Source organism: Zootoca vivipara, chromosome 12, assembly GCF_965207765.1.
Source record: "Zootoca vivipara chromosome 12, rZooViv2.hap1.1, whole genome shotgun sequence".
Classification (NCBI taxonomy): domain Eukaryota; kingdom Metazoa; phylum Chordata; class Lepidosauria; order Squamata; family Lacertidae; genus Zootoca; species Zootoca vivipara.
The window spans coordinates 38,624,751-38,879,770 of record NC_142595.1 but is presented as its reverse complement, the minus strand read 5'-3'; the positions used below and the strand labels follow the sequence as shown (position 1 = coordinate 38,879,770).

The 255,020-nt window shown below is 46.7% G+C and overlaps 18 protein-coding genes, 1 long non-coding RNA gene and 1 pseudogene across 60 annotated transcripts; 10 read left to right on the top strand and 10 right to left on the bottom strand.

The window, feature by feature from the left end:
• Positions 1 to 8,353: 8,353 nt before the first annotated feature.
• Positions 8,354 to 11,630, bottom strand: TMEM265 (transmembrane protein 265). The gene is made up of 2 exons (XM_035135280.3): positions 10,882 to 11,630; positions 8,354 to 9,596 (listed from the first exon to the last, which is right to left on the bottom strand). The coding sequence occupies exons 1-2, from the start codon at positions 11,086 to 11,088 to the stop codon at positions 9,435 to 9,437; spliced, it is 369 nt and encodes a 122-aa protein (XP_034991171.1). The 5' UTR covers positions 11,089 to 11,630; the 3' UTR covers positions 8,354 to 9,434.
• A 3,622-nt stretch (positions 11,631 to 15,252) lies between these two features.
• On the bottom strand, positions 15,253 to 47,623 carry SRCAP (Snf2 related CREBBP activator protein). 5 transcript variants are annotated; one of them, XM_088655376.1, is made up of 34 exons: positions 47,323 to 47,623; positions 41,781 to 41,854; positions 40,479 to 40,711; positions 39,938 to 40,180; positions 39,588 to 39,773; positions 39,134 to 39,274; positions 37,332 to 37,548; positions 36,796 to 37,079; positions 36,407 to 36,494; positions 36,213 to 36,302; positions 35,450 to 35,605; positions 34,234 to 34,487; positions 33,982 to 34,159; positions 33,527 to 33,663; positions 32,035 to 32,204; positions 31,742 to 31,934; positions 31,522 to 31,658; positions 31,089 to 31,275; positions 30,760 to 30,929; positions 29,841 to 30,190; positions 28,833 to 29,363; positions 28,583 to 28,750; positions 27,685 to 27,915; positions 26,970 to 27,296; positions 26,510 to 26,751; positions 26,033 to 26,397; positions 24,884 to 25,086; positions 24,553 to 24,722; positions 23,642 to 23,838; positions 22,239 to 22,353; positions 21,804 to 21,932; positions 21,527 to 21,709; positions 21,012 to 21,095; positions 15,253 to 20,614 (listed from the first exon to the last, which is right to left on the bottom strand). In XM_088655376.1, the coding sequence occupies exons 3-34, from the start codon at positions 40,521 to 40,523 to the stop codon at positions 16,499 to 16,501; spliced, it is 10,287 nt and encodes a 3,428-aa protein (XP_088511502.1). In that variant the 5' UTR covers positions 40,524 to 40,711; positions 41,781 to 41,854; positions 47,323 to 47,623; the 3' UTR covers positions 15,253 to 16,498. The 5 variants fall into 5 exon arrangements, with proteins under 5 accessions (XP_088511502.1, XP_088511500.1, XP_088511503.1 ...); XM_088655374.1 differs by having other exon boundaries at positions 40,467 to 40,711; positions 47,323 to 47,436; XM_088655377.1 differs by having other exon boundaries at positions 47,230 to 47,328.
• LOC132593046 (uncharacterized) lies at positions 42,429 to 46,580 on the bottom strand. Its single transcript, XM_060281689.2, has one exon. The coding sequence runs from the start codon at positions 46,438 to 46,440 to the stop codon at positions 42,610 to 42,612; it is 3,831 nt and encodes a 1,276-aa protein (XP_060137672.1). The 5' UTR covers positions 46,441 to 46,580; the 3' UTR covers positions 42,429 to 42,609.
• Positions 47,624 to 52,863: 5,240 nt separating the features above from the next.
• Positions 52,864 to 71,949, bottom strand: FBRS (fibrosin). Of its 13 annotated transcripts, none has more exons than XM_088655379.1 (18): positions 69,663 to 71,949; positions 65,743 to 65,916; positions 64,122 to 64,157; positions 63,500 to 63,529; positions 62,594 to 62,642; positions 61,535 to 61,943; positions 60,397 to 60,635; positions 59,586 to 59,785; positions 59,345 to 59,389; positions 59,073 to 59,168; positions 58,366 to 58,434; positions 58,254 to 58,283; positions 57,827 to 58,063; positions 57,527 to 57,659; positions 56,437 to 56,523; positions 56,260 to 56,343; positions 54,911 to 55,130; positions 52,864 to 54,411 (listed from the first exon to the last, which is right to left on the bottom strand). In XM_088655379.1, exons 1-18 carry the CDS (start codon positions 70,062 to 70,064, stop codon positions 53,667 to 53,669), a joined length of 3,285 nt encoding a protein of 1,094 aa, XP_088511505.1. In that variant the 5' UTR covers positions 70,065 to 71,949; the 3' UTR covers positions 52,864 to 53,666. The 13 variants fall into 13 exon arrangements, with proteins under 13 accessions (XP_088511505.1, XP_088511512.1, XP_034991128.2 ...); XM_088655386.1 differs by having other exon boundaries at positions 57,992 to 58,063; XM_035135237.3 differs by having other exon boundaries at positions 61,535 to 61,940.
• On the top strand, positions 71,277 to 73,660 carry LOC148683993 (uncharacterized). The gene is made up of 2 exons (XR_015946587.1): positions 71,277 to 71,732; positions 72,234 to 73,660. It is a non-coding gene; the product is annotated as an uncharacterized LOC148683993 (long non-coding RNA).
• Positions 73,661 to 76,775: 3,115 nt separating this feature from the next.
• On the bottom strand, positions 76,776 to 90,796 carry PRR14 (proline rich 14). Of its 12 annotated transcripts, none has more exons than XM_035135246.3 (12): positions 90,612 to 90,796; positions 86,160 to 86,353; positions 85,790 to 86,057; positions 84,826 to 84,956; positions 84,463 to 84,724; positions 84,287 to 84,336; positions 83,917 to 84,005; positions 82,514 to 83,246; positions 81,664 to 81,772; positions 81,408 to 81,514; positions 80,699 to 80,770; positions 76,776 to 78,732 (listed from the first exon to the last, which is right to left on the bottom strand). In XM_035135246.3, exons 2-12 carry the CDS (start codon positions 86,255 to 86,257, stop codon positions 78,477 to 78,479), a joined length of 2,175 nt encoding a protein of 724 aa, XP_034991137.3. In that variant the 5' UTR covers positions 86,258 to 86,353; positions 90,612 to 90,796; the 3' UTR covers positions 76,776 to 78,476. The 12 variants fall into 12 exon arrangements, with proteins under 12 accessions (XP_034991137.3, XP_034991140.3, XP_034991138.3 ...); XM_035135249.3 differs by having other exon boundaries at positions 86,160 to 86,350; XM_035135247.3 differs by having other exon boundaries at positions 90,742 to 90,796.
• Positions 90,797 to 93,129: 2,333 nt separating this feature from the next.
• On the top strand, positions 93,130 to 95,864 carry ZNF768 (zinc finger protein 768). 3 transcript variants are annotated; one of them, XM_035135272.3, is made up of 2 exons: positions 93,130 to 93,596; positions 94,387 to 95,864. In XM_035135272.3, exons 1-2 carry the CDS (start codon positions 93,296 to 93,298, stop codon positions 95,319 to 95,321), a joined length of 1,236 nt encoding a protein of 411 aa, XP_034991163.3. In that variant the 5' UTR covers positions 93,130 to 93,295; the 3' UTR covers positions 95,322 to 95,864. The 3 variants fall into 3 exon arrangements, with proteins under 3 accessions (XP_034991163.3, XP_088511537.1, XP_060137692.2); XM_088655411.1 differs by having other exon boundaries at positions 93,369 to 93,596; positions 94,426 to 95,864; XM_060281709.2 differs by having other exon boundaries at positions 93,369 to 93,596; positions 94,384 to 95,864.
• A 2,412-nt stretch (positions 95,865 to 98,276) lies between these two features.
• Positions 98,277 to 106,438, top strand: ZNF771 (zinc finger protein 771). Of its 6 annotated transcripts, none has more exons than XM_060281707.2 (8): positions 98,277 to 98,483; positions 98,647 to 98,837; positions 99,364 to 99,480; positions 99,736 to 99,858; positions 100,705 to 100,836; positions 103,002 to 103,124; positions 103,418 to 103,516; positions 105,135 to 106,438. In XM_060281707.2, the coding sequence occupies exons 3-8, from the start codon at positions 99,388 to 99,390 to the stop codon at positions 106,152 to 106,154; spliced, it is 1,590 nt and encodes a 529-aa protein (XP_060137690.1). In that variant the 5' UTR covers positions 98,277 to 98,483; positions 98,647 to 98,837; positions 99,364 to 99,387; the 3' UTR covers positions 106,155 to 106,438. The 6 variants fall into 6 exon arrangements, with proteins under 6 accessions (XP_060137690.1, XP_088511529.1, XP_088511532.1 ...); XM_088655403.1 differs by having other exon boundaries at positions 98,277 to 98,491; XM_088655406.1 differs by lacking the exon at positions 99,364 to 99,480.
• Positions 106,439 to 108,291: 1,853 nt separating this feature from the next.
• Positions 108,292 to 108,793, bottom strand: LOC118094682 (anaphase-promoting complex subunit CDC26 pseudogene; annotated as a pseudogene).
• A 2,136-nt stretch (positions 108,794 to 110,929) lies between these two features.
• On the top strand, positions 110,930 to 116,646 carry LOC132593047 (uncharacterized). Of its 5 annotated transcripts, none has more exons than XM_060281704.2 (4): positions 110,955 to 111,069; positions 111,613 to 111,722; positions 112,121 to 112,330; positions 114,012 to 116,646. In XM_060281704.2, the coding sequence occupies exon 4, from the start codon at positions 114,023 to 114,025 to the stop codon at positions 115,673 to 115,675; it is 1,653 nt and encodes a 550-aa protein (XP_060137687.2). In that variant the 5' UTR covers positions 110,955 to 111,069; positions 111,613 to 111,722; positions 112,121 to 112,330; positions 114,012 to 114,022; the 3' UTR covers positions 115,676 to 116,646. The 5 variants fall into 5 exon arrangements, with proteins under 5 accessions (XP_060137686.2, XP_060137687.2, XP_088511525.1 ...); XM_088655399.1 differs by having other exon boundaries at positions 110,965 to 111,069; positions 112,121 to 112,314; XM_088655400.1 differs by having other exon boundaries at positions 110,989 to 111,069; positions 112,121 to 112,195.
• A 1,084-nt stretch (positions 116,647 to 117,730) lies between these two features.
• LOC118094679 (BLOC-1-related complex subunit 6-like) lies at positions 117,731 to 120,319 on the top strand. Its single transcript, XM_088655415.1, has one exon. The coding sequence runs from the start codon at positions 119,448 to 119,450 to the stop codon at positions 120,150 to 120,152; it is 705 nt and encodes a 234-aa protein (XP_088511541.1). The 5' UTR covers positions 117,731 to 119,447; the 3' UTR covers positions 120,153 to 120,319.
• A 964-nt stretch (positions 120,320 to 121,283) lies between these two features.
• On the top strand, positions 121,284 to 131,879 carry ZNF629 (zinc finger protein 629). Its single transcript, XM_060281701.2, has 3 exons — positions 121,284 to 121,302; positions 127,328 to 127,429; positions 129,019 to 131,879. Exons 2-3 carry the CDS (start codon positions 127,363 to 127,365, stop codon positions 131,049 to 131,051), a joined length of 2,100 nt encoding a protein of 699 aa, XP_060137684.2. The 5' UTR covers positions 121,284 to 121,302; positions 127,328 to 127,362; the 3' UTR covers positions 131,052 to 131,879.
• Positions 131,880 to 134,452: 2,573 nt separating this feature from the next.
• On the bottom strand, positions 134,453 to 181,752 carry ITGAL (integrin subunit alpha L). Of its 2 annotated transcripts, none has more exons than XM_035134516.3 (30): positions 181,532 to 181,752; positions 165,416 to 165,533; positions 163,283 to 163,377; positions 162,644 to 162,708; positions 161,840 to 161,954; positions 160,474 to 160,604; positions 160,030 to 160,175; positions 158,690 to 158,834; positions 158,088 to 158,238; positions 156,729 to 156,796; positions 156,143 to 156,275; positions 154,725 to 154,873; positions 152,847 to 152,984; positions 152,534 to 152,737; positions 151,784 to 151,914; positions 150,972 to 151,132; positions 149,328 to 149,479; positions 148,993 to 149,121; positions 147,004 to 147,077; positions 145,921 to 146,056; positions 144,911 to 145,015; positions 144,012 to 144,091; positions 143,600 to 143,683; positions 142,590 to 142,665; positions 141,472 to 141,582; positions 141,167 to 141,235; positions 140,631 to 140,735; positions 139,027 to 139,122; positions 137,880 to 137,987; positions 134,453 to 135,912 (listed from the first exon to the last, which is right to left on the bottom strand). In XM_035134516.3, the coding sequence occupies exons 1-30, from the start codon at positions 181,581 to 181,583 to the stop codon at positions 135,721 to 135,723; spliced, it is 3,519 nt and encodes a 1,172-aa protein (XP_034990407.3). In that variant the 5' UTR covers positions 181,584 to 181,752; the 3' UTR covers positions 134,453 to 135,720. The 2 variants fall into 2 exon arrangements, with proteins under 2 accessions (XP_034990407.3, XP_034990406.3); XM_035134515.3 differs by lacking the exon at positions 181,532 to 181,752 and adding an exon at positions 179,451 to 179,717.
• A 990-nt stretch (positions 181,753 to 182,742) lies between these two features.
• Positions 182,743 to 189,824, top strand: SEPTIN1 (septin 1). Its single transcript, XM_035134558.3, has 11 exons — positions 182,743 to 182,917; positions 183,055 to 183,145; positions 184,959 to 185,045; positions 185,154 to 185,277; positions 186,287 to 186,421; positions 186,863 to 186,980; positions 187,442 to 187,543; positions 187,644 to 187,743; positions 187,836 to 188,001; positions 189,015 to 189,099; positions 189,287 to 189,824. Exons 1-11 carry the CDS (start codon positions 182,915 to 182,917, stop codon positions 189,365 to 189,367), a joined length of 1,092 nt encoding a protein of 363 aa, XP_034990449.2. The 5' UTR covers positions 182,743 to 182,914; the 3' UTR covers positions 189,368 to 189,824.
• Positions 189,791 to 195,139, bottom strand: DCTPP1 (dCTP pyrophosphatase 1). Its single transcript, XM_088655371.1, has 5 exons — positions 195,000 to 195,139; positions 193,782 to 194,081; positions 192,979 to 193,106; positions 192,534 to 192,644; positions 189,791 to 191,219 (listed from the first exon to the last, which is right to left on the bottom strand). Exons 1-5 carry the CDS (start codon positions 195,132 to 195,134, stop codon positions 190,826 to 190,828), a joined length of 1,068 nt encoding a protein of 355 aa, XP_088511497.1. The 5' UTR covers positions 195,135 to 195,139; the 3' UTR covers positions 189,791 to 190,825.
• A 2,156-nt stretch (positions 195,140 to 197,295) lies between these two features.
• Positions 197,296 to 204,384, top strand: QPRT (quinolinate phosphoribosyltransferase). 2 transcript variants are annotated; one of them, XM_035134570.3, is made up of 4 exons: positions 197,296 to 197,368; positions 199,462 to 200,018; positions 201,173 to 201,304; positions 202,224 to 204,384. In XM_035134570.3, the coding sequence occupies exons 2-4, from the start codon at positions 199,467 to 199,469 to the stop codon at positions 202,443 to 202,445; spliced, it is 906 nt and encodes a 301-aa protein (XP_034990461.2). In that variant the 5' UTR covers positions 197,296 to 197,368; positions 199,462 to 199,466; the 3' UTR covers positions 202,446 to 204,384. The 2 variants fall into 2 exon arrangements, with proteins under 2 accessions (XP_034990461.2, XP_088511499.1); XM_088655373.1 differs by lacking the exon at positions 197,296 to 197,368 and adding an exon at positions 198,296 to 198,712.
• Positions 204,385 to 204,556: 172 nt separating this feature from the next.
• On the bottom strand, positions 204,557 to 213,694 carry MYL11 (myosin light chain 11). Its single transcript, XM_035134580.3, has 7 exons — positions 213,601 to 213,694; positions 211,149 to 211,244; positions 207,041 to 207,116; positions 206,811 to 206,915; positions 206,652 to 206,730; positions 205,689 to 205,737; positions 204,557 to 204,935 (listed from the first exon to the last, which is right to left on the bottom strand). Exons 1-7 carry the CDS (start codon positions 213,601 to 213,603, stop codon positions 204,831 to 204,833), a joined length of 513 nt encoding a protein of 170 aa, XP_034990471.1. The 5' UTR covers positions 213,604 to 213,694; the 3' UTR covers positions 204,557 to 204,830.
• Positions 213,695 to 217,103: 3,409 nt separating this feature from the next.
• On the top strand, positions 217,104 to 237,165 carry TBC1D10B (TBC1 domain family member 10B). Its single transcript, XM_035134526.3, has 9 exons — positions 217,104 to 220,347; positions 225,814 to 225,913; positions 226,022 to 226,129; positions 226,301 to 226,407; positions 227,152 to 227,266; positions 228,627 to 228,692; positions 230,936 to 231,125; positions 231,657 to 231,811; positions 233,755 to 237,165. The coding sequence occupies exons 1-9, from the start codon at positions 219,476 to 219,478 to the stop codon at positions 234,457 to 234,459; spliced, it is 2,418 nt and encodes an 805-aa protein (XP_034990417.3). The 5' UTR covers positions 217,104 to 219,475; the 3' UTR covers positions 234,460 to 237,165.
• A 2,617-nt stretch (positions 237,166 to 239,782) lies between these two features.
• LOC118095233 (sesquipedalian-1) lies at positions 239,783 to 243,628 on the bottom strand. Its single transcript, XM_035136302.3, has 2 exons — positions 243,477 to 243,628; positions 239,783 to 240,594 (listed from the first exon to the last, which is right to left on the bottom strand). Exon 2 carries the CDS (start codon positions 240,579 to 240,581, stop codon positions 239,961 to 239,963), a length of 621 nt encoding a protein of 206 aa, XP_034992193.1. The 5' UTR covers positions 240,582 to 240,594; positions 243,477 to 243,628; the 3' UTR covers positions 239,783 to 239,960.
• CD2BP2 (CD2 cytoplasmic tail binding protein 2) lies at positions 243,611 to 254,221 on the top strand. 2 transcript variants are annotated; one of them, XM_088655370.1, is made up of 7 exons: positions 243,611 to 243,735; positions 247,450 to 247,531; positions 248,307 to 248,439; positions 250,001 to 250,158; positions 251,361 to 251,859; positions 252,268 to 252,389; positions 253,887 to 254,221. In XM_088655370.1, the coding sequence occupies exons 2-7, from the start codon at positions 247,457 to 247,459 to the stop codon at positions 253,995 to 253,997; spliced, it is 1,098 nt and encodes a 365-aa protein (XP_088511496.1). In that variant the 5' UTR covers positions 243,611 to 243,735; positions 247,450 to 247,456; the 3' UTR covers positions 253,998 to 254,221. The 2 variants fall into 2 exon arrangements, with proteins under 2 accessions (XP_088511496.1, XP_034992191.1); XM_035136300.3 differs by lacking the exon at positions 243,611 to 243,735 and adding an exon at positions 246,134 to 246,224.
• Positions 254,222 to 255,020: the final 799 nt, after the last annotated feature.

The window sequence follows — 255,020 nt, the reverse complement described above, 5'->3', positions numbered from 1 at the left end:
ACATGGCCTCTACTCCACCCCAAATTTTGCCATGACAGCGCTGTGATCTCTAACGTGCAGTAAGAATCGCTCACTCTCTTCGTAAGGTGGGAGGGAGGGGGTTATTGGTTGGTTGTTTTTTCTTGTGTTTATCATGTATTTTTAGGTCGTGAACCAACCTGAGATTTGCAGATGAAGAGCGGTATACAAATGTCATATAAACAAATAAATAAATAACACGTGCCTACCACTCAGGTACAGTTACATCCGTTGTCAGACCAGCATCTATCAGTAGTGGCTATACAAGTGCTGTTATTAATGTTTTTTTCATTAAGCCTCTCCCTTGGAACCTACCTGTAACAAGTATTCAGAGATTAAAATAGTTGTGAATGTTAACACCTTTCATCTCAGCTAAGGATCCTAAGCCTGACTGACCCCCCCAACCATTCTCGCCTCCAATTAAAACATGGCTGAAGCCCCTTCTCTGCATATTGTATGTTACATTAATTTAACTTTTTAATTGTCTGCCCTGCTCCGTAACAAGAAAACAACAAATAATATTGGAGTGGCACCTTAACAACTTGGATTTCTCATACATCTGCTGGTTTGCACAGCGTCACAAGGTGCTGCCGTTGTTTCCTCAGTTTGAAGCAGGGTGGGTTCATAAACTGACAAAGGCAATTTCACTCCCTTTTAAGTTAATATTTAAAGGAATGTTTACTCTCACAATGGGCTTGCCTGCACTTGGAGAATAGCTGCATCTTATACATGCTCAGCAGGTGGGACGTGGATGGTGCTGTGGTCTAAACCACAGAACCTAGCTTGCCGATTGGAAGGTCAGCAGTTCGAATCCCCACGACAGGGTGAGCTCCCGTTGTTTGGTCCCAGCTCCTGCCCACCTAGCAGTTTGAAAGCACATCAAAGTGCAAGTAGATAAATAGGTACTCTCTGCTCTGGTTCGCTAGAAGCGGCTTAGTCATGTTGGCCACATTACCCGGAAGCTGTCTACGGACAAACGCCGGCTCCCTCAGCCTATAGAGCGAGATAAGCACGCAACCCCAGAGTCGTCCGCAACTGGATCAGGGGTACCTTTACCTTTTATATATGCTCAGCATCATCATGTTTCTGAGCAGGCCATTACTGGTGAGCAGATGTGAGTAAGAGGCACTGACATGATGGGGCAGACCCACACGTTTAGAGAACATGTGGATCTGTCCCACAACATCAATGCATTTTTAAATCAGATGACTTCCCGCAAAGAACCATGGAAGCCATAGCTCGTTAAGGGTGCTAGGAATTTGTAGCCACCTCCAACCACCAAGGCCAGGCAGAGGCAGCAGCTGGAAGAAAATAAGTGGTGGTGCAGTGGCAGGATCTCCTGCCCTCTGAGGAGCTTACTAGAAGTGGGTCACTTCAGGTCACCTCACTGTTGCACTGGCTATGGGACTACAACTTCTATCATCCCTGACCAATGGCCATCCCAACTGGGGCTGATGAGAGTTGGAGTTCTACCACACCTGGCAGGGGGCACAACTATTCCTGCCACTAGACCCCAAGTCCAATGTTTTATTTGTTTCTTCCAGCCCTACTCCTGTAATGGCCACCCAAGAGACAAGTGGAACAAAACAAAACAAAAAACACCACCCCCATAAAAATCACAGTAGTGCAACTGTTTATTTGTATTTTTGCATATAAAATTAATGAGCAGAATAAACATGCTTATTGAAAATAAATAAATAAATAAAAGATTGAAGCAAGAAACACAGCACAGTGCAGAAAGTATGTTCCTGTGTTTCCAATATCCTTCAGTTCCAAGGGAGTGGATCCTAGCACTTACGTGCAGGAGCAAAACCTGAAGCAGGACAGAGCACATACTTTGTCCCAAGCAGAACTCAGGCATATCCCAGCTACGCTAGAGCTTAAAGAAGAGGCACTTCCCAGCTCAGAGCAAAGCCCCCTCTAGTCCAGTGTTATAAGAATTTTGAGGTCATATCTATATATATATAATAATTGTTCATAAAACATGTACATGAATGTACAGGCACATGTCTGAAGCAGCACAGGAAGACAGGCCTTTCTGACACCATTTTGACTCTCTCTCTGACCAGGTGTTCCTCTGCAAGGAAGAAGTGGGGTGGGGGGAACCTTCTCATTGTCTCAGGAATTAAAGTGATAATCCCTGGCATCCTGATACCTGACTGCCAGACAAAAGGGTGTGATTAACTTGGCTGGGAAACAGGGAAATGTAAATATCTCTCAATTTTGTTGATTAGGTTTTGGGGGGCAGGGGGCAGGGTCCAGACTGCTCAGATTACTGCCACCAGACCTCCCCTTTCATGATGTACCTATGATGAATCTAGGGAGGGGGGTCTTGGGCTACACCCCTTCTGTGACATATGGATGATGCTTCTGGGGGGTGGGCTGAAACCAATTTCAAATTTCTTTTTAAGGGCAAGACATCTTTGTTTGGGGTTCCTTCCTTGTTCTCCTGTGTGAGAGGAAGGACCCTGTTGCAACAGTTAAAATAAAAGTGCCTTGCTTCGTACGTCCTGGTTTGGTCTCTGTTATTTGGTGGGCAGGAGACGCTTAAATTCGTCTGCTTGCCTGGATCCTTGAGCTCTCCCTGGGTCAAGATCCATTTCTCTGGGTTCATAGGAACCAGCTTAAATTTTACAACAATTTGGCGACCACTTCGGGGACCCAGTTTTGCCTTGAGCTCCGGGTTCACTGAGGAAGGGGAGCCCAGCGCGCCCTTGCCTCTTTTGCAGGGGGGTAAACCAACCTCAGGACCCGAGGCACTTGGTAGTAATTGAGAGTCCAAGCGGGACCCCCAGGACGAAGCAACGTTTAAAGGGACAAGGCTGTTTTTTTTTCAGGAACCAGTTGGAAGCTGGAGACAACGGGATTCGACTGAAAGGATCGGTCGTGAGTATTAAAAGGGGACACCTTGGGTGAGCTAAGAACCACAGCAACTAAAAATCTATTTCTCCACTTGGACTATCCTTTTCTACTCTCCTCTTTGGACCTTAGTTGCAGCAAGGCTGCCAGGCACAGTTACAAGGTAGAACTGAGGTCCAGGGCAACAGTCTTTACGTTAAACGCAGAGCTCAGAAAGACTGTCCCAGCTCCCTTCTGCCAAACTGAGCAGAAGTCTGAGCAAACTGTCGCTTTTCTACCAATCTGGGAATCTGGCTATCCCAGCTCTGTTTCCTATTCCTCTGCTCTTAATCTTCGGGTGAAGACGCCCCCCTGCCATGGCGACCTTTGTTAGGTATGACCCATGACCAGAGATTGCAAGTGCGCCCGTTCCTTTCCTACTACTCTGTATCTCTGTATTCCTCAGTTCCGACCTGACATTGCGTAGGCAAGCGTTCAGTAGGATATGAGTCTAGTGTGTAAGAGGCAGGGAAGTTGCTGTGGAACCCTCAGGCAATTGATGACCAGTGGGAGGGTTCCAATAGGGTTTTAGCTGCACCAGGCCGCCTAGTAGTTAGTGCACGCGAACGGCAGGCAGGAACACCACTAGGACGTGGGGGTGAGTCATAGACTCGGGAAGTTAAGAGTGTCCAGGAACAGGGTCGGGGACCCGAACTGCAGTATAAAAAGGCTTAAGTAAAATGGGTGCAACCCACTCTAAGGAATTCCTTTCCCAGACTCCCAACCGAGGCAAAGCACAACTGAGGCTTGGCTCCGGTAAGGACTTTGAGGATGAAAGTCCACTCCAATTCGTTCTCTTAAATTGGCACGAAATCCCCGGGGCGGACAAGCTTGAAGGGAACCAATTGCAAAAACTTTGTAAGAAAAAAACATTGGGTCCGATTTACTATGGACCACCCAGATGAGGGGAAATGGCTACCAGGAGGTTCCTTTAACATACAGTGAATCTCCGCTTTAAAATTAACCCTGGTGAACTCTGAATGAGAAAAGTTTTGTGAGGAATCCTACAAAGTATGTTATGGTATAAAATTATATATGTTTGCATGTTACATGTTGTCTGTGTTGTCTGTGAAGTGTATGTGCGTCTGATCCTTGTGTCTGCTATAGTTCATTGTTCCCCTTAAAGTAAATGAGAGATATAATCCAGGTTTAGGAAATTAGGGGTTTGTGTAAAATTTGGCCATGACACCCACAGACTGCCTTTTTTAAAGCATGCATAGTTTAAAATAATATAATAATAAGGCAAGCTTGCTTAAATAATCTTATGTAAGGGCTTGATCAACCCAAAAACAATGGCAAATATTTAAAAGAGTGGAGGTAGTGTGTAAAGGTTTGTTTTAAAGAGGCTGTAGAAGGCCATTTTTTCCTCTCCAAAAGTAAAAAGAGGGGGCAGGATGAAGGAAAATAAGAGTAGTAAGTTTGAAAATGCTTGCTCAATGCTTTGAAAATATTTTGAAACTTGAAAATGTTCACTTCATGAGGTGTGCAAATGTTTGTTATTGAGAGAGGCTCTAAAAGGGAGTCTTCCTCCAAGTGACTAGAGGAATATTGACTAAAGGAAAATTGAACAGCTATTCCTATAAAGGTGAATTGTTTGTCAAAAGTAGAGCTTCCTTAGCCAGGAATTGTCTATCTGAGTCTAGTTTTAACTTCAATTGTGTTGGGCTCCTGATATCACCTCTTAAGGAAAAAAACTCATCTGCTAAAGGGTTCTATATAAAGTTGGTATTTTCATTCAAATCTTGTGAATCCTGTATCTTAGAGGGTTAGACTAAATGACCTCAGGGTCCCTTCTAACCCCCATTTTAGAGCTATGTGAAAGGCAATGTGTCTGATGTGGTGATGGGTTGAAATTCAGCCCAGCTCTGCTTTCTGGCAAGGAAAGATTATTGGTTTTCAGAGTTGGAACAAGAGTGTAATTGTTGTTTTTGTGGAGTGATTATATAAGTTTTTATCACTTTCTCTATTAAGGGGGTAAAGTTTAAGCACATATGAAAGTCTTGAACATTTCCCAATCTTTCTCTAGAGAGTAAAAGTGGGGTGTATGTGCATACCTACCCCTTTCTGTACAGAAAGGGGGAGCGGGAAGGGAAAAGGGAGATTGTAACCTTGAAAATGTTTGTTTGTGAACTCATAATATTTAAGGTCTGTGTCACAAGGGAGCCATGTGCTCTGTATGTAATGTTTCACCATGTGACTATGGAATATGGTGTTCCTTCTAGGGAAATGTTATTAAAAGTAGAGGATCCATAGCCAGCAAATGTCTATCTGAGTCACTTTAACCTTGATTCAAATGGACAGAATGGTTTTAGTAAGGAAGTAAATTCCCTCTTAAACTGTTTATCCAATCTTAAGGTTTGCTAAAGGCTTCTATATAACGTTGGTACTTTTAATCTTCCCCTTCCTTATTTTTCCCTTAGTACACACATGTGCTTCCGTGATAGGGCATAGCCTGTGTTTCCTTCCCAGTCAGGCGTCTGTACTCAAATGTATGTGTATCCTAAGGGCAGTGATAGTGTTGAGATCCCCATATTTCAGAAGGGGTGGACTAGATTACTCAAGATCCCTTCCAACCCTTTCCAAACTTGCAAAAAGGAGGGAGAGAAAATGTGTTTGTAAGCACTGAAAAGTGAGTTTCTGTGTAAAATCTAACCCTATTTTAAAATCTACTCTTTCCCCTTCCCTTCCTTTATTCAGATGGTAATTTTGTCAAGAGGTGCAGCACTTTAAAAAATGGTACAATAGACTGCCGAATCATGAACTCTGTACATGCACAGAGGCTATGTCAGCTTGAAGAGGAAAATAGAGGAGAAAAATGAGGTTTTAACTAAGGGGCGAAAAGGTTATAATCTGCTCATGAAATATTATTCAAATTTCTTAATGTAAAGCTTTGAACCACTGAGGGAAAACAACCTCATGTGTGTTACTGGTCCATCAAGGTTAAGTGGTTGCCAAGTTCCAAAAATCTTAACATGCCAGATTCTTTCCACAGGTATAAATAGCAGAGTACTACTATAAGTCTGTCTCTTGAGTAGTTTATAAATTAATTAAGAGGTTCAAGGTTATGCTTTGCACATGAAACTTAAATTTAAATTTCCTTATGTAAAAATAAATAGATAAAGAACCATTGAGAACCATCAACTGTTTAGAAGCTGCCAATTCCAGTTCAACATGCAAAACTCTGTACATTTTAGGAACATTTCCTGACTGATTTTCACATGAAATAATTTTCCCTTTCCAGCAGAATACTGAGATTCAGGGTGTGGAGAAATTCTTTCAGAACCTTAATGCAAAATTATCTCCCAATGGGGGGGGGGGGACGCCACCTAAACAAGCCCCTCCACACTTGGAAATTCATAGAAAATTGCTGTCTACCAGTTGACAGACTATGCAAACAAAAGGCTCCATTTCTTTCCTAGCAGGTACTCAGGATGGATACTTATCTCCCATTTGCATTTCACCCCGAAGCATTACCCTATGTTAATATAACCCTCCCTTTTCTAATGTAGCAATGATTGAGTGTTTTGCCAATTCTTTTCTTCCACAGCAAAAAAAAAAAAAAAAAAAAGTGAGGAGTGAGGAGATACAAACAGTAATTTCATTTCTCTTTGGCGCTTCTCTTTAGCTTATAAATAATCTGCTTCCATTTATTATATCAGTTTTTCCATTATGTCTATGAAATTATTCTAACAATAACCAGGTAAAAATTGTTGTGTGAGTGGTAATCTAAATTTTATTTTGTTTTATTTTTGTATCTTTTTTTTTTTTGGTATTTCTACTTTTTCTTTCTGTACATACAAATGTAGCATCTAAGTCATTCTTTCCTGTAAATAATAATAATAATAATCCCTTTCAAACAAGATACATGAACCTCAAAGAGAATTCAGAACCACATAAGGAAAATGTTAATAACTTATCGATTGTGTCCTAATTAACAAAATTTTTGTCCTTTGTTTCCTCCACAGCCAAACTAGGTGAAGTAAATTAAACTGACTGAGTAGACAATAACAGCAGTAATTAAATAACTATGATCTTATATTATTTGCAGCTCCCCAAGAAGAAATTTCTAGAATATTCTCCCCTTTCTTGACTATTTATCACTATTATTTTTTAACTAATTATATCTTCAGGCCCCAACCCCCTGCAGGCCTATTTTCAAAAGGATGTTTTACAGGAAACCAAATTGACATTTTATCTCTTTGATCACAACCTAAGAAGGAGGACCTAGAAAGCTATAACGTTTCAGCAAGGTTTAGAAGTGCTGGCATAGAAGTACTGTTAACTTCCTCCCAGTGACTCGAAGGCAGACAAGAAAACCCCCTTGTTGGAGATACATGCAAAAGCAGCAAGAATTATCTCAAGTTCACCTGATTGCCTCAAGATATACAAGTGGCGTATAATTAATAATTTGAAGGTTTTGTGCATTATGTGTTATATAGGAACACTGAAATGTGTCAAATGACTTTGGGACAAAGGGGGAAAGTGAATTGCAAGGACATTCTCTCTCCTTGACCTCAAGACTCTGTGCCCTAGGATTTAAAAGCAGCCGGAATTGTCTCAAGATCATGATGGCCTCAAGACATACAACTGATATATAATTATTAGGTCTTATGTTGCGTGATATTCGACAGAAACATTGAACTATGTCTGACAGTATGTTATTTCCACAAGGAGGGGGAGGTGAACCAATTTTGTGTTTAATTGTTGGGTTTTTTTTTTTTTAAAAAAATGTATAGTGTCCCAATGTTTTTTTTTGTATTATTGCCATGCATTGTATGCCTTTTAAAGGATCAGGATATTGCATAGTTCAGTATTTAGATTAGATCAACTTATGACCACATTTTCTTGTCCCACCTGGCACTCTGCAGTGTGCCAACCTTCTCTACACATTTTTTAAATTTGTTTTTACTCATTTTACCAAGAATAAGCTCCAAGATCCATGAAACACCAGATAAATGAAGGTATTTATGTCTTGATTTAACAGGAATGATCCCTTTTAGAGTTAAATTTGACTAATTTGGACATGTTTTATGGGGCTGTATAAATTTTAATTTGGCTTCAGTTCTAATTGGGCAAGTGTATCCAAGGTGCAAGTAGCTTTCTTCCTTTAAGAGCAACTGGGCAACTCCCTACAGTGCAAGGCCAGAGCCTATAATAAAGGCCCATAGAAAGCCCAAGGCAAAGGCATCTCTCTCATGACATGTCCAAACCTGTGGCAGCTATGGTGAGTGCCAGGCGACATGGTCAATATGAAAGCCCTAAGGGGATTCACCAGGGATTGTTGCTGTTGTGCCACGTTGGAGGTGTGCAACCAGAGGAGAGCTAGCTTTTGACACCTGAGAACACACAAAAGGGTAAACAAGCAAACTGCACTTTCCAGTCAATATTGGTGGACCATCCTGTTAAGTGTAATACATAGACCATTTTTGAGAAATGCTTCTCCCAAAGTACTAAAACAACACATCTGGTTATTCTTTTGTGGGGCAACAATTTTTAAGAAAAATTATAGCCCCAAATGGGGAATTGTTATAAGAATTTTGAGGTCATATCTATATATATATAATAATTGTTCATAAAACATGTACATGAATGTACAGGCACATGTCTGAAGCAGCACAGGAAGACAGGCCTTTCTGACACCATTTTGACTCTCTCTCTGACCAGGTGTTCCTCTGCAAGGAAGAAGTGGGGTGGGGGGAACCTTCTCATTGTCTCAGGAATTAAAGTGATAATCCCTGGCATCCTGATACCTGACTGCCAGACAAAAGGGTGTGATTAACTTGGCTGGGAAACAGGGAAATGTAAATATCTCTCAATTTTGTTGATTAGGTTTTGGGGGGCAGGGGGCAGGGTCCAGACTGCTCAGATTACTGCCACCAGACCTCCCCTTTCATGATGTACCTATGATGAATCTAGGGAGGGGGGTCTTGGGCTACACCCCTTCTGTGACATATGGATGATGCTTCTGGGGGGTGGGCTGAAACCAATTTCAAATTTCTTTTTAAGGGCAAGACATCTTTGTTTGGGGTTCCTTCCTTGTTCTCCTGTGTGAGAGGAAGGACCCTGTTGCAACAGTTAAAATAAAAGTGCCTTGCTTCGTACGTCCTGGTTTGGTCTCTGTTATTTGGTGGGCAGGAGACGCTTAAATTCGTCTGCTTGCCTGGATCCTTGAGCTCTCCCTGGGTCAAGATCCATTTCTCTGGGTTCATAGGAACCAGCTTAAATTTTACAACACCAGCATCCTGTATTCCACTGTAGCGAACCAGATATATGTCCATAGAAGCAGTCCATAAAAGCAAGCCATGGAGATCCAATGTCTGCAGCAGAAGCTGTTCTGTTTCTACAGTCTCCTAGGACCTCCACAAAGAAGGCTTTGACAAGAGTACACCAGACCAGGGTGCATGTAACAAAGACCCACATAATACCCACTTCTGCTCATTCCAGCTGGGCAAGTATGTGGGAACCAGAGGAGAAGATGGTCCTGGAAGTCCCAAGTCACATGTTCTTCAGGGTCATCATCATTCGGCTTGAGTTAAGAGGTAGGAAATGAGGTACACTGACACGGGCACCAGAATGATGAGGGACACCCAGACACTGATACTTAAGACAGACAATCTCCGGGACCTCCGAGCCCAGTCAGCCGCTGATACCTGGGAACCAGCCTTTTGCTTCTCACTAGCCTGGATGGGACAAAACCAAGAGAGAGAAGCTCATTATTGATGTCACTTATTTTTATTTTATTTTTAAAAAAAACAACTTACATTTTAGGTCTCCTCCTCTGGACTTACATCAGGTCTAAATTTCTTTGCAACCTCTGATCTTAGTAGCCTTGACCCAGATTAAAGCTATCTAAGCTTGTTGTATAATCTTAGAAGGGGCGTATGGACATGAAGGGGCATGGCTACGACTCTCATGAAGGGACCTGGCACTTCTGGATCTGCTGACTTCAAGGGGCCAACTTTCCAGGAATATCTGGCCTCTGTCACATAATGCCTGTCTTGCTGGGGACTCTAGGGCTCCTTTCACAGTTCAGGTGGGGTGGCTCGGCTGTCAGAGGGAAGGCATGGCCCAGAACACCTCCAACATCCCTTTCTGGCTGCACATTGCAGGGGAAGAAGATCAGTAGTGGTGGCAAGTCCTCTCAGGGAATCTCGTCCACCACCTCTGGCCTTGTTGAGGAATCCCAAGGGTTCTCTGGAGCAGACTCTCATTGCCAGATGGAACGCAACGATTGCCGTGCCTTGGTTTCAGATTGTACATCTCCACCGAGCATTCGCTGCAGTTTCACCACGTGACAATAATGTGTGGGAGCTTTCAAGGCAGTAAATATTGGCCTGGGTGGGGCAGTGAGGTGGCTCCTGCCCACGACTGCAATGCTGTGCTCAGGAAACATCTCACACACGCACCCCATTTAATATGTGGATCTATCATTTTGTTTCATTGATATGACAACCCTGGGTATACTACATCACTGGTTCTCAGTCACTTTTTACATCGCCTAACATAACTTTGGCATGCCTTTAATTTTTGAGCTGCCCATTTGTCCGGCTGCCCATTCTGTTTTGGTTTAAAGAGCACACTTGCAAGGACACAGGAGGCACAGCTACAGTTATTTATCTGGAAAGGAAGGCAAGAGAATGGCAGAAGCTGTTCAGATCCCAGCGGATTTTCGTCTGATCAGTAAATACATTTGGAAAGGCACAAGGTTTTCTCTAACCAAAGTGTACTCACAGTGGACCTAGTGGACTTAATGGATCCAAGTTTGCCACTCATTGTTCACTCATTTAAATGGCTCTACTCTGTGTATGATCAATATTGAACCCACTTCCCCTCCCTAAGCCTCCATTAATTCTTTCCCTAGAAAGAAAACTGATCCAAATACTGCACTGCACTTTCATTCATTTGGGGAAGGGCACCCCTTGTCCCACCCACCTGCATCCCTTGTCAAAGCAGCAGGTAACTCACCTTGACTGCATAGATCAGTGCTAGGACTCCGATGCAAGAGCAGCCACAGATGATGCTAAATATGGCCAGGCTGCGCAGTCTGTGTTTATGAAAAGAAGGGGGCTTGGCAGGCATGTCCTTCTCCTGGGTGTCTGCTGGGATCATCACGATGGTCTCTGCAGCATCTTGCCGAAGGGTCCCATTTTTGAGCTCCTGCTCTCCTTCCATAGCAACTGGCACACATAAAATTGCTGGTGTGCTGACAAGCCTGCTCTTTTCTCTCTGCTATTTCAATTATGAACCACGAGCAGTGATGATCTGAATCCACATTTGTGCTTCTAAATTCCAAGCCAGGAGCTTGAAATAGCTAGTGGAGAGTTCGATTTTAGAGGGCCAGGTTCAAACCCCACCTCTTCTGTGAATTCTCTGTACAGCACCGAGAAAGTGACTTTCGCTCTTGGCCTCAGGTTTCCTTTGTGTAAAATACCTGGGCGTATTATCGCCCTACCTCACCAGACTGCTGCAAAAGGAAACGTGGAATTCAAAGGAACGTCTTTCACAAGCTGAAAGTGTTCTAGAAATGATAAAGTACCAACGCCTGATAATTCACCTGAAGCCAAAAGGGTGTGATCCTCTTCATGCCTAAATAAGTCTAGTTCCTCAGTCATTAGTACAGCTCCTCTGAAGGAAGAAATATTGAGAATAGTCCAACATCTGCAGGCTGGGAGCTCACCTCTCAGAAACACTTTTATACACACCTGGCAGCTTCCGGTTTGTTTGGTTATTCATTTTTTTGGGCTGGGTCCCAGAATCTTTATTGGGTGAGGTCACTGTTGTTGGACCTGACTCAGGTACATACCGTAGGTTGCACATTCCTCCTGAGATCATACACTCCTTTCCTCTTTGTCTACAGGCTAGTGCTTCAGCTTAACTGGGTTGCGGTTCAGGGAAACTTAAGCGCAGGAATTTCACTTAATGCAGGAAATCTGAGAAATCAAAACTTGGGGGGTGGTCTCCTCAGCTGCTGAAGGGAGATCAGGCTGAAATGGTAAGGTAGGCAAAATTACCTGTTGGGAGGTGCCCAGAGTGGCTGGGGAAACCCAGCCAGATGGGCAGGGTATAAATAAAAAATATTATTATATTTTTATTATTATTATCATGATCCACAGCCTCTGGGAAAGGGAGGGAGGTGGTGGCACGAGTTAGCACTGTGGGTTCCTTCACCCCTTAACTTTTACACCTATCACTAGATTTTTATGACTTTTAAGTGCTTCCAAAAAAGAAAAGAGGGGGCAATACAATATTGCACCCACATATTTTTTTGTCTAGCCGCATTGACTTCAATTTTAGAGCTTTATAGTGTGGGGCACACTTACTGTAGCCTTCACAGTTGTTGTTTTGTTCCGTTCCCCCCAACTTTTATCCTAACAGAGATAGCAAATTCCCTCAGTAGCGAAAGGGACTCGAATTTTTCAACTCTCCTTTGCCAGTCCTTCAGATGCCTCAGGTCTGAGGCCTAGCACATCATGCTCCGAGGCTCAAGTGAGCTCAGCCTCCAGTTCTGCTCTCATGTAAATATGAAGAACCAAACTGCAGAACTCTAGAATGGTTGCACCTGCTGGTTTACACATGTAGATTTTTGCAATAACACAGGATTCTCCTTTCACCATAACTGATAATTTTGCATTAACTTCCAAGTACAGGTTTAACTCTTGGATTCTGCAAAATTTCACATTTTGATCCCCTGAAAGCACATTTTAGAAGACAAAAGGGGCATAAGAAAGGCTGACCCATCCAGTCCTCTCACTATCCCCTGCCAAAAGAACAAATGTTTCCTTTAAAAGTTGTTGTATTGTAATTACAATTAAGCAACTGTAGCACAGAGGAACTACAGTGGAACCTCGGTTTTCTAACTTAATCCGTTCCAGAAGACCGTTCAGCTTCCGAAAAGTTTGAAAACCAAGGATCAATGGGCTGGCTGCAGTCAAGGGGAAAAAATGAAAAATGCGGCTCAGCTGTTCGGCTTCCAAAAATCGTTTGAAAACCAGAGCAGTTACTTTCTGGTTTCGGCGTTCGGGAGCCGAAACGTTCCAAAATGGAGGCATTTGGGAACCGAAGTTTGACTGTACAGTTATCTGTTTAAATTAAGGACTTATTTCCTAGCATTACCTGTACCCATTTGGCCACTGCCCAGGTGGTTCTCATTTCTACAGCCACTCATATACAGTATTAGCCCCAAAGTGGGTTGTATGTTTCAGAGGAATGCAGCTGCTTGTTTTTTTTCACAAAACACTATGTTGTATAGAAAATCTACAGATCAGAAGGCTGTTGTGAGAGGAATATGCCAAAAATGAATCAAAAGGCCTAAAAAGTGTAAACGGGAAGTCCTAATTAACTGACTCATTGTTTACTCTTGGTTACTGTAGGCTTCGGAAGGTGTCATTCCTGACTGGCTACAAGAATGTGACCAAACTGGTCCCCCCCCCCCCCGGTTGTTCGTGGCATTACCTAGCAGTGGGAACTTTTGTGCAATTGTCCCATGCCTCAGCTGAGGCGTGTCCTTGTTTAGACTTGCCTGGGCCCATATTTGGTTCCTTGTTAATCTATTCTTGATCATGGTGCTTTCCAGATTATCAGATAAAAAACCTAGATATTGCAATAGCAAGGAACTAGCCCTTCTCCACCAACATGTGGAGGTAGTACAGGCCTCCATATTAATCCCCGCCCCCTGAAAGGTATAAAACCAAGAAGAAGCAACTTCTCTCCCCTAGTCAAGAGACATTAAGAGTCAGAGGACACACTCCAGCCAGTCAAAAAGACTTAGGGGGTGCAAAGCAGAGTCAATGAGGGGTACAGTCCAAGGACTGTCCCACAGGCTTGGTAAGTGGCTTGGAGGACTCCATTTGGTCCCTATGCCTAAGTTTCCTCGCCCCTATCAACACTGTTGATCAATTCCTTTTGGTACGAATGTTCTTGCACCAAAGAGGATGCCTCACCCAGAGTACAAAATAATTTAGGATGGATGCCCTGTTCAAGGGGGTGTGCCCTGTGAGGGACGCGGGTGGTGCTGTGGTCTAAACCACTGAGCCTCTTGGGCTTGTCGAGCAGAAGGTTGGCAGTTTGAATCTGCCCAACAGGGTGAGCTCCCGTTGCTCTGTCCCAGCTTCTGCCAACCTAGCATTTTGAAAGCACACCAGTGCAAGTAAATAAGTACCCATGCAGCAGGAAGGAAAACAGCATTTCCGTGCACTCTGGTTTACGTCACGGTGTTCCATTGTGCCAGAGGTTTAGTCATGCTGGCCACCTGACCCGGAAAGCTGCATGTGGACAAACACCAGCTCCCTTGGCTTGAAGTGAGATGTGCACACCCCAGTCGTCCTTGACTGGACCTAACCGTCCAGGGGTCCTTTAACTTTACCATACCTGCCCCTGTGAGTCATTGAACTACTGCATATATGGATTTTAGAAAATGGTGTGCCCCACCTTGTCATCACTTGACAGTGGAGGAAGACTGAAGAGTGCTCTCACAGAGGAGCAGAAAGAGGCCATCTAGAGGAACTGTGCTGCTTTTAGCAGCCAACCTGCTCAGTGTGATTTTTCCCACCCTGGAAAAAAAGAGTCCTGAGCCTCAGTGTATAAAAGCAGGGATGTAGCCCTCCTAATGCTGTTACTATTAATTATATTTGCTGTATGTGTTGCTTGCCCCTGGCTCCTGTCAGCCTCTGCAAGCATGGCCAAGAGTCACACCTGACAGAGGCCATAATCTCAGAAAGACCACAGGTCCCCCATCCCTGAGGTAAAAGATAATCCCGTCCTCTCAAAAGCCAGTCATGGCACACAAGCTGGTTTTATACTAAATGAGAAGTTATCTTTTTGAATATAAGAGTGTGGGCAGAGGGAGGGGCTGTGAGAGCCTGAGGCTTGCTCATGCAACACCATGCAATGGTCTAATATTGTGCATGAACCAATCATTGGATCTTCTAAGGAAGAGCTTTCCAAACTTTTCATGTTGGTGACACACACTTTTTAGACATGCATTATTTCGCGACACATTAATTCAGTTTTATTAGCAAACCGGAGGTTAAACTAACCCCTTTCCAGCCCCAGAAGCATTCAGACGACACATCCGCACACTGCAGCCGACACACTAATGTGTTGCGACACAGAGTTTGGAAAGCTCTGTTCTATGGCACTGGTGGGGCACCAGAAGTTCCTGGACTCCAGCTCCTATCAGCCCTAGTCAGGGTGCTCAAGAGTCAGGTATGATGGAAACTGTAGGCCGAGATTGGGAGGTCCACAGGTACCCCATCCCTGCTCCAAGAAGACTGAAAGAATCAGAAAAGGAAGCATGAAGTGTCTTCTTTATATATAAAAAAAGACTCTACAGACCCATTTGGTGTGCTGTTGGTTTTTCTTTTTTTAACACTTTATTCATAGCATTATTCTGAAGAAAGATTACATCGGTCTTCTGTACAAGTTCTGAACATGCTTCAGTAGGAAAGACAGCTCCATGGGAACACCTCCCCCTCCACCCCAACTGCACCCCCTTCCCCCAAACCAGAGAACTACTGCCACCCCTCAATCCCACTGCGGTGGGGGAGGGGAGGGAACGTTGTGCTCCCCTATACAAAATAACCTTTGCATAGATTATGTTCAAAAGAACCTATTTTACAATGAGAGCTGTACACAGAGAGGCGGGGAAGGGAAGAGGGATTTGATCCAACTCAGAAGCCCAGAGAGTCCTCGGAGCAGTGAGGCTGCAATATACATCATTAAAAATAAGACCATCTCTCCTGGTGGCAATGCAAAACATGAGGGCACAACCTTCCCCTTTTCAAGGAGTCAACTCTGCCACCTCCTTGTGCCTCAAGAGGGCCCTAAGCTGTGAACGGAATAAACAGGGCGACAATCAAAAGGGAAAGCCAGAGAAGGGGACCCAGCATTTGGTCACTGTCATTTAAAAACCAACCCAGAGCCATTAAAAAAGTAAGAGCTAATTGTGTTATAAATCAGGAGGGCATCCCCTGCGGGTTTCTTAAGGGGAAGGGGCAGAGGGCAAGGATGCAGAGCCCCAAAATTTGATTTTTATTTTAAAAAGGATGCAAGCGCCTAACGGAAGGCTGAACGGAGGCATCCCAAAGTGGTACTGAACTTTGCGGGGGCCATTCAGTAGCAGCGGGAGCCCTGAAGCGTCAACTCAGGGGGCCACACCTCTATGGAGCTGCCCTCCCTCACTCCATGATCAGCAAGTAGCAGAATTAATTGGGAACAGTGTTGGCTCCGTCACTTCCCCTGCGAGGGAGCAGCTGAGCTACACATCCAGAGCTAGCCAACTTCTGCAGGAGTGTCCCTCGCCCTGCTCTGAGACAAAGCATCCGGGAGGGAGCAGCCACACCTGCTGCCCTCCTCCTCCTACTCTTTCAAGTAGTACTCTTAACAGTCAAGTCTGGAATGCAGGGAGCTGTGTGGGGACAGGTGAGCCCCATCGGCTGCCCTCCATGATAACAGGAGGATCGAGAGCAATGGGTGGGTCGGGGCAGGGGGCTAAAACTGCTTACAGTATGTGCGAGGAAGAGCTGGCCATTGACCCCCCCCCCACACAGAGAGAGAAGTGACGGCAGAACTTCTCGCGCTGCGGTCACGTCTTGGGCTTGCGGCCTCTGTTACTTAGTGAAGAGGTAACCGGGGCGGCTGGAGAAGGAGTGCAGGAGGGAGATAGCACCCCAGAGCCTCCCCCCGCTGAGGTGGGCACGGAAGCAGGGCCCGTTTTCCTGGTGGGGATGGGGGAGGAAGCCGGCCGGGTGCCTTCACTGGGCTTGGCTGCGCTACGGAGAATCCGGTCAGCTGGGCTCCCAGTGCACCAACCCCGCCCCCGCCCCCTGCCCCGCCCACCACCCGACTCATAGCACTGGCGCTTGGGCTGTTGGGAGCACTTGTTGCTGCTTGACTCCGAGGAGGACCCGGACTCCCCACCCTCTTGCTCCGAGGTGGCCTGGGGAGGGGGTGACTGGCCGCTGTTGCTCACCCGGCTGCCCTTCAGGAAGCAGCGGCGTTTCCGTCGCTGAGTCTCACGCTCCAGTGGTGGGAGGAGGCTGCCGGGCCGGAGGCGGGTGGAGCGGGCGGGGGTGTCCCCAGGAGGCTGCTCCCAAGTGCTGCTCTCTGCAGACGAAGCGCCCTCAGGGAGCGCCTGCTTTGGGGAGGGCTGCGCTAAGCCCTCGCCACAAGACTCTGGCTTTTCCTCGCGTTTGAGCAGAGCCAGCCTGGTGAGTGGCCGGGAGTCCTCGCCCTCTGAGGAGCTCTGACTGATGCCTGGCAACGACGGGCCCAGTTCATCCTTTCTCCTCCTCCGTCGCCGCTTGCGGACAGGGGGAGCCGGGGTCTCCTTCTTCTCGGTGGAGATCTCGTGGTCAGATGGTGAGGTGGGAGTTGGCGCGGCCTCCACACGAGGGGAAGGTGGGTTCTTTGGGGGCCGACCCCTCTTCCGCTTGGGCGGAGACTCGGAAGTTGTGGAACCGAGGGCAGCTTGTGGCGGTGTTTGTGGCGGTCGGGGCAGAGAAGGCAGTGCTTGAATCTCTGGGGAGGCTTCTGCTGAAGAGACAGCTCTAGGGGGAGTAGGAAGGGGCTCACACGCTTCTGTGGAGAATTTGGAAACAGGCTTGGGGGGAGCGGCCAACAGTTCTCGTGCCTTAGGAGCTGGTTTAGAAATTGAGGTGGGTTTGGGATGCACAGGCATTCGGTTCCGCGCCTTGGGGGACACTTTTGAGATAGACGTTGTTTTGGGATTGGGATGCAAGTCCAGCGATTCATGAATCTTAGGTATTGCTTCTGCCACAGGGGTGGGCTTAGGGGACTTGTCCCGCTGCTCCTGCACCTTAGGGAGTAGCTCTGTGACCAGAGGCTTTGCAGAGGAGGCTGGCAGAACTTCAGAATGAGAAGGCTTTGGAGACACAATGGGGGCCTCCCGTATCTTGGGGGGGCGGCCACGGCGTCGCTTTTCGACAGGAGAGTTGTTCTCACTACTCTCCGTTTTACCCTTGGGAGACTTGGTCTTGGGTGAAGTCGTTTGGGGCACCTTCTTGTCTAGCACCTTACTTTTGAACTGGGTCTTGGGCACCTTCTTCTCGGAGGTCTTGCTTTGGGGCTGGGTCTTGGGCACCTTCTTCTCGGAGGTCTTGCTTTGGGGCTGGGTCTCGGGCACCTTCTTCTCGGAGGTCTTGCTTTGGGGCTGGGTCTCGGGCACCTTCTTCTCGGAGGTCTTGCTTTGGGGCTGGGTCTCAGGCACCTTCTTCTCGGAGGTCTTGCTTTGGGGCTGGGTCTCGGGCACCTTCTTCTCAGAGGTCTTGCTTTGGGGCTGGGTCTCGGGCACCTTCTTCTCGGAGGTCTTGCTTTGGGGCTGGGTCTCAGGCACCTTCTTCTCAGAGGTCTTGCTCTGGGGCTGGGTCTCGGGCACCTTCTTCTCTGGGATCCGACTCTGGGGGGTGGTCTCCTGGCCAAGCTCCGGGAGGGGCTGCAGCAGCCCTGGACTCTGCTGCTCAGAGGACTTGTTCTTGGGGGGACGCCCTCGCTTGCGTTTCAAAGGCTCAGCAGAAGGGCTAGTGTGTGCCTCTCCTCTTAGGCCGCCATCTCTCTCCTTAGCTGCTGCCCGGCTCTCCAGCTCAATTCTCCGACGGGCAGGCAAGTCTCGCAGCAGTGGCAGCTCTTTGCCAGAAGGGGAGGAGGGCTCTGGCTCCAACACGCTCTGATCTGAGCTGTTGCTGGGACTCACCACGGTGCTGTTGGCAGTATCCAACTTGCGCACACGATTACGGCGACGCCGAATCAGTTTTTTCTCCTCCACCACTGTGACCAGCCGCCCTGGCAGCTTGCGCAAAACTTTTGCAGCAGGGCCATCTTGGTCCTGACAGCTCTGCCGGATCTGCACGTCCGCACTGGTTCGACGGCGAGGGGTTTTAATCAACGACAGACTCTCATCTGCAGATGGCGCTTCTGAGCAGACAGCACTATCTGATGGACTTGCCTGTGAGGAGACAGCTGGCAGGCAGGTGGCCTGAATTTCAGCCTCTTTGTTTTGGTGCTCCTCCCCATGAAGCTTCTTCCCAACAACCCCTTGATCCTGCTTGTGTGACTCCTTGGGGCTCTTGCTTTCACTGCTTGAGACCTCTGGTGTTGGCAATACAGTCTCTCCAGGTGCGATCTTAGACTCTGGCTCATCTAGGATGCTTGAAGTGGGACATGGCAAGTCTTCTGCTCTGGGAGCCTGCTCCAAACCATTTGGCTCCTTGACACAAGGCAGAGCTTCCAGTTGAACAAGGGAGCTAGCAGCTGGCATGGTGTGGTCCACGGAAGGAACCACAGGCACCTCAATCTTGGGGGTCTCACTCTCCAACCTGGATGATGCACTAACTACGGACTCCATGGGGGTGGCCTCTGAGCTTCTAGAGGTGAGTGTCTTAGATGCTGTTCCATCAGGACCATCAGAGGGTGCTGCCCCTTCAACAACCTCAGGCCTGCGTGCCTCAAATACAGAGTTCAGTGACTCTTGTACCGCAGTACTGCAAGAAGTGCTCATGTCTGCTTCTTCCTCTGACCTTGGCAGGCTCTCCTTTTGCTCCCTCAATGGTAAGTCTACCTCACAAACAGCCTCGGGTTGTTTCTCATTAGGTAGCTCCACAGTGGCAAGGAGACTCACTGTGCTTGGTGCCTTCTCTTTAGTTGCTGGAACCTCAAGGACAACCTTCTGAGTGCCAGGTGGTGACTGTGTACTCAACAACTTCTCCTCAGCCACTAGCACATCTTGTGCCTGGAACACTGGTACTTCCACATTTGGGACATTCATGGGAACATGGGGTTCAGGGGCTGATGGATTGAGCTGGGCACTTGCTTTCTCTTCCTGCTCTTTTAAAACTGTTTTTAAGCTGGCCACCTCTCCATCAAGTGCCTGAGAAGGAAGCTGGAGGAGTTGTGCCTCATTTATTGGTACTTCTAACCTAGGAGGGTTGGATGGGAGTTTATCTAACTCACAGGGTTTCTCATGCTTCTGCAAGTCTGGCCTCACCTCCTTATCCAAGCCAGTTTCTATTCTCTGGGGGCCACTTTGTGGCAACTTATCACCAGCAGGCTGGGTTTCTGTCCTCGGAGAGGTGCCTTTTAGCATCCTGTCACCTGCAGCCCCTGAATCTGCCTTCTGTGGAGTAACTGGTAGCAACGTCTCCGCAGCAGACAAGGTCTCTGTCCTGTGGGGATTATTTCTCAAAACCCTGTCACCAGAAGCAGAAACCTCAGTCCTGTGGGGAGTTGTTTTCGGCACCTTCTCTCCAGTCACTGGGGCCTTAGTCCAGGGCTCCTCTCGGCGGGCCAAAGTTCTGCGGGAGTGCAGGGCAGCCTGGACAGGCTTCTCCTCCCGCACCAACTCCCTCCGCACAGCAGCCCCTCGCGTGTGTTGAGCTACTTGGGGCAGGCTATTGTCTTCCTCATCCGTCACCGTGTGGGAATGCCGGAGATTGGGTAGTCTTGTCTGGGGGGATTCCCCATCTCCACTCTCCCCATCCCGCAGCAGGAGGCGGGTGCTACGCAGCCTTTCACTCATGCGGGTGCCTGTCCTCTCTGAGGCTGTGCGGCTTGAACCCTTGGACTTCTTACTCTTCTTGCTGGTGCCTTCCTCAACAAGATAGCTCTCATCCTCATCCTCTGGCAGCTTGAAGACTACCTCATCCTTTGCCTGGTCAATATCTTTGCGGGCAGCTTCTACTTGTTCCTAAGGACAACAGAGAAGGGAGCTTAATAAACAGCTAAAGGGGAACTACTACTGATTTAACAAGTGATGCCAACCAGGCTTGGTCCATTCAGTGGCACTAGAGAGAGTAAGACTCCAAGAGGCCTGAGCCATCTTCTTCCCTTATAAGACTGAGTACACAACACCATAACTTCTAATAACAATCCACAGAAGCTCCTCCTACAAGTTTCTGAGCCTTGGTGTCATGACCATGAAAGATTGCTGTGCATTTGTCTCTAAAAAGTTGCCATCCAACTGAGGACCTGACCAACTTCAAATTGGCAGATGCAACCAATCGGTCACAGAGCATCCCTCCAGCTGTGCTTGCCCAACAAGATACTATGCAGGGGGTGCTTCAAGTCAGGGGTAGGGAATTTACCTCTGCCTGCTTCAGCTCCTCCCGACTGATGTCCTCTAGAGATGCCTCCAGGAAGTTCATGGCGTAACGTTCAATAGGGGTGAGCTGCAAAGGGAAAAGGAAGTTCAGAGGGGTATCTGAGGGAAACTGCAGGCCAAGTCAGTCAGAATAGGGGGAAACGTGGAGAGCCAGGTTATCAGGGTGGCTGCAGCGGAGGGGTGGGAGGGAGATGGAATAGGAACTGAAGCTTCTAAAATGATTTTGGAAAAGGAGGGCCTATAGTTCAATGGTAGAGTATGTGTTCTTCATGACTCAAATTCCATTATCTCCAGTTTAAAAAAATAAAAAATCTCTGCTTGAGATCTTGGAGAATTGCTGCCAATCAGAGTAGACAGCACTAGTAGACAGTCTGATTAAGGAAGCCTCAAACATGCACACACCATGAAGGAACAGAACCACTATTCCATCCCTATCTAATTTAGGCTAAAAGCAGATAAGCACTGGCACTTTCTAAGGGGCACCAAGAGACTGTGTACCTGTTCCACCAGTGAGGCAATCTCCTGCTCAGCCTTAGACATCTCCTCCTCTTCTTCCCTGCTAGGCCTATCTTCTGTGTCCAAAGGAATGTTCTCATTGAACTCTGCCAGCTCAGCCACTTGCTCTGCTTTGGCCTGGGTAGCTGCCCGGATGTCTTCAGGGTCTTCTGCCTTGCACAGTGCCTGTGAGTCAGAGATAGCCACACAGATATAAATTAGGACTCTCTTTGTTGGAGGGCCACCACTTTTATCTTCAATATGAAAGCTGAAAGCTTACCTGCTCCAGAATCTGTGTCTGCTTGGTGGCCATGGGGTCCTCTTCATCCTCCTGTGCTATAGCTGAGGCCTCCCCTTCTTTCTTGGCTGGCTCATCTAGGGGCATGTCAAACAGCTCACGTATTGTTTGCTGAGGAGCACAGAAAGAAACACATTACAAACAGACCTTACAGAAGTGAGCTCCTCATTCTCTGCATACACGTCAGAAACCAGTTGCAACAAACTAATTTGTCTGTAAAATGCCATGAGCTTCTTGTTTTGCCGTTCTTGCAGCAGACCAACACGGCTACTCCCAAGGATGTCTCGGGATAATACAAGTGTTAAGGAACTCTTCATGAGGCTCAGCATCAAAACAGTGGCACTGCAAAGCCAACTGTCTGAAAGGCTATACAAAGCAGATTTCTGCAGGCAGGTCTTGACAGATCTGTGTGGTCACCTGTTTGAAATAGGCTGTTGTGAAGTTGCCACCCTCAATAGCCATATCTCCAAGCATCCTCTTCTGATTGGCCTTCTTCAGGATATTTTCCTCCACTGTCCTTTCACTGATCAACCTGTACAGAGCACCAGAGAGTCAACATTCAAGTTACTGCTAGTGTGTACAGCTTCTACAGGTGAAACTCGGAAAACTAGAATATCATTGAAAAGTGCATTTATTTCAGTAATGCAACTTAAAAGGTGAAACCAATATATGAGACAGATGCATGACATGCAAAGCAAGATATGTCAAGCCTTTATTTGTTGTAATTGTAATTATTTGTCATTAGGGGGGGTCAATTATAAATGGAATGTAATTAATGAAATGTTATAGCAATGTTTATTTTTATTTTTGTATTATTTTAACTATTTGTCTTATTACTGTGGAATTTCCAAAAGAAAGCATTTGTAAAAATCAAAAAACAAACAAACAATAAGTTGCATTACTAAAATAAATGCACGATGATATTATAATTTCCCAAGTTGATATGTTACTATGCCACCCTATTACAAGTCTCTTTCAGGAAGTCTGTCCTGCAGTCTCTGCAATGGCTAAATAAACAACAATTGTACCCTGCCCATCCGACCGGGTTGCCCTAGCCACTCTGGGCAGCTTCCAACAAATATAAAAGCATAATAAAACAAATATCCAGAAATTCCCTATACAGGGCTGCCTTCAGGTGTCTTCTAAAAGTAGTATGGAAGTCTATCACTTCCTAAAACACACGTTTCATATGCAAAAAGGTCCAAGGTTTGGTCCCTGCTGTCTCAGGGTAAGGCTGGGAAATATCTCTGGGAAACCCTGAAGAACCACAGCTAGTCAATGAAGATAATATTGACTGACTGGGCACAATAATAATATTATAATAATTTTATTATTTATACCCCACACATCTGGCTGGGTTTCCCTAGCCACTCTGGGCTGCTTACAACGTATCTAAAAACATAATAAAAACATCAGTCCTCAAAAACTTCCCTAAACAGGGCTCCCTTCATGATGAGGCTTGAATCCCAATTGGAAGGGATCCAAACGGCCCACATCCTCCAGGCATGCTTTGAGTTGTTAGCAACCACCCGCTCAATCACCTTGCCCAAGAATGGAAGATTTGAGACTGGGCAATGGTTGGCCATATTGGCTGGGTCCAAAGATGAACTGCCTCTTTCAGTGGGGTCTGGGAAAGCTCCCTCACAGAGGGAAGCATTTACCACCCCGCAGAGCCCATAGCCCAGCTCTTCCCACTCGTTTTTATAAGCCAGGATGGGCAAGGATCAAGGAGACAGGTGGTCGGTTTCACAAGTCCAAGCAGCCTGCCCAAATCCTCGGAGGCAGCTTTCTATGCCAGCGGCACAAGGAGCCCAGCTAACCTGTAGATGTGAACATCACGTGTCTGCCCGATACGGTGGCAGCGATCTTGGGCCTGGGCATCCATGGTGGGGTTCCAGTCACTGTCATAGAACACCACAGTGTCAGCACCTGTCAGGTTCACTCCCACACCACCACTGCGCGTTGACAAGATGAAACAGAAGATGCGCTTGTCTGCATTGAAGCGCTCCATCAGTGCCTGCCAGGATTAGAGAAAAATCTGGAGCCAAAGAGGGAAAAAATCCAAAACCCAAACTCCTGGTTTTATTTTTGAGCTTTGGAAAGTGTAAATAGCCAGAACTGTAAGGAAGCCAGACCAGTATACAATAATTCCCTTAATTCTGCAATCATAAAAGCCAGCTTCTATCTCTCGAATTACTCAAAAAGACTCTACATAAAGAATATGGAGATTCCTTGATGTGCATGACTTTCTTTTCTCATGCCACCCTGTCCCTGCTCTCTCTGTAATCCATATTTGCCCAAGCACTTCCTCCTGCCATCCCATTGCTCCTTGCCAATAATGACATAATTCTGGGGCATAATGTAGACAGTAGTACCCAAATCTGGCAATTTCAGGTTTGAACCTTTGCAATCTTTGTACAATCCCCCGCCACAGCAATTTCTTTTATCCACCTTTTGATATACCATAATAATCATTAAGGCAGCTTACAGACTAAAATAATAAAAAACAAAAAGACACACACAAAACACACTGAGCATCCCCTTTGTTCTCTATCAGATGGCAAAAGGCCATGAATGAGCTTCCTTTCATTTGCCCCAAATGCAGACTAGCATTCTCCTGGAGTTTAATGTTTTGATTTTTTTGGATTTGACAGACCCATTTCTCAAAGCAGCCAGGACCTCAGGAGTTCTCTGAGCACTTTGTAAGTGGCCACAGGCTGTTACTGCCTACCTGCCGCTGCTCCACACGGGTGCTACCATCCAGCCGCAGGTAGATATGTCCATGATAATTGAGAAACTGCTCCAGCACGTCCAACATGCGAGTCATCTGAGTGAAGATGAGGACCCGGTGGGCACCAGTCTTGAGCTGCCGCAGCAGAACATCCAGAGTCTGCAGTTTCCCTGGAAGGGGGGAAAGGGCCAGAAAGAAAAACTGAGCAAAGGGCAAAGAGTGCCCAGCAGGATAACTGGACACAGTTCACCCTACCAGCTTTAATGCAGAGCACTCCACATTGCCCTGGCTCCCAACTAGCAGCATGCAGGCCCTACCCAGCTACACGTACCACAGTCATATTGGATGAGGCGGAGGTCTGGGAACTGAGTCCGCATGTTGCAGATGATACGGTGCAGGCCGCTTGCACGGGGCGAGAGCTCCTGTCTCAGGGTCTCTTTGAAGACAGCCTGCTGGAGCAGGAGTGATGGGGGCGGGTGAGAGGTATGCATGGTGATAGCAGGAGCCTCCACAGGAGGCATAACAAAGATGAACCTGCAGAGAGAGAAAGGATGGCTGAGGACAACAAGGGGGATACCATGGCACCTCTGGAGAGCAGGGAGCAGGACTCTTGGGTTCTCTCGTAGCCTTCAAGCTGCAGCTCCCAAGAACTTTTTTTAAAAAAGTTTTATATGCTTTATTGAAATTAAGATTTAATAACAAAACATTCTTATATATGGTATATCCAAGTACAATGGTACCTCTACTTACGAATTTTTCTACTTACGAACGGAGCTCCGTCCGCCATCTTGGATGCGATTTAGATAGGGTTGCTTTGACTTACGAATTTTTTCTCCCAATGCATTCCTATGGGATTCGGCTTACAATTTTTTTTGACTTACAAATGTACGTTCGGAACGCATTAAATTCGTAAGTAGAGGTATCACTGTATGCCCAGTATACAAATAAAAATCTGTTCAATCTTATACAGTCCATTTCACCATAGCTTCTTACTAAGATACATAAGACTTCCTGTCACCACACAGTGTAGTTACCATTTCTGCTATCAGTTGCACTTAGAATTATTACTTTGTTCTTTTTATGTTATCTCATAGTTTCTTATACCTTTTCGTACCCATTCTCGTTAGTTGTTGTTATTTTACACGGAAATCATTCCAATGCTGCCATAGATGCCACCCCACTATTGTATTTTTCTAAATGTTTCTTGAACGTGTCCTGTTTTTGAATAAAGCTCTGCTTTGTATTGCCTCTCAGCCTGTTTGTCATTTGTGCCATTTCGGCGTATTCTAGTAATTTATTCTGCCAATCTAGTTTTGTTGGAACCCTCTCCCCATTCCAGTTCATTGCAATCAACATTCTTGCAGCAGTGGTTGCGTACAGAAAAATCTCTTTTACATTTTTTTACATCTTCATACCCCCCCTCTCTCTGTTTTGCTGCCACCCCCCATAAAAGGTTTACCTCCCCACAAAAAGATGCTACCTCTCTATAATGTCTGTCAGTTCCTCAATTCGCTGCTGCGGCTTCAAGATAGCCTGGGCCAAGGTGTCTGCCCGCTGCCAGTGAGTCTCGAGGCGATGGGGGTCCCTTTGCACTTGTGCTGCATAACAGTGTGCATAGCTAGCCCCTCTGCAGCCCTTGGGCTCTACTTCCTGGGCTGGTGCTGCTGCTGGCTCCTCTTCCTCCTCTTCCTCCCTCCAGAGAGGGGGAGCAGGGGGGAAAAGAGTGCAAAAGTGTAGCACCTCAGTGCCGTAAATTGGCACAAGGTTGCAGTGTTGCTCGTTGAGGCGGAAGAGCCGGTCGAGGCGCTCTTCCTTCTGCTTCTTCCGCTTCTCTTCAAGTGATTCCTGCAGGCCAGAGAGAACGGAGCCAGTCAGAGAGAACAGAGGCCAGGGCAATAACAGCCTCTAGGCCACCCCACTCCTCGATCCCCCCCCAAGGCCTCCGGCAGAAACTCACCAGATAGAAGGGTGAGCGAGGTGGGGGAGGCGGCTGCCGCCTTGGCCGTGGGGCCAGGACAGAAGGGGGCGGGGGCGGTGTTGGGGTGGTGGAACGCAGTGTTAACATCTCTGGCTCCTCCTTGGGCACTGCGCTCGAGGCCATCTGGGAAGTCATAGCTGGGGAGGTGTTGGCGGCAACAGTGACGGTGGCCGCTGGAGTGACCGCAAACGAAGTCGCTATCGGGGGTGTGGCAGCTGCAACTGAAAAAAGGGGGGGACAGAAGGGGAATCAGAAGGGCTGCTGGGGAAAAGAGAAGAAACTAAACTCTACTAGAAGATGGTGCTTTGGCATTTCACATTATCATTTCCACCATTTCCAGAGCTGATGCTGACTCCCAAGATGGTGAGGAACTCTTCCCAACCCCACAGTTGTCTAAGATGCACGAATCGCTACACAAGGTGCTGGGAAACATGCTTACCCAGCTGTTGCTCCAGGCTGGGGCTTGGCGCCTGTACCATTCGCAGCATGGGTCTCACAAGGCCCTGCAGGGGAGCTGGTGTGGGCACCCTAACTGGCACCAGTGGCTGAGCGGGCAACCTGACAGGCGGCACAGGAGTCATGGGGAGCGGGGCTCGTTGGGCCATGAGGGCCGCTGGGAGACCAGGCAGTGTGGCAGCAGTTGTTGCTGTAGCAGGGCGCAGAGATGGCTGCTGCGGGCCAGGGGAAGGGGTCAACAGGCCATCTCGAGGAGCCTGACGCACAACAATCTTCACCACACCGGAGCTGTTCACTGCTGATGAGGGCACTGTGGGGGCAACAGCAAAGAGAGAGGCTACACTGCGGCTCTCAAACAGAGCTGTGCCATTTCTAATTATTCCTACCAGACATTTATTTTATGCCGGTGCTGAAGGAGAAGCCTCAATATAGGACAAGGACATGGCAATTCAGAGAATGCTTGGGTGATGGAGGGTTGGACCAATGTAGGGAGCAGGGCAGAAGGAAAGGGAAGTGGAAGGCGGCCAGGGTGGAGCAACAGATGCCATACGAGGGAGGATGAGAACAATATGCTGTTGGGGACACAGAAGGAAGGTTTACTGACCCAAAGGCAAAGTCACCCAGGCCCTCAACCCACAAAACCACATTGCCTTCCAAGAGCGGGAGGGCAACCCCCAGGAATCCAGATACTGACTGACCTTGGGTGGCAGCAATGGGGACGCTGATAGTTGCTGTGGAAGCCACAGCTGCTGCAGCTGTGCTGGTAACTGGGACAGGCAGGATGGTGGGAGGCTGGTGGCCTGGCACAGCCTGCACCCCAACTGGGGCCTGCCCAGCCTGCTGAGCCATGGCCTGGATCAAAGCAACCTGTGCTGGCTGGCTGATGATGTGGTGCTGCCCCCCGGCCGACACCAGGTGAACTACATTCCCTAGATGGGACAGGAGGGAGAGACCATTAACTACTCAGCTACCTGCCTTGCCTGCAGATGGTGGTCAAACTTCCCAGTGCATGTGTAAGCCCTCCTGCAGAGATCCCACCATAGAAACAGTGGACCTCTATGTCAGGAAAGGCTCTGGAGTTTCCTGTATCCCTCGGGTCACCGGATGCCCCACAAAGAGGCATCAGGAGCTTAGAGGGACTGCTCTGATAAAAAATATTTCTTCCACTGTACCCATTTCCTACCAATTCTGGTATTACTACTTCTCTGCATATTCATATTGCAAGGTTTTTATTTTGCATCCAGATCTATGAGGAAAATTTTTCAGCGCCGTTTCAAAGGAGGACTCAGGCAATGGGAGTGGAACAGATTATCTGCTGCAGAAGCAAGCCGCGTCAGAGGGCAAGTGGAAAGCTCTCCCATGGAGACCCCGGCACATGGAAAACAAGCCAGTCAAGAGAGCAGAACCCTCCCCCAAAGACAATCATTATGGAAGGCTCAATGAAGTGATACTGGAGCCCGCCCGCCCTACCAACTATCTCCAGTAGCACAGTAGTCTAGCAACCGACACACTGTGCAGAGCTGCCCATCAGGCTCTGACAGGACACAGAGGAGAAAAGTGAGGTTGGGATGGTGGGGAGCTGGGGGGTTTACCTACTTGGCAGCTGTCGGGCTGGCTGAGGCATAGTGACCTGCCGGACCTGTGTACCCGTCAAGGTAAGCTTGTTGCCTTGGATTTGGAAGGTGAGGGGTTTGCTCCCTGGAGCACTCTGCAGCGGCCGGTTGGCCAGTGAGGCAAGCTGCCCGATGCTTACCACTTCGCCCGCTGCAGTGAAAGAAGATACAGGTTAGGCTTGGGAGATGATCATACCGTGCTGCCTCCTTCCCAGCGGTCTCTCCATACTTACAGGGCAACCGTGCCTGCATATCCGGGGACAGCAGAAGCCTTTGCTGAAGGCCTCCAGCAGTTGCGAAGTTGTAGCCTGGCAAGGCGGACACAGCAGAATGGATGTTCATGGGCTTCATCACGCCTCCTATGGTGCCTGTGCCCATGGTGCTGGTTGACTGCTGGGCTGTAGCAGCTGGACTCAAAGTGTTGGTGGGTGGCAGCTGCTGTCCAATGGGGGAAACACCCAAGGTGCTGATGGGCGGTGGCGGCTGCCCCACAGAGGACACACCCAAGGTGCTGATGGGCAAAGGTGGCTGCCCCATGGGAGGGACACCCAAGGTGCTGATGGGCTGGGTGTTGATTGGCTGCTGCTGCCCCAAGGACGTGGTGGCTAAGGTGTTCATGGGCTGCTGCTGCCCCACAGGGGCTGGCAGTGCACCAGGTTTCAGTGAGAAAGATGCTGTGGTGATGGGAGGAATAGGAGATGGCTGGAGGAGGGGTCGGGGAGCATTTGGGACCAGCTGAGCTGCAGTGATCGCCACAGGTAGGACTGTGGAGAAAGAGGAAAAGATTACAGATTTGTAGTGTCTCCTGCTCTAGCCCTGGTCTCATTTAAAAAGAAAAAGAAAAGAAAAGAAGACATTGCTTTGTTCCCAGTGACGTAAAAGAAAACTTTTCTCACCCTATCTCTGCCTTTACTAATCCTTCCAAGCAATACCCTCTTCTCTCGCATTCAGATACAGGATTGAAATTGTTCCAACACACAAAATGGGCACATTCCCCCCTGCAATTCACGTGCTACTAGCTTTAAAAAAAACCTTTTGTTTTTAGAGTGAGTGAGATTTGACACCCCAATACAGAATACTTGTATGCCAGAGAGGTAGATACATTTCAGGCAGTAAAACGTCTTAGTACATCACTGTAGAGAAGAACTTGAGATGCCAGGGCTCAATTGAGAAAGTGAATTAGCTCCCAGCCCCCTTTCCCCCCTCCCCGTTACCACTGCTTTGGGATCTCTGAATCTTACCCTGCGGAGTAGAGGCCTGGCCTTGCAGCAGAGCAGCAGCTGTGTTGTTCTGGCTCAGTGTAGGCACTAGAGTCTGGGTCTGTGGTCTGATGGAAGGAGGCACTGGTATTGACATGGTCACTGGTGAGGAGGGCAAAGGGATGGGCATGGGGAGAGAGACCGCAACAGGGAGTGTGGGGGGCTGCACTGGTCCTGACAAGACTGGGCCCGGGTGTTGGATGGGGGCCAGAGCAGGCGTCAGTGTCTCTGGAAGGACAGGGGCGATGGGCTTTTGCAGAGGAGTTGTGGGACGAGGGCTGTTCACCAGCACCACAGTTCGGTTCTCCGGCTTGGGCACTGGCTGAAGCATCCTGTGGGTAGAGAGTCCGATTTAGAACTAACACACTGGAAATCCTCTTCTCACAAAATCTGTGTTCTCTACAACGGAACCCCTATTAGGCGAATCTCAAGCACAACTACTTTACTTTCTCTGCCTTAGCTAAGGGAATATTCCGAGTCAGGATCCTGGGAAGTCACTAAGGTGAGGGCTTTGCAATTAGTCCGTATTCTGCCGTGCAGCTGAGAAGAGGCAAAACCTGATGTCAGCCTCTTCTCCATGCTAGAAGGCTTCCTGCATTCTCCAGCATCGACAAATCCAAGGCCAGGATAAAACGCTTAATGGTGCTTTTCTAATACTAGCAGCAACGTTATGGGGTGTGCAGACTTTGGACAGCAAAAAACAAAGGCAGTTTTAATGTTTGATGTTTTGCTGTAGTTTTATAATTTATTGGAAGCAGCCCAGAGTGACTGGAGCAACCCAGCCAGATGGGTGGCATATAAATAAATATCATCATCATCATCATCATCATCATCATCATCATCATCATCAAACCACTTCTGGAAGCTGCCCACTATTGAGAATGAGAAGAATCACAGGTACCTGTTAACTTTCATCTTGACAGGCTTGGGTCTGGGAGGAGGGTCTGGGGACTCAGCAATCTCCTCAATCAGTTTCCTTGTCACCTTCCACTTGGGCAGGAATGTGTCTGTCTCATAACGGGACACACGGCCCTCCAAGTTGATCAGATCGAAAATGCCCAAGTCTGCATGCTGTAAAAAGCAAGGCCCATATGCAGGAAATAAGCACCATCCCAATAGGGTCTGGTTACACATACACATACCCCTTCTTGCCCCAAAGACAAATGATCTCTCGCCCAACCTGGAGCATCTCCCTCTTCTACTAAAGCAGCAAAGAGAGAACAAACTTGCCTTGAAAGGGTCGTTATCAAGGGCATGGAGGATGAGGGAAGCTGTGTTGAAGCAGATGCCTTCTGTGATAAATGGCGAGTGGATTGGCCGTGGGTCAAAGAGGTTGGGGTGGTTGCAGACCTTGCGGAGCTGCATCAGGATGTTGATGACGCTCATGAAGTGTCCCGTTGCCAATGTCTCCTTGGTGCTAAAAGAGAAACCAGGCACAGGGTGAGCCAGATTCAGAGGTGCCAAGCATCAGAATAACAGCTGCTGATGTTAAAGAGGAATGGCATAATAAAGGATGGCTTGTCCAGCATTGAGTAACCAAAGCCAAAGAATAAAACACTGGGCTCATCCTCCAGAGCTGCTGCCCCCCAGCCCTCTGAGAGCCAAGCAATCCCTAGTGCAGCACCCCCTCCCTCCCTGCCCTCAACTAGCTTTCTGTACTTACGTAGCCTGGGCCATGAAATCATCGTAGAGATAACGCTGGCGCTTGGAAAGCCGACACTTGATGACATGTTCGTATTTCTTTGGCATTTGCTTCTCTACATCCACTTTCACTCTCCGCAGCAAGAAGGGCCGCAGCACCTGGGGAGGTGGAGAGAATCAATTCCCATTTGCCTTCCAACCACGCCAGCTGCTCTCTGTACCCTCACCCCCACCCTGCTCACCTTGTGTAGCCTCTTCACCAGGTTCTCATTGTACTCCTGACTGCCCTCAATCATGCCCGTCAGTGGGTTGGAAAACCACTCCTTAAACTCGCGGTGGGACTGGAAGACATGGGGCATCAGGAAGTGCATGAGGGACCACAACTCCATCAGGCTGTTCTGGAGAGGAGTTCCGGTCAGCAGAAGCCGTCTCTGACTGGAACAGGAATAGGACAGGACAGTGAGAACCTCTGAGAGGGAGGCTTTCCCCCACCCTGCGCCCCGATCTCAAGCCCACCACCACACACAACCCTCACCTGTTGAAGTTTAGCAGAGACTGCCAACGCTGAGACTTGAAGTTCTTAATGTTCTGAGCCTCATCCAAGATCAGATACTTCCAATTCTTGCGTCGAAAGGCCTGGTGGTCCTGCAGTACCAGCTTGTATGAGGTGATGCAGATATGAAAGGCATTGGGCTTGGTCCAACCCTGAGTACAAACAGGGAAGGCTTACAATTGTGACCAATAACGCAAGAGGCACCAAGCTCAATAGCTGTAGACCTGCGGCAGGGAACTTCCAGCCCTGAGTTTCTTATTTTGATATTTATTTAACAAAATTTATATACCACTTGATTGCAAAAAAAAACTTCTAAGCATTTCACAAAGATAAAAAACACATTAAAAATATTGATAGAAAGCAGTTAGAAACAGATTTTTAAAAACATTCAAAAGAGATAAAACACATGAAACATTCTACATGTCTGAATTGGCTTGGATAAACAAAAATGATTTAAGCAAAGAGTCTATAGAGGGTCCTGCACTACTTATTTAAGAACAATACTGATCTAAGAACCCCTTATTTCAGCCTTAAATACATTCCAGACTATTATCAAGTAATTTGGAGACTAAAACTAACTAAAACTCTTTAATATCTCTACTTAAGGTTTCCCTACCTTATGTTTCCTGAAGTACCAAAGAATTCAGCCACCAACATGTCTTATTCAGAGAACCATAGAAAAGTACAATTGGAAGGGACCACAAGGGTCATCTAGTCCAACCCCTTGCAGTGCAGGAATCTTTTGTCCAACAGGGGGCTTGAATCCATGACCCTAAGGTTAGGAGTCTCCTGTTCTACCAACTGAGCTATAGAGGTGGGCTTCATATTCCTTGTGTGCCAGCACAAAAATACTATAGCATGATTTGCCCATGTTTCACCAACTGGTTTCCCCCCAAAATGAATAGACACACATAAATATGGTTACATACAAACACAAATCAATTCCGGAGTACAACTTGTGCGTCGTTTAACAACATGAGGTAATCTCTATCCCCTGGACTCATATGACACATACTATTTCAATACTTTCTTTCTGTGCTTTTGGGAAATTATGCTAGCTATATGTCTTCTATTGCAAGCTACATATGGATCAGAGACTGCATTACAATTACCTACAAGCATCATCTCAGTTTCCTTAAAACAGATCTCTCATTAGCACAGTGTGACCACCAAACCTAATTTAGCACCATACATGCTACCCAAAATAATGGTAATAGTCTAGTTTCTCACTTTGTAGACTAACCACCCTTTTCGATTTACTTAGAACCAGATGGTGGGGGAGGGAAATCTTTTAAATATTTTATCAAAGGACCCATAGAAGTCAGAATGTTTCCTGGAGGAAAATGATACCCAACATTACATTTTTTTCAACCACAAAGACACCTTTTATGCTTAACTGGAGATTTAAAACCATTTACATTGTGAGACACAAAACCCATCTTAGGTCCCAGCTGCAAAGCTAGAGTTCCCTCACCTGCCGTTTTAGCTTACGCTCCTTCTGTGCCCCGTAGTAGGTGAGGATCTTGAAACTGGGGCACCAGCGCTTGATCTCCATCTCCCAGTTCAGTATCACGCTGGTGGGAACGATAATCAGGTGGGGGCCCCAGCTGCCTACAAGAGCACACAAGCACAGCAGAGAAGCTTCAATGACTCTGGAGACCAAGGCTGCCTCTGTGCCTCACTCCTCAGCCACATGCCCTCCCCTGAGCAAATCCAGCTCTCTCCCCTCCAGAGCTTGCTCTCCATAGCCCATTTGTCCCCAGAATGGAGCTGTTAAAGCCAGGTTGCCAAAGGGAACAGTGACCACTAAAAGCACTGAGAGCATGAATTTTGTTACTCCACATCTTAGAAGGTTTAAGATGCCATCTACTGCTTCTAGCAAGAAGCCCATTCTCACCCTCCATTCTCTTCTCAAAGTCCCTGACCCACCCTTTTCGCAGGCCAGATGCGCCAGCAGCGAGATCGTCTGGATTGTTTTGCCAAGCCCCATCTCATCCGCCAGAATACCATTGAGTTTCTTCTCATACATGGTGACCAACCAGTCCAGACCAATGTGTTGGTATTCTCGCAGTGTCCCACGCAACAGATAGGGAATAGGCGTCTTAACCTACATGGGAGAAGGGCAATATAATTTGCCTGCTTTATTCCACTGCAACCCCCTGCAGATTCCCTCTGACTCACCTGCGTAGTATCCAAGGTATAACCTTTGGGTTGCAGGCTCTCCGCTGCAGCTGCTATGTCTGTGATCTCCTTCTTGGGCCCTGGGGCTGGAGTCGAGTCATTGTCTCCCTCACCACCACGATCCTCATCCTGCTTCAGGAGATACTCAACACCAAAGTCCTCCTCCTGGCTCACAGAAGCTTCTTCCTCCGCACCTTCCATGGCATCCTGCTCTTCACTTTCATCCTGCTCACTCCCCACCTCTTCTGTGGAATCTGAAAGAATTAGCAATGTCAGGACAAAAAGCAGCTGGGCAACTTATTGCTATCATCTTCAAATCAGTGCCTTACAAACTACATTGCTCTATACAAGAAATCATTTGTTATGTGCCACAAATTCCATCAAGACAAATGCAGCATGTTAAGTTGTTTTGGGACAAACATTTCTTCAAAAACAAAATCTGATCCCAAGACTGAGGCAAATACTTGAGGAAACCTGCTAAGAATACCTTCAGCTACAAAGAGGAGATAATATTACCTCGGTTTTCGAACAGCTTAGTTCACGAACTTAGAACCTGAATGCTACAAAACCACAAGTAAGTGTTTCGGTTTTCAAACTTTTTTCTGGAAGCCGAACATGCTCCATTTTGAGTCCCCCTATGTTTCCTGTTGCGCTGCTAATTTGCATCCCCCCATTGTAATTCAAGCCTTCCCTTTCCGATTGCAGTGTTCTGAGGTGATATTTGGAGCTTATATTTGGTGCTTTTGTTTTTGCTATTTATTTTGCGTTTTTTGTTTTGAGGTTTTTTCAGTTAATTTGTTTCTGTGACTGTGTGGATCCCAGTTCAGCTACTGACTGTGTGACTGCGGAAATGGATAAAAGCCCCCCATCCAAACAATGACTATCATCAGTGCAGGTAAGAAAAAAAATATTTTAATTTTTATCATCTACAATACTGTCTTATTTATTTTATAGTACAATACATTGTTTACTGCTTTCATATGGATCAATGGTCTCGTAAGATAGTAAAATTCATGTTAAATTGCTGTTTTAGAGGTTGTTTTTAAAAGTCTGGAACGGATTAATCCATTTTGCGTTACTTTCTATGGGAAAGCGCACCTTGGTTTTGGAACAGACTTCTGGAACGGATTAAGTTTGAGAACCAAGGTACCACTGTAATTACATACAAGATTCAATTACTTTCCAAAGTTACAAGACCCATTCCCTTTCTTTATACCTGACTGGCTACTGCTGTCTTCTTCCTCTGACTCTTCCTCATACTCAGAAGTGCTGGGCTCCGAGGCCTCGGATGAAGTGTCTGACTCCTCCATTTCAAAGTCTGAGGTATAGGCGCCAGCGTATTTCTGCAGCAACTCATCCATGGGCAGCTCACCTGCCACAGGGAAAGAAAGCACAAGATTATGCCCAAACACTAAGATAGATAGTTCTCTTCTCGGATCTCTGATCACATCCTGTTGGTGTTGAAGTGGCCCTCTGGTTCTGTAACCCAGTTACAAATTAGAACAGGGGGCTCCATCTTGGAAACCCCAGCCTAGGTTTTGGGTTCAATGACTTATCCTTTCCGAGCTCACCAAACCTTGCCCATCAGTTCAAATCAGCCCCTTTTAGACTTACGTTGACAATACTGCTTTATCTTCCCATGGTTGTGGAAAGAAATGGAAATAGGCGTAGTGCAACCAATATAGGCCCAACTCAGTTCACCAACAAGTAAGGTTGGTCTACTAAGTCAGATTACAGGTTCCAGGGCAACTGGAAACACTTGGGGGTAGGGAGTACTCCAAGAAATACAATACTGAGTTGGGGCAGGTGCTTACCCTGGCCCTACGTCCCTTTAAGAGCAGAAATTCTGGGAACGATGGTTCACAGACCTAGCAGACATTCGGAAACACAATTTAGTAATAAAGCGAATAGTGTTCAGGGCCCAGAGAATGAAAATCCTGACCCCCATTTGCCACCCCAGCCACCATCTGTCTCCGAACCTTCCTTGGCCAGCTCATTCAGCTCCTGGCTATGATCCACATCTCCTTCCAGCTTTTCTTCTGCATCTATTGTTTCCTCTTCATCTTCAGCTACAAGAGGAAGGATGCCCTGTGTTAAAAGAATTCCAGCACTGGTCCCTGCCTCAAGTTTCCAACGTGCTCAGTCAACCGCAGACCCAAAATAACAGGCTCACCTTCCTCCTCATTGGCAGTGAACTCCTCATCCTCTTCATCGGGCTTCCAGGGTTTTTTATTCCTCTGAGTAACGGGCTTTGGCTTCTCCTGCCAAATATGAGAAAGGGCTTTCAAACCTTTAGCAGTGCGTGTGCATGTCACAGAAAGCAGGACAGAAATTTGGCAACAAGTATCCTCAACTAGCTTAATCTTTCCTGCTTTCTACAGCTAGGCCCTTGTCTGTCCAGGCCCAGCCTGATCCCTTGCCTGACTCTGTGTCCCTTTCCTACCTGCTAGTGATGCCCATCAAAGTGTGACTGCATGATGGTCAGAATTCTGTAGCTGCATGTTCTAAGTAAAGTTCCCTACACATCTGAACTCAAGACTTGCCCATAAACCAGCAGCACACCTTTAACTTCTTGGAAGTCTGTTTTTCCTCCTGCTCCTCTTCCTCTTCACTGTCACCCTCCTCCTCTTCATTTTCAGAACTAGAGGCACAAGGGGGCACACTGAAGGAGTTCTCCAAAATTTGGGGTGGCAGTGACTGCAGCAGCTCTTCCAGGGGCAGTTCACTCTCCTGCTTTAGCAACTCAATCTCCCGTTGCTGAGTCTCTGAATCATTCCCTTCCTGCTGCTCTTCTACTTCGATAGTCTCCTCATCATCCGACTCCTCATGGGGTTGAAAATCCCCATCTGCCAGAGAAGGAAGAGGGGAGTGGTCAGACACAACTCCTTGGGGCTTACACAGTCTCTCCTCAAAAGAAGCACACATTACAATTCTACCATGTTTGGTTGGGCAGGAGTAGGGAAGGGCACGGAAGTTCCCCCCCTGCAATTACATTCACAGGATGTAAGCCATATAGGGGTACCCGTGTTGAGCTAGCCCTGGATGGGCTGGGGCTGGGCAGTTTCAGAGAAAAGGGTTGAGACTTTTAAGTTTCTGACCTTCAACCTCAGTGAGGTGACTGGGGGGTGGTGGGCTAGAGGCAGTAGAGCCCGCATGGGAGCCACCGGTCTTGCTGGGTACTGGAAAGGTCTCATTGAGGCTCTGGGTCAGTAGGTCCGAGTATTTCTCTGTCTGGCCCACTATGAAGTCTAGCTGCAGGTCCAAGGCTTTTTTCCGTTTCTCCTCCAGACGTGATTGCTGCTTGAATTGCACAACCTGAGGAAAAAGAATTTTAGAGGGAAGTCTCCAAGTTTATTCCCACAGAACCTGCTGTGCTAGAACTTGCTCTTGAGTTAAAGGCAACGTGGGCAAAGAGCTACTATCTCCTCTTAAGTCTTCACTAGCCCTGTGCACACAGTGCCACTCTTTTCTCTGCAACTTTAACCTTGCAATTTTTCAAAGCTACTAAAAAGCACTTTGTTATTCAGGTAAAAGCAAGAAACCCCAATTTAGTTATTTGGAACAGTAACTCCAATTACAAGTAATAAAAGCAACTGATGCTTTGAGACAGAGCAGAACAATTCATTTCACTGCTGTAGGAGAATAAACAAGAGTATAATTTGCCTCAGCTTTTTAATATGAATACAGAAGTGAAGAACGAATGAGAGTGGACATATATAATTTATATAATAGAGAAAACCTCCAACTAACTGCATGATTTATGTGTTTGAAATTCTATGTTTGTTATACTTTATGTATTTTGTCTAAATGAAATCATTCATATGTGTGTGCAGGGCCGTCTTAAGGTCCTCGGGCGCCCTGGTACAGGGATCCCTTGACCGCGCGCCCCCCCACTCTTAAAAAAAAGAAAAGAAGGAAAACTCTTACCTGGTGTGCCGGGTGGCAGGAGTTTCACGGTGGCCCCCGCACCTCACAGCGGGGCTGCGCTGTGCCGGAGGCCGCTGGATAAGCAACCCGGGAAAAAGAGGTGCTGCTGAGGCACGACAGGAGCTGCTCGCGGCCGGGCCGCCTCCGAGTGTCGCGGGCCATTTCCGTGGCCCGCCTGCCGAGCTCCGCGCGCCGGCCAGAGACGCAGCTGGGTGAGTGCAGGATGCGGCCGTCAGGGTTTCTTCCCGCCAACAGGGCGCTGCGTTTCATTGGTAGAGGTGCTGCCATGTGGCGTTGCCTCTACCAATGAAACGCAGCGCCGGGGTGAGGGATGACCATGGCGCTGCAGAGCGGAACAGGGTCCTAGTGCCCCTGTTCCGCTCGCTTACCTCCCTGCTCTCCCGGCATGGCTGGTGGAGGAAAAAGGGAAGCCGCCGCAAAGCTCCCGCACTTGCTGGGGCGCCCCTCAGCGGCCCCCTGATCGCCCAGGCGCCATGGTGCATTGCGCCACTGGAGTCAATGGGCGAGCCGGGCCTGTTTGTGTGTGTGTGTGTGTGTGTGTGTGTACACACACACACACACACACACACACACACACACACACACTGTATGTATACCTATATCAGGCATCCCCAAACTTCAGCCCTCCAGATGTTTTGGACTACAATTCCCATCATCCCTGACCACTGGTCCTGTTAGCTAGGGATCATGGGAGTTGTAGGCCAAAATATCTGGAGGGCCGCAGTTTGGGGATGCCTGACCTATGAATGAGAGAAATTCCACCAACAAACTGTGAAGGCAAGAAATTCACTCAACCCTTCTATGGATGAATCCACAGTATTTTTGATTAGGCAGAGTAGAGGCAACCAGCTCCAGACACTTGGCTCAAGGTGTGGCTCTTGTATTCAGAGTATAGCTATGCCAGCAAGGCCTGCATGCTGCTTTCATGATGCCAGACAGGTGCCTCATGTACCTTCTCTACGTTGCTCCAGAATTGCTTGACCTCTTTGGCGATGGATGAGGCAATACGGCGCAACTTGGCCTGCTCCTCCCGTTTGGCTCGTTCTTCTTTTTGCTTCTGCTCTTCGTGGTGTCTGATCACCATGCGCACCACCTGCAAGCAACAATGGAAAGAAGGACCATGTTAATAATCACAAGTCTTCACAGATTTCCACGGCTCTAAACAGTTCTTCCTAAATCTGGGTCATAGGGAAGAGCTAGTTCCACTTCACTAAAGTGGATGGAAACCCTCTAGGGACACACATATTATACTGCTTTTCTGCAACAGCACAAGCTACAAGCCTAGGGTGTTACAAAATTGCATGATTATGAAATGCCCTTAAACCCAGAGATTAGAATGCATGTGTGAAAACTGAAAGAGATGGGTTAAATGTTTGGAGAGTGGCAGCTGTTTCCATCAAACTCACCTTCCTCGCAACACCCCTCTTCCATCGGCGCTCTTGGGCAAAGTCAGCAGAGAGCCACTGCATCTCCTCGCAAAGATAATCCCAATGCACTTTGGGCCGGACTGGCTCAGGCACCTTTGACAGCCGTTTCATGGACCAGAACCCTTCCTTCTTCATTTCTGCAATGCGGTTTTCAATCTCTGCCTCCTGAAATACATCCCCCAAGTCAGTTAGCCCAAAACACACTATCCCTGTGAACTGCAGCTTGGAAGGACCAACTGCACAGAATGTTCATGTAGATTGTGTAATGTTTATGCCCAACTCAAGAGGGCAGAAGGGGCCAAATGATCCCTGGACCCTGTGTAGCTTACATGCTTGGCCTGCTCAGCAATCTCTGCGTGTGTCTTGTCCCACATGCTTGCAGGGTCCGGGGAGGTGTACATCCCGGGCGGCACAAGGGCTCTGTTCTGTGTCTTGGGAACATCAAAGCCTGGGTGACTGTCCAGCGAGGAGTCGTGGGTGAGATGTGGTGGCGAGATGCTGCCAGTTGAGGCAGGTGAGCCCGAGGAGGCTGGTGACACTGGGTTACTGCCTGTCATTCTGTCCGATGCAGTCTGAAATGAACAAGAGGAGACAAATGAGGGTAGAAAATTATTATAGTGGCCTTAATGCTAGAAAGGAACCTAACGGGTCTGGGGAGCTTGTCTAGGTAGAGCATCAGAAGAGCGTCCCTTGTTCTGACTCTCACAGATGCTCTTTATGGTATAATGCTCATCCACATACTTCATTAAGGCAGTCAAAATTCATTCTGAAGACCCCTGATGAACTGCAGTGCTTTGAAAAACTGTAATCCAGTAAGCGGCCTCAAAACACAGGGCCTTGCACTGGGATTCCCCTCACCTCCAACTCTACCTGTGGGTGCAGCGCATGTTGCTGTTGGGGAGGACTGCTCTGCATTTTAGTTCTCTCTTGCTCTTTGCCTCTCGTCCCAACAGCTTCGTTTGCGGTTGTAGTGCTGGCTTCCTGCTCCAGTGCATGCTCGGAACCGGCCTCATTCTGCTCAGCCAGCCACTGGGACGAGCCGTCCAGCTCCTGGGTTCCTTGGCAGCCCAGCCTGCGCTCGGGACTGCCTGTCTCAGAATTATCTAGAGATTCATGAGGAAAAATCAGTCACATTGTGATCAGAGCCAGACTGAAAAGAACTGAAAGACACCCACTCAAGAACAAGCTAAAGGAAGATTTTCAGAGGAAGTGAAATTAAACGTCAAAATGACATTAGTATGCCCTCTGCCTACAATTTTACTTTCCTTTAACACAAAGTAAAGCACTAAAAATTAAAGAAGGAAAGGAATGCACCTTAAAAGCAGCTATTAACTAAAGAGCATAAATGTAAACCAAACAGTTCCCAGCTGATCAAATCTCATTTCTCACTATGTTTTTTCAAAAAAGAAGCTGTGAGTATAAATATGATTTGATTAATGATTACAGTGCAGGGAGGGGGGTTCTTTTTCCTTTTTTTTGCTGTTGCCAAAATCAGGGGAGGCCCAGAAAAATTTGCTTGGGAGCCGGATCAGGCCCCCAAACTAGGGGCTAGCCTCTCCTAATTTACAATCTACAAAAGATCTGGTGGCAAAAACCAGTAGAAAATTAATATATCCAACACAGTAGCTATCAAAAACACAACAGCATTAGGAAATCTCCATTGCTAAGTTTGTACACACAAGCATACATTTTCTGTTACAGAATAAATGTTTGGGTAATGTGACTCCAAAATGGAAAACAAAAAAAAAGTTTTCTCTCAAAGTTTGCATTTGATACTTTAATATTTTAGACACAAAAGATGTAAACCCTGCCTACAAGTAGAGGATTCACCTATCTTCCTCCACTGGATACATATTCTACTGTTTAGTACTAAATGCCTAGACTTTCCAAAAATTTCTAGGGGAGCTATGAACAGATATTGTAAAATTTATTTCATTCCTTTGAGCTGCAGTAGCTCAACAAGCAAATTAAGTTTAGTTGTAGCCAAGCCAGATTCTAGTACATAATAAATTATGGCCCATCAATATAGATGTTGGTGACAGAAAAAGCATTTTGAAAAGAAAATAAATCCAACACTGAGCTCAGAAAAACAGCCAAAGATTTAGATTTGCTTGATGTTCCTGCTTAAAACCCTGTTGCCAATTCCCCAAAGGTATTCAATTTCACTTGTACCTGCGTGAGCTGCGAACTCCTCTTGCTTGTCAGGCTGAACTTCCAGGGTTTCGCTTTCCTGGGGAATACTACACCTGAAAAAAGATGGAACTATTAGTCCAGAGAACACTTGTGTGTGTGTGTGTGTGTGTGTGTGTGTGTGGTAGATGCACAGAAGCCTATTCCTTTAGGTAAGGATCATTCAAACTTCCTCTCGGGACCCTGAACGACTCTGCCATAGGGTAAATCAAACCCTGTCTCTCTTTTATTGTTACGCAGACAGCATGGGAACAGCCTGTCCACGGGTTGTGGTGGAGAGTTTTACTGTATGCACCAGCTACCAAATTCAAGCCTATGAAAAGAGGCAGGAACCTGTTTGGGGTGCGGTTTGGTGAGCCACTAGGAGAATTATCTCACTTTCCCACCCACTTGATGGATTCTGAGTTGTCTAGCAGTGTCCTTTTCACTCACTCCCATGCCTAGGTATCCAGAGCCCAAAATATTCTCAGTATCTGGGGTGACCTGGCTGGATGAGTGGAGTATAACTAATAAATTATTATTTTGCCTTTTATTTTGCTTCCTATGTACCCACCTTTGCTTCAGAAGCGTGAATATTCTGCATGTCACCCTGATATCATTATCCCAGACTTTACTTCCCTTCTTGGCTTCATTCTTTTGAGAGATATCTACAACCCATGCATCCTGCTAGCTGAGATTTTGCAACTCAACTCTATTGCTAAGTGTCCTATTAACTCTCTGCTTCTATAGCTCAATTTTGTCCCTAGCTCATAAATAACCCACTATCTCCCAAATCTTTTGTTCCTTCCCTCTCACTCCACACTTAACCCAGTTACCTTGTAATTCTACCTCCCTGGCCTGACCCTGCTGACTCCATATCCTGCTTCAGCCTATCAGCCAGCCCCTGCCCTTCTACTTCCAATCCTGACACAGCCTCACCCTCCACATGTTGTGCCAGCCTCAGCGCCCTCTGTTCAACCTGCCCCAGAATGGAACTAGTCTTAACAGAACTCAATGGAATACCATTGGAAATTTCAGCCACCTTCACCCCCTTCACATGCAAACCAGCTGGGCCTTCACCCCACATTGCCCGCCTCATGGCATTATACCTTTTAATTGCAATTCCCATTACCCCATCCCGCCAATCTTTCAACTCTTGCTTTCCTGTTAATACGCCTGGACTTCGTCTCCCTGCCATAGAGTCAGGACTGCTTGCTTTTGAGCCACAAACTGTTACAGAGAGTCGAGAGACTGTCTGCTTAGATCCCAATACGTCCTTCACCCAGTGTACATTGCCTGATTGGCTTGTAAGCCCAAACACCCTTCTTCCCATCCCAGACACTGGTGGCTCAGGACTTGGTCCTCCTGACTTTACTGCTCCCTGACCTGTCACCATCATGTTTATTCGTTCTTTTATTCCAGCCCGCAATGGCCCTAAAGCAAGTCCATGCCCAGACCCAAGGCCTGCAGTCCAACCAGAACCTGGTCGTATTGTCGCATAATCTTGTGTTAGTGGCCTACCAAGCCATGGCAAGTACATTCCTTCTGGATGTTGCCTTGCTCTGTCATCAACATCCTTGGCCAGTGTCTCCAACTCCTTAACTTTCTCTTCCTGCCTCGGTAGTTCTGCTGGGGTCTGATCAGGTTCCTTCCCTGCCTCCTCCATCATAGGAACATGCTGAAAGCCCTCTATCCTGTTATCTGCCTCAGAGAAACATGACATCCCTTCCCGTCCAATTCTGTACCCCATCATAACCACTGGCTCACCCACTTTAACCCTAATTGCACGAGACCTCAATTCAGCTGATCGTGTCTCCCTCTGATCTAATTCACCCTTTCCCAGTTGCGTAGAAGCCTCCTTAACCATTCCCTTTTGCTGAGCCATCGCTGTTAAACTGGTCACAATCAACCCTGGAGCCCTGTGCTCCAGCACTCCACGACGGAATCCACATGAGCGTGTTGCCCCTTGATGTGGTACCAGTATTGGCCCTTGCCGTAATCCTGCCAACCCTGAAATTATTTTCCCCTTCAACTTGCGACGTTCCTCTTGACTTCCTATGGCAGTACGCTGTGAAAAATGTGATGATAGCACTGAGGAACCTGATTTTTTCAATTCAGCCACCTTCAGGCTTGATTCCACTCGACCTCGGGCCAGGTTCGTATCAGATGCCAACCAGGTTACTCTGGTATCTTCTTCAATTGGTCTTGCCCTTTGACTCAATATCACCTCCCTGGAAGGCACGCCTGCCATCTCCTGAGTTGGTCCTCCCAACTGTTCTTCTAATTCTGGGCTCCAAATTAATGTCTTCTCCTGAGAGGATACCTTTCTTCCCAGAGTACCTTGATGCTGCTCAGCCAATACAATCTCTCCTACACTTGTAACCTCCACTACTGGTCCTTGAAATGGTTCCACCAGCACCTTAGTATCACTCTGATCCCCAACTAATGCCTCTTTTTTTTCTCGAGATTCCTCCCTAGTAACCATCTCAGTTGAACCCAACTGCCTGGCTTCTTCCTGATCAAGTCCTACATGCTCTTTTGTCTCCCTTTGTTCTGGTTCTGCTAGATCTCCAACTTTCTCCTGACTAGTTCCTAGTTTCACCTCTTCCTCAGCCCCCATCTCCTGACTTTGCACAAGTACTTCCTCCAGACCTCCAGTTTCTTCTTGTGTTCCAGCTATTCTCTCTGGTGCTCCCACCGCCTCCTCCCTTCCTTCTTCCTGACCCATTGCAGTCATCTCTTCTGTTTCCCTCTGAGCTGCTCCTATCACTTGCTCAGCCACATCAATAGCCACTTTTATCATATCCTCCTTGACAGTCACCTCCTCAGTCTCTTCCTGACTTGTCACTACCAAACCCTCCCCCTCAATAAATGCCGCATCTCCCTTTGAAATTGACACCTCTGCCTCCCTCTTATCTTCCCCTAGCACTTTTTCAGCTTCCCCTTCCTCCACTGTGGCTACCATATCGCCAATCTCACCCTGACTTATCCCAGCCAAATCCTCAACTTGCTTTTGATCTTCTACTGATTCCACATCTTTCTCTGTAGTCACCTCCTCTACCTGCCTTTCATCTATTCCTGGTGACCCCTGATCTAGTGTTGATGGCATACTCTCTTTTTCAGTCTCACCCTCAACTTCTTCCTGACTTGCCACCACCAAATGCTCAGCCTTCTCCTCAGATGCGCCTGCCTCTCCCTCAGCAATCACCAACTCTGACTCCCTCAGATCTTCCTGTAGGGCTTCAGCTTTAACTTGATCCATTGATGGTGCCACCTCCTCTGCCTCTCCCCTGCTTGACTTCACCGAGTCTTCAACCTCCCCCCAACCCTCTGCTGATACCACATCCCCTTCCACAATCATGCTTTCAGCCTCTCTCTGATCTACCCCAGATACCCTATCTTCCCTTTCAATTTCCTCACCAAGCCCCTCCTCACCTGGTCCAACTGTCATCTCCGCCTCCCTCTTATCCAAAACTGGTTCCTCCTCTCCACTCAACACCTCAATTTCCCCCTGACCTAGTCCTACCAACTCCTCCTGGCCCCTTGCTAATATTGCATCTTCCTCTGCAGTCACTTCCTCTAGCTCTCTCTCATTTACACCTGACACCTTCTCAGTTTCTTTATAGTCCATTGCAGGTACCACATCCTCTTCCTTTCCGGTGACCTCTAGGATCTCCCCTTGACCCAGCCCTGACAATTCATCCATCTTCCCCTTATCCTCTGTTGATTCACCAACTTCTTTGTCACTCTCTCCCAGCTCCACAGACTCTGGCATCTTTTCAGCCTCCTCCACTGCCTCATCGTCTCTAACAGTTGCCTCAGCTTCCCCCTCTTGCAGTCCCATCAACTTTTGCTGTTCATCTCCCTTTTCAACCCTCTCTCCAGAATCTACACGGTCCTCTTCTACCAAATCCTCTTCTTTCCCATGGTCCGGCCCTGCCAACTCTTCAGTCCCATGTCCCCCCATTTCTAGAACCATTTCACCCTCTCCCACCAGTGCTTCTTCCTCATGAATAAATTCCTCTGTCTCCTGCTGATCCATTCCTTTTCCAGTCTTCCCCTCAGCTTCCCCCTCGTCTGGGCTCCCGGAAACACTGATTTCCTCCTGATTTGGTTCACTTGACTCTTCAGCTTCTTCTTTCTCTCTATTACTCTGGTGTTGAATTGCCTCAAGAACCACTGTCTCCAATTCTTCTGCTTTTCCCAGATCTGGTTCAATAATCTCCTCAGCCTCTTCCCCAGACATATCTAATGCCACATCTCCTTTCAGTGCATCCTCAGCCACCCCCCTATCCAGTTCTGCTAAGGGTTCAAATGTATCCTGGTCTGGTTCCATCAATTCTCCAGTAGCTGGTGCCTCATGTTCTTTTTCAACCTCCTCCTCTGTCTCCCCCTGACTTGCCTCCAGCAAGTCCTCAACCTTCCCCTCACTCGCCTCTGAGTCTTTAGCCTCCCCCTCACTTGCCTCTGAGTCTTTAGCCTCCCCCTCACTTGCCTCTGAGTCTTTAGCCTCCCCCTGTCCCACACCTGTCTCTGGAAGCAATCCAGATATCTTTCTCTCTGCCTCATTGGGAAGTCCTTCCACTGTGGTTTCTTCATTCACTACAGCCTCCTCTCCCTTCCTATCATCCTGAGCTTCAGCCTGCCCCTCCTCAGACTCCATGACTACATTAACCTTTCACTTATTTCTGGTCTGGTTTCTTGCAAAACTTTGATGGTGCTAAGTAACTGCAACCCACTCCCAACTTTTCAAGTATTATCCCTAGCCACTCAAACCCTAGAGCAGTGCAACCGCTCAAGTCCCAGATGATACCCGAATACCCTTTGAACTTGCCACACTTTAGCAGAACCCTTGCGCCCCGCTAAAAATCAATCCTTGTACCCGCAATCCTGCATTTATTCATTCATTGCACCCTAACCGCAAGCGATTCCCCCTCTGACCCCTAGTTTCTTTCTTTTTCAGCACAAGTTCGATGCCCTTTAATTTTCCCCACCCTTTAACACCCTTTCCCTCCCACCTTTTCCCTTTGACCCCTTGACCCCGCCCCGGTTTCCCCCAAACGCCTCCCTCCCTAGCCCTCCCTCCTTAGTCCCCCGAGAATCCCCGCTCGCCCCTCCCCCACCCACTGAGGAGTAGGCGGCCGTTGGTTGGTCGGTTTCGCGGCGCGCGCAAGGAAACGAGGTGACGGGGGGGGGAGGGCGATAGGTGAAGTAATAATAGGCCAGCACTGAGAGCGGCCGTTGGCTGGGTAAGCGCGTGCGGCTCCCACATTGGCTCCTTTCTCTTTATTTCCCGCCCCGCCACTCTCCATTAGTGCGCCCTCTATAGGCAGGGGAGGGAAATGGCCGATGGCCGATGGAAGAGAGGAAGGGACGGGGGAGGTAAAAGGCCGCGCGAGCGCGCGACCACCGGCAACCAGGCACACGCGCGCGCTCTTATCTGTTTCCTCACTTTTCCCTCCCGACTCGAAGCAGAGACTTGCACCCCTCCAGGAAGGTGGGTGTGAGCGAGTGGAGTAGAGCCCCGGCCGGTCCGCCATCTTACCTGGGTGGGAGGGGGGAGGAGTGAGGAGGGAGGGGAGGCGCCTCCTGCCCCGCCTCCTCCTGCCGCCGCCTCAGCCCCAGCGCCGCCGCCTCGGCCGGAGAGAATCCGCCGCCATCCGTGGCCCCCAGGCCTCTCCCGCGCGACTTCTCCCTTTGCGCGGCCTTCGCCGGTGCTCCTCGGCACGTCGCCCACCCCTCCCACCCGGATGCTGATCCCTAACCAGGCCCCGCCGAGCCAGACCCGACCCGCCGCGGCAAAATGGCGGCCGCCACCACCAAGCGCCAGGGCCAGCCCCTCCCTCCTCCCACCGCTCCCTCCACCCGCCGGCCTCGGCGTACAAGTCTCGCGAGAGCTTGGATAACGCGAAGGAGGGTGTGCGTGCGTGGAGAAAGAGAAAAGAAACTCAAACCCAAAGTGTCTCACAGACGCGTCACGCAGGAGGACGGCGTCCCGGCGAGAGGCCGCGGGCCAGAAGAACTGCGGAAAATGGAGGTCTTCTCCCTCACAATCAGATAGATTGGGATGCGGGACTGCGAGCCCGCGGGACGAGGGAAAGGCCATCGCGAGTGAAGTGCATGCTGGGATATGGAGTCCTGGGGTATGCTGGGGGTTGGAGTCTCCCGTTCTCTTTCGGACGGTGGGAGGGAGGACTCGATTTGTCTTTCCTGAAAAATTCTTCCAATTGTTCGCTGGGCGGGCTGGCGCGACCATTCGAATGTGCTCAAAACAAGGTGCACACCGCGCTTATGAATGAGAAGAGGCTGCTTTGGCTCGTGAAAACATGCACTTCCCCTAGGACTGGCAGATACTTCAGATGCGACTTTGAAAGTCAGGAAACTTTCAATGAATATTGTTTACATGGGCACCGTTGCGCGAAACGAGGTTTACAAGACGTTGTTGACAACATTTCGATCTCATTTCAAAACCATAAAAGCTGTGAATTCAACAAACTTCTAGTGCACTGATAAATCTGCATTCGGAACTCCAGAGCTTCAATGAGTTTTGAGTTTGAAATCATGATTTCTCCAAAGGGAACCAATTCCAAATTTTGAGGTTACATGCAAAAGTGGGCCTGGCTAACTTGGCAAAGGAAGAGGGAAAAACTCATTGGCATTTAAAGCAAACATGAGACTTATTTCAAAACCAGTATTTTCATTTTAGATGTAGCATAGACCTTTTCATGTTCATGTGGTCGAGGCTATAATCCTACACACACAGCTGGCAGTAAACCCTATTGAACTTAATGGAGGTTACTTTTGAATAAACCTTTTAGGTTCATGCTAAAGCCTTGAGCTACCTGCTTATAAACTCATTTTTACCTGCTCTTATGTTTTTTATTACTGTCTTTATTGCTTTGATAGCTATAAGTCACAGTTGATTTCTAAATAAAATAAGGGGGTGGCATTTACAAATATTTGCTCTTCTTCACTTCCATTCTGGATAGATGGTTCAGGATTGGGCCTGTCCAACAAATTTAAAAGAATGGGGACAGAGAGACAGCATGCTGCAATGTCTACTTGACTTAATACGTGAGAGGCCTATATTCAAGTCCTACCTCTTGCCATGGACTAATTGGCTGCAGTGGGAAAAACAAATACCTAGGATACCCTCTCACTTATTCTGAGGATAAACCAAGTTAATGCTGCAGTCCTAAACACACAAGGATTTTTAGCAAAATTGTAGCTATATTGAGTACTAGCATCTTTGATCAAGCCAATTTGTTATTGTGAATATATAACTTTTAATTTATTTAAACTACTATGCTGTGTAGCAGGGATAGCTAACCTGCAGCCCACAGGATGTATCCAGCCCCCTCCCCAAGATTCCTCTGTATTTGTCATTTTTAAACTGCTTCCATAGGTCCCACTGTCATAAGTGATGACGAGTGTGTGTGTGTCCGTCCGTCCATCCGTCGTCCCCAATATATTAAAAAGGATGTATGAACCCATGGAAGTTTTGGACTTCTGGATTGGAGTGCAGCTTGATAGGTTTGTGTGTGTGTGTGCTGGTAAAAAACAACCAGTTATCTATAAACTGATAACCATACGATGTTGCCTTACATTTAAGTCAGACTATAGGTCTAGCATGACCTAAAGCATTAGTTCTCCATCACTGCTGTACGTAGCTCCACTTGTTGCAGACACAAATGCAAGCTTTGCTGATTGTGTTCTGGAACTAGATTCTTCTGTTCTTAAAACAATTCATTAAAATGCCTTCATCTGTGACGTTTCTTTCAGATAACTTTTATTTTCATCATAAAAGGAAAAAAGCCACACATTCCATGAATGACATCCGGTTCTGAAGGAACAAATGGAAACATGCCAGTATGTAGAAGAACTCCTGAGGATGTATTATGAGGACAACACCTCAGAAAGTTTTCACCAAGGGTTTATAAAATCGTTTTCACTATACAATAAATTGTTATAGGATGGTATCCAATTTTAGTCACACACAGAACAAGGCCAGTTAAATCAATAGATCTAACTTGGGACTAGGTTGAAATCTGTGTTGGGGCTTTAGAAATCTCAGTGGATATTCAACCCGGAAATAATTTTTATTATTTTTTCGTATCAACACCATGGAGTTTAAAGAGGATGTGCCGTTTAAGATGCAATACTATACCCACTTACTTGGGAGTAAGTCCCATTGAATTAGGATTGTAGCATTAGCAGCTTCGGGATGTTCACATGGCAATTAAAAAAAAACAGCATTCCTAATACGGTATGTGATAACTACTTTCCAATGACAGCTATCATTTGGAAACCTCTTGCTTTAACTTTTTTTTTACAAGTATTACTTTTGAGACCAGAAATTATGTTATTGGGAATATTTTGGCAACATATTATAAAAGCATCAATATTTACTAAATTATCTATGTGTTACAGTGTATATTCTGATTACAAAATATGGGAAAAGTCAGTTTGCCTCCTCTGAAGGACTGGCTCCCGTTTGGCAAAGGTCAGTTAACAGTAAAAATCACTTGCTATAAACTACCACAGGGATTCTGTTTTTTGGACAATTGGGAACCATTATTGATCTACCAGGTTTTGTTTTGTTTTTTAAAAAAATACAAAACAGCTCATCAAGAATATTGGACATTAGAGATCCATCTCAGTCTTTTGGATAATTTGGTACCACCTCAAAGACATCATGTATCTTTGTGTGTTAAAAATATAAAAATAAAACCATTTTAAAAAGCTGGGAGACACAATCCCAAATTAGATTGAAAACTGCAGGATTCCCGATTTCCTAAGCGCTTTTGCCACCCAATTCAATTTGTGAATATGTAGAGAGTGGCGTATAAAAGGCAAGAGTAAGGACTACTACACTTTTCCAATACTTCATGTTTCAAACAAGAGCTTCAGTCCAAACTGAACCAGGCATGTAGGTGGCGTGTTTTTATGTATAAAAAATAAAAGTAGCCTAGGATATAGCATTTGGCTAGTTGCACTCATTTCTGCAAAATGATCCCTGCATCACCTAGAACAGGGGTCAGCAATTTTTTTCAGCAGGGGGCTGGTCCACTGTCCCTCAGACCTTGTGGGGGGCATACTATATTTTTTGGGGGGGCAGAACGAATTCCTATGCCCAACAAATAACCCAGACATGCATTTTAAATAAAAGGACACATTCTACTCATGTAAAAACACGCTGATTCCCGGACCATCCGCAGGCCAAATTTAGAAGGCGATTGGGCCGGATCCGGCCCCCGGGCCTTAGTTTGCCTACCCATGACCTGGAACATGATAAAATCTCTAAATTTGTGGCTTGGCGGAGGAAAGAAAAGTTCATTCTTATTAAAGTGGTTTTAAAAGGGATTTTGGATTTCAGTCATTGTTGCTCCAGATTCTTTGCTGCCTCCTGGTTGGAAAGAGACAGTACCAAACACTGAGACTACTAGAAAGCAGAAAAGTACAAAGCAAACTTCACAGACAAGAAACTTTCCATTTTACCTACCTCTTCCATCCTATTCTTATCACAGAGATTTAAAAATTGCTGCAATGGAGAACTTTTGTGAAAATACAAGGAGTATAAACCAATTATGTATGTGTCACTTAATCATGGCCATTCAATATTTAGTGAGATTTCCCCCTTTTCCCCAAGGGATCGCAATGAACAATACAGTATGTGGCTTTTGAAGTGAGAATGGAGAAAAATAAGGGTCCAACCTGGTAGTAGTCCCAGCCTGGCTCATTTCTGGCTGTAATGCCACATCTTTTATCACTTTCCCCCAGATTCTACCAAAGCCCAAACAGTCTATGGTGTTAAAGAGTTGGAAGGGATGTGAAGCAAAACTCCAGAATCGGAGATCTCAGGCTGGTGATAGCCAGGGGATCTCCCCAATGACAATTCCACACTGCCAACCCTGTTTCATAATATACCAGGATAGTACAGGATTTGGAGATGTCTGCCCCTTTTATGTACTTTCTCAACATTAGGAAGTGTTTGTGGCAGAGGTGTCAAAGACTGACAACTACTGGTTTGAAAGTGAATTATAGACTGGTTCCCTTGCCATAACCAACCAGGCTACAAGCAGCATCAACGGCCTACTTCCTCCTCCACTCTCATTTGGCATGATATATCATACTAGGGCAACTCATAGTAATGAAAATCCAGCCTTTAGGGTAGAGAGAGAAATCCTTAGGGCTTTCAGTGCTGCTCAGAGCATCAAATCTAGCTCAGTGTTCAATAGTGGCTAGCAAAGATACCACACTTGGGTGGGAAAACCTCTGGCTATGACTGGTAGGGGTTACCTGTAGACCTGCACAAATTTACCTTAGTGTCTTGGCATGGCTTATAGCAATGAAAGTGAGAGGCACCAAAACATACTTTGTCCCAACTTCAAAGGAGTTATGAAGTCTGTCCTGCAGATATCTTAGACCATTTCATTTTGCCCAACTCCCTGGCAGGTGTTAGCTTTTTAATGGGCATTTCTTAAGTTGCCCTCTGGTGTGTGGGATCATCCTTTGGAGAAAGGGCTTTGTCTGCTGGGATCTAAGTCTAGCACTTGTGCAGGAAGGATTAAAGGTGGGGGCAGGGAAATGGAAAACCCACTTTCAATTTCAGGCAGCCACTTGCACTGGTTTATCACTCTGTCCCTAAAACAAAAGGGTGAGGGAAGAGAGAGACTAAAATGAGGCTTTCATTTCTCTTCCAAAGCAAAAACACTGTTGATGCTGCCTTCATGCCAAAGGGTTTCACCACCTGTAAAACTAGTGTCCTACTTCCATACCATCACAATTGCTCTGGAGATGGGATGCTTTTGGGGGAATCTTGATCAAGCAGTGTACAGTTTGGCTCCAAGTCTTGTTCCCTTTCTTTTATCTTTTAAAGGGCTACAAAAATTATACTCTTCCAGGGTGCCAGCCTCCCTTTCCCAGAACTCCACTTTTAATCTACCGTAATAGTGTCCTGCTTCCAACAGATGGGGCTAAACACCCAGGATTCAAGTGAGAAAGATTGTAGAGGTCTTGCGCTTTCCCCTCCTCTTCCTCCTGCCCTCCTCCCCGCCATCCATCCAAAGACACACACACCGAGGAATCCAGAAGCACCAGTTTGGGTTTTAATTAACCAACCTGGGGAAGAAAAGGGGCACAGGACAAGTGCATTGCACCCTCATCACTGCACCTTTCCGATCAATTACAGAAGGAGGAAAGGGACCAGGAGGTGGAGAGGGTGCAGATACAGGTATAGAAAAGAGCAGTACAGTAAAAACAAGGGGAGCTGTGGGGGGAGGATAGGAGAAGAGGGAGAAGTCACTTTTAAAATCACAATCTCAAACCTTTTATAAATGTACAAAAAAACCTTTTCCCCCACCTGCTTGGGGCAGAATATATAAATATTTACACTGCCTGGCAGGGGGAGGTGCCCCAAGATACAGCCCTCCCCCTTCCCCTGAAAGCAGCTTTCCCATCAGTCCATTGAGGGAGAACACGCCCCAGAGCCATTTCAGCCCAGCAGGAATACTGGAAGCAGACACAAACCTGTTAGGAAGAGGGATCTGGGAAGAAACCGGGACCCCAAACTGAGGGCACACCAGCCCCTCGACTCCTGCCCTCCCTCCGCCACAAACACCCCTAAAACAGAGACATCACACCCCGTATCTCTTAAGCCCCAACCTGTGCTTGGAAGAGGTTCATAGCTGAAGGAGGCTAAAGTCCTTCTGGGAGGGGTGGCTGGGTGCTCCTCAGGTTAAGGCAGCAGGAGGCTGCACTCTTATCCCTGCCTGACAGGAAGGGAGTGGGGGGCTCGGTTTCTCTGCCCAGGGCTCACACTGACCCCACCAGTCCACTGGAGACGAGGGAAGCTGCTTGATACAGGTGCACACATGTCCCAGAGCACCATTATCTGGAGTCCCGGTCCTTGTAGGCTGCCAGTTCCCGGATGTCAGGAGCACGGCGGGGAGAGCAGGGCCGAGCATTCGAAGCAGGGATGAGAGGCGGGGGGGCGCTCAGCAGTCCTACAGCGGCAGCTGCGGCGGCGGCAGCCGCAGCAGGGGTGGCTTTTGCCAGCAGCCCATTTGGGTGGCGGGGATAGGCCATGAGGCTGGGGTGGGGTGGGGGCGCCAGGCCATATAATCGGGCCCGTTCGTAGTCCTCGGCGGCAGTGGCGGCAGGCGACGAGGTCTCCAGGTAGCGGGGCAGGCGCTGTAGCGGGTGCAGCTCCAGCCCCCGGTGATAGGGCTCGCGCCAAGCTTCAAGCGCAGCATAGGAGGCAGCTGAGGGTGGGGCAGCAACTAAGTATGGGGAGACGCTTCCACCAGTTCCGGCCTGGGGTCTCTCAAACACAGCCAGCGTCCCCAGGGGGTGGGAAACATGCAGGGTGCTGTGGAAGGGAGGCCCTGTGCGTAGCGCCCCCTCGAAGCCCGTCAACTCAGGCTCCTCCTTGACCTTCACTTCCTTCTTCAGAGGCAGCTCTGGGTAAGGGGAGCGGGAGGCGTGGCCTGAACCTGCCGGGCTTCCGTAGCGATGCTCACGCTCTGCCGGGATGTGTGACCGGCCTGGGAGCTCCTCGTGAGTCAATGCTAGGTTCTTTGGGGTGGGAGTAGCTGGAGAGGCACGCAGTGGATGGCGCGAGAAGAGGGCATCTCTGAAACACACACAGAGGCAAAAGAAAGTTTGTGTTGGGGGCAGGAAAAAGTCACTCTCCACACCCTGGTATTGTCAGCCAGCCCTATGGAGACCCTTTATCTGTCATACTGGGCTGACCCAACTGCCGCTTACTCCACCAAAAGTCCCAAGAACCAGCAATTGTCCTCCCTCTCCTGAATACAGTGGAACCTCAGTTTTCGAGCATCTCAGAAGCAGAACGATTCAGAACCCAAACGCTGAAAACCTGGAAGTAATTGCTTCCTGTTTTTTAATGCGCCTCAGAAGTCGAATGGCTTCCACTGCATGTTTTTCCATTTTTTCAATGGGTTTTGCAGACTGCGCTATGATCCTCGGTTTTCGAACATTTCAGAAGTCGAACAGTCTTCCAGAATGGATTACGTTCAAAAACAGAGGTTCCATTGTATCTAACTCCATTCACTCTTCATCCAGGAATCGCCTTGACCCCCTTGCCATCACCTCTGTGTCCCGCCTCTTACCTGTCCTTTTCATCCTTGATCACTGGCCCTTCTGGCTTCTCACTCTCCTTCTCATGCTGGGTTCCACCACGCTCAGCCCCATCTCCAGCCCCACCTTTAGGCCAGGCTGGGGCAGTGGGAAAGGAAGGGGGTGTGCGGTGCAAGCGGTTCCATGCCTCATGGGGGCTAGGGAAGGCTGGAGCTCCGGGACTGTCCTTCTGCCCAAAGACAGCACTCGAGTCTGGGAGGGGAAAGCAGAAAGATTGGAACTGGCACATTAGAAAACCCTTTGCAGCAGGGTCCTCAAAAGCCCCAAGCAGCTGGGCTCACCCAGGTAAGACGTGTGGGGGCAACTAGGTCCCCAAGCTAGAATAAGAAAATAAAAAGAGCCTGCTGGATCAAGCCAATGGCAAACCTAGTCCAGCATCCTGTTCTCACACTGGCCAACCAGACGCCTGTGAGAAACCAGCAAACAGGAAGTGAGCACAAGAGCACTCAGCCTTCCTGTGGCTTCTAGCAACTGGTATTTAGAAGCATTACTGCCTCCGAGCATGGAGGTAGAGCTTAGCCATCATGTCTAAAGCACTGATGAACACTGCACCATGGCGAAAAGGGCATAAATTAGAGCTCGTGCATGCAATCATTTAGAAATAACCCCCTCCCAAATGCTGCTAGTGAATTGAGGGGGAGGAAATGGGAGGAAATGTATCACACATTTGAATGATCACTCACAACAAAAACTTTCTGCATGAAGGAAGCCAGCATACCAAGGACACAGGTTCTAACTTGGGCTTCTCCTAATATGTGAGTTTCCTAAGGGCAGAATTTGTCTCTCTATTCCACTCCTGCCTCAACCCAGTTATTGCCGCATTGGCTTTTTTGAAAGTTTAGATCAGTCCTAACAGCCTCAAGTTTGCAAGGAAGAGGCGTAAAGCCTTAGCCTTGAAATGACAGCCAGGTGGTAGGAGCACCACAAAGGGAGGCAAAGGGAGGAACTTCAAAAGCTTTGGCTCAATGGAAAAAGTCCACTTAGCCTCTGAGAGGGGACACAGAAATTGGCAGAAGGAAGAGGGTGGGATCCATAGCTCCTGGGTTTTCCTTCCAGCTCTGAGTGGGAAACAAGGGAATGTGGGTGAAACAAGGGGAGAGCAAAAAAACCCCCACAAAACTTAGAACCCAGGATTTTCTGTCTCCAGCTCTTCATAATGGGGCTGCAAGGGCTGGGACGAGTAGAGGGTGGAGTAAGAGGAAAAGAAGGAGTCCTGTGTTCAAATCCCCATCAGCCTAGAGGTCTTGGGTAAACCCAAGAAACACCATTCTGGTCCCATTAATTACAGATTTTATGCCCCAAACTCCCAAACAATACTCACTGAAAGATGGGTTGCCCAGGCCCCCAAAAGCCCCATTGGAGAGCGCCCCGAGGGAGGCAAAACTGGGGGGCCTGCCAAAGGGATCTGGAAAAGAGGCGAGCAGAGGAGTGAACAATCGTACGGAAGATGCTGGGTCCTGCCCCACCGGCCCTGGCATTCTGGTGCGCCAGCTCTTACCAATGTGGGGGCTGGGGCTGAGGAAGGAGCCATGAGGGGTGCCGGCAGGACCAAATGATGTGCCACTGCCTGGGTGGTGGATGGCACCTGCAGGACAGAAACATGGAGAAAAGTTAATGGTCAAGATGGTGGGATTGACAGAAGAGGGTGCACCTCACGGTTACTGACATGATTTAACGTATTTAAAGTCTGCCTTTTCCCCAAGTTGGGATCAAGGAAGCTTCGAACATTAAAAAATATCATTACAACATACTAAGTAGTAAAAACAAACTAATTAAAAACAATAGTGAAAATCCATTAAACCGATTTCAAACCAGCAGTTAAAATGCAGTTTGCCCTGACAGCAGCAAAGTGACCAGCATTGTCTGCACCTTAGCCTGTCTGAATAGGAACATCTTCGCCTGCTGGCAGAAGGATACAAAGAAGGAGCTAAGCTAAACTCTCTTGGGGGGGGGAATTCCACAATATAGGAGCAACCAAAGAAAAGGCTCTCCCTCACGTCACCATCAACTGTGCTTCTCATGTTGATGGGACTGAGAAGATGCTCCCCTGAGGATCTCAGCATCTGGACTGGTCAATACAAGGAGATACGATCTTTCAGGTAGAGGATGCTGGGCTCCCAAAAACATAAGCAGGAGTAAGAGTCCCTTGTCACTATCAAATAATCTAACAGGCATCCCCAAACTTCGGCTTTCCAGATGTTTTGGGCTACAATTCCCATCTTCCCCGACCACTGGTCCTGTTAGCTAGGGATCATGGGAATTGTAGGCCATGTAAGCAGCATATAATCTTTTTAGTGTCTTTTTTAGCTGCCTTGACACAGCCATATAAATGGCAGGGCACACCTGTTCACATTTCACAGGCAGGGCTACCTGGAAAAAAACCCACCGTTGAAATCCTGCACACTGGGTGCCTCAAAAAGCTCACTATCATTAATGGCATAGTTCTAGGGGAGCCTCCAAATACCATAGAAGGGAAAGAGTGTCCACAGAGTTTGCAGGAGGCCCAGAAATCTGGCAGGCTGAGTCATAGAGTGCCCTCAGCCTTTTTAGAGTCAAGAAAACTGCAGGATAGGGAGTAAGGCACCAACCTGAGGCTGTGAAGAGAGTGGCTGGGCGTGCCAGTTCCTGGCTGTGAGGCAAGCTGCCAAAGGCTCCTGTACCAGGCAAACCGGTGAGAAGGTCGTTCCGGAAGTCTAATTTCTGGGGGTCACCCTGCACCAGCTGAGAGGAAATAAAGGAGACAGAGCCCCCCTTGAGCAACCAGGCCTGGCACGCTATTCATAGCAGCCTCCGCAGCCCACTCTCTGGCAGGGACACCTCCTGCTCCTGCCCAGCCCCAGGCTCTGGTCTTGGAGTTCCCGTTTACCCGCCTCCTAACCCAGACTCACAGACCCCGCCTTGGATCCAGGGTCCAACACAGACATCAGAAGAGCAGAATGGGAGAAGCTTCTCCCGTTGCTTGCAGCGACCCTCTGGCGGCTACCAGCAGGAGCTGCGCCACACCCCATCACTGTACGCAGGCGGAGGGGGGAGGCGGCGCAGGCCCACCCTACCTTCATCTTCTCCTGGTGCCGCAGGATCATATATGCTACACGAACGTGCATGGCGCACCACTTCCCGGGCTTCTACAAGAGAGGGGGGAACCATCAGCTCTGTGCATTAAGTCCCTGCTGGGCCAGGCACAAGCTGCCCTACACCCTGACTTGAGTCCCTCTCCCCACCGCCGCCCCCTGCGGGGTCAGCCATCACTAGTCCTTGCCACCCGAGCAGCCACCCCACTGCACCGTGTCCAGGAGGGGTCCCAGGGTTACTCACTCTTAGCGTTGGCCTGAAGGGATCGGTGAGCTGAAAGGAGACAGAAAAGCCAAGTGGGGGGTTAGTTATCCTTTCCACACTGCCCCGCCCCCTATACAGATGGCACACTCACCTGAGTGCCTTTCTGGGACAAGGTAGGTGGGACAGCCCCCAGCCGGGATGGCAGATCAGGGTTAGTACTCTGGGGAAGAAACAATGGGTCAAGAGGAGACAGGCTGCTGAGGATAACCCTCCTCTCTCCACATTCAGATCCCTCTGCCAAGCACACAGAGAATCGTGCAATCCTCTTGGCAGAGGTCAGAAATCCATTCTTGCACTCCGCCTTCTCTGTTTTCCGCATAGAATCCTGGCTCCCCAACCCAGCTATTGAGGAGCTCTGGCTCCCAGCCTCCCTGTCCACCTCAGGACGAGGGGAGAATGCCACTCCATGCAGGCCATGCAGGACATCTCTCTCTCTCTCTCTCTCTCTCTCTCTCACACACACACACACACACACACACACACACATGCTCTCCGGATCACGAGGGATGCTCCCCTCGGCCCCACTTCTTTCCCAGAGCCAGCAGATGAACCCAAGAGTCCAAGCACCTGCTCTTCATGCTCAAAAGCTTTGGGGCTCCACTTCTCCCCAGTAACCCTGGCTCCCCGCATCCACATACTCTGCTCCCCCCAACTCTTCACATAGATTCCCCAGGAGTCTAAAAATCCACCAGGAGGTTGGGGAGGGGGAACCCAGGAGCCCTGAATTCTAGAACTTCCCCCCTTCCAAGATAAAAAGAACAGAAAAGCCCATTTGTCTACTATGTCTGGAGGCTTCACCTTAGGTTGGAACGCCCCCTGCAGGGAGCCAAAAGTCACAGCGGGAGGCAGGACCGGGGAGATCCCCGACACGGTTGGGGGGAAGGCGGCATAAAACTGGAAGAAGAAGAGAAAGCAATGGAAGTGCCACCCAGAGAAAACCAAGGCGGGAAGGTAAAGAGGGGAGGGATCTGCTCCTTCTTCAGGACACATAACTCTCAGAGCTTCCTTGGATCCCCCTGCCAACAGGTCAACCCCCTGGGCGCTCCCTACTCCAAGAAGGCTGCACTTACATTGTGCCGCAGGAGCCCATCCATCTTGCCAGGGTATTTCTCATACTGCAAGAGAGAGGAAGAGAGAGGCACAAGCGAGAAGTGAGAAAAGCTCTGAGGGGAGAATCCCATCCTGCACATGATCTCAGCTCTCACCAACAAGCTCAGTCCTACACTAGGGAGGGGATGCAGCAACCCGGGGCCATGGTTCCCAATGCCCACCCTCCCTTTCTCCCAGCAATCCCACCTGGACTATACTCACCATGGCTGGACTGGCTGTGGGCACCATGCCTGGTGGGAAAGGGGTGAAGTGCTGGTGGGTGTGCTGGTGGGTGTGCTGGTGCTGGTGGTTGTGTTGGTGGAACTGGAAAGCCAGCGGGCGGATAGCGGCAGCCCCCATGTCGGCGCCGCCTTGGGCCGTGAGGAAGCGCGAACTCAGGTCTTGGCGGATTAGCTCTTGTTCTGGGGAGGTAGAAGAACAAGTCACCCGACAGCAAGTTGCTTGGGGTGCGGAGCCAGCAAGGAAAGGAAGGGAGCACGGAAAAGGTTTGACACTCACCCACCCCAAATCACCTCACCCATACAACTCACTAGAGCCACAGAGCCCTGCCCTACAGAAACCCCCAGTTTTTCTGGAAGTGATTCTCTAGGCTAGACTCCAGATTTTTCCCCTTCTTGCCAAGGCTTTCTGCCAATAAGCATTACACCTTCGAAGCCAGCACTGCTACACTCAAGTGAAACCCTTCATGTATCTGCCCTGGCAGTTATTTTCCTCCTCCCTCGCCCCAACTTCCATCCTTTCCTTTCTGCTTCATGTTGCCCTTGTATAGCCACACATCTCTTTCTCCCCAGCCCCAACCGCCGCCACCACGAGGGCTAAAAAAAATTTTTTTACACGGAGTTCTCTGGTTTCTAAAGTTATCATAAAGCATGAAAAATATGACAGTATCCTTCTATTTTCTTAGCCTATGCCCCACTTTCTCACCCCCTCTCATTTCTACATAGCCCCTGACCATCTTCCCCAAGACCGCAGATCACACTCAGGCACACCCCTCCCGCCAAGTCCCTCTTACCAGATATGGCAGCGGCTGCAGCTGGGTGCCCGGCAACTTGAAGCAGCGGGGGTGGCGGTGGGAGGCCAGGCGAGGGGGTGAACATGCCTGGGTGGTGGTGGGAAGGGGGCCGAAGGGTGGGCGGAAAGGCGTGGGGAGGCAGGGCCAGCGAGGGGGTGGAGGGCCGGTGAGGGAGCTGAGAGGAAGAGGGGGAGCACGGCGGGAGAATGGGCTTGGGGTGAGCTGCGCCGCGGCTGCACCTGAAAAAGGGAGAGAAAAATGAATTTGGAGTGTGGAAGTCAGGAGGAGACAGAGTAATGACTGAGGCCAGAAGAGCACAGAAGCACTGAAGAGAGCACTGAATCAAATCTCAACTCAGCAATGGATTCAATTGGGGGGTGTAGGGGGGCATGAATACAACAACAGGCCTCACTGGGCTGTTGTGAAGACAAGCCAGAGATAGAGGGTCTTCTATTCGAAGTAATCCTACATAAAGGATTACTCATTATGGGTGTTTAGGCTGCCAAGTTAAGCTGCAACACATCTGCACTTTAATATTGCCAAATTGATTAATCTTCCAAGTGAGTGCAGTAATGTCAGTTGCAAAGAAAGAATAAAACCTTTTCTGTAATAAAAAAGGAGGATAAATGGGATGAGCAACACTCAAAGAGGAAAAAAAATGAGTAAGAGGAGAGAAAATAGGGGGGGGGGAGGCAAGTGCAGCCAACATGCACTGAGTAGTCACAAAATGGGGCCCAGGAAGTCCCAGTTCAAATCTTGCCTCTGCCAGAGGTGGCCTTCGGCAAGCATCTCTCTCCCCCCCCCATCAGCTCCAGTCAACCCAGTTGCAATATGCAATATGAGGATGCCAATACTGACCTACTTTACAGAGATGTAAATAGTGATTTGAAAATAAAAAACCTTTATGAGTGCTCCATGAAGTGTTATTATTATTAAGACACAAAGGATAGAACGCAAACTGCTTGAAGGGGACAAGGAGGAGGACGATGAGTGACGGGTCAAAGGCAGGGGGAAGCAAAGGGAGAGGGGACAAAAAACGGAGAGGAAGACAAGTAAGAGGGACATGAGAAAGCTTGAAATAGAGGGAAGAGGGAAAGCGAGAACGAGAAACAGAGAGAGAAAGTGCACTGGGACTCACCCTCCGGTGCTGAGATCCAGCCCTACAGTGTATGGCGCTTGCGTCTGACTGGCAAAGGGCGGTACCTTCATGTGCAGCTGGCTCTGGGTGAGGTTGTGGGGGACGGCTCCCCCCTGAGGCATCGGAGGCAGCTGGCCTTTGGGTTGGGGTGTCCCGCGAACAGCATTAGGCGTCTGAGCCCTTGTCCTGGTGGGAGGTGGGGCAGGAGGACTGGGGGGCAAGGCTTGAGCTGGTGCAGGGGCTGCGGCTGCCTGAGAAGGGGGCTCCTTGGGCAGGAAAGGCACTAGCAGGGGGTCCCGGTCTGCCTCATAATTACGCTCCTGGCTCCGCTCCAGGCCAGAGACTTTAGGGATCACAGAGAGTTTGGCTTCACAGCTCCCGTTTAATGCACCAATGGGTCCCGAGGCTGCTAGGGGCAGAAACAAAAAGAAAAAACAGAGGTTAAGAGTACCAGGTGAGTAGGCTTTGAACTATCAGTTCAATCCTTGCTGAGCCATAGACTCCCTGGCTTGGCAAATCAGCCACATGTCCTGTTGAGCAGGAGAGGGGCTGTGTCACAATCTACTTCAAAGAATCCTTTTGGGGGCAGAGGAAGGAACTATTCTTAAGCAACTGGACCCTAAAAACTCTATGAAAACAGCAAACACAAAGGGAGCAGAAAACACACCTGGAGAAGAGGCCCACCTGGTCACAGTACTTCAAGCACTTAGCATGAATAGATATTAGGTGTTGCTATTACTCAAAAAGCTTACATTAGCTTTCAAAAAGAGAAACAATCTAGTGCAGCTTATCTGCTCCCAGCATATCTGCTCCCAGCACACCACAGGAAATGTGATGAGGCAGAGGAAAGAAAACTCAGTGCAAGTGACTCCTACCAGAATATCATGCTGTCTATTAAGAGTCTTTCTGGCACCTTGGTGTTTGGACAAGAGAGCAGTCTCAGTGATGCTAACAGGAATATGGTTGTGAATATACATTAAAGGAAGCTAGACTATTTGTCCATCTAGGCCAGTATTTTCTACTCTGACCAGCAGCCCCACCCTGTGCACTCAAACCCACCTTTGCTGGTTGAGACAGTGAATGACTGTTCGAGGTCATCAACGGAGGCCTACAGAGACAAGAAAAACAAGCCACTCATTATTTAGCAAGAGTAGACAATTCGCCACAATGGAAGTAGCTTGTCATGCAAATAAAGACAGATTTGCTACTTCTAGCCACTAGTTCTATGGTTGGTGCAGAACATGGCTGCTTTCCTTCCAAAAGGAACAGGCCTCTGGGAAATTATTATGCTAGTGTTGACAAATGCTGGCCTCCTACACCCTTCCAGATATAATTCAAGGTGCTCATTTTGACCTGCTGTCCTTGTATACCAAGATAGGTCACTGTATTCTGCAAAAGTATCCCCCTTGAAGTTCCTAAAATCTCAGAAGCTTGCTCCATGGTAACTTTCAGAGAGATATGGCAGCTGCTCACTATTTGTACTTTCTGGAAAGCAATTTATGACATTTGTTTTGACAAGCTTTTCCAGCCAGGTGAAAAGGTATTTTCCATATTGGTTTTAAACGTACCTTTTGTTGTTTTGTGTATAGGTTTCAAAGCTATTTTTAGTTGTTTTTATGTAAATTGTCTTGAGACTCATGTGGAAGACAAATCATTAATAAAATAAGATAAATAAAGGCCCTATGTCTGCATATTTTCCACAGCACCTTGACACAGTACCACTGTGCAAAGATCCATGTGGTTCAAGTATTCACAATACCAACATTTGCGTGGGTTGAAAAATATGGAGAATTGGATCCCATGTGGCTCAGCATGCAGAGAAACAGGACCTTGGCATTTTTCAAATTGCTGGATCCATTTTGCAATATCTGCCCTGCCCCAAAACTCCCATACAAGTGTCAAGTGATGTGGTAGTCACAAGTGAAGCCTGGCAAATTACAGGACCAGGGTAGGGTCAATGCCTACCTGCTCCTCTGGGTCACTTTCTGTATCACACTGCAAAAGGAGAATGAAAGAAAGAAGTCCGTCAGTACAGCAAATTGGAAATGCTCCTCAGTGGCACGCATACACACCCTACCACAATGCTGGTCAGCAGCAGGCTCTGCAGAAGACTTATGGTAGGATTTTATGGCACATGGAAATACTGATATTCTGATACCCCAAAACCATGGACCACCCAAGGCCTCAGAAGGGAACAGAATCAAATGCAAATAAATCATGCAGGCGGGCATCATTGCAAAGAAGCACAGCTGAATCTACAGAGATCAAGGAAGAAGCCTTGGTGCCTTCTCACTCTCCAAGGGACCAGCATCTCCCATGGTTTAGCACCGAGTGGAGAGGATTAGTTACAGATCTCCTGGAGGCCATTTACAACACACACACACACACACACACACACACACACACACACACACACACCCTTGCTGCAGTTCACAGGTGAGAAAGGATGCCAAGGAAATAATGTTTGGGAAGCTAAAACAGTGCCCTGTGAAGCTGTGTGCAGCCAGGGCTCGCCACTAAGGAAAACTACAGCCCAAACCAAGAAAACAGGGGTGTGGGAGAGAATGCTTATACATTGCCCACTTACTATATATCCAGTTTCCAGGTAGGATTGGAGAGAAGGCTGGAAAAAGAAAATAAAGGTAGGCCGGGGGTGGGGGCGGAGAGAGGAAAATAAAGAAAGAAAGATTAGACTCAGAAGGATAGGAGGCTGTTAATCCCAAAGATTTAAAAAAAAAAACACCCAAGGATAAAAAAATTAAGAGAAAGCTTCCTTGTTTTGTCAGGAGAGTAATAAGATTTTAAGAGCAATACTGAAAATAAAAGAAAAATGTGTCCTCTTTAGAAACACATGCTGAGTATTCCACAAAGATGAGGAGATTTTGGCTGGCATGTTACACACAGACACAAATTGGCTGCATTCAGATGATCATCTCAACTTTAAAAAGCTGAGATATGAACGAGTCTCTTTCCTCCTTGTGCAGTCACTTCACTCCTCCCTTTGTGCAAATGAACAAGACAGGAAGATCAGTTAACTATAATACCCCATGAATCCTGGTTTCATAGCCTAGATTTTTCAGAAGCCATTGACCAGCATTTCCTAGTTCAGATGCAACGTGAAACCATAGTTAGTCAATACTTCCTGGCTTGTTTTCCAGCTTGAGCAAAGGAAGAAGCCAGGTACCTGAATGCAGGTACACAGGACTCATACATATCTCAGTTTATATGATTGTCCAAACATGCCCACTGCTCCATTATTTGCTCTAAATTTATTGGGCATTTTGAGGATGCAAAGAGCAATTTTGCTGGGCTGGGATTTGTCTCCCTCCTCAAATCAAATTATTAGTAATATTTCCAACCCTGTTGAGGCAGCGTCACTGCTGATGTCACCAAAACTCATCTGCCATTTGGAGATTCAACAACAAAACAGAAAGCCCTCCAATAAATAAACCACAAGCCCTCCTGTGGAGGGAGTCCCACTTTCTGAGGGCAACTTTGCTCCCGCTCTGTTGCTGTCTGCTAGGAGGAGTGCTGAGATTCAACCTGTCTCAGGGCAATACACTAGTACAGTACTTGGAATCCTTTATTTTTAATCCTTTTCTCCAGGAAAAATATGGTAATTTAACAGCAAAGGAAAGTTATCCTGCACAAGCTCAAAGAAACTCTGTTTTACAGATTCAGTGGCTTGGTCCAGGCAGGACGCTATGTTCTGGTTCACATTAAGCTCTCTGTTTCCCTTATGTCCTGAATTTGCAATTAGCCTTAGTATTCAAGATCTGAAGAATGTTTTCATGTAATCTCATTGAATTCTAGCAGCTTTTCATTTTGCCTCTTGCTCAACCCATATTTTTAACGTAATGCCATACTCAGAAAGAGAAGAAAATTCACCAGACATACAACCAAGTTATTCAGCGCTATATAGTTGCTGCTACGGGCCTGCCTTTTTGCACAACAAAACCTAGTGAATTTCAAGCATGTGTATAAAAAAAGAAGTTATTTGATAACAGAATCCTGTTGGTAACATGTCCTAGACCAGCCACAACCAATACTAATTGATGTCCATTCTCCCCCAACCCAACAAGACACCCAATTAGCTGCCCAAGAGATATAAACTTAAGCCTGCAAAATGGGGGGAGCATATAAAAGCAGGCTTGAGAGCAGGCAATACAATAAAAAGCAGTTTCCAACCCCTTAGCTACGAGTCTCACCTCTTTGTGCCGCTTCTTGGTACGTTTCCTCACTGCTCTCTCCCGGCTGCGACCCTTCTCCGAGCTCCCATCCTCATCTTCAGGATCAGAGTTGTTCCCCTCTCCCCGTTTTCTCTTTCCAGAATGCTTCATCCGAAGCTCCAGCCGCTCTGGGGTCTTCAAGGTAGCATCCTTCTGTGGGAAGGTGGCAAGGCAGGTGTGCATTAAAACTGTATTGAGCACAGAAAAGCTCAGGACTCCCCAAACTAACCCTAGATGGATGATGGGATGTATTTCAGCTCCCTAGAGGCAGCTATAATAAAATAATAATAAAAATAATAAAAATAAAAAATGGGAAGGTGGGAATAATTATGTGTGTTAATTACCTGATCATCTGTACCAGGCTGGCTGTACTCAGAAATAACATACACTCCTTCTTACATTAGTGTGTGGATATGGTAGAAATTTACATTTCTACGCATACACAAACACAAACAAACCATGGAAATTTAAGAGATCAAAGTGTATATCCAGAATGGGAGAGTTGGTGTGGTGTATACTGGACTTTGATCAAGAAGATCTGAACTCCCATTTCTGCTCAGCTTTGGGTCAAGTCACTGCCTCTCACCCTTGTAACTGTATGAGAAGGGTTAATGGGGAGCTATGTACACCACCCTGAATTCTTTGAAAGAACAATGGGATAAAAATGTGACAAATTATAACCATATGCTAAGCATTATGAGAATAGAGCCAGACTGAGAGCCAGCATGGTATAGTGGCAGAGTGTTGAACCAGCACCAGAGAGTCTCAGTTTAAATTTCTGCTCAGCTATAAAGCCTCACTGTTTGACCTTGGGCCCATCTCTCTTATTTAAATTTTAAATATTTAATTTAAAATATTTCCAGTTCACATTTAATCAAAGATCAACCAAAACAGCAGCCAATACAGAGATATAATATTTCAACACCTGCTCCAAGCACTGCTACCCTGAAAACGACTGAATAAATAAATGTGTCTGCAGCTGGTGATGAAACCCAAAAAGAGATAGTGCCACCCATCAATGAGAAGGAAGGGCATTCCACCAATGGAGAGTCACTGCAGAGAAGGTCTTCTCCCATCTTGCTTCATAAGAACACTGCCTTTAAAGACAACCCAGAAACTTCAAACACAGTGGGCAGATTACTGGCTGGAGGTCCATTTAGATCTCGCACAATCCCTGTCTGAAAGCAGCTGCATTGGTTGCCAGTTCATTTTCAGAACCAATTCATGGTGCTCACATTAGTATTTTAAATCCTTAACTTAAACCCCAAATATTAGAAAGACTGCCTCCTTCTCAACAGAATCTCTCAGGAGAGGGACCATCTTGGTAGTTCTACTACCCTCAGAAACTGATGGTGATGGTCCAGGAGAGAGCAACTTTTGAACTCTGGAATTTCTTCCCTACAAAGGTGCATCTGGCAACTTCATTATATAGTTTTTGTCATAAGCTGAAGATGCACCTCTTTACCCTGACCTTTAATACAGTTTGAAATGTTGTATTTTAAATTGCTGTGACCCATCCCGGGACTTCAGGGTGAAGGTCAGGGGGATATATCAAAATAATAACTGACTATGCCTGGCAACACACAACAACAAGGGTGTCCCTGAGGATCTTAGCCTGACCAGATGTGCAGGGTAAGACTATCTAATCTAATCTATCTATTTATTTAAACAATTTCTACACTGCCTAACTACAATAGTCTCTAAGGGGGCTACAAAGATACACTGCAAAACATAAAAATCAGATAAAACTATAAAATGAAACATCATTTAAAATAGTGTAGGGGTAGAACCAAGTATACCATGAGTTCCTTGGAGAAATGGAGAGATAAAAATGGAATTTAGTCAATCTTATTGTAATTTAGTCAATTACAAAAATGTAATTTAGTCAATCCAAACAAATGAAGCTTGCCATACCACACACCACTTTAACCAGCAGCAATTGATAAAACTTTCTGAAAAGCTCAGCAAGCACACACTTGCCTCGCCTGGTCAGTTGCATCTGAAATGCTGCATCTGCACAGCACATGCAAGTCTGTCTTGCAGAGCACATGCAAGACAAGTCTATCTTGTCACCAGGCCACTATAGGAAATGAAAGTCACCTTCAGTGCATTTGGGGGAGCTGATAACTTAGGGAAGATCGGCTTAGCTCAACAGAGATACCAACAAACAGGAAAGGCCTCAGAGGAAGATAAGAAGTTTGGGACTAAATCCGGAGAAAACCGCCAGTCTCGGGGTGGCAGAGTATCAGACCAAGGCATGCTCTTCCACCCCTGTGATTTCCTGTGGCTGTGGAGTGAATAGTTCTTAGCAATGCATTGGATTCCTTTGTAGTTTGGCAAAGGCACATGTGTTCACGCCCAGCTCCTCACCCAGTCCTGTCAAGCTGGAAAGGCAGGTGAAGCCAGTCCAGAACAGGCCTACAAGCTCAGCCTGGAGCATTCCTGTGTTTAGCAGAGCCTCCTTTGCTGCTTCAGCAAGTGAAGCAGCTATGTTTTGCATGTCACCTGAGAGCTACACATCAGCACCTACGGAAGTCACATAATCCCACAGCCACCAAGGTATGCAGAGTTTATTAGACCACATCCCAGTCCTAGAAATATTCATGAAAAAGGGACCATAACTTTAACACACTAAGAAACTCATAGCAAAACCACACTGATTAGAGCTTACTATAGCCACCTTTGCTTTATGTCTCATGCTATACCTTTGCATATGTAAGGTGCACCTTATACTGAGGCAGACAATGGGTTCATTTAGCCAGTACTACTAGCGATTTAACTCAAGTTTTAATATACGAAGAAGAAGAAGAAGTTTGGATTTGATATCCCGCTTTATCACTACCCGAAGGAGTCTCAAAGTGGCTAACATTCTCCTTTCCCTTCCTCCCCCACAACAAACACTCTGAGTGGGGCTGAGAGACTTCAGAGAAGTGTGACTAGCCCAAGGTCACCCAGCAGCTACATGTGGAGGAGCAACCCGAACCCGGTTCCCCAGATTACGAGTCTACCGCTCTTTACCACTACACCACACTGGCTTACCAGCTCTGAACTATGGTTGCTCCCTTGAGTCAATAACCATTTTATCTTATTTCAAGTGCTGAAGACTCCTCTGACAGCAGCTCCTCTCCCCCTCTTACCGGGTACCTCCTCCTCCAGTCTCTCACAAAGGGTTATTTCTTCTCAAAACAATTTACCAGAAAACAGACCTGCTCCCCCCCTTTTTCTCCCACATGCCAATCTGTTTAATTTGAGGGATCCATGTGGTTCCCTATTTGAGATGATTGACAGGACAGGAGACCATCTTACCATGGTCTTGCTCCCTTTTATATCACCACTGGCTTCTGCTTCTAGAACGAACTGAAGTTCAAACAACCAATCTGCCTTTGTCCTGTGCTAGATAGCTTGAACACTACCAATCATAGCTTTAAGATCTTCTGCTCTTATAAGGGACTTCTAGGGATCTCCCATCCAAGAGACGAATCAGGGACCCACATGTGTTTAATTTCAGCAATTATCTGATAGCAACTCAGACTGTCCACTACGGTAGATCTATCACTGTCTCTTGACTTGGGAATCCCATGCTGACAGGGGGGGGGGGGGGAACGACAACAACAACCTGCTGCACTTAAAATATACTAGTATTTACATATGTTTTTACTCCCATTCCCCAGTACATCTCATCCTAGCTGACTTCATCCTGTGGAGTCTCAGGTGACTGGAAGTTGCCTTTTCTGAATTATGGGGACAAGAGAATACAAGGTTCTCCCCCTTTCTTCTTCCTTTCTGTATCACAGCTCTAAGGGGCCTGCAGATCTAAAATCGCTCCCAGCTAACCTCAGAACACAGACTGTACAAAGGCCCGTGAGACCCCACAGATAGAGATTGGGACACCTCCTCACCTCAAGTGCCTCAAGGCTGACAAAGCTGGCAATGGCAAAGCCATCAATGAGATCCTCCTCCTCCTCTTCCTCCTCCTCCTCATCGCGGCTGCAGGACGATCCAGAGGGTCTCTTCCGCCGCCGGAGGGGCCGGCGCCTTCGACGCTGCTGCTGGTGCTTCTGCAGGGAGTGGCCTTTTCCAGGTGCCACAGGAACAGGTGGGGAGGGGCCTTCACTGTCCGATCCTGAAGATGAAGACGACAAGAGCCCACGACGAGATCCATCCCCAGGACGGCTTCCCCGGCGGCGAGTGCAGCGGCTCTCACGGTCCCGCCGTGAACAACGCCGCTGCCTCCGTGTTCGGCTACTGCTGCCTCCTCCCCCACTCCAGCATGGGGCAGGAGCTGCCGCTGTTCCTTCCATGGTTCCCCCCTTGAGGTACAGAGAATGTGTCGTGTTGTGTCCTGTGGATACTGCAGACACGCAAGGAGGTGGGGGGGGGCACTCTTCACCCTTCCCCAGCCAGTTGCATTGCAGCTGCTCTCAACTGAGCCCTTGTTCTTCCGCAGATGCCACTTGGAAAAGCAAGAACAAGGCTCCCCTCTTCTTTTCCCTAAAAAAGGGGGGTTTGTATTTTGTCGCCAAAACAAAAAAATCCTGGGCTTTTACACCTTACAGTTGTCAGCAACCTTTCCTTGATTTACATTTAGAGAGCCTACTCAACACAAGAGGATCCTCTTTGCTCTGGGAAAGTCAAAGCAACTCTCCTTTCATTCAAGTTTAATTCCCTCTCAAGTGACAGGGATGGCAGCTTCTGTTTTTTTCTGTTTGTTTTTGGTCTTTGTCTTAAAGGCAAGACCATTAAATTAAAAGGAATTAAATACTTTCAACATAGAACTCTAAAAAGTGGAAGGTGACCCACTAACGTTTTCCTCCTTTACACAAAATCAGCCCCTGCCGGCGCACAGAGATCTCTCTCTAACATGGAGCCTCCTGTTTGGGTGGGGAAGGAAATCTGTCAAAACACCCTCGCCTTGGACAAGGGTTTTACATCCCTCCAACTGCGACACAGTGTGCCTTTAAATATATATATATATTTGTTTGTTTGTTTGTTAAATCCAATTTTAAAACAAACCCCAGCGCATGGCAACTTTCTTGCAGGTTGAAGGAAGCCTTTGCTTTAAGTGCCTATCTGTGTGGTTTTTTTCGAAGATGAACCACGAAACTGTCACTTTCGACTTTCCCTCAGGGGAATTCGGGGTTCGCCCCCGACGGAACTGCCAGCCCCCTTTAAACTGCGGAGGTGGCTCCTGCCAACAATGGCAAGCGGCTTCCGCCCAGAGGGCAACTCACTTCCTCCGCTCGGCCGAGGGCTCCCCGCTCGGGAAGCGGCTCCGCGGGGCCATCTCTTCTTCCTCTTCTGCTTTCCCGGGAAGCAACACTTTCTTCCTCCTCCTCGCGAACCACCGTCCGTGAAGAAGAGGCCTCCCGGATTCCTCCCACAGGGTGTGACCTTGCCTTTAAGGGTCTCAATTTCCCCTTTAAGAGTGTTCGATTTTGAGTCCGCCACACATTTCCTGCCAAAGCATGGCCTCCCCTTTAAGAATGTGGATTTAAAGTTCTCCCTTGTCAGACATCGACTCTCTCAGCAACCGGAATTAAAAGCCCTCCAAACATTTCTTTTTCCTCCTTGTCAGCTTGCACGGCCCTTTAAGGACCCAGCGTTCAAGGTCCTCCGGAGAAACCCAAATTTCACCTTTAAGGGCCACCCCTCCCTCTTAGCCACAATGAGGGCCCGAGAAGAACTCCCCTTTAAGAGGGCCGAGCTCCCTTTAAATCCATTGACAGGAGCTGACGGTTGGGGGGTTGTTGTCCTCCGGCTGAAAGTGCCCCCTCTTCTCGCGGGCCCCCCCAAGCTGTACCTTTAAGAGCGCCGGCCGTTGAGGGTGCTTTTCAACTCACCCCACCTTTTCGCCTTCGTCCAGGCTCGCGGCAAGCGGCCCCGCGAGCCCCTGACGCTGATTGGCTGCGAGGCTGGTACCCTCCGCTATCGTCGCGGCCCCCCCACAGCTGATTGGCCGAAGCGGTGAGGTGAGTAAGGATGGGGGAGGGGTGGCTGGCTGGGTGGCTGGCAGGGTCCGGCCGCAGGGAGGGAGGCCGGCAGGCGGGCTCACGTTGCGCTCCCGTCCCCCTCGCGCCTGGGTGGGGGGCCCCTTCGGCTCGCCGTCCTTTGCCCCCTCCCTGCTCCGTCTCCGCCGCTGCCCCCGACTCTCCCTCTCCCTCTAGCAGCCTCTGCCGGATCCCCTTCGTCTCTGCGCACGGCACGCAACTCCTCCCACAGCGTCATATCCCTCCGCTCCTCGCGCTGATGGAACCATTAAAAAATTCCTCCGCTGGAAAAAGAAAAGGAAATAGTCCCTTCGGTTAGCCTTCATTCCCGCCATCCACCCACCCGCCTTGGAGACTGTTCGAGGTGGAGGGTGTTCCCTTAAACAACACCCCCGCCTTTAGAGTCACTTCCGTCCTCCGCAGGGTGACGTCATGGTTCCACGAAGCCAAACGTGATGCAATGATGTCATACTTTCTTCGCAGCAACCTCGCAAGGTGATGTTATAACGTCAGCGCGTGATGTCATAGGGCTCAGCACCACTCGCCTCTGCTGTAGCAGCCCGCTGAGGACGAAGGATAACTTGATGACGTCACAACACTACCATGTGATCACGCAATGGAACTCTTACGTCCCAAGCTCCCGTATAAAGTAGTGTAGTACTTTTGAACCCTTCATTCAGTAGAGGACTGCCTGCCTTGGCTGGCAAAACTGCTCTGGGATTTTTTTGCAGGGGCATTTCTCAGCCATGGAATCTTGAGACCTGGACTTCTTCCACTTGCAATAGCCCAGCACTAAATCTCAACAGCATTTGTTTGAGAAAAAAATTCATCCACTTGTAATGAAAGTAGCTGAAACTATGATGAATCAGATATGATCAATCCTTCTGCATTGTTGTTAACTTTGCCATAAGTTTATATTGCACGGTGGCTGTAGAGAATTAGAAATAAGGGGGGGGGGGCATTATCAGCAACCTGATTTAGAGTTTAATGAAAAACGAGCTTGCTCAGAAGACCTCCAGTACAGTGAGGGGGAAGGAGATCAAGTCCAATTAGAAAAATGGGTAGGTATGCAGAGGAAAGTTAGTTTAAGAAGAAATAGAGCAGCAACTTTTGAATTTTTTAATTACTTTTACATAGTGCAAATTCTTTTCCTGTCATTCAGGGTAGATCCAAACTAACAGCTTCAATTACAAGAAAGGGGATTTCAATTAAACATTATAAAGAACTTATTGATGGTATGAGCTGTTTTGACCCCAGTGGATGGAGCAGTTCAGCAGATTTTGTATATCAGCTGACTAAATGTGTTTTGAGGTCCCTTCTATTATTCTAGATGCATCAGTGGCGTAGCAAGGGGGGCGATGGGGGCAGGCCACCCCGGGTGCCACCCTGGAGGGGGGTGACACTTGGCGCCCCCCACTGGGGAACATTTTTTATTTTTATTTTCTGTTTCATGAGATTTTTCAACTGTTCTTATATGTTCTTTCAATGCTGATTTCATATCTGAAGTCACTTTTGTTCTGTAAGCTCTAGGGTTTTTTTGCAATTCATGTTTTTCACTTTTTACCAGAGCCAGAGCCGTGTTTGGGGGGGGGGGTGACAAAAAAAATCGCACTGGGTACCACCTGGGCTTGCTACGCCTCTGACATGCATACCTGTGTTTAGATAACCTAAGTCTTTGTGTTCCTTTTGCTTTATACCTTGAAGACAAAGTCGCTTAACTCTGGAAGGACTTCGTTGTTGCAGTCTGTTGAGGTGCCCAATGCCATGCATGTCTAAACTGATGTTGTGGAATCAATTTCAGCTGATGTGGCCTGATGATGTGGGCAGGGGGCTTGCAGCAATGTGTCTAACTACTGTATGTGCTCTCTTGCTCCTTGCCCTCATTTGCTAATAAAAACTAGCAGAAAATATGTGAGTGGGCAGGTTCAGAATGTAGTTAATGCATCTCTGTGTAAGAGGGTGGTCTCCACTGTTCTCAACAAGGCAGGGGCACCCTGGACCCTCTGACGCAGAGTAACTACCAACCAGTTGGGTATTATTAGTATGGTGCCTAGAGAAGGTTGTAGCATAACAAGTGCAGGCATTCCTCTCCCCATCACTAGAACTTGTGGATATCCAAAGAAACTGAATAGTACAACTTTCTTCTCAGACCCAGCAGTCACTGAAGCCCTTATTTGTCTGTCTCCTGCACAAGAGGTCCAGAGGGTGGCAAACAGTGGTTTCCCGTTTGTGGAATCAGGGTCGTCTTAAGCTTCTCTGGCGCCGTGGTGCAAGGATCCCTCCGGCACCCCTACCCCAACCCCAACCCCCGCTGGCTCTGGGGCTTTTGCGGGGACCCAGCCCGGCCGGGGCCACCCCGTAACAGGCCATGGGGCACACGCCTCTGTTCCAGGTAAAGCTGGGGTGGCGGGGCACATGCTCGCGCACACATTGTGTGTGTGTTGTTGTTATTGCAGGTCACTCTCCAACGTGCAGTGGAAGGAGCGCGAGGTAGAGGAGCAAGCACGTGGGGACGTCAGGGTTTTGAATCACGTGAAGGGATTGTGGCAGTGTGTGTGAGAGAGGGGGGGAGGGAGGGAGAACTGAGGGAGAGGGAGCAATGCAGGTGGGGGATACATGTGGAATAGCTAACTCCCTGGAAGGGAGACGTGTGGCGGCGTTGGCGTGAGAGGAAACCCCCCATGGCCGGCCATGGGGAGCCAAAGTGAGGAAGTCGGCAGAGTAGGCAATGGCTGTCAGGCACTCCGAGCACGCCCCACAGAAAAAAAAAGGGAAGCTGCGCTGGCTGGCTGGCAGACGGGCTGACGAAGAGGGGCGGCTCTCAACGAGCTGCCCGGCTCCTCCGGGACCGCCTCCCCTTAGCCAACTGCCATAGCCCTGCCTGGGAGGGAGGGAGCGGGAGAAGCACCTCTCGGGACCTTCGGGCCACTACGCGTGAGGCGTAAGGGATTCCCACAGCCAAGGGAGAGGAGGTGGAGGAGGAGGAGCCATAGGGTTCAGTGGATCGTTGCGCCCCACCAATGCTGGGGCACCCCTGAGAGGCTGGCGCCCTGGCGCAATGAGCCACTAGCCCCTATGGGAAGGACGCCTGTGTGGAATGCTCTCCCCAGGGAGGCTTGCTTGGCATCTTCATTACTTATCTTCAGGCAACAGGAAAAACTTTCCTCTACAACCAGGCCTTTGGCCTTTTAACTATTTGTGGCCTTTTAGAAGTGGATGGGATGTTTTTAATGTACAGTATTCCCTTTTCCTCTTGGTTTTAAAGTATGTATGGGGTCTTCTGTCTGTCTGGTAAGTTGCTTTGAGTTGCCCTGGGCAAGATAAAGCAATCAACAAAGTCACCAAAATAATGATGACAGACAAAAGGAAAGTCACTCAGCACATAGTTATGGAATTTGCTCTCATAAGAGGAATTCAGTCTCCCATTATGAGACTGAATCAGCCTTTGTGGCCCCGATGGAGGACTTCTACCAAGAGCAAGGCACAGGGAGTATAACCATTCTCCTTCTCAAGCTCTTGGTGGCTTTTTATGGCATTCTCCTGGACCAGCTCTTGTGAGCTGGGTATTGGAGGCACCGCACTGCAGTGATTCTGATCCTATCTGCAGGTTTAGGTCCAGAGAGTAGCAGTTGAAAAGATACTCATTGGTGCCACGGTGGTTTTACATTATGGTGCACCACAAGGCACCACTTTATCACCAATGTCTTTTTACCATACGTATAAAGTTGCTAGGAATTTTGGGACAGGATGTCATCAGTATGCCAACATTCCGCTCTGCTTCTTTTATACCTCCGATTCAGGTTAGGCTGTCCACACCCTGGACCAGTGGACTGAATGAATCCCAGTAAGACCAAGGACTGTGGTTGAGTGGTTCCCATGTCAAATTATCTGTTCCAGATGGGTCACACTCCCTTGGGTGGTTTGCATCTTGAAGGTGCTCCTGGATCCGTGTGGTCTCAATGGCCAGGAGCTCCATCTATAAACCTTTGTCTGAGAGGACAATTCCTGGATTGGGATAGCTTGGCCACTGTGTGTCATATATTTGTAAGCTCAACATTATACAATACAGTGATGCATCCTAGGCGAGGCTTTTTATTGGGTTTGGTCCAGCAGCTGGGACTACTAAGGGTGCCACATTCTGCTTACCTTGCTGCTTCTACAAGAGGGCATTTAATGTGTCTGCACCTAGGTTCTGTAACTCCCTTTTACCATGAAGCGAACACAAGTATTTTGTTTCAGATGCCTGCTTAAGCCTCTTCTGCTTGCTTTTCCAATGCGTTCTTCAGCCAATAATTTATTGTGTATCACCATCCAGATGTTGGCATAAGTATTGTGTGCTTTTTTATAGGTATGTTCACATCCCAGGTCCTTTGTTTACTGTGCAATATTTAAACCTGTAAATTAATAAAAGCAGGCGGGACTGAGAGGAAGACAAGTCTGAGATACACACTAGAGCAGGCATGTCAAACATGCGGCCCTCCAGATGTTTTGGACTACAATTCCCATCTTCCCCAACCACTGGTCCTGCTAGCTAGGGATCATGGGAGTTGTAGGCCAAAACATCTGGAGGGCCGCATGTTTGACATGCCTGCACTAGAGCAAGGTTAGCGAAAAATGCAACCATCCCCACCCAGCAATGCACCTGAAGTGGATTATGAGGCTAATGTTGTGCACTACACATTATCTCCAGCTCCTACCCAGACTGGTGATTGGGAAAGGAAAGCACCTTAATGGTGGAACCAGGTAGGCACCCAAGAGTGGTGCCATCCTCTTCAGGATGGTGGCATCTCAAAACAACCAGTCTCAGCCCACAACATGCAGGCTTGGCAAAGGTTGGGCAGTGTTTACCCCACCCATCTCCACCTCTTCCTGTCATTATGCAGCTGAGGTTGTGAAGAGTGGACCTCAGCTGTTCGTACTTTAGCAACGTAGCAAGGTAATAAAAAAATACTGAACAGAAGCAAAAGTACAGAATGAACGTAGCCAAACCTAAGCCTTGAAGAGTTTGTTTCATCCACAACCGTATGGAGGGAAGGTGTACCATGTTTATTTAACCAGTTTTATATAGCATCAAAATCTCTAAGCAGTTTACATAACTATAGACAGGGGGACCTTTCTCCTGATGCACGTGTGGAGCAGCAGAACTTTTGTCAGGGCTTCAGAGTCTTGCAAACTTTGACCAGAGCCTACTGTACTGGGATAAAAGCTGCTCAATAAATCCTAAGCAGTTAACTTACAAGAAAAGGCATTTTCCAGTAGACAAACTGACCAAAGAAAGGCCTGTGAGAGTGAATAGGATGGAAATGTCTCCACTCCCACGCAAAACCTGTTAATTTGATAAAATGAGATATTACTGTTACAATACTAACAATAAGGAATCAATCAGACACACTTGTCTTTTCCTGTAACGAATGACGGAGTTAATTTAACCAATGTCAACTCTAGACTATGGTAGTTTTGAAGGTGAACGTATCACCTCAAAACAGATTTTAAACTGGGCACAGCTACTGAATTTGCACCAGAGGCTACACAAATCCACATATTTGTTATTTGTTGTAGTCTCTCATACATGTACAATTGTAGTACAACCGGGTGCAGTTCACTCGACTTCTTTCTTGCCATTTGGTCCCGCATCACAGCAATTTTGCTTTTTGCCACAGCCAATGCATCTACCACCATTCCTGATAGGAGGCAACATTGGCTGGGGAAATTAATTTAGTGTGGCAATGATATATGATCCATCGCTTGCTATGGATTTTCATTTTCTGGTTGCTATGCCCTTGTTCCAAGGCAAAATTATCCATTGAGGTCTCCCTTAAAGCTGCATTCAGAGTCCCACCAAGGCCAGTTAAGGAGCAACCGGCAATATGTGGTTTTATTCTCCCCCCCCAAGAGACAAAGTTTATTAGAAATATAGATTAATAAAAAAATGAAAACCAAAAACACATCATTCCTAACAGAACAGTTGATCCAAGCTAGGAACACCCAGAGGCCTTGATCCAGAGACGCAAAGGCATTCTCTCAGGATTCCCAGCCACCCATCCACTGTCTGTGCTTAAACAGGTGGACACGTCCCCATTGCCTAGCCTACTGCTACATTGTCTCTTCTGCCACATCATCTGCTGTGCCATAACAAAAACCTGCTCCTGCTGATTCTTTCACACAGTCCCTTTTTTCTTTCTCCTTCCCGTCCAACAGGAACATCGGTTCTGCATTCCTATTTGGTTTGATGGCAATGGCCGCTCCAGAAAAGGCAACTAGGCCCTCACTTGGCTAGGCCCATCCCTTGCTCACCTAAGTCTCTCGCAGATGGCACAATGGCGCTGGGCACTGGGCACAGGAGGAAGAGGGCAGAGGACGGGCAACTCTGGGGCACCACAAACATTCTTCCCCTTCCGCTTGCGAGCCAAAGAGCCAAGCAAAAGGGGATTCGCGTGGTACCAGAGCAGGCAGCATGCTGGCTGGGCCAGGTGGCACAGATAGGCACCCAGGCACTTTTCAAAGCAGCAAAGCCTGTGGCTTAGAGAGTGATCAAGGGAGGAGGAGGCAACAGGCACAGAAGGCTGGTTTGATGGGAAAGTGGAGAATAAACAGTACCACAGGAGAAACTTGGAGTGGTATTGGTGACTTCGGTAGAGTTTTTTTAAAAACAACAACAACACCAGCAACCTCTTTTGCTTGGGCTCCTCGGGGTGCTGCCTTTTCCTTTAGCCTCTTGCTCAGATCTCAGCATTCTTCTCCCTCAAACAGGGCATCCAGTTCAGCCAGCCGCTGCTGCAGCTTCTCCTCCAGCTCTGGACTCTGAGGCTTCTTTACCCTCCGCCCTCCTGCTGCCCTGCGACGCCTTCGGGAGTGGGCTTTGCGCTGCTTGCGAGGGAGGCCTCCCTCCTGGAATTCCATGGCCCGCTTCAGCTTGCGCTGGCTGGTGAAAATGAGCGCTCCATTGCGTTCCAGAGGCACCTCAAAGATGGTCTCAAATGACCTGCAGGGGTAGAAAGGAAGAGGTGGGACACCAGGAAAAAAGGAGACGACCTCTCAGACTCCACTAAGCCTAGCAGTATAAAAAGCATAAACAAATGCAAACTAACTACAAAACTGCTGACATTTTATAGCTGGAACGAACAATGCAACAGTTAAGGTCACCACGCTCTGCCATGATGCAGTCTGGTTTTTAAGGCATGGGTCAAAATCGGGATGTTTTGGCAACATGTGGCACACACAAGCACAAAAGAGGTTTGGAGGGTGGCAAGAATGAGAAGTCACAGAACATGTCCTGGAACCTTCATAGAAAACTCAAGACTCCAGCCCAGGGTCCCCTTCGCATTCAGAGCTTTCGGCATTCACTGCTCATGTCAAGTATTTGCTTCATCCATCTTGAGAACTCGAAACTTCTAAATTAAAAGCAGCACTTCTCAGGAAAGTAGATAAAATTCTGAGGGCTACAAGTATTAACAGGAGCAGAAATACGGTGCAGCAATGACCATGAAGTACAGCACGGGGAATGAGAGATTTATCAGTTCCAAGGGCCATAGACAAAGCATATCATAAGCCAGAGGACCACAGTTCATCCACATATTTGCATATTGCTTTCAGGATATGGGGCTGATGTTAAAACTGTATGTGGTTGGCATTTCACTTGTATTCTATTTACTGCTGGTCCAGTCAGGCTACAAAAGAACCACCAGGAGTTTGCAGTGAGATCCAGAGTGCTCTTTTGCTTGTTCCAATAGCACCAGTTTCTCTTGAAACTGCATTTCCCGTTTCAGCTGTGGTTTCGAGGCAAACCACTTAGTGCTACAGGACCAGCAGGGCCATTTCATTTCATTTCTTAAATTTGTACACCACCCTTCATCTCAGGGTGGTCCATAACATAAAAGTGCTGAAAAGTGGACCTTGGCAGCTAGATGGGCAGCTAGATGACGTGGTGATGGACAGGTAGGTTGTCCCACCTGCCTGTTAAATATGGCCCATCAGTTGCCATCAAGTTAGGATCTGACCCACTAGGTGAAAAAGGTTCTCTGCCCCTGGTTTAGGTGCAGCGACGGTCACCAAATGGGAGATCTTTAAAAGGGGATTATGAAGTTCATGGGTGATAAGGCTTATCAATGACTAGTAGTATCTCTAGGGACAGAGATAATACTGTATGCCTCTGACTACCAGCTGCCCAAGAATAGTGTTTACTTTTGGGATTGCCTTTCTCCATATCTGCCCACTCAACCACTTCAACGAGAGGAACTCGCATTGTTTACAGGTGTAACAGGATACTCATTTGGCAGTTGTATGAAATCCATCCTATAGTGCAGCAGCACCTACACATTGGAACTCCCTGCCTATTGATATCATGCAGGTGCCTTGGCTGCACTTTTTATGGCCCCTGCTTAAAGCATTTTTGTTTAGGCAAGCCTGTCTAGACCTGCAGAAGCTACGCATGTTTTCATTTGCCTTTGTTGATTTCAATCAGTTTTGAACGTTTTAAAAACACCTGTTTTTAAGTGTCTCTTATTGATAATGGGTTATTTCATTCTTTTGCAAGATGCCCTGAAATTTCATTAGAATCAATTGGTATACAAATTTTGTTACATAAAATGAATAAAAACAAACATGAGCAGAAGTGTGCTACAGAGCCCGCCAACTGCTTGCTGGCTTCCCCGAAGGCAGCAGGTTGGACTAGGTGGACCTTCAAAGGCTCAGAAAATAGGGAGAGCTTGTACCACTCTATGCCCCTGTGACCACCACTGCCCCATTACTACCCTCCCCATCCCGTTTTATGCATGTTCACAAATATATTCAGACTGAAGGAGGTAGTGCTTATCACTTGCAGATGCTGAAGACAGAATCTGCTGTTGCTGGCTTGAAATGACCGAGGGGAGAGAGAGAAGTGTGTGTGCATGTAAAAGTAATGAATGCTGGTGTCTTAGGAAAGGACAGATGCCAGCAGACTTCCTCACCTCTTCTCTGTGGGTGTGCGGTAGTTCTTGTTGGTGTAGATCTCCTCCAGGCTGAACTCTTTCTTGTTCAACCTGACACAGGAAAGAAGAGAATAGAGTTCATCACCCAGAAATGGCCTTGGCCTACGATAAAATATGTGTGTGTGCGTGTAGATATAGATATATAGGAATACTCACTTAGCCCTGCTGGGCACCAGATTGCTTTCCCTGCTACCCCGCTTTGCTCCCATGCTCTGCCCAGAAACCACCAGCTGACCTCTTAAAGCTTGCAATTCAATCTGAATCAGGCCCAATGGTTTAGCCCACTGGGTTTTTATTGCTTTCCTGAGGTCCCAAGAGTACCAGAGTCAGCACACACCCCACCAATCAAGTGGTCCCTGTCAGAGAGGCTCTGCATTTGTTCCAATTGAAAGGCAGATGATCAACTAACAAATCCTTAACATTGGTGGACAGCCCTAATTCTTTACTGGCAGGTTCAACTCAGCTAGTACTTTTAATTTTAAAATGCCCAAAACCATTCCCCCCCCCTTAGGGCGTGCCCCTTCTCTTAAAGCACTCATCTGCCCCCAGACTATATAAGACCACATCCACCTCCTTTCCAAGCACTGTGGAATCTGAATCCAGAGTTCCTAAACCACTGTCAGTCTAATTCACAAGCTACTCATCTACTTTTGCAGAAAGGCCCCCTCCATTTCACTCTAGCCCTCACCTGACGGGCCGGGGAAGCCCCATGGGAGTGAGATTTGCTTGCTGCTTGGACGGTGTCTTGCGGATCCTTATGGAGGACACCTTCCCTACGGTGTTGTCTTGGGATCCCTGCAGGTTTTAGGGAGGTTAAGAAGGATTTTGAAAGGCCACAATGGCAAAGCAAAACGGCCCTCAAACCAAGAGCAGGTACCACAGACCCCCATTCTTCACGGTGCAGCACCTCCTAATTGAGAAGCTTGAGTCAAACAGCAACTGACCTTCATCTCAACTTCTGAAAGCATCATCTGCTCCGACGTGAGCAACTCTGAGTCGACCACGTCCAAGCCAACCCCAGGCGCCCTCCGTCCATGATCGGGCGAGGGGTCCCTGCAGAGCACAGAGGAGAAACCAAGTATCGTGTATAAGTGTTAGACGTCGATGTTTCCCAGCTGACAGTTCTCCCTCTTGGGTGGAGGGGACTTTAAAAGAGGAAGGCAAGCCAGCAAAGCAATGCCACACAGCACTGAGGGTGCAAAGCATCATGGAAGTTCTGAAGCCCTGCGGGGAAAACGGAGCCTTTCTGCCTGTGCGCAGAACCAAAGGGGGAAGAGGCTCAGCCCATTTGCCTCAAGAACTAGTCAATGAAATGCCTTATTAAGAATCAGACCTCTGGTGCTTCTGGTCTGAAATCATCTCCACTGCCTGGTTTTCAGGAAAGGGGCTTTTCCAAAACTGCCACTCAAGAAGCTGTTGCTGGAGGTGCAGGGGATAGAACAATAGATCTCTGAGGATGTGCTTCCACTAGGACACAACTCCTCCACATACACAGTAGATATTTCCTCTTCAGAGTAGACCCCCTTGAAGTAAATGAAATTAACTTGGATCCATTAACTTCAATATGTCCACTCCAAGGAGGATACAGCCTCTGAGGTTTTTTTAAACAACCACCCTAGAATGGCACAAACAACCCCACAGTGCTTGCTTCTTTCTCCCTCTTGGTTTTGAATGGGAAAGGAGCAAACACTTACCTAACATGTCATTTGTGCCCTTTTATGGTGTTCAAAGGGAACAGCTCTGTTAGACTCTTCAGGGATAACAAACAGCTTGCGGGGAGGAGAATATTTTTACCTGGAATGGACAGTGTCTGGTTCACGGTGGCAGGAAGGCACATGGGAGGCGTAGGGGGAGCCATCGCAGTGGGGAACGTGCACGGAGGGACCCAGCAAGAAGTGTGCAGGGGGTGTGCTGAAAGGATACACCTCCTTGCGCAGGCAGGGCGGGGTGGGGCGGCCCAGCTCCCGGGACACTTCCAGGCTGCAGACGGTGTGGCGACGCTGTCGCAGCTGCGCAGAGAGCGAAAGGGCCACAGGGGAGGCTTGCCACAAGCGGGCATCAGGGAAGTCAGGGCAAGAATAGCTGCGTCCGAGGCGGGGCTGAGAGGCTGGGTGCCCTTTGTTCAGGCGCCACTGGCGGATAGGGGGCCGCCCGCTCACCACCGCGTCACCCATCTCCTCTTCCTCCTCCTCTTCTTCCTCCTCCTCGTGCTGGCAGCTCCTCTTCCGGGGGCGTGGTTCCGAAATGGCGATTTTCACCTCAATGTTGACTCTTTGGCGGGGTGTCCTCGGCTCGGCTGCCTCCTGCTCCTCATTCCCTGGGGGGCAGGGGGGGAGGGACGAGGGCCCTTCAGTGGACAGCACGGCTGGCTTGGACGGGGTCAGGAAGATGTCAGCAAAGGCCTCCAGCTTGGAGCGCACACTCTGGAAGACAGGGGCCAGACCCCAGTGCCGGAAACGGGAGGCAGCCGATGGACGCAATAGAGCAGAGGCTGAAGGCAGCCAGGACGGAGCTTCAGTGGACACATCTGGCAGGAAGGGAAAGGAACAACATTGTCACAAGAGGACCAAAGGCAGCCTTCCCCAAACTGTGGTCATCCAGGCTTATGGGACTACAATTTCCATCATCCTTGCCCATTAGCCACACTTGCTGGAGCTGGTGGGAGAGGTCATTCAGCAACATCTGAAGGGCCAAAGGTTTCCAATCTCTGACCTAGAGTCAAGAGTTGTCATCCCCCAACACACCGAAACTCACACACTTTGTGAAGGATACAGACATCTTCCTCTTCTGTGTTTACCTGGGAATCTTCCTCCAGCTGCTTAGCTATTGCCTTTCTTAAATTATTAACTGGTCTCAAGATTTCTGAAGATTTCTGATATTCAGCCCAGCTTGACTCTTGGCACTCCCATCTGGATGCCTCAGTCTGTGCCCCCTTCATCCAGCCCCACAAACACCTTGCCATGGGTAGGAGATGACTGCTCATTTGGCTTGGATTCAGTCCAACGTGTGAAATTTTCCTGCATTACCAAAGGGGTTTTCAGGCTCCATGGGACCAGGGATGTTCCAGTGAAGTTACACACACACACACACACACACACACACACACACACAAAATACTTGCACACCCCTGAGATGCCACTTTGCACTAAAGGACAGACTTAACAGGACACAACACCTGAATCAAGAGTTTTCCCTACCTGTTTGATTACACTGTTCTTGTGGGTCTCGAGGGGTTTGGGTGTCCCCATTTGGAGATGGTTGGTGAGGCAGCATCAGCTGATCACTCCTAATTAACCACAGAAACACAATGGGGCAGTGATAAAGCAGTCTCCTTAGCCCCTCTCCTCCCCATGCTTTGAGAAACACCCACGGGATCAAAGTTAGCATTTCTCCCAAAAGGAAAGAGACCATCACTTTACCCTCCAAGGGAGTTTGGGATGGCACAATAGGCACCAACTGTAACCCTTGAAGTGGATCGCTTCTCTTGCTGGGTGATTGGCACTATCTTTAAGGGATGGGGGAGGCACAAGCAGTTCTGTGCCTTCATTGCTTTGGGGGGGCACTCACCCACAGGGGGCTGGGGAGGTCTCCGGCTGCTCCTTGCCAACACCGGCAACCTGCCAGCAAGAAAAGACAGCTGAATCAAAATGTGGACCAAGCCACCACCATCCCACTCCTTCAACAGGTTTCTCCCTGTCCCTCCCAGCACTATTTGGTGAGGCTGCTTCCCAACCTTAACTAACCAGAGCTTGGCTCAAGGAACCAGCCTCCAAACTGGTGGCGAGGATTTGCTGATGTGCCGCCTCCAGCAGGGAGGTCTTTGTCCCCTCACTCCCATTTGCAAGGGAAGCCCCCTTCTGAAGGCGCTGCCTCTTGGCGTGCAGGCGCTCTGAAGCACGACACCGTGAGGGACACACTCTCTTGTCCCACAGTTGCTGGCGGGCATGGTCCAACTTCTCTTGAGGCTCTCGATGGGATGGAGGGTAGCCCTTAGGGGGAGACGATCTGAGGGTAGGAAGGGTAAGAAAAAAGGCAGAACGTTTTTAATCAGGTGCTCGATCCCAAAGCTGTTCCACGCCTTCCGCCTCCCTGGGGCCTCTCCTCACCTGCACACTGGACTACTTTGTGTCTTTGTTGACCAGGAAACTCTGTCTTCATTCACAGCTGCTGACTGGGGGGGATTTGCGCAGGGAGATGTGTCAGGTCTTTGGGGAGGAGAGCCCGCTTGTGGATCATTCTGGGCAAAGAGAGGCGCACACCAAGTTTCAAAGAGCTTAAGGATAATGAGGGTCAGGGGCCTCCTTTCCCCTTTCCCCCCACCTTCCATGTGTATGTTTACTCAGGAATCGACTAATGGGGACAAAGCATCCTTCAGTGTCCTTAATCCAGGTGGCTTGACTCCTCCATCACAATGCAAGAGGTACACTATAGGTCACAATTCTCCGGGTCTGGTAGTGCAAAGCACCCTGGGAGTTGCAATGCACAGTGGGAAAACCAGTGTTTTTTGTTAGGAGGTTCTCAAGGGTACGCAGTGCCGGAAACTCTTTTTTGTTGTTTTTAAAAAGTGTGGCACTTACTGTAACAACTTCATGGTGAGTAAAGTAAAGGTAAAGGGACCCCTGACCATTAGGTCCAGTCGTGACCGACTCTGGGGTTGCGCGCTCATCTCGCATTATTGGCCAAGGGAGCCGGCGTATAGCTTCCAGGTCATGTGGCCAGCATGACAAAGCCGCTTCTGGCAAACCAGAGCAGCACATGGAAACGCCGTTTACCTTCCCGCTGTAGCGGTTCCTATTTATCTACTTGCATTTTGACGTGCTTTCGAACTGCTAGGTTGGCAGGAGCTGGGACCAAGCAACGGGAGCTCACCCCGTCACAGGGATTCGAACCGCTGACCTTCTGATCAGCAAGCCCTAGGCTCAGTGGTTTAACCACAGCGCCACCTGGGATCAGCACTGGGGAAAACTATGGAACTGGGGCCTTGAGACCTGTTCAACCAGATTTCATACAGCCCATTAGGAATCCTCTCATGCCCCCTGCAACCCAGCCCCTGCACTGTGGCATCCTCACAAGCATTTGGGCTGTTGAAAAGTCCTCCAGGTTGACAGCCAGCATCTTCCGCTGCTGCTTCTCCATGGGAGAGGCCACCCGCCACAAGGTCTCTCCCGCCGCGCCGCAAACTTCCCCGTTCGGTTCCACCATTTGGGGCAACCCCTGTTGAAGCCGCTGCCTCTTGCTGGGTGACAACTCGGCATCGCCACATGGAAGGGGGCATGCCCCCCCGGTCTCGAGGGGTTTCTGGAGTAGGGCTGAGGATTCCTGCTCCTCAGATGAAGGCCTGGAAACATTGGAGGACACAGAGAGAATGTCACAGCGGTGACACAATTTCTGTCTCGCCTCTCCCACAGTTTGACAGGGAGGAGAGCCACTCTTCTCTCACCTGTAGATGAGGATCTTTCGCCGTCTGATCTGCCTCTCCAAGTGTGACATTGGCTGAGGGTTCCCCTCAGATGTTCGTTCAAGGAGGGGCCACTCCATGGCCTGTCTAAGAAGGGAGACACCCCACCCCTTCCTGGCATCAGGAAGGTGGCCGCCCCAGAACAGCCCACAGGGTCTTCATTCTTCACTTCTCTGCTTCAGAAAAGAAAGAAAACCAGAATTAAAATGTCTGCATTCCTATGGTCCTCAGATATATTTCTGCCTTTTAAAGCCAAATGCTACTTTAATCCAGATTAACCTGGAATGTGTAACACCACACCCAGATTGTCAAAACCTCCTGCGCAGATGACAAATCACAATTCTCTTTACTAGCTGCAGAAAACTTCACATTTACTTCTGAACAAAGCAAACGATGGTAAAGAGGGAAATCCTGTTCTTGTCTACGCAGAAGTAGGCCTCTCTCCCCTGGGTTCAATAGGACTTCCTCCCAGCTAAGCGTGTGTAAGCATTGAACCCCACGTGGGTCAGGGGAGTACACAGCCTGACTAAAAAACCCTAGCAATGCTACCCCCTCCTTTCTGAAGGACCAGCAGGCTCAAACATGCATCCCTCCAATGGCACTGAACAAGACACAGAGGCCAGCATGGGAGCTTACTGTATTAGGTTTCCCCTCAGAGAGGGTAATTATAAATCATTAGGAGCAATGCAAATAGTACATTAGCAACAACCAAAAAAATGCCCTTCCTTCACAGAGACTCTCCAGGGCTACAAAACTAGAAGCTCAGGTAGGAAGGGAAAACTTCTCCATGGAAGACAATGTGTTGCTTCTGCAGATCCCTCCACCCAGTGAGATTGGCAAAACCAAGTAGGCACTTGCCAAATGGGGGACAGCAAATTAAAGGTGGGGGCTAGAAACAGAAGCACCACAAAGGTATGTACTAACAGCAAGCAAGGCAGAAGGAAATGCAAGCTGGAAAACACACTCCACGGCTTTTAAAAGGGCTCAACAGAACAGGAAGAGGGAACCTGTTGCCCTGCACTGGTGTTGGTCTACAGTACATAGAATTGTAATTGGAAGGGACCACAGGCGTCATCTAGTGTAACCCCCTACCATGGAGGAATCTTTTCGCCCAACATGGGGCTCAAACCCACAACCCTGAGATTAAAAGTCTCCTACTCTACCAACTGGCCTTGCTGGCAAGAGCTAATGGCAGTTGGGAGTCCAACATCATGTTCAGGGACATAGGTTGCCCAACTTTGCAACACAGATACACACTAAAGGCAGACCAACGTTTTAGTGGATTTACATTTCCGCACATGACAGGAGCCTTGCTCAGACATTCGCCTTGTCTGTTACCTTCCTCACATTTGACATCTCATTACGGATTATTCTCAAAATTTACCCCAGGCAAGAAAAGGTCCAGCAAGACTGTGGGATGAAGGGTAGGCAATGCCAAGTAATGCCGGGTGATAAAACTCAAGCCAATGAAAACGTCCCAAGTCATGGCAAGATGAAACAAATAAGAGGCAAGCAACCAAGTGAGCAGAGGGTAGGTGATTTTGCTGGGGCTACTGCCAGTGGCAATATTAGGCTGTCTCAGACTATATTTTCCCAGTAGAGTCCTGGACTAACCAGCTTGGACAGCTGCTTCCTTCAGCAAAGACACTGTGATCTCTACCATCCAATATTTTCCTCCCAGGAGTCCGTATTTTAATATTTATTAGGTATTAGCAGCATTTATGGGGGTTTTAAAAATCCACTGATCTTTGTATTTCCGGTTCTGCAGCATAATTATTCCCTGGGTCTCCTTAACTACCGGTATGGAAGAAGATTGGTGGGTGTGATGCCACTGACAAAGATGGCAGGCAAAGATGGGAGTTCTGTCCCTTGGACATAGAGGTACAATGTAAACAGCAATCCTCCTCAAAACTTGATCAGCAAAGATCACAAGGAATGCTTGTGATCTTTGCTGATCAAATTTTGGCTCTGAACAAGAAAGGACTCTACTTCACTATCAGAGAATGAGGGTAAAGGATACCTTAACTGAAAAAGAAACTATAGGTCCCAGCTTGGTTCCAAAAGCCTTAAAACTATCCAAAGAAGAATAAGACCTCCTGACCGAAATTAATCAAATCATAGCTAAAACGCATGAGGATTTGCTTCTAAATGGGATGCAAAAATAAAACCATTAGAGGCTAGCATTGTTTATCTGACAGCCTAAATGGCAGATACCTGCAAATGAGGTCATGAATATGGGCATTGAACATCAAAGCAGCCTAAACTGACTTCAAAGAAAACATTCAGAACATGATCAAAGACTTAAGCACTGAAAATTTCTCCTCAAAAGGGGTTTTATTGGGTTTTCAGACAAGTGGAAAGGTTAAAAGTCAATAGTTTTCAGAAGGGTTTTGGGTTTGATGGGGAAATTTATGAAGCATACCGTACATGAAATTGTAAAAACTGAGGGAGGAATGCTGAAATACTATTGTAACTGCTCTAATTTTTCAAACAATTTTTATCATAGCAGATGGTAACTAACATTATATTACTAAAGTCACAGGGGTCTGGGCTCATCAATAAAGGGTATTTGCAGAATTAAACCATATTCTGACTCTCTTTTTTGTATTACAGCAAATTCATTTAAAATAAATTAATTGCAATATTTTTGCACCAAAATAATGTTTTCATGGAAATTAAGCACTACTCTGTTACAAAACACATTAACTCGAAACAACTGACAAGAGGTATTAAAACAATTTTGAACAAAACCATTCTATTCCATCTAAACCATGGAAAAGGAACACAAATGTGAAGGATCGCCAGAGATACCAAAATAATAGTTTTATTTGAGCTTCTGTATACCCTGTTTGTTAGGGACATGGGTGGCGCTGTGGTCTAAACCACACAGCTTAGGGCTTGCCAATGAGAAGGTCAGTGGTTTTAATCTCCACGAAGGGGTGAGCTCCTGCTGCTCGGTCCCTGCTCCTGCCCACCTAGCAGTTCAAAAGCACATCAAAGTGCAAACAGATAAATAGGTACCGCTCCAGCAGCAAGGTAAACAGCGTTTCTGTGCGCTGCTCTGGTTTGCCAGAAGCGGCTTAGTCATGCTGGCCACATGACCACTGCGGACAAATGTTGGCTCCCTCGGCCAGTAAAGCAAGAAGAGCGCCGCAACCCCAGAGTTATTTGCGACTGGACGGTCAGGGGTCCCTTTACCTTTACCACCGTTTGGTTTATTGTTATTCATTATTTGTTTGTATTATAATATATATATATTTGTACAGTACAGTATTGTGTAATATTTGTATTATGAAATAATATGAGCATGCGGCATCCAGAAAGTATAAAACAATGCAGCTACATAAGAATATGAATCATTGCCAAAATATAATATTAATTGTCCTTGACTTTTCCTGCCACACTTGCCATCCCCTCATGCCACACCCTTTGATAACCACACACACACATATTAAAAACCTATGGAAGTGGAGACACCATCCTACCTGCTCCTGCCCCTTACCATCCCTGGCGATGGACCCTTGGTGAGTACACCAGATGAGCATGTGGGGCATGTGGAATAAGGGAAACCATAACCTAGGGTTGCACCCGACCCAATGATATTTCCCAGAACTGGATTTCAGTGGCAATTCTAGAATGCTGGAGGAAAGGGGTCTGCCGTCTATTCAGGATCCCTTCCCCCCACCCCACCCCTGCTTCGCAGCCTAGGCTCACCCCACACATAGGTAAGCACGGGCACCGTCAGGCCCCTCTTTCTCTTGGGAGTCACCTCCTAACTATCCCCACCGCCTCAAGATCCGTCCCTTTTAGCTCTCCCGCCGATTCCTCCCTCACTGACCTAAAAGGGCCGGCTACAGACGAGGCGGCGGTGTGAGGAGGAAAAGTTTGCCTCCGATGACCTGTCGGCTCCTCATCCGCGCCCCCCCCCCCCCGGTGCCCCGTGCTCTGCCCTAGGCAGGGTCAGCACCGCTCCCTGGCGGGAGGAAAAGGCGAGCAGAGGCGGAGGCTGCAACTCCTTCTCCTCCTCCGAGGGAGAGCTACAGCGTCAGGAAGAGGATGCGCCGGGTGGATAGTTCCTCCGCGCACCCCTAACCGACGCCGGGTGAAGTGTGGGGCTGGACGGTGCCCACCTCTGACCCCTCAGACGCCTCCTCCGGATCCTTCCGCCCTTCTCCCCACCCCACAAAAAACCCTCCAATTTCATGGGACCTCCAATTTCATGGGGGTCCCCTCCGCCCCAAATATCTGGCCCCCACGTGGTGGCCTTTTGCTCCTTCCACCCCCTCTCGATCCTCCCCACAAGTTGCCCCCTCCCCGCCCCCCGTCTCCTCCTTCGCCCGAGCCCCGCAATCCGCCAGGCGCGCCCGACTCGGCACCGGCCGGCCACCGGACCCGGGAGCGGCGCCCCCCTCGCCCGTCCCATCCAGGTCTCACCTCCGCCGCCTCCCTCCCTTCCTCGGGCTTCTCGCCTGCCTCAAGCAAACAAACTGATAAGCACCCGCATCTCAATTTGGAAAAAAATAAAATAAATAAAACTACTCCACACGCTCGACCCCGCCTTTACCTCCTCCTCTCTCCAACTCACCAGCTCTTCCTCCTCCCCTCGCCCTTCTTCAAGCAGCCGCTGGACAGAGCCCGGGCCGTCTCCACATACAGCCCACCCAATGGCCATGCGTCTTGTAAATGGTCCCAACCAATGGGCGCGCGGTTTCTTTACCGGCGTCTGGTAACTACAGCGCCGCCATCGCTGTTCAGGGCAACAACAACAAAAAGTTGGTTGTAGACTTTTTGAGTTTGTGTTGCAAAAAAAAGCGGTGCGGCCGCCTTTTTCGCTAAAAGGCGTCAGCGCCGCTGAAGTCAGCAGGTCCGCCATCTCAAGAAAGGGCAGGGAATGAGAAGAAAATAGGAAGGAAAACGTACAGGGCGGTAGCCATTTTGGGTGAGGGCAGAGTCTGGTTGGCGCCGTTAAGACGCCGCCATTTGAGGGGAAGACCAGAAATTCAGGCTTTAAAGGAGCCGTGTTTCCATTTTCCAGTTGGATGCGATGAAATAAAAAATAGTAAGTTTCCTTGGTTCCTTCCTTTCGGGAGGTCGTTTCGTCATACACGCGGTTTCTGAGGGAGGTTTCTGTATTAGATTAGAATTATAGAATTATATAGCTGGAAGAGACCCCAAGGGTCATCCAGTTGAACCCCCTGCAATGCAGGACTAAGTTCGTTTTAAGGCAGTGCAAAACACCACACACACACAAAGACTAGTTTAATATGTTATTATTATTTATTACATTTCTATACCACCCTTCATCCGAGGGTCACATGGTGGTTTGCAACATAAAAACACAAAAATACATAACATAGTAGCAAACAAAACAATACTGCCTCCAACACACACACAGTTTAAAGGGCCATACTGTATATTGTTTAATTAGCCAAAAGCCTAGGAGAAGAGGAATTTTTGCCTGGAGGAAAAACATTTGTGTTCATAATTTTTAAACAATGCTGAGGTATGAAGTGCTCACCATCTTGCCAGTTCATTCCCTCCACACTCCTAGGCATGTCTGCTCAGAACTAGGCACTTCTGTGCCAAAGGAGACCACTAAGACAGAATGATCTTTGCCAAGGAATCAGACTGACCAGGATCTGTGCATATTCCCCCTCATCTTTCTCTGAAAGTAGTAAAGGTAAAGGTAAAGGGACCCCTGACCATTAGGTCCAGTTGTGACCGACTCTGGGGTTGCGCGCTCATCTCGCATTATTGGCCGAGGGAGCCAGCGTATAGCTTCCAGGTCATGTGGCCAGCATGACAAAGCCGCTTCTGGCAAACCAAAGCAGCACATTTACCTTCCCGCTATAGCGGTTCCTATTTATCTACTTGCATTTTGATGTGCTTTCGAACTGCTAGGTTGGCAGGAGCTGGGGCCAAGCAACGGGAGCTCACCCCGTCACAGGGATTCGAACCATCAACCTTCTGATCAGCAAGCCCTAGGCTCAGTGGTTTAACCACAGCGCCACCTGGGTCCCTTTCAGACTGACCAGGATCTGTGCATATTCCCCCTCATCTCTCTCTGAAAGTAGTAGTGATCAGTAAAGGTGTACTCCTTACCCCCACTTACCTCATGGAGTAGACATGGTAGGGATTGCCAGCTTAGCTGGCGATGGGTGGGCCCGGCTATCCCATGCAGACCTGGCCAGAGTCCCTCTGACTGGAATGAATCCAGTCAGTGAATGAATCTAACCCAGTTTATTTTAGGTTAGAAAACTCAGGGGGAGGAAACTGATTTAATCTAGATCCATTTCAACCTGAGTTTCAGCCAGGTTTCAGCACAAACTGCTTCCAACAGAAGCAGTTTCCAGGCCCCATTCAAAGTGCTGGTTTTGACCTATAAAGCCTTAAATGGCTCCTGACCACAATACCTCAAGGGTTGACTCTCCCCATATGAACCACCCAGCAGCACCCTGCAATCATCCTCTGAGGTCCTTAGCGTGTGCCTCCTCCAGAAGAAGGTGGCAATACTGTATGAGAATGGGCCCTTTTGCAAGGAGGTTTGAATGGCGCCTTCATTATATACACCTTCAGGTGCCAGGTGAAGGCAACCAGGCCTTGGGCTGATTAACATCATATACTCTTTTAAATGTGTTTGTGGGGTGGGGTGAAGGGGAGTTATTAGTTTGTGGTCTTGTCCTTTTTGTAACATATTTTGTGCTTCATCTTGCATTTTTATGTTTTGAACCACCCTGAGATCAAAGGATAAAGGGTGGTATACAAATTTCATAACTAAATAAGAATAATTATATCCCTTAGCAAATCTCTGCCCTACACTCGCCCTTTTTATTGGACGAAGCCTTGCCCGAATGAAGGTACCATTCAATTCTCCCATCTGACCCCTTCCCAGACGTTGTTGGACTGCAATTCCCATCATCCCTTGCCATTTGCTATGCTGGCTGAAGCTGATGGGAGTTGGAGTCTATCAGCCCCCGGCGCTCACAAGCGTTGGCTACACCGCTTTTTCGGTTCTAAATGACAGCTGCTTCCGCCCCCCTTCATCTCTAGGATTCGCCCGTCCTCTCCCCTCAGGATCAATGGGCTTACAGTATTTCCACCCAGACCTTTTCTTTTAAATGTCACCCGCTTGGGGAAACTACGCCTCCCAGGATGCCGCGCAGAGCCAGCCCTCTTCCTCACCGTGCCTTGCGCTGCGTCGGCTGAGTGGGACAGTGCGCGCCAAGCGCGGCGCTCGTTCAGGCTGCCCCTCGCGCGCCTTACGCCGCCCTCGCCCGCTTGCTGCCCCTGCTATGGCCGCAGGGGCTCCCTCGGCTGCTCCTGCCCGCAGCCACCCTCGGTGGCTTGGAGGCCCTGCTGACGGCTCCGTGTACCTCCTCCTGCCCGTCCCTGCTGGAAGTGCCCTGGTGCTAACACCAGGTGAGCATGTGGGGAGTATGGACGGAGGGTTTGCTCGGAAACCGGGGCTAAACCTGACCCAGGGATCTGCCCTAGAATAGTATTTTTAGCCAGGTCTAAAGTTTGGATCTTGAAATGTCTACCTACATGTTAGAAAGTGGGAGATGGACTCGTGTTTATGGGCGTGCAAGGGATAGATGAAACTGAAGCAGTAGGTTTCCTGAGTAACACTGCAAGCCTAACCCCATTTACCCGGAAGTAAGCACCACTTAATTCCATAGGCCTTAATACTGAGTAGGCATGGTTAGGAGACTGCTGCAAACCCCACAAAAACTGTTAACACTGTTTCTCTCTTCCTATGGATGCAGCCTACATATTTCTTAACCCAGGGGCTTCTTGGTTTTTGTGGTAGATATCACACCATCTTCCTGTGCATTTTTTCTTTCCAAGATGTTTTTCAGAGGGATTCCTCATCTTGCAGCGCTTAACCCAGGGATGGGGAAACCTGTGGCCCGCCAGATGTTATTGGATTCCAATCAGCCCAACCAACATGGCCAATGGCCAGGGATGATGGATGTTGTGGCCGAGTAGCATCGGGTGGGCCAAAAGCTTCTCCATTCCTGCCTTATTCTGCCTCTCACACTACCTGAGTCTGTGCACAAGCAGAACCATGGTGGAGGGTGGGTGCAAAATTGTGCCCAGGTTGACACCTGCCCGCCCTCCCATCGAGCCACTGAATGTGTGTGGATTGGTTATGTTTCAAAACCAAGTGCTTAATTTGGTGATCAAGCCTCTTTTCTGTCTGCAGCAGATGGAGCAAATTCTGCCTGGATTCTGTCTCTCCCTGCAGAGAGCAAGAACAAAGTGGAAAACCCACAGGAAGATGGTGCACAGCCACATCCCATTTCCTCAAGCAGCTCCAGCGGAAGTGGAAATAAGGTGCTACAGAAAGGAGGCTCTGCGAAAGACCAGTCGACTTCTTGTAAAGGGGACTTGAAGAACCCTACGCAGGCCTTGTGTGGCAAAACAAAATCCTACAAATGCCCCGACTGCGGGAAAAATTACCGCAGGAGCACAGACCTCTTGAGGCACCAGAGGACCCACACGGGAGAAAGGCCTTATCTGTGCCTGGACTGTGGGAAGAGCTTCAGTCGGAGTTCAATCCTCCTGGAGCACCAGAGAATTCATACGGGTGAGAAGCCATACAAGTGCAGCCACTGTGGGCAAGGATTTAGCCAGAGCTCCAACTGTAAGCAGCATGAGAGGACTCATGGGAAGGAGAAAAGGAGCAACCCAATACACTGGGGATCAACTTGGCAAAGGACAGAGGTTCAGAGGTGTGGGCCTAAAAGCCTGAAAATAATTGATGAAGGTGCAAGAGCTGAGCTCGGACTCGGATCTCAGTCTCCAGGGGGAAGTTCCTCATGGAGCTCAAAGATGGTGATGAAGTATCAGAAAAGCCATAGCATGGAGAAGCCCTACAGGTGCCCCGAGTGCGGGAAATGCTTTGCACGCAGCACAGATTTCATCCGGCACCACATTACCCACACAGGAGAAAAGCCCTACACCTGTGTGAAATGTGGCAAGAGTTTTACGCGCAGCTCGGTCCTCATTGAGCACCAGCGAATACACACGGGAGAGAGGCCCTACAAGTGTCGGCTGTGCGGAAAGGGCTTCAGTCAGAATTCCAACCGTAACCAACATGAGACAATCCACCAGGCTAAGAAATCTCCTGACACTTCCTGAGTGGCAGTGGAACTTAGTACCGGGGTGTGGGACTCACTAGAGCAGGCATCCCCAAACTGCGGCCCTCCAGATGTTTTGGCCTACAACTCCCATGATCCCTAGCTAACAGGACCAGTGGTCAGGGATGATGGGAATTGTAGTCCAAAACATCTGGAGGGCCGAAGTTCGGGGATGCCTGCACTAGACCATAAAGAATCCACTTGGGGAGAAGGCCTGAAGCGTGAGTCCAGGGGGGTACAGATGTCACAAGGCAAATTTGAAGCTACTGTGTGTTAGAATCCAAAATGGAGAGGGAAAGTCCAAGGCTGCAAGTTTATGCCCACTTACTTGGGGGTAAGCCCCACTGAATTAAATGGGACTTACTTCTGAGTAGACATGGGTATGATTGCAGCACTCAAGTGGTACAGGGGCTTATTTTTATATGAGGTGATTTGACAACAAAAGGTTCTTGCTGCAGAAATCATGAGGAAAACACATGTATCTATGAAAAACCTTATTATTGACACTGAAAGGAAATAAATTAATTTTATTTGTTGCAAATTATAATATTCTTGTTAATTGTTCTGTGCATCCCAAATGTAAATTCCACTATGTTCAGTGGAATGAGTGCCAGATTTAGGATGGTGCAGACGGTTCCCACACAGGGTGCCAAGCCAAGGGGGAGAAAATAATGAGAAGAATCATTTGGGGGTACCAAATTTTGGCCTCACACAGGTGGCCATATTACAAAGATTACCAAAATCCACCCCGGTGGAACTTACAGTACTTCTTCCATTCAGAAGTAAGTTCCACCAGGTAAATGGGCACAAGAGAGCTGCTTGTTAGAAAACCATTATAATTTAAATAAAAGAAAGAATAAAGGAAAAGAAAATAGTACCAGCAGGTGATCTTTTTCTTTCCCATATAGTGATAAGTAGTAATAACTGTGCTGGTACTTACCGTAACTATATTCCAAAATATACTGAGAGTGTACAGCCTGGTCATATTTCATACAATCTACAGAAAACTGCAAGAAAGTAGCTTTGGTTTCATCACATGGTTGTTGTTTTTAGAGTAGTGTAGTAGAAGCATTTGCTTGATTAGTTTGGACAAAACTTGTCTTGCATTTCCTGGCCAGACACACAATTACTGCAGCATTTTTTCCCCTTTTCACATCAGTGAATTTGTTCCCTCTTTCACTATACATGTCTTGCTAATTTTTGTTCTCTAATTTATTTTAATGAAAGCTAAATTTGCTTATTCCATGGTCCTGGAAATAAAAGTGCCTTTGAGCAAATGCACACCACCCCAATCTCTGGGCGGTGTGAAATTCCAGGGGTTCCAGGTGCTTAGCAAGGGTTTGTGTTTCCTTAGGGAATAAGGCACAGCAGAGACTGTGGTGTCTTTATGACATATGGTTTATTTACGCATATATACAACCTGAGCCTATAATGGAGAGGTGCACAGCATTAAAGCCCCAAGAAGGTTCTGCTTCTCCCATAGCCCACAGCCTTTGATTCCAGCATAAATCAGGCCTGGCTCTCTCTCTCTGCCCTTGCAGCCTGCAGTTTTTGCCTGCAACTTCTAGCTCATATCGTTCAACTCTCAACTCTGGCCTTTTGTATTTCTAAGGAACAGACAGTTGAGGGAGGGGCCCCACAATTTTTAGCGTGCCATCACCAGGCTGGCCCCAGCATTCAGACCACCCCCTCCCACCAAACTCCTAACACGACAAATATTAGTCACATCTGTTGCTCTCCACACTTTTACCTCTGGCCTTGCCTTGCCTACTTTTTGCCTCTGGCCTTGCCCATCATTGATATGTCGTCCCTACAAGGTTGCCCATGAAGTAATGCCATCAGTCCTCAGACTCATGGAAGTTCCCCACCCTGGTCGAGTGTGTCAGACTACAGCTGGATAGGTTCAGATCCCCACCCGCGTATGAAGCTGTTTGGGTTACCCTGAGTCAGTCACTCAGTCTTTTCCAACAACTCATAGGGCTGGTGAAGGATGAAATGGGCAGGGTGGTGGGGAGAATCTTCTATGTCACTTTGAACTCCCTGGAGGAAAAGCAGAATAAAAATGTAGAGAATAACAAAATATGTTGTTTTTTGGGGTGGATGGTCCAGCCATTCCTGCATCCTTTCCTGTTAAGAGTTCCAGCTTCTCTATCACACAGGGTAGTTGCCAACCCCTTTTCTAACAAAGGTTTTTGTGCCATTTTAAAAGCAGCACAACAGGAAGAAATCCAGCAGGTGCTATTTTACCTCTTCAGCCTATTATTATTATTATTTGGGGGAATACAGTACACGCAATTTCTGTTGTTGAAGAGGGCTGTGTGTCATGCACCTTGTGTGTCAAAGCTACCTTTGAAACTACCCTACTGATCTCCCTCCCGCTGTCCTTGCCCTCAGGCAGCGAAATGTCTTGGGCCGGCCTTTGCTCCCAGGCATGTTCCTATGCGCTAGTCCCGTGTTAACGGCGCACCTTCCGGATTCGAACGGACAAGAGGCGATCGTTACTCTGCACATTCTCGGAAGCATTATTCTCTCCCCACCTCCCCCCGTCCCTATTCCATGGCGCGGTTTCTGAAAGAGCTCGCTGGCCATGAAGAAACACGTCCCTCCCGGGTGGCCTCTAATAGAAGCTCCGGTTCAGCGGCTCCGAGCTTCTCTCTCTTCCTCCTCGCCCCCGCCCCTATTTCAAAACCCGAATACCCGTCGCTTGCGGGGCTGGAGAAGGGTGGGTGGGAGGGAGGACTCCTGGGTCCACCCCCTGCTCAGGGTCTGGCAGGAACAGGCGCCGCTGCTGCAGTTGCCACTCTCCCTGTCTTGCAGACCTCTCCACCAATGAGCGAGAACGAGGGAAGGCAACGTTGGCGAATCTGCGCGGCGCACCGCCCCTCTGCCACCCTCCTCTCGACGTCTAACATTCTCCCCGCCCGCCCCCCCCCCGCCCTCGGAGCTCCCCCTCCCCACTCTCAGCAGGGTCTCTTCTCTGGGAGGGAAGAGGCGCAAAAGCGCAGCCGGAGCCGATTCCGCCGCCCGCCTCGAGGTGCTTGCCAAAGGGCGAGGAGCCTCCGGATCCCGCTGAGCGGCTCTGCTAGCCACCTCTGCGCCCTCCTCCGCATCATCATCATCCTCAGCAGCCCCACCACTCCTCCCCTGCTCCAGAGAGGCCCGGGTGACGGGGTGAGTGGGGAGGGGAGCTAGCCTGGGTCGCAGGAAGCAGTCACTCCTTGGCTCAACTTCCTTCCCGGACTTGGTATTGGCCCCGGGTGGGGAATCCGTCTCCCCTTCCTTACCCAGGCCCTTATCTTGCTGCCAGCTACCCTAACTCTCCATAGGGACGTGGCGGAGAAAGAGGGTGTCTACCACGTGGGTTGCCAGAAGCAGCTGTTGCTTGGAAGAGAGAGAGGTGTGCATCACAACACAACCTCTCCCCCCCGCCTTGGATTTCTAAGACGTAATTAGGCTAAACTTACGGAGGTAGTGTTATTAGCCAGCAGACACACACCAAGACTGAGAAACAAAAGAGGTAAGTTTTAAGAGCTTGAGACTCCTGGGGGTTGCGGGGAAGGGTGGGGCTTATTTGGGGCCATGACCTGCCCAGGGATCCCTGTGCAGTTGTGATACCTTCAAAATTCTTACAACACTACAAATTAGTGCTGTGTTTCTGAGCATGTGAAGGGTACATAAATAAGCCAGTCGTTCTCTATGAACACAGCACTTTGCATCAGGGATTACCGGTAGTGACAGGATTTCCAGGCAGACTTGAATCATACCATGGCCTCATCCATCTTCCCATAATATATTCAAACCAAGTGGCATCATCCCTGTTCATTGGGGGCTGGGGGCAATAGGAAAATAGATCTACAGTAAATATCTCCTGGATCTAAGCTAGGTGGCTGGCCTCACAGGGTGGTTGTGAGACAAAAAAGCTGCACTGACTTGTAGGGGGTTTGATGGTTACAAATAAGAGTTGTTTAAAGAGGACTTAATTTTCTAATAACTATGCTTAGGGTGGAGAGCTTGGTCGCTTACCTTTGTTTCTCCCTCAAAAGCCACTCACTTCCACCCTTAAATTAATGATGGATGAGGACAAGGAGGGCATGAAAGAAGAGAAGTCAGAGGGGATCCCTATATCTGGCACGCCAACCGAGGTCAAAGATGGGGGTGTGGTAAGTAACAGAGGCGCTTTGACACTGAATGTTTCCCCAGATGCCTCTGGGTTTAAAAGAAAGACTCCTTTGTGGAAAACAGACCCAAACCATCATGTCTGTTTCTGCTTGGACTGATATGACTAAAGCAATCTCATGCTGGGTGAACAGCACCATGGGAAGATCTGGTGCCTGAAATATTTAAGGACCTAATTTGGTCACCTAATGGATTTGTTTGTTTGTGTATGTATTTGTTTTCCCATTTTGTACCTTCAGAAACTGGATGCAGACAGGCCATTGATGAAGAATGAGGGAACATCTCGGGGATCCTCACAGATACGGCGGAAAGGGCTGCTGACTAGAGTAAAGAAGGAAAGGGAAAGAGCACAGGAGAGCAAGGTGTGGCTATACAAGATCTCCAGGGACACAGCTATGAGGTTTTTTTGTTTAGAAGGAGGGTGGTGAGGTGGGAAGGAAGGAAAAATCAGGGCTAGAGGTTTGTGAGTCTGTCCTGAGTGTAATTTGCTTCCTACTAAATAATTATGGAACAGAAAAGGCCCCATAAAAGACTGAGCAACACACAGATTTGAGGGAATAGGTTGGAAAAACCGGGATTCTGAGATCCAATAGGAATGGAGCAGGATTTTTTGGTTTGCAGGGAGTGTTTATTGATTGCCTTTCTATCCCATCCTTCTTCAAAGGAGCTCAGGGTGATGAACATGTTCCCTTTTCCCCCTCCCCATTTTATCCTCACAACAACCCTGTAAGGTCTGTTAGGCCAAGGGGTAGTGACAGCCTAAGAGCACCCAGCAAGTTTCATGGCCATGTGAGAGTTGGAGCCCAGGCTTCCCTGATCCTAGTGTAGCATTCTGACCACTATGGTATGCTGGCTCCTTGTGTTCTGCCCTGTCCAGATTACACAGGATTGGTTGGTGTATTACTGTGCCTGACTTCATAGAAAAACAAGATAGTTTAGGGTTATAGTGTTAGATTAAGGGGTGGGGAGAGCAGGATCAGATCTTCAAGCTTGAGGCTGATCCGTGACCTTGGACCAGTCATATTTCATTCTCTCACACACATTTTCTCTCAAGCTAGCCTGTCTCACAGGGTTGTTGTGAGGATAAAGTGGATGAGGGCTAGAACAGCATGTGCTGCCTTGAGTTCCTTGGAAAAAATATGAAATAGAAATCTAAGGAATAAAAATAATGTAAAATCCGCTCCCAGCTACTTTACCTCTTCTTTCAGCCTCTGCCGCCTACTCCAAGGAAATGGACACGACTTGCCACTTCAAGCAAAACAGAAAAGGTGGCAACAGAGAAGGAGGAAGAGCCTCCAATTGTGGTGAAGATGCTTGAGATCCCAGTGGGTGACAACATGGTGAGTAATGAAAACAAACCGATGACTAGATCTCAGGGCTACATCTATACAGTGGTACCTCTGGTTACGAACTTAATTCGTTCCGGAGGTCCGTTCCTAACCTGAAACTGTTCTTAACCTGAGGTACCACTTTAGCTAATGGGGCCTCCTGCTGCCGGTGTGCTGCTAGCGCACAATTTCTGTTCTCATCCTGAGGTAAAGTTCTTAACCCGAGGTACTACTTCCATGTTAGCGGAGTCTGTAACCTGAAGTATTTGTAACTCGAGGTGTTTGAAACCAGAGGTACCACTGTATAGCAGAAAAGGGTACACTGTATAAAGTGCTCCTGTTTACATCTGCACCCCTTTTTAACATATAATATTCTTCATTAGCATTGCCAGCCTCCCAGCCAGCCTTTTTACAAAGCAGCATGATTTGGATGTTTATGGAGAAAATATGTCATTTGTCTCCGTACTTAAAGATTGCTGCTGCCACCGTCCTTCAGTTGATATTAGAACTGAATACAGATTGATAAAGCACTCCAGGCATTGTAGCTCTGTAGGGAATAGTGTTTTTCTAACAACTGTCAGCACCATTAACAAACCACAGCTCCCAGGATTCTTTGGGGGAAGCCATGACTATTTAAAGTGGCATGGTACCACTTTAAATGTATGGTGTGAATGTTGCATAAATAACTTACAGAAAACAGTATAAAAAGGAGATTGCATAACTTACTTACAAACCACATAGTTGTCCCAAGGAGGATGATAAACATGACAGATAGGTGACAAATTTCAATTCAGCGCCATCTTTGCTACTACACAATATAATGGGGTTGGCAGAGAGAAGAGAATCCATCAATCAGGAGTTGCCATAGCCCGCTAGATAAGATTTTCTTATGTACTCAGGAACATGACACACCAGTATGTACACTGAAGTGATTGGCCTGGTTATATTTTGTCCACAACCTGGAAAGGGGAATTTTAGAGACATGAATGTGAGTCATCTCTACTCCTGGTAGGTGGAAACCATTTGGGTACCCAAGACTTGGAACATGACAGAAAAGAATGCTAAACAGTTTTGCCAGATACAAGCACTCTTTGCTCCAACTTTTCATCACAGTGATTTTTATCTCTATCCCATGGAAAGTGTTGTCTGGTAATTTCTGAAGAATGAGCCACTGCTAAATGTATAAGAGAATCCATTTGCTGGTTAGTTGGCAACCATATTTTTTTATTAGAGATAAAAACAAGATCTTGCCTGCAAGAGTATTGTTCTTCAACTTTTAAAGGCAAAATCTGAATTATTTTGCTCTTCCCTCTTATTAAGAAACTAAGAATTGGAGAGCTGGAAAGGAACAAAGAGCAGCAGTTGTGGCACACTATGGAATGGGTTGCATACTCACATTGTTGCTTTTTAGTAGTCTGAAAAAACTGCCACTCAGAAAGCTCAGTGGCCTACCTTTAAGCAAAAAAAACAAAACAAAAAACCCACACGTTCTGCATGCTGAGGGCTACATAAATGGTTATCATTTTCAGTATTCTTCTATAAGTTGCTTTCCTTTGGCAAAAGTCAACACCGGTAGTGATATTTTAAAAATGGCTGTTTGAGTTGGCTGCAGAGAACACATACTGTGAGGAGAAATTGACAAAGTATTGTCAATTGACAAACCATTTCTTCCCTCCTTAGCCTTAGGCATGCACAACATTTGACTTGCTGGTCATCTGTGATGACCCTTGGTGACCGCCTGGGACAGTAAAACACAGGAGGGTTGTCCAGGATCATATAGGTCGCACTATATGGTTGACGATATGTACTTGGTTTAGTGCAGGGGTCACCAGTGCAGCAGCTGCCAGTGTACCTACAGTACCTCTTATGGTGCCCACAAAAGGTCTCAGTAAATATCCCCTCAAAATCTACAGTGTATGAGACTGTTTGATCTTCCTGCTTAGTACCTCTTTGCATTTGTTCATCCTCTTCTGCACAACCCCATAACAGCCATTTTGTGACGGGCACCAATGGTACTTCTGCAGGATTCCAAATGTGCTCACTGGCTCCAAAAGGTTGGTAACCTCTGGTTCAGGTAAGGCCATCTAGGCCTGTCTCAGCATTTGAGAACTATTTGTCTCTAGAGGGATAAGATATGTGTAAAAATGCTCACTTCTTGCTGTTTTTGCCTTTTCTAGCCAGAGTCTTCATTCTCCCAGAATAGGCTAATAATGGAGGATGGCAGTGAGAAAGAACTGATAATTAGAAGAAGAGTGAAGAAGGAAAAAGATGAGGAAGAGAATCTGGAATTTGAAGTGGAGGTGAGGAGGGTTTCCGCAGGTGGGAAACCAGTGAGTGGAGATGAAGATGGGAAGGTAAGATGCTATATTTGGGTGAGGGGAAAGAAAGACCAGCTTTCAGGAAAAGAAAGGATTGCTTAACTCAGGCTTTGAAAAGCTGGCCCCTCAAATGTTCTACAGCTCCCATCAGCCCTAGCCAGCACAGCTGGTTTGGAATTGTAGTCAAAAACATATGGAGGGCACTAGGTTTGCAACGGCTAGTGAAATCATTGTCTTGGTCAAACTTGCTCTAGCTTGCTTCTACTGCCTTACAGGACTTGCCACCTGAGGAAGAGATGAAGGTGGAGGTGGAGGAGCAGAAGGCTCAAGAATTTGAGATGCAAAAAGTCACTATCCCAATAGATGGGATTTTGGTGAGTACTGGGGGGTAGCATGGCCGAGGGAATGTCAGGAGAGCTTGGAGGAGAGACTTATGGTAGATGGGGGTAGGTGGTGAGGTGGTTCTATTGTACTGTTTCCATGATCTTTGGGAATGTTGGGTTTCTCCTGTCAGAGGCCTGATCTGCACTATACATTTAAAGCAGTATTGTACCACTTTAAACAGTCATGGTTTCCCCCAAAGAATCATAGAATCATAGAGTTGGAAGAGACCACAAGGGCCATCCAGTCCAACCCCCTGCCAAGCAGGAAACACCATCAAAGCATTCCTGGCAGATGGCTGTCAAGCCTCCGCTTAAAGACCTCCAAAGAAGGAGACTCCACCACGCTCCTTGGCAGCAAATTCCACTGTCAAACAGCTCTTACTGTCAGGAAGTTCTTCCTAATGTTTAGGTGGAATCTTCTTTCTTGTAGCTTGAATCCATTGCTCCATGTCTGCTTCTCTAGAGCAGCAGAAAACAACCTTTCACCCTCTTCTATATGACATCCTTTTACATATTTGAACATGGCTATCATATCACCCCTTAACCTTCTCTTCTCCAGGCTAAACATACCCAGCTCCCTAAGCCGTTCCTCATAAGGCATTGTTTCCAGACCTTTGAGAATCCTGCGAACTGGAGTTTGCTATGAGTGCTGAGAGTTCCTAGGAGACCCCTTTTCCCTCACAAAGCTTTAATTCTTGCAGTGATTTAATAGTCATTCCCTCTTCCCAAGGAAATATAGGAACTGTAGCTGTATGATGGGAATATGGGTCTCCTAACAATTCTGGACACCCTTAACACTTTTCAGGATTCTTTGGCAGAAGCCATGACTGTTTAAAGTGGTAAGCTGCTGCTTTAAATGTATGGCGCTGATGGAGCCAGACTGCTGTGGCTGCATTCTGATGTTAGCCTTTTTTTGGTGAGTCTTGGCAGCTGTATGGCAGGGGGGGACGAGGATGAAAGAAGTGGTATTTGGCAATTCTTCTGACATTGTACAGGACAACATCTTACTAATGTTAGGACCTTGTAAGTCACTGAAACCCAAGAGTGCAATGAAGGAATAGTAAAGAAAAAAATGTCTACATGCTGAATCCCAAGATTCACAAAAAAGGCTTGTCATCAAGATGTAGCCTTAACAATATGGCCAGAGAACAATCAAGGGAAAATTTGGCCACATGCCTCTTTTCTTATCACACTGCTGTAGCATTGAGACCACCACTAGTAGGGACCCTCTTTAGCCTTGTCTAATCTCCTGTCCATCCCCAGTTCACTTGGACACAATATACACTTCCTTTACAAGTAGGTCAGGTTATATCATCGGCAGCCTGTTAAGCCAAAAGAGAGGCTTGCCAAGCATATATCAACTTTGATCACTGGTTTTGACCAACTCTTAATATACTTAGTATATTAAGTATATTATAACTCTTTAATATACTCTTATCAAAAGTTGATTTCTAAAACTACGATACAGTACAAAGATGGACTCCTTCTTAAAAAAAAAGAATGACTTGTTTATGTGGCAGTTTCCAGGCTAGCATTCCTAATATCCCTTCCCAGAGTGCCTTTTTTACAGAAGGCTAAGCTGTCCTTATTATTTCCTCCATTCCTGTAGGTGCCCTCCTCCTCCTCACACCCCAATACCTGTGGCGTTTGTGGCAAGAGTTTTAGCCGCCGCTCAAACTTGGCCAAGCACCAGATCATCCACACAGGTGAGAAGCCTTACCGCTGCAATGACTGTGGCCGCAGCTTCAACCAGAGCTCAGCCCTCACCAAGCACCAGCGGACACACACTGGGGAGCGCCCCTACGTCTGCGGAGACTGTGGCAAAGCCTTTACGGCCAGCTCAAACCTCCTCCAGCACCGCCGTTTTCACACAGGAGAGCGGCCCTATCGCTGTGAGCTGTGTGGCAAGGCCTTCTCCCAGAGCTCCAACTACAACCTGCATCGCCGCAGCCACACAGGAGTCACGCCTTATCAGTGTAATGTGTGTGGCAAACGCTTTACCGGGAGTTCCTGCCTTACTCGCCACCAGAGGACCCACACAGGGGAGAAGCCATACCAGTGCCAGGAATGTGGCAAACGCTTTTCTGGGAGCTCCACTCTGGCCAACCACCGGCGCACCCACACAGGGGAGAAGCCTTACGGATGTGCTGAGTGTGGCAAGCGGTTCACCCACCACTCCAACCTAGTGGACCACTGGCGGGTGCACACAGGAGAGAAACCATATGTTTGCACTGAGTGTGGGAAGAGCTTTCGGCTCAGCTCCCACATCATTCGCCACCGCCGCACTCATGCCAATGCCCGTGGTGCTAGCCTGGCATATGATATCCTTGGCAGTGTCGATACAGCTGGCAATGACGCCAACATTAGTGCCCATCACGTCAGCCTCCTTTATGAAAACCCCAGCAGCACTGACGATGGCAGCCCTCACGGGTCCGGTCACAATGCCCTGTGTGCCAATAGCAGCATCTCCAATGGCAACAATGATACCGATGGGGAAGAGGGCAGCCGGCTTCTCATCTGCAGCCAGTGTGGTAAAGGTTTCCGCTTAGAATCCGGCCTTCAAGAAGACTCTGTGCTGGGCGAAGGACCCTATACTTGTACTGAGTGTGGCACCAGCTGTTGGACGTAGCCGGACAGTGGTGTAGCTGAACAGCAAATCTTCAGTAGCCCTCCAGGATCTCTTGACTGGATCAGAAAGCAAAGTCCAAACACAGGAGAGAGATTTATCAGTGACTAAATCAATAATGGACCAGGATGGAGAGTTGTATTCTGATCTCCATTTTTTTAATGGGTTTGGGAAAATGCTTGTATTGAACTAAGATTGGATCTGCTTCCATAGAATACTATGTTCACCTCCAAAGACCTGTTCCTGCTTTTGCTGTGAAGAAAAGGAGTAAATAATATTGCAGAGTATGTGCATGTGCACGCGTGTTTGTTTGTGGTGGCAATCTTGATTTCTAGGCCAGAATGGGTTTCTAGTGCAGGGATGGGTAACCTTTGGCCCTCCAGATGTCATTGGACAACAGCTCCCATCATCCCTGACCACCGGCTGTGTTGATTGGAGCTGGTGGGAACTGGAGTCTTAACAACTGGAGGGACAAAAGTTCCTGCTATAGTGCCACATGATGGCATTAGGAAGATACTAAGAACATACAAGGCTTGCTGGAACAGGGCTGTGACTTATCTAGTCCAGCATCCTGTTTGCACTTGACTGGGAAGCCCACAAGCAGGATGTGAGCTCCAAGAGCTTGAATAGATTTTCTCATCCTAGTGTAATAAAGTTAAGGAAAATAATATCAGTAGTCAAGGCTCTGATTGAAGCAAGGACATAATTAACACTGGTGCAAATACCAATAGACACAAAAGCTTTGGGTTTGTGTCACTAACTCCCCCTTCTGGCAGGAAAAGAGACACTTGAAGGAATGAAGATGTATCCATTGTGGGAATGGATGCATAGATGAAGATGGTCTTCTGTTTTTTGTTTTCGTAAGGCAGGTGTGGGGGGGGGGGGGAAGCGTATATGTCATATATATATTTAAGATCCTTGGACTTCGTAGACTCTTACTAGTATTTGTAGAACATCTAAACCAAAATTTGGTCCCTAAATAGACCTGGTCACCCCTGTTTACTGGGAAACGTTAGGAGGACACTTTTTCCACACCTGTCTCTTGAAACATAGAACCCTACAAAGCAAGGCAGGCCACATACTTCAGCCTCAGATTGACAAAGCAAATGTTCACAGTGAACTTCATTTGTGCAAATGAAATTTCTGCTTGGCCATTAATAGTGTATAGACAATATTCAGGCCAATATTCAGCTGTGTAGGAGAGGGCAGTATCCCAGGAAAACACTCACACCGTAATCAATCTCTTACCAGTGAGAAATATCATATTACAATCTTCCATGGTCTAGGGACTTTGGGTCTGGGCTGTATATGTTCTGTGCTAAAAGTAAAAACTTTCCCCCCCTCAAAAACGCACACTAAAGTAACCAGAAATAAATCGTGTCAAATGAAAGTGTAATCTTTTATCTAGCTTAGAAGCAAGCCCCATTCAGTTCAATGGTGTTTTTTCCCGAGTAAGTGTAGGGCTAGAGCCTAAGCAACATAGGAAATTTTCTCGTAGCTTGCTCAGTACTGATGATATTGGTAGTGGTTTCCCGTAGTTTCAGATTGATGTCTGCCAGCCCTACCTGAAGATGTTGGATTGAATCTGGGATCTTCTGCATGCCAAGCATGTGGTCTACCACTGAACTATGGCCTTTTCCAAATTGCATAGAGCTGTGTAAAATTATTTATTCTGCTTCCCCCAAACCCACAAGCTACATGTAAACATATATTAGTACTGAAGTCCTAGCCTATGACCAGCGAAAGTTCTGATCAAGCCCAAATCTAGTTTCTGATCCCACCAGGCACTGATCCCATGTCTTCCAAAATTCTCTTTGCTGCCATGAGGGCTAGAAACTGATTGGTTTTCATGGTTTAAAGGAAATGTCAGCACCCTAAGAGTCTTTCAGTTCTATAATATGAAGAGTGGAATAACATACTGTCCGTCCGTCCCCCAAGATTATTGCTGACACATGGCAGACAAAGGCATTGTGATGGAGTGAATTAGGAACACAACTTATTTATTTATTTATAAAAAGAAATATTTTATTAAGCACGGCAGCCTAGCAAGGTTGCACAAAAGAAACCATCAAGTAAGACAGAGATCCCATATTTGTAGGGAAAGCAAGACTTGCTCTGCTTTGAGGAGGAATTCCATTTAAAACCTAGAGGAGAGAAGCTCAGTCTCTTCTGCTAGGTATTTCTAAACAGAGCCTGTCGGGCTCTTGAAACAAATTTCAGCTTTTCCCCAAAGCTCACAGGTACTAGGGCACTGCCACTGTCCACCCTTTGGGCTCTAGAACTCAAAGTTCCGAAACTGAGATGAACGGTTGTTTGGTTTGGGCTGGGGTTTGTAGCCAATTCGGTCATGTATCATCTGCTCCCGGCTCTTATGATCAGTGTTGAGTCCCAGTGCACCCTCACCATCGCTGGCTCCCACCACGTCGACCTCCTCGCGCTTCCTACGACTCTCGAGTTCCTTGCGGGCGCCGTCGAACTCCTCGATGTCGTCCAGCTTCAGTTCAAGCCGCGTCGGTTTCCGCCGCAGCATCTTGCAAGCAGACCTTTCCCCTGTGGCTCTCGCGCGTGTGCGCAGCAGCTCCCCGCTCTTTTCTTCACTTGCACCTCTGGTTCAGACGCCGACGCCAGAGTCTCAATCTCACCATGCCATGCCCCACGTCGCTGGCCAGCAACCTGCAGGAACACAACTTACTTATTGTGAGGGTTTTTTTGGTTATGTTTCTAACCTGCAGTCTTCAGTAAATAATGTTCTTGGGATGGCTTGGGAAAAAATAATTCAGCCAGATCTGAAAAACCAGTAATTGATAAGAATGGGTAAGAAATTTCACCATGGCTTAAAATACTTGGATTGTTGTTTGTATGGTGGTGTGTTTGGTGTTTTTTTTTTTATAATAAACCTGGGACAAGAAAAAGGTCTTTATTTGCCTGGTGCTGGACTGATAAACAACATAGGTGCTAGGTGAGCTTTCCAGAGGACGGGGTTCCAATGACAATGTGCCACCACCAAACAGGCACTCTCCCTGGTTGGACCGGGGATACACCCAGTAGAGAAGCTCAAATGACAGCCTCAGTCTATTTGTAGACTGATCCAGGTGAAGATAGTCTAACAGGTATCTGGCTACTGAGCCATGTAGGGCTTTAAATGTAAGCACCAATGCTTTTGACTGGACTCAGAAACAGACCATGAATCAGTGATATTTTTTTCAACACAAATGAAATATAAACCCTGCAACACAAGGGGTACCCTGGCAACTGTGTTTTAAGCAGCCTTTTCCAACTCTTAAAATGCAATGCCATGTACAAAGAAGCTCTCTCATCCTAATCGTGCCTTTCCTTGCTTCTAGCTTTATTATGACAATGCCAACAAAGGTGCCCAGGCTATTTCTGTGAATTTAACCCTTTAGGATGGAAAATCTAGGCAATTCTTGGGAGGAGGCCTTTCTGCTTTTGGTGTCTGCTGGGAAACGTTGTGTGTTAAAGCATGGTTCAATGAATTAAAAGCACCACCACAAAACTTTGCAGTTAGTTTGGACAAAAACACAAAAGCATCCCAGAATCTATGTTCAGGGTCTACCAAGTTCAAATCCTTGTTGATGATAAAAGGTCACTGGGTGATTTTTGGGGTGTCACTGTCTCATGGCCTAATTTACCTCACAAGGTTTTTGTGATGTTAAATAGAAGGAAAGAGCTGCTTGGAGGAAGAAAAAGATAAAAATATAAATAAAACAAATAAAATGTAAAGGCTTGGGGCTAAAATCCCATATTCAATTATCAGAGGCTTGCTTCTGTGTCAATAAATATTGGATCACACTAATAATTATTGCAGGGGTATAAACTGTACAGTGGTACCTCGGGTTAAGAACTTAATTCGTTCTGGAGGTCCGTTCTTAACCTGAAACTGTTCTTAACCTGAGGTACCACTTTAGCTAGTATGGCCTCCCACTGCCGCAGCAGGATTTCTGTTCTCATCCTGAGGTAAAGTTCTTAACCCGAGGTACTATTTCTGGGTTAGCAGAGTCTGTAACCTGAAGTGTCTGTAACCTGAAGCGTCTGTAACCTGAGGTACCACTGTACACTGTATGTTAAGGATACAGTGGTGCCTCACAAGACGAATTTAATTCGTCCCACGAGTCGCTTCGTATAGCGAAAAATTCGTTTTGTGAAGCGGCTCCCATAGGAACGCATTCAAGTGTGGTTTCCCATAGGGCGCCTCGCAAGACGAATAAAAAAATTTCGCCTTGCGAGGCACCCTATGGGATGAAAAAAGTTTGTCTCGTGAAGCGCGCCATAGGAAACTTCGTCTTGCGAGTCTCCATTGAAATCGCAAAATGCATTCGTCTTGCGAAAAATTCATCTTGTGAGGCATTCGTCTAGCGAGGTACCACTGTACTAACATTTAAAAATTTACCCTTCATCGTTTGGCTTCAATAACAGCCTGATGGACCAAATTTTAGAAGTCAACATTTTTTCCCACCACCTTAGAAGGAGGCTGAAAAAGAGAGAAATGCCAGGAGAAACTTTCCCCATTTTGGTATATTTTCCTACGCTTGGACTGGAGATACAGAAAATTTAGAAGCAAATTTAGCAGAATCAGGATTAGGTTTTTCATTGCTTAAATCAAAAATATGAAATAAAATCACTGAATTCTCACATAAAAACAATATATATAATGTATTTAGTATAATATATTTTATTAGCTGATCCAATGTATTGTAAAGAAGGAAATTTGGGCAATCTTAGGGGTTAATACCAGCGAGATTTTTATATGCTAGACGAGACATGGAAGTAGCAGTAAGGGGGAAGGTGGTGCTATGTGTACCTTCCTGTGCAGCATCCCCCCTCCCTGTTTGCCTCAAGCGGACAACAAAGCTTAGCCATGGGTTCACAAAGTGCAAGAGCTGTCAGCATGCATAGCCTTGTGAGTGATGGGAAGTCCAGAGCTGGGGTTATTCTATTTATTATTTGTAACATTTTTACTTTTCAAGTCTACAAGTTTTGGGGCATCAGCAAAGCTGGATATTGGGAGGTTGGGGTTATTGGATATGAAATTTTGTCTGCTAGAAATAAAACGTTAGAAGTCTATAAGCTGGAATAGCTGCAGGTTGTGTGGTTTCTTAGATGATGGTGGTGATTGCTGCTGCTCCTGGGAGAAATGTCGCCCCGCAAAGGGATATTGCTTTGCTGTATGTAGTGAAGGAAGAAGGCTGCTGATATAACTTGCCTTTGTCATAGCATGACCCAGGTAAGCTGTCCATCTTAGTTGCTGGAAGTGTAGGATATGAAAAAGGATGAAAACCCTTTCTGAGGCTGTAGGCTAGAAGTATGAGCTACATGGGAAATACTGGACTAGAACTGTAGTAGATTTATTTTCTGGTGCTGTGGGAGAAGACCGGGGAGGGTCATGAGAATCTTTCATGTTAGACATGTCTCCCAATCACAAGGTCTTTATTTGTTGTTTTAGTGTCTGCTAGGACCTGGCCCTTTCAGCCAAGGAAAAGCATACCATGTTACAGTTTAGGAATGTAGCTACAGAGACACCGAGAAGAGAATTAATAGACTCCTTTCCTCCAGGTAAGGGTTCTTTTCTTCTGTTAAGTACATCCTTCAGGTATCTGATGCCTGTGTTCTTTAGCCTGAGCAGGACTGCCTTCTGAATGGGCAGCATGGCCTATAGTAATTGGGGGGGGGGGGAGGAATAGTAGCCAACATAACGCTTTTGCAGGGTTTTGTTGGGAATATGATGTTTTCAGCTGGTCTTCATTTATTTCTTTTTTTGCGAAGGTGGGAGGATAAAGTAATTTCTAGCTTTCACAATTCTGGAAGCAAGCTTGAAAATGTTACAGTAATTATGAGCTAATGACATGGAACTGCTTTTAGTTTATCCATGAGGTAAGAGCTGTTAAGAATAAGTCTTCTTGAGTCCCAATAAACTCTTACTCTGACACTTACTTTTTCTTTCCTTTGAACAGGGCATTTCTATCCGTAAACCTCTTGTAACTCCTGAGATGGATTGAGGGAAGGAGCATAACAAAACAGGCTCTAAGGTTAAGAATAGCCTTCTAGCTTCAAGGAACTAGAGAACAGCTCCAAGACCATTTTGTAAACTGGAGAAAGTGAGCTCTGGTAGGAGGGGTAGCACACAGTGATTAAAACAACAGCAGAAGTAGGTAACTGATATGGTAAGATCACTGTCAATAAAGTAGGTTCAGGTCTTGACTGCCTCTCTTTAAAAAATATATTATTAATTTGTTGGTTCGGAGAGGATGTGGCACTTCCACACTAGTGTGGTAGGAGAGGATGGCAAGTGTGGCAGAAAGATTCAAGGACAATAAAAGAAATATTGAAATATTTAAACATTTCAGTTTAGTATAGTATAAGTATAAAACAATTTTTTTGGGGGGGGGGATATACAACCAGAAACAGTATCCATGAGCATTGGCTATTCTTCTGAACTTCTCCATGGCATACTGTTGCAAACAGGGATTTTCAACTCTGACAAATCTGAAAGATCAGAAAAGGGAAAGGCTTTTTTGTGTTGATGAGAGTTCATTTAACTCAGATTAGACCTAATAGAAATGAAATTACCTGACAAAAGCGAGCTCACACTTCTGACTGAGTTTGTATACATATTTAAGGTACATATGTAAGAGGCTCATAATTATATTTTGAGAATTATTCATGTTCCTATGTAGCTGCATTTAAAAAAATGCTTTGGATGTCCCATGATCATATTATAAAGTCGTTGTGTTCAATGCTATAAATCAAGCACTGATAGGAGTTGTTTCCTTTTGTTTTCCAATATATTTCTAAGCAATAAAAAAATTGGTATGAGCAAATTTTTGTTTTAAAAGTGTGGCCCTGAGAAAAAAGTTAAAGAAACACTGTATTAAAGTATTAAATATTATTAATCACCATCATCTCAACAGTTAGACACTGCACATTTTTTATTAAAAGGAGCACCCTCAAGTTGAAGATGCTAGTTTTAACACTAGAGTCAGGAACAGGGGACTAGAAACCTTCCAGCAACAGAAAGGCTCAAGAGGAGGGTCTTCTGTACTTTTACCTCCCAAACCACATCCTAACCACAGCTTCTAGCAGTGAAGGAGTATCAAAGATTGCTTAAGGGTTGTGCTCCCTTCCTGGAGTGGCTAGGAAGATGAAATGATCTGGGCAGGAGGTGGTAGCAGGATAAAAAGATGTGGGGATGGTGAGTTAGTCCATAAATACAACTCAAGCACATTGTGCTGAGAATGAGGCCCTGCGGAAGGGCCATATTTATTCAGAAGTGGGCCAGTTCAGGAGTCTTGTCTTACCGGCCTGCAGCAACTTTCATAATAGCTGTCATGGAGAGGCTCATCTAGCTCATCATGCACTTTCTGGGTTGGAAACCACAATGAGGTGGGAAAATAAATTCACTGTGATTGAGAAAGGCTCTTCACATATCACTGGCCTAAGCTGCAGTAGTGCCCACATTTGGGACCCAAGGCCAATGCAGAAAGAATAGAGACGAAGGAAGAAGATGAGGACTTGGTAAAAAATATATCTAAAGACTAACTGGCAGCAAATGATGCAGCATAGACAGGGCCGTCTTAAGCATATCGGGTGCCGTGGAGCAAAGATCGCTCCGGCGCCCCTGCCCCGTTTGCCGCCGCGGCTATCTGGCAGGCACAGCCACGTGGCACCCCCCTGACGGCCCGGTGCCCTGGCACCCTGCGCCACCCGGCTTTGCCTTGGAGCCGGCCCTGAGCATAGATGGAGCGATGGTGGTTAAAATAAGACTTGTGGAGGAAGAATGTGAGGATTGATGGTAGTTGGGGATTGATGGTAGATGAATCAATGTGAATTTCTTCTTTCTGCTAGGAAACAGAAAGATGGATACAGCTGAAAAACCTGCAAGCAAAAGGGGAGAAGATGTAGTATCAGGAATAAAATCTCAGAGATGTTTAGCAACCCCAGTAGCAAAGCATCGGCGAGTAGGTCGGGTAATCTGCGGTGTTTGTGGAAAGAGCTTTGTCAAGACCTGTGAACTGTTTGCCCACCAGCGGACCCACACAGGGGAGAAGCCATACATGTGCTCAGATTGTGGCCGTTGCTTCTCTGTCCAGTCCGCATTGGCCAGTCACCAAAGTATCCACACAGGAGAGAAGCCTTATAAATGTCAGGAGTGTGGCAAGAACTTCTGGCTGAAGAGCAACTTGACCCGCCATCAGCGAGTTCATGATGGCATAAGACCATTCCGATGTGAATACTGTGGGACCACCTACAGCACCAAAGCTCACCTGGTCTGGCACCTGAACACACATACAGGTGAGAAGCCATACAAATGTACTGAGTGCTGGAAGCGTTTTGGAGAGATTTCCTTGCTGGTAGAGCATCTTCTTTCACACCAGGGTGATGGTAGTGGTGGAAAAAATGGAACTGCCTCTGCAGGACATTTAGGTAGTGGGAATCTTCACCGCTGCGACGATTGTGGCAAGAACTTCTGCCGGAGCACCACGTTAGCTGAACACCGTCGCATTCACACGGGTGAGCGTCCTTTTGCCTGTGGGGAGTGTGGCGAGCGGTTCATGCGAAGGGCTCTCTATAACGAACATGTCCGCACTCACTCTGAAGAGGGCCCACCCAACCTGTGTGTAGCCTGTGGTAAATCTTTCACCAAGCGCTATTCCCTTCTCCAGCATCAGAGGTCACACACAGGAGAAAAGCCCTACCAGTGCCCTGATTGTCCAAAAAGCTTCATTGCCAGCTCTGCCTTGACACAGCACCGGCGGATACACACTGGAGAGACACCCTACCCGTGTCCAGATTGTGGGCGCAGTTTTAGCCAGAAATCGGTGCTCACAACTCATCGGAGACTTCACACAGGCGAGAGGCCATACAAATGCCAGGAGTGTGGGAAAGGCTTTAGTCAGAGTTCCGCGCTGACTCAGCATCTCCGGACTCACACTGGTGAGTCCCCGTACAGCTGCCGAGAGTGTGGGAAAAGCTTTAGTGGTATGTCAGCTCTCAAGCGACACCACCTCACCCATACAGGGGAACGCCCCTTTTGCTGTGATGAATGTGGCAAAGGGTTCAAGCAGAGCTCCACGCTGGTCCAGCACCAGAGGATTCACACTCATGAGAAGCCTTATGCCTGTCTCCAGTGCAACAAAAACTACAGCCAACGGGCTGCTCTTGCCAAGCACCTGAGGACTCACACCAAGGGAGCCTTACTTTCTGGCACATGCAGTGAGCCAATAGACATTAGGGTTTACAAAGAGCTTTTTGTCCAACCCCAAGAAGAGGAGGACAATACAGAGAATGACATGGAAGAAGAAGCCAATGAGGTGGTGGTACTCCCTCCAGGGACGTGGGATGCTGAAGTAAAAGAAGAGTCAGAGCTTCAGTGGGGGAATGACATACCATTTGCAGAAACGGGGTCGCTCTCATGGATGAAAAAGGAAGAGGAGTCAGATGAGGCCCAGGAAGAAAGGAGAGAACTGTCAACAGTTTCTTTGCACATCAAAAAGGAACCAGATGACTGAAAGAATTGTGGGCACGATGTCAGGCTTTGTGGTTTTTTCAAACAAATGTTTGAAACTCCCACATGTCACAAGGGGTTCTGTCTTGGAAGGAGAAAGATAAGTCTTAACTTGGAGCACTGTAATGATAGACCTCTGAAAAGAGCACTATTGGAATTGAAACCTGTCTTGAACCATGTTTACCAACCCTCAAATCCTGCAGTTTTGTCCCATAATTGTATAATTTGGTTATGAATACTCAGTGGTGAGGAAAATGAATTCAGTATATCCTGAACCTGGGTTCATGCAGTGTCCCCTTGGCAGGGAGCAGATTCAGAAGAGGTTCCAGAGCAGAGCCTTAAATCAATGAAATTATTGGCTGATCATATTCTGTGGGTCAGCTTTGGGAGTTTCGTGGTCTTGAAAACCCACTTTAAAAAGAAAAAAGTGTAGTGGTGCTCCAAAGTTGCACATGCAATTTGGAAGGTATAAAACTGGAATTGCAGACAGCACTGCTAGTGGCCATGTAACTAATTAATATGAGTGGTAGATGGCATGGAGGGGAATAAGTATTCCCAGGAGGTGATTGTGCTAAAATCTCTCTCTGCATCCACAATGCATTAAAGGCATGATGACAACAGTGGTGCTGCAGTCAATATTTTTCAGTAGCAATGTTAATACACTATGCCTCAATCTTTGCCCTAGGGCAGGGATTAGGAACCTGCGATTCCTCAAATGTTGTTGGACTACTCTCCCAGATCATTGGCTGTGCTGCCTAGGGCTGATGAGAGTTGATCCAACAACATCTGGAGGGCCACAGGTTCTCTATCCCCACCTTTGGGCCAGGTTGTGAACATGCATTGTGCTAGTTCATATAGGAATAGTGGCATGTCACCTTGAAAATGGCTTGGGCAGTGTTCACATTGTCTGTTTTCTGACGGGACCCTTATCAATCATGGGATTAAATAAAGTTGCCGGAAAGTTGACAAATAAAAGCTGAAGAACTCTGGGCAATCCTACGCCAGAAAAGCTCAACAACTCTTGGCAATCCTCTGCAGAAAAAGCTCAACAACTCTGGGCAATTCACCCACCCCACGCAAGCTCCTCCTCCCTCCAATGACAATGGGTAGATCACTGCCAGTTTTTTAATACTGGGAGTAGATCACAGTCTCTAGGGAGTTGGACGTGCCTGACTGATGCTATCAGTTGTAGTCCCACAGCAGAAAGTTGGCTTTTGTTTGTTTTTTGTTGCCACAGGGAAAAGATACAGTACAGGAAACCTTTCTTCATAGTGGTGTTAAAACCCCTGAAACATTGTTTGCACTCTTTTTGCTAAACAGGAATTCTTTACCATTCATTTTGCTCTATCTTGAGCTTAAGTTATGGCTCCTCCACATATTTCTAATGGATGCCGAAAGTGAGGTGGGTATCTTACAGAGTTTTCTGGAGGTTAGAAGGAGCTGTGGCTCTGAATTTAAGCAACATATATTATCTTCTGCTGAACTGGTCTGTACTTCTCATACAGGCGGAAGCTCTTTAGAAGAAAATATATGTAGCATTATTTTATTAAAACCACCCTCAGGCCATGATTTCATTTACAACTTCATTGACTTCTCTGACAAAAAGGTATCACTTATGCTTGAATTAATTTTTAAAAACCAAATCGAAAACTCAAAAGAACTTAACTTAATCCTTTTTAAAATGCATTTATGGAAGAGTGTTTCCAATAGCAAGTAAAATAAAAAAGTTCCTTCAGTAGCACCTTAAAGACCAACTAAGTTTTTATTTTGGTATGAGCTTTCGTGTGCATGCACACTTCTTCAGATAGCAATAGCAAGAGCCAATTTCATTGGGGGAAAATAGGGATAACGAACAATGAACCTAGATAACTTTGGTTCAACTCTTCACTCAACTGTAGACTCACTAGAGGCACAGTTTTGACAATCTTTCCATTTCAAGTCCTCAGTCTGCAAGATGGGATCACCGATTGCCTACCCTACAGGGTTGTTGTGAGGACAACACTAACATTTGCAAAGACAATTATGAACAGCGAGTTACTTTTCCTTTTTTTTTGAACATTTGAAAGCTAGAACTGTATTTGCAAAACAGTGCAATAGCTCAAGACCACAATTGTGTGATGTTTACATAAGCATTTACTTCACTTTAACAACAAATGAACAACTTTCAAAAGTATCTAGTAGATACACTGCAAAGGAAAGTGGATGGGGAAAAAGGAACTGTGAATCAGGATTAACAGATTCCATTCTCAAGGCAGGAAGTATTCTTTAAGCATTGTCTTCTTACACACACACCTCCTTATCTACAGTCCTCATCAGCATCTGCCTGGGAAATGTAGCTATACAATATGCTACTAAATGGTCCTGTTTTGAAGGAAAGAACATCTTCCAGTTTCCCAAGTTGCTTTCACCTTCCTTGGGGGGAATCTCATGAAAAGGCATTCCCCTGCCTACTTACACCAGACTGATTATGTATTTAGTGTTTCTATCCAATTTTTCAGATAATTAATGAGTTGTAGTCAAAGCTAGTCCATTAGTAGACCCATTGCACTAAGGGAAATGATGATTAGTTTAGATTCATTCATTTCGATGGGTCTATTCTGAATAGAACTTAGTTGGATAAAACCCATTGTCTCACATAGTGACTTGCGTCAGTAAGAGTAAGAGAGGTGTCCTGCCATCAGACTTGCAATTTAAAAAGGACACACAAAGATGGGAGCAGGAGGTAAAGGAGGGAGAGCAGTTTTTCAAAGACAAAACAGTGGTGAGCTAAAAGCAAGTCCTTTTGTCAAGTTTAGGGCAGGCAGGTGCATCTCTTATTGTTCCTTTGGTCCCAATAAGAACACAATGGGACAAATATGGGGACAATTTGCAGAAGATCAGAAAGGAGGTGGTGTACTTATTTGGATAATGGTCCTGAGGTTTCAAGTTACTGTTTTAGAGTATTTATTTGTCCTCAAAATGACAGCTCCACAGGGGAAGTTTGTGTTTTCATACCTTCTGTCCTTCAACACAAAGAACTAGTGTACAGACACTTCAAGCTTTGTCGGTGGAGTCCAATTTTGTAAAAAAATACAAACCCATAAAATTCCCGACAGGAGTAAGAACACAAGCCTAACCACGTCAACTCTGAAGTAAATTGTATTGAATTCAATGGGGTTTACTCCCAGCTAACTGAGATTAGGATTGCAGCCTACGTCAGTAAAAAAATACATTTTGCCCTTGGAAATGCAGGTTTTGTTTGTTATTTCTAAGCTTCAGTTTTGAAAATACTGGCATTTCGGTCTGACAAGCCTCCACGATAGAGTAGGATTACATCTACCGCCCTGCGGGAGCCTTTAACACTTCCCATTTTTTTGACTGGTGAATCTTGATACTGTACCAACCTTCCTTTCCCCTGGCAAATCGAGAACGCTGTCTTGCGTCAGATTTCTTCCGGCAGAAGAGTTTGACCGAGCAGAGCGCCCGATATACTGTACGCCTCTTGCTTCCCGTCGATTGGCTCTTCCTGTTTAAAGAACGTGAGACGCACCAATGAGAATCTCCCATTTGTTCTCCCTAGCTAACCTACTCTTATCTTCCGCGTCTTCCTTGAGGATTCTCCGCCCATTAGAGGCGTCGACCGGTCACCTGGTGCACAGATGCAGGAAATGGGCAACTTGAATCCCTCTTGCGCGTTGACTCTGGTGTCTTTTTTTGTCTCCTCCGAAGCTCCTCCTTTAGCGTCTGCATCTTGATCTCTACTTCTCGCATCCTAGATCCTCTTGCTATATTACGTAATGGAGGGACAGCACATAATGGCTCAGGTGCATATACAGACCCCAACGTCCTCCTCCTCGTCGTCGTCGTCTGTGGTTGGGGAAGAATCCAGGAGGCTCCGGGTGGCAGCCCGCGAAAGAATGGCTGGAGGCCGTTTGTTGGACAGTCATAGCCTGGATGGGATAAGCCAAGTGTATGGAGCATCCAAGGCTCAGGAAGGTAGGAGGGCTACCATATCCAGCGCTTTGGAACTAGAAGGGACAGTGAGCCATGATGGGGACCTGACACACTTTGTGGCCAACAACCTGCAGATGAAGATCAAGATGAGCTCCCGTGGCAGTCTGGATGACACAGAACCCTCATCATCAGTGTCATCACAGTTGTCCGTTAGGGGCAAAACTGCAGATATACCTCCAATTGACCCACAGGTGATTAGGGATCTGGAAAGGCTCACTAGGGATGTGGCACAGAAGGTGGACCAGATGCTAAGAGCATTGAACAGCGCTATCCAGAACATGACAGCCCTCAGTGTGGGGTACATCCAGACTTATCGGGATGCTGTGGACAGCTTGGGTGAATCTGTGGACATGAGCATCAAAGGGATGTACACTCTGATGGCAAGGTGTGAGGAGTTGGACCGCTCCATGCAACCTGTCCATACGCTCGCTAAACAAATCCGGGAGATTAAGAGGACTCTGGAAATCTTTGAGGCACTTTGCAAGTAGTGCCTCTTTAAAAAAAACACAACTAATTAATTTGTTGACTGGTGGGGCATGAAGCAGGGGCTGATACCTGATCTACTGTGATTCATACTCAAAAAGGGAAAACTATGTGGATGTGTTCTTGCACTATAATAAATGAAGTATGGCAGTGTTTCTCAAACTTTATAAAATATTGTCCCTAGATAATGTTACTAGATCAAACTCTAGAAACCTCATTAGGGGCCTGCCTGTCCTTCTTTAAACAATCATTGAGCCCCTCTTTCCTCACCCACCAAGATTCCAACATCCACCTGTGCTGATTCAAGCCCGTATAAGACCCTAACACCTCATCTCCTAGTGCTGCTTTCTTTTCAGCCTAAGGTAGTTAATGGGACCTCAACCCTGATTCTCTCATCAGTCCCAGAGGAGTGACGACCCACACACTGGAAAAACGGACTGAACTATGTGTGGGCCAGCTACTAATGGGTGCACAGCTTTTTTTGCAGCTAAAAAACAGGAAATTATGTTCATGTGTTGTTCAAGCTGACTTCACTGATGTTGGGTTTCAAAAACTTCTGTTTCAAAAAGCTCAAGTTGTTGGACCTGAATTTCCACAAAATGTGTTTTATAGAATTTGTGTCTCATTCATACAGGGCAATAGTAGAGGGTCTTTTGAGAAATTATAGAGTGTCTTTTCTTGACTTGCTAATGCATCTTGGATTAAGGGACAGGGCTGTTGAGGGCATGGTTGTGATTTTAAGGAAGCTGTGAGCCCAATACTTGTTACCATTGTTTCTTCTTATATTCTTAAATGTTCATCTATGTAAGCTTCCCAAATAATGATCAACAGACCTGAAAGAATGTTCCATGTTGTCTCAAATGCAGGTTCTAGCATTTAATAAGCCAGGGGTGGGAAATCTTTTTTCTAACCAGGGCCAATGACCCACAGGGGAAAAAATCCAGGGGCCATACACAATCATTAATTGTGCAATGAATACAATAAATGAGTAAGTATATTGAAATGCTCAAAAAGTTAGTGTTCGGGTGTTGCCATCTCCTGAAGCTCCTGGCTACGTAGGTTGGGATCTGCTTACTAACAGGAATAATACTATAACTGAAAATAATACTATAACTGCTTTCTTCTTGCAGGGATTCTTCCAGTGGAACAAGAAAGGTAGGTGGACAATGCTTTTAACCTCTGCAAGATACTAGCTGTTCTTCATGCCACCTTTCTGTTTGTAAAGAAGAGAGGGTGTTGTGCGCTGCTGTTAGATTATGCTTGGAGCACCGGCTGGTAACAGTGTCCAACTGGCTACTTTCCTTGCTGACCCATCAGGGAGATGGTGGTGGGGAGCAATAAAGAGCCTACTGGTAAAGCCCAAGGGCTGGATGAAATTAAAAGGTGGCATCTGCACTTGACAAACCATAGATAAGAAAAATAAATAAATAAAAATCCTTCCAGTAGCACCTTAGAGACCAACTAAGTTTGTCATTGGTATGAGCTTTCGTGTGCATGCACACTTCAGATAAGCAGTTATACTAGCAGAAGAAAGATGGAAACACAGTGCCACATAAGACTTCTGACTTGTTTCAAAATACTTGAACAGGAGACTCCAAAGACGACAAATAAATAAATCAGTGATCATTAGTATCAACATCATCAGTCAAAACAGGACATCCTGCCCACCAACAGTGATAGAGTGGCTTGGTTAATTCTGTCTTGTGAGCTATTTCAATCTGGGCAGTGACAAGGAAGATGTCATATCTCACCTCAAAATTTTAGGGAGGCCCCCTGTCTCACATCCAGAACTTAGCAACTACATAGTTTTCCTTGCTGACAAGCTATATTTGCACATGGACAAAACTGTCTCAGCTGAGACTGATTTTAAACATACATACTTGGTAAAAATCTGGTTTAGACAGTGATTAGATGATGCAAGTTTGCTCAGGAACAAATATTGTTGCCTAGCTACCAACGAGCTGAATAATTTATTTGGTGGTCTAGTTTTGTCTTTGTATGCACTTTTAATTAAACCCAGTTTCTGAACCCTCATAAAGTATACAGTACTATCAAAATCAGTATTCTAATGATACAGAGAAAGAAGAGATGTTTCACCAAGTTAGAGCAGAATACAAGAAACTGGTGCTGTCCATTGCTGGATATGACAAGGGAGTACCAACTGCTCTCATCTCTATCATCTGGCTGCTTGAAGGCTAATATCTGCTTATCTTCTACAACCCTGCACTTTAATAAGGAAGGGCTTCTTCTCTGGGCAATGCAGTGTTTTATTTGACCAATTTGTATATTATCCTTCATCAGGTAAGAGATCAGCAATTCCCAAACTACATTCAATAAAAACTATTTTTAAACATTAATTCCTACTTTAAAATAATATTCAAACCATCACACCACTATAGCAGAAAGCAGCATCCCTGCCTCTGACCAAAACCCACCATTCTTTCCCAAAGGCCTGAGTGAAGACAGATCTATATATGTCTCAAGATGGCATTGGAAACTTAGGAATGAAGGTGACAACACAGCCTCTAAGGCAGGGATGATGAATCTCTGACTCTCCAGGTGTTGCTGGACTCCACTTCATGCCATCCCCAACTATCTACCATGCTAGCTGGGGCTGATGGGAGTTAGTTTAATGACATCTGGAGGGCCACGAGCTCATTGTCCTTACCCTCAGGGAAGGCATTTCATAGGCAGGGTGCCACCACTGGGAAGGCCCTGTCACCAGATGATGATGGTTGGTTTACCTGTCGATGGGAGAGACCGCAAGCAGCACCTCCCGAGCAGATCTCAAAGCCCAGACCAGTGGATATAGGAAGAGGTGCTCTTACAAGTATTTGGGACCTAAGTCACTCAGGGCTTTATGTTTACAGTGGTACCTCGGGTTAAGAACTTAATTCGTTCTGGAGTCCGTTCTTAACCTGAAACTGTTCTTAACCTGAGGTACCACTTTAGCTAATGGGGCCTCCCGCTGCTGCTGCGCTGCAGCCGCTCGATTTCTGTTCTCATCCTGAAGCAAAGTTCTTAACCCGAGGTACTATTTCTGGGTTAGCGGAGTCTGTAACCTGAAGCGTCTGTAACCCGAGGTACCACTGTACATTCAAACCTTGAATCTGACCTAGTAAGCATGTTGGTAGTGCATTCTGTTTAAAATCAGTGTTATATGATTCCAGCTGGATACACTGATCACAAATCTGTTGGCTGTGTTTTGTACCAGTTGCAACTTCTGAACTGACTCAAAGCACAGTCTCATGTGGATTACAGTAATCTGTTTGCAAGTGTATTAGAATTTGGAGCGCTGCAGCAAGGCTATCACAGTACAGTACAGTAGCTGGAAACAGGCCTTGCTGACCACTGAAGTCACTTGGGCCTCCAGTGACACTATTGGATTCAGGAGGACTCTCAAACAAGCTATGGATCTGCTCCTTCAGCTGGAGACTGAAGTGCAACACCATCTAGAACATAGTCTCCCCAATATCCGAACATGAGAACCACTCACCAACACCTCTGTCCGCCTCATCAGGATTCAGCTTCAGTTGGTTGGCCCTCATCCACCAGCCCATTACTGTCTCCAGACATTGGTCTAGCACTTGCACAGCCTCATTTGGTTCAGATGGTGTGGAAGGTGGTGATGATCTTCCTTGGGAGGGATCCGGTTGGGTTTTTGAATCACTGGCTTGTTGGTATGGCTTGCATGGTATACATTGATAAGTAGCAAATTAAATTATTTCTACTCCATTGTGGGCATTTTGGTATGAAGAGTGCTGCCAGCGTGTGCTCATCTTCAGTATTGAATCTTAATAAAGGAGATGGCGAAAGATGCAAAGCGCATCAGATCTTGGTCACACATCCTAAGATACTTTGGGAGGAGATGGTATGCAGGCTGCACCCACAAAATCCTCTTAAGATGTGTAGGCTACATGGAATAAGCCACACAATTGTAAAAAGTGGGATTCACTTCCAACAAAACAGAGGCTAAGATTTAGCTATTACTTACATTCAGGGTGTTACACAGTGAGTGGCTTTCCACTAGCACCCATTTTTTTGCATAGAACCAGACTGCTTTATTTGAGCAGGGGTTGAGCCCCAAAATCTATTTTGAGAAGGGCTCAGGCAGCTAATACTATCTACCGGTATGTTCCAGCAAATACGAGTTTTGTGGCCACCTTAAAAGACTTGACAGGTTTATTGCTGTGACTTTTTTTCCATGGATGATGACGACGATGATTCACCAGAACAACCTATTCACGCAGAACTGGGATTTCTGAGCCATTTCTGTGTTTAAAAATGAAGCGTGGGAGGGTGGCAGTTGCTCCGGATAATAGCTACTTCGGAGTACAAGTGGGGGCGTGAGTCCGTTAAACGTGGAACATAAACGTTCAACCGTCATCAAGTGTCGAGGAGCGAGACGCTCACAAGAAGCGAAAGAAACTACCGTCCGTTCCTCCGTTAAGAATGAGGTAATAATAACTGGTCGTTTAAAACAGTTCGGCCAACTGCCTCGAGCAGGCAGCACGCGACACCTGCACCGAGAGTTTGTTTTAAGGCGGGAAAATCAACCAAGCTGCCTGAATAGGGGGCGGAGTTAACCCGGGCAGGCGGAGCACGCGCTGCGGCCGTTGAGAGGCTGACGGGTCGGTCGCGCGCGGGTGGGGGGCGGGGCGGGGTGGGTGTGAGGCGAGATGCTGTTGCTCCCGCCGTTTCTCGTTATTTCCCATTCCCGCCCCACTTTTTCTTCTCAAACATTAAAGTGGGCGAGGTGGAAATGCGCTTTGTGTGCGCGCGCGGGGGTGGTGTGGGGATTGTTTTCTGGAGCTTCCAAATACGTTATGATTTTTGCAGAGCCGTGCTGGGGTCTCTCTCAACAGTCCCTGGCCCTCAAAAACACGACACCAAAGGAAATGAGTTTTTGGAGGGGGGAGGGGAAAATTAGTTCAATGGCCTGCAAAGTAAAAACATTCCTAGAATGTTTTTACATTACTTTCAGTTGCCTTTAGTGGTCGCGACAATAATTTTATTATTGTTATTACTCAAGTCACACGTTCAGTCCTTGGCAGGTAGAATTGGGAGAGATGTCTGAAAACCTGGAGAGATGCTGCCAGCCAGTGTTGACGATACTGAGCTAGATGGAGCAAGGGTGGAAGGCAACTTCCTTTGTACATCTCAACGCTCGTAACAGGTTAACTTCATTATGCAAGGAAGGAAGAATATGGCTCAGTTTCCCGTGGGGTGCAGAAATAGTTTTCATGGGACAAATGATATTGATAGAGGACACGGCACGTTCAGCATGTAGAACAAATTCCAGACTGACTCAGAACTGGATGTGGCACATGCTAGAATATGCAGAGCAGACTTTACAGGAGCAGTTTAGGGCACTTGTCATATCTCACTAAACACAGTGCAAGGATTGTCAAAAACCTTTTGTTGGTCCCAGAAGAACACCACTCCCCCCCCCCCATTTTTGCATTTGGAATTGCATTGCTATCGGCAGCTTTTTAAACCTTAGCTTCTGTAAATGAGATATTGTACCTGATTTGGGGGAGAATAGATGGACAGTGAGTTGACATTTGTTGGATGTGTAGTGATGTATAACAGTAGTAGCGGGACTCGGAAACGTAAGTATGGGGATTGGCATGCGCTCCCATCTTCTACCCTAAGTGTTCGGGTCATTTTCCCCTCTTATAGTTTTAACACTTTTTACACGAATCGTCATAGAATCATAAAATCGTGGGATGTTAGAGTTGGAAGGACCCCGAGGGTCATCTAGTCCAACCCCCTACAATGCAGCAATCTCAGCTAAAGCATCCATGACAGATGGCCATCCAACCTCTGCTTAAAAACCTCTCAAGGAGAGTCCACCACCTCTCGAGGGAGACTGTTCCACTGCCGAACAGCTTACTGTCAGAAAGTTTTTTCGAATATTTAGTCGGAATCTCCTTTCTTGCAACTTGAAGCCATTGATTCGAGTCCTACCCTCCAGAGCAGGAGAAAACAAGCATGCTCCCTCCTCCATGTGACAGCCTATATCTGAAGATGACTATCATGTCTCCTCTCAGTCGCCTCTTTTCCAGGCTAAACACACCCAACTCCTTCAAGCTCTCCTCATAAGGCTTAGTTTCCAGACCCTTGATCCTCTGGCTTGCCCTCCTCTGCAGACGTTGCAGCTTGTCATGCCAGGAAAGTGGAGTTCAGAAAGGGAATCTGGGTTGACCATGCAAAAGCAAGCAGTTGCTTAGCGTACGTGGGAAGCAACGGGATTTACCGGAATAAAATCTCAAAAACAGAAATCAGTTCCTAAACTTTGGTCTCATATAAAGGGCATGTATTATCATCAGATTGGGCTGCGAAGTGCTCTAGCCGTTTCCTTAAACGAGGGTCGTATGACAGCTCCAACTTCGGGAAGTGACTGAGTTAAAACCGTAGAGCTTCTACTGTGTCCGACGCCTAGAAAGGACTCAGAAGGAAGTACCGTTCTTGAGGGGGCTTAATCATGAAGGGACCTTCCTGTTGCAAGCCGATCTCCATAGCTAGACACCTAGCAGCATCCCCATGCCCACTAATGAAAACAAAGCCTTCAGGGGACCCATAAGGGAGACAACGCCAAAGAACAAGGTTCGATGTGGCTGCAGTTGCAGCATCTCGCTGGATCGTACGAGCAGAGGGTGAAGGGAAAGGGGCTGGCGAAGGGGTGGGAGTGAAAACAGCAATGGAGTCAGGAAACTGTCATGGTGACAGGAATGCAAGAACCGGGGTGGGGAAAGTTAAGGAGAAACGACCCCCCCTTCCAACTCAGCTTTGGCAGCTTTCCTTTTATTGTGCAAAATATCCTTAAATTTTAGAGGAATATTTTTGATGTGAGAGGTGTTGAGTGGGTTTGGGTTTTTTTCTTTTTCTTTTAAAATAACTGTCATATGGGGAACTTACGACTGTTCTACCAGGCTCCGTAGAAAGAAGGGTATATATGTCTCTACTGATATGGATTTGTGGGGAATGTCTGTTCTGTAAGATGCTAGGGAATTTGTGTTATAGGATGATCTAAAATATGTGTACGGGGGTTGCTCTTTTATGAGCCTCAGTAGGGTACTGGGGCATGGTTACACATGTGAGCATTGCATGTCTTAATAGTGTAGACATCTTTGCATGCTCTCACCCTATACAAAACTGTTTCTTTCCCCTCAATCAGAATTCTCCAGTACTAACGCTGCTGTGACTTCCCTTATGGAACGTGAAAAAGAAACATGTATCCTGGATCTCCAGGATTCCAGTGAAGAAGAGACACTGAGAGGTGAGGAATGAATGGACGCTCCAAAGCATAATGACTGAATGAATCAGGAAATCTCTCTCTCCCCCCCCCCCCACAAAGTTATAGAGATGTTTTTAGACAAGCCATCACCTCTTGACAGCTTTCTTTAAACCTATAAACGGGAAAGAAAGAAAAAATACAGATTTCCAGGTTTAGCAGAAGGAACCTTGAAATTAAACTTGATTTGGATTATTGTAATGAGATGTCTTACCCCCTTATTTAGAACCTTGTTTTCCTGTTCCTGTTTTCTTGACCCATTACCAAAATTACGCAAGTCATTTTCATCCCTTATCATTTTGCTGACGTTTTGAAGATATGTCATCAACTTTCTCTCTCAATTTGTGGGAGAGTTTTCAGTTGCTACTTGTCAGTTATATAGATCTATTTTAACATTTTTGTTAAACTATGCAGGCAATGAAATTAGTTTTGCAATCTGCTTTAGTCTACCACCCACAAGTGTGGGACTGGTGCTGATGGAACACAAGACTAAGAGGAGGCAGGTGTTCAGTCAAGACATGGTAAACTCTGATTAGCTTTGAAAAGTGTTGAATAGCTGCACAAAGTAAAATCCTATGCAGCAAACTCCCCCATAGCTTTTATGTGATCACCGTTGAAAGTTGAGCTAATTCATCCCACATACTACAGAAAAACATCAAGGTTTTAACAAATCGATTACATTCTCTTTCAATGCTCTAATTTTACCCACAATTCTGTCATTTCCTTGTGATGAGAGAATTGTGGGTAAATAAGTTTCTTTGATTTCCAAAATAGCCTCCATGATTGACTTCATTTTGCAAGCTTTGTGGCAGTTTAAAAGCAGGAGAGGATTTGTATCAATTTCCTTTGTGTTATTAAGGCTGGGCCATATCAGCTTTTCAACACTGCAGTGTATTGGCAGCCAAACATCGTGGTTTGGCTACATACTGCTATGTTGAAAAAACAAGATGCATTGGCCCCTGCCCGTGAGACCCTGGGTGAAACTGCCCCAGCTCTCACCTTGAGAGCTGAGGCAGTTTCACCCAGGCTCGCAGGCTGGTACAATGCAGCTTGTTTGTGCCGCTCAGCCCCGGGGCTCTTGTGTGCAAGCAGGCAGAGCATCATGGCTCCTTTAACTGCTTGCTGTGGGGAGCGGCAACCATGCTCGCCTAAGCTGAGCAGTTTCACAGAGCCCCCACCCCACCACGGCTTGCAGGCGCCAGCGCAGGGCTGGGGGCTCCTTTAACTGCTTGACTGAGGCAAGGGCAGCTGCATATTCCTCAGTCAAGCCGTTTAAATATGCAGAGGGAGGAGCTGATACAGCTTGTTTCTCCCTCTGCGTCATATGAGGGCAGAGTGGGATGGCGGTTTCACTCAGCAATATATTGTGCCCGCTGGAGGAAGGAACTCTTGACTCCCTTCAGTGGATGCTGCTAGCAGGGGGACTCAGAAGCAGTGGCGGTTTCGTTTGTCATTGTTATTTATTTTAAAATGTATAGTGTGCTTTTCCAAGGTTCAAAGCAGTGTACAAAATGAAGTTATGAGTTCAGCTGCCGACAGTGAGGTAAAAATCTTTGGTATGATTATTCCGACAGAAGATACTGAGATAATAAAAGAAAATAAGGAAGAGGAAGCAGAACGACAGAGCATACAGAAAGAAGACAAGGGGATTCATGACAAGGCAAAGAGGCAGCAAGAAATCTTCCAAGAAAAAGGAATTGCAGCACAAGGTCATCTAATGGAAACTACCCAGCATGTGGCCAGTAATGGGGAATCTGTCATTTCTGTGGAACAAGAATCTACAGACAATTTTTCCGACAATGACAAGGTGCCCAAAGCTACCATCTGCCCTGACTGCGGGAAGAGCTTCAGTAACAGCTCCCACCTAGTTCGGCATCGTCGTGTACATACGGGAGAGAAACCGTACAAATGCCCCCACTGTGACAAGAGCTACCGCCAAGACTCCCACCTGGTCCAGCACATGCGCTCTCACACAGGGGAGAAGCCATACCGCTGTACTCACTGTGGCAAGGGCTTCTCCCAGAGCTCCAACCTTATCATCCACCAGCGGACTCACACGGGTGAGCGGCCCTTCACCTGTCCCGAGTGTGGGCGGAGCTTCAGCCACAGCTCCGATCTCATCCAGCACAAGCGGATCCACACGGGCGAGAAGCCCTACGTCTGCTCCATCTGCGGGAAGTGCTTCTCGCAGAGCTCCAAGGTCACCCAGCACAAGCGCTTCCACTCTGGGGAACGACCGTTTTCCTGCGGGGAATGCACCAAGACGTTTCGTCTTCGTGCTGACTTGGTCCGCCACCTCCGTGCCCACACTGGCGAGCGGCCCTTTGGGTGCCCAGAATGCGGGAAGCACTTCGCCGAGAGCTCCCACCTTATCCGACACCAAAGGATCCACATGAGTGAACGGCCCTTTCGCTGCCCAGACTGTGGGAAAGGGTTCAACCAGAGCTCCAACCTGCAGCAGCACCAGCGGGTGCACCGAGGCCAGAAACCCTTCAAATGCGACGAGTGCGGGAAAGGTTTCGGCGTAAGCTCAGCACTCCTGCAGCACCAGCGCACGCACACGGGCGAACGGCCCTACTGCTGCAGCCAGTGTGGGAAGAGCTTCAGCGTCAGCTCCACCTATCACATACACCAGCGTATTCATGCTGGTCAAAAGCCCTACTCGTGCGCTGACTGCGGGAAGGGCTTTGTGCGCAGCTCTGCTCTCCTTCAGCACCAAGCCACCCACACTGGCGAAAAGCCCTTCCGCTGCCCATACTGTGGGAGAGGCTTCGGACAGAAGTCGGCACTCTCCCAGCACCGGCGAGCCCATGTGAGGAGAGGAGAGACGTTGGCTTTGGTGGAGGGCTGGGATGCTGCTGGCATGGAAGGTGTTGGGGACCAGGGGGTGGAAGGAGGAGTGGACAGTCTGTGGCAAGGCAATGGGATAGGGATTATGGAGCAGGAGTGGCAGAGCGAAGGAGATGAGAGCATGAGGCGGGAATGGGAGGACGACGGAGATGAGACGATGCGGGTGGAGTGGCAGGATGACACAGTCGAGGGCGTGGTGCAGCGGTTGCAGGAAGACGGCAGAGAGAACATGAGGCAGGAGTGGAAGGATGGTGTGGATGACGAAACAGAGAGGACAGAGTGGCAGGATGACGAGGACGAGTGTGTGGAGCAGGGCTCACAGGACGACTGCACCGAAAGCATGAGGCTAGAATGCCAGGATGACCCTGACGACGAGGCCAACGAGAGGGTGGAGGTGGGGTTGCAGGATGATGGGGACGAGAGCATGAGGCTGGAGTGTCAGGATGACGACAGCGAGGAGGAGGATTTCCAAGACCATGAGGATCAAAGCCTGAGGGGGAAGTGTCTGGATGAGATTGTGGAGCCAGACTGGCAGGATGACAGAGAGGAGAGCCTAAGGGAGGAGTTGGAGAATGTCATAGGTGAGAACTTCAGGCAGAAGCATGCCAGCGAGGGACAGGAGTGGCATGGCAGTGAAGACGGTAGCGAGAGGCAAAGCTGGCTGGGAGAAGGGGAGGATAGCTTGGAGGGGGAAGGCGGGGAGATTGGAAGACAGAGTTGCCAGGATGAAAATGAGGAGATTGTGGTATTAAAGTGATTGGTTGGGATGCAGTGGACAAAAGAATGGGAGTGGGATGCTTGGGGAACTCATTCTATAGAACAACCAGCAAGCCATCAATATGTAGTGGACAGAAATGGCAGGACTATCCATTGGTGCAAAGTGGTCTTGTTCACCTGCAGCAAATATGGCCGTGTTTGTGTTGTGAGGGAGATTCTGCTTGGGCTGCTCTCCACTTGAAAAATGTTCCTCACCCTCAGTACCTGCATGCCTGTACTAGATATCTCCACATGGCTGCGTCATGGTCAAGCTGGTCCAGCTCCCTGTGTTGTCCCAAGTCTTGTGTCATTTGCTGGTCAAATTAATTCCAAATCGGGTGATTTTATTCAATCAGCTTTTAAATCTTACCATACATCTGTACATGGTATGCCACACTTTTCAAACTGAACTATGTAATGTTAAAAACCCATAAAGCTCCCTGAGGCCTTTTCATAAAGAGGTGGGTGACTGTGCCTTTCCTTATTATTGTAAGCAATTCTTGCTACACTCCTTGGATCAGTTTGGTAGGAAGGAAACCTCACCTCAGTCTGGAAGCTTTGAAATCATTGGCTTAAAAAGGTACTGTGTGAGCAACAAAAAAACCCCATTAACTTTGTTGTTTTATTTTCACTGGTATTATTTAGGAGCCCAGGCAAATCTGGGAACATATGTAAGACTCCAGTATTTAACTAGAACAGCTTTTTAAACTCTTATTGCATGCTCCAGACCCTTTACCCTTCCTAACTGAAGTTATTTTTGTAACATTTTGATTTCTGCTATTATCCATGTCTCCCCTTATGAACTAATAAATGCTCTTTTTAATTCCCACACAAGTGCCCTGAATTCTTTTAACTTTGACACCAGGGCTAATAATCAGGCTAAACATTTTTTTCAAATCAGTTTCAAGACAATTGATTTTACATAACCTATGCCTTTTGGATACTCTGATCTGTGTCTATTCTTTGGAAGCAGAATGCATTTACACTTACAATTGCCAACTAAATCTAGACAGCTGAGCTGATCAAAACTTGCTGGCCTTGATCCAGAGAACAGCATGAGTTATTCTGCATACCTAAAGGTGGTTTAGATTTGTGTTTCTCAAATGGCCACATAGCAAACTGCATTTGAAGCTGATTGGAGTTTCATTAGCGGTTTGGGATATGGTATGGAGCTTAGCCCTTCAAAGAGAAAATGTACACAGGGGGTACTCCAAGAATTAATTCCCTTTTAGCGTCATTAAAATGATCTCTGATTTCTGGTGAGACAAGATGGCAAGAGCCACGGCCGCATGGTGCTCCTGAGAACCACCAACACCAATTGTGCTGCCTGACTGGTCCCCACACCACCGCCACCATCGCGATAGGAGGCGGGAACTAGGGGTGCCCAACGTGACAACAAGAAAGGTCGCAAGGAGCCCCCATTGGCCTTGACCTTGCTGGGACCAGGAGCACCCCATCGACAGCCCAGCAGAGCTACTAGACCTGGAGGTCTCCGGAACTGAACAGAAAGCAAAAAGGACCCCACTCAGCCAAGCACCAGCTTACCACTGTCGCAGCCACAGCCACCGCCTCCAAGGGAGAGAGATAGGAGGGTACCGGGAGGGCCAGGGAGGCCATGAGGAATCATGTGGCCAAGCCCAGGTCTGACCCTGAGCCTACCTCCCCGGCAGCTAGGTCGGGACCGGGGGGGGGGGGGACCATGTGCCAGAGACCACCCTGGAGAAAAACAAACGCAGCACAGGACATCCCCTTCTGGAAAGTTATTGTTGTTTGTTGCTGGGTTTCTTTTAGTATTCTTTATTTTTTATTTTTATTTTTATTTATTATTATTATTATTATTATTAATCTTTGAACATCTGTAATGGCATCCATGCAGGAGGCAGGGACCACTGAAGGCTGCTCCCTGGGACTGCCAGAGTGGCAGAAAAAACTACACTCGTTTATTTTCTCACACAAAAAGTCAAGAATAAGCCCCAAATACTTGCACCTCCCCTCCTCAGGAGGAGGATGGGGAATCCCCAACATAGAATCATATTACATCGCAAACCAAGTATGCCACATAATCCACATATATTCTAGAAGACGAGACGAAACAATGGGTCCACTTGGAGAGAGACACCATCGAAAACATCCCCACAACAGCATACCCATTTCTCCAAAACAAACTAAAGAAAATCCCTACAACACTGAACAGGTTCACACAATCCATGCTTAAGACATGGAAGGGAAAAGTAGGCATACTATTCCCATCCCCAACCCCACTAACCCCCCTGGCCTATCGCCCACTATTCCAACACGCAGCACAAAACCTCCAGATAAAAACCTGGCAAGCCAAAGGCCTACGCTGTCTAAAAGACTTATTCAAAAACAACAAACACATACCAACACAAGAAATACAAGACTAATAGGGAACACACAAATACCTTGGGTAACACACCATCAACTACATAGCTTCTTAAACAATCCAGCAGGAAAAGCAGCAGCCGCTAGGCCCTTGACTACCTTCGAAAACCTCCTGATAGCAGAGGGATATGGCAAAGGGATGGTATCCCCAGGATACAAAATACTGCTCTAGAATCTCACAAACCCCCTTGACACTGAAACTCACCTACAGGTGGTACTTAACACCAGGGAAACTGGTGCTGAGGAACCTCACCAAGATGTTGGTGAGGCTGCACCTCCACAGGCACATACCTCCACGTATGGTGGGAATGCCCTAAAATCCAACCCTTCTGGACAGCAGTCCTACAAGAGATATGCAAAATAACTAAACAGGTATAAGAACTCACTCCAGAACTGGCCCTACTGAACATCTTCCTAGGTCATAATGACCACTCACATTATACAGAGCTTATAACCCACCTACTCTCAGCAACCAGAAGCCTCATAGCCAGACACTGGAGAGACCTGTCAGGAGTAAACATGGACTAATGGTATCAAATTGTATGGGAAACGGCCTTAATATAAAGGTTAACCAATAAACTGAAACTGACACGAAGACAAATAGAAGAGGACGCCTTCAGTATGGCTCCCCTTTTTCACCAACAAGACAACAACAAGAATCCACTGACAGCATACAAATCAATCTGGCTTTCCTGACCCAACAAGCCCTCATCCCCTCACAAAGGCAAACAAACCCCACTGCAGCCAACCACAGAAAACCAACCACACCCTGCCTCCAATACCTCTCACTACCAAGGAAATGTACTAAACGAATAGAAAGAGAACCTACCTAGTTGATGCTGACACAAAAACCCACGTGTACACTATACAAAAGAATATAAGTCTCACCACCCCCCTCTTCTTCCCCAACCTTATACTGTACTCAACACGAATGTCTCACAGCAAATGTAACTGATTTGTAAGAAAGACTGTACAGCCTGAAAGAAGAGACAAGGCATGTACTTTTGTAAACCAAGAAAATATTTAATAAAAATATTTTTTAAAAAGACGATCTCTGACAAGCTTTGTATTCTGACCCATTTACTTTAAAGCTGCCTAACTAACTTACCGGTAGTTGAATTTCATCTTCCCACAATGCCTTTTGCTGTACAGTCGTACCTCGGGTTACGACCACCTCAGTTTGCGAACAGTTCGGGTTACGAACTGTGCAAACCTGGAAGTGTTTTCGCCACGTGCGCGTGCGCAGAAGCGGCGCGCGCGCGGTCGCGCGATCTGCGCATGCGCAAAATGGCGGCGCCCATCGCGTTCGGTTTACGAACTATTCGGGTTACGAACTGCGATCCGGAACGGATCGCGTTCGTAACCCGAGGTATTACTGTATAGATCTTCTAAAAATAGTTACACTGTGGCAGACATGATTACATTGTTAAAAGTTGTTAAGGTTTTTTTAAAAAGGCCCTTTGGGTTGTATCTTGCAATGCAGGAAAATGTGGTGAATAACTTAAGGAGGAAAAGGGAGGAAGATAAATGACTAACAGTTTTAATTTAAACACAATTAGTCAAAATTGGTTAATGTGAGTACAAAAGTAACCTGTTGACAAACCTAGAGTATCACAGAGGTTGAAGGAATTAGGTGCCACATAAACAATCCATCGATTCTTGTAAACTGAATTCTGACTTACTGGACTTTTTAAAACCTTTGGCTGCAATCCTGTGTATACTCACTTGGGAATAAGAGCCACGAAACACAGTGGGATTTACTTCTGAGTAAAGAAGCATAGGTACACATTATTTCTAAAAATGGAGGAAAAACTAAGTTGATTTGCACAGTTGCCACTTCATAGAGTCTCTGTTAAAAGTCTGTCCCTTTTCATAAAGGGGCATTCGGGAAGGACAATAACGCAATTCCTGCTTTCAACTCCTTTTCTCTGTCCACTTCCATCATATACACCTGTGATCAGCAGCCCCGATGCATACAGATGACGACGAGTATCATTCCAAGGAGATGAGAGGAAACACTAGAAACAAATGCATCACAGATCTATTTCTCAAAACAGGACCTTTGCAAACAGTTTGACTTCACCCCCCGAAGGTGAACTCCATTGTCTCTTGAGACAGATGGATGCCAACACACACACAAAAACACGTATGCAAATTATAAGAAGGTGAGAATAAGTCCTTGTTGGCAACAGAAAAGTCACTCTTTCCTTCCCTGCACATTTAGCCCGTTATCTTGACTGCAGTCTGTGGGGAGGAGACTGATCTATTCATTTGGTATCAGCTTCTCCATTCAATAGGTCTGTTTTTTCTTTGGCTTCTTTTTCACTGTCGCTCCCTTCATTGCTGTCTGATTTGGCTTCTTTTTCTGCATCACCCCCCGGATTGTCTTCTAAATCTGCTGTGTTATTATTTTCTTGAAGGTCCATCATCTCTTTATAATTACGTTTGAAGAATCCACACTATAAACAAAAGGGAGGGGAAAACTGTTAGCAGCAGCTTGAGTAAGATGCTTGATCTGGATATAGGAGACCAAACTTCAAAACCCAATGTAAAGTTTTTGTGATGGCCATCCCAGTGGTCTCCAACTTTGGTAGGGGGGAACCCCGCAAAATCTACCACCTTTCTAAATATCTACCTTTATCCCTCTATTTTCCCCAGTTTCTTCTCATCAGGTATCTTGAATGAGCAAACAATTTAAAAGGGGGGGGGGGGTTCCATTGATGTGATTCAGTTTAGTCCAGGCCCTAACCCAGTTAAAGATATTTACTACTACTACTACTACTATAAAATATTTAAAACATCTCTAACTGGCGCACAAAAAAATTAAGCAATAACAGACAACTTAAACAAAATATTACAAAAATACTCAGTTACATTAATACTGTACAAAGTCACTAATATATAAAAATCAATTAATTTTCCTTCTGACACCCTCCCAGCCTCCGTGTTCTTGATCAGGATCCAAACAAACTCACAGCTCACCCACAAAAGTCTCATGTTCAGAAGAGTTCCTGGAAACAGCGGACATCAGCCTAGTATCTCACTCTAGAATGGCTTTTTATGGTTTCTCTCTCCTGCCTGGATTTTCTTAAGTGAGGTTAGTCTGGTCATGCGATTGAAGCTTGTTCCACATTCCAAGCATTTAAAATGGCCTAATATGTCCCACAGGGTTGTTGCAAAGTACTTAGTACACTTACAAATGAGATGTGGTAATAACAGCACAATCTAGCTCATGCTAAGTTTAACTAATTGGAAGAATCAGTTAAGCACTCTCTGCCATTCATATCTATGGAGCATAAAAATGGCTTAACTTTGGCTGGACCACATGGATGATCATTTTTAAAAGGAGGTGGTTGTTCAACAGCCATGATCCAATACAATCTCTTCAGGCTGAAGTGGGATGGAATCTATGTTCTGGAAGCAGAAAAGCCCGAACCATGATATCAAAATGTATTACGCCAATTTATTTACTTGAGCCCCAGGAGGCATGAAGTTACGTTTATTCTGCCACGGGATTTATTCATTCATTTAGAATTGAGCTGCTGAAGCTCACTGTGAAAATATCTATGGATTATTTTTTTTATCCTCTCCCTTTCCTGTAAGAAGTCTTGTGATAAAAAGCCTAAAGACAACCAAAGCAGGCACATATAACACATACATCAGTTAGAAAATGTGTGCTCGTCTACCTAATAAAACTGTTTCCAGACATTACAATATTTTCTTTTTAAAACACCTGAATAGATTGATAACACTTTAAAAAACTGAACCACAGAGTTATTGGTGTGCTCTGAGCCGCTACCTGGAACACTATCCCCATGATGGGAGATGGCCAGGACTTAATGCATGACATTCCAGGACCACCAGCAAAACGGCACTAGAATTCTGCGTAACTTATCAAATCCTAAAGGAATCTAATTTGGTATAAGAATGGTATAAATGCAGAATCTGATTGCCCCCACCCCTAATGCTGAGGACAACTATCCAAGTTTTAATCGAGCCAAATTTAGAAAAGAACCATTGCTCAGAGGTAGAGCACATGCTTTACATACAGAATGCCCCAGGTTAAAACCCTTCCATCTCCAGGCAGCATAGAGAAAATGTCTTGGGGGGGGGGGTCACTGCTGGCCAACATAGGCATAGCTGCCAAGTTATCCCTTTTTTACAGGGATTTTCCCTTATGCTGAATAGGCTTCCTTGCGAGAAAAGTGAAAACTTGGCAGCTATGCATAGGCAGCACTTAGCTAAAAAGAGACCAGCAGTCTGACATAATAGAAGACACTTTGCTGTGACTTCAGGATGAACGTGTGGATCTCAGCAGAAGCAGATTTAAACGACTGATAAAACTGTTGCTGCTAAATTGCCTAAAAAACGAGCTGAGCTCTCAGCTCCTACTAACACAGGATTCCCGATGCACACCGAGTCTTACCTTGTAAAGTGATACAATGATGAGAATTAGCAAGAACAAGCCTCCGACAGCACTGCCTATTATAACAGGGAGATAGTTCATCACATGAATCATCTCCACCTCAGCAACCTGGGGAGCAGGGAGAGAGAGAGAGAGAGAGAGCACACAGATCATGACTGGTCGCAGTGGGTCTGAAGGAGCCAAATCAGCAGGGGAAAGGTCTTCACTCAAGACTGGCATGCCAGGCCAGTCCTGTATTTTCTCCAGCAAAGGCCTCTCTCTTGCCCAGAATATACCAGCTAATGTGTGCTGCTTGTAAAATAGAAGCCCAGCTATTACATAGACAAGGTTAAGAACAAAGGCAACTAAATTAGCAAGATGCCCTGATGCAGCAAAGGCGACATGAAGCTGTATCTGTGAAGCTAGCTAGTGATCATTGCACATCTGCAAGCTTTTCGAAAGGGTATCGGACACAGTAGCTAAAGATGATTTAGGCAGAGAAAGAGGTAGCTTTAAAAACACAATGAATCTAATAGAAAGGAAGCTATGCAGCTCAAGATGCACAGCTGCTTCAACACTCTAGAAAGCATTTTGTTCTCAAAATTGGATTGACTTTAGGATTGGTTAAAAGAAAAAGGATAGAATATACACTTAAGGTGATTGAACAAATCTGACTGTTCTAATTTATGGGGATCCTCTCCAGTTTGATTAATTAAAAAATTAAAAGTGGGGTAAATATTGTTCTCAGAAACATATGCAAAAAGAAAAATCTACCTTTTATAGTCGTATTTTGGGAGCTTCTAGACATTCCTCCTGGTATGCTTGCAGAGAGGTGATACAGCATAGCCAGCATTGGGTTGGTAGCTCACACTTTCCAGTGCAATTTAGAAAAGTGACAAGATAATTACACTAGAAAGTGTGGGTTAATGATCAAATTTTTGTGAATAAGCAGCCTGTCTGACAGTGCCTATAATGTACTTCCAGAGGAGAAAAAGGCTTTTAATTATGAAATAATATAGGGTAAGGGAGCAATCTTGTAAACAGTTCTGTAAGGAAATCACTTGGATGAAGAAGATTATGGTAGAAGCAATGCTATGAAATCCTGCAAGCAATACAGGTAAATCTGCAGAAAGGGAGGAAAAGAAGCAATTCCTGCAGTTTTCACTACCTGAAATTGGGGGAATTCAGTCGGGTAGAAATTTGTGTATTTTGTAGTATCAAACGTAAACCACAAGGCTGTGCAAAACTTGAACTGAGATGTCTTCTGCAAGGTAAGAGAAACAGACAATTCGTTTTAGACTATACTGGGCAGGATCATTCACATGCAGAAAATCCCACCTTTAAAGAAAGAATAATATTTTCAAGTACTTATTGCTGCACCAACTAAATTGAAGTCATATTATCTTGGTGAGTGACTTGGGAGGTACAAGGAGGCCACTCCAAAGATTTCCACATGTGCCATGGTAACAATTCTCCAACTCCTCGAAAGATTCCATCAACGGTGTCTCTGAAAAATGTTACACATCACTTGGGAAGACAGGCGAACTAATATCAGTGTACTGGAAGAAGCAAAGATCACCAGTGTTGAAGCAATGATTCTTCAACATCAACTTCGTTGGACTGGTCATGTTGTGCGGATGCCTGATGATCATCTTCCAAAGCAACTTACTCTATTCTGAACTTAAAAATGGAAAGCGTAATGCTGGTGGTCAACAAAAGAGGCTTAAAGACTGTCTCAAGGCAAATCTAAAAAAATGTAGTATAAACACTGACAACTGGGAAACACTGGCCTGTGAGCACTCCAGTTGGAGAACAGCCTTTACCAAAGGTGTCATGGGCTTTGAAGACACTCAATCTCAGGACGCAAGGGAGAAATGTGCTAAGAGGAAGGCACGCTTGGCAAATCCACACCGTGATAAACTCCCACAATGTCTCCAATGTGGAAGGACGTGTGGATCCAGAATTGGCCTCCACAGTCACTTACGGACTCATTGTTAAAACCGTGTTTATGGAAGACTCAGCTACGAGTGATCGCTAAAGAAAGACAGAAATCTATAAGAAGAACATCACAGCAGGAATGCAACATGTCTGTCTGGAAGGAATGGATGTCATGCCGTTTGCATGATTTATGTTAAATTTAATTGAAAACAAAAGTACAGAGGGGCTGGTGGAGTCAGTGACTGAGCGCATAGTCTGCATGCAGGCAGTCCCATGTTCATCTCTAGACAGGGCTGAGAAAATGCCTCTATCCAAAACCCTGGAGGGTGGCTGGTAATCACTGAACCCAATACTGAGCTTAGATTAGCTAGATGTAAAAAGAAGACAGAGCTCATACACCTTTAATTGCCGAGTTGCTGGTACCCAATGCAGAAGACAAAAAGAAGACCCAGCTTCAGTGTTCACTGGTGCAAAACTTACTGTAGCTCAATACATTTCAGAGCAGAAGCACTCCTTCAAGTGCTTGAAAAACTTGAGAATTCTTAAAATTCAAAAGCACCCTGTAGTAGTGCAAATAATAATAATAATTCTTCTTCTTATAATGGGCTCATTATGTCTTTCCTGTATCATTGCTGTGTTGAATGTATTGCCCCCCCCCCCCGCCCAGCATCAATATCAGTACTTTGAATAAACTGGAACGAGGGACTCACTAGACAGGGAAAGGATCCCATTCTCTTACCTTCCACCTCTAAAAACCCATGCCCCAGGTCCCAATGTGGACAGCAGTTGACATTTGCTGCAAGTAACCCTTTACGGACCATTCCAAGCCTTTACCTCAATTTTGCTTTGGGTATACATCAACCCAGTGATATGGATTACGGAGGAATTGATCTGTCCAAGATCACACTTGTAGGTGAGGTAAGTGCCGGTCGCACATTGCTAGGAAGAAAGCAGAGTTTTAAAAAGTGCCCACCTACACTTAAGAAATCTTAGTTTTCAGGAGTAGCTACAACTCTAGAACTGAACTCTAGAATTATTCTCCTAATATGCAATTCCATGCAGAATTTCTTGCAAAACAATTATCCCTAATATAAAGCATTTTTATAAGTCATCACTAAAATATTTGCATTCCTATACACACTTTACCCCGGTGTGTGCATTTTTGTACACATCACTGGGTCAGAAAACTGCACGGGAAATTTTGGAGAAGTGGCAAATGGCTGTGTTTCAGTTTGCTAATTGTTTTGGAAGTGCAAATTAGGCAAATTTTTCTTTAAATGTGAACTGAACTGAATTCCCCCCACACACACACTTGCAGCAGACTTTGAGACATAATCCTTTATAAGTGCTCTTGTGCAGAGACAATCTACCTCAGTCAACTTGACTTGGACCTTTGTGCTATTCTCTGTTTCCATGGGATGGCACACTGCAGGGGGTACCTAGGAATTGGAGGAAAATCTGTGTTTGTTACCATTGGAAAAAATATGGAAGTTTAAAATGACTGGACCCGTCTTTTCAATAGGCTGCTTGATCATCCTTCATTCCCCAATGGTGAATTATGTGGGTGACCCCCACCCATTGCTTAGCCACCCAAAAGCTAGCACTAGGTGGTGCTGAGCTTCCACCTTTTACACCCGCTAGCTGCCCTTGCCCTGTTGTTTTATATCGTACTTACTGTTCGGATGTTATCCACCTCCCAGGTCAGCCCGGCAGGTAAGGCGGTCGGCACCTTCACAATCACCGACAGTGCAGGAGGTGTGAAAGCACCCAAGGGTCGGTTTGTTAGCTACAGGAAGGGGAGAGGGGAAAAGGAGAGTGACTAAGGCAAGGAGACTCAATGAATTAAACTTCAGGGAATCATGGAATCATTGCATTGCAGAGTTGGAAGGGACCCTGAGGATCCTCTAGCCCAGTGGTTCCCAATTGGTGGGGTCCCTGGCACCATTCACAGTAACAAAAACCACAATAGAGATATCAAAATTTTGAAAAGTAGGGGGTTCCACACTACTTAGCTAATTGGGAGCCACTGTTCTAGCCCAAACCCCTGCAATTTAGGAATATGCAGCTGTCCCATACAGGGATCAAACCTGCAACCTTGGCATTATCAGCACCTGTTCTGACCAATTGAGCTATCCAGGCTCAGTGAGCTGGGGTGGTGATACTGGCAATAAGGATACAGAAGGGAGCAGTGGTAAATACAGTATAAGCAGCTCCTTCCGTCCAAGTCAGACTAAGGGACCCTCTAGATCAGCACCATCTACTTCAATTAGCAGATTCAGTTTAGGGAAGCGTCATATGTAGCTCAGTGGTAGAGCATCTTCCTTGCAGGCAGGTCTAATAATCAGCATCTCCGTGTAGCGCTGAGACTGAACGCTGCCTGAAACCCTGGAGAGCTGCTGCCAGTCAGTGCAGACAATATCAAGTAAGATGGGCCAGTGGTCTGATTCAGTAAAAGGCAGAATCTCATGCTCCTGTGTTCCAGAGACCCCCTAGGTCCCAGCAGGGCTGCCCAGCTGAGGGCCAGAAGGCCATGTTAGTTCTCTTGCAGCGGAAACGACATCTGTCTGTACATTGTACATTTAAAGCACATGGATTCTGTGCAAAGAATCCTGTGAACTGCAGTTTGTTAAGAGTGCTGAGAACTGTAGCTCAGTGATGGGTAAACCACACTTCCCAGGAATTTTTGGGGGAGGCCGCATGCTTTAAGTGTATTGTGCGTACCCACTCACAAATGTATTATGACATGAGCTTTTGTGAACTCTTTTTTTGTGTAGTTAGTAGTTTCTCACTCACTTCATACGAGTGTGTCACGGTCTTGTTTTCTTGACGCTGGGAAGTGAAGTTCACATAGTGGCTGGATGTTTCTGACCTGCATGGGAGAAAAAGCAGAGATGAGGGAGGCGAAGAACAGGCAGGGAGCCCAACCCCAAGGAGCACAATTGCTGCAGCCTGTGACCCTACAATGGTGGCAGCTAAGTCAGCGGGTGTTTCTCATTGTTTCCACAACCCCTCTGTGCCCACATTGCTGCCCTCACGAAAGTCTCAGTCCACCTACACTACTCGCTAGGGGGCAGAAAAGGAGCCTGATCTTCTTGTTACCAAGAAGAGATGTTTTATCTTCAGCTGTCGTAGTGGCCAGACACGGTGCGTATGCAGTTTAATATGCATATTTTTGTGACGTAAATCACAGCTGTTTGAGCAGCCCTGGAAGGGGTGGGGGAGCTTAAATATGGAGAAATAAACAAACTGATGGAACAGATGAAATTATTTTGATTGGGAAGATGGTGTGGGAGAAAAGAGCTAAAATAACTCTTTCCTCTAAACACATGTACATACTCATCTGAAAAATCTTGGGAGTCTCCTGTGGCTTCATTTAATAGAACTGCCAGTCCTATTCATTGATTCCTTGCGTATTATGTACTTTACCTCTTAGACCTTGCATTCACGGAGGCAGCAAAGGATGCAATGCTTAAAGTGTCTGGGCCACCACCAGCACCACCAAATCCCCCCGCATAAAAAAACTTATGTCAGGGAGGAAGAATCCAAGCAAGCCTTCTACAAAGCACAGTTTTCTATGTAGAGGGATTTCCCCCCTCCCATATACGGTAGAAACACACACACACACACAGAGAGAGAGAGCTGGAATGTTCAGGGTGCTGGATTCTGTACCCAGTACCAAATTCTAAGCTTGCACATCACTGACATGGAATCACAGCATACCCCCAGCCCTGGTTACAATTCTCAAGCTCTACCCTCAGCCTGAGCGGTCAGATGAGAAGGGAGAACAACAGCTTGTCTCTTACTCCTTGACAATGATGTTGATGGGGTACCGGACAGGGATGGTGTGACTGGCCCCGGTGTCAAGAGTCTCATTCACGTTGTTGTCGCTACAAGAGAGAGACAGACGTCAAGGAAATGCATCCTTTCACCTGCCACCCCAGAAATGGCCCTGACCTCTGCACCCATACCCAGGCAGGAAAGTCTGTAACAAAAACTTGCAAATAACTATTCTTCTAGACTCCTATGGGTTGTGTTCAAGTATGACTAACTGAGGTTCATTAATTTCAGTGGGTCTACTCTGAGAAAAAAGTGAGTGGACAGGGCACATATGCCTTTAACAGCTAGGTAGCAGAGGTGTTTTGCATGACATCCTCCACCTGCTGAAATCCCTTCTTCTACACACCTTTTAAAAGGTGGGAGGGAGGATACACCTACCTTGTGACATTTGCCTTCATCTCCAAGTAATCTCCCCAGGAGCTGTTGCTGAGGATGCTAAACCTGAGCTGAATTAAAGCCTGCAATGGAGGAGGGAGGAGATCAAAAGTGAGACAATTCATGGCACTTGCTGCCTGGCTCTAGAGTGCTGACCCCATCCCCTTTCGTCCCCCTCATGCAGAACGAAGGATCCTCATTGCATCTTGAAATGTAAACTCTAGTAAGAAACAACAGCTTTCTTTTCTTTTCAATTCTATGCTGGTGGATGTCTTTAAGAGGCAGTTTGCTGACAAAATGCAGCCGTTTTCAAGAAAGAGAGCACTGCAAAATTGTGAAGAAAGGAAGATAAAAAAGGTGCTTCCTTTCTGATCGGAAGCCACTGCCTGTGCCTTTTTAGCTTTCCCCTCCCCTACATTTGTTGCAAATGATTTCCCTGAAGCATCTCCCGCTCTCAAAGTTTCCCCCTTTCCTCCTGCTGTCCTGGCAGGCTCCCCCTGCACTCACTGTGCTTCTGTTTGTTATCCTCAGCCCCTATCCCCACACATGCCAAACAGATTCAAGTTTCTAATAAGTCACATATATATCCATCAAGACACAATAGAAAACTAGTTACGCTTCTTAAAACTGACAATAAACTACCAACGATGTCGTCCTTTCTCGCTTTTTATTAAGCAAACAAAAAACCTCTGCATCTGGTTCACTCTTTGTAATCCTAAATCACAATCTTTACTATAATACTGAAAAAGCTATCCAGAGAGCGCATGTTAACCCTCTTTCCTCTTTCCACCACCTTTTGAGGTTGGTTAGGCTGAGAGACTGTGACTGGCCCAAGGTCGCCCAGGGAGTTTCATGGCTGAGCAGCAAAGAAGCGCCAGCTGCCCGTGTCACCGCCTGCTCACCTTAGTATTGCTCTTGAAGACAGGATGGCTGACGTTGCAAGAGAGACCCTTGAGGTGCTGGCTATCCAGTAGCCCATCGCAGCTCATGACGAGCAGAGTGTTGGACTGCGAGAAGAGAAAGGGTGGAGCAAGTTCAGCGTTGATGTCAAACATCTGGCATCCTTGGGTTGCTAACACCTGCCCTAATCAGTATCCCTTTTCCCCCCCCTGAAAAAATGGCCCAGCATGCTGAGCCCAGCTGTCATATTAATTTCTCAACATAGTGTCATTCCAGGGACTTGTGACAAGTCAAAGCTATCAGCCTCCAGGTGCTGCTTGTAGCAGAGCTCAGAGTACTGCTGCCTGTGAAGTCCAAGCGGGGGGACACCAGAGGACTCTTTGCCTCCAGTGGGGCAGGCTAAGCTCTTTTAGTCTGTGGCCCTCAAGGTCTTTTTTGGGTGGCTCTCTGCAACATTTGAAATCCCCAAGCCCTTGCATGCATTCCCAAAGTGGGTAAGCGAGGGTAAGGGCCCAGCCTCCTTCCCAAAGCCTAGTTAGTGCTTCGTCAGCTTTGGAAGGAGTTGGGAGGGCTCTAAGAACCTGCCAGAGCCTCACACCTCCTTCCCAAAGCCTTGGTTAGGTGGCTTTGGGAAGGCAGCACAAAGACGGGGTGGGGTCGATTTTTGGCTTCGCTCCTCTCCCCGCATGTGCAACAAGGCAGCGTGTGGCCTATGGGTTCCATTCTGAAGTTCTCTTGCAGCTCGCTTGGTGTGAAAAGTTGGGGCCTCCCCTTGGGAGGGGGCTAAGTGCATTTCCATTAAGGTCCTGGGCTGGGGAGAGAACGATTTAAGCACCTGTGCCCACCATAGCACTGCATCTTCTTCTTGCTTCATTCTTTTCATCACTGCTTCCAAAAATGCGGGGAAACGGGTTTGGGTGTGTGTGTGATCAGACCAGGCTCTAGGAAGCCTTCAAACCTGAAGCCAGCCCCAATCCAGTTCCAGCGCCCCTTTTGCGGAGGGAATACCTACCACCCAAGCTTTGCGAAAGGAGAGGCCTGGTATGTGAGGCACGTGGAGGGTCACGAAGTAGGCGTCCTCTTTGCGGTTCTCCAGCTCCAAGCTCATGTCCAAGTCTCTTCCAGGGAACACAACCAGCTCTTGAGACCTGATCAAGGGGATGTTGGGTAGACAAGCTGATTAGCAGGCCTCGGTTCCTGAGTCTGGGAGAGGGGACTGTTCGATGCGCTAGGAAACTGGTGTAGCCTTCGAGTCTCAGTTCCACCCAAAACTCACAACCGAGTCACAAGGCCACCTTCACCATCCAGCTGCCCACTAAACAGTTACAGTACAAAGCATTGAGAGGGCGCAGGGTTGGTGAAGGCTGCCATAGGGTGTACCTACATACAGCTGACTCAAAACAGGGAATCTTGGGAGGTGTAATACTATGATGGGAATAAGACTAAAGATCTCCGAAAGACCATTCTTAGCAGCCTCACCAAATTAAGTCCCAGCATTCTTTGGCAGAAGCCACAGTGTTAATGTAGCATAAAATCAAGGTAAGCTTTATATTTACTGCTGTAAGCTTTGTAAAATAATATTGTCAAAAACTAAAGCTGGGGACAAAGTTCACAGAACACCGTGCAAGTCTTGCTACAGCTTAACTCAAAATGGCCACTGCTCTAGATTTAAATGGTGTTCTCCAGAATGGCTTCCCTCCCTGCAACACAGTCAGGGAACACTTTGGTTCCTAGAGACATTACAGTTTTGTAGTTTGGCTATAGCAAGCACAGTACGCTCTCAGCCTCAGCCCCTATCTACAATCCTTTAGAGCAGAAGTGACCAATCTGTTGCCCTCCAAGTGTTGTTGGACTCCTATTCCCATCAGTCCCCAGCTAGGACAGCCAATGCTCAATGCTGACAGGAGACCACTAGTGGAAGGATTGCTGTTATAATGTATATGAATTTAAAACTCTCGGCACTTAAAATATGCTGGCATATATGCTAAGACTTATTATTGCAAAAATTCAGACCTGTCCTCCCTCTACCACTTTTAATTTGTTTTCCTACACTACAAGCATCAGTTTCTGCTAGCATCAAGGATGTTCAACATACCCTGAATTGTGAAAGGAGAGTTTCAGGTCAGCATGACACACCTGATCTTCCCCGCAGTGCTTGTCAAAAGGAATCTAACATGTGAGCCAAGAATATTAGAACAGTTAATATGCAACATCATCTGAACAAGCTACCTCTTCCTGCTGAAAAAAGCTAGGCTCTGCCCCGTTCCCAGATCTCCTGCCTGCTCGTTCCAAACCATGGGATCCCATACATTCCCCTCCCCTTTAGCTCTAGCTACTGGGAACAGATAAAGCTGTTTTCATGCGCGTTCTTATGCAGAAGAGTTTGTACTTCGTTCTGCACATCCCAAAGCACAGCCTCCACTGCATGCTGCAGGAGTCAGTCTCAAATTTTGCTTTATGTGCCCAGTTCCTTTGCCCAAACCCATTAAATCCCATTTCCTTCCTGGAGAATCTGAAGACAAGACTTGCCCACCCCACCCCCTAGGTCTATGGGTCCGTTCACACTGGTTTTTTGTTTCATTTCATCGCCTATGTATTCTGCAACATGTCATTGGTTGTGTGCAGCCAGCTTAAAATGGAGCTACAGCTGTGTACACACACCACCATTGGCATCAGCTCCTGTGCACTCTCACTACAGATGTCTGAAGCTGAGGAGGGCCCATGACATTAGCCACAATCCCTCTGTATCCTGTAGCTTCTTGGGAAACACTGCTGTTTGGTGCATGTTCCCCTCAAGCCAGCTCCCATCCAATTTGAAAACTGTAAGCAGCGGTTAGGCTGGGGCATGAGCATTTCAGACAGCCATTGCACATGTGCAGATGACGACACATGCGCCGATGGTAGCTTCATTGGATTGGAGCCGGGAGGCTGCAGGCACAGCGAAAGCCACCAGCTAATGTGCATCAGGTAAAGACATCACTTCCCCCTGCTTGCTGTAAAAGGTAAAGGTAAAGGCACCCCTGACCATTAGGTCCAGTCGTGACCGACTCTGGGGTTGTGGCACTCATCTCGCATTATTGGCCGAGGGAGCCGGTGTACAGCTTCCAGGTCATGTGGCCAGTATGACAAAGCCGCTTCTGGCGAACCAGAGCAGCACACGGAAATGCCGTTTACCTTCCCACCTATTTATCTACTTGCACTTTGATGTGCTTTCGAACTGCTAGGTTGGCAGGAGCAGGGACCAAGCAACAGGAGCTCACCCCATCGCAGGGATTCGAACCCCCGACCTTCTGATCAGCAAGCCCTAGGATCTGTGGTTTAACCCACAGTTCCACCTGCATCCCCTGCTTGCTGTACACAGCAGCATAAAAATAGGGACTTGAAGCACCGTGGTTGGGGGGGGGGGGGAATGGCTCCACTGTGTTTCAAGCAGCTAATGTGTACACAACCTAAGTTGTTCTTTTCCTCCATTTAGATCTAAGCTAGGGTTTTTTTTGGGGGGGGGGGTTTACATCAAAGCAGACTGTTTCATAAGAAGAGGGAAGACACAGAATAGATATGGGTTGTGGCTAACATTAGAATAATAGAATAATAGAATCACAGAGTTGGAAGGGACCCCCAAGGGCCATTTAGTCCAACCCCCTGCAACGCAGGAATCTCAACTAAAGTATCCATGATGGATGGCCACAAAACCTCCCGAGGGAGTCCGTCCCACTGTCAAACAGCTCTTACACACCATTCCACTTTATTAAGTTTTCTGCAATGCTTCCCGAATGGAATTGCATTATTGCCATCTGGAGGGGCACTCTTGCACTAAAGTGTAACAGAAGCAGGACGACAACGACAACAACACCCTGCAAACATTTGCGGCATAAAAAGTTACAGGATTTCAGCTGGAATTCACAGGACATGCACTGACTGGAAACGGAAAACCGATCCCAAATTTTTTTGTAGGTGCAAACCAGGATGGTTTCCAACCGCCCCATTACGATCATGACCACAAATCATCGTGAATGCAGAGTAAAAAGGCCACCTGGGGATGGCCCCTGTAATCCTACTTTCAAGGTATCAGGAGTCCTCTCACCTCCACCACTGCTGCGTTACTTAGGGGGCTCAGAACAGGTCTGGGGTGTCCATTGTTAGGGTTGTTGTCATGCCCGAGAGAGAAGTTCATAAAGAGCTTGATAGGCGATATGTAATCCTCAATGCAGCTCTGAAAGGGAATGGAGGCAGCTGGCAGATAACTTCATGCACCACCCTTGCAGATATTGAAGCCAGAACTCTCGTAAGAGGGGTTCTTAGGCACCCACCCCAGAAGCAGCCGCATCTTCAGCAACACGCGATAGATGCCTGTGTGGACAGCTGCCATATCTCACGCCAGGTGAAGCTTCATGGAAATGAGGGCAACCCTCCATTTACCTTGAAGAGAATGCTCTCCTGTATGCACAATTCTCCCAGAGAGAGTTCCTTCACCCCATCTGTGACTTTCGTGCCATTCTTAAACACTCCACGGTGCCTCATCCTGTTCCGGTCGATCTCGAGGCGGAAGGAGAGCTTGGGAGAGAAGGGTCCTGGAGGGGAAGCGGGAGAGAGATTATGCGTATAAAGGGATGATGCACTGATGACAAAAGACAGCCAACACTCTTGAATGGAAGGGTAGCAGGATGAAGATCACCTGGAGGAAATACTGGGGGAGATGGGGTAGGGTGCTATTTTATGCCAAGATCCTTGTTTTGTCAGAAGTAATTCCTGTACAGCAGGAGCCCACTGCAATGTTAATTATTAGCTGCCTCCTTACCACTGCTGCCTCTTTTGTTTCTTGTTTGGTACAGCAGCATCATTGCTTATTAATTGACCTCTTGATTGTTCTGTAATAATTCAGTTCCTGATCCAAACAGCGTGGTGTCGTCGTCCCCACCCCCCAATTTCCCTTCATACTGTATTTTTCTTATTTTTATTTCAGAGGGAAACAGGGCTATTACAAAAATAAAAACAATCAGTGTACCAGTAATTCCAGACCCCTGCTGAAAGGAACTGGGGCTATTCATCAAGAATGCTCCTGTGGCACTAAACAGAAAGCATTGGAAAGAGCACAAGCTGCGAAGAGGATGCTTTAAACTCAAGGCACAGCAGTTCTTAAAGGCCTTGCAGTGCTTTGCCAGCCAAACAGCAGAGCAAACTGGTCCTTTTTTGTTGTTGTTGGCACCTGATCTGTCTCAAGAGACAATGGAGTGGGCCTCCGGGGATGAAGTCAAACCATTGTATTAGCAGCATCAAAGTGACCTCCCCGGAGCATAAGTCTGGGCAGTATGTATGGAGGTCCTGGGCTGCCCAGACAACAAGACCACCTCTTGGCCTCACTGATGTGGTCCAAAGGAAAACACAGCAAGATGTTTGGCACCAGCTTGGCAGCAGGAGTTGCTGGAAGGAGGAATACAAGGTGCCGTCTAACTGTTTTAGGGACTCCTCTCTGGATTAGTGTTGGGTTTACTCCTCAGCCTTTTCTTCTCCTAAAGCTATATCCCACAAGGCAGTGGAGGTTTAGGATCAGAGTTTTCCTTCTCCTAAATGGGCTACCTTCCCAGGTTGATGAGTCCCATCTGCCCCTCACATCCCTCCACAGCACATGAAGAAACCGCCTTCCTGACAACAGGACCCACTGCTAGTCTCATCCTCTCCATCCGCTGGACTGGAGCCTGTCTTTGCATGCAAAGAAAAGTAAACTGGTACTGCAGCTGCAAATTTTAAGTGGAACAATAATCACTCGCTATTAGGTCTGGGGAAAACAACACAGAAAACGCTGGGATGCAATGGCTCGGTGAGGCCGTTGTCTGAATTTTGTATAAAAGGTGAGCGAGGTGAACAAAAGGTACCAATTTCAGACAGAACAGCTAGTGTGGAATATGTGGGCTACTTTTTGGGGAAAGGGAGCTACTGTGGGAACAGGTTATGCCTCTCAGCCCCCAGGTCAGTCCTCTATGCTGCAGGTGTGGGTGATGAATACTCCCCTGGACAGCAGGATTAGGCCCAAGGCAAGGTCCACGATTCCCTGGCAACCCTCACCTTGGTAGTGCTTGGTGGCCAAGCTAGTGCTGAAGCAGATGCTGAGGTCGACCACCAGATTCTTCCAGGTGCTGGCATCACCCAGACACTCCACATCTTCCCGTGGGATTTCCTTGGGCGAGGAGTGCACCTTTGTCACCACGGTAATGATGGGTCTGGAGCTGCAGGAACCGGAGACGGCAACTTGGGTTGTTGTTTTATTTAAAAGAAATGTTTATGTCCTGGCTTTGCCACCCCACCCCACCCCCCCGAGGTGAGGACGGTCATTAGATTTGGAGCAAGGGGTCACCAGCATGCTAATGATGAACCCCCGCCAGCTCTATTTCTCTACAACATCTGAGTCAAGGTAGATGGTGCATGTCCTAAACTGGTACCTGGATGGGGGTAAATAAATTGCAAATGAATTCAGTGGGGAATGAGCCCTATCTTCCTCTTAGAGCAACAATTAACCATCAATTCCTCTTCCTAGGGAACTCTGATAATTGTAGCTTTGTGAGGGGAATTGTTGTTGTTGTTGTTTAGTCGTTTAGTCGTGTCCAACTCTTCGTGACCCCATGGACCATAGCACGCCAGGCACTCCTGTCTTGCACTGCCTCCCGCAGTGAAAGGGGAATAGGAGTCTCCTAACAAATCTCAGCACCCTTAACAAACTACATTTCCCAGGATTCTCTGGCTCTGACATGGTGTTAGGCTGAAGGCAACAGGTTGCCTCTGACAGAAAATGAAAAATCTTAACTGATTACTGTTTGGATGCCCCAGCCACAACCTCATTAGACTCCCCAGCTGCCCTCTGGGAGAGCACAAGCACTCACCGAAGCACCACAACCTTCCCCAGAGCCCCCACTGCAATGTCGGTGAGGCCATCTCCGTTGAGGTCTCTCTGTCCATGGATAGACTGTCCAAAGAAGACCAAGCCAGGAGAAACGCTGGCTCCTGAAATTCTCTGTGGGGGAGAAATGCTACTGGCTTAGAATGATGCAGAGAGGCAACGTGACCATTCAGGAGGACGAACAGATCAAGTACAGGCCAAAAGAAATGGCGCTTCTTCCTGCAACTTAATGGCTGGTGCTAATTTGTATGAGTTTTTGGCATCAGCTAAAGCAGGGCTGGGAGAACTTGGATCTCCCCCACCCTGCACAGCTGAAGTCTGACAGTTTAATAACCTGGCATTGCGATATGCCAAATGGCATACTGTGATCGACAGGTGGGAAAATTCAAAGAGGCTTCCCCACCCCAACCCTTAAGGCTCCCAAGGTTCCACACTCTTTCCCCTCCCAATTAAAAACAGGGGCACATGTTGCTGTTGTGTGTGCGCACATAGCCACACCCTCCCCCCAAATTTTATTTCTAGAATGTGAACCTTTAAGAATTACCCCACCTCCATGGTTCTGTGCAAGTCCCTGTTGTGAGCCAGACTCAGAGCATGTAGTGAAAGTAGGAGGAAGGCTCCTTGGTGGGCAGAGGAGCATTTCATTACTGACATTCCTTCATTTCCTGTAGTGGTTCTCTCACCCTCACAGCACATGAGCATGCCAGTTAGTGCTGTAGCCCTATTTTGTTACCTGGCTGTACTGCATCTGCAGGGTCTTCTCGTGTCCATTGTAGATGTAGACAGCTCCTCTCTCATTGTCTTCCAAGGGGGCTCCAATGGCCACATCCATCAGTCCATCCCCACTGATATCTGACAGCTCTGTGATGGCTGCTCCAAACCTGCCCAAGGGGTATCCTGGATCCCCAGTCAGCTCCCCCTGGCGAACAAGAGTACCCTGGAAAGAGAGGTGCCCTTGAAAGGCTGCTGTCTTTCGAAACCACTGATTCTGTGACACAACACGGGATTCCTGCATGGGTGCACAGGACACACACAGCTCTGCTCACCTGCTTCCAGGTGTACACGTAAACCCGACCCCCTTTCATCTCTGTGAAATACTGAGGGGCTCCAACAAGGAGGAGGTCTGTTTCCCTATCGCCATCTACGTCCACAGAGCAGAGCACTGCCCCAAAATATGATCCGATCTGCAAAAGAAAGATTTAAACATCCAGGGTGAAAGGGGTGGAGATGTGCTTTATAATACTTAAGATTTATACAGCCCATTCAAAGCACTTTATTTGCATTCTCTAGCTGCAATCCTTTCAACAACCCTGTAAGGGAAGTCAGTATTATCATCCTCAAACATACACACATATTGCAGAGCAGGGGCCTTAGAGCCTGAGCCTGAGCCTGCGCGCTGCTTGCCTAAGGCCAACTAGTGACCTAGGTGGCTCTCCCCATATGACCCAACCCAGACCATGTGACCATCACCTGAGGCTCTTCTGTGTGTGCGTCCTCCATGAGAGGTCCGGAGGGTGGCAACACGAGAATAGGCTTTTTCTGTAGTGGCTCCCTATTAGTATAATGCTCTCCCCAAGGTGGTTCGTCTGGCACCTTCATTATATACCTTTAGGCACCAGGTGAAGATGTTCCTCTTCAACTAGGCGTTTGGCTGATTAATATTCTACAGGTTTTTTAATGTGTTTGTGGGAGGGGGAGGGGTTTTGTCTAAACCAGGCATTCCCAAACTTCAGCCCTCCAGATGTTTTGGACTACAATTCCCATAATCCCTGACCACTGGTCCTCTTAGCTAGGGATCATGGGAGTTGTAGGCCAAAACAACTGGAGGGCCGCAGTTTGGGGATGCCTGGCCTAAACTATTTATTTTGTGCTTTTATCCTATATTTTTATCCTATGAACTGCCCTAAGATCTTTGGATGAAGGGCAGTATATTTTTTAATTCTTTATAACAACAACAACAACAACAACAACAACAACAACAACAACAGAAATGCACTTGCTGCTACTTAGCTGACATATAAGGTTCAAGGTGCTGCTATTTGGTGTATAAAGCCCTATGCAGCTTGGAACCAAAATATTATTGGAACTAATATATTCTCTCTTCCCCCCCATCCCAGCCGTCACTCTCTCTCACACACACAATTTCCAATCATTGTGTATTGCAGGATGGGATATCCTGCAAATACCATCCAGCCTTTAGTGTGGCAGCTGCTACCCTTTGGCTCTCACTGCCACTGGGGCTGTGAAGACATTACTGGCTTAAAACATAACCAAGTTGTTCTTTTTCTCAATTCAGGCTGAGGTTGCTTTGGGAAGAAGAAGAAGAAGAGTTTGGATTTGATATCCCGCTTGAAACTACCCGAAGGAGTCTCAAAGCGGCTAACAATCTCCTTTCCCTTCCTCCCACCCACCCAACAGACACCCTGTGAGGTGGATGGGGCTGAAAGTGTGAATAGCCCCAGGGCCGTCTCAAGCATGTCAGGCGCCCTGGCGCGGAGATCGCTCCGGCGCCCCCACCCTGGGGGCGGGCGCAGAGCACAGCACGGCTTCCACATGGCTTTGCCGCGTGACACCCCCCTGCCGGCCCGGGGCCCTGGCGCCCCGCACCACCCAGCCTACCCCTAGAGCCGGCCCTGAATAGCCCAAGGTCACCCAGCAGCTGGATGTGGAGGAGCGGACACGCAAACCCGGTTCTCCAGATTACGAGTCTTACCCAGCATACAGATTGTGGCTAATGCATGTACACCAGCGGGAGAAGCACAAGGGGCGCAGGGTGTGTATACATAGCCTCATCAGCTCTGCAAAATGAAGGGACTCTTTTGGTCCTACTGGGGGGCCACAATCATCCTTTTGCCTCATTCCAGGCATCAAAGTTGACCGGAATGTCCAGACCCTCCCAACTCTAAGAGCCCTGTTTTCTTCACCTGCTGCCCTGGAATGTCCTGCTTTAATGTCCAATTGGTTGTGCTGGAGTTGACCTCAAATATGAGGACTCTTCCCACATGTTGATATCGAGGGGCACCAGCAGCATAGAGCGCTCTCTGTTGATGCTGTAGAAATTTCAGTGCATACCCTGAAAAGAAAAGAACAATCAGGTGGAGATACCAAAGGAAAAGAAGGTGTAGACTAGGGGCATTTCTACACAACACACACACTTTGCCCTGTGTTTTGCAACACAGAGATCTAGAAACTTGCTAAGAACTCTCAGAAACTTAAGTTCAGAGCAAGCCCAGCATCTCTAACACACACCCAGCTCCGGATGGTCAAGTCTTGCTTTCAATGTGCAAAAAAGCAATGAAGCTTTCTCCCCCCATCAGATCCATGAATCTTGTGGAAGATGGGGGAAATCAAGCTTCTTTAGGCCCCCTGTGATCAGAGAGGGGGCCAAGGGCCTCAGAGGAAAAGGAACCTGTTGTCAAAAGCCACCCCGCCCCCCAGTTGAGGCCAAAAGGCGCTCAAAGTCTGCCCCACCCAACCCACTTCCTCACAACAAAACAATTACTTATGTATTCCTTTGTCCCTTCCTCCTCCATTTGCCCAAGATCCTCTTGGCTTTATGTTAATTTGAGATTAACCCTTAGGTATCTGTAAAAGCCTGAGGCATCCTACTATTATGGGTTGTGTGTGTGTGTGTGTGTGTGTGTGTGTGTGTGTCAGTCTGTGGCACAGTTCAATGGGAGAGTTGCTGCTGTGAGCCCCTCCACCCTTCCCACGAATTGTATATACATGTAAATAAAGTCATATATCTTAAAGACACCACAGTCTCCACTGACCTTCATTCCAAGGAGACCAAACCCTGGGTAAATGCTGGGAACCTCTGGAGTCTCTTACTGCTTGGCGATTGGGGTGGTGCGTAAAACTGCACTGGCGTGCTAGTTACGCTGTCGCCATTGTAACTGCATTTCACGTTTCTGCTCTTAATGGATAATTTTACAAATACCAAAACCCACAATTGTCTACAACGGGGAGGGGAAATCTCTGGCCCCCACAGGCTTAATTAGGCCTGGCAGGAGCCCTAATTTGGCCCATGCGGCAGTCCCCACCCCCAAACCCCGCTCTCCTGCCCTGCTCCATCACATGTGACATCAGCCGGGAGGCATGTGAAGGCGTAGCCTTCACTTTCATGTGTGTTCCAATAAGAAACGCACTTAGAAGGCACCGCTGGAAGGTTGGCTGCCAACTCTACGTAGGAAAAATAACTGTCCATAGGAAAGATAGCTATATGCAGCCCCAAAACCCCACACAACACATTTGTGCTCAGTACACAGAGCTGGAAAATAAAGGCCCAGTTAATGGGGGAGATGGTGCAGAGGCCTAGACAAGGAAGGCCTTCTCTACTCACCCAAGTAGGCGCCTTCCATCTCCTTCCTGACTGAGGGGGTCGTGATGAATTTTTCGCCGGCCCAACCCTTCTGCTGTTCTAGCAGGCCCCCTGCCCAGTTGTCAGCACCCACAGCACCCAAGACCACCCGGCCCTGCCATAGGGGGAGAGAGACACGGAGAGAAAAAGGAAGAAAGAAACAATTTCATAATCAATGCTTAGGACACACGTTTTCAGCAAGGCTTCCAAGCAGAGATTATTATTTTTTATCCCATTCATCATCTGTACTGGAATTAGCATATGCCGCTGTTTTTATTTGTTAATATATAAGCAACTGTTTTATTTTATGCTTTTTAACATATTGAAAAATGGTTTTGAGGTGCTTTGCAGGAAGCCATTCAGAAATGGAAATGGAACCGGACATCACCCTGCAGGCTGCAATCCCTACATGCATTTGCCAGGGAGTGATCTCCCAATGAGCTCGGTAGGACCTACTTCTGAGCAGGTACATACAAAAAGAGTTCTTTTATTTGTTCCAGAAGTTTATGCTCCACTTTTCAAAGCAGATTGCCACCAAGAGGCACTGCGTTCCACAATTCTTGCTCACCTGGGATATGTCCGCACTGAGTCCACTCGATGACAACTCCAGGTGGAATGAGCCAGTATCACTGGTACCTGTAATGTAAACAGATTGGATGGGGTAAGTGGGGGGGAGGGGAGAGAGAGATGCCTTTGTATAAACCTCCCACTGCAGAAGGGGCTGAGATTCAGCTGCTTCAACTGAGGCCCTGTCCACAATTCTGCTTGTCCCATTCTTTCTAAGAACAGGTTTCCCCTTTCTCCCCCTGCTTCCCCCCATAAAATCCACTCTTTAGTGCTAAATCAGTACAAACAGCAATCCGCCAAACCCCCACAAATGGCCATTTCTTCCAATTCAGCACTAAACTGTGGGTTTTCCTGGGGGAAAGTGGCAGGGCAAATGGAAGTGTGGATGAGCCCTGAGAAAATACAACTATGGGGTACAGGAAACTGAGTGGTGGAGTTGTGAACATGTGACCAAATTTAGTAGATAATGACTGAACTTCACCATCACTGCATGCAGATGGGGAGTGTGGCCCTCTGAGCATGTTCAGAGTGCACTCACCTTACTGCCAGGTGACCTCAGCAAGTGCGCAAGCAAAATGAGTTTACAGGGTGGCTTCTAGTTCAGAAGGTCCATCTGTCTTTTCATGGGACCACCTGAACCAATCCCTTAGGGCAGGCATCCCCAAACTGCGGCCCTCCAGATGTTTTGGCCTACAACTCCCATGATCCCTAGCTAACAGGACCAGTGGTCGGGGAAGATGGGAATTGTAGTCCAAAACATCTGGGGGGCCAAAGTTTGGGGATGCCTCCCTTAGGGTATGTGCTCGACAGCTGTACCACGGGGGGGGGGGGGGGCAAGAGACAGTGCCGGGTATACACACAAGCAAAGTAAGTTACAGGTAGGTAGCCATGTTGGTATCTGAAGAAGTGTGCGTGCACACGAATGCTCATACCAAAATAAAAAACTTAGTTGGTCTTTAAGGTGCTGCTGGAAGGAATTTTTTTTTAATTTTGTTTCGACAAGCAAAGTAAATTACAGTTCAGAGCCTCAGATATGTGGCCTCTGAATATCAAAAAAAAACAAAAAAATCTGAATTTCAAGTTGTACATAATTGGTTAAAAGTAAAAGAGTAAAACACATTTCTTTTTGGTAATGCTATAGAGCCTTTTAAATTTGATACAGGGCCGCAGCGTGTCTTAATCTGGCCTTGCCCACAAAAGTTCCAGATTGACCAGTACTTTGCTGGTGACCTTTGGGTGCTTGTTAAGATATCGTTTCGAATGACAGGATTCCCTACCATTCCCTCTTCTCCATCTCATCCCATCCCACCCCACCACACCCAACCCAATAAGTGAATAATGCATGAACCCAAATAAACACCTTCAATCGCATAGATCTTAGACTGGAGGTCGTTGAAACTGCCTCTGAGCTCCTCAAAACTGGCCAGCACCTTCAAAAACTGGTCTGTGGGTTCTGAGGCAATTTTCCGGAGCTTATCCTGAGCTTCTTCAGTGTTAAAATAATGCCCAATCTGGAGAGACAAGAAAGGACCAGATGAGGCAGGCCAAGGTAAGACTTGGCAGTGGGGTTTCTATACAGATGTCCGCCCCGCACCCCCCCCCCAACGTACGCGTGATCAACTCACACGCGGTCGCATATACATGCAGCGCTGGGAATTAAATAATTCAATTCAAATGCGGAAATTATGGGAATGTGACGGAGAGTCCTTGGGACTGGTGAGGAGACCCTCCCCGGAGCCTGAACAGGGCGTCAGTGAGGGTAGAGGAAGCCCCAAATAGCCTGGAGGCACAGTGAGGCTCTGTTTGCGCTGCTCAGCCTAACAGCTGATGCGTGGGGTAGCGCAGCCGCCACAGCCGCTTTCCTGTACCTCCTCCAGCCTCCTGCCAGCTGTTTTCTGTTTGGGCCTTGGAGAACTTAAGCACTATCCTGCAAGGCTGAGACACAACTCCTAGGTACTTTACCCCAATGGCAAGGCGTAAGATGCCCCTTTTCTTGGCAGAGGCTATGACCCCATTGTCATTATCTGTGGCAACTCCATCGGTGATGATGATGATCACTTTGTTTGATCCTTTCCGCATGCCGCGCTCAGGAACGAAAACTTGATCCCTGCCATCAGTAAACAAGGGAATAGTTACTTTCTGGACCAAGGCAAATCCTTTGAAAACATGGATTCCCAAACTGTGGTCAATGGCATGTCCACATTAAGTATTCATATTGATTTTTAACTGTGCTGTTGGTGCTGCTTTTATTTATAAGGAATTTTTACTGATTTTCAACAAGGTATAAGCAAAACACAGAGTTTCCCCTGCTTCCTTCCAACTCCCTCCAGAACAGAAGATTAATTTCTCAAATTTTGCCACAAGCTTGCTTGTGGGTGCCAGTCATCAGAATATTCATTTGACTGGTGTATAAAGCTTCTTTTATTTCTCACGCTGCACTGTACAGTACTACAATTTGAATCTTATGGAATCAGAATGCAGGAAAAGGTGGGCATATTGGGTGACTTACACCCAGGCCTCTTTTTATAAAAGTCAAAAGCAGTCCCCACCCTCCAAACCGAAGACAGTGTTCTGAGAACACACTGCAAACACCAAGAACATAAAACAGGGATAAGCCCTGAGAATGCAAATAGACCGAATTTAAAATATTCGTTTAGTTTAAAATTTCCCTTAATGATTAGCACTAATATAAGCCAGGCCTCTCTTGAGTTTTGCTTTGTTTTGCCGCTAGCACAAATAAAGCTACCCTGCCTACAGCAGCCACCAGCCATCTTGTTTTATAATCCTCTGGCTGTCCTTGTAAGGAGGCCTGAAGGGAAAGAATACACTTAATCCTTGGTGAATTATATAAAGGACAGTATAAAATATAGTGCATGGCATCTTCTGCTTGGCCTGTTCTGCATTCGCAAAAATGTTCCTTTACTTGCCTACTATAAAGTCTACCAGCCAAACAGTCAATAGGCATAGTCTGAAATATAAGCTGGGTAAAAGCATGCCCCACAGCAGGAATAAGGTTGATTTCTGCATGCATTTTGTTTATGGCTACAAAGAATAAAATCTGAAGCTGATTTGTGGTGGCACTTCTCTGATACTGCTATGCCTTATGATGGTATACTCTACAACCGATGGCTTCTGCTCACTGTCGTGATAGAGCTGGGGGGGGCTAGGCTCCAAGGCAGGTTCTTAGTCTATGTATCTCTTGTCAAAGTCCACGTAATCCCATGATCTGTTAGAGCCCACTCCCTCCTTCCCAAAGGGCCCCATTCCCGACTTTGCCACCCACTGAAAGCAACGCTACTCACACCACACATCTGATGGCCTTGAAGGTGTTCGTAATGCCTTTCATATGTCTCACTCCTTTCAAGAGTGCTTGAGGGTTGGGATTTCTGGTATAATCATTGAAATCAAACTCAATTTTGGGTGAGCTCGAAAACTGCACAGCAGCAAACTGGAAGGGGAGAGCAGAAAGAGTGCATCATTGTGGCAAAACAGTAATGCAAAACAAGCTAACCCTTTTTGCCCAGGCTGAAGGTGTACTACTAAGGACCACAGACATCAACCTGGTTCACACATAACACTGAACCATGGTTCGCTTAAGACATTGCTTGTTTAACAAACCACAACTGTGAGTTGTTCCACAGTTGATCAAACAAAACTATGGCTCACTTCTCCAAAGTTTGCTTTGTTTTTCCAGCTGCTCAAAACCCTGGGCTGTGACCCTCTGATGTCTGACAAGTATATCTTACATTTACAGTGCTGTTGCGTAGTCCGTCCATCACACCAATCATAAATTCCGTAATGTTGCTGAAATCCCTAGTTTTCATGCTTTCTGACCCGTCAAAGAGAAACACCAGATCTACATTCCCTTTCAAGCACTCTGTGGGATGAATGAGGAGATTGGTTATAGTCTAGATGGAAAGATGGGCAAGGAAGGAATGGTTTATTAAACTATGGGAACTGGCAACTTCAAGTAAAATTACCTGGATGTTTTGGGTTCAACCAGTGAAAAAGAAAATAAATTGATTACAGGCAAGAATGGGCAATGTTTAAAGCATAGCTGTCAAGTTCTCCCCTTTTTTAAGGGAAATTCCCTTATGCTGAATAGGCTTCCTTGCGAGAAAAGGGAAAACTTGACAGCTATGGTTTAAAGAACTACTGTTTCAAAGTTGGTTGGTTATATCTTGTTACAATTTTATAATATATGAATATGATTCTTCGTAAACAGAATATTATAACTATATAAATAAAATGTCCCAATTAATACCTTCTCCCTATTAGCTATATTAAATACAAGTTGGTTTTCCTTTTTCCCTCTTTATTGTTTATGCATTGATACTCCGGATTTAGAGTAGTATTTAAAATTTATCCATAACCTCATGGTATTTGTAAAGAGTGTGATTCTTTGTTTGCTTGTTTCCATTTCAATACTTGCATTTTCAATGTATTGGCATATGCATATCTATGTACAAGCAAACAACCAAGCAAATAAACATGAGGGAAGTTGCAAATAAGTGTTGGGACTCTGGCTTGCCTGGGAAGAGAGCTGGCAATTGGGTGAGGAGATTTCCTGTGTTCAAACAGGAATATTAAGAAACAAAAAACAAGAAACAAAAAACTGTTTCTTAAGGAAAGGCTAGGAAAAGGTTGAGATATTGTTTCACTTTTTAACCTAGCTCTTCTCATACCCTCCAACTCCCGGTAAGAAAAATCCGGGATCAGCAGCGGCGCGGCACCGGAAGTCGCTTCTACGCATGTCTGGACATGCGTAGAAGCAACTTTCGGTGCCGGAGCTGCCCAATCTCCGGCGCCCAGACATGGGCATGTCTCCGGCATGTCCAGACATGCGCAGAAGGAGCCTCCCTGGCAGGTAGGATATCCGGGGGATTTACAGGATTTTTCTGTATTCGGTATAACAGTGGGAAACGGGTTTAAATACGGGGGTTTCCCATGAAAAACGGGAAACTTGGCAGCTATGGCTCTTCTCTGGAAGGAACTTTGCAAGTTGCATTCCCAAGAAACAATGCTCACATTTTAGAAGTTGTTTCCAACTTGTGCACTGCATCCTCCCCCACTGTGAGATCTGCCCAGGGTGAAGGGACATTTCCTCCTTACTTTGGTATCCGGTCTTTATGCTCTCTGGGTTGCGCAGTTTGGCATCAAACAGATAGCAGATCCCGCTCAGGTAAAGATTTTTGTCACAATGCTCTGCAAGTCCCGGCCCACAAGCCTGCAGGGGAGGAAGTTTCAAGTAACAGGTGAAAAATATATATTAAAAAGGGTAAGTGATTAGATAGCATTACATAGGGACAAGGAAAGTTCTGGAACAAGGGAAGTCCATGGCTGGATGAATGGAGAAGGGAGGTTCTGGAACTCTCCGGAAGTAACCAAATAGAGCAGAACTTTGTGGCCACCAAAGATAGATAGCGCCACCAAGAGTGAAGGGGTTTCCCAGGCGGAAGATTATGGACAGCAGAGCTGAAGTCTGAGCTGACTCCCAGAGAAATTATCCTACACAGGCCTTAAGTGACACAAGCAGGAGTTGCATAAAAGCACTTCCTAGTGGATTGTGCAATGAGGTCTGCAATTTGGGGTTTGCGCCTAAGACACCAAAATGTCTCTGGGGCAACCCTGGTCTCCTTTGGGAGGGATGTTAATTTAATAAAACAGTCAGGATTCTTGAGACTCTCATCATAAGAGTCAAATGAATCTTGGAAACACAGGGCTCTACTCAACTAACATTGTTCCTCAGAGTAGGCTCACTAAAATGAATTGCCATGACTAGTTTGGGTCGATTAAATTTAACGGGCCGACTCTGAATAAAAGTGAGTTGAATACAACCCAGAGGGGCTCTGTGCCCAGTTTATGCTGCTCAAATTCACACACACACCCCTCCAAGCAATTCCAGTCCAGACTCACAATCATCTTCGACCCTTGCACGTCGCTTGCCAGAGTCATGCCAAGGTGGGACACCCCGGAGCCCCCTGCAAAGAGACATTAAGGTCAGATGGATCCGTGCCAAATGAGACACACTCAATGTAGACCCTGCAGATCTGTAGCCATTCCCCCTGCCCCCGAGATAGCTGCACAGGCCTAAAAGCCAGCCAGGCCTCCCCACACCAAAGCAAAATGGCCGCCGTTTGAACAGGCCACCAGGGATAGTTAGGGAATATCCCTAGAACCGCCTCTGACATGAAGATTCTGGAGCGTTTCCTCAATTCTTGTGTCAAGTTGTGGAAGCTCACTGCGGACTTTCTATTCAGGGTCTGCAACAGGGGTGGGGAAACCTCATGGTTGGGTGCCAAATGTAGCGCCCAAGCTACTCTTTCTGACCCTCAGGAGGACTCTCCTCAGGCCACAACCGCTCCTCAGCCACACCTCCTACTGGCCCTGCTCCACATCCGACTTGAGCTTTTTTGCCTGGCTGGAATATGCCCTTCAACTCTGACCTGGCCTCATGCTTGCCTGTATGGTGGGTGGAGAGGGAAGGTAAAACGCACATTAATCCCTCTGGGAAGTTGCCTAAATGGGCCTGCATCCTAGTGCCCCACAACTCACCGTCAAGCGGGACGTTTTCACATGTGTCGCTCTGCATGTTACACTGGTATACTTTGCCTGTGGAGTTCTGCTCACCGGGGGCTCCTACAATGATCCTGACAAGAATGAATAGCAGGTGTTATGTAAAGATTTAACCTTTAAGCCGCAATTCCCAAATTATGCCTTTAAAGGCAGAAATCAGGTAGACAAAGTTTGTTTTTTCTGGGGTGGCAATGAAACAATGCAGGGAAGCTGCGCCATCTGAATTTCTGCCTGCCACACACAGCTCTTAGGTAGGCTCCTATCCATTAAAAAGGGGGGCAGCCCTTCCCTTCCCACCCACCCCCTGCTACAACTTTTCATTCTCACTTCTTGAAAAACACTGTGTAAAAGATAAAGCAGAGTTCAATAAAAAAAGGGGAAACAGGTTGGGAGTGCCCCTCCTCAAAAAAAACCCCAACGAAACCAAACAGGATGTGAACTTTCTACTCAAGTCACAGAATACAAATCCAGAATAGTGAAAGAGGCAGTCACATGTAGGGGATTCCTCTTTTCCCAGGCAAAAATGTTGTAGTGTGTTTGTGCCGTGCTGTCAGTGGGGGTTTCTCACTTTGGGCAACTGGGGCACTGCCCTAGAAGAATCCTGTGCCCCCTCGGTCCTCCACAATGCTTCCATGTTCAGCTGCAGAGAGTGGAGGCTCCACTCTCCAGCTTTCCCCCATCAATATTCTCAAATCAGCCAATCCGCTCTTTTAAATTCCTAGCCAAAAGCAAACTATCGCTGTAGCCGGAGTACCACCTACTGTCTCCGTGGAAGAAACAGAGCAAACGCATCAGTACAATATGTGATATGCTACCATTTTGCTAGGACATCTGGTCCCCAAGAACTTAAATTTTTTGCCTCCGCACTCTATTTTCCCAGTTTAGGTAGTTGTGACACTTGAATATACATAGGGAAGCAATTCAAATCGACAGAGGGGACAGGGCAACGGCATAGCCAATCGCAATGCTTTAAAATTCCTTCCCTCCAATAAAAAAGGTTTCACACAAGGGTGTCCTAAAGTGGGGAATGCCTTTCGCTAAGAGACCAGCTTAGGCAATACCTGAAATTTCCAATTGTGTGGACATAGACTGCGTTACTATATAATTTAGTTACCGGGGACACCAGACTTAGTTGCATCTGGGTGGTACAAGGCGTTTCTTGCTACTTATCACAGATAGACAATTAAGTTTTTGTTCGGCTTCCTGACAGATTCCTTCCTTTAAGCAAGTGTTCTACAACCTTAGGTCCCCAGGTGTTTGTTATGACTACAACTCCCATAATCCCCAGACAGCTTAGTCAATGGTCAGAGATGATGGGAGTTGTAGTCCAACAACATATAAGGGGGACCCAGGGTTGAATAGTGCAAGGCACCCACAGCTCCAACTTCTCTTTTGTCTTTCACAACAGCTTGATATTTGGACATTTAGCAGATGAAGCTTCCTGCTATTGGGATTTTTGTCTGGCAGGTGTTTAAAGCATTAAAAAAACCTATGCAGGGGGTGGGACGTGAACTGTAACCACTCATTTCCCACAGTTAGGAGAAACTCAATACAGTGGTACCTCAGGTTAAGTACTTAATTGGTTCTGGAAGCCCATACTTAGCCTGAAGCGAACTTTCCCATTGAAAGTAATGGAAAGTGGATTAATCCGTTCCAGGCAATGAAAAACACCCCCTAAAACAGCAATTTAACACGAATTTTACTGTCTAACAAGACCATTGATCCAATAATCAATGTACTCTACTATAAAATAATCAATGTACTGTACTATAAAATAATCAATGTACTGTACTATAAAATAAATAAGACAGTATTGTAGATGAAAAAAATTAACATTTACAATGGTACCTCGGGTTACGTACTTAATTGGTTCCAGGGTGCCATTCGCACCCCGTAAAGTACTTAACCTGAGCAGCGATAGCGCGTGTGCTGATAGAGTGCTTTTGCGCACGCGCGAAGCACGTGCGCATGCAGCGGAGCCCAGAAGGAAATAATTCCGGGTCCGCGGAGTACTTAACCTGAAAGTACTCAACCTGAAGCGTGCTTAACCTGAGGTATGACTGTACAAAAATCCTTCACACACATCCCCTGGCATGTGGACTGGGGGGTTACCTAGTGTCAGGGCCTTCTCCAAACTGCAGGACCTGATATCCAAACTGCTTGCTGACATTGGAGGAGAACAGGGCTACTGGAGAGGTGTCAATATTGTCTCCCAGCGATGGCGATGGATCTGTGGAAAGAGGAGGTGCCATGTTTACTCGGAGTGGATGGAGTAAGAAGAAGCAGGCCAGAAGTGGTCATCTTGTCATTTCCTAGGCCTAGATTGTTCCTGTGCCATAGATAGCAGTTTGATTTGAATAAATCAGAAGGCAAAGTATTTCATGGCATGGAGATAAACATTGTTACCTACCGGGTAGTAATATCAGCAGGCCATGCACTTGTTGAATGCACAAGAGCAAAGCAGAGTTGGTCAACTAGGCAACCCTAAACCACAGTTCAATTTCCTCCACAGGTCTGTGGGAAGAAGAGGTTGCACAACTGAAGTGGGTTTTGGGCTCTTGTGCAATAAACCCATTTATTATTGAGGTAAGGGAAGCAACAATAAAGTGCACTGGGAAGTGTGGAATGACAGTGAGGTCATACAACTTGTGGAAACAAATCAGAATGAATGCTCAATAAACAGCAATTCTCCATGCAATTTTTGTGCAAACAAATCAAGACAAATTCTTTTAAAAAACAACAGGTTATCTGGAAGATGGAGTCAATTCTAAGCTTGACAACCTGACTGAGTCCATCAGACAGCAGCTGAATACACTGCAAGAAAAAGCTAGGCCCCTTCTGCACTATACATTTAAAGCAGTATCGTACAACTTTAAAGAGTTAGGGCTACCCCCAAAGAACCATGGGAACGGTGATCTGTTGAGGAGTTGAGGGGGCTGGGAACGGTGATCTGTTGAGAAGTGAGGAGATCCCTGTTCCCCTCACAGAATTCCCTTGGGAGAGAGATTGATGGTTAAACCACTCTGAGACTTACAGTTCTGCAATGGGAGAATAGAACCTCTCAGAACCCTTAACAAACTACAGTTCCCAGGATTCTTAGGGGGGGGGCACCATGACTGTTTAAAGTGGTATGATACTGCTTCAACTGCATAGTGCAGATGGGGCCCTAGATACAACAGGGCAGCCACAAGGACATTTAATTCCTTTCCATTCCCATTTTTTAATTCCTTTCCATTCCCATTTGTTTTCCATTTGTTTCCCACTTCTGCTCCATTCACAAACTGAGCAGGAAGCGGTGGCCTATTTTTATCTGAAATGGAATGTGTCTGAGAAAGGTGGAAGCTCAACTGCGGAGCATTTGCTTTGCATGTACACGGTCTCAGGCATCATCCGATAAGGCTGAGAGAGACTCCCTACCTGAAACCTTGGAAGACTGCTGCCAGTCAGTATAATACTGAGATAGGTGTACCAATGGTCTGCCTGTGTGTACAGCAGCACGCTCTCTCTCTCTCTCTCTCTCTCTCTCTCTCTCTCTAGCCAAATCCTGCCCTCCCCTCCACACTGCTTTTTGTGTGTTTTTTAATTAAAAATATGCAAAAAATATGCACCCCACTCGGGTTGTGCCTTCCTTTTAAAAAGTGAATAAAATCAAGAATAAACACAGCTCCCTTCTTACATTCATTTTGATTATAAAACCAAACGGGACTTCAAATGAATGAATTCATTTACTTCTCAACCAGGCCATTCATTTCTCATTCCTTTCTTTTGAGATGAAAAACTGAAACAGCCTGTACCAGGTCGCAGAAAGGTTACGGGTGTTGGAGTTGGTATATGCAAATATGTCTGGTTAGCCTTTATCTTTTCTGTCGAAAGTTAGGCGAAACCGAACCTTTTGAAAAAGGAATAGAATGTGTGAAAATGTCACACTATTTGCATGGAAAACACGGAAGTTACAAGCAGGAGAAGAGCTGCCCTCTCACTGAAAGTAATGAGAAGGAGGGTGTTTTTAAAATTGTCTTTGTGGCAAGGGCTCTTTCTAATCCACCTGGAAGCTGGCATGTGATGTCTGGCGCCTTGAAGTAGTTGTAGACTACCCAAAATGTTGCACTGTTTGCATGGAAATGGCCAAAGTCACAGGGCACAGAAATAATTTTTGTTGCTGGGGCTTCCCCGCAAATGTGAAGGGCTCCCATGTGGAAATTTTCCCTACATACTGGCTAGGTCACCTTGTGAATCTGAAGGAGGGGGTAGCCCCAGCAATGGAATAAGAACATACCACATTTACGCTCTCATGAAGAAACCAAGATTCCCAACCACAACTTTGGGTGCATCATAAAACCACAATACAAATTGAAACTAGAGATTGGCGTTTGCCCTTTTGTTGGGGCTGGTTCAATTCAAATATGCCAAAATGTCATAGTGCAGGCAGCAGCAAATTGTAGTACATACTGGAGATCACGCAGAGGTTGGCTGCATCCATGCAACAAAGGAACTTGAGCCGGCCTTACCATGAGACACAGTAAGGCAACTGCCTCAGGCAGCAGATGCTGTGCAGCGGCATTGGGAGCAGCAACCCTCCAGCAGTTTGCCCTGAGGACCCTAGCTGACCCCTTCCACTGGAAGAGCTGTGTGTGCCCCCTACACTAGGCTTCTGCCCTTAGATGCGGTGGAGGAAGCTAACTAGTCACCAATGTTGAAGCAAGATTAAACTCTCAGTCCACTGGGTTTCTGTACATGGATTGGGGATGGAGGACGTGCAGGTAGAACGCACCATCTTGTCCTCTGCCTCAGGCAGCAAAATGTCTCGGACCAGCCCTAGCAAGAAAGAAAAAAATATTATCTGGGTTTTGAAACAGCAGCTGATCCTTGAACATAACTAGATGCAAACTAATGTGGAAATGTAGAGAAGTTTTGCATCATAGGCACTGGATCCTAGAGGCCAAAGCACTTTTGGGGGGTGGGGGTGGTTCTTTTTTGAGGAGGCTGGGCCCACTCAATGTTCTGAGGACGTTCAGCTCTGCCCCCTGGCTCCTCCCGACATTGGTCACGCAACGCCAGGACATCTGTGTCGAGCCCCCTTAATCATGCTGAGAAGCTGACGCCTCTGTTTTGCATACAGAGAATTCAAGGTCCAGACTCTATCTTCTCCAACTAAAAGGATCTTGGGTAGCAGAACTAGGAAAGACCTCTGGCCAAAGCAATGGGGAACTGCTTGTACTGGGCTAGATGGATCAACAGGTCAGCTTCCTATATCCCAAAGTCACCACACTTCTTTTAAGAGCTCAGTCCAAAGCCTCGGTCCCACTGCAAAGAAGACCCCGCTCTGTAGCTTCCGACCCTTCTGTTTGAAGGTCTTAAGAGGTGGCGTGCAGGAAAAAGCGCTCTCTGATCTTATCTCTCCATCTTTCACACGGAAATTAATAGGAACTCACACTTCTTTAAAAAGACATAGCTATTTCACACTCTTTCTAATTATAAGCGAGCAGCATCATGTGGGTCCTGCAAAGGTTTCACACTCAAATATCCTTACCCTGTAGGGGGATTTTCATTTTTTGAAACCCCTCTCAGGTAGGCTTCTCTTTTTCTGTTTACTTATCAATACATTTCCCTTCATCCCAAAGAAATTGTGCGGAGGATTACAGCCTCAGAACTCTTCTAAATCACGCAACAGTCCAAATTTGGGGGTGTTTTTTTTGCATGCTAACAAAAAAACCCTGCCGCTTTCTTTGTTTACCAGCTGACTGGAATCAGGAGATATATAATGAAAGAGGAAGGATTGCCTTCAGTGTTGAAATATTTGCAGATAAAAGTGCAAAGGCTGCAGTTTGCCAGTGGCAGGGGACCTCCATACAGGGAGCCTCCGCCTCTCCTGTTGACCAGCACTGAACAGGCAGCTCCTTCTGGCGCCTGAATTATGGCGCGCCACTAAACGTAAGGTCGGGAAGAGGCGTTTCGGGGTGCCCAAACTCTTATGCTGGTCCCGTAGCAGGAAACGTCCACTCCTGGATTCTGCGAGTGACTGAGAGGTCATGTTTTCTGCTATCTCTGCACTGTAAATACTATGAATAAAACTCTTAAAGACAGAGTGGACTTGGGCATCTTTACTCAAGAGTAGCCGCAACAAAACCATTACAGCCAGGAATGGGGGCTTTAAATTTGCATCAGGATGGATCAGATTTCAATATTTCCCCTTGGCTGCAGTAGTAGCTCCCAGGTTTTGGAATGAGCAGAGCCAGTGAGAAAGTTGGTGACAAATGTTCTTCAAACAAGAAGAACCAGTAGAGTCAATTCCAAAAACATTAGAAGAGATTTTTAAAAATGGTGAAATAGCAGATCTTAAAATTAACAAAAGTAAAACCAAACTCCTGGTAAAAATATGATTGATGAGAGTAAAAATAAGTTACAAAATATATCAGGTCTAAAGATCGAAAAGAAGGTTAAGTATTTAGGTGTATGGGTTTTTTACCAATCAATACCAACTACGTAACGACGCCCCGCCCTGGGCGTGCGGCATGTTTGCTGCTCCCGGTGCCCAAGCGGCTTCCTATGCCACTGGGAAGGGCATTGCACGGAACAGAAAATGCCCATTTTCAGGTCACCACTCAGGGATCATATTCTGCAGGGTGCGGTGCCATGGGTAGAATTTGCCCAGGCAATCTAAGTCAGGGGTCACCAAACTTTTTCAGCATTGTCCCTCAAACCGGACTATTTTTTTGCAGGGGGGGGGGGGCGACAAATTCCTATGCCCCACAAATAACCCAGAGATGCATTTTAAATAAAAGTGCACATTCTACTCATGTAAAAACATGCTGATTCTCAGACCGTCCGCCGGCTGGATCCGGCCCCCAGGTCTTACTTTGCCTACCCATGATCTAAGTGATCTTACAGTACAGTGGTATCTCGGGTTACAGATGCTTCAGGTTACGGACTCCACTAAGCCAGAAATAGTACCGGTACCTCGGGTTAAGAACTTTGCTTCAGGATGAGAACAGAAATCGTGCGGCGCCGGGAGGCCCCATTAGCTAAAGTGGTACCTCAGGTTAAGAACAGTTTCAGGTTAAGAACGGACCTCCAGAACGAATTAAGTTCTTAACCAGAGGTACCACTGTACTCTTTCAGGTCATCTCCTCCCAAGTTGTTCAGTGCTGATCAGCAGCCAGTGCAGTTTCCCCAACACAGGTACGATATGCTCCACTCTGCAATCTGGCCTCCTGCGTTGATTCTCCCCCAGCTGCAGGTGTGCAAGCCTTGGGCTGTTGCACTTCTGCAAACCTTGGAGTATCCCTGAGTCAGCTCTTTCTCATGTGTGGGCGCTGCCAAGCCGGCTTCCCAGCACATCTTATTTCAAAACATATACTTCCCCTCCAAGAAACCCCAGCTAAGGGCTGCCATTCATTGTAATGCAAATCCTGAGAGCACTTAACACTAAGATTCGAGTGCCCAGAAAACAGTGTGGACTAGGCGGCTGTTATGCTTTTAATGGTCGCTGGATCTGCAGACTGCAAAAAACAACAGCAACAACAAGTGACGCTTTTCAAAGCATGGAGAGAAACGTCCTTGTCTGCTAATCTCTGCAGATAATTATTTCGGGCTAGGAAACAAACACAAAACAAGCAACTTTCTAACCACCCTAATGATCTTTTACTTATCTATCATCACAGTGTTTTCTTTCTAACAGGAGTCTTGCTAGATGTCATTTCCATTCCAAGAAAAATGACTGTTCTCTGCCTGGCAAGGCGCTCTCACAAACACAGGAGTGCCTCCCTCCCAAAAACATCCTGCAGTTTCAGGTTATTTTAGACCTTGGACTCTATGGCCTTATCGAAGAGCCCCTCTTTAGATGGTAAAGTTGTTGTTTTTTCACTTCCATAGAAACGTGGTAAGACAGCAAATGTCAGGAGGTGCCATATGCATTCAGTTCAATGGAAGCCCCCTGGACATCTGCCCCAAAGTCCTGCCCTGATGATGCCACTGCCACCCAGGAAAAGAGCCAGCAGCCTCCCTGCCTTGGCAGCAGATGTGTCTCACCTATCAGGCTGCATACACACTGTGCATTTTTAAACCACTCCTCCCTACCGCCGCCACCAGAAAATCCTGGAAACTGCAGTTTGTTAAGGGTCCTGGGAAATGTAGGTCTGCAAGAGGCAAATGATGGTCTCCAAGATTATTATTTGGGGGGCGGAGTCATCATCCATATATATAAAAATGTTCCCACTGCGTGCGTGGATGTAACACCCTTCCTCCGTAACCGCTGAACTGAATTCCAACAAATTTGGCCACAATGTCCCATGCCCATCAGGGAGGGATCTGCCGTAAAAAATTTTTCCAAAAAAGCACACCTAAAATAATGATTAAACACCAAAAAAAAAAAAGGCGCCCAAATTATACATCACCAGCAGGTCTAAAGACTCCAACAGCATCCAATAGAAAGACAGATCGCACGCTGCTGCCTCCAAAGCCGCGCCACCAGATGACATTCCACAGCAACTAACTGAAAACAGGCCTTTTGCAGCAAAAAGGCCCAACATTGCCCAGCAGACTGAATAGGCCGCGGCAGACTAGGCCACATTCCAGACTAGGCCAAGTGGAGGTAGGGGCCTGCCTGGGGGGAGATGGGGGGGCCGAATAGGGGGCAGGGATAGGTAATGGGTCAGAACAGGGTGGGGGGAAACACAGGGATGAAACCTGCCCTCTCCACAGTATCTCGCCTCTGCTTTGCAGACAAGGCCAAGTGGAGATAGGGGCTGCCTAGGTGGGGGATGGGGGGCCGAATAGGTCATAGGTTGGGACAGGGTGGGCCAAATCACAGGGATGAACTGGGGGTGGGGGGAGGAGGGACAGAATAGGGTGGGAGGAGACACAGGGATGTGCCTATATAAACATAACACACACAAAACAGGGGGACTCTGAAGGTGAGGGGAGTCTGAAGTGGGACTCTGAGGCTCCATTTAACAAACTGAGCCACCGCAACGCGTGGCAGGGTCAACTAGTGTGCTATAAATGTATGGTGCTTATGCAGCCTCGGAGAGAAATCTAAACACACACACACCATTCTGGTAAGAGGGCTACTTGCAACATTTCCTGATTCTGACCCCCTCTTTCTTCCCAGCCACATATGAAGGGCGTACCCCTGCTTTCTCACACCCTGAGGGTTGCCAGCTTCTCAAGCGGTTGTTGTAGCTGCCTCTGCCTTTAATGATGACACCTTGCTGTACAGGCAGTCGCAAAATGGTTCTCAAAGGGTGTGGAGGGCCACACTTGGTGTGGAAGGAGAGGATGGCAAGTGTGGCAAGAAGATTCAATAAACATAGTATAGTATAGTGTAGTATAGTATAGTACAGTATAGTATAGCTTGTGTGTACAGTGGTACCTCGGGTTACAGACGCTTCATGTTACAGACGCTTCAGGTTACAGACTCTGCTAACTCAGAAATAGTACCTCGGGTTAAGAACTTTGCTTCAGGATGAGAACAGAAATTGTGCTGCGGCAGTGGCGGCGCAGCGGCAGCAGGAGGCCCCATTAGCTAAAGTGGTACCTCAGGTTAAGAACAGTTTCAGGTTAAGAACGGACCTCCAGAACAAATTAAGTTCTTAACCCGAGATACCACTGTATACATATATACAGAAAGCGAGGAGGAATTAAAGAACCTTTTAATGAGGGTGAAAGAGGAGAGCGCAAAATATGGTCTGAAGCTCAACATCAAAAAAACCAAGATCATGGCCACTGGTCCCATCACCTCCTGGCAAATAGAAGGGGAAGAAATGGAGGCAGTGAGAGATTTTACTTTCTTGGGCTCCTTGATCACTGCAGATGGTGACAGCAGTCACGAAATTAAAAGACGCCTGCTTCTTGGGAGAAAAGCAATGACAAACCTAGACAGCATCTTAAAAAGCAGAGACATCACTTTGCCGACAAAGGTCCGTATAGTTAAAGCTATGGTTTTCCCAGTAGTGATGTATGGAAGTGAGAGCTGGACCATAAAGAAGGCTGATCGCCGAAGAATTGATGCTTTTGAATTATGGTGCTGGAGGAGACTCTTGAGAGTCCCATGGACTGCAAGAAGATCAAACCTATCCATTCTTAAGGAAATCAGCCCTGAGTGCTCCCTGGAAGGACAGATCGTGAAGCTGAGGCTCCAATACTTTGGCCACCTCATGAGAAGAGAAGAATCCTTGGAAAAGACCCTGATGTTGGGAAAGATTGAGGGCACTAGGAGAAGGGGACGACAGAGGACAAGATGGTTGGACAGTGTTCTCGAAGCTACGAACATGAGTTTGACCAAACTGCGGGAGGCAGTGCAAGACAGGAGTGCCTGGCGTGCTATGGTCCATGGGGTCACGAAGAGTCGGACACGACTAAACGACTAAACAACAACAACCACTGTATACATACAACAACAACATCCATGCCTCCCTTCAAGAGCATTGGCTATTCTTCTAAACTTCTCCACAACATATTGTTGTGAACAGGGTTTTTCAACTCTGACCAATATGAAAGGTCAGAAAAGTGAAGCTTCTTTGAGTTGATGAAAGTTTGCTTGTCTCAAATTAGACCGAATATAAATGAAATTTCCCGGCAGAAGCAAACTCACACCTCTCATTCAGTTTGTATACAGTGGTACCTCTGGATACGTACCTGATCCGTTCCGGGTGCCGTTCTCACCCTGAAAAGTACGTATCCGGAGTGGCGTTTCTGCGCAAAGTGCCAATAGAGCGCTTCTGCACATGCGCAAAGCGCGCAGGAAACTTCTGCGCATGCACGCGTGGTGGAACCCAGAAGCAAACGCTTCCGGGTCCGCCGTGTACTTAAGCTGAAAATACGCAACCTGAAGTGGACGCAACCAGAGGTATGACTGTATGTACTTCTGTAAGGCTTCTGTAAAATTAAATTTGGGGGAAGATTCACGTTCTTACGTAGCTGCCTTGTTTTATACTTTATGGATGCACTGTGATCATATTATAAAGTAGTTGGGTCATGCGTTGTAAATCAAGCGCTGCCGGAAGTTGTTTTCCAATGTATTTCTTATCAATGGAAAATGTGGTGCGGCATGAGCAAATTTTTATTCTGAAAGTGTGGCCCAGAGAAACTTTTTTGAAAATGTTTTATCTCCATAATGCAAACTTTGACTGCCAGTTCCTCCATATATTAATGCTGGTGGGACCTTCTGTGTGGTAAGCAAGCACTCTGCTTGCGGCTCTTTTGCACAATAAGCTGTTAAAAGTACAGGAGCAAAGGGTCGTGTGTATGTGTGTGTGTGTGTGTGTAACTTGAGTCAGCTGGAAACCATTTTTCTTCTTCTTAACCAGGGAGGAGATTTGGGGTGAGAGGTTAGATTGGAAGGATCTCTCAGTTTTGTTCCTCTGAAGTTTCTCATTTCTCAGAAATTTCTCATTTCTGAGTTTCTCATTTCTCAGAAATTCTGTTCTCCACATTTTGCAGCAATCTACTTTTTTAAAAATTCCTATGAAAATTCACCTGCATTTTAATACGGCCGTCTTCTTAGAATCAGTGGTTGTTGTTGTTGTTTGCAGTTTTGACTAATGCACTCATGTATGGACGTGATTCCCCACAATATAATGCATTTTTGCATGTTATTTTCACAAACGTCTTAATTTGTACACACGTTTTCTCCTAATATATGCATTTTTGTAAACATTTGCTTGGAGAAGCGCGTCACAACATCCAGAGAGGTGTGCACTGTGAAGGATCAATGCATTTCAGTTCTCCTACTGGGAACGTGAGAATCTGACAGGTTCGGTTTTAAATGTACTGTACCGTAAACAGAATCGAATTTCCCCACCCTTGCTGGGAGATGGCGAAGCAGTGACTAGTCAGTTTAAATTTATAGTACAATGAACTCGCAAACAGGATTTAAGCTATGAGCAACAGAAGTAATTAGACTATGATATCGTTATGATTTTGGGGACACAGGTGGCGCTGTGGTTAAACCACTGAACCTAGGGCTTGCTGATCAGAAGGTCAGCAGTTCGAATCCCTGTGACGGGGTGAGCTCCTGTTGCTTGGTCCCAGCTCCTGCCAACCTAGCAGTTCGAAAGCACATCAAAATGCAAGTAGATAAATAGGAACCGCTACAGCGGGAAGGTAAACGGCGTTTCCATGTGCTGCTCTGGTTTGCCAGAAGTGGCTTTGTCATGCTGGCCACATGACCTGGAAGCTATACGCTGGCTCCCTCGGCCAATAATGCGAGATGAGCGCGCAACCCCAGAGTCGGTCACGACTGGACCTAATGGTCAGGGGTCCCTTTACCTTTAATCGTTATGATTTAATAGAAGACAGGGTGCAGCGGAAGGGGAGAAACAACATGAAAATGGGGTCCAAAAATTAGAGAAAAGACAAAATAGTGTTTTGATTGTACATGTTACAATGTTGAAACTTAATAAAACATAATTGGGGGAAAAAGAAGAAAGGCAGGAGCACATTAATTAATCTCTCTGCCTCTCCAAAACACTGATGACAAGTTTTGCAGGCAACATTCCTGTGCTCTGGGCTGTTGCTAACACAACAGCAGCACCTGTAAAGTATCTGGCAGCTCTTAAGTTGCTGACAGTGGCAGATCACACCAAGATACCAAGAGAATGACTTGATGTGCATTCAGCTGACTTCCTCCCTGTGGCAGCAACCCAGGCTTTTAAGACCCACACTGGTGAGAAATGGGGTTTGCCTGAAAGTAGGCTTGCGGCCTTGTTACCGCCGCCACCAACACTACTGTGAGAGTGGTTCTCACACTCTTGCTGAAGCAGAGGCGGAGTAGGGACAGCTGAAAAATGACTGTAGGCCAGTGGCAGGGCTTCTGCTTGGCATGCAGATGTTGCCAGGTTCAATCCCTGGCATCTCCCGGTAGGGCTGGGAGAAGCCTCTGCCTGGAAAGTTTTCTATACAGTGATACTTTGGTTCTCAAACGCCTTGGTACTCAAACAACTTGGAACCCAAACACTGCATTCCGGTTTGCGAACATATTTTGGAAGCCAAATGTGCTCCATTTTGAGTGCCACAATTCCATTTTGAGTGTTACGCTGAGGTCTGTCTGCTTTTGCTATTTATTTTGTGTTTTTGTCTTTTGTCTCTTTTTGTTTTTGTGACTGTGTGGAACCCAGTTCAGCTACTGATTGATTGATTGTGTGACCGCAGTACATTGTTTATTGCTTTCATTTTCAATGGTCTCGTTAGATAGTAAAATTCATTTAATTTGCTGTTTTAGGGGTTGTTTTTAAAAGTCTGGAACAGATTAATCCATTTTGCATTACTTTCTATGGGAAAGCACGCCTTGGTTTTGGAACGCTTTGGTTTTGAGAACGGATTAAGCTTGAGAACCAAGGTACTACTGTATTTCTATGAAAGATGATGTGATGATGGCGATGAAGGCAGCTAGGGGATAGTGTAGGGTATTGTGTGTGTTGTTGTGTTGTTGTGGTCCGATGTAAATGAGGATGTTCTTAGTTGCAAGGCAAAACCTTGGTTTTACCAAAACATTAACCCTATTTATACAGGGCTGCTTTGGCTGTTTTCCTGGTTATCATTCAATTGCTTTCTCACTGCTGTTGCTGTTGTTGTTTTGCATTTTGGACATGTATCATTCTCTTATTTTGTGGTTTTGTAAGATGATGCTATGTTTTAAATTCTGTCTTTTAACTTTTCTCCTTAAGCACTCAGAGTTTATAAAGAAAAGCAGCACACAATTTTTTCAACATCCATGAGATGAGAGCATCTGCATGGCGGGGTGAGTGAATTGGCCAAAGCTTGGTTGCACAGCTGGGATCAGAGCTTGCATTTCTCACTGGAACACTCTTCAGGCCAAACTGCATGTGATGTTAAACGTGTGTTTTGGCACTGTGTAGATCTTTTTTAAAAATGAAACAAAAAATTGCAAATGTAACAGAAAGAAAAAAGGAAGAACGTTGACTCACAATAATAAGAAAAATCCATCAAATCTAATTTAAGCAAACATATTAATTGAGCCATCAATTTGTCCAAAAAAAATCCAAATAAGACCAATGATAACAAAATTCTGTGTATATGTTCAAATGTAGAAAGGACAGTAAAGGTATTCAGACCACTGAATAATGGACATGGAATATCCTTCCAATACTCACTCCATACATTTAAAGCCTGCTTATAGCATTGTAACAGCCATGGCTTCCCCCAAAGAATCCTGGGAACTGTAGTTTGTTAAGAGTGCTCAAAGTTGTTAAGAGACCCTTCACTGAACGAAGATGATGGACTATGCAGAACTAGCTAAGTTGACCCACGGGATCTGATACCAGGGATCTGAAACAAGGTTCCAAAAAGAATGGAGTAAATTCGTTGAATACATGGAGAGGAACTGCAGAAGTTTAAGGACACTTGCAGGACTAAAATAAATCCTACGACTTGACTTTGAATAAGTAGGTAAAAGAAACTGCGGGATAAGAGTGGAAAAACAAAGCCGAAGGATGGGAGGGAGGGAAGTCTTAGCTCGGCGGAGAGAATTATATTAAGACAGAAGAGTATAAGATGCAAGAGGTTGTGTTATGTGTGTATTTTTTGTGTGTGTGTGTTTGTTTTATATTTGTTAATTTGTATGTTTATGTGAAAACCAATAAAAATCTGGAGAGAGAGAGAGAGAGAGAGACCCTTCACTGAGATACAATTCCCAGCTGCCCCCCTGGCCCTTGCCAGAAATTGACAGCTCTGCTACAGATCAGAGTAGGATGGGAACAAGAGGTAACCCCATCTTGTTCCCATCCTCTGAAGAAAAGTGGAAGCAAACCTCAGGGAACAAATAACTCCAGAAAAAAACCTAGCCTCTCCAAATGCATACCGTCAAGAAATAGCTACCGCTGAAAGCAGGAAGTCTCAATGGACAGTTGATTCTGGCAAATCTGTAACTTGCACAATTATTAAAGTTGGCTGCTAATTTGGTTAGCAGAAGGAGGAATTAGGAAATCAAGACTATTGGGCCATCTAGCTTAGTATCGTCTATACCTCAGGGGCAGAGAGCCTGTAGCTCTCCCGAGGTCCTTGGTCTAAATTTCCATCATCCACCCTCGTTATTGACCATGGCACCTGGGCCAAGGGGCACTGCAGTCCTTGCAGGGCTACAAAAAAATTAACTGCCTGTAGCTTAACATGGATTAGCAGCAGAGCTCCAGAATTTCAGATAGGTGTTTCCCCAAGTCCTTCCCAAAGATGCCAGAGGTTGGATCTGGAAGCAAAGTATGAGCGCTGCCCCTGAGTAAGTCTGACAAAGTACTAGATCACCTAAATGGACATAAATCTGACATCAGGAACCAGAAGACAGAAAAACCAGTAGGAGAACACTTCAATCTCCCAGGACATTCTATACAAGATCTCAAAGTAGCTGTCTTACTACAAAAGAATTTCAGAAATAGACTGGAAAGAGAAGTTGCTGAATTACAACTTATCACCAAGCTCAAAACCATGGAGGGACCTGGTTTGAACAGAGATATCGGATTCTTATCTCATTATACATGATAAGCGATCTTCAGCCATCTCAACCCTTGCTTTTTCATGCAAAACCATTTGCAGTCGTTTTCGGTCATCAACAGCTATCAGTCAGTCAATCACCCACTTCCACCACCCTTCTGAGTGATCCCCCCTCCCCTCCCCATCCCCACCCCTCCCCACCCCTTCTCTACATAAGTGCCTGGGGACTTCTATTTCACTGTATCTGAAGAAGTGTGCATGCACACGAAAGCTCATACCAAAATAAAAACTTAGTTGGTCTTTAAGGTGCTACTGAAGAATTTTTTTTATTTTACTAGATCACCTGTCTCCTTCAAAACCTTTGTGCCTCCTTTTTTATTTCTTCCCTTACATCCACACCCTGCCTTTCTTCTGTCAAGGAACCCAGAGCATTGCCCATGTGGTTCCTAGGCAGTCTCCCATCCACGCACTGACCAGAGCTAAACCTGCTTAGCTTTACCAAGGTAGTAGCCTCATGTAACTACACACCATGCCCTGGAACTCTCCGAGAAAACTCTCTCTCACACACAATTCACCCCAGCAATTCCCAAACCTGCAAAGGTCCAATCTGCCCACCCTACCTAAACATGGTATCTGTGCCAGCAGACTTTCTCTCCAATCTCAGTCAAGACAGAGAATTCTGTTTGAACCAATTCCGACCTACCTTGAAGAGCCAAGCTGATCAGCAGTGCCTGAAAGTAGACTGACAGGTGTAGGCCAGGCATGCTGGGTGGCGGTGGCAGCAGCAGCAGCAGCAGCGACATAAACGGTTCAAGAGCTTATTTTCTGGAGGGCATGACTGGAAGGAAGGTGCCAGGTGAATAATTTGATCGGGCCAAGAGACAGATTGAAGAGGAGCAAGCGGCTATGACAGAAGATGAAGGAGAGTGGGGAAGAAGTACGACTCTACGTTTCCAAATCTCAAAACCGCACTGCTACTTTCGCTCCCCCACGTGGTGCAAAAAGGAAAGGGTATGATGTGGGCAGGAGAGGAAACACATTCTGCACCCGAGGTGGGTGATGAAATACTTTGAATATGCACATGCGCGAGGGGAGGCACCTGCGCAACGAGGGAAGGAGCCTACACCAATGCAGCCACACACACACTGCTGTGACTTTGGCATCTGATCACACTGTGCATGGACCTGTAAGACTGGCCAGATAGGCATCATGGATTTGAGCAAAGAACTCCCAGACATTTAATGTTCACTTCAAGGCTATGGATGCTTCCTGAATGACAAATCATCTACATCTGTGTGTGTGTGTGTTCGAGAGAGAGAGAGAACGCATGAGGGAAACGGAAGTTGGCAATTTGTTTCAAAACTACATGTAAGAGTGAGTGGAGAAAAAGGCAATGTGGTTGTGGGTAGAAGACTTTTCAGCAGAAAAACTGCCAGAGGGGGACAGGGTTGAAAGTTCCTCCTCCTACAAAAGTCTTCTGAGGTTGAGTGCAGCCTCTGTGACCGTAATGTGTTAAAAAACCATAAATAAAACACATGAGGGGAAAACAGGAACTTATGGGAATAGCGATCTGGTGGAAAACGGGTGAGGGTCTTTGCAGTCATGGTTCACTTGAGTAAAGGAAATAATGTTATCTGAACGTTTGACTCGGCACAGCAGAGTGCTAAAAGGGCAAAGTAAGAAATACAAATTTCTGCGTATATGGTCTTTGATTCTTGAGTACAGTGGTATCTCTGGTTAAGAACTTAATTCGTTCCGGAGGTCCGTTCTTAACCTGAAACTGTTCTTAACCTGAAGCACCACTTTAGAAAATGGGGCCTCCCGCTGCCGCCCTTGCCAGAGCACGATTTCTGTTCTCATCCTGAAGCAAAGTTCTTAACCTGAGGTACTATTTCTGGGTTAGCGGAGTTTATAACCTGAAGCGTTTGTAACCCGAGGTACCACTGTATACAGTATAAACAAAATCAGTATCTTGAGCGCAGTCACGTTTTGCTATGGAGAGATCAACTTCGTGAACGAGCTGTGTTTGATGGACTGTACGCCAAATTTTGTTTTGTTTGTGTTCACTAGTCTTCTGTGAAAATCAATAAAATACCTATTTCAAAACAAGGAAACAGGCTTGCAATTGTCTCAAGCAATAGGCATGGAGGATAGCGGACTGGTGCCCCTCCCCTCAAGAAAACCCCACCAACTCACTTGCTCCTTTGCCTCAGGTCACGGCAGCCCCACTCACCTGCCAAAGCCACTGGCAAGTTTACATCCCTGGCGCCGGGGGGGGGGGGAATAATATCCACAAATATTATTGAAAAGCGTGGAAATTACTCAATTATCTGAGGTTCTTCATGGGATGATTTCCTAAAAGCTCAACAACTTTGGCTGCCATTCCCCCCCCCCCCCACAAAATTCCTGGCTACAAGTGGTTTGTATATAGTACTGTCCCTTTAGTCAAAACAGTTTTTGGAGCGGTTTGCAATAATTGGATCTAATACAGTTTTGGCTCTGAGGCTCTCCTGCCCCCCCCCCTCCAAGTTTAAACTTTAGAATAAGAAGACAGCGTTAAATTAGTGAAATTAGCACCTGTTACCAATAATGGTTCAAGGATGAAGGTACTTGGTATTAAAGGTCTGGTGAATACATTGTCCTAAGTTTCATGACAGAAGAAAGGACAACAGAGATGGAAGAAAATAAATGAAATTACAGGTTTTACATACAAGAAAATCTGATCTTTTGGGTTTGCTGTGCAAAACTCTCCTGGCAAACTATAATGGCAAGACCTGAACTTACTGGCACATAACTTGAGTCCTGCCTGGAAATTGCAACAGACTGGAAGTCCCATTTACACGTGCTTTAGCTGCATCCATAACTGAATAGTGGCACACACTCTGCGTGGTGGGTCTGCCTTAAAAAAAAAGTGGGGTGGGGGAAGCAGCAAAAATTCAGCTGGAGCAAAACACACACCACGGAAGCAACTGAGCAAATATATCATGGCTGGCTTGCCTATTTCCTGTGTTCTGCATAAGTGCAGGGAGAGCAGGAGCCCCCTAGAGGCTGGATGGGGAACAGACACAATACAGAAGGAAGCTGTGAGGCTCACAGACTTTTTTTTTCCTGGGCCACAGTTTCAGAATCAAAATTTGCTCACAACACACAGTTGTTGTTTTTTATTGATAAGAAATATATTGGAAAATAAAAAGAATCACCTCCTAGCAGTGCCTGATTTATAGCACAGAACACAGCTACTTTATAATATGATCATGGGACATCCACAAAGTATAAAACAATGCACAAGAACATGAATCATTCCCAAAAGATAATTATAAATGAGCCTCTTACATATGTACCTTAAGTAAGTATGCAAACTCAGTGAGAGGTGTGATCTTGCTTTCGCCGGGTAATCTCCTTTATATCAGGTCTAATTTGAGACAAACTTCATGCACACAAAAAAGTTGTTCTCTTGTCTGATCTTGATTTGATTATGATTTCAATAATGATTTTATTTCTTCTTCGTGAAGTTGTCACCTGTGCATGCATTCTCATCTGCGCATGCACGAGGCTTGTCTCAAATGCCCACACCACTTTTAAGTACAATGTGAATGTTGTTTAAGTTTTCTAGTTGGACTGAACCTGGCTAGAGGGGAAAACACACCGAACAGCAGTATTTGCCAAGAAGCTACAGGTCTGATACGGCTTGTGGCTAAACGTCATGCGAATGCAGCTTCAAAAACGGGCACAGGGAGCGCACTGAATGCAGAGCAAGTGGCAATGAGAATGTACCCAAAGCCTCTCTTCTGTGTGTGCTTGTTTCATAAGCCCCCTTGAGCACTGTTTGGTTTGTGAGGAAATGGGTCGCAACAAGGGGGCGAGAAGTGACCTCAGTCACAATTTACAAGCTTGTCCCATGAGCATAAGAGTTGAGGAAAAGGCAGTGCATCAGGGAGCTCCCACACAACCTTCCAAGCGGTGATATTTTAACTTGAAATGTGTGCTGCCCACAGGTGGAAGGAAAGGAGGGAAACGAAAATAGGCCAGCCAATGGGAGATGACGATGCTCTGATACGGGTGCAAAGCTGGCTTCCTGTTTCACCGCCACAGGAAGTTGGTGTTTGAGCCAGCAAGGTGCACGTCAACATCCCTGCAGCGTCTCCTCCGTACAACTAGAGACCAATTATGGTAAGAAACCCGTAAGATAGATTCTCTTTTGCCTTTCTTCCTTTGCGTTATTTTCTCTTGAGTCTCTCTCTGAACACCTCAGAAGGACCAGTCAGTGGGACGCCTCCTCCTGACGCTATCTTTCTTGTCTGCCTCAGGACAAAGATTACGTTGGATTTGCAACTCTGCCCACCCAAGTCCACAGAAAGTCCGTGAAGAAGGGGTTCGACTTCACTCTGATGGTTGCAGGTAACGTGTTGAAAAGGCCCACTTTCTCCATCCTCATCAGCTCCAACACCCCTGAATGCACCCAGACACACTCCCTGCAGCTCTTTCCTTTCCATGCTATTGCAGGCCTGCTGTTTTGTCGTGCAAAATGAAGAGGTGCCCTTGAGTGTTGGTTTTTGCATGGTTCAAACCAGGTTGTGGAAGAGACTCTGGTATGCGCACCAAGTGCAGCCATTCAGGCCTCTCTGCCTGGTCCTCAGGGCTCTCTGTAGGGCACAACCCTCTCCTCCCCATCCCCGACTGGGCTTTGAACACCACACATTATCATAGAATCATAGAGTTGGAAGAGACCACAAGGGCCATTCAGTCCAACCCCCTGCCAAGCAGGAAACACCATCAAAGCATTCTTGACATATGCCTGTCAAGCCTCTGCTTAAAGACCTCCAAAGAAGGAGACTCCACCACACTCCTTGGTAGCAAATTCCACTGCCGAACAGCTCTTACTGTCAGGAAGTTCTTCCTAATGTTTAGGTGGAATCTTCTTTCTTGTAGTTTGAATCCATTGCTCCGTGTCCGCTTCTCTGGAGCAGCAGAAAACAACCTTTCTCCCTCCTCTATATGACATCCTTTTATATATTATATATGTTTATGTCCGATGTGTATTTGACCAAAGGTGGATTTTGGGGAGCATGACTGGTTCCCCCACACTGGGTCCCGAGCTGAAAGGGTGCCGCAGGGTGATCTGCAACAATGACAAACAATGGAAGGCGAGTTGGGGTGGGGGCGCTGAAATTTTGTGTCGCACAAGGCACTGCTGAAATTTTAAAGCCCAAGGTCTGCCACTGCTTTGACCTATGATCAAGCCTTTTGGCTGTCTGGATAGAGAAGACTACGTGAGTGTGCTTGTGTAGAAACTAATCTATTATACAGTGGTAACATTCACATGAATGGCTCCGCCCACTTTTGTCCCTGGCCTGCCCACCATTGGCTGGTGGACCCTGAAAGCGTGACCAGAAGGGATTGCCCTGAAAAAAAGTGCCCAACCCCCTGGTCAAAGCATTGATGGCAATTGATCAGTGGGCAATTTGGCTGCCTTTTGTGCCAAGCCACACTAGAATGTAACTTGAGACACATCCACTTCTTAGGTGTCATAGGAGAGGGGAGTCTCTCAGGCCTGCTCCTCGAACCCCCCCAGGACAGGCTTCCTCAACCTCAACCCTCCAGATGTTTTTGGCCTACAACTCCCATGATCCCTAGCTAGGAGGACCAGTGGTCAAGGATGCTGGGAATTGTAATCTCAAAACATCTGGAGGGCCGAGGTTGAGGAAGCCTGCACTAGGATATATTCTGCTTCCAGAGGTAGGGACAGAAATGAGAATCCTGACTAGGGCTGGACAGACCAGTCTGTTTCCAGACTGTGTTAATTTACTATGTTTATTAATAAATTCATTTTTGTACCACTGCTACTTTAATCTATAATTTAAAAAAAACACCCGTATAATAATTTGTTTAAATGATAAGTAAATTTGTACTTTATCTCACTGTAAACATTTCTAAACTGCCTTATTTTTTTTTTAAATATGCATTTTCATGTTGGTGGTTTTTTTGAGCCAAGGACTTTATTGCAAAATTTGGAGACATAACTGAAAGAACATCAGTACAGGAGGCATCCGTTGAGGTCAGGTTTGCATTGGAATTCATAGAAATAAAATTCCTCAAGCATCTCCAGACCTGAAACCAGAAAACTAGTATCTCAGGCTTATACCTGTCTTAATCAAGTACCTCCAAGTTCAAGGATCATCAGCTGATACCTTCACGTTCATTCATCCAATAGGAGAATCTGGGCTGGGAAAATCCACTCTTGTCAATAGCCTCTTCTTGACAGATCTATACAAGGACCGGATACTTCCGGATGCGCAAGGTAAGGACGACTGATGGCAGCCCCAGTCTGCAATGTTTTTGGATGGGGTAGGGAGAGCTGAGAAAGTGACCCCAGTGCTATTACTCCCCTGCCTCCCCCACCTCACAGGCAGGATCCCCCAGACTTTGGAAATTGTCAAGCATGCGGTAGACATTGAAGAAAGGGGAGTGAAAGTCAAATTGACGGTGATCGATACCCCAGGATTTGGAGATGCAGTGGACAACACTGAGTGGTAAGAGGCCAGCTGTATGTATTCCTGTGCCCCAGTTCTGATGAAGAGTAAGGTGCAATAGCAGGGAAGGTGGGACCTGGGAACCAGATCTGGGGGGTCAAGGATTAATGGGTGGGAAGTGGGTCCAAATTTAGGGGTGCTGAAAGCCAATATTTATTGGTTCTTTGAAAGTGAAGAAAGCATATATTGTCTACTTTTGAAATCCCAAAGGATGGAGGATGCGGAAAGAGTTCATACATGCATGTTCAGCACCCAATTATAGCATCTAATGCAGAAGTGGGCATCATGTGCCCCTTCGACTAATTTCATGCAGGTGGCAGGAGAGGGAAAAGCAGTATATGAAAGAGAAATAAGAGGGCAGAGAGGGAGAGAAGACAGGTCCCACCCACTTCTTGTATATAATCCTTGATGAGATTATCCTGGAGGACATGTGGCCCTTGACTGAAAAAAGGATTGCCCACTCTATTCCAATGACTGGTTTTCACTATAGAGCAAGCAACACAGAGGGTTGGTTTGCACTGAGACCTCAAACCGTGGCTTATGTTAACTGTTTCAGATGTTACAAGCAAATAACAGTGTGCGCCCCTACTTTCTTCCCCTCCTTATCTTGAGAAACCCCAGATTCTGTTGCAAGCAGTGGCCTTTGAGAGTGAAGCAATGGGCCAAACCATAGATTACTGATTCAGACGTGATGCCAACCAAACTGGGCTTAAGATCATAGTTTGGTGGACAAACTATAGCTCACATGCCACAGGAAACCATGGTTTGTTATGTCTCAGATAGAACTTTGATGCCCTATGACACTAGGCAAGTGATATGTGTCTATGTGAAAGTAGCTGATCTTCCTCCTGGCCTTTAAAGACCAATCCAGGCTCTAGTCCCCCTCATTACATAAATGTAGCCAAGGAAACTAGGATTCGGTGAGGGTGTGTGTGTATGATTCTGACTAGCAATGGGGCTTTCTCACCACCTCATCCCCCTTTCTTCTCCTACCTGGTTTTTACTGCAGCTGGAAGCCAATTGCCCACTATATTGATTCCCAGTTTGAGCAGTACTTTCGAGATGAGAGTGGCTTGGACCGCAAGAACATTCAGGATGGGCGTGTCCACTGCTGTCTTTATGTCCTCTCACCCTTTGGACACGGGTAAGATGTGTGGAGCTTTAGGGTTTGGTCATAGTGGACATAGGGAGTCAAAGTCATGTCTTTCTGCACTTGAAAGGACAGCAGCTCTCCAAATGAAGGGCAGCTTCCATGGTTTTTATTTCCAGTACCTAGTTCATTGCTGGGATGGGTGGCAGCATAATAAAGTGCCGCTGAGCATGTGCCAACTTCCTTTAGTGCTGACAGCCCAGCTTATCAGCACAAACCTGGCAGCCAGATCTTACGTGGGCTGGAATCCTGATTGGTTTTTTTAAAAAAATTATTAAAAAACGAATGAATGGCGAGAGAGGGCAATCACAATTCAACCAATTGTGCAAACAAGCCCAGCTTTGAGACTCCAGGGGTGAGTAGGGGTAGGAGGCAGAACTGCTAGGGGCTCTGAAAAGAGGGGTCAAGGATTTTGATCCCGCCCCTCTGCCACAGGCTTCGCCCCCTGGACATTGTATTCCTCCGAGCCATCCACGACAAAGTCAATATTGTGCCGGTGATCGGAAAGGCGGACAGCTTGACTCCAACAGAGGTGAAACACAAGAAAGAGAAGGTGAGAAAGGGGAAGGGCCACCGTAGCTCAGCTGGAAGAGCATCTGCTTAGCATGCAGAAGGTCCCAGGTTCAATCCCCGGCATCTCCAGGTAGACTCCCAACCTGAAACCCTGGAGAGCCTCTGTCAATCAATGTAGACGATACTGAGCTAGACGGACCAATGGCCTGACACCATGTGGGGCAGCCCCTATGTTCCTGTAGGAGGCTTCTGAAAGGGGTGTTGCAGGGGAAACTCATATATGCTGGGTTGGAACAGGTGCATGCAGCAAGTAGCACACTTGTCTGAAGTAAGCACCTTACCATAAGGATACGGAACCTCCAGCGCTCTCTACAGGAAATCTCATTGCAATAGCTGCACCACTGGAGCCAATTTCTTCACACACCCCACTGCTAGTCCTGTCCTCTGCATAGCTACATTTCATGGGTATTTTAGCTCATTTTGATTCCTTTGGACACACAGATCCGGCAGGAGCTAGAGGAAAATGGGATCAATATCTACGAGTTTCCTGACTGTGACTCGGATGAAGACGAAGAGTTCAAAGCTCAGGATGCGGAGATGAAGGTGAGGAGCTCTGGTCTGGTCTCCCCTCTGTGGGGGAGAAGTACCGGGTGGGATAGAAAAGGTGGGGCAATAATGGGCCTCATTGGCATTCTTCCTGCAGCAAAGCATCCCCTTTGCTGTGATTGGATCCAGTCAGGTGGTCAAAGAGTCGAAGGACAAAGTGTTCCGGGGACGGCAATATGCTTGGGGGACAGTGGAAGGTAAGTTGCATTAAGAGGAGAGGGCACTCAGTAGAGGGTGCTGTGTCAAAGGAAGTTACTGATCTCAACTTCCTATTTCCCCCACCCCCTAGTGGAAAACGCTGCTCACTGCGACTTCCTCAAACTCCGGAACATGCTGATTCAAACCCATATGCAGGACTTAAAGGATGTGACCCACGAAGTCCATTACGAAAACTACCGCGCGCAGTGCATTCAGAGTCTGACCAGACCTGGGGCACGAGACCGCAGCAGCCGCGCGTAAGCAGATTCTGTTTTCTGTAAGGGAAGAGGCTTTGGACAGGCCAGGGCAGAGGGCTCAGTTATGAGATGAACAGAGGCTGGAGGGAGTCTGGTTAATTTAAGACAAGAAAATGATCATAAAACAGAACTGCGCACACTCCACACTGATATATTCTTTAAAAAGACAAGTTCTATCCAGCAAATACTGAGGAGCAAGTTGGCAGTTCCCACTTAACTCCCTACTGGCAATTTAACAAAGTGCTTTTAAGGCAGATGTGGGGAACCTTTGCCCACCCAGATGTTACTGAACTACAGCTCCCATCATCCCCGGTCCTCCCTTGCTAGGCTTGATGGGAGTCTTAGTTCAGCAACATCTGGAGGGCCAAAGGTTCCCCTCATCCTGGCTTAAGGACTGGGGGAAAGAGCTGTGTTTGTAATGCTTCAGGTAGGGGTATGTATGTAGCCCACTCCTTGCTTGCAGGCAGGGCGGAATGTGCTGCAGGCACTAGCATGCTGTTTGTTCATAGTTAACCGGGAATCCTGCCTTACACCCATTATCTTGCTGCCATGTTACACTTAATCTTTGCTATCCTGCACTGCTCTATTGGTATGATCCAGTGAACATAGCAAGCTGCCTTGCGCAGAGTCCGGCTATTTGTCCATCTAGCTCAGCAATGCCCTGCACCCATTGTTCCTCAGCCTTGGGTCCCCAAATATTGTTGGACTGCAACTCCCATCGCCCCAGCTCAGCTTATCCAATGGTCAGGGCTGATGGGAATTGTTGTCCAGCTATGACTGGGCACCCAAGGTTGAATAATGCTGGTCTACACTGCCTGGGAGCAGCTTTCCAGAGTTTGAGGCAGGGTCCTCCACCAGCTCTACCTGGAGATCCTGGGGATTGAACCCGGGACCTTCCACATGCAAGACATGTGTGCTCTACCTCTGGGCTACAGCCTTTCTCCACGGCTAATGTACAAGCAGGAGCCAGGATCTTCCAGTGTTCTATCACCAGCTCTCTTTCACCTCCCTAGGAAACTGTCACGTCAAAGTGCCACTGAGCTGCCACTCCTGCCTCTGGCCGAGACGGAGAAATTAATTCGCGAGAAAGACGAGGAGGTGAGTCTTTGCATGTTTTAAGGCTTTGTGTTTGTGCTTTCCCTTGGAGCTGACCGTGTCCGATGTTAGATCCGAGTCCTTCAGCAGCTGCATCTTAGCACCCGGCAAGCGATACAAAAAAGGTGGGTCCACCCCCAAGGCAAAGGCAACCTCAGCACCTCTCTCTCTCTCGTCTCTCTTTGTCCAGCTCCGTCGGATGCAGGAAATGCTGCAGAAGATGCAAGCACAGATGCTGCAGAGCAAAGGGGAGCAGTGTGACAGCCTCTGAAAGGCAGCAGAGCCCCTTTCACACAGTGCTTTGAGAATCCCGGTGGAAAGACACTTAATTCTGCTTCTATGTGGCCAAAGCAGGGGGGCCACACTAGTAACGGAAATGGAAGTGTTAAGTGTTGGTGGGTATACTACCGTATGTATTTGAGAGAGAAAACCCCTGTGGACCTCCAGATGTTACTGGACTACAACTCCCAACATCCCTGATCTTTGCCCATGCGAGTTGAGGCTGATGGGAGTTGGAGTCCCCACAATATTCAGAGTGCCACAGGCCCCCCATCTCTGGCTTAAGAAGTTATCACATTGGATAACCTGTCTATCACACACACACAAAACTCCCTTCTTTCTCCACCCCCCCTCGCCCCCACCATTGTCCACTGACTGTTTTAGTATCTTTCAATAAGACACAATGATTGACTGCTCAAAGGAAATAAAATGTATTTTACAAGGCTGAAGACTGGCTTCCTAACAGATCTTCCAAATCATTTGTAGGCATCTACTTTCCCACAAACTATCAAGCACAGAATATTTATCTCCAAAGAAGCCTATCACCAAACAGATGCTCCTCTATGGATTCCTGTTTTCACTTCCACTTGATCTATTTATTCAGGATTACTTCTCCAGACAAATTTAACTGTGACGGCCAAAAGTACTCAGCAACAAAAGTGCCGCACTATTATTTGAAACGTGGGTCATGAGGTCACGAGGAGAGTTGCAAAACTGGGCCTCAAGGAGACAATACTAAAACAAGTCATTTTTTCCAGAATAGAAAAACTGTAACTCTTAAGCTCTCAATGTAATGCTGTAACCAAGAACGTCAATATGGTTGTTGATTGGGCGTACAACAGCGCAGCCTGAAAAAGATAGTGTCTCTCAGGAGCTGAAGGCCATGTGCATATTAAAATGAAAACAGCCACAGGAGACTGCCATTTTGGGCAGAGGAAGGACCCTCCCCGCTCCAACCATTTCCCTGCTTAAAAGTGCTTCTCAAGCTGCTCTTACACCCATGGGGGGGATTAATCTCTTCCACACACATCAATGGACCAGGGTGGGTGGGGGGAGCTTGAGGAGGATGGCTTTGGACCGGAAACATCCAGATGCAAAGCAGCCCTAATTAGTCAGCGCAAACAGGCAGCTTCCCCCGGCTTCTTTTCTTAAAAAACAAAAACTAAGATGGAGGCATCTAACTGGGCCCTAGTCAGGAGGCCAAGCGTGTAGAAGGCCCTTGTTAGTTTCACATCTGAGATAAAGTCAGAATGCCTGCGTAGAGTGAAGGGCCTTCCCCCACAGACTAGTCACTTTCAATTCCCCTGCCAGATAGGGCTCCCTTCCTCACTGGAGTGAGCATCTAAACCTTCAAAAACATAAAATGAGAGGGAGGAAATAATGGCAGCACCTTTCCCTCCCCACATTGCTCCCTTTGCATTAGTGCTTTCTAGACTCCTCTCACAAAAGACTACGGCGAAGCAGAGGCCTGTTTTGAGGCGCTGCCCTGCCTGAGCCCTGAAGCCCCAGCGCCATTGGAGCACCCGCAGCTTGTGTCCGGAGGATGGGAGCTTCCCAAAGCCACACAAGAGTTTTCTCCCCTCGCTGCTTCGGAAGAAGCAGCCGCACCGTCCTGTTGCTTCTCGTATTCGGTGTATTTCTTGGACGACCCGTAAACACGCTCAGCCGGGTATTTGAGGCGGTTCTTCCCTATCTTGCGGAGGGCGGCCGAGGGAAGGTCCACACAGCACTTGTCCGCCAGAGCCACCAGGTAGATGAGGACATCGCTGAGCTCGTCGGAGAGGGCTTCGCGCTCAGGCACCGTCCAGCCCGGCAGGCCTTCAGGGGCTTCTTCCCGCCACTGGCTAAAGGGCAACAGGGGAGAAACGATGGCGTGAGGAGGGGAAGGAGCTAAGAAGGGATTCAAAGCTTCCAAAGGGAAGCTACGATTATTTGTTGCAGCAAAGCCAGCAAAGGCTCTTTGGACACCTTAAAGCAGGAGGGAGGCACCTGAGAGCTGACTGTGCCCACTAGGCCTCCCTGCCTCGCTCTTGGAACTCTGCTTAGGCCTCCCCCCCCCAGCCTCCTTGAGAGGTTTTGCCTGGCTCAAATGTGTCCTTGAACACCAATCATGCCTCTTGAAGGACAGAGAGAGATGCGTGTAGACCAGGCATCCCCAAAGTGCAGCCCTCCAGATGTTTTTGCCTACAACTCCCATGATCCCTAGCTAATAGGACCAATGGTCAGGGATGATGGGGATTGTAGTCCAAAACATCTGGAGGGCCGAAGTTTGGGGATGCCTGGTGTAGACATTAACCTACCTTATGAAGATAAAATTTAGACTGATTGCTCTGCCCACTTTTGTCTCCGGGAAAGGGGAATGCAGCTCTAGGGCTGAAAAGGGGTCCACCCCACCACCATCTTAAAGGCTAACAACTTTGTTGTGGCGTAAGCTTTCGCCAACTTCAGACTACTCCATCAGATGTCTGAAGTGTTACCCTGAGTGCCCAGTTCTGGGCACTGCCACTTAAGAATGATACTGACAAGCTGGAACATGTGCAGAGAACAACCAAGATGATCAAGGGAACAGTTGAAGGAGTTGGGTATGTTTAGCCTGGAAAAGAATCATAGAACTGTAGGGTTGGAAGAGACCCTAAGGGTCATCTAGTCCAACCCCCTTCAATGCAGGAATCTCAGCTAAAGCATCAATGACAGAGGGCCACCCAACCTCTACTTAAAAACCTCCAAGGAAGGAGAGTCCACAACCTCCAGAGGGAAACCATTCCACTGAGATGAGATATGATAGCCATCTTCAAATATCTCAAAGGCTGTCCCATAGAAGACGGAGCAAATTTGTTCTCTCCTGCTCTGGAGGAAAGGCCTCGAACCAACGGAATCAAGTTACAAGAAAGATTCCGACTAAACACCAGGAAGAACTTTCTGACAGTAAGAGCTGTTCGATAGTGGAACAGACTACCTCAGGAGGTGGTGCCAGCTGATGGGAGTTGTAGTCCAACAACCTCTGGAGGGCACCAGGTTGGCAAAGGCTGGATCAGATGATTGCCAAGGACCCTTCTGATTCTATGAGAGCACCTTTAGGCCTACCTCCTCTCCTTCCCTTCCCTTCCCAAAATACCGCCCATGGGGGCCCACTCTGCAATCCCATCACCCGTACTCACAAGAGCTCCGCCAACTCCCCAACCTCCCCGACGAGGGCAAGCAGCAGATTCCGAGGCTGGTGGTACTTCCCCCAGCCGCGCTCGGCTGTGAAACCAGACTGGAGTCTTCGGCTGTGGGAGAGAAAGAGAGGTGAAAAGAGGTTGATGCTGTGTTCAGCAGAGGCTGGTCCATTAGCGCAAAGGGGGCACTGCCACAGCAGCTTCAGACTTGCTCTTGGCTAGTCTCCACTTGCCTGCCTCTTTACTTACAACCAATCAGGGGATGGCCCCGCCTCTCAATGGCTCTGGCGCCACCTACTGTTAACCTCCCCACCTTCTGCCTTACCAATGACCCTTGTACATTGGTCCAGATTTGGGGGTGGGAAGGAGGAGAGGGTGAAGTTATAATCAACCATAAATGTGGGGCCTGTGAGGTGGGAAGAGAGAAAGGAGGAGGGTGTCTCACATGTCTTCCAAGGTAGGCTCAGCGCTGAACTGAAACGTCTCTGCTGAATTTCCGTTCCTGTTCCTCACCAACACCTCATCCATTTCTTCCTCTTTTGCCTTTGGTGAAACCGCCGATGGGAACAAGGCCTGGCAAAGGAAGTCACGGTAACTGTGCACCTTCATTCCAAACAACTAGTAAGGATTTTTTCCATCAATTTGCTATTGGCAGTTTAAAATGGTTGAAATTGGGCATTGCGAGCTAAACCTGGCAGCTATTTTAGGTCAAGCACTAATCTATTCCCTGCTGGCCAAAAGCCCCACTTGTCCCTGAAAAAATAGGATAATAATAATAATAATAATAGAATATGCTATACCAGGGGTCAGCAAACTTTTTCAGCAGGGGGCCAGTCCACTGGCCCTCAGACCTTGTGGGGGGCCAGACTATATTTTGAAAAAAAATATGAACGAATTCCTAGGCCCCACAAATAACCCAGAGATGCATTTTAAATAAAAGGACACATTCTACTCATGTAAAAACATGCTGATTCCCGAACCGTCCGCGGGCCGGATTTAGAAGGCGACTGGGCCGCATCCGGCCCCTGGGCCTTAGTTTGGGGAGTCCTGTGCTATACTGTACTTATATACTTCTATGCATACCCATAGGATATTTCTATCCACAGGATATTCTGGAGGTACATATATACACAATACCGATAAGATATTCTGGATATGCTTCCAGAAACCCTGGAATTACAACTCACATAACACCCTTCTGCTCACACAGAGACACAACTCACTCATAGGACATCTCCCGTTAGTTACCTCTGTCCTCCTGGGCATGGTGGCTCCAGTACCAGAATGCTTCAGGTCACCAAGCCCATCATCAGCCAAAGGCACAGAACAGCCTGGAGGCAAATGCTTTTGATGCTCAGCCGTGGCCATGTGCAGCCGAAGGTCAGAGTAGCCAGCAGGCATCGTACCCTTGCAGAACCTGCAGGCTGCTTTGCCATTGTCTCCTGCCACAGGGCAAAGCCAGACCTTCAAATCCTCCTCTTCCTCCCAGTCTCTGCAATACTTTCCCTCACTGGCAGCCCTCTTCGATGATGCCATGATTGACCAGGCCTGAAAGAGATGCGGGGAGAGAAGCTCGCTGAACAAAGTGGTTGTTAGCAGCAAAGGATAAAGAATTTAGCCGAAGCCTCATTCACACCACACATTTAAAGCCTTGTGATACCACTTTAAGCAGTCATGGCTTCCCCCAAAGAATTCTGGGAGCTGTAGTTTGTTAAGGGTGCTGAGAGTTGTTAGGAGACCCCTATTCCCTCCCCTCCAAGTGTAACAATTTCCAGGGTACAGTAGTTTAAAGAGCAATCCCTCTTCACAGGGAACTCTGAGAATGGCAACTCCTGTGCCTTTTCCAACATGTGAACACTGTCTGCAGGTTGTATCCAACCAAGTTATACTCAGAGTAGACCCAATGAAATTAATGGACCTAAGTCAGTTATGTCTATTCATTTCAATGGGTCTTCACAGAGTATGACTGATGTTGGCTAAATCTCTGGCTGCATTATGCATCGTACATGCAAAACACCTCCCTCCAAAGAGTCCTGAGAACTTCTAGCTTACTTCCATGCACCCTTAACAAACTACACTTCCCAGGATGATTTGGGAGAAGTCACATGCTTCAAACGTACGCCACCTACACAGACAGACTCTGTAGCTTCTCTGCTCCCCACATGAGGAGTTGTAGATACAACACATCAGTGTGTGTGTCTCCCACCCAGAATTAGAATTTTTTCTAAGCCAGTACTCTCTAGTGCTGAGCTGCATGATAAATTCTGCTTTCAGTGGCACGGCTCACGCCCTGAAAAAATAGAAGTGAGCGCACATCACTTGAGCATGTGTAGAAGGCTCTTTCCCTCACCCTTAAGAAATCACAGGAAACCCCCCGGTACACACATACACACACCCCTCTCTGGGTATTCTCTGCAACTCTCATGCCTGGCTCTCAACGAAAGCAAAGCAGCATACACAGCCTACCTGGGCACCAAAGGACAGCAGAGCAGGCAGGATCCGTCCCCTTCTAACAAGCCACGCGCGTTTTCCCGGGTTCAGCGCAGGCAAGCCAACCCACCATCGCCACTGAGCTGGGCTCTGGTAGGGTACAAAGGGCATGACGAACGCACCTGCGGCCCAATCAAAGGTGGCTGGTGGAAGGCGAGCGGAACACTGCAACCAATCAAAAAGAGCAGAGGGTCGCGCCCAATCGGAGGAGAGGCAACAAATAGCGAGTATAGAAGGAAGAGGCGCCGGGATAAAGAGTCATAAATATGCAAAGCAGCGGCCGGTTCGAGGAAGTTACAGGGAAAGAAAAATCCGGGTTAGCTTTACAGTATATATATGTCTGCAATATATCGACCACAACAATATCATAAAATATCATAAACCAATACTAAATATGCAAATAAAAATAATATAAGAAATATAATAGGTTCCATATTGTACACAAATACAGGTATATATATATGGGAGGAAACTGCGTGAAAGGCGCAGTTTCTTCTCGCAGGGATTCCCCAGTCAGGGAAGATGCAAGAATCCGTAAAACTTGCAGCTGGTCCTTTCTTGTGCATTCTCCTCTCAAATCTGCGTTTTCGTTTTAAGGGCTGTTGTGCTGGCCTTATCCCTAGAAAAATAAAAGTTCCAGCAATTTAGGGTGCTTCCAGTTGAGAGGTGTTTTTTTCTGCACAGTTCATGTGAGCTGTCTGGATTTTTACAGGGAGCACGGATGATGACCAGGGCCGGATTTAGGTTTGATGAGACCCTACGTTACTGAAGGTAATGGGGCCCTTTATATGTCCAGCTGTCCTTTGTCAACAACAAATTGTCACTGTTTTTTGTGTTAAATATATGCTATATGGTAATTTATGGACCCAATAGGTATCTAAAGCTGTTTGCACATAACAAAATATGTATTTTATCATAGTAAATGTTGAACTGAAATGCAATTAAGAAGAAAGAGAGAGAAATGAGCAAACCAGTGATATTTTAGTGTAATAAAAAAATTAAGGTCTTACATATATATAATAAATGTTCATAAATGTACCAAGCAAACGTACATAAAAATATAAACCACATGTCTGGAGCAGCAAAGTCCTGAAACCATTTTGACTCCCAAACTGACCAAATGTTTCTCTGCAAGGAGCAAGGGCATGAGGGAACCTTCCCATTGTCTCAGAAATTAAGTGATTACCATCTCAAAGGAATGGCCAGACTACCATAAAAGGCATTATCAGATAACCTGGCAGACAGGAAAAACAACAACATTCAAATTTGAAGAAGTGTGCAAACTTAGTAGGTTTCTAAGGTGCTACTGGAAGAAATCTTTTATTTTGTTTTGACGATGTCAGACCAACACAGCTACCTACCTGTATTCAAATTTCTGTTGTAGACTGCCTTTTCTGTGATGTAGGTATGATGTATCTGGGGGGTGGTCTTGGGCTACACCCCTTCTGTGATCTATGTATGAGGTTTCTGGGGGTGATCTTGGACTCCAGGGCGGGCAATTTAAAATGTCTATATAAGGGTAGGCACACCTTTGTTCTAGGTCCTCCTCTTTTCTCCTGTGTGAGAGGGAGCACCCTGTTGCAACAGTTCAATAGAGATCAAGCTTACTAGCTGCTTTGCTTCTCAATATTCTCTGGTTGGCCTCTGTTATTTTCTCCTACCGATGGAGAACCTACAAAGGACTCTATAAGGGCTCTTGTATACCCCATAAGGGAATAAGGCCAGATTTTGTTTACATTAGGGAGCAGGCTAGCAGGCAGGGCCCATTACTTACATCATAGGAGGCTACACAACACAAAACACTGTTGCTATATGTAGGTTTTATTTTATTAGTATTTTATCTAATATTTTGGAAATGTGCATCCAGGGTTTTTTCCTTTACATTTTTTGGGGGCCCCCAATAGAGTGGGGCCCTAAGCTATAGCTTGTTTAGCTGATACGTAAATCCGGCATGAATGATGACAATGATGCACCTATCATCCTGTACAGCTCCCATAACTACCCCCTCCCTATTCTGTTTTCTTTTTAACAAATGATAGTATTTGAATGAAAAGGCCATTGCGTTATTTCCCAGGACTTCTAAAAGTCTGCTCATGCGATTGCTGATCCTTTGGATGGAGCCTTGCCTACTTTGGCCCTGATACGATACAGCTGTGCAGGAGAGGTTATTTATACAAGGGGGGGGGGGAAACAACAGTCCAAAGTGCCAAAAGCAATCATCATGGTCCTAATCCCACCCCTCATTGTACGGCCTCCCACCCCTCAGGAATTCAGGAAATTTATCTTGTGCAACCAGTTAGACGAGGAAAAGTTGCAGAGAGACATTTTGGAGCCTGGCTAGTCAGGTAAGCAACCAACTTTGCCTCTTTTAAACTAGCTACAGTACATCTGGGATACCCACAGAACTTTAGGGGTGGAAGGGGGAATCCTAGAACAAAACATCGGAAGCATTCAAAGGCTGCCTTGACTGGTCTAGTTACTGTGGGTTAACAGTTGGTTTTATCTTTATTGGTTCGCACTTTGTTGGGTTTGGGGAGAAATGTGTTGCTTTATTATGTTGCTTTTTTAAAAGCTCCCTTTTTATGGCTTTAAATGATGGATTCTCACCCTCCCCTTCTCTCTCTCTCTCTCTCTCTCTCTCTCTCTCTCTCTCTCTCTCTCACACACACACACACACACACACCTAGTACTAGCAGCAGGTAAAAGTTAGAATAACCATATCCAGTGCTTTTTTTGTAAAAAAAAATGTTTAGGGGTACTCTCATTTCCCTACTCATATTGAAATACTGCCCTTCAATGAGGCCAAATTTAGATTCACAAAATGTTTAGGGGTATGCATACCCCTGCATCCCCCCAGAAAAAAAGGACTGACCACATCCTTACATTAAAAAAAATAAGTATCTACTTCATTCCATAGAATTTAGGTGGCAACGTGAGCCTAATGAGGAAAAGTTGGATTTTGACCTCTGTTCTGCAGGGCTCTTTGCTTAGGCAGTCCAGTTTTTTTCTCCCCACACCCACCTCTCTCTCTCTCTCACCCACACCCGTGTCCACACACCCCTGCCCTATACACAGTACTTTTTAGAGGTAACCTCACCTGGGACTTTGGGCAAAGTGATGCAACCACTTTGAGTGCCTCAAGGCTGTCGTCAGTATCTTGCAGGAAGGATTCACACAACAAATAGACTTTAATAGCAATAAAGAAAAACCGGGGCTGCTTGAGGTTTGGAAAGTAACGGGGAAATGTGTTGCAAAACGTGGGCTGAATGAATGATTACAGGAAAGAAATGGAAATACCCTGCAAATAACTTTGGGGTGAATGTAGGATGAATGGTCCTTGTCAGAGAACGTCTGCATAGTAAACAAATCAGAACAGATGCTCACAAAAGATTGGCCATAGTTTAACCACTGTGTAAACTTTGTGTACAGATCAGCAGGAGAGCTGGACTGGCTGTAAGTAAGAAAGAAGGCAGGCAGGTGAGGGCCTGGCAATGTCCCACTCCTCCTAAAAAAACAGGGCAGGGGTGCCAACTTGAATAAAATACTGTGGGGAGCAGATAAGCCCTGACCCACATAATCACAAGATACACACACATCATTTGAATGGCAATTCCCATTAACTTTTGGGCAGCTGGCCTCCTCAAATATTTTATTGGAGGGTCCCTAGGACTTGGCTGCTATGAACCAAGGTGAGCCTCACTTCCTTTCCTTTTACTAACAGCATACCATGAGTAAAAAATAAACAAGGGGGTGAGTATAACAATCCCCCAAAAAAGTTCAATGAGAACTGAATATGCTTGGCAGCCTCAGAATGTGGGAAAACATTTGCATGGGTGGGACAGAATGCTGATGGGCAGCACAGAGAATGGACTGGCGTATCCTGCAAAAGGGTGTTGCTGGCTGGCATCGTGTACCAGAGGACTTAACCCTGAAGATCCCAGTAGCATTTCTTCCTCTTTTTCCACAGTGTTTTTTAATTCAACCCATTATATTACTATACTAACATAAAAAAATTAAAAGGAGTGGGGGGTGGGGAATAAACCTTGTCCAGTTGCTGATGTGATATTGTTGTCTCTACTGGTGTAGAGGGGAGAAATTGGGGTGCAGAAGCTGGAGCTAGCTTATAGGTGAGTCCCACTATATATAGTCACCACTATATATATATATAGAAAATGGTCAGCTATCAGATTGTGGCCCCTTTGTCCAAGTAGAGACCACACAGGGACCCAAACATTATCACATCCCCCATTTTCTGGGTTTTTGGGTCATCATAGGAAGATAACCTAATGTCCATCCTTCTCCTCCCACTAGGAAGAGCTGCCATCAGGCAAAGGGTAGCAATTCCCACCCCTCATTCCTACCCCTAGGTGACACCATTAGTTTATTGGGCTCCGTCTGGTATGCCTTTGCCAATATCTCTATGGTTTCTTCTTCTTAGTCTTCATGGCCTCCCAGCCAAATCTTTCACACCTTCTGCCCGCTGCCCGTTTGCGTCAACTGGCCTGTGACTGGCTGCGGGAAGATGCTCCTGCCTTTGACTACGGTGGCTATGCTGTCGGTGACCGTCAGGAATGTGCCGTGCTCCTCTGCAAGTCCCCAGGAGTCTTAGCCGGCTTCCCTTTCTTTGAGGCCGTCTTTGCTGAAGTTGGCTGCTCTGTAGAGTGGCTCCAGTCAGAGGGAGCATGGGCAGAACCAATCAGCCGGGTGGCGGAAGTGCGTGGGCCAGCCAAAGATATCTTGCTGGGCGAGCGGGTGGCTCTGAACTGTATCGGGCGATGCAGTGGTATTGCTACGTCAGCAGCAAAGGCGTGTCAAGCAGCGCGGGAAACTGGCTGGCACGGAGAGGTGGCTGGGACGAGGAAGACCACGCCAGGCTTCCGCCTGCCTGAGAAGCATGCTCTCCTGGTGGGAGGGGCTTCTTGCCACCGCTACGACCTGGGGAGCCTCATCATGTTGAAAGACAACCATGTGTGGGCATCAGGTGGCATCACACAGGTGGGTGTTGCTTTGCCAGTCTCTCTCCTTCCCTCCATCACTGTGCGACACATATGGCGGTAGAACAAGGCCACATCTGAACCTTGCATCATAAGAAACATGGATTGCCCCAAAGACTCATGGGAACTGTGGTTTGCTAAAGGTGCCAAGAGTTACTAGGAAACGATTCCTCTCACTAGGGCTGGGTGATATCTGGTTTTCAACATGCGATATATCACCAGCTAAACATCACGAAATATACTGATATATCCCAGTGTCTTGAATAAGCATTTCCAGCACCTCTGCGGTGAGTTCTGGCACCTCTTGGCAGGCGGCAGGCGGCACGGCACTGCGATCTGGACAGGGCAACGGCATTGATGGTGCCAAAAGCGACTGTGGCTTTGGCGCTCTCTAAAAAAACCTGCACAATTTTGGTGCTCTGTAAAGAAATCTCAGCTACTTAGGGCTGTCTGTCTCAAAAAAGTGGGAGTTCCTGCACCTCTTTTTCTAGGAAAAAAAGCACTGGAAATAAGGATGGAGTTATGTAGAGGCACTGGCTGGCATTACGGTTTTCCCTGCATTGTGATTTTTGCCAGCACCTGCTCTTGTGATTTGCTGAAAGAGAACTGAGCTGGGAGAGTTAACAGGGACTGCAGGAATAAAGAGAAGCATTGGCTGGCTTCATGGTTTTCCCCACATTGTGATTTATGCATAGCACACAAACATCATAATTCACGATCTATCACCAGGTCAAAAATTATGAAACCGGTAGCATGATTTGGACTTCGAACCGGTTTTGGATGATATATTGCCAAGCTCTACCCCTCACAGGCAAACAGTTCCCAGAGTGGTTTAACGATCAATCCCTCTTCCTGGGGAACTCTGGGAATTGTAGTTTTGCGAGGGCTGTAGAGGTATTCTAACAAGTCTTCCCAGGATTCTCTGGGGGAAACCATGACTGCTTAAAGTGACAAATACTGTTTTAAATATACAGTACAGAAGAGGCTAAAGTCTCGCTGTTACATTAGCGGTGAATAAGTGGGATTCTTCAAATTGTTTTTATTACATTTTGAACTCTACAATAACCAGGAAAAGAGTTGTTGTTTTTTAAATCTAAAGCTTGCCTGTGCACCAGTTTGCTTCATACCTGTTTTTTAAATGTTACCATCCCACAGGCTATCCGGAGTGCCCGGCGTGTCGGAGGCTTTGCCCTGAAGGTGGAGGTTGAGTGCCGTTCACTGGAAGAGGCTCTCGAGGCAGGAGAATGTGGTGCAGATATTATCATGTTGGATAACTTTGCTCCGCAGGTATACTTGGCTTGGCCAAGATGAGGACAGGTGCTGAAGCTGAAATTGCTGTTTGTGTCTTTTTATTACTTTGTAAACGGCGTGACTTTTGAATTTTTGAAACTATGAAGTGAAAGCACCACAATATTTAAAGGTGCTGTCCAGCAGGGTTGTGTTAATGGCATCAGGCCCAAGATATTCATCCCTTCAGGATTGGATCCATTTTGATTTTTTTTTCCTGCTGTAGTCCCCCAATCCTCATCTGACTCCAGCATGGATTTGTGCTTCCAACTCACTCAGCCTTGGGCAGGCTTTGGTGTTTGCTTAAAAAAAAAAATCTACCATCCCAAGCAATGTGTCCTTTTTGTACTGTGTAGCTAGCCTACAGTACAAAAGTAAAATTGACATTAGTTGCCCTGCTGACTTTTCCCTCTGGCTCCACCCACCAGCTTGTGGCCCTTGAAAGCTGCCTAAGAAGGCAATGTGGCCCTCTGGGTGAGAACTATGCACCAGTTTCAACAGCAACTATCCCTCAAAGGCAGTCTGAGAATTAGGCCTCAGTTGTGACACTGAGGGCTTACCCACACATACCTTTCCTCCGCTCTTTCCAGGCACGGTGCATGCTTTAAACCTCCAAGAAGCACCCTTTCTTTTTGTTCTGGAGCATTCCCCACGAAACCCCGCTCTTTAAAGCTGAATCGGAGCAAACGTCAATTGGCAGAAAACCCAAATTGATGTTTTCTCCAATTGAGCGCCAAAGAGCAGGTTTCCGTGGGGAAAGCTCAGAGGCAAAAAAAACCCACCATGCTCGGACATGGAGTTTTGAACACGGACCTGGAAAGAGCGAGGCAACAAACGTAAGTGTGAATAAGCCCTGAGATTTTCCAGTGGACTCAGCCTCTGTTCCTGTTAACCTCCACTCCCCAATTCTTCTACACAGGACCTGCACCCCACAGCCAGTACGGTGAAGGCCTCTTTCCCCTGTGCAACAGTGGAAGCCAGCGGGGGGATCACTGAGGATAACGTGGCCCAGTTTGTGGGGCCCAACATTGACGTGGTCTCCCTCGGTTGCCTCACCCAGTCAGCGAGAGCTGTGGATTTCTCTCTCAAGATCTGCCGGGATCCGGCCTCCAAGCCGCCACTGCGGAATTTTGTCTTCTGAGTCCTAGGATGGGGGGAGCCAGACAAGAGGCATCGCCAGGTGGCGGAAGGTTTGATGTTGGTGGGGATGTGGTAGAGGGTGGGTAGCACCAATTTGTGTACAAGGTTTGTGCCATGTCTGCACTTTTGGAAGGTCCGAAATTACAGGGACAGGGTGCTTTGTTCCAGTGTGTCAAGCACAGTGGCTGCATCTGCTCTTGCAGAAGGATCCCAAGAGGTGATCTCTAGGGGTTCTGCTGTGACACTCCCTAAAAAAAAATGGGTGGGGATCTTTTCCTGTTGTGTTTGCTCAGCTCCTGCTGCAGGCCGTTTTGGTAAGCTAGCCGAGTAAAAACTCATCTTTTTTTTTTTAAAGCCAGGGTGTGGAAGCCTGAGGCCTTCCAGGTGGCGCTGGGACTCCAACTCCCACCACCCCATATCATTTGCCATACTGGCGGGGGGTGATGGGGGTTGGAGTCCAAGGACAGCTGCAGGGCCACAGGTTCCCCAACACCTTCAATATTTGTTCCTTGAATGCCTTCAGGATGCTTCCGCCCCACACGCAGCACCACATCTATTGCAAGAGACCGTTCCCCCCCTCCAAACTCTCTGCCTCTTGAGTCGAAGTAAACGTATCTGAATGACTTTTAGTTGATTTAATCAATGGATCTGGACCATAAAGAAGGCTGATCGCCGAAGAATTGATGCTTTTGAATTATGGTGCTGGAGGAGACTCTTGAGAGCCCCATGGACTGCAAGAAGACCAAACCTATCCATTCTTAAGGAAATCAGCCCTGAGTGCTCACGGGATGGACAGATCCTGAAGCTGAGGCTCCAATACTTTGGCCACCTCATGAGAAGAGAAGAATCCTTGGAAAAGACCCTGATGTTGGGAAAGATTGAGGGCACTAGGAGAAGGGGACGACAGAGGACGAGATGGTTGGACAGTGTTCTTGAAGCTAGAACATGAGTTTGACCAAACTGCGGGAGGCAGTGCAAGACAGGAGTGCCTGGCGTGCTATGGTCCATGGGGTCACGAAGAGTCGGACACGACTAAATGACTAAACAACAACATGGGTGAAAGCAATTGCCCTGAAGCAAGAAGCGGACCTTTACTGGCTTAAAATCATTTGTGTGTGGATTCGTGTAGTGTGTAGCTACGGGTGGATTTCTCCTTCCCCCACCCTCTTAGCTAGGGAGGAATGCTCAATTTTAAGGCAATGCTGGCCACCTGCAGTTTTTATATATTAAGAGATGAGGAAACGGCAGTTGCTGTATCTGTTGTATGCCTTCTCTTTCCACGAGGTCTTGATTCAACTTGCCACCTGCACAGCCCCTCCCCAACCAAAAAGCCTCGTTTGAATAGCTGCTGCCTCTTCCCACATTCCATCTTTTAAGATTCTTTCCAGAGACAGGCAGCATGGCTGCACCCAGCCTCCCTTGCTTAGCTTACTCCATAGCCCCAAAGAGTTCTAAGAAACTCAAAAGCTTCCTCTTTACTTTGTGACATGTTGCTTGACCTAATAATGGTAACCCCCTGCCCCCCTCCCCCAGTATGGATTCTAGAAAGTATTAAAAAATATTGGGCGGTATTCAGCTAAGTGTTGCTCACAATAGACACCCTCTGAAATTTACAAACCCGAGGCAGCAATCTTCATCACATTTACCCAGGAATTGGCCCCACTAAATTCAATAGGACTTACTTATGAGTAGACCGGGTTAGGATTGCACTGCTCGCTATGTTCATTAAGGTAAGTCCAGTGGATCTGCTATGAGTAAAATGTCATTGAATACCACCTGTTACATTTTATATCTGCTGCTCAGTTAATTAAGTGGTTTTTATTGGTTTAGGCCTAATCTGTTATTTTTCATCAAACTTGTTATATAATGTCCACCACTCCTGTTTTTATATTGTCATGGCCTATGGTAAATGCAATAAATATGGAACACATACTTAATAATTAACTTTTTTAGTGTGTTAATCTAATGGACTGACTAAACCCAGCATCCCTAACAAGCAGAAATATAATTTGGTTGTTTTTTTAAAAAAAGAAGATTTACCCACTGCATGGATCCATTCCAGGAGTATTTGAATTTCAAACTGAGAAAAGTCAAAGAAACTGTAACAACAGGGGCGTTAGAAACAGAGGTGTCCTCATCTTTATTAAGACATTTTACGGAGGAAGGTCCCGGTTAGGTTAAGACAAGTTGAAGTGGGCACAGCTTTGGCTCTGGGGGGTATAGTTTTCCTCCCCAGATAATAATACTAATAAATAACAGGTTTGACGTGTGTATTGCTGGGTTACAAAAGTATGTGGATCATCTGGGACCAGTGTAAGGTAAACTCCCCGGCCTGGGGGTGTTTGGGTGGATTCCCCCCACAAAGCAAGGGTGGGAAAACCAGGGCTTATTCCCCTTCCTTGTCCTCTCCGTGTGTGATGACGTAGCAAATGTTCTTGTAGTCAACGTTGCCAGCTACATCTGGAGGGAAGGCGTGCCACATGTTCTTGATCTGAAAGAGGCAGAGAGGCCAAAATGAGAAGTTGCCCAATTCCTGATTCGGTTTCCCTTCCCAGGAAGCTAAAAAAAGGTATACTCCCAAGTCAGTTAAATGCATTGGTGTTATTTTCAATACGGATGTCTAAAAAGTTGGAGGGGGAGGGTGGACATTCAGAAGCAGAGAAGCTGCTTGATGTCAATAACAGATTGGTGATTTTACAAAGTTTTCCGCAGAACTGCAATGGCTGCTTCCATTTCCCCTCTGCCAACCTCACCACCTCAACTTAGTTCTGTCCTGCGATGGAATTGTAGCATTTAAACCATTGAATCACTGCACAGGCGCACTGTTCTTGTCATAGGAGAGCCAACATTTAACATTCCATTGGCTGGGTATTTCCCTTCCTATCCAGATGAACAAGAAGGCTACGACCCTAAATCCAGAAAGGACAGATAAACAGGACCGAAGGGCAAGTCTATATAAAAGCTGCACTTTCTGGCTAGACGGTGTGTGGATGTGGGCTGTGAGATTATTTCGCAGTGACAGGAAAACTTGCTGCAAATTCTCAGAAGACTTTTATGATGCCTTGATGTATTAAGCATTGGCTTGGCAGATGAGTGGAGTGCACAGAGGTGTACCTTTTCATGTTTTGAGGGAAAGTGTAGCTTACAGGTGAAGAAAAATGGGCATGAAGAGAACAAGGGGGGAGCATAAAGGTGAGAAAAGAAAGGGCTGGATGTTCTGCATGATGCAGGGAATTTCTCTTACCTCTTCTGGGGTGAACCGGTCGCACTGAGTTGTCAGGAGTTCTTCCAAGCTGCAGTGAAGCAAAGAGAGTAAGATGTTTGAGAGGGATCCCCAGGTAAGTGTGAGTCCTTTTTAGATGGTCTTCAAGCACTCCAGCCTCTTATTATGGAGAACATCTGCTCCCCAGTCCCCTCCCAGTTTCACATAAGCTGAAAGCCCTTCCTGGTGGAAATATTTTTGCTTTGAAGAATGCTTTGTTCTACACACACACACACACACACACACACACACACACACACAGGCAAAAGGCAACTGTTTCATAGACAACAGAACCCTACCTTTGAATTCCAGCTTCGGAAGATCTTTAAACCTACAACAGCATGCATATCTAGCATTTAAAACTGCTATAATTCCTCCCAGGGCATTGTCATTTTATGAAAAAGCCCATGGAGCACTAAGAAAAATCTCAAAGTCATCAGCAACGGTAGTTTGGTGAGGGTTCTGAATCCTCACAGCCCTTACAGCTGCCAGAATGGTGTCTGAAAGGAAGTCATGGCAATTAAACTAGTGTAAAATGAATTGTTTAAGTTTGTAGGATAGATAGAGCCAACGTATCATCATCATCTGAGATGCAGCAGGATGGTTCAGACATACATGATTCAGCTGTCAGGTCCAAGTCCCAAGAGTGCATACTTCTTGCTCTCCAACCACAAGTTGCTTTCAAATTTGAACAGACAAACTATGGTTTGCATTCGCCTTCTAAGCCACAATTGGAAATCTACTTCAGAATGTGGTTTCTAATTTGTTTGGAGGGCAAACACAAATCTTAAGCAAACTGATGTTTGTTTGATCAGGTGAGTTGGGAAGGAAATGTGAGTGTGTTGGGGAGCACATGAACCCAATGACAGCCAAGCAATGGTTTGGTGCCGCATGTTAACCAGCGCAGCACATCTAATGAAAGTGATCTGCAGGGCAGATACTCACAACTGCTTCTTGACAGTGCCCTTGCCCTCAGGGTCCAGGATTTTGAAGGCGCCAATGATTACGTCCTCGGGATCAGCACCTGGTGGGAGAAGAGGAGCGAAAGTGAGAACTTGACATCAAGTAGAGAAGAAGGAGAGATAGAACAGGGAAATAGCTTACCCTTCAGCTTCTCACCAAACATGGTGAGGAAGACCGTGAAGTTGATGGGGCCGCTGGCCTCCTTGATCATGGCATCCAGCTCCTCATTCTTCACGTTCAGGCGCCCTGCAGAGATGGGAAGGGCAGGATTATCAGCTGGGGATGACTCTTGAGAGTTCCACGAACAGCCAAGCTTTGCTTTCCCTCCTGCCCACACTGCCACGCTCTTTCGAGACTCCCTTTTTTCTTACCCATAGCAGCGAATGTATCTCTCAGGTCTTCCTTGTCAATGATGCCATCTCTGTTCTGGTCAATGACAGTGAAGGCCTAAAAAGTGGGAGAAAAGCAAACGCTCTGGGATTGCAGGCAATTTACCTCCAGCATTCTGCCCTACCTCCCAACAAAAATGAATGTAGGATTTGTAGAGTAACTCTCCTTGTAACAACTGTTGCATCTCGAATCTGTCAAAAGGATTTCTAGAATGTGTGAACACACAGATCTGCACTGAAATTTCCAGTTCCGAAGCTATATATAATACCTGCATGTAACTCAGCACAATTTAAATTGTGAGATTTTGCTGGTCCTCTAAAGACTCGTTTGCACATGCATGCTCAGCGCTCGATTCCTGCTACCTCAACTGACAGTTCTGCAGTTCTGAATAAACCACTGCAGTTTAACCACCAGAGAAGAAAATGCCATCCACCTCAGAACCTGAAACACAAAACTTTTCAGGGAGTCAATTCATAACACTCAGCTGCCAGTGACCATGTCACAAAACATGAATGTGTTTGTGTGATTGGGTTATAATTTCATCAGTGGATGTGAGTGCAGTAGTTTTTACTGGAACCACAGATTGCTTTGTTGCTACACAATACCTATCCATTAGCAAACGGGAAATCGCACACATTCGTGCCTGTGTTGACAGTACACATTTCAAGACCTTGGTTTCATCATGTAAATGTCCATGGTGAGGTAAACATACACCAGCCTTGAATGAACTTCCTTTGAAGGTTAATTTTGACTTCTGGAGAGAATATTAAAAGGAGCGTTCTGACTTATGATTTCTGCTTGAATCCAAAGTTGTGGCTGTGGGATAAACAAGACCCTCTTGGAGTGTCAGTGCTGTGAACTTCTCCATCGTAGGCTCAGGTTGTATATATGTGCAAATAAACCATAAATCCTAAAGACACCACCGTCTCCACTGAACCCTGAACCCTGGGTGAGCTGCCTGGAACCCCTGGAATCTCGCACCGCTCAGAGATTGGAGTGGCATCTAACAAAACATTGGCTGTGGCTGCTGGGAGTTGTACACCATTGCCTATGGAGGGCACAAGGCTACTGGCCAAGAGAACAGAATATTTTTGTGGCTTCTGACTATCGAAAAAGGGATAATCAAATCCAGTCTTTATTGTTACAATCAATGGCCAGCATTATTCAAAGAAGAATGAAACATTAAACTGGGGTCATCAAGCATTGGGCAAAAAACAGTAGTTATAGCAGCCCACTATATAATTTACTCAAGGAGGTTGCCAGACCGTCTTATCTCTGGAATTTTAATGAGCTGACGGGACGGTTAAAGTAAAAGGAGTTCCAGAAAACATGACCCAGGTTGGACCCAAGATCCAGTCTTCTTCTATTGATGCTTATATCTAGCAATGCATTGTGGGATTGGAGAAAGACCAGCTTCCAGCACAGCACGATCCCTGTTGGGCCTCTCCTCCCCCTCCTCACTTCTCTGCAGCTGTGCCCTAGAGACACCTGTCACTTGATACCCCTCCGAGTCTCTACCAGGAATGGGAACAATCTTCTTCTGTCTCATATTAAACCCAGGGCCCCTCCCTAAGGGGACAGATGGAACATTCCAGAGGAGCTGTTGATGAGATCTCCGGAGGATAGCGGGGAGGGGAGGGGAGCTCACGCCTTCCTTGGCTCAGTCACTATTATCCTTTGGGGTTGTGCGGCATGTTTCTTTCCTGTAAAAAAACATGGAACAATCCCCACCCCACCAGAGCTACAGTGAATGCAGAATGGAGAGGCAGAGGCGCTCCCAACACACTCTTCATTTTAAAGGCAATTATTACAATTGTGTGGTGGTAGTAACTGCATCATCTCAGCATCTTGAGTGCTGGGGGTAAACAATCTTTCCGTATAAAAGCTGAACATGCAGCCCTCCAAAATGGGACTCACTGAGGGGGGAAACCCTTAGCTACTCTTGGGCAGGTGTGGAGAGAGACAACGTAGCTGCCACTGCCAAGGGACAATGAAACCCCAAAAATACACCATAGCATAAGGCTGGATATATAATTTTTCCGTATAGCAAGTCAGGCCATTGAGCCACCTTAGCCAGGAGTTCCTGTTCCAACTGGAGACGTTTCCAGACAACCTGTTTATTGAGCATTCATCCCTGATTTGTTTACAGGGAGATTGGACAAAGCCGGCTATTTAAGAAGCATTCGTTCTGATTTGTTTGCGGGGAAGTTAGAGGACGCTGAGCCGAAGCAAATGTCACCTCATCCTTTCCAGTCCAGTCTCCCATCACAGTCGCAGGGTTGTTTTGAGGATAAACTGGGAGATGGAGGTGCGTTGGGGAACAGCCATTATCACTACCCCAAGCTGCTTAGAGGGAGGTGGTCTAGAAAGGTCATCAACAATAAATTGCCCAGTAGCCAAGGATCTGTTCTTTTCACCAAATGTATTGATTGAAAGTGGGTTGTCATCAAAAACGTTGAAAATGCTCGTTGACCAGGATGGAGGAAAGAGAAAGGAACAAGACTGATGGAACTCCCCAGACAGCTGGAGTGATAATTATTTTCCTGTTGTTCTTTGGATTTCTTTTCTCCAAATGTTAGATTTAGATGAAGTGTTTTCAGCCTTTGCAACACCGGCCCAATTCTTGCTTTCGTTGAGTCTGGATCCCCACAGCTCTTCTTTCAGGCCAGTCACCCAGAATCCATCTCCAAAGATTTCCTTGTAAGGAGCTGCCGCCTGCTTCTCTGTCCAAGCGCAGATGTCACCTACCTTCTCGGTCCTAACCTCACCCAAAATAGACACTGCTGCGTCTCAAGGGTCTCAGAAAGGAAACACCACCATTCTTGGGGTGGGGTGGGGCGTCGAGGGGCAGCAGCGACGGCTGCAAAAGGGCAAGGGAGATCCTCTTCAAAATGGAGGGGAAGAATCTCATGCATGGGGGAGGGCGAACTTCACATGGAAAGCTCTTGCCACCACCACCGCCACCACCACACCAGTTTCCCAAGTGGAATGAACCAGGCTGGCTACTACCGTAGGAGACAGAGGGCTACTTAAATGGGGTGTAGAGGCAGAGGAAAGGGGTGGATCCACCTCAGAAAGGGAGGTGTTGAACACCTTGCAAGGCTGCAACCCTGTGTGCATGCTTACTTGCTTGCCGTGCAAAGTGGGGCTTCCTTCTGAATAAACATGCCTAGGGTTGTACTGCACAACTAACTAGGTGGTGTTTGATAGTTTCAGCTCCTCTGAGGTTCTGTATCCTACAGACACAAAGGAACTTGCTTAGGATAACTTGGCCAAATTATAGCACCCATGGATTCCTTCTCCTGTTCTTTCTCCTTTAGGAAACCCTTTAGAACTTGGAGGCATCCGCCGTTCTCAACATCTGATGAATCCTAAACAGTGAAAGGGCTAAAGTGAAGCTTGAGAAGGGAAATCAGTGAGGTATGGGCCTCCATGGGTTAAATAGGGTAGACAGAAGCTGCTCCATTTTGAAAGGTTTAATTCTATCCAATCAATCTGCCACAGATGCACTACTTTTAAATAACCCACAGATGAAAATTCCAGACACTGTAGATTTCTTACGGTCAGAACATCCTTCCACATAGCTTACTTAGGTCCTTTTCCCAATCTGGTGGTCCTCAAAATTCAATTTCTATCCTGTTCCAATGAGGTGATCTATAGATGTGTCTGTTATTATAAGGATTATTAATAACTTCTGTATCCTTCTGATTTCTGGGCGAGACTTACATGCCCACAATAAAGCAGCTTCTCTCCAAACACTGAGTCTGTAATCCCGCTTTACCTTGGAGTTCAGTCCCCTTAAACTCTATAGGACTTACTTCTGAGTAGATATTTATAGGATTACACCGTAGCTGCGTACACACTATACATTTAAAGCACATTTAAAACATGCCCCACCCAATGAATCCTGGGAACTGTAGTCACCTTCATTTCTAGTACCTTGGAAAAAAACATCCTTTCTGTCAATTAATTTCCCAAACATCTTCAATGAAGAGTTCCAGGTAAGCTTTAAGAGCACCATACATTACATTTCCCAGAAAGCTGCACATTTCCCATTTTCTCCTCTTCCATCTCTTCTTAGTTTCTTACCTCTTTGAACTCCTGGATCTGTGTTTGGTCAAACATGGAGAATACATTGGAGCTTCCTCCTTCGGCTGCCTGCCTTCTCTTTGCCTTCTTGGGTGCCTATAATGGGTTAAAATGGGAAGTCAGACCAGTGCCACTATGTACATTACCACCCAAAAAGCTTATTAAGGATGGGGGACAGGGTCCACACTTTCTGCAGGTTTCTAGAGTGCGAAATGTTCTGAACATAGTTAAAGGGGGGGTAGAAATGAAATAATTTTATTTCATTTATTCTGTTCCGGGTAGGAGGGAAATGTCTGGAAGCAGCTTCTGCTCATTTTTAAACAAAATTTTTATTGGGGGGTGGGAGGTGGGGGTTATTTTTTTCAGTTTCAAAACAGGATGTTACCAAACTTTCCATAGACACGGGGAGCAGGATGAAGGTTCGGGTGATTCCAAAATGCTTGGTTATGGTAGCAAAGGTTTTAAAAACTGGGAGGAAAGAAGACCCTTTGACGAACAAACTGGACTTTAGTTAGTGTTGAGAAACGGCAGGAAGAACAAACGCTGCTTCAGGTCGAGGAGCTGTAATATATCATATTCGAGGTATTTCCTCAAAATCTTCAATGTATTAGCCTGAGGTGTGTTTGTGAGAGTGAGTTACAGAGAGAGAGAGATGTGTTCAGCAAAATGTAAACTAGCCTTGTGCGTCCTGCAGAATTTGCCTACACATTCTAGCTTCCAAAAATGCTTTTTGTAGGCTTTGACGACTAAATAAATGAACGCTGATGAGGTTCTGGAAGTTTAAGCAGATGCGGGAGAAACTGCAAAGACCCCAGTGAAAGAGGGTTCCAGTTTTTGGAATGCATCAAAGTTCACAAACTAGGCCTCCTCCTTGGAGGTTGGCTTGGAGCATGCGGTTAAATGGAGCTCTAAGGAGTGTTGGCAAGGTGCACACAATTCCTTTTGAACCCTCCTGCAATATACTGGTCTGGTTGATCGGAAATGAACAGGGTGCACTTTGGCCTCATAAGAGATAGAAGGCAGCAAAGGAGTTTGAGCAATAGCTGAGCTGGGTGACAAGGTTGAGGTTTACCTAGGTAAGTGTATATGTCAAAGGATTCGGGAAATCTCTCTAACATACCACAGAAGACAGAGCTGATACACACACACACACACACACAGAGAGAGAGAGAGAGAGAGAGAGAGAGAGAGAGAGAGAGAGAGAGGATTAAGTTGTATCTCTTGGACTGCCACCCTATATACAATTACTTGGGAGTAAGCCCCACTGAAATCACTGGGGCTTACTTCTGAGCAACCATACATAGGATTTCCCATTGGTACCCAGCGAGTACCAATAGATGGATTGAACAGCCAAGGGCGGCAATGGGTTATTTTTGCCTGCAATGTCTGTGAGAGGTGGCTTGGCTCGCTTGCGTGAACAACCTGGAGTGATTGCTTCCTAAGCAGGTTTTGCAGTACACTTGATCTCAAAATATGAGGGGTGTGTGTGTGTGTGTGTGTGTGTATTGGTGAAGTGACAAACCACACAATAGATTCTGAGGGCAAAAAGAAGAAGAAGGGAATAAAGCATACTCCTTGTGCTTCTTTGTTCCAAATAAAAAATAAATTGTTCCACGGTATCCCTTGATTCCAGCTCCTTTGCTTTGAATTTTGTGGCACCGCCAGGAATATGACTCCTGCAGCTTTTGTCTGCTCAGCAACTGCTCAGCTGCCCTTTACTGTCTCTCTCTCTCTCTCTCAATTCAATACGGGGTCCAACTAATTCCCTGCTGGGTAAACTGTTCTACTGCATTATTCAAGAAAAAAGAGCATGATGTGGCCATTCAGGGCCTGAAAGGATTCCCTGGTGAATTTTAAGGTGCATAGTTCAGCGAAGGAAATAGGATCTTAAGGAAGGCTAGCTAGAAAGCAAGGAAGGATGTGAAATAATCCTGTTTAACATGACATTCTGCATGCGGTTTAGGTTTCATCTTTCCCTTCCCCTCATCAAAAGCTGTCCCTCTCAGCTGCTATCTGGCATCCCACCTCATTCAGCTACCCCCAATCTTTCTTCAATTGTTCCGAGGTATTCACTGAACACATACATTTCTTCTGCACAGACATTAAAATGTTTAAGTGGAAAGAAACTGAAACAGAGATGAGACAAGGAAAGAGAGTAGTGGAGAAACTGATGAAGGGAAAAATAGGTAAGAGAAAGAACTGTACAGCACTGTTTTGGCCATGAAATAAAATTTTAGAAAATTGGTAAGGGGATTCCTCTGTCCCCCCACTCTCCAATACCCAACCTCTTGGGTGTTGAATTATGTATTTCTCCTACACAATCCGAATGGTCTCGTAGTCTTCCCCTCCTATTTGAAAGAAAAGAGCTGCAGATTGATCAACCAACGTTCCATTTTCTTTCCACTTTGTACATTTCCACTAGATTGAACCAGGGCAACTGCACCCCACTTACCATTTTGGTTTCTCAGCGGACAGGCAGGTGGGCAAACAGCAGCTGTGGGTGCGGTGGCGATGTCCCAAGGGCCAAAAGGATGAGCAGCCTAGACACAGGCTGCCAATTCCCCTGGGGTTATATAGACTCCCCTGGCGGGAGGCGGGGCAGCTAACTATAGCCACATCTTCAAGTTTGGCTCCAGGGCTGGGGGTGGGGGGGTAACCAAAGTCCAGAAATAGACTCCAGAGGAACGCAAACGGGCCAACTCCTTTCTTGGAGAAGGGAAAAGGCATGCTGGGTTTTTGACAGTTCCTGCCCCAGAAATCTTGCCATCACAGGGGTTAGTGGTAGTACCCCAGCCCCACCTGTAGGAGTAGGTCCTACAGGTCTGCCCAGTTTGGTGTCAAGGTGAACCTCTGGCTTAGGGCTCCACTGATCTTTTGCCAGGACTCAAAAGCTTCAATTGGGGTTATTTGTGACTTGCATCATCAATTTGCATTATGAAGTAGGAGAGGGCAGGTCGCCGCCATGAGGAGTTTACAATCTAAAGTGTGACTCGAGGGAGACAACCCAGGAAATGGAGGGAAGGGGGTTGTGGGGGAAGACAAAGAAGAGAACGTGCATTTATTTCATCTGCACACGGTACGTCAGTATAGTTAAAGTTATGCATGCCAAAGCCTTTGCAGGAAATGTTTTTATTTATTTATTCCTTGTATGAAATTCAGGGATCAGGGGCTAACTATTTTGTCAGACTTGATACACAAGGATAGCCAATGTGGTACCCTCCAGATATTGTTGGACTTCAACTCCCATAATCCCTAGTCACTAGAAATTGTAGTTAAAACGTCTGGAAGGCACCACACTGGAAGGCATCCACAGTGAGATTTGCACTATCCCATAGGCCTTGAGCTTGGCAGCTACTCTTAAGAGCTCAGCCCCACTCCCTAGCCCTGGAGGTTCACTGTGGGACCTCTGCTGCCTGGCCTCCATCGTGGGCGGAGAAAATTTCAGCTCCTCACTCCCATTTCCTTGCCTCAGAGGTCCTCAATATCCGCCTTCTTCCCTTCGGCCCTCTCCCTACCCTTCCTCCCAGCCAAGGGTATCCAATGTCCCTGAGAAAATTTCCTTTTTGGGATTGTGGGGCCCAGCTGTCGCTTGCAAGACACCCAGGCTGGAGTAGAGGCTCCTAAAGATAGCAATCTTGAGCTTCCTCCACACTCCACTGCGGACAAAGCTACGGGAGGCCCTGCCCATTCATCCCCCTACTTCACCCACTTATTCCTAGTTATTTCTCCTCAAAAGAGCCCCAGTTATAGACTCACCATGTGCTGTAAGGGCAGAGAGAGGGAGAACGTGAGAGAAGGAAAACAGAAGGGTGAAAGATGTGAGCACCTGCAACTCTTCAAAAATCAGTATGATTGCTAGAAGAGGGACTGGGAACTAGAGATCCCAAGGGTATCACAGCTGCACATTTAGAGGCAAGGGGTGTGTGAAGAGGGTGGTGTAGCCACAGAAACAACTTGGATACAGGTTTGTTTTTTTGGAGGAGCCTCCCTCCTGTCAACTAATTGGTGACCATGGAGACCGTATGATTTAAAAGTGGACAGAATAATTGACCAGATACCCGAAGGAGCGTCTCCACCCCCATCGTTCTGCCCAGACACTAAGGTCCAGTGCCAAGGGCCTTCTGGCAGTTCCCTCGCTGCGAGAAGCCAAGTTACAGGGAACCAGGTGGAGGGCCTTCTCGGTAGTGGCACCCACCCTGTGGAATGCCCTCCCACCAGATGTCAAAGAGAAAAACAACTACCAGACTTTTATAAGACATCTGAAGGCAGCCCTGTTTAGGGAAGCTTTTAATGTTTGATAGTTTATTGTATTTTATATTCTGTTGGAAGCCGCCCAGAGTGGCTGGGGAAACCCAGCCAAATGGGCGGGGTATAAATGATAAATTATTATTATTATTACGTATTATTATTTCCAACATCAGTAGGGACATAGGCCCATGTAATGTTACCTTTCCACCTCTCACTGCAAACTTGCAGAACACAGCATGAAGTAAGGAAAAGGAACAACTCAGCAGCAAAGTGATGGAATACAGTGATAGAGCACTAGTATCTTCCCAATTCCTGAGAAAGGTATGCGGGGATGGGAAAGACAGAGGGCCTCTCCAGATGTCTTTTTAAAAGTTGTAAATTCATGATTATTTGAGCTCACAACGATAGCGGGGAGGTTCTGCATGATCCCACTTTCAATACTATTTATGCCTGCAAAAGTTTTGGGGCAGACATGCTGCTTTCTTTCCAATCAGTGAGCATCCTGTAGACTCCTGCCAAAAAGGGTAACTTTTCATACCACAAATATTCCAGGGTGGATGGAAGGCTGCTTGCCCCACTTTTTTGTACTACAGCACAAGAAAGCCCTCCCAGATGGCAATAATGAGGTCTCTTTCGGGAAGCAGTGCAAAACTAACACAGTGGAATAGTGTGAAGACTGTCTAGCAGATTGGGGTATGAATTTGCCACTCTCTTTTGGGACCTTTCCAGACTGGTGGTTTGTTTTTCGCATTCTGAAACATGTCATGTAAACTCATCGCCAACACACTATTATTGCATCAACGACGTGTTTCAGAATGCAACAGACAGACAGTCTGGAAAGGTCCTGAAAGAGAGAGCGGTAAATGGGGGTGGCACAAGGGGAGAGACATAAAAACGTGGAAAAACACAGAGAGAAGGAACAAAGGCATAAGAAAGAAAAGGAGATGGCGGCGGGGAAGATTTGAGTGAGACATACCAGTGGGTGTGGTGGGTGGAGGGTGAGAATTGACATTTTTGCTAAGGTGTAGGAAAGCGCAAGAAGGGAAGAGCCCATCAGCTCAGCTCAGGGTAACCTGACCTACTAAGGCCTTTTGCAGCTATCCGTGCTGAGCTGACACGTCCTCCTCCTGGACACATACCCAAATTGGAAGGTGATATTCTGTTAGCTTGGAGTCATACCTTCTGTACTTCCAGCCTGGAAATAAAGCCCAAGGGTCCTGGCACCCTGGGATGTAAGAAGCTGTCTTATTCCAAGCCAGGCTATTGGTCCATCTAGCTCAGGGTCGTCCGCACTAATTGGCAATTGGCAGTAGCTCTCCAGGGTTTGAGGCAGGAAGTCTTTTCTCAGACTGACTCAAGAGATGCTGGAGATTGAACCTGGGACCTTCTGAATGCAAAGCACATGCTCTTCCACTGAGCTACAGCCCTTCCCTTGAGCACACATGCCACCTGAAGACTCCTGTAAGTTACACCAGCAAGGCCTGCCTGCAATTGTTCCTAACAATGCGGAAAGTGATACCATGGCCTGTGGAATTCTTTCCTAGCACACAGCTGTTGAAAGGTAATGAAACTTGCCGGGGGAAAAGGATAAACTTTATAACTGGGTTAATGTAAATCTGTACATATCTAAAATCAGTCTGATTGTATTTTGTTTTTGTTTTTTTTAATTATCTGTTTTGTTTTGTTTTGTTTTTTTTAATTATCTTGTTCATCAGATAAGGTGGCCATGTGTCTTTCTTTGCAGAGGATAGTCCTGCAATTATAGTAGGGCTGCCTGCTCAAAATCCAGTTTAAAGATAGAAGAAGCCTAAGAAGGGAGAGGAGGGCTCTTGAAGTTGCTCATGAACAGTAAGCACCTGAAGAACAAAGCACAGGTCACCTAGTCAGTCTTCCCCACTATGGAGAGATGCATTAGACATGTATTTAAATTATAAAACTTCCTAAATTTGCACCTCTCTCTATAAAGTAGTATATACAGATTTTAATGTAAATCTTTGCCTTCTTTTCGTGATGCATTTCCTCTTTTTAAAGTAATTTGTAGGTGGCTACTTTATATTCAGCTTAAAAAGGCTCCCAGCACAGATAAGACCTGGGAATCCTTACCTCTAGTAAAAGATAAAGGACCCCTGGACAGTTAAGTCCAGTCAAAGGTGACTATGGGGTTGCAGCACTCATCTTGCTTTCCAGCTGGGGGGGCCGGCGTTTGTCCACAGCTTTCCTGGTCATGTGGCCAGCATGACTAAACCACTTCTGGCACAATGGAACACCGTGACGGAAGCCAGAGCACATGGAAATGCTGTTTACCTTCCCGCCACAGCGGTACACTTTATCTACTTGCACTGATGTGCTTTTGAACTGCTGGGTTGGCAGAAGCACCCTGCCATGAGGATTCAAACTGCCAACTTTCTGATCGGCAAGCCCAAGAGGCTCAGTGGTTTAGACCACAGCGCCACCTGCATTCTCTAGTACAGCAGGGGTTGCCAACATTTTCAGACCCCGGGGCACATTTGGACTTTTGATCACTTCCCCACTTTGGATTTGGGTAAAAGTCAGATCCAGTGTAAAGGCTGAAAGAGAAAGTGGGAAAGTCTGTCACTTCCAGCCTCCTCCTTCAGCCCTTTGTGCTTTTCAAAGTAATGCAGGCTCACCACATGGGGCAGCAATTCTTTTTTTGCAGGGGGCGGTACAGAGGCTTCATGGTTGCCTTAGGCGAGCCACTGCAGTCCAACGTTGCCACTCGTTCTACTGCAGCCAACGCTCTCCCAGCACTGGCTTGGGAAGCAGCGCACACGTTGACGTCAGCCCAAATCCATACCTATCCTGTCATTTCTTATGCAGTGAGGTATTTCGATGCACTTCCCCGCAAAACCAGCTTCAATCCGAATTAAGAAGAATAATGAATGACCTCAGTGCGTTTCAAGCCAGCAGAGTGTGCACAACTATCACTTGAGTGCAAAGGATGCTGGGACTTTGGTCAAGTTCTTGAAAAGACCGGTCGAGGCAGCAGCATCTCTTGAAATTCTTTTCCCGTTAGGGCCCCCTCCTTGCTTTTCATTTGACAATCTGGGTTCCAATCATAACCTTTCGTAGCCCGATCAATCACTCTCTTCCCCGCCCCCACAATTCATTTCGTTCTTGGTCGTTGGCTCTGACGCTCGCCTGTCTAACTCAATTTTTAAATCTGACTGGCCTAGGGAAACGTCAATTAAAAATCGAAACCCCATTCTTATTGGCTACTCTGGCAACACCTCACAAGCCGACAAGAAAGGTCTATTGCCTTTCGCTGGACTGGGCAACATCAGAAACATTCGCGCCCACATTTTCACATCCTGGAGTTCAATTGGTTCAGGATCACGCTACTCAAAAAAGCTGACACCTTCGGCTGCCGCTTGATTTGACGAGAGCAGCCGCTTTTACTTCCCCGTTAGCCGCCTATAAACATCACGTGCGTTCGTCTCTGCAGGGTTAATTTCCGCTCTCGCTGGTGATTGGACAATCCTTGCCGGTTCTTCTTCCTGTTGGCTGGTGGGCTCTTAAGCACGCCTCTCCCCCGCCCTTTCCTACAATTACCTTAGCCAGCTCTGTCCCGATTGGTTTAGCTTCGCTGTCCTCCCGGCTAAGAAAACGGATTTCTGGTTTTGGGTCTGTGTCTCTGATTGGCAAGTACTCCCCCGCCCTTCCTCATTTTGATCGACATCTCCTACTTCCCTTTAAGGATTGGCTGCGCACCATAGCCCGCTCTATTCGATTGGTTTGCCCTTCGAGGAGCCCCGCCCTCTTCTCCAGGCCCTCCCCACCCCTTTCTGTTCCAGTTGTGTTCCATTTCAGTGATTGGCTAAAGTCATTTTCCTCCTTGACTCTCATTGGCTGAACTCCGGCCTAGGCTGTCTGGAGATGCGCGCGCAGCCTGGGGTGGTTGCCTCTCCTACTGCTGCTGCTACTACCAGGGCAGGGGGGAGCGCGAAGCTCTGAGCTTCCTCCTTCTCCTTCCCCACCCTCCCCTTACCACAGCTCAGGCTTTGGCTGGGTGACTAGGCCGCATTCCCCCCCCTGTTGGGGGGGAGGGGGCCATTGTTGTTATGGAGACCGGTTCTGGGGACCCCCCACCACCCCCACCGAGGTATAATGCTCCTCACTCAGTGCTCCATGCCCTCAAGAAGGTGAGCCCAGCTCCTGGGGCTGTAGGAGTGCCTGCAGACAACATGACAGCTTCGCCCCTGGCAACAGCCAATGCAGTAACAATGGAAGCCGTGGAAGCAGACCTGCCAACCAGCGCTACAACAGCAGCACCTTGCATTCCTACAGAAGCAACTTTAACCAAGATCACCGTAGAGATGTCTCTCATGGCTGTGGCCAACGATAACGGGAGCATGGCCTTTCCTGCACACGTGGCATCGGATGCTGTAGCTACGGACGTGATTCCGATGGGCGACAAACTTTCCGTAGAGACGGTACTTGCGACCAATTCTGTGGATCCCGTGCCAGCCGTGGCAACAGTAAATGGAATGTCGGTGACGTCGTCCTATGATGTCGGGATGATGTCGCCAGCTGTGGCTTTGCCTAAAGAGACCATGGTAAAATCTCTCCCGGTTCCACCAGAATCGCCCACAGTGGTAGTGGTAGCGCCTAGCCCTGTTACGCCTCCTGAGAAGACTTCACCGACCACTCCAGAGGACTTGGAGCCTCACGATCTCTCCACTTCACAACTGCCCCAGGACATGGGTTCCCAGTCCAGTCTCGGAACCCCGGCACCCAGGGCTCCTCCAGCTCCTGACACATTGAGCTACTTGGATTCTGTCAGCCTCATGTCAGGCACCATGGAGTCACTGCCCGGCTCTGGATTCCTTGATGATGCTAGCTCCATGGGTTCAGATTCTGAGATCAATGGATTAGCATACCGGAGGACCGACAAATATGGCTTCCTAGAGGGCAGCCAATATGTTGGTTCACTGTAAGTATTGGCACCAAGATGATGAGTTTCCCATGCCTGCGGGGAAGGGAGGGAGGGAAGATGTTAGTCTTTTATACAGGACAAACAAGTTCACCAAGATATCCAGTGATGACCACAATTCCAACTCTGGCTAGAGTGCTGGGAAAATAATATATGATGTTCTTCCCCTAGGGGGCGCAAGCTGTCATCTTGGAAAAGTTGGATTGTGGGGAGAATCCTAGGGATGAGAGGGATCCTTGTCCAGATTGGTACCCTGACAGCATAGTTATAACCTAAGGCATCGCCCACAGGAGATACCATTCAAACTTTGTGAATGGTATCTCGCTAGTTTGGGGAGTGCTGGCTCTAATCTTTGACTTTTGGGGAATATGACATAGATTTTCATTTTATTGGTTGACATTAGGAACAGATTGTGCATTCATTCTTCTTTAAGAAAAAATCATTATTTTTTTCCTTACACCTACTTTATCATTCTGTACTTGGCATACAGCAAAGGAACAAATAGCACCTGAGTTTTTTCCAAAGAGGTGAAATACATTGATTCTCCTCTAGGCAGGAGGACAGTGTGGAGTTCAGAGGCTTCCTGATGCCCTGTAAAACTGTTGTATGAATTGGGGTAAGGTGGGGACTGCTGATCATGACTGTTATGGAACCGCCTTAATTGTCTTCCTAAACCCTAGACCTTTCTCTTCAGCACAATCCTTCAATTAGACCAAGTGACTCATTTCTCCACCCAAATATGACTGGGATTTAATCTCTGCCCTTTCCCCCATAACTCTGTTTTTTCTCTTCAGCTTGGATGCTGCCCTCATTGGCCTGAAATTCAAACCATCTCTCTGGATGTGTGGTTTCACTGGAAGGATGCTACATGCTCTTTTGTATTGTGACTGACCACCTTTCTTTTGTGCATGCCAGTCAGTCTTTGTCCCAAACATGGGAAGTGTTGTTGTAACATTAGTCTCAGTAGTGTGAATTCAGACTATCACGTCTATTATGTGTCAGTTGTGTTTTACTCTATACCCCCCCAAATCCTTGGTTTGCCTCTTACTCCAGTTGCCATCTCCTCTAAATGGCCATTCCATGCATTTGTGGTGTGGTGGGAGACAAAGTTGCTAAGGGAATTCACTGTCTCAGGATGTGAGCAGGTCAAAGGTTAGACATTTTCATATAGGATCTCTACATCTGTAGTTGCTAACTAACCAAAGGAAACAATCACCTGCTCACTTGTCAGACTTCTAACTGCTAGGAGGGAATGAGATGGTGAATTGACTGATTACTGCCCTGTTGCTTTCTGGCAGTGTTAGAAATGTTTGCGACTGGCATGGGCCCAATTGCAACCACATGGAGATCTCTGGATGCCAGGTTGGCGACTGACATCTCCATCTGGCTGGCCCCTCCACCTTTCTTAAGCAGGTAAGCAGAATAGCTTCTTTATTGCATTTATATCTTGCCTTTTTCTCCAAGGAGTACATGATTCACCCACCTCCTCAGTTAATCCCTATAACAACCCTGTGAGGTAGGTTAAGAGGCTGTGACTGGCCCTAGGTCACCTAGTAAGCTTCATAACTGAGTGGAGTTTTGAACCCTGATCTTCCAGGTCCTGATCAACTGAGTTTTGAACCCTGATCTTCCAGGTCCTGACCTAGCCCAACACTCTTAGCCACTACACTGCACTGGCTTCTTAGAGTACTTCTGCTATTGGGCAGCTATATAATAATAATAAAATAATAATAATAACAGCAACAACAACTTATTATTATTTATACCCCGCCCATCTGGCTGGGTTTCCCCAGCCACTTTAAATTAAATAGGTAAATAAATATGGGGAATTGTTTTATTTGATGTTTTAATGTACCATAAACCACTTTGAGATTTTCTCTTTAAAATATAAAGTGGTATAAAAATGAAATTAATAATAATAATAATAAGCTTCTTTGGGGGTGGGTGGGTGGGAATGGTGCCTAGACATACCATTGTGGCAACTGCAACCCAGGGTTAAGATGCCATTTGGTGGTTAGCTTATATATCTGAGTTTCTAACACCACTTCCTTGCTCCCCCTGGAGATGAGATGCAGGGATGGATGGGCCACCTTCAACTTGCCCTGTGTGCTCTTAGTGGTCTTCAGGCTCTCAATAAAGTGTATACAGCTGTGGCTGTTGAAGAGATATTCTGGGAAGAGTGCTTGGCTTTTGTTTCCTTATTTTGAAGAGTACCATTCCCCCAGTCCTCAGTTACAAGCAGCTTCTTCTGAAAGCAGTTTGTCATCTACATGGAGTGAGGAAAGAGAGAGAGTGAATTAGTGCTCAGGTGATTTTTTGCAGCGTGGAATGACCAATATGCTGTTGCTTTTGAAGAGCTTTTGAGCCGTTATCTATTGGAAGGTGTTTTCCCTCTTCCTCTCCATGCCAGTGTATCACTCTACCCAGACTTGCTGCCTGTTCTGGCCCTGAAAAGCTGGGAGATTCTGGGTGGGTTCAAAAGCTGACCTTTCAGGACCTGTAACTGCGCAGCGGCAGTTGTCTGTGGCCTTCAGTCATGCAGTTAAGCCCGGTGGTGCAGTTTGTCTCACTTCCCTGGATTCCTGAGTGTAGCAATGCCAAGCACCACTGACTGATGGATGTCTAGGGAAGTCTTTTAGCTCAAAGACTTACCTAGGCCCCTAATCAGGTGCCACTAAAGGGTGCGGAGGAGGGAGCATTGCCTCTCCCCGGTTGCCCTGGTTTCACCAGGCATGTGGAATAGTGTGTATGGCATGTGGAACGTTGCGTATGTGTGTATTTAGAAAGTGACATACCTGTAGTTACAGCCACTAACACAGAATTTGGCAACCATCTCTGAAACCTAAGAATTTTAGTTTTCTTTTAAAGAGAAAGGAAGCCTGCTGAGCTCATGTTTGATGAGGAAAACCTCATCGGATGCCAGCCCTCTTCTCCCCTGCTAGTTTTCGACATAATATTGGACTTCCCAAAAGCATCTGTTTGGTCACTATGAGAATAGGACGCTGAACTAGAGGAGCCTTTGGCCAGATCCTTTTTTACATAGCACCTCAATGGCTGGCTGGTCAAATACCCCCAGAGGGCAAGGTGGTGCTGACAGCTTTCTCTCTATCGTTTGTCTCTAGCAATTGGAAGTACTGTACTGCATTCACTTTCTGAACAAGGGGGCGGGGCTGTCTAATCGCTGGAATTTCCAGCAATGTGTTGGATCCATTTTTAAAGTCCTCTTACAAGATGCAAGTATGCGGCTGGAAGAAACAGTTCCCAGTTTTCCCCACAAGAAAAGTTAGATGCAAATTAAATATGAAAACTAGTTTCTGCTGGCAGTCCTAATTTGCAGGATTGATTTCAGTTGTGGAATGCCCTTTTTAGTTGATAGTTCCGACAAGTGCAAATTCCTAGTGGTTTTGCAGTCTGCTGACAGTCAGCTTGTTTGTCTGCAGAATAAGAGTTAGTACCGAGGCATGGCTGTGTTAAGGATTAGTGGGGTGTTGTTTTGTTTCAGCTGGCGAATGCATGTAGGCGGCAGCAGCCTGGGGGTTGCTTTCTTTGCTTGGCGGGTGTGGAACCAATTGCCTGAAGTTTCTCTTATTGGATGTGGATAAGCTGCTGTTCCTGCTCAGCCATCTGTACCACCTTCTGTCATCTTTTGGCTGATGCTGGAACCTGTAAGGAAAGCCAGTTATTGAGGAAGAACGGCTGACAAAGTAAACAATAGTCAATAGAAACAGAACTACCGGGTATGGGTATTGGCAGCCAACAGGGTTAGAGCAGAAAAAACTGGAACTTGAGATATTGGGAGCCAAGCCGAGCCAGTATTCAGGATTTGTTGTTTTGTGTTTGGTTTTCTTCCTTGCCTTATCCACATTGGTTAAAATATATCTCTTTTGATTTGTCTTAGGCTATGAAATGCAGGTTCCTCTAGCGAATTTTGGGGCGAAGTAGAACTTTTGGCTTGAGTACTGGTTGTGTAGGCAGCTCTGGTTCAAATTGCTGCTCAGCCACAAAGCTCTCTGGGTGACCTTGGACATGTCGCTCACAAGATTGTTGTGAAGATCAAATAAACCCCACATGTGCTGCTCTAAGTTCCATGGAAGGAAGACCAGGATAGAAATGGGTCATAGGGATGTTGGCTAAGCCCAGGGCTGCACCCACCCCAAAGTGCTGTAGAAAGTGAGTGGAGGTTCCTGGTTTCTCTATGAGTGGCCTAAAGCCTTATAGTGCTGGAGGCTTGTAGGTTGCCTTGCAGAGAAGTGGATCCCACATAAGCACCAGCCACTGGTTTCCTCTGATGGGTGTGGCCGTGGGAGAATACTGCTGTTCCTTCCCCACCAAACTCCTTCCCTGGCTTTTTTCAATTAAGCAGCCCCACCACTTCCTGTTTGGCAAACCACACTTCCTGTTTCTTACGGGGTTCTGTTAAAGGGAGCCCTGCCCAGATCCTTCTGTATGTTTGCCTTCCCGAAGGCCTCTTGACTGAAACTGATGCGGGTTAAGGGGTGGAAGCAAGTGAAATTAGGCACCTCACTCTCCCCCCCCCCCCCGCTTCCCCAATACAAGGACAAGCTTGAGTTGACATTTTTCTTTCTTTATTTTGTGTGTTTGTATTTTGAATTATTTTTTTAAAAGGACAAGCTTGAATTTCCTGTTCCCCTATGACTAGCTGAAGGGCTTCTTACTTTCATTCATGCTTATAGGAGTTATCCCCGGATACTCTTTGAAGTTTTCTTTTCTGGGGGAGGAGCGGAGAAACCTGAATACACTGTAAAGCTTGCATGTGCTTGTAGTCATGTACACAGTTGGTGAGCCTGGAGGCAGGAATGGGTAGTGGGAAACCACAGACACTCTGACTGGAACCTTACCCTACTGTAACATTTTCTCAGGTTACGCAGGAGGAAACTGCTCCATTTCTCAATGCCCTCCCACAATCCCCTTGGTGGCCACAAACCAAGAGCAATGAGTTTGACGGAAGGAAAGCTCAGTTTAGGCTTTTCCCATGTGTTGAGTAGAAATTACAAAGATGGTATTTTCAGGGTAGCAAGTAGCGGGTGGCTGGCTCAGAAAGTGTTTGTTACCTGCCTGGAGGGCTTGTCCTGCCAATCCCTTTTCCTAGAAGGGTCTGGAAGAGGAGGACTCGCAGGGACCATGAAGCTGGGGAGCAAGAGAAGGACACTGGGCCGGGGGAGTTTGGTGCCATCCCAGTGGTCCCACCTCCCCAGTGCAGCGGCATAATCTGCATTTTTCAAAGAAGGAATTTGTAGTTGTGTCCTTTTGAAAGCTCAGAAGCTGGCCAAGAGGCTGAGGGTACCAGTATATTGCATAGCCCTTTAGCTCTTTCCATGAATGTTGTGTACTTCTTGCATAATAAGCATGTATGAAACTCACTTGGCACTGAGTAGAACTGATAACCTTTTTCTCCTTAGCTCAGTATCTGCTTCCTTATCCTTCCGTCTTCTTCTTTCCCTGCAGTGAAAGCGCCATCCCAGTGGACGTGGCCAGGCAGAGGGAACTCAAATGGCTGGACATGTTTTCCCACTGGGACAAATGGCTGTCACGCAGATTCCAAAAGGTAAGCTTCTGAGTACCACCTTCCCAACAGTGTAGAGGGAAAGAATCCAACTGGGATCTGAGCTTTCCTTTCTTACTGAATTTTTTAACTCCTCCATCTCATTTGCAGGTGAAATTGCGCTGCCGGAAGGGGATCCCCTCTTCTCTCCGTGCCAAAGCGTGGCAACTTCTCTCAAACAGCAAGGAGCTTCTGGATCAAAATCCAGGGAAATTTGAGGTATTTCCAAGTACCTTGTCTTGGCTGCTATGCTGATATTGGGGGGGGGGGGACGGACGGACGGACGGACGGACGTCAGGATCTCTGTTGGGAAAAGAAGAGAGAACAAGTTTTCAGCCTTTTCCCATCTCCTTTTTATTTCATTTTGTTTCTTGTCTGCTTTTTTCTTAGGAACTAGAACGCCAGCCTGGAGATCCCAAATGGACAGATGTGATTGAAAAAGACCTACATAGGCAATTCCCTTTCCATGAGATGTTTGCAGCTCGTGGAGGCCACGGGTGAGAGAATGGAAGACGGGTGGCGGGGAATGGTTTTGCTACAGTGGCCAAAAGGAGTGCCATCTAGGGTTGGGAGGTCTCCATGCTTCTCTTGTGCGCCTCAGACTCTTACGATTGCACTTCCTCCCCGTGTACTTGAACAATTCGCCCTCTAAGGAGCCTTAGAGGTGTTGCTTCATCCCTTCCCCTCCAGCTCCCTGTGCTGGGTGCGGATGATGAGAGTTGTAGTCCACCAGGTTGGGAAAGACTGTCAGCACTCAATCATGTTCCAGCATTCTTCCTTCTCCTGCATCCCTTCCATCTCCCACCCGAAGTAGCACAGCCTATTGGTAGTCAGACGCTCATGACTCCCACCTCTCTTTTGCCTGTTCCAGGAGCATTACAGCCTGTGCTTTGGAAACCTTGATCCTCCATTGGAGGCCCAGCCCTTATTTGCAGCCTAGTCTTGGGTTAGACATGGCGCTGCCTAGAGCAGGCATCCCCAAACTTCGGCCCTCCAGATGTTTTGGACTACAATTCCCATCTTCCCAACCACTGGTCCTGTTAGCTAGGGATCATGGGAGTTGTAGGCCAAAACATCTGGAGGGCCGCAGTTTGGGGATGCCTGGCCTAGAGGCCAAGGACCCACGTCACACCTTCCAACCCTTCCCTGAGCCTGCTGGGTCCCGTTTTGAATCGGATGCCCCTTCAAGGCTAGGAGAGGGGTTCTGGATCCCTGGTCCTCACCCTTCTCTTCCATCGCAGGCAGCAGGACCTCTACCGCATTCTGAAGGCCTACACCATCTACCGGCCAGAAGAAGGCTACTGCCAGGCACAGGCACCCGTGGCCGCGGTTTTGCTGATGCATATGCCTGCAGAGGTGAGTAGCTCCTTCATGACATTGTGTGGCGGGGGGGGGGGCGCAGCGGACACCTTGAGAATGTGGGTTCTCTGAAAAAGAAAAGGATGGGATGTGGTGGATGAGGTTTGGGAGGAGCCAAAGTTTGTATATGCTGGGAAGAATCTTCAGCAGGAAAAGTGGGAGGGTGGAGAGCATCCTGACTCCAAAACTCTTGGGGCCTTGGTGTTGGTAGTGAGAGGGTCTTTTATACCAGGCCTACCCAGCGGTTCCTTCTCTACTAGAAACTGTTCTTTGTGCTGCTGAGGCAGTGGACAGGGGGAGCCGGCACCTTGCTTCATGCTTTCAGAGACACCTAAGAAGCGCCCTGCTGGGTCAGACGAGAGGCTTGTCTAGCCTAGCATGCTATTCTCAGCTGCAGCCTTTTTTCTATATGACACTGAGCATGTGCAGTGGGTTTGTTTTTTAAATTGATTATTACATTCAAATCCCTTCTTTTCCCCAAGGAGCTCAAGCTGATGGGCAGCCCCCCCCCTTGCTTCTCATTTTATCTTTACAACAAGTAAAGGCTAGGCTGAGTGCTGATGACTGGCAGGCTGAGGTCACTCGGCTGAGTGGGGATTTGAACCCTGTCTCCCAGGTCCTTGTCCAGCACTCTAACCACCAAACCAAACGGATGTCTCAGAGCCTCCAAACTCAAATGCCAGTCTTGCAGCAATCTTTATGACTGCACACAGGCCCTCAAGGCATGTCTACCAGGAGGTAAGAGTCTGTTGGGCACTCTTTCCTCAAACCACCCCCTCTGGCAACTTGGCACTTTTCTGCCCTGTTACTTAGTCTCAGGCCAGTTTTCAACACCCTTACCTGCAAACATTGCCCAACGTAGAAATATAGCCATGGTATTTCAGCAGAATTTATAAGGCACTTTATCGGTAGTGCCATGTTCATTCATCTCCAGTAGAAGTCAAGGGCTGTAGCTCAGCAGAGCACCTGCTTTGCATGCAGAAGGTCCCAGGTTCAATCCTTGACACCTCAAGGCAGGCCTGGGAAATATTCCTTTCCTGCAGCCATGAAGAGCCACTGCCAGTCAGCGTAGATAATGCTCTGCTAGATAGACCAATGGTCTGATCCAATATAATGCAGATTCCTTTGTTCTTCTTTTTGGGCGTTGGTTGCTTGTGTGCCACCTGCACAGTATTGCAAAGGAAATATGGCAGCCAGAACAGAGGAGGTAACTCTCTGGGCTGTCCTTCCTGAATGCACTAGTAGGGGTTTATTGCATGCAATTGGGCAGTGAACTAGTGGAAGGACTGCCTTAGCCAGGAGGGTATGACTGCCCAGATTATCAGTGTTGAGAGTTTCTGTTTCTCTGTCTCATCAGCAAGCTTTCTGGTGCCTGGTGCAAATCTGTGAGAAATACCTCCCTGGCTATTACAGCGCTGGACTGGTGAGTACGGCTGTGGTCCTGTGAGGAAGGGCAGTAGGCCCAGGGCATTTCCACAGGACTTCTTTACAAGGAAATGTCTTCTGCACTCTTTAAAAAAAACACTCTAATGAATAGACATTTCCCCCCACTACTACATCACTGGGGTACCTATGCTTAGCAGTGTCCTGCAAGGACCACCCAGTATCTTCCTGTGCTCTACTTTTCTGGAGAGGAATGAGACTTGCTGGAGGATGGAGGCCTCCTGGGAAAGGACGGGAGGCTTGTAGTCTGGTAACATGCAGCAGCAGCAGGAACACACATAATTATACACCTGCCTGCTATTTCCTCACTTTCATTTCTCTCTCAGGGCCAGTTTATCGGACTAGCTTTTTAAGGGTTTGTTTTCCAACCTGTTTCACTTCTCCCTTCATCCTCCCTCCAGTCAAACATGGAACTTGCCCTCCCACCCCCTGCCACCATGGATGACTGGTCCGGAGAGTGAGCTCGCCTTGGGCTCAAGTTGCCGACTTCTTCTTTTCCCAGCCCATTATAATGGGCTGAATTATAATTATAACTGGGCAGCGAGTGCCGTTTTAGAAGAGGCGCTCCCTTCTGTGGTGGAAATACGTCTTTGTGATCTTGCCTGTCGTGATGTGTGTGCATCCTCTCAAAATAAAGGAAAGATACCCTTTCCCCTTCGGAACTATTTTTAAAAATTTTATTCAGCTGCATATATACGCAGGGATAGTTGCTTTTTTACAATGTGTGCAATTAATCGACACATTTCTTTAAACCAGGTGACTGCTTAAAAGTGGGCCCACAGTGGAAAAAACATCAGGGTGAAAGAGTGTTAAAAGTGAATTAAATCAAGCCAACCTTTCATATGAACAACAGAGCTAAAGAGGAATCAGTGGCTAATTGTATGTCTTGAGTCTTTCGTTACCCCATCCCACTAGAGCAGGGGTGACTAACCCCTGGCGCTCTAGCTTGTTGTTGGGCTACATCTCCCATCTCTCCTGACCGCTGGCCATGTTGACTGGTGCTGATGGGAGTTGGATCTCCAGCAATATCTGGGGGGCCACAGATTCCCCATCCCTGTTTAATATGGACAGAGACTGTGCCTTTAAACAGCTGCCAAGCAGGCAAAAATCAACAGGTGAAGGGCCCTGGCTTGGTGGTAGAACACCTTCTTTGCTAGCAGAAGGTCCCAGGTACAATTGCAGGTGGGGCTGCGAGGAACCCCTGCTTGAATCTTGGCAACCTACTGTAGACAGTACTAAGCTGGATGGGCTCACTTAAAGGCACTTCCTATGTTCGTTTCATGCTGGGGGAAGCTTTATTTCTGCCTTATATACAGTCATTAGTCACAGAACCTTTATCCATTAAAAATATGGCAATTCTTCTAGCTCCATGCAGCCTTAAGCTGTGCATAAGGTTGCCAGACTCAATAGAGGACAGGACTTCTGTGCCTTTAATTGCTCTGCTCTCTTTTGAGTCTTGAAACCTTAAAGAGAAACCAGCAGACCCTTTGTTTAATTTCCAAGCAAAGGGTCTGCTGGTTTCTCTTTAAGGTTTCCAGACTCATTCTTGCTGGTATGATCTTAATATTTACAACCAGATGAAGGTTTCATTTTTGGAATAATAAATTTTCAGAGTGGTTTTTACAGTTAATCAAAAATTACTGATTTGGTTATACTATTAGAAATACGTTGAGGTTTAATAAGTTAACTGTTTATATTTGGACAACTTTTCTGCTGTACTTTATTGGAAGGAGAAAAACAATAATATCCTTAATAATAATGTAACATTTTTTTAAACTAAAACAATAACATTAGCATACGTATCCGTGTTTGTTAACTGATGTGGTTAAACAGTTTTTTTAAAAAAAGAAAACACACCTTAGACTGAGTTTTAGCACACATGAAAAACTTAAAAACAAATCCTTATTTCCTGATGAATAGCCTTTGGACTATAATGTAATGTAAATAGAAAACTATTCCTTAGAAAATTTTTCCACTAAAAGCATTTTATTTTTAAAATCCAATTTAAATTTTTTTTTAAAAAAACCATTATTTTCAGTGATTTTTATCCACCTTGGTATTCCTGCACCCAAGCACTCCCACAAGCCCTCCTTTGGGCTGGTAGAGCAGGATACCATGAAAAGGAGAAAGGAGAAAGTAGTGGGGAGGGGAAATTAGGGTTGGTGATTCCTCTTCCTCCCAGTGCTCCTCTCATCCCAGAGGTTTCTTGTGCTTCCTGCGCAGGAGGCGATTCAGCTGGACGGGGAGATCTTCTTTGCCCTGCTGCGGCGAGCGTCTCCCATTGCCTACCGCCACCTGAAAAGGTACAAGGTCGACCCCATCTTGTACATGACGGAGTGGTTCATGTGCATCTTCTCTCGGACCTTGCCCTGGTGCTCTGTACTTCGCGTCTGGGACATGTTCTTCTGTGAAGGTGAGGCTCATTCCTTGGTCCCCACTTGCTTTCTCTCTGCCTGGCCTTGGGTGTCTTGATTATGTAGTGTCTGCATCCCCCGCCCCCTTATGCCGACCCAGTCAGGAGGGAAAGATACAAGAACAACGGCACTTTCTGCTATAAATTGGATCCTCTCCTTTGGCTTTTCTTTTGAACTGCCTTTCCATCACTGAATTGAATCAGAAGGGTGGCTCCTGAGCCCTTGCTTACTTGGTTGTTACAAATTCCACTTGTGGAGTCTCCTTTTTTAAAACGCTTATCGCCATCTCGCAGAGGATGATGGGATTCCTGGCCTCATACGACAGGCACCCCCAAACTCGGCTCTCCAGATGTTTTGGGACTACAACTCCCAAAATCCCTAGCTAACAGGACCAGTGGTCAGGGATTATGGGAATTGTAGTCCCAAAACATCTGGAGAGCCGAGTTTGGGGATGCCTGTCATACGGTGTGTCAAGCTCCTTCCTCCCCCCACACCCCAACCCCTGAGTGATCCTTCTCTCCCACTTGCAGGGGTGAAGATAATCTTTCGAGTGGGCTTAGTGCTGCTCCGGAACACGCTGGGCTCAATAGACAAGCTGCGCTCCTGCCAAGGCATGTACGAGACGATGGAGAAACTAAGGAACCTGCCTGTTGATACCATGCAAGAGAATTTCCTTGTCCAGGAGGTGAGAAACAGGTCGTAAGAGCAGAGTTCTAAGCAGAGAACAAGGAGCCTTGGATTATGCACCAAGGATTCTGCACCATGATATCCGTCAGGCAGAAAGCCAGTTGGGAAAGTAGTCAAGATGCACAGGGCAGGGGAAGGCAGAAGGCAGATGGGGGTCAATTGTGTGATTTCTAGATGATCTGCAAGTCTGCCCTCCTCTGGTGGCAAATTATCGAAGGGATATCAGATTTAAAGAAGGGACCAGCCATTCCATAGGCAAGGATTTATAACTACCAATTGCAGGGTTTTGTGGGGGTTTTTGTGGGGAGGGGGGGTTAAAGGAACCTCAATTAAAGTGTTAAAATGAAAGACACTTCAGGTAACCCAAAATGGATTTTGGGGTGGAAGAACTGTGAAGTCAGCTCAGTTCTTGTACTCAGAAATCCCTGTGCTCAGAGGCACCACATATATTTCCACTGGCGGAGGAAGGGGGGTGCGGAGAGACCGGTGAGCACCAGGTGTCAGCCGTGAGGGCGGGTGACATCGCTGTGCTACCCCCCACTCGCTCGCTCACTGCACAGGCGGCGGGCCAATAGGAATGATGCTGCCGTAGACCGCTAGCGCCCCCACCCCCCCGACGCTCATCGTGCGGGTGGCAGGTGGCTAGGGAAGCTCACTGTGCGGGCGGCAAGCCCCGCCCCTGCACCGCTCCGGGTGCCGGGGCAGGTAGCTCCGCCCCTGTATATGTCTTAAAGGTGTGTGCCTTTCACACCAAGTTCCAGAAGGTGGATCTCCAGCGGTTCTGCTAAAACACAAAGTAGATTCCGGAAGCCAGAAATCTGCCCTCCTCTGTTTTGGAGAATGCAAATTATCGAAGGGATATCAAATTTAAAGAAGAGACTGTCCATTCCATAGTGTATTTCAGTCTTGGTCAAAATCATTCACATCTTATGATCTACCTGATTTTTAAGTCTTTTTCAGACTTTGTCTATCTTCCTAATCTTTTTTTTTTAACCTTAGGGACTAGAAACACATGGTTGGCCTTGTTTGAAAAATTCAAGGTTCCCATTAAAAAACAAACTTCTTCACCTAACTTTTATCTTATAGCAAAATGACATGGACATGAAATACATAGTACCTTGGTTTGAACCATTATGCTTATATCCTGCCTCATATAAGGAACATGAGCAGGCTACCGAATAAGTATGGACAGTGTCCATATTTATTCAAATAAACATGAACAGAAGAGACAAATGCACTCAAAATCCTAAAGTAAGATAATTGAGGAAGGGCGCTTAAATGAGCTCATAAAAGTAGACTCTCTCCAGATTTGGTGGAAAGTGCTTTAAGAAATCTGCTAATCACATGCTTACAGTGACAGATTACATGGAGTTCAGGTGTTGGGAGGGGGGAGGCTGCTTCTCTCTCAACTTTTAAAATGGTTTTGATTTTATTTTTTTCATACAAGCAAAATCTGCCTGGGCAGGCTGTGAGTTGGGAGTGAAGGGAAGGGCAAACGGGGAGGTTCTGCCTAACCCTTCCCCTTCATGCTTGTCAGTACCTAATCGCCCTCCACCAGGCCCTTTTTCGCCTGCACGTGGGTGAAGTCCCGGATCCTGGTATTCCCCCAAATGCAGATTATAAGGTGGCATGGCGGAAGTTGATTGTATACCGTAAAGTGGACCACAGTGGAAAAGGCTAAGCAGCCTTCCTCTGCTTGCCCAGGCTGATTTGAAAGTGAGAGAGAAACCACAGGGGGAAGAAACCAGCAATTCCACATGGCATGTGGTTTCCATTGCAGCTGTGCCTTGCCCAGGCACTGCCTTTGTTTTGTGTGGGCCAGGAGATGTTACACATACGAGGAGGCTGCTGAGACGGGTGGAAGTGTGGCGGATATTGGTGAAAGATGCCACGTGGCTATTCCTCTTGTGCTTGCTTTTGTCCGCCCCCCCCCTTGCCCAGGTGATTAACCTCCCGGTGACGGAAGCCCTTGTGGAGCGGGAGAACGCCACGCAGCTGAAGAAATGGCGGGAGACGCGGGGAGAGCTGCAGTACAAGCCCTCCCGCCGGTTGCATGGCTCTCGGGCCATCCACGAGGAAAGCCACCGCATGAACCCGCCCTTGAGCGCCAGCGCCAGCCTTTTGAGCCTCACTGGCCTGAGGCAGAGGGTAGCCATTGGCAGTACGGGCGGCCCCTCCTTCTCCCCGGCGCACTCGGTGGGCTCCTTGGCCATGTCGGCTGTCCCTCCCCCGGCTCCTCCTGCCGCCCAGAGCCAGGTGGTGGTGTCCGAAGGCCTCCACGCGGCCTTGCCGTCCCCCACCGGGAACAACATGCCACTTGGGGGCCCCCCCAGGAAAGCGGGGGGCAGTAGCAAGGAGGAGAGGCGGAAAGAGAAGGAGCGCGAGAGGCAGGAGAAGCTGGAAAAGGAGAGGCAGAAGCAGGAGAAGGAGCGCGAGCGGAAGCTGCAGAAGGAGCGCGAGAAGCAGGAGAAGGAGCGGGAGAAGAAGCAGCAGAGGGAGCGAGCCAAAGAGGAGGCCAAGCTAAAGAAGGAGAGGAAGTTGTCGCTGAGGAAAAAGGAACCCAAGTCAGCCCCTCCTCCACCCGCTGAGGAGGGGAAGGAGGGGGGAACCTCAGGGGCGTCCGTGGTACAAAGCACACACTTTTGAGTAGGGCTGGGGGGCCACACGGGCCCCGACGACTCCCTCCCGTCAGCCAAGGACCAAGGTGGTGGCTGCCACCCAGAGACTTGTTGTGGTAGGGGGACCCAGAAGGCAGGAGGAGCTTTTGCCAAGGCGGGGGATAGCTGCCGTGCACTGAACCACACAACTTAGGGCCGCGGTTGGGTAGTGGAATATTTAACGGAGGTCCCATGTTTTTACCTCCCTTTGTGTGCCTGAGGTGGATGTGGCTCCCTTCCCCCTCCCCTTCCCCTATCCTTAATGAATAGGGCCAAAACAAGATGGCGGCTGTGCTCTGCGTGGCTACAGAAAATGGCCGCCCACTGCTGTTTTTGTCGCAACCAACAGGAGCAGCTGCATCGCTCCGATCCCCTACCAAAAGGTTGGGAATCTTAACTGAGGAGGTAACCATACTATTAATAATAACTCCTGACATCCCAATTTCAAGTACTGTATATAGAATCCTCTCTCCTTAAAGCTATTTAACCACTCCAGGCTTACAACACCACCTCCAGAGAGGCTGGTTTCGAGAACAAGGTATTGTCTTCCCGCCAGTATATTAACAAATGTTTCTTCCATTGTGGGTTGGCCCTCATAACATTGCTATATATATATATATATGTATTTCCCTTGGCTCCACCCCAGACTTGACTGTCTCCCCTATAAGAAATCCCTCCTTCCTTTGGCTCCCTGGCCCCCATGCATGGTTACCTACAGGCTGCGATAGTTGCCTTATTTGCTGGCGGTGTCTCTGTTCTTTGAAAGCCGCATGGCAGGCTGAAGTGGCTTTAGCCAACATGGACCTGCAGCAAAGAGGAAAGCGGAACCTGTTGGATTGCTCCCTCACATACAGTGAATTGAGACAGGAAGCCTTTCTGTAAATGCGAGTCTGAGTGTGTGTATGTGTATGTGTATTGGGGGTGGGGAGCTGGCTACCCTGCTACCCAGAAACTCGGCCATTTGGCTGCTCCTATGCAAAGATTTCTTAGCAGTGGTCAGGAAAAAAAAAGTTGGTGCCTATTTATGTCTGTTGAGATTTCTTGAGCAGAAAGGAGAAGAGAGATTGGAGCAGAGAGGGGGCCGTACGTTGAGATTCCCCATTCCCGCTTTGGTGATATGCACTTGAGAAAGGTTTTTGCTCTTTAGCAATTTCTTGTCCTTGAGTATTTACCTTCTGGCACAAACATTCCCATTTGCTGCCTCCAGACAGTGAGGGAGGCAGCCAGGTTTCTAGGGAGCTTCTGCCAACAAGGGGTGGGGTGGGGGTGGACTGTGTTGTACACTGTTCCTCTCCAAGCCCTGGTACCCATATCAGTCCTTAACAACATATTTGGGTATCTTTGCCCTTGTTTTATTAGCATACAACCAGCACCAGTCATTTTCTGGATACAAAGGATGCGTCTCCACAACACATTTAAGCCAGTGGACCATTAGTTTTGACTGCTCTGGGTTCTCTTGAGCCCTTTCCCAAGTTCCCATGTGTTTGGTATGAAAACTCCCATGATCCCCAGCCCAGCATGGCAGTCAGAGGCGGTACAGTACCCTAACATTTATTGAGAGAGCAGCAGCAGGAGGAAGGCTGGCCTAGAGTCAAGGTTAAGGAATTGTCATTTGGGGAACAGGCTGAGAATGCTTTCATATTTTGAAGCCCCACAGTCCCTTCATAAAATTTGAGGCACGGCGGTTTAAAACAGGTTTTAAAATGCTTTTAGTTTGTTAATATAGTATAGTACATGCCCCCAAGTTGCATGCTTTATTCCTCTGTCCCTCAGCGGAAAGCAAATTGGTTCCTTTAAAACACTGTAACTCGAATGATTTTTCTCTATGTGTTTTCGTTATGCAACCACAAACCCTTTTAACGTTCCTACACACTGGCATTAGCTAGCTTGGCCTTCCTTTGATAGCAGTGTAGAATGCAGCCGGTCAGATCCTTGGCTTTTATTCCATGCAGCTTAGCGAGACCTGGGATGCTGATATCTACAGTAGCTTAGCAGAGCCTGGCGGGTCAGAATTTTAGAAATGTTGTGGGAAGAAGGGTCTCTGCAACAGGGAGACAGAACTCTTGCTGCCTTGGAGGTCAGGCTGGGCTGGAAGTGGACTGAATGGATTTGGGCAACTTTGGACTTGTGCATCTTCATAACTCGCCCTGTTGCCCCTTCTGCTTTCACCTTCCGCAGCATCGCTCTCCACGTTAGGTTACATTTTTCTGCAGTTGTGAATAGCTTGAAAATCATGAACCTGTTTCAGAATCTTGCTTCCCAGAACACGCCTGCCCTAAATGGCAGCTTCTAGACTCCACGATCCCATCTACGAGCCAGCGAAAAAGCTCCATTAGTCCATCCTCATTTCTGTATATAACTCTTCTCTATAACACATATATTATATATATGTTTCAGTATTGTAATTATGTATACAGAACCTTGAGGTTATTATTTTTTGACCTTGTGCTCTTATTTAATGGGACAGACACTGGAAAAATTAGGAATTCATTTTTTCCCCTTGCCTTTTAATTTTTTATTAGTGTTTTTTTAAACCACCACTGCTAATCAGGAAGAGAAGAAAATTGGAAGTTTACAGCTGACATCTCTTTACTGTCCTCCTTGTTAATAATGTCTTTCTTTTTGTTTGTGCCTCGTTCTTACTGGATTTTTCCCCCATTGCTTTGTTTAAAAATGTTAACAAAACAAAATGACAGTCTAGTTTGTCAAGCGTCTTCATTGATTTTTGATGGTTTGGGCTGTCTTCTGTGGGATGAGAGTATCTGCATCCTTGGAGAAGGGGAAAATTTTCTTTGCTGAAGGGAACACGCAGTGTGCGGGTGCTACTGTAGTAAGCCAGGTGCCACCCATCCTATATTTGTGAATCTGATTTATTTCCTGGCTAAACACAGAACTTCACATTTATATAAACTCATATTTATATTCTGTGAGTTTTGGCCTAAGTCTCCTTACTGTCAAGATAATCTCTGTCTTCTAAGGCATTGGTTAGCTCGTACAGTTTTGTGTCATCTGCAGATTTAATGAGTATCCCACCCTCAACCTTCATCAAATCATTTATTGTTGAACAACACTGGGCCCAAGACAGAACCCTATAATAGCACCCAGCTTTTCATTTTGGCTCCATCTGAACTTTATGTTTAAAGCAGTGTCATACAGCTTTAAAAAGTTATGTCTTCCTCACAAAGAATTCTAGAACTTGTAGTCTGTTAAGGATGCTGAGAATTTTAAAGAGGCCCCTATTCCCCTCACAGAGCTACAATTCCCAGTGTGGTTTAATGACCAACCCCTTTTCCCAGGGGACTCTGCGAATTGTAGCTCTGTGAGGGGAATAAAGGTAAAGCTAAAGGGACCTCTGACCATTAAGTCCAGTCGCAGACGACTCTGGGGTGGTGGTGCCCATCTCGCTTTACTGGCCGAGGGAGCCGGCGTACAGCTTCCGGGTCATGTGGAAGCCGCTTCTGGCAAACCAGAGCAGCACACGGAAATGCCGTTTACCTACCCGCTGGAGCAGTACCTACTTATCTACTTGCACTTCGTACTTTCAAACTGGGGAATAGGGGTCTTCTAACAACTCTCAATATGCTGAACAAACTACAGTTCCCAGGATCCTTTGGGGAGAAGAGAGGACTCTTTGAAGTGATATCCAGCATAGTCCTTAAAAGATATAGTGCAGATAGAACATTTTCTCTTCACGATGACCAGGAGCCGCTATGAGCACTCCTTGGATGCAATCCCTCACTAACTACAACTCTTATGTCATGGTAGCTCCATCTAGCCCACATTTTACTAGCTTGCCAACATGAATTCTGTAGGGGGACCTTGATCAGGGAAGAGGAATCTCCAGATGTTGGATTCTCATCAGCTCCACTTTGCACGGTCCACAGTAAGGGATGATGGGAAGATGTCTTCCAGCATCAGCTGCCGGGTCAAATATTCTCTGTCCTAAAACTCTGTGACTTTTGACATCCCTCTCAACTCTGCCATGATTGGGAAAGCCTGTTGGTAGTTTTAAGATCAATATGTTTGCCACATATTGAAACATGGATGACATACTTGGGGCAGTCCTGCATAATAGATGGGACTGAGACAGAGCTTGGAAAATGGTTACTTTAGCGGACTTCATGGTGGAATGGAGATTTGAATACCGTCCCCCCCCCCCACAACCAGCCACTACCCTGGCTCTTTTGAATCTTCGTTGTTGATCTGAGAGGAAAATCAGTGGGTTTGTGTAGCCAGAGGTGGACCAGTGCCATGTTGGGCAGCCACGAATGATGTTGAGCCAGGGAGCAAATGAACATAAAGTAAAATTACACATGGATACTTTAAGGGTGCAAGAGCAGAACTGGAAAATCGAAATACAGACAGTGCCTCTTCAAACTGTTGTTGGGAACAAAGATCCTTTTAGGTTTTAAAGTTGTGGTGGAGGAATGATTTTATGATGAGAGTCGTAGGCAACTACCTAGAAATCATTGATAAAAAGGTGTGTGTGTGTGTGTTATAGTGGGTTGGGGAAGATGACACCATTGGAAGGACCATAGTTTAGAGGTAGATGCACACTTTGTGTTCGGAAGGGCCCGTCTCTTCCAGTTAACAGGATCTCTTTACAGTTAATCTGAGGGAAGCTTCTGCTTGCGGCCTCTGCTGAGCCACCACTGTCCAGGCAATCCTGGTTTTGATAGCAGTCAACTTTTAAGCCAGACATGGTGGGTACCTGCTGCTTCATTTTTATTGTTACTTTACCATATTGCAATAGTGCTGTTGTGGCAATGCATCCTTAAGGCTAAGGCAAGGGTCCTGACCCACCAGTCAAATACCAGAGACTAGGCCAATGCTGTTTTCATCACACCATTAAATGCATGGGCTGGACCAAATAACGGCAAAGAAGGCAAGCTTTCACTTTGGGGAATGGTTTTGGTTCCACACTCAGGAGGTTGGCACAGCTGCAGACTCCACCCACAATAAGCGCTTGCCAAAATATACCATTACTGAGGTCAACCTCCTTTCTCACTGTATCAGGTATGGCGGCTACTGCCCTGTTTCACATATTTTAAGACATACCCATAAAATAAGCCATAGCAGGATTTTTAAGCATTCAAGGAATATAAGCCATACCCCGAAAATAAGACATAGTGATAGGCGCAGCAGCAATGCCGGCCGCGGCAGGAGGAGGAGGAGGAGGAAAAAAATAAGACACCCCCTGAAAATAAGCCATAGTGTGTTTTTTTTTTGAGGAAAAAAGAATATAAGACGGTGTCTTATTTTTGGAGAAACACGGTACTATGGTGAACAAAACAATTCTTGAGGCTGGTAGGTTTCTTTGTTTAAAAATACACATTTATTAAACTCTCCTTTAGCATGTAAAAATCAATGTCAATGTGCTGGCATATGTTTCAAAGGCATTAATCAGATTCTTGCCTTAAACTTCATAGATTCTAGACTTCCCAAAGCTCACGAGGCACGGTCCAAACATTTGGCATGGCCTGAATTGCCCTACTCAAAATCAATCAAGGACTCATTCTCTGATTGCTGCTTGCCTTGCTTCTCCTGCCACTTCAGCCTCAGCCTCACAATATCTTCTCCAAATTGCTGATGGAGCTGGCCAAAACCCATGCTGAAGACACCAGCTTCCACCGCCGGTTTTGTAGTGGGGTGTTTCAAGTCTCTTGCCAGGTGTCTCAATTGTCCTTCACATTTGGGAGGCTGCTGGTGCTTCAACATCTGAAACTGTCCCTCCAGCTCCGTCACCAAAGCTCGGAGGTAACTGAAACCTGCCGTGCTGAGAGCTCGCACCCAACCCTCCATGGTTTCTTGGCTCTCGGCCGCCATTTTGTAGGATCGGGCGCCAGGTACGCCATCGGGGTAGGAAATCTCAAAGGTGTGCGGTTCAGATGCAGACTCCTGCAGCTCAACGGTGCAACCTTCCAGGATGATGAGCCGGAGATGACCCCGATCTGTTGATTGGTCTCGGCAGAAGAGGATATTGCCCCAAAGCTCGCACCAGCATGGCCGGTAGGAGGCTGTGCGGATGCTCTTCTTATACAGCAATCCCTGCCGGTCTGGGAGATGCCTCAGGTGGGAAGATGCGAGAGCACTCGAGAGGTGGAGTTTCATGGCGGACAGAAGCCTGAAAGATGAGGGGTGAAATTATGATGGACGACTGGTGGCAGTGAATGAAACAGGTGGGCATGTCAAGAAAGTACAGGTGATAATGGGCCCAGAAAAGGAATTGCAGATATACCGGTAGAACCGGGCGGGTGTGTGTGAAAAAAGAAGAGAGAAATGAGGGAGAGTGTGGAATAAATTTGGGATGGGGTGAAAGGGAATAAGAAAAATGAAGCAAAGCACGTGAAAAGAGGGATCACGCTTTTGAATTTCAAATCTTTATTCAATTTTTAAAAAACATACGTAACAAAGAAAAAAAGGGCAAAAAGTAGTGGAAAATAATCAAGTTATATACAAAGTAAATTTGTAAAAAACAAGAAAAAGCATATACAAAGCTACAACCGAGTAAAATAGAAAAAGGAAAAGGAAAAAAAAAATCACTTCCTGTTATTTACAATACGTGTTCCTTTGTTTCTTCTCTCCTTCTTGCTGTTCCTCCTGATCTGTTCCAAATCAAACTTTCACTTTAGATTTATTTTATTTTCTCCTTTTAAGTTCTAATCTAAGTATTTCGCTAAATTAACCTCTATGTCTTCTCTCTCCAAGTAATCTTGAACATACTTCCATTCGCCTATTTTTTTTTGCCTCGGAACGTGTCTAATTATTGCCGTTAATTTTGCCATTTTTAAATATTTAACTTTTCTTGCCATTCCTGAATCGTTGGTAAGCTAGCTCCTTTCCATTTTGACGCAATTAATACCCTTGCCGCTGCACATGTGTACAGCAGGATATTTACTCTATCTTTAGGTATGTCTGGTGGGGTCATACTTAGGAGGAAGGTTTCGGGGTTTTTTTTAAATGTACATTTTAGAAGTTTTTTTTAGTTTTTCATATATCTGGTTCCAAAATTCCGCCACTTTTGGGCATGTCCAACAGTGATAGAAACTCCCAATTTTGTCCTGACATTTCCAGCATTTCCCCTCTCCCGTTTTGTAATATTTCGCGATCTTATCTGGGGTCATGTGCCATCTATAAAACATCTTTAGAATATTCTCTTTAATTGTTGTACAAGCTGTGAATTTAGAGTCAAATTTCCATAAATTATCCCATTGGTTTGTCATAATTGGTCTGCCGATATCTGATGCCCACTTTATCATGGCATTTTTCGTAAGTTCATCTTTTAGCTCCCAATCCAATAAAAATCTATACACTTTCCCAAGTATTTTTTTATCATTATCTAGTATAATCTCTTGTAATTTGGACTTTTCTTTGGGGAACCCAATTTCTTTATGGATCTTGAATATGCTTTGTACCTGGCCATAATGTAACCAACTCGAGCAATGTATTTTAATTTCTTCATACGATTTTAGATTGTAATTGTCCTTATCTTTTACCAATAATTCTCGATATGTGGGCCATTTGTCATTTGTTGGGTTTCTGCTCATTGCTGTCATTTCGATGGGTGATGCCCACCAAGGGCTATATGGCTCCATTAGCTGTTTGAATTCCAGCCAAATCTGGTACAAGGATTTCTTAATTATATGATCCTTAAATTCTCTTTGGTTTCCTCTTTTATCCAGCAAGAGGTAGGCATGCCACCCCTTTGTGTGTCTAAATCCTTCTAGTTCTAACAACTCTTGATTTTCTAGAGTCAGCCATTCTTTTATCCAGCACCATCCGGCTGCAGCGTAATATAGTCTTAAGTCGGGGACTCCCCAACCTCCTCTTTCTTTTGCTTCTGTTAATAATTTGAACTGTATCCTGGGTTTTTTACCTGCCCATATAAATTTACTTAGTATTCTTTTCCAATCTTCAAATATTTCCTTCTTTCCTATTATGGGTAGCATCTGGAAAAGAAAAGTGATTTTTGGGAGGATCACCATTTTAATAGCCGCTATCTTTCCTGAGAGGGACAAATATAATTTGTCCCATCTGCCTAGATCCTCCTTTATTTCCTTCCATAATTTTATATAATTATTTTCAAATAGATTAATGTTATTTGGTGTTACCTCTATGCCTAAATATTTTGTTTTATTTACTATTTGCCATTCTGCCAATTTTTCCAGGTCCTTTATCTCTTTTCCTTTTAGATTTTTGATCATGATTTTTTTTTTTGCGTTAACTTTAAATCCAGATGCCTTCCCATAATTTTCCAAATTCTGTTTTAATTTTAATATTGACTCTTTTGGGTCCTCCAACATAATTATAACGTCATCTGCAAAAGCTTTTATTTTTATTGTGTGCCTTTTTACTTTAATACCTTTTACACCCTCGGTGTACACAGGAAAGATCTCTGGCTGTGTACCCCCCCCCCAAAAAAAGGAATCCTAGGAAATGTAGTTTGTTAAAGGTGCTGGGAAGTATAGCTCCCTGCAGGCAAACTACAGTTGCCAAGATTATTGGGTTGCTTTAAATGTGTGGTGTTTATCCAGCTGGGAGAGAATCTAATTTGGGATGGATTTTTATTTTTAAGAAAATTGAACAGGATCTAGAGTAGGATGTTGGAACAAAAGTGGAAATAACTTAATGAATGAGCAAACTAATTGTGTTATATAAGCATAACAGGACAGGAGAACAGATAAACAAATTGAAATAATGGTTTTAGAAGGAGTGAGGACAAAAAGGTGGTGAAGGAAGAAAAGTAATTGTTGTGTATTGAGTCACGACACAACAGTAATGAAACGATAGGATGAAGGGCGCCAGAAGAAAAAAAGGAGAGGACCAATCTATGCATAATTAAAGAAAATACTGGGAAAGGGGGAAAGCTGGAGAAGAACTGGAGTGAGAGGGAAGGAGGAATAACTTCCCCAGTTTGTCTTGAAATAAATGTAACTATAGCAAGTGTCCTATGCAAACATGAGGATATTGTAAAAAAGGGAAACACACTCCCCTGAATGCCCTTACCTTTGGTGTCAGATGCGTCTGAGTTCCCCCTTTTGGTTTTCCTTCATGGCAGTTTCTCTTTCTCCCACTCTTCAAGAGGAAACATTTCCCAGGTGAAGGGGCGGGACTAGAGCTCACCTGGCGATTCACAAGTCACTTGGTCCAGGAAGAGAAGGTAGCTATGGGAGAAGCTTGCCTCCCCTTTGATCGTAGTACCTTGCTTTCCCCACCCGCAGTTTCTCTCTCAAGATAAAAAAGAACAAGCAACTGGAAAGAGGAAGTAAGGAACCCACAACCAAGTGCTGAAACTTAACCTCGAAGGAAAGTTCTCTCTGGTCCTAAAGAGAGTTGCCTCAGAATGGATTCTTTCAGGAACAAATAGCTGTGAGGAATGGAGGGTAGAATAACAGAATAATAATAACTGTTGGAAGGGGTCCAGAGTTTCATCTAGTCCAACCCTCTGCAATGCAGGAATCTCAGTCGTTGGGATCTAAGTTCTAGTTGCTACAGTTCCCCATAAAGTGCCCCCTTTTCTGACCTTGCCTGTTCCCCCTTGTGCACCCACTCTGGTGTATCATATACTTACTGGTCCATCATTAGTTAATAAAAGATGGTGGTTTATAGGGACTGGGTATTGTCAGTAATGGCACTGCTGGGGGAAACCAGCAATTTTCATCTCTTGCAGTCTTTAGGTGTATTATGAAGTTTTTTTTTTCTTCATTAGGCTTTTGATGAGCAATTTGTATTCTCTCTCTGCTTACTCTTGGACTCTGTTGGAAATGGATCCGTTGCATTTCAGCCTGTCATTCATCTGAGAGGCCCAGCATCAACTCTGTATATAAAAGGCCAAGTGGAAGGGTAATTTCTGGGTCAATAATTCTCAAAGAGTGGAACCCCAAAGACTTGAGCAGCTGGGTGCTCCCTGGCAAAGGATCTTTACAGTCGCATTGGACTTGTTGGGGGTGAATGCACCTCCACTTTTCATTATTCCCCATTAATAGTGGGGAAAGGCAGCTCAGGAAAAGTTGTGGCTTTCCTTGATGATGGTTCCCTCTGTTTTGCTTTAGGAGGGAGGGCAGCAATGCCATGTTATATTTATTTTCTAATGCCTGTGTTTGGGGACCATGAGGGTCATCTAGTCCAACCTCTGCAGTGCAGGAATCCTTTGTCCCAATATCAACCCTGAGATTAAGAGTCTCGTGCTCTGCCAACTGAGCTATCCCAACAGCCTGGAATAGCTGGGAGTAAGTGTGTATACCACCCTGGCCTGTGCATGCTCTAAGATCTTTGAGTGAGGTCCTTTTTCAAGTGCCTTTTCTAGTGGAAGTACATTAGGTATTGAACAGAGAAGATTTTTACTGTCATGGTACCCTGATTTTTCAATGCAGAAAATAATTATCGGTGCCAGGCCAAGGCATTTTTATTTGCCCAGGTATTTTAAATGGTTTGTTGCCTCAGTCTCCCTTATCATTTTATAGTTGTTCTTCCCCTCAGTTTATTGTTTATATGAAGTTGTTGCTGTTGTTATTTGGAATAAATATTTTTTTTATGTTTATTACACACAACCCTGACATCAGTTTGAAGTAAATTTTAGCCCAACCCAACAATTGCATTGTGGCATAAGCCCGCTTTGTCTACAGTATGATGAAACAAGCTACTGCTTGTGGCATGGTAAATTTGTTGGTGCCGCAAGACTCTCTCACTGCAACAAACTAATAGGGCTAAATACATCTTAAAGGCTGGATTAGTACCCTAAATCCACAGATCCTTGCAGGCAATGGCAGCCTCTGCCTTAACTAAACATGGGAATCTCTGCATGCTGTGTCTGGTGGAACATAAAGCCAATTGATAATAATAATAATAATAATAATAATAATAATAATAATAATAATAATAATAATAAGATGTGGGGTTGTTTTTTTGGGGTGTGTGTGTTATTGGGTTGTTGTTTTTATTTTGATTATATATTTCATGGTTTTATATTTTTATTTTGTTCCGTGAACTGTATACAGCGGTGGGTATAGAGTTTTGTTGTGTGTGTATATATATATATGGCGTTCTGCATCAGGCTTAAACAAAAGGTCATCTGCCCTATGATTTCATTTCATTTTTTCTTGAAAGGGCCAAGGAGATGCTTGTATCTCCTGCAGATGTTATTCAGGGATACAGTGCGTTGAACCATGGAGGTAACCGTTATACTGAGGGTTGTTGCTTGACCTGTTTCAGGAATATGTTTGGTTCCCTTTTAATTCCACCAGCAGTATTTGCGCCGTTAAAACCACACCGCTTTAAAGAACTACTCATTCCTAAGGTCGAAGTCCTACACAGGAGGAAGTCCAATAAAAAAATTCCTTCAGTAGCACCTTAAAGACCAACTAAGTTTTTATTTTGGTATGAGCTTTCGTGTGCAGGCACGCAACCCAAGATACACTGGAGCTGAGGAACAAACTGCACAATTCCTGAGGGCTGCACTGGCATGGAATGTTACAGAACTTCTGCCCTGGGAGGAGGTCCAAAATTAGGAAATACGCCACCCCACCCCACCCCGCGCGCGTGGCCTGCACTCGCAGGCTTTGCCCACACTCTTCGTGGTAGTCGGCGCGAACGAAGCCACCGCTTGCCAATACTTTGCGGTCACTTCCGGAGCGCGTGCGCCGCCGCCTGCTTAGCGTCACGTCCTCGTCGAATGGCGCGGCGGGACCCGGATGTTGATTGCCTCGCCGCGGTGGTTTGAGAGTTGGGGGCAGCGGCGGCTGCGTGAGGACTCAGGTGGGAGCCGCGTCCCGTCGCGCGGGGGGGGGAGGAGCGGGGAACGCGAGTGACGTAATGCGCACATTCTAATGGCTCCCGCCCCGCCTGGACGTCTGGCTGGGGGCGCGGGCGGCATACCTGCCCAGGTGCGCTCCCGGGTCAATGACACCCCCTTGCTCACACCTGCAAAGCGCGGGGCGGCCTTCGAGCCGTGCGACAGGCTTCTTTGGAGTTTGGGAGGCCTCTCCCGCAATTAGTTAGAGTGGCTAATTTAGGGACGTAATTGGTGTCGGGGGTTGTTTTTTAAAACAACAACAACAATAATAAACCACCCACATTTTGTCTGGAGTTCATTTGCGTTTTAGACCTCTGGAGATGATGATGAGCAGCGAAGCTTGACTACGTTTGGATTATTTTCAGCAGGCAAAGTCCAGAGGAGGAAGTGTAGAAGAGTTGGAAAGGGACCATGAGGATCATCTAGTCCGACCCCTTGCAATGCAGAAATCTTTCATCCAATGTGGGGCTCGAACCCACAGCCCTGGGATTAAGTCTCATGCTCTGCCAACTAATTGGAGCATTTTACCTTTCCCCCAAGACTGTTGTTAACTTTAGTGGTCAGAGTTCAGTTGTTGCACTCCTTGCTCTTTAGAGGCTTATTGGCCTGCACGCACACACCCCTGTTTGTGTCCCCCAAGCAAACCCTGAGCTATGTGAAAATGTTTCTCTTGGAAACCGGGTAAATTATGTATACAAAACTTAAAACATGCCATTCTTACCAAGAAATTTGGGATTTCTTAGTGCAGCTATTTCTAAATCGAAGTATTGTGACAGAATATGCAAGGAGTTTTTATTTGCTATCTTTTTGCAGGGGCTCTTTTGTTCATTGAGTTTACGTAACAGGCTGAGATGTATTGTAATAGGATTTGCTTTTGCAAAGGGTAAAACGATGCGTATAAAACACATCTCTTTACCAGTATATGCAGCAAAGATGGAGTCAACAGTTGCTTTGTTTACAAACCCTCCCCAGAGACCTGCATGGTGGAGATAAGGCCCTTTCCCCTGAGACCTGCATGGTAGAGATAAGGGCCTTATCAGCAGTGGAACTAGCAGTATGCAAATTCTGGTTAACCAAACCAGTCAGAACAGCCAAGCCCCTCTCCTGTGTTGCCTGCAGATAGAACTCTTGGGTGTCTTGCATCCCATCCCCTCTGCTCATCTTTTGAATCTGGTTTGCTTTTTGTAGAGCCATAATGTCAAAACGCAAGGTGACCTTTGAGGACCAAGGCGATGAGGATGAGGAGGAAATGAACTTGCCAAAAAAGAAGGTGAGTGAAAGAGGCTATTCTCCAATAAAGTGGTACCTCTACTTACGAATAACTCTACTTACGAATGTTTGTACTTACGAACAGAGCTCTGTCCGCCATCTTGGATGCGGTTTAGATAGGATTTTTTCTACTTATGAATTTTTAGAAGAAGAAGAGGAGTTTGGATTTGATATCCCGCTTTATCACTACCCGAAGGAGTCTCAAAGCGGCTAACAATCTCCTTTCCCCTCCTCCCCCACAATAAACACCCTGTGAGGTGGGTGGGGCTGAGAGACTTCAGAGAAGTGTGACTAGCCCAAGGTCACCCAGCAGCTGCATGTGGAGGAGTGGAGACACGAACCCAGTTCCCCAGATTGCGAGTCTACCGCTCTTAACCACTACACCACACTGGCTCTCCAGATAGGGTTGCTTCGACTTACGAATTTTTTTTCTCCCAATGCATTCCTATGGGATTCGACTTACATTTTTTTTCTACTTACAAATGTGCGTTCAGAACGCATTAAATTCGTAAGTAGAGGTACCTATCTTCATATTCAGGGGATAAAGTGAACAAGGAACTGTCCATTTAAAACATACAAAATCTGGGATCTTGACTTGAGAATACACGATGGCTTACCCTGAAGATTTAGGGTAGCTTAAAAGAGGGATAAGCTGCTGATTTGAAAGAAAGAAAGAAAAACGCCCTCTAAACTAGTGATGCTGGGGAATACAGGCAGATTCTTCAGCTTCTGAATGACAATTTCTACATTCTTTACCAACCCCCCTCTCTTAACAGCTGGTGGAACCTGCAGTTGGAGGACCAGGCAGCCGCTTTAAGGGCAAGCACTCACTGGACAGTGATGAGGAGGATGACGAGGAGGAAGGGCGAGGCAGCAAATATGACATCCTTGCATCAGATGATGTAGAAGGTAAGTATGGAACTGGAACCATGGTACGTGTACATATTTGGATAATGAGATTCTGTATTCTGTGATCTTTCTACTTTCTGAAACCCAAACCCAAAACAGCAAGCCACCCACTAGTCCTTATAAAGATAAGAGAGGCTACTTTTGCTTGGAATTGCAATGGTAAGGATGTGGCAAAACTAAAGGAAATGGAGCTATTGAGTATCTATTTCAGTGCTTAAGGGAGAAAATCTGCATGAAAACTAAGGGTCACCTGGGAGTAAATCCCACTGAATTTAATAGGATTTAATTCTGAGTAGATATGTGTGGGATTGGGCTGTATGTGTTCAAAGCCCTTTGTATACATTATTTCATTAAGCCTTAAAGCATCCTTTTATAGTAGGTTGTGTTTAGGTATTCACAAAATTTGGAAGGTCTTGGCAGCTAAGGCAATATTTTGGGTTGTCGGAGCCCTTTAAGGGGCCTTATGCATGTTTTGTTCAGAGTAAGCCCACTGTGTTCATTGGCACTTACTCACAGGTAAGTGTGCATAGGATTGTAGCCCCTGATCTCATAACTACACCTCTATGGAAGACCAGTGCTCCCCAATTCCTCTGTGGAAGATGAATACTGTACTCCCCAATTCAGCTCCATATATTTGGAGCTTGTATAGAGGAATAGGGGCTCATTGGGGGGCTGGCCATTGGAGTAGCTGGAGTACCTTGGCCATCCACCACTGCTCACCCCCAGCCTTCCCTTCCAGAGCCCAAGGTAAAAACTGGGGCTTGTTTTAGCAATGGGTGATTGAGACACTCACAATGCTTCAGCCTCACACCTCTGAGCCCCCTGAAGCCATGTCAGAGTGCTGAGCTAAAATGAGCAATCCTGCCTCTATATATGTATGTATAGAAACACTATTGGATGTACTAGGGCTAGCAGAATTATGATTGCAGAGTGGAAGGATTCATAGGGGATAGGGCTATCAGTGCCCATGGGCCATGATTGCTGTGCTCTCCTTCCACGGTTGGAGGCAGCAATGGTTCAGAAAACCAGTTGCTGGAAACCACAGGAGGGGAGAGGGCTCTAGTGCTCAAATCTAGCTGGTTTTCTACAGGGAACTGATTGGCCACTGTGAAAATGCTGGACTAGATGGGCCACTGGCCTGATCCAGCAGGCTCTTCTCGAGTTGTTGGTGTTGGTGTTGAAATATATATGTATATATAAATTTAAAATTGTCCAGTAGCACCTTAGAGACCAACTAAGTTTGTTCTTGGTATAAGCTTTCGTGTGCATGCACACTTCTTGGTGTTAATTGAGTTTATATACCACCCTATACCCAGAGGTCTCTGGGCGGTTCACAGAAATGATCACAACATACAGTATATAATGAGAATAAAAACAGCAACCCAGTAATACTCCCCTCCCAAGAAAAGGAGCCACATTTTAAAAGGGTTTAGGATGTTCTTATGGTTTCTATCAGCCCTGCTCCAGTGATTTATTAAAGTTAAGAGTCATTTTATTCTAGTATTATGAGAGGCTGTTCCATCATAATTTGACCCCCCCCCAACCTTATTTACCCTCGTAGGGCAGGAATCTGCAACTATCGACTATGAAGATGGTGTCCGCATCACTCCATTCAATTTGCAGGAGGAGATGGAAGAAGGCCATTTTGATTCAGAAGGCAACTACTTCTTGAAGAAAGAGGCAATGATTCGGGATAACTGGTTGGACAATATAGACTGGGTAAGGTTGCTTGTCTGGGCTGAGCAGAAGACAGCCCATGCAAACAGGGAGCTGATAATCTTGGTGTGTAGAGAGAGAAGCTTGATTGATTTCCCAGTTGCACTGTAGCAGGAAGCAAAGCATCCGTTTTTGTGCTTGCATTGTTCAGTCATAAAAACAGAGATTCTGGGAAGAAATTCTGAAATGTCTGCAAGAGGGAGCAGCAGGGGAGGGAATGGGCTATAGTTCTGCAGTTAGGACAGGAGTGAACTGGGTTCCTGGCTCAAATCTAGGTACCCTAAGTAGTCAGAAATAAGTCCGGTTGATTGTCATAAATTTAAGCTGCTTTCCTGCATGGTCCTCAGGACTTACAGCTTTTGAAGTAATTCTAAGACAAGATAGCCTTGGAGACAGTGAGCTTCATAGCGGAGTAGGGATTTGATGCTGTGTACTCCCATACAAGCTCTGCACTGCGCACGCACTACCTTGCACAATAGAAACCAGTGCAAGGATAGACATGAGAAATAGGCAAAGTGGGATAGCATGTGGTCGTTGTCCCCCCATTTGCGGTCCCCCCCCCGTATGCTTACAGCACAGGTTAAACTTCAGAATTTTATTATCTTTTGAAAGATGGCTGTAGTTGGTGAAAGCATAGTCAGGTGTAGTATTTGAAAACTAAGTAAGCGGGAATAATGTTGCTCTCTTACCTCCATGACTTTTTAATACCACAATAATTGGGCAACCAGTGAATTAGTGTTGCATCAAACAAGGCTGATGGGATTCTTGGGAATATCTAATAGGAACAGGGAGTGCAAATAACAGAAAGGATATTTCTGGCTTGCGGCACCTGCTAGAGTTCTTTGACTGGATCTGAAGCCCCCATACATTAGAATTGCAGAGTTGGAAGGGACCCTGAGGACCATCTAGTCCAACCCCCTGCCATCCAGGAATTTGCAGCTGCCCCATTATGGGGATCGAACCTGAAGCACCATGCTCTAACACAGGCATACCCAAACTCGGCCCTCCAGCTGTTTTGGGACTACAGTTCCCACCATCCCTGACCACTGGTCCTGTTAGCTAGGGATAATGGGAGTTGTAGTCCCAAATTAGCTGGAAGGCCGAGTTTGGGGATGCCTGCTCTAACAAGCTGAGCTCATCCACATTTTGTAATGGTAAACCACTTGCCTCTTACGGCTTTCCTGTCCCTTTCGCTTCCCAACCAGGTCAGGATAAAGGAGCAGCGTCCTGGTCAGAAGAAGCCGCCGCTAGATTCTGCCGATGAAGATGAGGAAGAGGATATTGAAGTCGGACGGGCACCTTTGGACAAGAAGGCGCTGCTGGAAGGGATGGTGGCCTTGGTGCTGCCTGGCGAGACGGTGGCCAGGGCCATCCAGAGGCTCGGAGACAAGGGCGGGCCCAAGAACAGCGGGCGTCAGCGGAGGCCTTGGAGCCGCCTCAAGGCCGAGGAGGCAGAGCCAGCCGAGGAAGGAGAGCCCCAGAAGCCCGGGTCGCCAGAACGGAAAGAGCAGCTGGAGCGCCTCTCGGGGCTGGCTGACCAAATGGTGGCGCGAGGCGTGTATGAGATCTACCAGGAGACCCGGGAGAAGCTGGCACTGAGGCTCCGGGCACTGGAACAACCTCCCGCATCCGCAGCTGAGCCGGAATTCGATATGTTTGCTGAGGATATTGATGAAGCGAAACTGGGGGAGAAGACACCAGCGAGTGAGTCCTTTTGTTGGGAACTGCGTTGCTGTTTTGGGAAGACCAAAAACGCATGATTTGCAAAATAATAATAATATATAAATCCCCCAGCGCAGCTGCTTGCTGAGATATATCGCTGCAGGTGGGGGAAAGTGTGTTGTGCTCATTTTCTGCCTGCAGAGAAAAGCATTCCCTCTCAGGAAAAGGTTTCTGCTCTTAAGATTCTCTCCGGTACTTGAGATTTCTACATGCAGGGTGTTTCTGTGGGGAAGCGTTCCAATGTGGGATCACCCAACCGTCCCCCAGAATCCTGACGTTTGAAGTAGTACAGGTGTAGCACATGACTGTCCTGGTTGTATTTCGGATCTTAGCCATTGGGTTATTGTTGGAATTGGCAACCTGACACCAGTTCTAACATTCTTCCGGCAGTGGGAAGTGAGGAGCAAAAGCAGGGCGACGACGATGCTCTCTCCGAGGTCATGTGGGAATACAAATGGGAGAATACAAACACGTCTGAACTCTATGGCCCCTTTAGCAGCTCCCAGATGCAGGTAAGAGACAAAGTGGGGCAGTCAAACCGCTGTTATTTCTCTCTCAGATATTTCTTCATGTCTCTCTCTTGTCTTAGGTATGGAGTTCTCTCTTCATCATTCAATCTTCATTCTTTCCACCTGTACCAGTGGCCTTTTGCTGATAATTTTTTGTTTTTCCATCCTTTCAGTAGCCTTCCTTTCCCCCCCCTCCCTCTTTTTTATGTTCATTTCTTCCCCTAATTCTTTGATCTTCAGTCCACCTCTATGCATTTATTGTTCCTGGGTGTTTAGTCTTGTCCGTGGTTGCAAGTGCACATCGCTGTGGCTGGCCTGCTAAGGTGGGTGAGCAGCTGTGAGCATATTGGAGAAGCAATGTGTTAGATTTCTTACCTGCTCTTTACCACATGGTCCCTGGTGTGTTGCAGCAATAAAATACAAATCATAAAAACAAGAAACTGTAACTGTAAAACAAGAAAAGTATAAAAACAATTAAAAGCAGTTCCATATGTAAAATTAATGCAAACATTTAATGAAAATATATGCAAAGACAGTGAAGAATAATTCCTGTACATATATGCACTGGGATTTTGAACTCCACTTAAGCAAGGAAATCATGTTGCTAGAGAAGTTGTTTCGATTTGTAGTGACAGCTGTCAAGCTGCACCAAGGATTTTTTTAACACTAATGTAATCAGTTGCCACAGAGATAATTTTGGTTACATTTGATGTCCTTCAGTTTGTTAAACCTCTTTCTGTGCTCCTCCTGATGGAAATATGCAGATGGGGACAGATATACCCCTGCTTTAAGTCGTTTACATACTGTCTTCTCTTGTATATTATTTACAACAAAGCTCAATGACTAAGCTCTTTGGCGACAACGCGTCTGATTACCGGAACGACGTCTGAGCACTGAACCACTAGTAGATCACAAGTGGATTCTTTATTACTGTGTGTCTGCAATTGTTCAAGATAAAATCTATTTTGGAAAGAGAATAAATGAACATTGGGCCACTGATATATTATGAGTGAAATATTTATTTACGGTGTTTGCAAGTGTTTAAGATAATACCTCTGAGTAAGCAGCCTAAAAGTGCAAAATCTGGAATATTCTTGCACACCACCATTCATTTTCTCTGAAAATATTGCCAGCAATGTGTATTGTGCAATCTCGGCTACAAAACTGGGCATTGAGTCCAGAATTCGGGTTCCCCAGAATCTCCGATTTCATCTTTAAAACCAAGTTTCTAGCCTTTCACAACCTTCATTTCCATGCCTGTTTTTGGGTGAAAACCACCTAACGCATTTTAGTTTGTAGGACCCCCATGTTGTTGGTTTTTTGGCTCTCCATGTGTACAGATTTTGTTGGTCCCCTTGATATGCTAATGTCAGTTGTTTTTGAATACCACATTGGCTAGTTATGCTGATAATTCCCCCCCCCCCAGTGCTTGTTTGTTCACTTCACCCCCTGCCCCCATCCCTTTCTCTTTCAACACTTTCCTCTTCTGTATCCCTCCAGGACTGGGTATCCCAAGGCTATTTCCCCGATGGGGTTTACTGCCGGAAGGTGGAGAATTCAGAGGGCCAGTTCTACAATTCCAAGCGCATTGATTTTGACCTCTACACGTGATCGGAACCCGCCTCCTGCCCCACAGAGCACAAGAGATGCAACTCAACACAGAGGCAAACTGAAAGAACTTGCCGGACTTTAGGGGGTGGGGGCCAGGGGAGAAGAGGCGTGTGTGTGTTTTTGTGTGCGTGTGTTTGCAGAGGGGAAGAGGGAGAGGTTTGATTTGCCATCTCATTCTGAAGTTGCTACGCATTTTGTGAGAAATAAAAAGAATCAACCTTAAATTGGCTGGGTTGGTTATTGTTTCCCAGCTGACGATTCCTGTGAGTTGGGCATAGGATAGGGATTGGCATGCAGCCTTCTGCAGGTGAAACTCGGAAAATTAGAATATCGTTGAAAAGTGCAACTTATTATTTTTTATTTTTCTTTAAATTTTTACAAATGCTTTCTTTTGGAAATTCCACAGTAATAAAACAAATACCGGTAGTTACAATAATACAAAAATAAACATCGGTATTACATTTCATTAATTACATTCCATTTATAATTGACCCGCCTAACGACAAATAATTACAGTAGTACCTCTACTTATGAATTTAATGCGTTCCGAACACACATTTGTAAGTTGAAAAAAATTGTAAGTCGAATCCCATAGGAATGCATTGGGAGAAAAAATTCGTAAGTCGAAGCAACCCTATTTAGAAATTCGTAAGTAGAAAAAATCCTATCTAAACCGCATCCAAGATGGCGGACGGAGCTCCATTTGTAAGTAGAAAAATTCGTAAGTAGTTATTTGTAAGTAGAGGTACCACTGTACAACAAATAAAGGCTTGACATATCTTGCTTTGCATGTCATGCATCTATCTCATATATTGGTTTCACCTTTTAAGTTGCATTACTAAAATAAATGCACTTTTTGACGATATTCTAATTTTCCGAGTTTCACCTGTAGCTGTCAGTTCTTTTCTGCTCCTCAATGCTTCCAGTAGCATCTTAAGTGATGGGGAGGAGAGAATATCATACACAAGCAAATAGAAGATTTGGGGGGGAGGTAGAGAGGGTAAAACTAGTCGCCATTCAGTG

Excerpts from the sequence above, each read along its gene's own strand:
- LOC118094679 (XM_088655415.1), top strand. The coding sequence starts at position 119,448 with ATGGAGGGACAGCACATAATGGCTCAGGTGCATATACAGACCCCAACG.
- ZNF771 (XM_060281707.2), top strand. The coding sequence starts at position 99,388 with ATGATGGATGAGGACAAGGAGGGCATGAAAGAAGAGAAGTCAGAGGGG. Across the intron at positions 99,859-100,704 it reads AAAGAGCACAGGAGAGCAAG|CCTCTGCCGCCTACTCCAAG; the intron begins GTGTGGCTATAC and ends CTCTTCTTTCAG. Across the intron at positions 103,125-103,417 it reads ATCTGGAATTTGAAGTGGAG|GACTTGCCACCTGAGGAAGA; the intron begins GTGAGGAGGGTT and ends ACTGCCTTACAG.
- LOC132593046 (XM_060281689.2), bottom strand. The coding sequence starts at position 46,440 with ATGGAGTCTGAGGAGGGGCAGGCTGAAGCTCAGGATGATAGGAAGGGA.
- CD2BP2 (XM_088655370.1), top strand. The coding sequence starts at position 247,457 with ATGTCAAAACGCAAGGTGACCTTTGAGGACCAAGGCGATGAGGATGAG. Across the intron at positions 247,532-248,306 it reads TGAACTTGCCAAAAAAGAAG|CTGGTGGAACCTGCAGTTGG; the intron begins GTGAGTGAAAGA and ends CTCTCTTAACAG. Across the intron at positions 250,159-251,360 it reads GGTTGGACAATATAGACTGG|GTCAGGATAAAGGAGCAGCG; the intron begins GTAAGGTTGCTT and ends CTTCCCAACCAG.
- SRCAP (XM_088655374.1), bottom strand. The coding sequence starts at position 40,523 with ATGCAGAGCAGTCCTCCCCAACAGCAACATGCGCTGCACCCACAGGTA. Across the intron at positions 30,191-30,759 it reads GTCAAGATGAAAGTTAACAG|GATGCTTCAGCCAGTGCCCA; the intron begins GTACCTGTGATT and ends CTCTACCCACAG. Across the intron at positions 24,723-24,883 it reads CCTCATCCAATATGACTGTG|GGAAACTGCAGACTCTGGAT; the intron begins GTACGTGTAGCT and ends CCCCCCTTCCAG.
- ZNF768 (XM_035135272.3), top strand. The coding sequence starts at position 93,296 with ATGTCACCCGCTTGGGGAAACTACGCCTCCCAGGATGCCGCGCAGAGC. Across the intron at positions 93,597-94,386 it reads TGCCCTGGTGCTAACACCAG|ATGGAGCAAATTCTGCCTGG; the intron begins GTGAGCATGTGG and ends TGTCTGCAGCAG.
- PRR14 (XM_035135246.3), bottom strand. The coding sequence starts at position 86,257 with ATGGAGTGGCCCCTCCTTGAACGAACATCTGAGGGGAACCCTCAGCCA. Across the intron at positions 84,725-84,825 it reads CAAAGTAGTCCAGTGTGCAG|ATCGTCTCCCCCTAAGGGCT; the intron begins GTGAGGAGAGGC and ends TCCTACCCTCAG. Across the intron at positions 81,515-81,663 it reads TTTCAGAAGTTGAGATGAAG|GGATCCCAAGACAACACCGT; the intron begins GTCAGTTGCTGT and ends TAAAACCTGCAG.
- QPRT (XM_088655373.1), top strand. Across the intron at positions 200,019-201,172 it reads CATCAGGTGGCATCACACAG|GCTATCCGGAGTGCCCGGCG; the intron begins GTGGGTGTTGCT and ends ACCATCCCACAG. Across the intron at positions 201,305-202,223 it reads TGGATAACTTTGCTCCGCAG|GACCTGCACCCCACAGCCAG; the intron begins GTATACTTGGCT and ends TCTTCTACACAG.
- ZNF629 (XM_060281701.2), top strand. The coding sequence starts at position 127,363 with ATGGAACGTGAAAAAGAAACATGTATCCTGGATCTCCAGGATTCCAGT. Across the intron at positions 127,430-129,018 it reads TGAAGAAGAGACACTGAGAG|AAGATACTGAGATAATAAAA; the intron begins GTGAGGAATGAA and ends TTATTCCGACAG.
- SEPTIN1 (XM_035134558.3), top strand. Across the intron at positions 187,744-187,835 it reads TGCTTGGGGGACAGTGGAAG|TGGAAAACGCTGCTCACTGC; the intron begins GTAAGTTGCATT and ends CCCACCCCCTAG. Across the intron at positions 189,100-189,286 it reads TTCGCGAGAAAGACGAGGAG|CTCCGTCGGATGCAGGAAAT; the intron begins GTGAGTCTTTGC and ends CTCTTTGTCCAG.
- LOC118095233 (XM_035136302.3), bottom strand. The coding sequence starts at position 240,581 with ATGAAACTCCACCTCTCGAGTGCTCTCGCATCTTCCCACCTGAGGCAT.
- ITGAL (XM_035134515.3), bottom strand. The coding sequence starts at position 179,550 with ATGTCGCTGCTGCTGCTGCTGCTGCCACCGCCACCCAGCATGCCTGGC. Across the intron at positions 156,276-156,728 it reads TCAGTGCGGACATATCCCAG|GGCCGGGTGGTCTTGGGTGC; the intron begins GTGAGCAAGAAT and ends CCCCTATGGCAG. Across the intron at positions 151,133-151,783 it reads GGGAAGGTTGTGGTGCTTCG|CTCCAGACCCATCATTACCG; the intron begins GTGAGTGCTTGT and ends CGGTTCCTGCAG.
- LOC132593047 (XM_060281703.2), top strand. The coding sequence starts at position 111,656 with ATGTTACAGTTTAGGAATGTAGCTACAGAGACACCGAGAAGAGAATTA. Across the intron at positions 111,723-114,011 it reads AATAGACTCCTTTCCTCCAG|GAAACAGAAAGATGGATACA; the intron begins GTAAGGGTTCTT and ends TCTTTCTGCTAG.
- TMEM265 (XM_035135280.3), bottom strand. The coding sequence starts at position 11,088 with ATGGAAGGAGAGCAGGAGCTCAAAAATGGGACCCTTCGGCAAGATGCT. Across the intron at positions 9,597-10,881 it reads CACTGATCTATGCAGTCAAG|GCTAGTGAGAAGCAAAAGGC; the intron begins GTGAGTTACCTG and ends TGTCCCATCCAG.
- MYL11 (XM_035134580.3), bottom strand. Across the intron at positions 207,117-211,148 it reads AGATCCAGGAGTTCAAAGAG|GCCTTCACTGTCATTGACCA; the intron begins GTAAGAAACTAA and ends CCCACTTTTTAG. Across the intron at positions 206,916-207,040 it reads AGATACATTCGCTGCTATGG|GGCGCCTGAACGTGAAGAAT; the intron begins GTAAGAAAAAAG and ends CCATCTCTGCAG.
- FBRS (XM_035135236.3), bottom strand. The coding sequence starts at position 70,064 with ATGGAAGGAACAGCGGCAGCTCCTGCCCCATGCTGGAGTGGGGGAGGA. Across the intron at positions 59,169-59,344 it reads ATGGGCTCCTGCGGCACAAT|TTTTATGCCGCCTTCCCCCC; the intron begins GTAAGTGCAGCC and ends TTCTTCTTCCAG. Across the intron at positions 57,660-57,826 it reads CTGGATCCAAGGCGGGGTCT|CTGGTGCAGGGTGACCCCCA; the intron begins GTGAGTCTGGGT and ends ATTTCCTCTCAG.
- TBC1D10B (XM_035134526.3), top strand. The coding sequence starts at position 219,476 with ATGGAGACCGGTTCTGGGGACCCCCCACCACCCCCACCGAGGTATAAT. Across the intron at positions 226,130-226,300 it reads AAAATCCAGGGAAATTTGAG|GAACTAGAACGCCAGCCTGG; the intron begins GTATTTCCAAGT and ends CTTTTTTCTTAG. Across the intron at positions 228,693-230,935 it reads GCTATTACAGCGCTGGACTG|GAGGCGATTCAGCTGGACGG; the intron begins GTGAGTACGGCT and ends CTTCCTGCGCAG.
- DCTPP1 (XM_088655371.1), bottom strand. The coding sequence starts at position 195,134 with ATGCCCTTTGTACCCTACCAGAGCCCAGCTCAGTGGCGATGGTGGGTT. Across the intron at positions 192,645-192,978 it reads GAGCCTACCTTGGAAGACAT|CCGAAGACTCCAGTCTGGTT; the intron begins GTGAGACACCCT and ends TCTCTCCCACAG. Across the intron at positions 191,220-192,533 it reads GGGGAGTTGGCGGAGCTCTT|CCAGTGGCGGGAAGAAGCCC; the intron begins GTGAGTACGGGT and ends GTTGCCCTTTAG.